This window comes from Pezoporus flaviventris, unplaced genomic scaffold (assembly GCF_033815535.1).
Source record: "Pezoporus flaviventris isolate CSIRO_AGI_PZ_B2104156 unplaced genomic scaffold, CSIRO_AGI_Pfla_v1 ptg000036l, whole genome shotgun sequence".
NCBI classification, from domain to species: Eukaryota; Metazoa; Chordata; class Aves; order Psittaciformes; family Psittacidae; genus Pezoporus; species Pezoporus flaviventris.
In genome coordinates, this window is record NW_026892584.1 from 19,500,659 (window position 1) to 19,789,016 (window position 288,358).

At 39.5% G+C, this 288,358-nt stretch overlaps 1 protein-coding gene across 2 annotated transcripts; it reads right to left on the bottom strand.

Moving 5' to 3' along the window:
- Positions 1-69,312: 69,312 nt before the first annotated feature.
- On the bottom strand, positions 69,313-189,019 carry STXBP6 (syntaxin binding protein 6). Of its 2 annotated transcripts, XM_061463433.1 has the most exons (7): positions 188,874-189,019; positions 156,759-156,944; positions 104,398-104,442; positions 102,871-103,001; positions 100,943-101,108; positions 75,920-76,077; positions 69,313-72,416 (listed from the first exon to the last, which is right to left on the bottom strand). In XM_061463433.1, exons 2-7 carry the CDS (start codon positions 156,910-156,912, stop codon positions 72,393-72,395), a joined length of 678 nt encoding a protein of 225 aa, XP_061319417.1. In that variant the 5' UTR covers positions 156,913-156,944; positions 188,874-189,019; the 3' UTR covers positions 69,313-72,392. The 2 variants fall into 2 exon arrangements, with proteins under 2 accessions (XP_061319417.1, XP_061319418.1); XM_061463434.1 differs by lacking the exon at positions 104,398-104,442 and having other exon boundaries at positions 188,874-189,013.
- Positions 189,020-288,358: the final 99,339 nt, after the last annotated feature.

Consider the following 288,358-nt stretch of genomic DNA (forward strand, 5'->3'; position numbering starts at 1 on the left):
TTATGAGGGGCAGCTGAAGAAAATGGGGTTATTTAGTCTGGAGAAAAGGAGACTCAGGTGAGACCTTATCAGTCTCTAGAAATACCTGAAAAGAAGGTGTAACGAGGCAGGTGTCAGTCTCAAGTAACAAATTTCCCTCCCCTCCCCATCCCCATTCCCATCAGTGGTAAGTATGGATCATATTTAAGTTAGAGGAACATGAACAGCAAGAAGTGATGGTGGAAGAAGAAGGTATTTATGCTTAATGTGTAATGCTGCCAAATCTGTTAGTTGCCCTTTTAATAAACTCTTTGTTTCACTGCTGCTAAAAATATCTCAAAAGCCCTTGGTGAAGCCATGATTTAACAAAATTTAATATCCTCTAAGAAACAACAGGAGTTTTAGGAGTTTTAGGAGTCCTCAACCATGCCCTAGAAAAGCCAAAAGTAAATGAACAATCTACAGTATTTCTGGGAATAGACCATGTCATAATCCTTTGCCAGCCAGAATCAGAAGAGATTTAAGTCTTCTCATGTAAATGTTAACCCCACAAGTGACAAATCTCAGTGGAGAATCTTTGATTCTTTTCACTAACTTTAAGAACAGCTCAAACGTTATTTCTCTGCAAGAAACTGGTATAATAAAGTGGCATATTGGAGTTGAATTTTACATGAACTTGCACAGTTTTATGTGTAATGTTCAGATATTTGAGACCTCACTTGGAGTATTGTGTGCAGTTCTGGTGTCCTCAACATAAAAAGGACATGGAACTGTTGGAACAAGTCCAGAGGAGGGCCACGAGGGTGATCAGGGGACTGGAGCACCTCCCGTATGAAGATAGGCTGAGAAAGTTGGGGCTGTTCAGCCTGGAGAAGAGAAGGCTGCTTGGAGACCTCATAGCAGCCTTCCAGTATCTGAAGGGGTCCTATAGGGATGCTGGGGAGGGACTCTTCATTAGGGACTGTAGTGATAGGACAAGGGGTAATGGGTTAAAACTTAAACAGGGGAAGTTTAGATTGGATATAAGGAGGAAGTTCTTTACTGTGAGGGTGGTGAGGCACTGGAATAGGTTGCCCAAGGAAGTTGTGAATGTTCCATCCCTGGTGGTGTTCAAGGCCAGGATGGACAGAGCCTTGGGTGACATGGTTTAGTGTGAGGTGTCCCTGCCCATGGCAGGGGGATGGAATTTGATGATCTGAAGGTCTTTTCTAATCCTAATGATTCTATGATTCTTTATCTGAAAGATGATGAATGAATCCTTTAATGGCAGATTGTAACAACATAATGAATAGAATGCAGTAAGGCAAAGGGTCAAGTCAGAAATCTTCATTCAAACTTCTTGGCCTCACTGCAGAGCTGGGAAATAGTCCATAACAGAGTAACTGAATTTCAGTTACTGGTGTTATGTCAGGGCAGCAAAAGAAAGCAATTACAATTGTTTGGGGGTTCAAGCAAAATAATGCAATTCAGCCCTTTATGCATTTGATGGCATTTCTATTTAAGCAACTTCAGCATTTTCCCACAAGTACCTATGGAGAGATTTTCACAGCACAATGAGAAAGCAAAAACATTTTTAAAATTTACCATGGACTCCAATAGCTGGATTTTTTTGACCAGTTGTAACTCAAGATTACAGTGCCTCTATGTGCAATTATCCTTTCCTGTAAAACAAAGGCATCATTTATCATATGAGAATTGAAACTTCCTATAAGCTTGGGTTTGACAGCAATATCTGAGTGATCTTCAAGATAGCTCTGCCTGGGCAAAGATTAAAAGAATAATTAGAAGTAGATTATCAGTTTCATTTGTTTAAACTCAGAACAAATGCTCAGGACCCATATACTTAATCTGTAGTTTTATTTGTGTATTGGCATTTTAACACCACAGTCAACTCTTTGATATGCACAGATATATGCATTAACTTAGTCGACTAGACTGTTCAATTAGCACACAATTCATGTTGCAAGTGCACAGACTCCAAGATACCTCAATACAGCCTGCTTTGCTCTGGCAAGCTTGCTGACAAGGAACAGTGCAAATGCAGTGATTTTGCTTCATACAGGAGTAGTCATATCCTCATCACACAGATCTTGAGCTACTAGGTGTGACCAAACAAACTGACTTTATGTAAAGGCATCTGAGATGTGCATAACACAGTACTGCATATTCTAGTTAAACATACAATGGAAGATACAGCACACTAAGGACATGGATATATCACCACTAGATTCTTGCCTCCATGGTCTCCTATCCTCCTCTCTCCAAGACAATAAACCTTCTTGGAATGGGATATAATGAAGGGTCGAACAGAGACACTGTGCTGATGCTGTGTACACCAGGCTGTGGTAGCTGAGTTCCTTTCTTAACTCGTGTGTTTCGTTTGCCTCTTATTTTGTTCTTGCCGAATATGGAACTAACTGCAGGGTTGTCCTGGTGTGATGGTGATGCTGGAGACTTGCTACATCAGTCCAGCTGCAATTTGTTGAACATTCGTTCCTTCTCCTTCCCTTTTCTTCTGGTGCTGTCAGCAAGACGAGTGTTTTGCTTTTTCCTAGGGTATAGGCAAGCAGCATAGGGGCTGGTTCATTAATTTCAAGGGAGACAAAACATCATGATGGAAAAATGCAGCTGCCCTTCCAGAGCCACTCCCATCTTCCACCGCACTTGCTTTGATGCAGTTTCATCTGCTAAATTCTACCATTGTTAAACCCAGTTTGATTCCATTTTCCATACCTACAGTCTTTCCTTTGAAAATCTGCTTACAACAGAAGCTTCATACAGTGATGGAAGCTGGGCCTGTAGCTGCTTAAATTGCATTATGTTTGGCAGCATTTGTTGCCCTCATCTCCTCCCAGCCTTTATTTTTTCTATTATTTTGTGGTAATATTCAGAATGCCAGTACAGACACTTTGTATTTTCAAGTTTTCACATCATACCTGGCCCTGTGGGTGTTATTCACTAACCTGCAAATGCTCTAGCTCCAAAACACATGCTGGATCTTAGGCTCTGGGCTGCTGAAGCCTAAACCTGTCATGAACATGACGTATATAGCTACCAGAGGCAGCCAGTTCTGAATATTCTGTAACGCTAGAGCAGCATGTTGCATGGGCTCTGTGTTGTGAACATTATTTATAGTTCACTTGTGAGTCAATTGTTTGCAGCATTTGCTGGAGGTAAGTAGTGCAACCTTTAAAAATAGACATTAATAATAGGCATGAATATTATCTTACATGCATATAAGTGGGAGTGCCTACCACTGAGCTACAGCTAGCCATCCAAACAGAAGCGAACAGCTGCATCAGCATGGTACTGAAGAGCTGATTAAGCCTGTTTCAAATGTAAGGTTATACATGAAGTTGTATTTCTTTTCTAAGTTTCATGATTTCATCACATAGCAATGAAGGCAGATCTGCCAGGCTGTGGGGGACTGGCTCGGGGTTACTTATCATTATGCACCACTCTCCAGTTATCTACCCAGACACTGACAACAGCACCAAAGTCAGGTGTAATGCAGGGGTTAAAACACAGTGGGAGCAGAAAGTTCATCTTTGTCTGTACAGTCTTCTGCACATATGTTTTGAGAAGCTGCACCAGAGGCTTGAAACAAGGAGATGTGTTGCCTCCTTGTCCCGTCAGGGCTTCTGAAATGTCTGCAGTAAGTACTCTTCATATATAAGGTAGTTTCTGTGGGCCACACAGATTTTTCCTTTTTTTTCTTACAAAGATGACAATCTGACAATCTTAGCAAAGATAGCAGAAATAATAAAAAGTTGACTAAGTGACAGAGAAAGGGATTCAAACTGGATTGCTAGAAAATAATGTGCAAATATCTTTTATTTATATATATATGTATAGTGCTTGAAAACAAATACTATTTTATTTCACTATCCTATTAAGAACCTTAACATTAATTTCTTTAAATTCTTCTATGTTTTGTAGAGATGTGTAACTTCAAGGCCTCAGTGTGGTTACCAGGATTTCATTCAGAAAGAAACCTGCCAGCCCTGAAACAAGTGGGGCAGGTTGCTACTTTGTTCTTGCTTTTCAGCTCTGGCCAAGTAATAAATAATATTCCTTTAACAGTTTATTTTAACATAAAACATAAGAAATACATTTTAATAATGTATGAGTCTTACATTAGAAATAGGATGTTTCAAAGGAATCCTAAGGGGTTCTAAATTAGGCCTGACCTCTAGAAATACTTTTCAGCCACCTTACGCATCCCAATGTGCTTAATCTGTTTCTGTGGGACATTTCATGTTAGTAAGATATTTTTCAGGCTTATTTCTACATGAGGATGCATTTTTAGATGAAGATAGAGATGTCTAAACGGATTCTTCTTGTCACACTATGTTATCATCACAAAACCACTCTAGGGAGAATAAATTCTAAATAACACAGTCTAGGTTTGGGCTAAAATCAGCATACTCCTCATCAAACTCTCCAAACTGAGACTAATTAGACATGAATGGGATCATCCTTGCCTTTTGCAGAGCTGAAATCTGACCTGGACTATGGAAAAACATTACCAGTTGTAGTTCTATCCAACCAGACGTTAGATGGATTAAATGACTGAAAATATTCCCAGAAGATTTCTGAGAGGGGGTGTCTGTGGAGGTATCTTAATTTTTGCCTTCTGATCGCTGCGCAGAAACTGAAGTGATTTGTTTGAGCAACCATTCTCTCCCAAAGTCCTCTTACTTCAGGAGAACACCAGAATGTGTCAGTACAGATAACACCTTCACATGTACGCTGCTCACTGACCTCAAACTACATGAATAAAAGGCCAAGAGAAACCACGGTGGAATAAGATGCAGTGTTTTAGTAAGGAATACATGTTTTATATTTTTTGGCATTGTGCCACTCTTTTCAGAATTAAAGGGTGGATTATTGTGGATTTGTTTTCTTTCAGGAATTAGGGCTGGCCCTGGCTTAGCTTCAGTACTGCAGAGGTATTAACTGCAATGCATTTCTATCTTACAGCTTCATCCCATTTAGCCATTGTGACTTTGGAGTGACTTCTAACGCAATCCAATCAGAATGAGTTGGCAGATTAATGTTAACTTTCATGTCAGGACTGAAGGCAATGCAAAATGAAAATGCTAAAAGAAAAGGCATTGCACCAGCCATCCTGTAGCTAAAAATAAAACTGAACTGTCTCATGTGAGCTAATGAGCCTTTGTTTAATCCACAAATGGGTAAAGCATTAGGAAACTGCCTTTCTGTGTATTAATCACTCCCCAAATTTAAATAAAATTGATGCTATAGGCTCTGGCCAGTATAATAGATCATATCTAAGGGCTGCCCTTTATTCATCTGAAATTCTGGTTTACCACAAATTTTCCATCTTCCTCAGCTTTGGCAGCCACTGAGTTTGTGATGAATTCTACACTGCAGTTCCTCAGGAACAGTACTGGCAAGATTAGAAGATTTAGTTTCACCTGCTGTTTGGGCAACATTTCAAATTATGCTTTTCTCCTTCCAACAAATCAATTTGGAGTAGGTTGATACATTTTAGGGCTCAGAGGCCAAGGGGAAACTTGGAACAGTAAAAATTACCCCCTCACACCCAACAATTTGAATATTTATTCTAATCCAAACATCAAAGATCAGTACAGCTTTTTGGCTGGACTGCATTACAACTAAGAAGAGCCTATATTGTCACATGCAGCTCAAACTTCTAGTGTAACACGTTCCTCTAGATCTGATGACTTAATTTTCATTTCAGTCTAAAAATACTTGTTTCTTCTCACTTGCATGGAACTAGTTATGGGGATGGGTAATTTTTGGTCTCGCAATATTTGAATACTGTATATGATTAAGTCTACTTTTGGATTTCCAATTTAGTAATTTCTGGTCTCCAGGAAGCAAATGATGCAATGTGTGGTACTCTTGGATTTCTGGTTCAACACCCTCTACTGGCTATCATTTATCACTGGCTTAAATATGGCAAACAGCAAACCTGAAGCATTTTTCAGCTGTAGTCTGTGGCTCTATAAAGCCACTTCTTCAGTATAGCTTCTAAATTTTAGATAAAACACCATAGTTAAAGCTCACTGATACAGTTGTACCCACAAAATACTATGTATCTATGTTAGCTTCGCCAAGATGTCCTTAACATCAACAGTATATACTAACATTGCAGTATTAAGCAGTGCTATCCCAATTTTTACTTTCTCAGATCTGTAAGCAAAGCAGGTGAGTTCCTGGTCATAATAAAATAAACCTAAGTTTGTTGTTCTTCTTTCATCATTAAAGATATTTTCTTTTCACCAGGACATTTTTTCAGTTGTACTGTTACCTGTTTTCTTATATTCTTCCTGTCTTTTTCTGTACGGTTTTAATAACCCCTTGTTTTCATATGTAAATACACTTAGTACTGCATGTGTTCTAACTTTCAAATATCTTGTTGTTCACAATAGAATGGAAGTCTTGAAATGTAGTGTTGTGTGCTTCTTTATCTTCCTTTTTTGTAAATTGAGAGTGCATGGTTGAAAAAAAAACCCTACCCTAATGATAAAAATAACAGGCAATAGGACTTCAAACAAATTATAGCTCTGATAATTTCTCATACTCACATAAGATGACACAGATGCTTTCTTAAAAATATGCGTTAAACAGCAAAAAATCAATATTAAAATTTCTCTAGGACCTACCATCTGTATTAAACATAGAGCAATCCTATAATAGGAACAATAGAAAATAGAGACCTCCCCATACTTACCATATGCAATTATTCTAATGAAAACATTCTAGGCTAATAATATTGTCAACAAAATGTCATCTGCAAAGTTACTGATATTTTCTAGAAGGTCAAAACCTGAGAAAAATAAAATACAGAAATGATGGAACTAAGACCAGATAAATTTGCAGAATAAAGTCACTACATGCAGGTTCTTTAAATATGAACTATCAAATGCATTTGCCCTAGTTCCACTCCTGGCTGCTTTGATTCTTTCTTTTTTGCAGAGTGACACCATTTTCTCTGGAGGTGGTTGCTGTTAGCTGTAGGTTCATAGGGGATGTCAAGGTGGTGGATAGCTCCTCCTGCAGCATTTCAGCTGATGCCAGCAGAACTTGGGCAGGCAGAGTGATGCAGTTCTTATATAACACCCCAGGGTTAAAAGCTGGGTTCCCTCCCACTTCCAGCAGCGTACAGCTTGCACTTCTTGTTCTGCAGTGTCATGAAGTAGTAGACTTCAAACTTGACACTACTGAAGGACTGAATAATAGCCACTTAGTACTAAGGAACCTCAGACCTACTTAATATTTAGGTAGGTTAAACCAATACCATCTTTGGAACATTTCTATTGGATTTTTTTAATTGCTTTTTCTTTTTCTCTGAATTATACAAGCTATGTACAATGGTGATATTTATAGTGAAAACTGGTCAGCTTCAAAAGCCATGCTTCACAGTATGTGTTCACAACTCAGATATTAGAATTACTGCCTTCACATGTTATTAAGGTTTACCTGTATAATGGAAATCACTTATTGGAAGACTTTTCTGTTCTCAACATAAAATACAGAATATTGTATAGGACATTCCCCACAAGGTTAATACAATTCTATAATGAGGAGAAGGAAATTTTCTGCACAAATCGTTTGTTTGCCTTTAAGGTATTTCAATAGAGCATCACTGCTTATACTAGTCTCTCATCTTTTTGAATTTAATAACATCTTGTTATTAACACATAATAACATATATGTGGATTTGTGTTATATTCCATCAGTAAAAGGATATCCTAATATCCAATCAAAACTTCCCCTGTTTAAGTTTTAACCCATTACCCCTTGTCCTATCACTACAGTCCATAATGAAGAGTCCCTTCCCAGCATCCCTATAGCCCCCCTTCAGATACTGGAAGGCTGCTATGAGGTCTCCACGCAGCCTTCTCCAGGCTGAACAGCTCCAACTTCCTCAGCCTATCTTCATAGGGGAGGTGCTCCAGTCCCCTGATCACCCTCGTGGCCCTCCTCTGGACTTGTTCCAACAGTTCCATGTCCTTTTTATGTTGAGGACACCAGAGCTGCACACAATACTCCAGGTGAGGTCTCACAAGAGCAGAATAGAGGGGCAGGACCACCTCCTTTGACCTGCTGGTCATGCTCCTTTTGATGCAGCCCAGGATAGGGTTGGCTTTCTGGGCTGCAAGCGCACACTGCTGGCTCATGTTCATTTTCTCATCGAACATTTTGTCTTCTTCAGGTTGAAATCAGCAAGAAAATGACCTGTCAAACCTTGGATGAAAAAGCAAAAATGTCAAATTCTGCAGTAAGAGCATTAAAACATCTCTCAGAAGATCATTCTATTCATTATTTGGGTGACATGGTCTAGGGTGAGGTGTCCCTGCCCATAGCAGGGGGGTTGAACCTAAAAGACCTTAAGGTCCTTTCCAACCCATACTGTTCCATGATTCTCTGATTTCATCTCAAAATATGTTTTGTCTGTTCTCACTGGGAACTGCAAAGCAATATGATAATACTAACTCAGTTTATGTATGTCAAATGATTGGTAGAACTATTAAAAATAAAACAAATCAAAGCCTAATCTAATCTCTGGTCTGAAACTAAGCATATAAATTATGAAAAGAAAATATTTAAGGAATTAAAGATTGACTAAAACATTAAAGGTATAATGAAACTAGTTTAGCTATTCTTTTTATTATGAGGACATATGAGAGTTTTAATAAAATAAGATTCCAGTGTGCTTTAAATATTGCAAATTGCTATATCCAGAAATTATTAAAAAGAAGATTTTTTAGCCCCTTCTCCCTACAATATTGTTCAACCAAACTGGCTTGTGAAAATGCATTCATCATTTACTGTTACAGGCAATGTTATGCAAATATCCAGCTTTCAGTTGTCCCTGCTCCACTTCATGTTCACCCACCTTAGGTGCACAACTTGAGAACCTGCAATAGAAACGATTATTTTTTTTCTTTTTTTAACTTCGGGTTTATACCTTGTAGCTATGGAAACTTGTACATTTTTCTCTGTAATTCATTTAAAAATAGGAAATCCGTAGATTCCCACAGCACCTCTAAGGTCAATAGAGTTGCCTTAATTTCTTTTCTATTTCCAAATGTTATTGAGTATAACATCCTTCTGTGAAGCAACCTTTTTAGATTTCTAGCAAATTGAAATCTCATATAAGGCTAATCCTTGATTTGATATTTTTATAGAGGTTATATATTGGACTCGACTTTAACTGGATGCCAGTTGTCCAGACAATCCTGACAATGGCTGATTTTCCAGGCTAAATCCATTTTCTGCATGGCATATTAAGCCAAACAGAATATATTTTTAATTCACTATGTATGGTCACTCGTAAAAAAACTCCTATAATCTTCTAATAGTTTTCTCCATCCTCTTACAACCATAATTTTTTAAATGCTGCAGGTGTGCATAGGATGTTGAAAGCACATTAAAGACTATACTTGCTGAAGGACCTGCTCAGTTTCTTTTTGTGACAAGTTCCAGGGAACTATCACCCTGAACCATGTCTGACTCCGTATCATTTAAAGCAGCAAGAATTTGGTATTGAATTTAAATTGAAGAGGCTCAAAACTCATATCTGTTGCAGGGACTGGATTTATTGCAACGAGACAGCAATATAAAACTGAGAGCAGGCAGAACTGAACTGAGAGTTCAGACAAATGGGACATGAAGCAGGAAGAACTTTTTAATTTCCAAGTGGGATTAGCTTTAGTAATGTTGCTGATTGCTAGGTGCATGTTCTCTAGTGAATTTGTCAGTCTACATTTAGGAATTTCTTGCACATGGTATCAGGGTCCTAAGAATAGGATGCATAGCAGGCACTGGAGAGTAAAAAGTCACCCAAGCCAGTGAAGAAAAAGAAAAGTCTGATGAACAGCAGCATTGCTAAGGTAGTCAGAAGGAAATTACCTTCTGGAATATCGAAGAATGTTGATTTTGATTATTAATCCTAGATTCTAATAGCCTCTCCCTGAGCAAACAGGCATAAACAATATTTCTCTCTTACAGCAGTGAAAAGGTTCAGGTTCCTACTTACCTTGTGTGCCTGATTTGGAAAAGGAATTAGAAAGATCTCCCACCTCCCCAAAAAATGAACTAGAATTGAATTATTCAGAAATAATGTAACATCCCTTCTTCTGGCAATAGAACATCTGAAACCTGATTTGATGGTTGGCATATAAGGATGATTACAAGATTAGTCCTAACAGACAAGCCAAGTAGCAGAATGCCTAATCTGAGAATCTGCCATACTCACATTCACAGCTGCTCGGCATCTTCAGGATATGCACAGGATATCATTATCCAGCATCAGAAATCTGGGCACCTAGAAGAATTCATTGGTGGAGTATTTCAATGCTGAGATAGTTTCAGTGCCTTTCAGGTTAAGTAGCAGCTAAGCAGGACTTTCTGAGGGTCTCACAGCTGGATTTGGAGAACTAAAGTGGCAGTCTAAATTTAGAGAGTTAAAGTGCTGTCGAAATTCCTTTGCAACGCTATGTGGGAGACGTAGGGAGCTAAGCTTCTGTTGGGGGAGGAGAGGTATTTCCAAAGGCCTAGACCTAAGAAACCATGTGCCAGTGTATACTGAGACACTGAGATTTCAGTACTTGCTTATGCACCTTGTTGGCTTTGGACTATGCTGAGCTAATAAAATGAAAAAATATGGGTTTTTACAGAAATAGGGGGAATTTCTTGTACAGAAACACAGGGAAGTGTGCACTGACAGTCCAAGGTCTCCTCTTTGCTGCTGTGAATCTCCTGCATACTTAATGGAGTGCTCGGAACTAAAGAATTTGAACTTAGATACCTTAAGTAGGTGTTGTCTATGTAGCCTGAAATAGATCACAAATGGGAGATCTGGTTGCATTCAGTTTAGTTTCTGAGTTCTGTTTATCAGTTTCTGCTTCCCAGTATCTTCTTACTGTCCTTTAAAGGCATGTAGTAAACTAATATGTAATCTGCTACCTATATGAACCTTTCTTTTTGTATTGCCAGCACACAATAGTTGACTTGAACTCCATACTTATTTGCTAAAATTTGCTTTAGATTTATTCTACTAAACCCACCAAGAATTACAAATAATCCAGAAGGGTCCCATGTTTTTCTGTGACTAAAATCCTTTCCTTCTGAGAATGTGTGTATTGAATTTTCATCCTCACAGAACATTTTGCTGAGTTTTCTACCATTTTCTCCTCTGATGTGGTGCAGTTTTTGTTAACTCTTTGGATACTATTTTGCAAAAGGAAGGACTTTTCTTCTTGTAAAAGGAAATTATAATCCTTTACACATGGTTAAAGCAGACATGGGTAGATAGTAGATGACTCTGTTAGTATATGTATGACATGTAAAACTCACCTCCAAGGCCTGTTCAGACAAGGAGAGACATCTGTGGATTGTTTACATATGGACAGAATTGCCGTACATCTTTCTGGTTTCTATTTTTTGTTCCCAGATGTAGCATAAATGTGATTGCCTTTTAACAGCTTCTCATATGTGCATCTGTTTACGATATGCAATTGAAAAGCAGCTTTGCAGAAAAGGACCTGGGGGTCCTGGTGGATGCCAAATTGAACATGACCCTGCAGTGTGCCCTAGCAGCTAATGGTATCCTGGGCTGCATCAGGAGGGGTGCTGTCAGCAGGTCGAGGGAGGTGATCCCCTCTACTCAGCACTGGTGAGGCCAGCTCTGGAGTATTGTGTTCATTGCTGGGCTCCCCAGTACAACAGAGAGAAGGATATACTGGAGAAAGTTCACACACCAAGTTCTGCATAAGCTGCCCAGAGAAATTGTGGAGTCTCCAACCTTGGAGACATTCAAAAGTCATCTGGACATGGTCCTGGCAACCAGCTCTAGGTGGCCGTCCTTGAGCCATTCTGTAATCTTGTGATTCTATGGTTTTGTGAACTCACAGTACACAAACTTAATTTTCATGAAGTATAATGTATGTTGTGATGGGCTTACCATGCACAGATAGGTCTTGTATATGTTTGAGTTTAATAAATTGAGTTTCTTATTACAGGATAATGTATGAACCTCTGAAGTACAATACACAGGGACATTTTTATTCAGACTAAAAAGAAAAATGCTTTTAGTGTTTTATCAAGAGCTATAAGGATTCTTGGAAAATTGATTGAATGTTTAATTCCTATTTTGGTTACAGTTTCACTATAATTTAGCCTTCCAAAAGTTTGTTTGACCTTCATAGTTAATATAAGCATAACTTCATGACTTTTTTTTTTTGAGATACATGATATTCGAATAGACTCCACAACTCGTTAAAGTTGTAAAGTAGGTATGCGTTTATTCAGCTGAAGGCTCATGGGGGATTACTCCTCCAAAGGCGTGCGTGCCTCACTGTCGTTTTCCTCTACATTTATCCTCTAAATTACTACATATGCATCAGGTTACACAATACGCCTATACATATTTATGTCCTATCTCTGCTTCGTATTATAATGAGCTCAAAGGTCTTCTGCTCATGCGCAGTGCCTCCTGGTGGTCGTGGGCAGGGGTCTTCAGATGAAGTAAACGAGTCTTCCTCGGGCCTGAACTTTTCACCCTTGGTCCTCATGCATGCTTTTTAGGAGCCTGGATGAGTCTGGTCTCTGTCCAAATGTTTTTTGCTGAAACTTAAGTAACTGCTTTCCTTATTAGGAGGTTATGTTCTGGTACTGCCTGGTAAAGCACGATAGGTATTTGCTGAGCGATATAGCTGTTAAGCAATCTGTGTAACTTAAGCAATACCCCCTTGTATAACCCCCCTGTACAATTCACCTAACCCCCTTGTACAATAGTCCACATCATACGTAGCAGGGATATTACTAAATTTGCCAAAAAGAAGAATCATAAGTGAGAATTTTGATAATATTGGTGATGGGAACATCCATCCTTTAGATCTGAAGCAAACCTATTTACAAAACAGGATGTAGATTAGAATGAGGTAGCTTGTTTTTTTAAAAAATCCTTCTGTGTATATAGCATAAAAATACATTACCCTGTACTTGATCATGTAAATATTAGCAAAATATTGTTATTTTATGTACTGCTGAGTCAAATTATCAGTATTTTAGGGTGAAAGGTTAAGAATGGATTTGGACTGTTTTCTTGAAAATTCATGTAATTACTAGCTACCTGAATGATAATTTGTTTTCTCTAAACAGTAATTCTTTCCTCTTTTCTCCTTTTTTTCTTTCTCTGTGTGTGTGTGTGTTTATATCTCAGCAATATCTGTGCTACAACTCCCTTGAAGGAAAAAGTACAAAAATATCAGAAACAGTATTCCTCTCCTTCACCCATGCTTGCAGTATCTAATGGTACTGTAGTAGCAATTTCCTCAGCAGTGGTTCATTACCAGAACTTAACAACCCCTTCTGGCAATTAACTAATTACCTTGCCTTTGAGTATGGTGAAAGGAAATGGCTATCAAGGGCATTGTTTGCTCAATTAACCAAAAGCAATAGACACATGCTTAGTAATAATTGTAGAGGGAAATCCTTCTAAAATGCAGTCATCTTACTCAATTTTTCACAGAGGCTGTGCAGCCTGCATGAAAAATTAGAGAAATTCAGAAGCACTTTTTTTTTTCTCTCCAAACTAGTATCAGGACAAGAACATGCTTCTGTAAAATGCAAGTTCCTAGGCTCAGCCAAGGTTCATGGTATTCTCAGAGCTCAAACTAATGCAGCCCTGAGCAGCTCTGGCCAGGATGTTCTCTAGTATCCTGTGAGCTGGATGTAGCCCAGGGGGATGATTCCGCTTGGCCAGCTGCCTTTTCCTCAGAAGCTGCCAGGGCTTCCTCCACGTGGGCGGAGAGATGGATGATGTATGTCTCCTACGGAGGGCCCAGCCACACCTCCATATGGCCCATGCAGAAATGACAAGGCAAAGCTGGTGTCTCACCTGGGTAAAAAGACTGCTCTGTATCTCTCAGTCACAATCGCTTTAGGCTTCAGCTACTCTAATTATGTAAGATTTCTAACAAAAAAAAAGAATCAACCCACCAATTTATAAGCAGTTGTTGCCTTAAAGCTCTTCAGTGAATGATGACATATTATGAAATAATTTTCAAATAAATAGGTGACTTCTATTCAGAAACAGCTGACAATTTATAATTTTTCATTTTCTTCAGAGGAAAAAATACTTCTTACAGCTCATAATGCTAAATCAGTTACCTAATAGAACCACAAGTGATACAAACTTAATGGCAGTTCTTAACGTTTTTCCTCGTGTTCTTAATGCTTCTCTGTTCTTTCTGTTGTACCACCAGGACCTGAGCCACATTTTATCACATGACCAAAATGCGACTACAAACTGGGTTTTTGGTTTTCCCTTTTCATTTCCCTATAGATAATAATAATAACCGATTCTTTTGTAAATGCCTCACAACTCTCCGAAACTGTATTTTCTTTCCTTCCTTTTAGTGGGAATGGAAAAAATCAACAACTCCCTCTTCCCTGACCCCTCCAAATCCCAACCTTGAAATACCATTATTTTCTGCCTAGGAACAAAAGCAGGTTTTAGAAACCTGGAGATATGATTACTGCCGATATTTCTCTTTTCTTCAGAAATAATAAAACTGTGAATATGTTAGAAATTTAGAATGCTGGGACCTTGTATTATAATAACAATGAAGAAGCATCTAAGAAAAGAAGACATTTATTTTCTTTCTCAGAAAATAACATTTGTGGCCATTCCATGTAACGCTCTTTCTCCTCAGTGGTCCCTCTCTAAACTCAATTACACCCCTTATTTTCCTTACCATTCATGTAAACCACCCAACCCACCAGTCCACAGTTCACAGTTCTTAATTTCTTCATTTTTCCTATTGTTTTCTCTGATCTCTCTTAGCCCTGCATGAATAAGATTAACTTTTGCAGTGAGTAAGGCTCTGTGGAGATCTTGTTGAAGGAAATGCAAGGCATAAAATACATGAGGATAGAGATACCCAGCAAGTTCGGTAAACCTTTTGACTGAACGCTAAGATCTTTGTCCTTGTCTAGTGATCCAATGATGCTTTAATTTACTAAAAACCCTTCAATTAATTTTAAAGAGTGATCAAGTCTTAAAGAGCATTTGTAGAAAAAAATCTCCTACACAAAATTGCATATTTTAGTGTGCTATTTGTCTACTAGCAGCAAAACTATAAGCCTGGCACTGGCATAATTGATATTATGTTGCTTCCAACCTAACAGGAAGTTTATAATTTTTTATGACAAATATTCAGGAATTGCTTAACCTATGGGTTATGTTGACCCAAAGGGCTACTTTAAATAACATAGTAAAGAATCAACAGATAATAAAAAAGAATCTGTACAGTATTCCAGAATCAACAAAACCCATGCCTGAAAGACCACTTCTGCTTTTTAGTTCAATTTCAGATGATTAAAAGCAGATGGAAATGAATGCCCATATATCTTAACATCCTGTGGGCTCACCATCCCATTGTTTTGGGTTTGTTTGGGTTTTTTTTTGTAATTTATTCTTTGACAACATCTATCCCTTCTTGAAACCTTGGAGAATTAAAGCAAGTTTAAGTGGCCAAAAAGTGTCTAAATTTCATGCTTTTGTCAGTCAGAAATCATGACTAATGAATGAAAATATGGAAAACATAGTCTACTATTTTACTGCTAGAGCGCCCAACACTTCTGCAGGCAAAGTACAATGTTAATATATTATTCAAAGGAGGGGACAATTGCTCAGATGATTAGCAATGATATTAGTGAAAATTTTGTTCTTCAGAATTAGATTCCATTCTTGGATAAAGCAGAAAACATTTGTTTGTAGCAAAATTTACCATCTAGATGCCGTTTCTTGTGTTATCTTAAAACTCTTTTAAAAAATTCCTGTCAAATGAACAGATGTTGAAATAAAAATGAAATAAAGAAGTATACAGTGCTGTACATTGTCTATGGTATAACATGAATGAAGACTTTATAGGATGAATTTCTACATTTTCTGGCAAAACTCTTAAACTGCATATTCAGTTATTAAACTTAGAAATTTCTACTGAAAAAATTGCTACTGTATACTGTGTATACATGCAATTACTAAAGTTCAAAATAGTGAAATAACTGTCACATGGCAATGAAAAACAAAAATTTGGCTAAATGAATATAGTTACATATTTAACTGAGAGCAGAGCAAAGATGTATAAAATTTGCATAAAATAAGCCCTACTCAGAGAATCCAAACAGTTGCTTATTGACTGAGCTCTTGTATAATCAACAACAAAGAAAAAATTCTCTGTCTATACCCTTCTCTGTAATGCTTTGTTGTCAGGAAAGACATTTTATCTGCTCTTTCACCATACACTGAATGGGATCATGTTCCAGCTTAGCGTAAAGAGAGACGCAGTAACACATCATGCCTAAAGTAATGTGCCACTTACACAGCAGATGGAGCCCAGCCACTCAGAATAGCTTGAGAAAATGAACACAAAAGAAGTATTTTTGCATGGAAGACGAACAATACAGCACAACGGCAGGCATTTTTATTCTTTCCAGTGTATTGTCAGCAGGTTTGCTCCTTATGGAATTAAAAAAAAACATTGTGATAATTGGTTCTGGCCTGCTGCAGTAGAGCAGACATATGCCACTTAAAGATGTTCAGTAATACCACTGCAACAAACCTTAGAAAGGGAACATTGGTGATTAACATTTTAGGAATAGCTCTTTTCCATTTTAAGGCAAATAATTCATCTGCATATTCATCTGCAGAGTGCTGTTCTTTTTATCTTCCTTGTAGATTGCCCTGAAACATGTGATGGAAATTTACGAAAGCATTTTGGTGGTGGCTTACCTTCCTTTCTGCTGCAGTCAAAAGTGCCTTTGATTCTGGATATAGTTTTTCCTTACCATAAGCTTCTGTCTTTCTGGCATCATAATAGAATTTTTAATGTTTCTAAAAGATCTACTTTTTTACCAGTCATTAAAACATAAACAAAACAGTCTCTGTACCAGTTTTACTGCTATTTCCAACAACAGAATCTGTAACCTCAAAAACGTAACAGAGAAAATTATCAATTACAATTGTACAATTAGCGGGGGGGGGTGGGGGGGGGTGTTTTTTTGTTCTTTTGTTTTTTTCTTAAATCAGCAACACTAACTAGGATAACCCCTTCTTTTAAAGTTTCTATGAAACTGCATTTATAAGGCTCTTGAATGAACAGAGGAAATGTCTATGGAATTTTGTAGGACACTTCAAAACGGGAAAGTCCAGGCGGCACAGAAAATGTTTGATTTTCACTATAAACAAAAAAGGCATTAGCATTTCATAATAGCTCCAGGGCTGGTTTCAGCTGCATTATGTCACATAGGGATGTGAGAATTGCAAGGTGATTTGGGGTGGAAAACACAGTATGTTTCCTAAAGTAGAAAGACACAAAACCTATTGCTGGATCCTGATGACACTTACTTTTCAAAAGCATTCTGAAAATCAACATACCTCCTTAAAAGCCTTCATAAATCTTTAAGGCCTTGGCACAATACTCATGTCCATAGTACAGAAGATTACAAATTACTACTCAAGGTATATATTTTTCAGTTCAAATCTGCAGCATCCTTGGTGCTCACCTCTGTGTATAGATGAAAAGCTTCCTTTGACACTCAGCATTCACAATGTTTGTCAGTTCCATGGATCTGGCTTGGGGCTCTCAGATAGTCATGAGACAATCTGAGGGAGTAGCCAAAGGTTTGAAGTTAACAGAAAGTGACTGAGTTTAAATCTAGGACTATGTTAAATAAGGTTAGGTCAGCTGGTTTGAGGAAGCACATTCTTTATAGAGTATGCTGGTTTTAAAGGGATTTTTTTATAGAAAAACATAGGTTAATGCTTCATTGTGTCTCTCAACTTGTCTTTCAAGTCAAAGAGAATTGTTGGAGAGGTCATTCAGAGTTACCAGTTGACATCATATTTTTACTTGTCTTAGAAGAGATATTTTGTAGATGAAGTAGAAATCTAATCTAGACATCTAGAAAGTATTCAGTGTGAATGTTTTTGTATAAAGTATTGTTGCATGAATGTTTTGTATGCAGCATTGCATAACTTACTCCTCCATAGTAACTATCAGCTGTAAGTAAACATTTCTGGAGCAACTAATTGCAACATCAAGTGTGGAATACATTACACCTGGCCATAGCTTTCTGAAAGTCATTAGCCTAAATCAATCAGTAGGACATCCGTTGTATCAGAAGAACTAAGATTGGTAAAAGGTAGCGGTGATTTTCCACTAAGTACTAAGCAAGCTAGACAATAGCCTACTCTATCCTATTGAAGGTGGATGCAGTTAATTTTTCCACAGACAACTCATCCTCCACATGGGAATGGCAACATTTATGGGAATCAGCCATCAAAATGATTAAAACCTTATCCATGACTAGTTTATAACCAGTCTGAATATACTAGAGGAATTAAGATAGTAACAAGAACACCCAATGCAAATAACAATTGGAAGGAGGTGCTCTTCAGATGGATAAAAGGATCCTAGAAGAAAAAATAATGCCAGTTGTGAGCTGCGACTAGCTGCAACAAATAAGGCCAATCAGTACCTTCTCTTCACTTTTAGAGCTTATCCAGAAAGGTCTCAGTATGGAGAATCCTGCTAAAATGTATGCTATGCCTATGGTTTATACAAAGGTTTAATAACCTTTGTTAAAAAGAAAATATCTAATTTTCCAATCTGAAGGGTGAAATACTTCTCTAATGAAACAATGGAAAGTAAAGCATTGAGAAACAGCCCAGAGAGTGGGAATGACCCAGTGAAGCAGAGCAGTTTTAAAATTTAAATCACATTCTTATAAGTATCACTCCTTGATGAGAAGAGGCTTTTTTTTTCTGTAATAATTTCCTACTTATGCATAAAAAAAGGTGTAAAGGTAGAGCTCTGCATAGGGTGGGTCCCACCTAAAACGTGTTGAGTGTTCTATGTAGGCTAATGCAAATGATTAACAGATGATGCTGGGAAACTAGAGGTATGTTTTGAGCCCACATGTGTTGTTAAGTTTACCCAAATGCAGCAAAGGAATCAAGCTGGTGTCTCTTAATTTCAAGAGTCAGATGGTATATTAACACTTTATGAAAACATGGAGAAAGAGTACTGGGAAGAACCCAGGTCAGCCGGCCTCTGCCTCTACTGTGGGCTGTTAACCATGATTAATTTACTTTTCTGACTGCCAGACCCTTTTAAAGGATGGTCTTCTCAATGTACCAAGAGAAAGTGCTGTGAGTTTACCAAGTCACCTGGAAATGCTAGTTTATCTCTGCTGTAGTTGCCAGGCAACCACTGCAATCTTCCAGTTACTAAAAATTGTCTCACTGGAGTTGACCTTACTTTTAGCTATGGTTACCCCTACAGCCAACCCCAAAATAACAAAATTCTGTCAATCTGCCAGAAACAAAATTCTGTCATTTCATTGAAATTTTGCAGCCCATTAGTCCATAATACGAACTACTGCCTTGAGGTGTCCCAAAGGGATGATCTGCTAAAGCAACTGATTTATTTCAGTTAGAAGTGAGGTTTTTCATTTTCAGCACACGTGCATATCTTTCATTTTTTTTAGAAAAATATTGCTATTAATTCTAAGCATGTAGACATGGGGACCTATTCTGCACTGCAGTCTTAACCAAAATCTCAGTTAAAGTAGATAGGAATGCAACATATTTTTAAGAATGCATTATATGACCTCTGTGGCCCTACAGCAACAAAATACATGCCAGTAATTACTGTGTGTCAGTGCCTATATACAAATCATAGAATCATAGAATAGTTAAGGTTGGAAAGGACCTTAAGATCATCATGGGCAGGGACACCTCATACTAAACCATGTCACCCAAGGCTCTGTCCAGCTTGGCCTTGAACACGGCCAGGGATGAAGCATTCATAACTTCTTTGTACAACCCAGAATTCCAGTGCTTCACCACCCTAACAGTAAAGAACTTCTTCCTTATATCCAATCTAAACTTCCCCTATTTAAGTTTGAACCCTGTTACCCCTTGTCCTGTCACTACAGTCCCTAATGAAGAGTCCCTTCTCAGCATCCCTATAGCTCCCATTCAGATACTGGGAGGCAGTTATGAGGTCTCCACGCAGCCTTCTCTTCTCCAGGCTCAACAGCTCCAACTTTCTCAGCCTGTCTTCATACGGGAGGTGCTCCAGTCCCCCAGTCATCCTCGTGGCCCTTCTCTGGACTTGTTCCAACAGCTCCATTTCCTTTTCATGTTGAGGACACCAGAACTGTACACAATACTCCAGGTGAGGTCTCATGAGAGCAGAGTAAAGGGGCAGGATCACTGCCGTCAATGTGCTGGTCATGATGGTTTTGATGCATCCCAGGATAGGGTTGGCTTTCTGGGCTGCAAGCACACACTGCCGGCTCATGTTTAGTTTCTCATCAACCAACACCCCCAAGTCCTTCTCCGCAGGGCTGCTCTGAATCTCTTCTCTGTCCAACCTGTAGCTGTGCCTGGGATTGCTCCGACCCAGGTGTAGAACCTTGCACTTGGCATGGTTAAGCTTCATAAGGTTGGCATCAGCCCACCTCACAAGTGTGTCAAGGTCCCTCTGGATGGCATTCCTTCCCTCCAGTATTATCAGCCAAACCACACAGCTTGGTGTCATCGGCAAACTTGCTGAGGGCACACTCAATCCCACTGTCCATGTCAGCGACGAAGATATTGAACAAGACTGGTCCCAACACCGATTCCTGAGGGACACCACTTGTTACTGGTCTCCAGCTGGACACTGAGCCATTGACCACAACTCTTTGCGTGCGGCCATCAAGCCAGTTCTTTATCCACCGAGTGGTCCATCCATCAAATTGATGTCTCTCCAATTTAGAGACAAGGATGTCATGTGGGACAATATCAGTGTAGAACTGATAGTCAAGATATTCCATGTCAATTAAATCACATTAGGTTTTAATTTATTTATCCTTTATTGCTCAAATTGCAGAAAAGGCATGAAAAAGAAACTGGTTTATAAATGCGGCCAGATATCACTCCTACTTTGCAACCAGCAGAGAGAAAAAAGAGAGATACTAAAGGTTCCTAAAGACAAATTATTCAGCCTTAATTACAGTGCTACTTCATGCTCCTAACTCAATGACATCTGAAATTCTTTGAGATGCCATCCAGAAAGAAACTGAATATTAACCAGGGAGCTACTAGTGTGGTCCTTAGCTTACCTACTTTTTCCTAGCTTAAATGGACGCCTCTGTTTCAAGCTACATTCTCTCTATTGGCAATGGAGAGAGTTTCCCAAAGAAGGTTCACCCCATTTGAATGATGTATTTATGTCTTTATTGACAAGAGCTAGATGCAATCAGACAAGCAACTTGAAACGGCTACCTAACTTTTAAACAGCTGAGCTCTAGTGAGATGAATTACTCAGTTACAGGTAATCAATGGAAAGTACTATACAGATGGACTTTAAGGTCACATTGTAGTTATGTGTAAAAAATGTAGAACTACTCTGATCCCAGATTATCTAGCTCTGTGATGTGTTCACTGTACATTACCCTTTCTGTAGATACTTTTAAAGTGTCAGAGAGATTTTTTCCTAATACTTTAAAAAATATTAGATTAAATTACTCACTCTTTCTTTCCAGCTAGATTTCATTTATGTTCTGCAAGTTCAACATCTTAGCCTGTTAAAGCAATATAATTGTGTTATAACAATATGACTTGTATTTAATCTACTTAAAAAAAAATAGCACAAGGTTGCCAAGTAAATTTATAATATAACAGTGCTAAGAAAGTTATACGGACATCCAGCAAAGAACACATTAATTCAGGATCTCTCCTTGCAAAATTCTAATTTACCTTCTATATCACTAAAAAAGAAACAAGTGTTAAAGGAGATACAAGAAAAATTTTCTTCTACTTTACAGCCTATTTGGGATTTATACAAGTAATATTTTATATTTAATGTAACTTTGTATTTGTTTTACCAAGATGGTTATATTCACACTACTGCCAGTGAAGTTGATAATAAAATTAATTGATGTATAATGCTAACTTTATTTGCTTACCCACTTTTAAAATATTAATGCAAAAATAGTATTTTGAATGTAATTTGTATATGCTTTATAAAAAACTCTTGCTGCATATGTCCTTTTCCTATATCAAGTGGAAGAACTGTTGAAGTTTTCAGTGAATCAAGATTATTATAATAGTCTTACACTCTGCGCTTATAAAATGTTGATAGATATGGTACCCTGATAAGAAGATACTTCAGCTGTATTATTCTTAAACCTTAAGATGAGGCCATAGTTGTCAATGATGTCTAAGGTAGTACAAAAATAAAAGAGTTTCACAAATGCTTTGAGCCTGATCAGTTGCCCAAAAATGATTTTGACTGTGTGTCGTGGTTTAAACCAAACCAGACAACTCGTTCACCCCCTTCTTGCCCTCCCCCTACTCCCAGAGGGATGGAGAGGAGAATCGAAAAGAATGCAACTCCCACGGGTTGAGATAAGAACAGTTTAGTAACTAAGGTATAACACAAATCACTACTGCTACCACCAATAATAACAGTGATAAAGGAAATAACAAGGGAAGAGAATACAACACCTCACCACCTGCTGACCGATACCTTGCCCCCCCAGCCCAACCAAGCACCGACCCATGCCTCCTCCAACCCTGCAGACTCCCAGCCCTTCCGGCTAACTCCCAGTTACCTCCTGGGCATGACGTGCTGTGGTATGGAATACCTCTTTGGTCAGTTTGGGTCAGGTGTCCTGTCTCTGCTTCCTCCTGGCTTCCCCTCCTCCCTGGCAGAGCATGAGGGTCACAAAGTCCTTGGCCAAACCAAAACACCATTGTTATCAGCTCTGTTCCCAGGCCGAAAGTCAAAACACTGCACTGCACCAGCTACCAAGAAGGAGAAAAATGACTGCTGCTGCTGAACCCAGGACACTGTGCTTCATACTTTTTTTTATGCATATGTTGTTTTATTCCTTAATACCAGAAAACTTGTTTGTGGAGCTGCACAGTCAATGTATGGAGCAAATACAGATCGCAACAACCATTCAATTAGCTATGTCTTATGCTGAAGTGGTTTAAACTAAGGTCAGTTAACCCACCCCAATTTCAGAGTTATAGTCTTATAAATATGGCATAGGGCATAGGGGCGGGGAAGGGAGATAAGATGGGACAGAGAAACAAGAATGAACAGCTGGGTCCACTCCCCTATTTGACTATGTTGACTTATGAAGATTTAATGTTTATGAAAAGAGCATCTTGGGCACCTGAACAGTTAAATGCTAATAACTGTAAAATGGTTAATATGGGCATATTTAGTGCTGTTGGTTAATTTTCCTTCAAGCTAAATAATTTTATATAGTTTTACAATAATCTGGTAAAAGCAATATAAAAAGCCAGTGAGTAAACAGTCTTGCACAAATGTTAAGAAAAAGCAGGTTTAGAACAGACCTGAAGGATTTTAACATATCAAATCACACGGACATTCTGTTTAAATGACACCTGCTGTTTTCAATATCTGAATGCTTTCAATGAAGATGTCAGCAGAGTAAGCAATGATGCATTTAGTGAGACTGTACACTCAAAGATGAATGGTATCTGGAAGTAGAACAACAACAGAACGTAAGCAGATATGCTAAAGGATATAATGTCAGTGGCTGGTATCTATTTGCATAGCAAATGCTGCAAGTTTTATGAATGGCTGTCAGGAGCCAATTGTATAAAATAAATTTTACATAAGCCACACTGAAGCTTGGGAATAGACTTGCAAAATATTTTGTGCTCTGTCCTATAGGATCACATGGCATATCTAGGTCTAGATTTGAATCTAAAAGGGATTGGTCTTGGTAGAGCAGTACAGAAACTTCCTGAATTAATTTCTGACCTTAGAAGAGCATATCTTTCAGAGGTAAAAAGAAATACATTCATGAATATGATGGAGAGCCCATTTTGACATGTGATTCCAATAGCTAGTTATTCACATTTCTAAAAGTGCAAACAAACCTACTGTGAAATTATCTGTCTTCAGCTTCCAGCCTCTGGATTCTTTCACCTCTTTTAGGCCAGTCTGAGAACTCATTCTATCCCATTCAGCTATTTAGACACTATGATCAAACCATCCTCTAACTTTCTTGGCATTAACATGAACAGATATTTCCTAGAACCTTTTCCTACTAGGAATGTTGTTTTATTCTTTTTTTCATAGTTATGGTGAAGACCAGCTTTAGGCATTGGAAAAGCAGGTATGGCAGGCATCTGATGTTAGCAAAATGCCTCCAGAATGGACACTTGTGGCTTTGGCTGCTTACTTTGTCTTTGCAGGATGAGACAGGAGACAAATTACTTGAATAGTGAAACTTTCTGGAATACAAATCTCAATTTTCCATTCAAAATTTCTTCTAACACCCTAACAGCAAAAATTTCAATGACAATAGATGCCAAAATATTTCCCCACAAATATAGACACTAATAAAAGGCATTTCATCCAAGACATATAAATTATTTTACTAGCAATCACACTCAATTCACATCCATACAGGAACTAAGTCGTCACTTGCATAAAGTTGAAGTACTATTCAGACAGATTTGGAAATAGAAACAAACCTCTTTGTTCATCAGAGAAAGCATCAAGTGTGTTCTATGGTTTACATATTTATTTAAAGTACAAGTGAATTTTTTAAAAGTTCATCTCTCATTTAAATATTAAAATCATTATTTGGTACGAATTCACACAAATTATGGCATCTAAAACCTAAAATGCCCAATAGAAAATTGCACAAATATTCAGAAAGGACCCTTTAACCATCATTTAAATGACAATCCCAGGCACTGCTACAGGTTGGGCAGAGAAGAGATTCAGAGCAGCCCTGTGGAGAAAGACTTGGGGGTGTTGGTCAATGAGAAAATGAACATAAGCAGGCAGTATGCACTCGCAGCCCAGAAAGGCAACCGTATCCTGGGCTGCATCAAAAGGAGAGTGATCAGCAGGTCGAAGGAGGTGATCCTGCCCCTCTGCTCTGCTCTTGTGAGACCTCACCTGGAGTATTGTGTGCAGTTCTGGTGTCCTCAACATAAAAAGGACATGGAACTGTTGGAACAAGTCCAGAGGAGGGCCACGAGGATGATCGGGGGACTGGACCACCTCCCGTATGAAGACAGGCTGAGAAAGTTGGGGCTGTTCAGCCTGGAGAAGAGAAGGCTGCATGGAGACCTCATAGCAGCCTTCCAGTATCTGAAGGGGGCCTATAGGGATGCTGGGGAGGGACCCTTCATTAGGGACTGCAGTTACAGGACAAGTGGTAACGGGTTAAAACTTAAACAGGGGAGAATACTCTTGCACCATCCCCTCTGTTTAAGTAAAGAATTAGTATGTGGTAATCTGGGAAGTACTAATTTTAACATCGTTTCAGTTCCTGAGATCATTTAGACATAAAAAAACCAGACATTACTTTTGGTCTAGCTGATTGGTGATACAGATCATGAATAAAATGCGCATACAGGCAGATATTTGAGAAATTATCCAGAGTAATCTAGGAGATGGATAGCTTCCTACTATTGTTTAAAAAATGTGTATTTTTGTTGTCAGATGATGGAAAACACCTAAGACTGGACTTGAACAGACAGCTCAGAGAGAGGAAGTAACAAGTGTGAAGATGCAGCCTGGGATGTGCTTTCCCGACTACATTTTCTAATGACACTCAGGAAGATGTCATAAAGCAAGGGCTTTGAAGGGACCAAAGGCCACTCAGGCATTTTTAACACTTGAGATAAGACTACATTGCGCCTCAGGAGAATGCAACATTTCTAGAATGGTATCAGGCTAATCAAAATAACTTATTTGTCTTGAAAAGAGCTGGCACATTACTGCCAGCAGGATACGAATTTGTGAAACATACTTGGATTCTATAAAAAAACCAAACCAAAACCACAAAAAACCGCAAACAAAACTAAACCAAAGCCAAGAAAAAAGAATCACAGACACGACTGGCAATAAATGTCAGAGAACAAGTTGGGTGTTTTGCTTGCTTAAGAGGCTTTGTTTATGCAGACATTTCCCAGTATGTCACACATGGCTGAATGTTGATTGCCCCATGCAGGCTTAAAATTTTAACTTCACTCAGAGGTCACCTGCTACAGGACAGTACTTTTCAGCCAGCAGCCAGTTTGTAATGAGAATAGCCTGTAGCAAATAAAAGTATTTGGAACATTTCAGTAGACAGAGTTGAAAGTGGACCTTCACTTTCTGGATTAATAGCATTTGTTTTTTATTTGTTTTTTATAGTTGTTTTTATCATTGTTATAACCTTTGGTCATGTGAAAACATGTTCAGCTTTATTTTCTGGTCCTCTTTAGAACTGACTTTCTAAAAAGGCAGTGATTTGTGAGCAAAAGGAAATCTACTTTTTGAAAATTGAAAGCCTTGAGAAAATGGGGAACTTTTCACTTTCTACCTAAAAGAGCTGCCTCAGGCCTTTGGCCATAGAATGCTTCTTTTGGACTTTGGTCTAACACTAAGATACCAACGTGTATATTAAGCTACAGTATATTCTAGGGCTAGTAAGAAAATCAACTTTCTGATAAAAAAAAACCCAACCGAGAAATCTTCAAACAACCCTAAATTAATTTTTAAAAGTTTTTACCTCTAAAAATATTTTTAGTTTACCCAAATAAAAGTATGCCTGCTCTAGGGGCACTCTCCCACATATTACTCAGGCATTATTTATAGTTCCTGTTTTGTGCATGGAGTTTAATCACTGGCATGCAAACAGGTAGCCAGTATCTGTTTTGATGCACACTTACATCAGAAGCTGCAGTGAAGAAAGGTCTGGCCAAAATACAAGCATTTCCTTGGAAACTTTAGTGCTTATCTGAAGTTATACCTCTGATCAAACCGAGATCTCAACGGATCATTTTGCTGATATTTGTTAAACGCGAGTCAGCAGCGCACTCTTGTGGCAACAGGGCTGTGTACCAGTCACAGATGGACAACAGCCAACAGGCCCAGGGAAGTGCCCCATCCCTGGAAGTGTTCCAGATCAGGTTAAACTGGGCCTTGAGCAACCTGGTCTAGTGGAAGGTGTCTCTGCCCATGGCAGGAGGGTTGTAATTAGATTATCTCTAAGGTCCCTTCCAACGCAAACCATTCTATCATTCCATGATTCTATGATTCTATGACTTGTCTTCTCCCTGCGGCTTTCTTGGTACCCAGGAGGCCACTTTTCATGTACCCAGTCCCAGATGAGAGCTCAGAACAAAGAGATCATGGGCATAGTGGAGCACGACTTATGGAGGCCCACTGATATGATAAGTTGCAAGGCATACTCTTTGATAAGGAGCTGAAGAAACTGGATTTCTTGAGCTTCAAAGAAAAGGCTGAGGGAAGAAGCTGTAGTCTTCCTAAATCTGTTTAAAGGAGTGTTATAGAAATTCTGCTACTGAAATCAAATCTGGTTTTGGGGTTATTAGTTAAAGAACTGGTACTTCCTTTCTGTGTTTCCCCAAATTTTTAAAGGATAAAAAAATACCAAAATTTTGAGCATATAACAGAAAAAGCATAGTGATTTTGCACATATAATAGGAGACTGCCTTCTTCATACTTTTAAGACTTTCTAAGTAGCACTGCTAATGAATCAACTGTAGTGAGACACAAAAGGATGAAGGGCCTTCCTAATTGACGCTTGCCCATTTAGCTCACAATGCTGATTAGATATGACATAACAGGACAGATGGTTAAACTGAAAGATTATTTTGGAAAGAATTTTCAGAATGTTTGTACAAGCATACATGCACCTCAAGGTTTGGGGAGCATGACCAATGCCACACTGCCATTAGTGGCAGAGCAGGAGTTCAGGAAGAGGAATAACTCTGATGACTTAAATATATATAAATTAATTTTATATCTGGTCATATGCTCTTGTTCTCCAGCTTCTGTATGCAGGACCATTCAGTTTTGCCTTCTGTTGCTAACAGTCTCTGAATTATTTTGATGTAATTCTTCACAGCTTTCAGCTGACAATGTTTTCTCTACTTCAAAAAATACATCTTTGTCTATTCTTTTCAGCTCCAACTTAACTGCTGCCTATGTTCAATTAAAATGCCCAATCACATGTTTATACAGGAGAGGATGGAAACTCTGAAATCCTAGCATGACTTATAAATCTACAGCATTATAATTCACTGACAGAGGTGCAGTTTCCTTGTATTTCATCTAGATGAGTTTATCTATCCTCTGCAAATATCCTCTCACTTCAATTTTTTTACTATCTTGCCTCATTCCTAAGGCACAATATCTAAATTTGCACCTAGCTGTATGTGCTAGGAAAATGTCATCTGATGGTGTTTGGCCCATTTTCCACAGCAAAACTCTACTGTTCCTAATGGGAAAAAATAATTGACTATCTTATCTTAAATTAGACGGTACAGTCTTTCAACCAAGAACTGCCTTGTGCTACCTATTTGTACATCAGTAAGTGAAGTAGAATTCTATTCCATGACTTCAATATGCCTAACTAAACTCATATGGGAAATATATGTAAGCGCTTAAATTGGGGATTGATGAGTTATCATGAGGAAATGTATCTGGCTTTAATCCTCAGTCAAAATAATCAAACAAAAAGCACTTCTTATGGCAACATTTATTGGCAATGTTTATTGGGATGGGGCAAGAAATAATGGTACTAGATTAATCACTTCTCACTTTCCTGTAGCACAGAGGTCTTTCATTAAATGTCAGCCTTCACCAAGTCTGATGGAGAGCAGCAAGTGAACAGCCTTTCATGAAGACTTCTAAAATACTTAGTAGTATTAAATTTATACTACCTTATTATCTTCTCTACCATGTTTGTCATGAAAAAATAATCAAGTTCTGGTTGACATTTCTCTCCAATAAATCTTGATCAAAACCTGAACTTGCATATCTTTTAATGCCTCACATACTCTATGAGTTATAGTGCTACACTTCCTTACTTTGGCCTTTTTAATATTCAACAATTTACCTGAGTGATCACTTTTTCTTTCCTCAGTTTATAGCTTCACTGAGTTCCCTAGCTATTATCCAAAGCATGAGGCGCTCCTGCCCATGGCAAGACAGTTGGAACTAGATAACCTTAAGGTCCTTTCCAACCCAAACCACTCTATGATTCTATATAGAATTTTCATTGGAAAAATTAAACAAAACTTTCAAAATAAAAAGTAGATGAAAAATGAAAGCATACAACTTCTTCTGAAGTACTCTCAAGCCAGTGCTGGAAGTCATGTATCAGAAGGTCTCATGGACGATAATAAGCAATGAAATGTCACCTTCGAAAGCAAAATAAATAGCTAGAAATTTATCTTCAATGCAGAATTAACTGTAAAGATACCTTGAGTATTGCTACCATATGCATCTTGGACGACGATAATGAGCTATGCGCAGTCTTAAGTGCTGTGCTTATGTGTAACCCTTTGCTTTAAATGTAATCATGATTTGAGTTTAAGGTGATGGATCTGGAAGAAATATATATGACAACTTAATACAGCTCACTACTTTGTAGTATGATTGCTGCATAATATGAACACACATTATGTAATTCAAATGCCATAGCTCTTCTGTACTTTCTCACAATTGCCTATGAGGTTGGCAAAAAACCACCAGGCCTATTTTCTTAAAAACGCTCACTACACAACTCAAAGAATAGTTCAGCTTACTTCAATGAAAAATCCAAGAGGATATGACCCTCAGGAGACTTGCTGCCTTACACAGCTGAGTGCTGCGCAGGAGCCAATGCTGGCTGACTTGATGAGGAAAACTTGATTGTAGAATAAGCTATGCTAACCAAGCAGTAATGATACACATTAAGTAAATTTACAACTTGTTCCTTTCTCCAAATACCTGAGGATATTAGAGAAAACACCTTTGAGAAATTCCCAATAAGAAATAGAAGGCTATTCATCTCATACATTAAATTGAACCAGCATTTTTCTGATGATAGAATCATAGAATCACAGAATGGTTTGGGTTGGACTGGACCTTAAAGATCATATTGTTTCAACCCCGCTGCCATGTGCAGGACACCTTACACTGGATCAGGTTGTTCAAAGCCCGTTCAACTTGTCTTCGGACACTTCCAGGGAGGGGCAGACACAGCTTCTCTGGGCAACCTGTGCCAGTGTCTCACCATCTTCACAGTGAAGAACTTCTTCCTTATATCTAATCTAAATCTATCCTTTTTCACTTTAAAGCCATTCCGCCTTGTCCTATCACTACTTGCTCTTATAAAAAGTCCCTCTGAAGTGTATACTCTTACCCAATGGATAAAGAATGGTACAGTTAGAGGTAGCACAGAGAAATTGGAGGTTTGAGAGCGTGAAAAATAATATCTAAAAACATGCTTGCTGTTTCATGAAACAATATTATGTCTTTTTCAGTTGGTTGGTTGGTTTGCTCATTTTTTCTAAGACCTTAGTTTTCTGATTCATATTACAATACATGTGGCACCATCTAGTGGCCTCATAGAAATTAACCATTTTGACTGCATATAATCGCATTGGTTTTAGGAACATCTAATGAGTTATCATAGAATCATAGAACAGTTTGGGCTGGAAGGGACCTTCAAAGGTCATCTACTCCAACCCCCCTGCAATAGGTAGGGATATCGTCAACTAGATCAGGTTGCTTAAAACCATATCCAGCCTGGCATTAAATGCCTCCAGGGAGGGCGCATTTGCTACCTCTTGGGCAACTTGTTCCAGTATTTTAAATAACAAATGGCAAAATATAATCTGAATAAGCTACCTCAAGATAATGCTTCTGAGAAAGAACATTTCTTGTCTTCTCAAAATGTATTTTCATCTAAAGCAGAAATGTAAGAGCCTTTCACAATCTAAAAGGAAAAAAGCAGACATATTAATGTATCTTCACCTCCATTATCTGACAACTGTTCATGTAAGTTATAAGGGTTGTGGAAGAAGCTAAGATATAAATGAAAGTACAAAAGCTGTTGCAAAACTGCAAAAGAAAATCTAATTGCACTAACAATAATAAATAACCATTTTTTCAAGAGAAGTTTGAATTTCATGAGTTTTTTTTTGTGCTGAAGTGAAATATGTAAGTCCCTACTTACATATCTTATTAGCCAGTCCCCTCTGAGTCTACCATTTCGAAATTTGCTTATAACACAGGCTTAATACTGATCTTTAAGTTTGCAATTGCCCATTTGACCATCCTGAAAGGGAGGCTGAAGTTGCTTCCAGTTGCTACCAGTTCAGACCAATTTTAACCAGTATGGCCAATGCACTCTGACTTTCTGGGATTGTTCCTGAGTCAGCAAAGTTTAGTTGTTAATATTATCCAAAATAGCTCTCACTCTCTTCTCATCTGTCCATCTGCATTTTACAGATCACATTTGAATTAATATAAGGTTAACCAATTATTCTCTTATATTTCTATTTATCCAAGCACTCCGTTTACTCCTTAGTAGTTGGATCTTAAACTCCTTCAGAGATTCATTTTTAACCCAGCTTTCAGAAAACAGCCAGGTACTCTTTCATTTCCTTATGATTTTAATGTGTTACCTGGTTTCAACTGAATTCAACTCTATCTTAGTCAAAACCAGTACAGTGGCACAGAAGTCAATGTAATGATTTTGTCACGGTCAGACTCAAGGTTTCACAGCAGTCAATCAACATTAATGAGACTAAAATAACAAACACCTGCTTGGACTTTCTGACTCAATGTACCATGAATGCTTGAGAGAAGGGGGATGAAGGGAAAAGCAGTCATTCTCCAGCTCCATGCTGGGATATTTCAAGACCTCCTTTGTCTACCAGCAGGAGGAGGGAAAACCAAGGCAGGGAGTGGAGTAGATTTGCTCATTATTGAGACTGTGAAGATAATATAATCTCAGCCCACCAGGTGGTGCCTGGGGGAGCTGCTCTGCTACCTCTGTGATTTTCGTGTCTCTCTGCTGCTGCCTTACACAGCTGCTTACTTGGTCTGGACCTACAGCTGCCTCCTGCTTGGCAGATATGCTCCATACAAATCACATGCTGGGTTTAGAAATTTAATTTGGGGGCTGTCTTGCTGTTGACAATATTTTTGAGTTATAATACAAGTTTTAAAAAGAATTACTTATTTTAATTATTATAAAATTAAAAAGTCTATTTATAGAATATACCACTAACAGAGCATATACCACAAGAAACAATGAGTGCTCATAGTGAATGACTCTTGATTAAGGGGCACTGAGGCACCCATCTGCCAGCCTGAGAGGGAGTTACAAGAGTTTTGTTTCCTTCTGGGAGCTAAGGTCCAAGATGTTGCTGAGAAGATGGCACAGTTAGCAAGACCATAGGCTACTATCCACTGCTACTGTTTTGTGTGGGCATGATTGAAACTGCAAGCCAGAACCTGTGCAGAACTTGTGGCTAGTGCTGCTAAGAGTGTTTTGGCTTTTGTGACAGTGAGACATTCTTCAGTGACTATAACCTGTTAGGGAGGGATGGCACCCACCTGCCTAGAAGAGTCAAGGGAATCTTTGGCATCGGGCTGGCCTATTTGATGAGCTGGGCGTTAAACTGAAAGACTCTGAGGTCAAGGTCCAAAGTGGCAGTGCTCATGAAATTGCAATCAACTGGGGGATAAGCCAGGCCAACCAGAGCAGCAACAAATGTTCCTTAGCTGCCTCCCAAGATGAGAACCAGAAGACCAACTATCTCAAGTGCATGTATGTTAATGCACATAGCCTAGAGAACAAACAGGAGCAACTGGAGCTCCATGCCCATTCAAAAAATTGTCTGCCTAAAAGTAATCGACTGTGGAAAAAAAAAAACAATTGGGAATTAGAAGCCATTCCATATCAAAAGGGAGGATTTGAAGGAAGCGATCCTGCCCCTCTGCTCTGTTCTTGTGAGACCTCACTTGGATTATTGTGTGCAGTTCTGGTGTCCTCAACAGAAAAAGGACATGCAACTGTTGGAACAAGTCCAGAGAAGGGCCACAAGGATGATCAGGGGACTGGAGCACCTCCCGTATGAAGACAGGATGAGAAAGTTGGAGCCGTTCAGCCTGGAGAAGAGAAGGCTGCGTGGAGACCTCATAGCAGCCTTCCAGTGTCTGAAGGGAGCCTGTAAGGATGCTGGGGAGGGACTCTTCATTAGGGACTGTAGCGATAGGACAGCAGGTAAGGGGTTAAAACTTAAACAGGGGAAGTTCAGATTAGATAGAAGGTGTGAGTTCTTTACCATGAGGGTGGTGAGGCACCGGAACAGGCTGCCCAAGGAAGCTGTGAATGCTCCATCCTTGGCAATGTTCAAGGCTAGGCTGGACAAAGCCTTGAGTGACATGGTTTATTCCAAGGTGTCCCTGCCCATGGCAGGGAGGTTAGAACTAGATGATGTTAAGGTCCTGTCCAACCTTAACTATTCTATGATTCTATGATTTAAACAGAATATGGACTCCTTGTAATTCAGTGAATTAACAGCAATTCAGATGGTCCAAATTAAAAAGAGTAAAGAAGCTTATTTTGCTAGTGCTTAGATGTTAAAAATCCAATATAGTCCAATTTCCTGTTTTGAGCTTCCCTGATGAGTCAGTTTGCCTTCTTTCTTCATTCTATATTACTGATGTATTTAATTTGATTGCAGATGTAACTTTGATTTGATAAGGGCATTGTTCAATTTTGTTAGCATAATTTAAATAGCAAGATAAATTGGGATATTCATAGATTTTTAGATCTGATTATTTATTAACTTGCAATCAACGTCATAGAAGCATATAGGTCTGTTTTTTTTCTAATTTTTGTGACAAAATGAATACAATATAGTACAGTAGAATAGAATAGCTATTATCCCAGAAGGTAAATCTGTAAGGTGATAAAATGGCTTCCAAACCTGTATGTATTTTTGTCATAGAACACATTATCACATTATCATTTTTTTTCATAAAAAAGTAAATTGTACTTTAAAACTTTCCAGAGGAGGTTTAGGTTCTATTCACATATCAGAGTTCTTTCTGCTACACATCCCTTTATCTTACAAATAAGAAATATTTTGTTTCTTAAACTATGTTTGCATTGCATTTGTTCAAGGTGCATGAAATTCAACACAAAGGTCTCTCTCAGATTTCACTATGCTCCGTGCTGTAAGCTGGGACAATTTACTCCATAATGTTAAAACTACTTTTTTGGAACCTAGTGTAACTGAAATGCATACCTACCACAAGATCATTAACAGTCAGAATAAACAGCTTAGGAAGCAGGCAGTAAATAAGCTCTGTAATTGGAAACGCCATGTGTTCTGTGGGAAGAAAATGTGATTTTAACAATTACTTCAGTCTCATTGAACTGATTTTACTCCACAGGCCAAAGATAATATCTTTGCAGAACTAATTCAGTAGAAGATCAGTGACAGTAGAAGAGGATGCCAAATTGTACTTAGAAAACTTCAGACAGAGCCAAATTCTGCTGTGTGCAATGGCTCTGATTCACAAGAACGGTAAGCATGATTACACACACAGGATAAGGTTAAACAGTAACACTTTTTTTTTCAGTTCTGGGTGAACTATAACCCATAAAATAAAAACAATATTTGCATACTAACATAATTTACTAAAAATAGCTACAATAGTGTCAGCTTTGCTTTTACTGTTTTATAGTAATATAACTGAGCTGGTGGTTAATTCAAGCAAATAGACAAGTTTTGAGGGTTTTGGGGGTTTTTGAATGAAGGCACATGGGCATCTTTTATTATTTGATTTTTTTTCAGTATTTCACCCCCAGTGATTTCCAGCCCTATTGGATATGTATCCACTTACATGTCAGAATCTAACACTAACTTCAGAGATTTATTACTCCTGGGTTTACAATCTTTATTTTGTTTCACATTGGCTCTCCCCCAAGCACAGCTTGAAATGGATTAAAATTGAATAGCATTAGTTGTGACAAATCTCCTGCTAAACATGTAAAAGAGCAGTACAGTAGAGATGTCTGAGTTTATTTCTAATAATAAAGTTATGGCTAAAGAGGCTTCTGAAAATAACATTCACAGATTTAAAACTTTGTGACAAAATTATATTAATGCACTTAATTTACCACCTATCTCTTTTGACCTGCGGATGAAGCACTCTATAGACAGATAGGAAAAGCCTCATGCTCGCAGGCCTTTGTTCTCATGGGGGACTTCAACCACCCTGACATCTGTTGGAAGGATGGTACGGGAAGGCACAAGAAATCCAGGAGGTTCCTCGATTATGTAGAAGACAACTTCCTTCTCCAAGTAATAGAGGAGCCGACAAGGAGAGGTGCCGTGCTTGACCTCGTGCTCACGAACAGGGAAGGGCTCGTTGGAAATGTGATGCTCCAGGGGAGCCTTGGATGCAGCAATCATGAGATGCTCGAATTTGAGATCCTCAGGACAGTGAGAAGAGCGTGCAGCAAGCTCACTGCCCTGGACTTCAAGAGAGCAGAATTTGGCCTCTTCAGGAACTTGCTTCGGAAGGTTCCACGGGATACAGCCGTAGAGGGCAGAGGGGCCCAAGACTGTTGGTTGATATTCAAGGATCACCTGCTGCAAGCTCAGGAGTGTTGCATCCCAACCAGAAGGAAGTGCAGCAGTAGGGCCAAGAGACCTCCTTGGATGGATAAGGAGCTCCTGAGGAAAATTCAATTGAAAAAAGAGGCTTATAATAAGTGGAAGCAAGGACAGGTGGCATGGGAAGAGTACAGGGATGTTGTCCGGGAAGCTAGGGACCAGGTTAGGAAAGCTAAGGACCAGTTAGAATTAAACTTAGCTAGAGGTATTAAAGATAACAGGAAGGGATTCTACAGGTACATAGCAAATAAAAAACAGACTAGGGAGAATGTAGCCCCCCTCAGGAAGCTCTCAGGAGAACTGGCTACCTTGGATTTGGAGAAGGCTGAGGTTCTGAATGACTTCTTTGCCTCAGTCTTCACTGGCAAAGGCTCTGAGTGCACCACCCAAGTCTTGGAAGGCAGATGCAGGCACTGTGAGAATGAAGACCTTGAGCCCACTGTAGGAGAAGATCTGGTTCGAGACCATCTTAAAAATCTGAATGTGCACAAGTCCATGGGTCCTGATGAGATCCATCCGCGGGTCCTGAAGGAGCTGGCAGAGGAAGTTGCGAAGCCACTGGCCATCATATTTGAGAAATCATGGCAGTCAGGTGAAGTTCCCAATGACTGGAGAAAGGGAAATATAACCCCCATTTTCAAGAAGGGGAAAATGGATGACAGGGGGAATTACAGACCAGTCAGTCTCACCTCTGTGCCTGGCAAAATCTTGGAGCAGGTTCTCCTGGAAGGCATGCTAAGGCACATGAAAATCAACAAGGTGCTTGGTGACAGCCATCATGGCTTCACTAAGGGGAAATCCTGCCTGACCAATTTGGTGGCATTCAACACTGTCCCACATGACATCCTTGTCTCTAAATTGGAGAGACATCAATTTGATGGATGGACCACTCGGTGGATAAAGAACTGGCTTGATGGCCGCATGCAAAGAGTTGTGGTCAATGGCTCAATGTCTGGCTGGAGACCAGTAACAAGTGGTGTCCCTCAGGGATCGGTGTTGGGACTGTTCTTGTTTAACATCTTTGTTGCTGACACGGACAGTGGGATTGAGTGCGCCCTCAGCAAGTTTGCCAATGACACCAAGCTGCGTGGTTCAGTTGATACCCTGGAGGGAAGGAATGACATCCAAAGGAACCTTGATGCACTTGTGAGGTGGGCTGATACCAACCTCATGAAGTTTAACCAAGCCAAGTGCAAGGTCCTACACCTGGGTCGGAGCAATCCCAGGCACAGCTACAGGTTGGGCAGAGAAGAGATTCAGAGCAGCCCTGTGGAGAAGGACTTGGGGGTGCTGGTTGATGAGAAAATGAACATGAGCTGGCAGTGTGTGCTTGCAGTCCAGAAAGACAACCATATCCTGGGCTGCATCAAAAGGAGCGTGACCAGCAGGTCAAAGGAGGTGATCCTGCCCCTCTGCTCTGCTCTTGTGAGACCTCACCTGGAGTATTGTGTGCAGTTCTGGTGTCCTCAACGTAAAAAGGACATGGAACTGTTGGAAAAAGTCCAGAGAAGGTCCGTGAGGATGACTGGGGGACTGGAGCACCTCCCGTATGAAGACAGGCTGAGGAAGTTGGGGCTGTTCAGCCTGGAGAAGAGAAGGCTGCATGGAGACCTCATAGCAGCCTTCCAGTATCTGAAGGGGGCCTATAGGGATGCTGGGAAGGGACTCTTCATTAGGGACTGTAGTGATAGGACAAAGGGTAACAGGGTTAAAACTTAAACAGGGGAAGTTTAGGTTGGTTATAAGAAGGAAGTTCTTTACTGTTAGGGTGGTGAGGAACTGGAACAGGTTGCCCAGGGAGGTTGTGAATGCTCCATCCCTGGCATTGTTCAAGGCCAGGTTGGACGAGGCCTTGGGTGATATAATTTAGCGTAAGGTGTCCCTGCCAACGGCAGGGCGGTTGGAACTAGATGATGTTAAGGTCCTTTCCAACCTTAACGATTCTATGATTCTATGATTCTATGATTCTATGATGAATGCTAATGATATTACACTGGAATAAACCATTGGTTGAGGGGTGCTGCATGAACTTTAAGAGCTCATTTTGTTAAGACACTGGTAAAGTTCCACTCATAAAATTTTAGGCACTGAGCAAGGATTTTAAAGTTAGAAAGCTGTTGTCTCAAGGACTTTTTTAAAAGACAGTAGAAGGCAAGACTTCTGCTCTGAATTATCTCCTGCAGGACTCGGAGCCTTTTTGCTACATCTGCACAATGGAACAGGCCGAGTTGCTGTAAAAACCAGGGAGATGGCAGGTATGCAAGATGCCCAGCTTTCAGGTTCCCTCTGCATGGATTCCTGTCGCTCACTTTAACCTGAGCTAGACAACCTTCCACTGGTTTCACATAACCTCTGGTTCCTACTCAAAGGCAGTAACCTCACAAGCACCCTGGCTTATCCACCAGTTTTTCACCTTTGTTATAATTTTTTTTTTTCTGCACTTGGTAGATTCATTAAATGGATACAGGCTTTTGCAGCCAAAAAGCTTCCCCGTCAGTTGAAATTGCTTTAGAGTGTGATGGCTTTGACTAGCAAAGACAGTGAATGTTTGGAAGACCATTGTTGTCAGGGGTTGTTCCACATAACCACAGTATGTACCGCTGCCTTAATGACCTCTTTTCCAAAAGACCAAAAGGAAACAACAGTATCACAGTATCACAGTATGCTAGAGATTGGAAGGGACCTCGAAAGATCATCTAGTCCAATCCCCCTGCCGGAGCAGGAACACCTAGATAATGTTACACAGGAATGTGTCCAGGTGGGTTTTGAATGTCTCCAGGGAAGGAGACTCCACAACCTCCCTGGGCAGCCTGTTCCAGTGTTCCGTCACCCTCACTGAGAAGAAGTTTCTTCTCAAGTTTAAGTGGAATCTCTTGTGTTCCAGTTTGTACCCATTACCCCTTGTCCTATCATTGTTTGCCACTGAGTAGAGCCTGGCTCTGTCCTCGTGACACTCCCCCTTTATATATTTATAGACACTAATAAGGTCACCCCTCAGTCTCCTCTTCTCTAAACTATAGAGACCCAGCTCCCTCAGTCTTTCCTCATAAGGGAGATGCTCCACTCCCTTAATCATCTTCGTTGCCCTGCGCTGGTGTCCTGGGTTCAGCAGTAGCAGTCATGTTTCTCCTCCTTGGTAGCTGGTGCAGTGCAGTGTTTTGACTTTCGGCCTGGGAACAGAACTGATAACAAGGATGTTTTGGTTTGGCCAAGGACTTTGTGACCCTCATGCTCTGCCAGGGAGGAGGGGAAGCCAGGAGGAAGCAGAGACAGGACACCTGAGCCAAACTGACCAAAGAGCTATTCCATACCACAGCAGGTCCCAGGATGTAACTGGGAGGGAGCCGGAAGGGCTGGGAGACGGCAGGGTTGGAGGAGGTATCGGTCGGTGCTTGGTCGGGGCTGGGGGCGGCAAGTTATCGGTCGGCTGATGCTGAGGTGTTGTATTCTCTTCCCTTGTTATTTCCTTTATCATTATTATCACTGGTGGTAGCAGTAGTGATTTGTGTTATACCTTAGTTACTAAACTGTTCTTATCTCAACCCGTGGGAGTTACATTCTTTTTGATTCTCCTCTCTGTCCCTCTGGGAGCAGGGGGAGGGCAAGAAAGGGGGGGAAGTGAGCGAACGAATTACCTGACTGGGTTTAAACCACGACAGCTGGACTCTCTCCAGCAGGTCCCTGTCCTTCTTGAACTGAGGGGCCCAGAACTGGACACAATATTCCAGATGGGGTCTCACCAGGGCAGAGCAGAGGGGAAGGAGGACCTCTCTCGACCTACTAACCACCCCCCTTCTAATACACCCCAGGATGCCATTGGCCTTCTTGGCCACAAGGGCACAGTGTTGGCTCATGGTCATCCTGTCGTCCAATAGGACCCCCAGGTCCCTCTCCCCTACACTGCTCTCTAACAGGTCGTTTCCCAACCTATACTGGAACCTGGGGTTGTTCCTGCCCAGATGCAGGACTCTACACTTTCCCTTGTTATATTTCATCAAGTTATTCCCTGCCCAACTCTCCAGCCTGTCCAGGTCTCTCTGGATGGCAGCACAGCCTTCTGGTGTGTCAGCCACTCCTCCCAGCTTAGTGTCATCAGCAAACTTGCTGATAGTACACTCAATTCCCTCATCTAAATCGTTGATGAATATATTAAATAATACCGGTCCCAGTACTGACCCTTGAGGCACTCCACTAGTTACAGGCCTCCAACTAGACTCAGCCCCATAGACTACAACTCTCTGGCTTCTCTCCTTCAGCCAGTTCGCAGTCCACCTCACTACCTGATCATCCAGTCCACACTTCCTCAATTTAGCTGTGAGGATGCTGTGGGAGACTGTGTCAAATGCGTTGCTGAAGTCAAGGTAGACCACATCCACTGCTCTGCCATCATCCACCCACCATGTTATTTCCTCATAAAAGGCTAAGAGATTGGTCAAACATGATTTCCCCTTGGTGAAGCCATGTTGAGTGCCCCTCATAACCCTCTTATCCTTGATATGCCTTAAGATGGCACCAAGGATAAGGTGTTCCATCACTTTCCCAGGGATGGAGGTGAGGCTGACCCGGGTCCTCCTTCTTGCCCTTTTTGAAGACTGGAGTGACATTTGCTTTCCTCCAGTCCTCAGGCACCTCTCCCGTTTCCCAAGACTTGGTAAAGATGATGGAGAGTGGTCTAGCAATGACTTCTGTCAGTTCCCTCAGCACCCGCGGGTGCATCCCATCTGGACCCATGGATTTATGGATGTCCAGATTGCTCAACTGGTCTCTAACCCATTCCTCATCGACTAAGGCAAACCGCTCCATCGACCTGACTTCGTGTAAGGCCTCAGGGGTACAGGGCTCCTCAGGACTGCCTGCAGCAGATTAGACAGAGACAAAGAAGGCATTCAGTAACTCTGCCATCTCTGTATCTTCTGTCACCAGGGCACCCATCCCGTTCATCAGTGGGCCTACATTGCCTCTGGTGTTAGTTTTATCTGCCATGTATTTGAAAAAGCTCTTTTTGCTCTCCTTAACCCTTCTCGCCAGGTTTAATTCTAAGGAGGGCTTAGTCATCCTAGCTGCCTTCCTACATCCACTAGCAGCAGCCTTATATTCCTCCCAAGTGGCCAGCCCCTCCTTCCATGACCTGTAAACTCTCCTCTTCCACTTGAGCATAACCAGCAATTCCCTATTTAGCCACGTAGGTCTCCTGGCCCTCTTCCTTGACTTCCTACGTGTCGGGATGCTCCGATCTTGAGCTCGGAAAAAGCAATCCTTGAATGCCAACCAATGTCTTGGGCCCCTTTACCTTCAAACAGCCTTGCCCATGGGATTTCCCCTAGCAATTGCTTGAAAAAGCCAAAGTTTGCCCTGCTAAAGTCCAGGGTTGCAATTCTACTTGGTATTCTACTAGTCCTACCACACAAGATCCTGAATTCCACCATCTCGTGGTCACTGCAACCAAGGCAGCCCTCAACCCTTACTGCTTTGACCAGACCCTCCTTGTTAGTGAGGATGAGATCCAGCAGTGCTCCTCTCCTGGTTGGCTCATCCACCATTTGCAGGAGGAAGTTATCATCCATACACTGGAGGAACCTCCTGGGCTGTGGCTGGGTTGCTGAGTGGTCCTTCCAGCAAATATTATTCCAGTCATGTGAGCTGTCCCACCACGTCTCTGTAATTGCCACCAGATCATAGTCTCCTGACTTAACACAGGTTTCCAACTCCTCTGGCTTATTTCCCATGCTGCACGCATTGGTGTACAGACATTCCAGGGAGCGAGCTGAGCACACCGATTTCACCCTAGGATTATAGGAGGCCTCCCAGTCTTCATCAATTCTGGAGTGCTGCCCCACTGGGGCAAGCCCAGCTACAACCCCATCCCCCTTGATGGAGTTGCATGTTAACGATTTGCATGTTAATTTTGCAGGACTTGTGCTGTTCTAAATGTAAGGTATTAGACTAACAATAAACTCATCTAGAGATATTAGATCATTTATAAGGGTGCAAAACCAGAGTCCCTAGTAAGTTGTCATTGCAAAGTTTCTTATGGCCTTTTATAATGTATGCTACACAGTATATAATGTGTAGGGGAAAGTTTTCCTCTATGTATTTTGAACAAGTATTTACATAGAAAATCTTTTCTTTCCTCTCCAAATCACCATTTATTCTGTTGGCAAGGCAGGTTTTCTTTAGAGTAGAATTATTATTATATAAGAAATCTATTTCTGAAAGCTCTTATAAATTACCTGGCACTTCCATAAAGATGTGATACATGACTGATGGTAGAATAGCTGTATTATTATTTTTTCCTTCCTCATAAAGGTAAGAGGGCCAAACATTGCCATAAGTAAGGGAAGTATGATTTATTTTTAAATTACCACATAGTTTTCTAATTCAAATCCAGAGAATGTGTAACATTTTTCAAAAGCACTAATCCCGCAGTGTCCTTTCCAGAAGTTAATATTACAGCAGGGGCTGGATCAACAAAAAGATGTAGGTATCCAATGTGGCTCTTTAAATGCTTACAGCCAAACCTGACATACTAAATTAAGATAAAGGAATTTTCATGTTCTCTTATTTCTGCCACAGGGCTTGGTCAGTTAAACTAATCCTTGGCAAACATAACTAACTGCAGCTCTACCTTTCATCTAAACTATTATGGTATTCACTGGTAAGATATATAGTTCATTTCATCTTTGGTACTTGAAGTAGCTTTCCTGAGAATCATCTGTCCAATAAATGTGAAAGAGAAGGACTCCCATTTACCCAAAGCTTAATGGTCAACATATGTATTGGGATGAAGAAATTCTAGCTTCAATTTCTTTTTCTCTTGCCTAGTGAGAACTGATTCCACATTAGCCTACAAGCAGAAAAGTGACTTGTCTACCAGGCTAGAAAAATCTAAACAAAAGAACATAATCTCTCTGGGTTGAAGATTTTCCATTTTATACCTAACAAATATTACTGACACAGGAGCCAAACCAGGTATGAAAGTACTGCTGGTGACAGTTTCCTGGTACTACTTTCTCTACAGATAACCAAAAGGGATTTTAAATGCAAAACTTTCATTCTATCATAGAATATAAATTGGAGTTTTTAACATTTTAAACAGATTAAAATGCAAGATGACTAGGCCAAACAAGAAAACAATGTAATCACGCCTCTCCATCATGTGCTGCAGCCCCTAGCACTACCTTGGTACCAGCTGCTGCACTCATTCCAGCATATCAGTATCTGTGCTTGTCCTGGGGAGCCCAAACAGGACACAGCACTTCTGATGCAATCCCATAAGTGTCACACAGAAGCAGAGAAATATTTCCTCAGACCTACTGGCTATACTCATGCATGATAAGCAGGGTTTTTTTTTTGCTACATTAGTACCTCATTCATTAGCGGTCACCTTGTCACCACCCAGGACCCCTAGTTTCTTTTCTGCAGAGCTGCATACTAGCTGGCCAGTCTTCAGTCTGCCCTGCAGCATGGGCTTGTTCTCTCCCCATAGAATTTTGCACTTGTCTGTGCTGAACTTCATGAAGTCTCTGCCAGCTCATTTCTCCATTCTCTTGACAGCCCTCTGAATGGCCATTACCTGCCAATATATCTCGGTGGTCCATTGGTTTGGTATTACTTGCAAAGAAGACAGAATTTATTAATTATTTAATTTATTTATCTAAGAAGAAGTTGTATTCATTCTGGATAAAAATAGAAAATATCAAAGGAGATCTACAGACTGATCACCTGATCAACAGTTCTAAGGTTTTCTGTTTATCACATATTCCTGCTGTCCCTCATGCATGTTTTGCAAGTTAGTACATTCATATTGATATCAGACATGGATTTTGGGAGACCATAAATGGGCTTCTTGCTCTTAGATTGGAAGAAAACTACAATGCACAAGAGGGCAGTATGTCACAGGAAAATCTAGCTTTGGAGCTGTAAAGTACACTGCTGCTGTTTCTGGCATAAAAATGATTGGGGGCTGATGTATCAGCTTGGTTATTTTAAATCCAGTCATTAAGCCAGTTTAATGAGCCCAGGGAACTGAGGAAATTAAACATGTTTTCCTACGTTTTTCCAGCCTTTACATCTTTATCAGCTCTACAGGCTTTGTATATACCATCTCATACTAATGCATATATGAAGTTCTGCCAAGAGTGACAATATTAAGATATTGTGGCAAGCTGCAGCCAAAGCGTGATAATGGCAACAATTGGCTCGGCAGCAAGTGGTGGGTCTGATACTTCAAGGTCACCTTTTAGTAGCAGGAGCTGAACTTCCAGAAGCTGGTGTTCCACCCTAAGGAACCTGGAATTGAGTTTTTTTTCCTGTGTAATTTCAGGAGACATGAAAAAGCTTTGTGATGAATATTCAGATAGAGTATTTTAACTTATCTGACCATGAAATAAAATTTCATTGTGCCCATGATTCAATATGACAAATTAATTTAGGCCTTACTGCCTTTTTAAGCCTCCTAAGACACCAAACCATGCAATTATCACCACATAGTCTATGTAGTGTTCTGTTTTACATATTGTGAACACCTCTGTGTTATGGTAATGACATTCTTAATATGTCTACTTTTATGGTATAAAAGAGCTAGGACTCAAAATAAACATGTTTGTGCTGCTAGTCTGGAGAGCAGTATTCAAATGTTGTCACAGTTCATTATTTTAAAGTCCCTTGTAAGCCCTTTTTTCACAGCATAAAACAACATGGAAGTTTCTCATCATGTCTGGAAGCCTCTTCTATTGAGGCCAGTGACTGGGATATTGCAGGCCAACATAAAGGGCCATTGAAACAGCAGTGAAGGAAAGCCTAGGTATTTTTTTTGCCAAATGTCTGGCTTCACACCAGTGTGGTTATTCAGTGTAGACTAAAATTACACCTGACTTAAAAATAAAGGAATACATGTGCAAAATGAACAAGCTTTATACTAGAAAACCTTCAAAAGAACCAATATTACAGAAGTGTTGAGCATTGATACACTGGGAAAACAAAGACAAAATATACCCTATAAAATGTCATGAACTTACTTTTAAAGTACGTTCTTCCCCAGGCTTCTGCCTCCCTCACGTTAAATCCCGAGAAAAACAACTCTTTTACTGTTTTTCAAGCCATTCATCATTTTGCACTCTTCAGTTCAAATTTTTGCTTAGCAAGAGAATATTGTCGTCAGAATTTCAGCAGAGAGAAGGGCAAGGAGGAGGTAGAAGGAAAAGCAAAGTCCAATTCACATTCTGCTGTATCTCAGCCATTTGAGTCTATAATCCCTCTTTCAAAAACAGGCTGCAGGCAGTACAGACATAAAACATCCTCAGTACTCACAGTAAGGGTATCTTGTGGAACACTAATTTGAAAATATGCTCAAAACCAGATTTGAAAAGATGTTTTTCAGCAAGAACAAAACTATAAAATCTTACCATGTGCTCATTGTGCAAAAAATATTCAATACAAAAATCTTTTACACATTAATAGCAGATGCTTGATATAATTGTAATGTAAATGTCAGTCAGCTAGACAGCATGAAAATGTTATCACACTATGATTGAGCAAAAGCTTGAGCACATATTTCTAAAGTATTGATTTTTATAATTGCTAGTGAATTTTTCTTCTTTTTGCACACATGCATTAGAAAAGCACTTATTTTTAGATAACCAAACTACATCACTTTTAGTGACGTAAAATTTAGTGGTGTAAAAATTAAATTCTTCTCAAAACCACTTTGAAACATCTATTATTTTACTTGGGTAATATTGGAAAATACATTTTTTTTATGTCAGTTTTTATTGCAGGATGAAATATTTTCTTACATTAAATATTTCAGAAGTGCTGACATACTCCTACTACTCAGCTCCTAGGTTCCAATTACAGTCCTCCTCCTCGCAATTATCTGTATTGATAGCCCCAAGGTATTAGACTAGTGGTGGTCTCAAAATCTTGAAAAGTGTGAGGGATGTAGGATCCCTGAGGAGTCTGGGATGAACCCAGACATATGCTGGGCTCAAAAATGCAGCCCACCTGAGCTAAGTTTGGCTTGGTGTCAGATGAAGGCAACATGGTTCTGTTTTTGGAGGTTCCTGATGGAGTTGCATTGAAATTTTCTGTTACCACAAGCAGCTTGGGCCTTTTGGATAAGGAAATGGTTTCCAAGCTAGTTGTAACTCAGACAGTGTAGTCATACCAATTGCAGCAGGTTGTGTCCCTGGGTAGCCAAATCAGCTTTTGAGTCCTAGATCTAACTTTACAGTCATGATTCTTCATTGCCTGAGATGACTCCTGGAAGAAAATTGCAAGATGCTCAGACTCAGTCCTTATTTCTTTGGAGTTTGTCAGTCAAGTCACTGTGGCTGCTATGGTTTGAGTTTTTGAGTCATGTTTTGATTCTGCCTTAGGTTCAGTGCAAAGATTTGATAGAGCATCTTGAAAGTATCTTAATGCATATACATTTCATGAATGAACGCAGAAGAAATGTTATTTCCTTTACCAAAATCTCACCTTTTTTACCTACAACTTAAAATTTCCTGCTTAAAAGTAGTACATTGAGACAATTTTCTTTAGTTTATAACTTTACGCAATTTATCCCATGTTCCAGGCATTTTCAATTTAACCAATCCCACTCCCATCCCTCATTTTTTTCCTAAGATTATTCAATATTCTATTCACTGCAGAAAGTTAACCAGGAAAACAATAAGATTATTCCAACTTCATATTTGCAATCTGTCTTCTACAAAAAGTAGAGTGGCACCAGTTAATATAGGTATATCCAAAATTGTTTTTTCAGTGCTTCAGCATGGATTGACTTGTCCTGTCAATAATGGAAAAACAACAGTTAAAGAGATGCAGAATATTCCCTGGTGAATTTCACTGAGGTTAGGGTTAGGACACAACTATAGGAAAGTTCTGTAAAGTTCACTTACATTCAGCCTCCATCTATTTGCAAAGCAATACAATGCTGTTGGCTCTTTGCGTTATATCGTTGCTGGGGTCAGAACTGACAAACAGAAAATGCCTCAAACAGATGGCACAGGCAGCTCACTACCATAGTTTAACCAAAAGCTTGCTCAGCCTGTGCAATCACCTCATCGAGCATTTCTTTGACAGCCAGCAGCCCACAAAAACTGCGAGGTCCCTGAAACATTCAATGAGGTTTCCACAGAATAAAGGAAACCTCTCTGCTCTTGACCTCATTCTTCAAAGCTCTTTGAATATGGAAGGCTGTAAGATTCAATTTTTCTTCCTTGAAAAGAGGGGTTAACATAGGCTAACACATAGTGCAGTGTGGAAAATGACTACCAGGAAAATGGTAGAAGATTAACTTCTGCTACCAGCACAAGTCAAGACTTGTGGTCAAATCTAATTCTCCTTCTTATTTTAACACTGGGAGGTTCTGCACTTTAATTTTCATTGTCTGTATTTCATCTACAGGACTGGGCCTTTGTCACAGTACTACGACATACACTGAAATAGAAAATAAAATAAGTTAAAGGAAAAGCTGGTAAATAAATGATAATAAAATAAAATTAATAAAAGAGAAAGCTTTGATCATTTTTTTTCTATGAAAAAAGACTGAGAAATATATATAAAAAAATGCTTGAAAACAAATTTGCACCAATTGTTTGGTTTTTACATCACAATCTTTTCGGACAAAAAAACCCCATGTTTTTCAACCATTTCCAGAAATGGTTGAAAACCTTGCTTTTTTAAAATAAGATAGCTGTTGTTATAAAATCCTTCAAATATCTCTAAGATAAAACCCCAAGTAAATTAATATTCAGAGAAAAAATGTTTTACTTTGCAGCTTCTTCTGATACTGTATTGTCTCATTGATGCACACTTTGCACCCTCAGAAGAGCAGCTCCTATTTCCCTTTGGAACTGGAGGAGTTGGTAGGGATATCTCTTTGAATGTTTTTTGTTTTTTTTTAAGGATTTCTATTTTTAGGGTGCTTACGTAATTTTCTCATGTTTCACTGTCAATGATATTTTGAACTCTGCCCCATTGCTCATTTTCCTTTTCCTCTGATATTTGTGTCTGTATTTATTTAATGCTGGATTACAGAGAACAGAAATTCTTATAGTTTCTCCCACAACTTTGTCATTTCTTGTAGATCAGTTCACATCTCACTTACAGTGAAACTGGAGAATCTCTTCAGGAGACTAAAACCAGACAACTGACAATGAAAAAAATAAGCAGAACATGTTTTTTGAAGCTAAACACATTACTTTTTATCATATGAACTCTTTAAAACATGTGCCCTATTTAAAATGCCTTTTGTAGCCAATATATAAAAGATCAGTGCCGTTTATTATCATTAGTACTGATTTCTACAAATGTGTTGTCTTTTATAAAGATCATCAAGTTACCAAGAAGGATTCTGCAGTAAGACAAAAATGAAAAATTCATATGTCAATATACAATGAATTCCTTCCTTAAATTATACTCTGTAACTCACATTGCTCTGCATAGGTGAGAGGACTAATTGTTTTTCTGATTTTGCCTGATAGCAATGTAAGTAGCATAATGTATGAACAAGATAGAAAGTATTTTGGTGGTGTCCACAAAATGTTTGTGTAAAACTCAGCCCTATAGTTAGAAGGGTCCAATGAATTACTTGGTGATTGTTGCCCTCCATACATCCTTCTCCTGAGCCCAGGAAAGCTCCCCAGAGTGAAAACCAGATGGGTTTTATCGGAAGAGACGGTCAGATACTGGAACTGGACTAAAAAAAAGGCACACCTTTATTCATCATTATATATTCGTAATAATGTACAATTCCTGTGTCTGGTTTACCAGCACAGACAAATATTTTGTCACTGGAACATATCACAGAGCATAGTAATTTGCTATTAAAAAAAAAACCAACAAAAAACAAACCAACCAAACAAAACCACAACAAATAAAGAGACCTCGTTAAAAAAAACACCACCACCACCACCTCCCCCCAAAAAAAAGAGGTAACTGAAAGCTGATTAAATGAATGGAAATTGCATATGCCCCACAATTTCAGTTGGAAATGCATTGAATGAAGAAAGAATTGTGACTAAAGAGGAAGACCGTAATTCACATGTGCTTGTTTTGCCTTGCTTTTGCAAACGTATTTTATTTTTATTGTTGGGTTTATATTTTAAAAGATGCAGCACTGTGCTTTCAGAAGAAGAAACAGACAATTAAATCTTCTGAATATTCTATTAGAAAACAAAAGGGAAAACTGGGCAGAGGGTGGCTTATGAATTTCAAAAAGAGCTCATGAATTTGCAAATGTGCCTGCTTAGCGCAGATAGTAGCAACACCTCCTCAGACATCATGCTCTATAATGCACTTCAACATGGTTACTTGAGAGGCAGTAAATGAACTGCAGTCCTTGTCCAGAATGCTTGATCAAAAGGGAACAGTGACAATTGTGTCAGGCTTAATTCACAAAAAAAAGGCATGAAGGAAATTAATGGAAGTGTATCCAGTCTCTAAAAGGATTCAATGAATCTCTCTAGGACAGCAGCCTTTGCACAGCAAATAATCCAGAGGCTGGAAACCAATTTAAGAAAACAGGAAGCATCTATCGTTTGCACCAGCTGTGCTGCAGTGGGCTGGCACAAGAAAATTTTTCGTTTGAACAGCTATTAGCAAGGATGTCAAAGTAGACTTTATTTCAGAATCTTCAGGACTTATGACTGTATTTTATAATAAAAGAAGTTGACTCTTTCTTCATACAGAAATAAGATGAATAGCCCTATTCAGCTAGCCTTTTGCTTTACTTATTATATTTGGAGTAAGTATTAAAATACAGAGTAGTATCTGAAGAGTTTCTGAACTTTATCTCCAAAGCTATAGAAAAATCTCAGATGTTTCTCCCAACAGTGAAAAAGGTACTGTGAGTTTGCCTCACACTGCCTTTCCTATTATAATTTTGGACTTTTAAGGTCACCACTTTTTTATTTCTGAGCTCTGGTTTCTTTTTAAAAACAAATTTCTTTCTTCTTAAAGCAGGTTATCCAGACTGCAAACCAAACAATTGAATGTTTTCAGAATGTTGAGACCAAAACAATGTACTTACATGTAAATATAAATTAAAAATATTTGTAATTATTCTGAATATTCTTTTATTTAACTTTGGCCACTTATAAAAGCAAACTGAATGAAATATGTAACGTTTTTATTACTTACTGTCATGGACCCATTTTAGTTGGTCTGCAACTAATAAAACAATTCAGCTCAAAATCAGTCTGGAAAAAAATAATCAAATATATTATTGCATTTTGACAATTTTAAGCTAAGCTCTCAAATTATTGTCCTTAATTTAATTTCAAACACTTGGCATCATTAAGCAGTGTGGCATCCAGAAACCCCTAACTTTAACTTTTTAACAGTACAATTAAAAAAATAGAGATACACAATATTCTCTTGCTCTGTTAAACAACATGGTAGTTCAGTCACCTGCCTTATGGGCTGATACTGGGTTCACAGTATTGGTCTTCAGTAGCTCAGTCATATATTCTGTCCTGCAATATGGCATATTCTGGAACTTCTGGAAGCCTAGACAACTAAATGAAAGAAAATTTAAAAATTAAAAAAAAAAGAGACTGCGTTTCCTGAGAATTAACTTTTTATCACTCACTGGGTTGAAGACTAAAAGGATTATGAATTAATTGAAATATTTAATTTCATCAGTGTTTAGAAGAAAAAAAATCAGCCAAACTACTTTTTGCAGTGAAAAGTTGCCAAACCTCACATATTACTTCAAGAAGCATTTCTTTGCAGATCTTTTGTATTCTTTACTTTCAATAATGCCTGTTTACTATTTGGCACTTAGGTGCATGTAAGGAAGCAATAAAGCAGCAATTTTATTTTTGTTTTCAACTCAGTGTTTAGGCTGTCAGTCCATACCTTGTATGTGATCCATCATCCAAACACTATTATGAACACTGAGTGATGAGTTTGGCTACAAGTTCTCTGTGGTGCTTATCCCTGTATAAAGTCCAAGTCCTTCAAAAATGGTTAGCATTGATTTTTCCCAATACCTACTATGGTGTGAAACATTATTTCCCACTTTAGAGGAAGACTAAAAAAAAATTATTAGTTTTAGTCTCATCAATTGGAACATTTATTGGAGCTGAATTTCAGAGCAGCCCAACATTTTCTAACACCCATTTTCTAATACCTACTGTCGTTGAAGTACAGCTGTATCTGCATAAATTAGAAAAGTGCAACTCAGGGCATCAAAAAGGAACCTCGAATGAAATAAGGGCAGAATGCCACTCCCTAAAGGAAACATTGCCTGCCTGAGCCGTACAGCCAACTTCTTTCATTCTCCAGCCACTGTATGTCAAAAGGCAAAAAGACGAAAGGAAGTTTCACAGAGTTGTTACCTCTGCAATACTATCATGCCTGGAATTAAACCAGAGGTCTTTGAAGAAAAATAAAAGATAGTGGTAACATGACTGCAAAATACTGAATCATAAACCTAAGAGAGTCAGTTTCAAGATGATAGTACATAAACAAACTGGTTCTTCCTAACTCTCATCTTGTAAATTTAGTCTATATGTAGGTATATAGATACACACATATACACATTGTCTACATATTTCTACCAAACTTGCACATCCTTAAGAATATCTCAAACTTAAAAATGCAAACATTTTAGCATAATTACCATTTGTTTACTTGTATAAGTACCTTTTATATAGTTTAAGACAGGTGAAAAATACCACATCCTACTAAAACTGCAAAGAGAGTTTGATCAGAGTGAATATGACTGTGGATTACGACCAAGCCTTTTGAAGTCGACAGTCTTGCTTTTAAAAAATGCACACTGGGATCCAAATGAACAAAAGTGGCCCAGCTTGAACCTCCTACATAAACGCTACATAACTCACCATTAGTATCTAGGACTACAGTGAAGATATTTCAGTAATTGAATGGGAAAATCCTAAAAGAAACTGAGAAATCAAGCAAGCTAAATTGTCATGTTGTTTATACTTCTTCCACTTCTGTCAGAATTTGCTTCTTGGTCTATAACACGTAAACTGCAATTTTATATCGTATCTAACTGTAGAGTTTTCTTCTGCTTCTGCACACTCAGAGAGACAAGTAGGATCCTGAAGTTCAGTTAATCGAGCTATCTTAAGCTAAATCCTTCCCACATGTACACTAGTGCAAACACAGTCAATCCATCACTGAAGATTATATGGAAGGGGTTTTAATCATGAACACAGTTAATTAAAAAATGCGGGTTTACTCCGATAAATATGGAAGTGATTTACGCCTTCAGATTTGAATTACCACCTTCTCCTAAAAGGCAGGACCTGCTTCCTGAAAACAGCAGGTTACCACTGAAAAGTAAAAACCCAGAACCTATGAACCCAGTAAGTATTATTTGACAAAAAACACCCATCATCAGCTACAGTTCTCTATCAGGTAAGAATACCAGCCCTTGAGCACATTTCCAAAAATAGCTTTAAAGAGTTATCCTCTTAAATTTGAACCCCATTGGTAGAAAGTATGCTTTTTTTTTTTTAATTTTAGCTCCTGTTTCTCTTTGATACATTCTAACAGAAAGAGGAAAAATAGATTTCAGGGAAGGTACCCACTGTTCCAATCACTTGCAAAACAGTAGGAGTTATTTTAATGGACATGATTTAAAGCAGAACTTTATTAAGCATGACCTTCTATTTAAAACTGCAAAATATAAGGAAGTAATTCTTATATTAAAATATAGCTAAAGTAAAATGTGGAAAATAAAAGCACAGGGTTCAAATACTTAAACGTAAGAATAATTGTTTAATGCAGTATTTTATCAGACAATTGACCATGTTTCACTCAGAAAGAGGAAAACCAAATCACAGTCACTAAATCACTCATTCCTGAACATTTTTGTTTTGCAAAATAAAGCCAGACGAAACTGGGTGAATGTTTTGGTTTTAATCTTTTGACATTCACTAACAACACCCCCTACTTCCATTCATGGGAGTCGAAGATGTGGTGTAGTTGGTTAGAACTACATATTTCATACCAAGGTTAATCTGTTTAAACAGAAATATAACTGAAGGTATATATTGGATCGTCAACTAGATCTAAATCTTGATAGAAAGCACTACAGGAAATAAATGTACAAGACGTATACCAATGGCTGTAGGACTGAATTAAAATAATCAACAATTACTCAGTAAAAATTATATATGTGATTTAAGAGGTCTGAACCATATTAAAAATAAAGAAATAATCCTAGTATTGATTACAATGTAACAAAATAATTTTAAATTACTATTTCATACACTACATAAACTATGGTATAAAAGGCTCACATGCTTGGAAAACTTGCATTTTCTTTGGTATATTAACTTTTAAAAGTGACTAGGTTTTATCATAGGGTATCAGATGTTCAGCAAGTTAGATGCTTTGGCTAAGAAGCAGATACATGATAAGTAATAGCATAGAAGATTTTCTAATTTGTCCTGTATCTCAGCTCCTGAAGGCCTAGCAATGTTATCAAGATCTTCACCTTACCCATGTTAGTTGAGATAATGTGGTCTCATATTGATAGGGTAAAATATTCCTGGGAGTGGGACAACACCTAGATCAGGTGCTGAGACATTCCTTACCATCACTGGCTTCCAAAAAAAAATTGGCATTGAAAGAAGTCATAGACTGAAATGGCTAGCCTGCTAGGCAACATCAGACACTAATGAAACATCTAATTCAAACAAGAGCCTTAGAGCCATGGAATGTATTCTGCTGCACATAAAGGTATTTAACATAAATCTATCACTTATCTCCGTCTTTTGCTATTGAAGTTTTGAAATATAATCCAAATTACTAGTTTATCAAAACCTTCTACAGGTAGTGTAGTAAATGAGCAGTCAAACAATTCCTTTCTGGGAATTTTTTACATTTGAGGTTTTAATATTTATACTTACTATTACATATGAACAAAACAAGTAAGAAAAGAAAAATGACATACTAACAGTGTTAGCTAGGCCCGAAGTCATATTCATGGAATATTTGGTTTCTGTTTATCTATGTGATGCTGTTGGTCTTGTACTTCTGCAGCATAGCTGTTCAGTTCACAAGATCACAAAGATTTTAACATGTCAGTTTTAACTAAAAGCAACTATGAAATTAAGACCCTGCTTACAGTATTTGGTGACATAGTCCAAAGACTGTTCAGAAGTGTGACAAGCCAGTCAATTTTATGGGGGTTTTGTTTGTTTTTTTTTGCTGGTCTTTGGTCTTTATACTTCCCATTCCTCTTAATTTCCAAGGAGCCTTAGAACTTCTCTGCAGAGAGATACGGGCCTATTTCAGAATAAACTCAACAGAGTTTTCTACTGTGCCATGTACTGAATGGACACTTTAAAGAATTCTTCAAAGGAAGGTCACTTACAATCTAATTTAATTCATGATGTAATGAGTAATTTGGGGAGCCAGTACAAGGATAATGATGATATGAAATCCAGTTTGATTGAGTCTATTTAAGTGAACAGCTAATAGAAAAGAGATCAGAAGTCACAGAACCATTACTGATAGGGATGAAAAAGATACTGAGGTTACCTGCCCCAAGAGAACATAAATCATATGTCCATCATTTCTGGTCTTCAGAACACTCACTAATGCCCATTCAACCATATTTATACCATTAAGAAATATTTTCTATTGTTTAATTTGTATCTGCTTTTCTGCAATTGTAATGCCATTTCTTCTTAAAGCTATTAATTATGAAACACTTTAATCCTCTTTAATCCTTTGTTCTTCATATTATCTCTTTATCTACTTGAAAGTCATCATAGTGTATTCTCTGTTTTAGTTTGCTACACTAAATGAATTGAATTTGTACAGACTTTTCTCATTGCTTACACTTTGCAGATCATTTTTATTGCTCTTGATTTCCAGGCTACTCTCCAATCATGTCAGACCTCTCTCTGTGGTAGAGTCAAGAATGCAAACAATACTGAAATTTGTTACTTGTCCGTACAGAGGTTATAAACAGGGTCTGTGACTTTGTGAACAATATCTTTTTTTTTGCCTGGAAAAGCAAAGGAAAAAAAAAAACAACACCTGGAACTTTACAGTCTGTTTTGTAGTGAAAGACAAATGATGAAGAGGAGAATGCTGGCTAAATTATGCCAGTGCCATCAAGAGATGCTCTGAGCCTGGAGAGGAAGCACAGGTCAGCAGGAGGGCACCTGAAGAGCAGCACAAAGGAACTCCAGGCGCTCCAGACAGTAAATCAGCTTCATCAGGAAAACAATTTAAATTCCTTTATGCAAACACAGGTAATACGGGGAATAAACAAGAGGAGTTAGAAACATGCACACACCTGCAGGGCTATGACCTTATTGGCAGCATGGAGACGGGTGGGGTGCTCCTATGGTGAGCGTTGGAATGGAAGGATACTCCATAGAAGGATACTCCACAGAAGGTGTTGCCTTCTGTGTAAATGACCAACTGGGATGCGCAGAGCTCCACCTGGGGATGAATGAGGAGCCAAGTGAGACCTTATGGGTCAGGATTAAAGGAAGGGCAGGGAGAAGGGACATTATAGTGGGTGTCTGTTACAGGCCACCCTACCAGGAAGACTGAGTGGATGAGGCTCTCTACAGACAGATAAGAGCAGACTCATGTTCACAAGCCCTGGTCCTCATGAGGGACTTTAACCACCACATCTGTTGGAGTGATAACACAGCAGGGCATAAGCAATCTTCCTGGAATGCATTGATGATAACTTCCTTCTCTAAGAGATACAGCCAACAAGGAGAGGTGCTGTACTGGACTTTGTTCTCACCAACAACGACTGGCTGATGAGGAATGTGAGGTCCAGGGGCAGCCTTGGCCACAGTGACCATGACATGGTGAAGCTCAAGATTCTTGGGGCTGTGAGAAGGACACACAGCAAACTTGCTACCCTGTACTTAAGAGAACAGACTTTGGCCTCTTTGAAGATCTGCTTAGTAGAGTACCATGGGATAAAGTCCTGGAGGGAAGAGGGTTCAAGAAAGCTGGCTAATCCTGAAGGATCACCCCCTCCAAGCAAGGGGGAATGCATCCTAACAAAGAGGAAGTCAGGCAAAACCACAAGGAGGCCTGTGTGGATGGACAACAAGCTCCTGGACAATCTCCAGCACAAAAAGGAAGCTTATAAAGGGTGGAAGAAAGGACAGGTAGTCTGGGAAGAATACGGAAAGATAGTCTGAGCAGCCAGGGGGCAGGTTAGGAAACCTAAAGCCCTGACAGAATTAAATGTGGCCAGAGATGTCACAGGCAAGAATAAAAGCCTCTACAGGTACATCAGTGATGTGGCCAGCAGATGGAGGGAGGTGATTCTCCCCCTCTAACTTGCTCTTATGAGACTACACCTGGATTATGACGTTCAGCTCTGGGGCCTCCAACATAAGAAGGATGTGGATCTGTTGGATTGAGTGCAGAGGAGAGCCAAATATAAGAAATACCCCAGAAGGTTTTTATTTTATATTTGTTGCCAAGGTAAGGCTTTAACTGTGGTGCTTCCTAGCCATGTTTTCTGCTGGTCAAATGCTTGAGGCAGTTTCTTAAAGTACAAATCTCAGTTTTGCTTCCTTAACAACAAACTTTCATGACAAACTCAAAAAAAACCCCCACATTTGATGAAGAAAAGGTGGCTGTTTGGATGAGTGTCACAGGGTGTTATTTGGAAGAGTTGATATGCTTCCAGAATCCTGAGCATAAGTCCCTCATCAGTATCCCGGATCCTTCCATATGACTACTATGAAAAATGCAAAAGATGAACAACTTCACTAGTTAGTCTTTTAACTTACCAGACAATTGCATGACTATGAAGCTTTCTTGGATCAAGGCAACAGTTATTGCAGCAGTGTTCCTGTGTCCCCTGTATGTTCACCAATCTGCTGCACTTTGTATTTGCTGACATAGAATAACCTTTCCCAACTAAAACACCAGACAGCAATTGGCTTCTAACAACAGAACAAAGTACAGCAGTTTCCTGCTGTTTAGCCTTAATAGGTGACAGCAGAAAGCTAGCCACCTGATCAATACTGTAAATAGAGTGAGTTAAACAAAAGTATAATGCAGGCCACATGGATATGATCTTCTACACTCTAACATACTGTTTGAGTTTCTTCAGTCACAGTATGATGATGATGCCAAAGGATAAATTTACCTGTAACTGGCCCATGCAGCATTTTTCAGTGTGCAATGTGGTCATGTCATTGAGATGTGTTTTTTTGCCAGTGAAACAACATGATTTTTTATATATAAGGAACTTAGCCCTAGTGCACACATTTCTTGTAATCAGAGTTGAAATTCAAAGATCTCTAAACATCAGGCATGTATCAAATAGTACAGAACAGACTTCTGGACATCAAAGGAGCAAAGAAACAAGGATTTGGTCTCACTCTGAATTTTCCGCATTGTTATTTGCACTTCTTTCCAGTTGTCTCTTCCCATCTGTAGCAGTATCCTCCAAGCCTTACTTTTGAGCCTGTCTGATGCAGATACTCATCTGAGGATACCTACATCTTTCTTGTAGACACCAATGTCAAAGCTATCCAGTATTCGCTAGGTACGTTCAGTAAAAAGACCAACATGTTCACAAATAGTTCTTTCCTGGTATCACCAAGAACTCTCTAATGAATTCTTGCAGGTTTAAAATGATGCCTCAAAGAGAAGAACCAGAATAAAGATAACTTTTTCATGTGCAGGAGCTCTTTTTATCTTTTGTGACTAGTGTGGTAGTCTAGTGTAGAAAAATTATCTGAATTTTCATACAACTCCATATAGACAGCACAGGACAGGGGGGAAAAAATCAAAACCAAGCAAGTTGGGGAGCTATAGGTGAGAATGAGACCTGAGCTGGAGTAGTGTCAGCCCAGAGTCATAATGTTCTGATGAATGCTAGATACTCCTCCCTTGCAAAGGACAGGGGGGAAAAGTTACTGTTCTCATCATAACACCATCTATTCTGTTGTCCACAACACTGAAAGCAGTAATAATTAACACTGATGTAAAAGCAACAAACAGAATCTAGTATTGCCACTTAAACAGACTCAAGTGCCCAGCATGCTTAGGTTTATACATAGCAAGAAGGGCCAGCACAACTTCAGGACACAGTAAGCCAATGTTCAGGTCTTGCTTAACAACGTCCTGTCTTTTGCTCACAACTAGACTTCAGCAATCACAGAATCAGTGTCCTATTGTTTTTTTTTTTTCCCTATTGTTTGCTATGCTAGCACTTGCTGCAAGTAACACACTATTATCATGCTTCTCTCTTTACTAAAATGATTAAAAAAATTTCTGAACCTCTTTGAACTTCCAGTGTCAAAATAGAAATTCCGAGCACATTGGCCCTAATGTTTTGAAATCCTTAGAGGTCTAGGCTACAATAACATCATATTGTAAGCAGGAAAATAGCTCACGGACTTCTAGTTAAGTGCTTTTCTTTGCCATTTTTTATGGATTCTGCATTATTTCAATAATAGCAAGTCTCGCAAAATGTACAATAAATGGGTAGAAATGTTACAGTTTTGACCAGGGAAGAGGGGGTTTTGTTTTTTGGGTTTTTTTTTTTGTTTTTGTTTGGTTTGGTTTGGTTTTTTGTCTTTTCCTTTTTTTATTTTTTGTTTCTCGTATCTTCACTCTTGGTGGGTGCTAAAACTTGTTATCCTTCAAGTTATAGACCCAGATGAGAACATACCACCATACCCAGGAGTCCTCCTTTTTTAGTTTCTTTTTTCCCCATACAGGAGCCTCAGGTGCCTAACCTATATCATTCTCAGCTACGTTATGATACATGTAACACAACATTGATACTGTGAATCTTTCTAAAAGAGCCACAGACCATCCTCTTCAACATTTTCTTCCTCAGACTGATACACAGATCAAAGTCACTTCCAAGATGCTTTCTGAACACAGGTAACTAAACCATTTCCAATCGCTTATTACTGCTCTTTCTCAGTGAGCAAATTTTCATGGCACATACAGGCTGGCTGACAACTGTGAAGTGTCTCTATGCACATTCTCATTTTCTTTTGTCAGATATTCAGATATCAGTAAGTTTAATAAAAACTACACTTGCTTTGAGTGTTTTTTCTGTTACATTATTCAAGTTCTTCCCTCTGTTTATGTCACTTAAAATATGCCATCAATATATTTTTTTGTTGGCATTTTTTAAACCTGTTTCATTTCCAAATGCAATCTTAATATCTGTGGTTTTGAACCCATGGTTATTTTGAGATTTGTTATACCGAACATTCTTCCAAGAGACAATACCAACTCTGTTCTCCTCTTTACCACTTTGTGCAGGTTAGGTGCCTTGTTTGCCAGAAGTACAATACTGTCAAATCAAATTCATTGTAGCTTTGCTGATCCTTTGCATTGTAATCTTATTTATAGCAGCTGCATTTTCAAAAGTTAAAATTCAGTTTCAAAATTACTTGTTTGGTGGTTTTTTATTTTTTTTAATGAGCAAGCATAATTAACATTCCTTTGTGTAACTTTACTTAGCATATATCTATAGAAACTGAGATGAATGCCATATAATATATGTTTCTAAAGCTAGAGAAAGTATCATTGGCTAATTAAAAACCATACTTCACACAGCAGCCTGGACTGGCTTCTCAGTTGAAGGTCAGAGCTATCATCTCCTTAAATTGCATTCTGCATGTCCTGATCAATCTGTCAGAAGTCATGTATGCACCCTTCAGCACTGAACAGAATCAGAATTTAACAGAGGGCAGTTAATCAATAGTAGTTATGTACTGTAGCAAGGTGAGAAGACATGATTTGAGAAGGATGTTTAGGGAAAAATAGTTGATTATCTCCTACATAGCCTGACCAGCTACCTCAGTTTAAAGAATAATTAATATAACATCGTAGTTCAGAAATATATCTGAAAGAGGAAATTAAATTCTATTTTTTCTACCTTGTCTTAAAACTATGTAAGAGATTAGTACATTAATAACACAGCACACTCCTTGAGAGTTCAAATTCACTAGCAAGAAAAGTCTGATTCCTCCTGCTTCTTGACAAAAGAGCATCTCTCCATGTTTTACAAGAAACCATTTAAACAGGAAAGGAAAAAAAGTCCAAGTATGACTTGCAGAATGTTATTAGAAGAACTGTGCAAAACAGTTGGAGAAGATTGAGTAGCGTAAGCTAAAAGAGAAGTGACATAAAGAACTGTGTATGAAACAGAGCAACTTTGAAATAGGTGATAGCTAAAACAGTAAAGTTAGCTGGTAGGGTCATTAAAATTAGAACCTTTTTAAATTTTTCTTCTTTTTTGCTAATAGTGACTTTCCTACTAATGTGCACATTAAATATGCAACTCAAGAGAGAAACTGATTTTTCAGAAATGTATAATGTTTAACATAGTTTTGGCGATTTTTAAAAGGCCAAGGTAATTATCACTGCTAGTACAGTGTAGGTGTTTATCAGTTTTAAACACTTCAAGTGACAACTGCAAAGCCCTAAGAACTATTTGTACGAATTCACACATACACCGATTTAGGAAAAATAAAAAAGGATACTACAGCCATATTACTTTTGTTTTTTCACTTGGATGATTGATGAGGACATTTCTCTCCTTCAGAGTGAATAGTCATGACAGAAAAGCACTATGAAAAAAAATTATATTGTTTTTTTTTTCTTCTCTGTAAATTCAGTATAATAATGATATTACTAACAACACATTTCAAAGACGTGATCTCTATTCTCCAGCTCCAGAAATAATTGGTACTGTGCAGGAGCAAGTATTAATTGGCAAAGAAATCTTCGCTCTTCTTCAAGTCACCATTTCTCAGACTAATTGTCAACTCTTTAATTACTGATATTTAACACTAAAAGTGACTTCTAGAAATCTCTTTCCCCACGATGATTTAAAAAAAAAAATAATCCAACTCAAAAAATCTAGACTTAAAGGATTGGGAAACTACAGAAGGGAAAAAAAAAAATGCCCCTTCAATCTGACCTCATCAATCAGTTCTAAGGAGGGGAAAAATACACTTTCTTACACCAGTTGTGGTAGCATGTTCTTTACATCTTGTTACAGAAGAGTGGAATCTGAACTAATAGTTCAGCTCACAGTAGTTAAGGATTATTATCAAGTAGACAAATGTTTCAGAAATAATTTTCTAAGAAAACCTTTCCTTTCTTGGCAGCTGCCTAGTTCAGGTGACCTCCTTTGTCATTTTACTGAGATAGAAATGAAAATTGGGATATGGGATAAAAAACTCCTTACAAAAAGGAGGATTTTTATATGAAAAATGAATCACATTGTAGACTCATAGTACAAATTATAAATATGCTGTACTGGAAGTATGTTTGAGTGTGCATGTGTACATATAATAGTATTTCTACATATCTGTTTTGTGCATCTGTGAATTGTTTTCCCTTCCATACAAAGCCATGAACAAGTACTGGCTGTGTGTGAATGAGACTTGCACAGTTTTGCAGTAAATTCCAAACTCCAGGGACACAGAGATAAATGTTTACATACAAATCAGTTGTTATTTTCATAGAAAACTGTGAATACACAACCAGGGAGATGGGGATAAAAACCTGTCCAAAACAAAACAAAACCCCAAAACAGAGGCTTTCTCATGCCGGTGTCACTGAAGCATTTTTTGTCTGCAAATCGATAAAGGTATGATTAATTGTAAACTGAAACTGACTACAGTGACTGCAGGGATTAATGATCATGGCAAACTGACCCAGTACATGCATTGCCTTGTCTAACTGCATTGTGGCCCAAGGTTACATTGATCAACAAATTGAATTTTTTATTCCCGATTTTAGGTTGACAGGAATTCTAGCTTTAACGACCATTACAATTAAGAAAGTATATTTTTATTTTTTTAATCATAATTAAGAAAGTATATTTGTCCATGTCTCTTCCTCAGATGCTCTAGAAAGCCTAGAAGCCCCCTTTTTTTCTCTTACAACATACACACAGTGGTAATCCCTCATCTTTCAAATCTTAATCCTAGACCAGAAAGACCTATTGTTTTATTCCCTCTTGTCTTCCTTGCTTACAGTTGGTAAACTCATAGGTGGTAATCTACTTTTCAGGTCCTACTTCCTGTAATTCACACTTTGACACATAAAGAATAGTAACTTTTCAACTTTTCCAAAGGATCTCTAAATGAGTCTATTTATCATGTTGGGTAGGGAGTCTTACTTTCTTTGGCCTGTCAGGACTGAAAGAAAATGTGTTGTGCCACATATCCCACCTTCTCTTTTCCCTTGTTATCTCAAAAGGTCTTCAAAGTGTGTGGCTCACTTTCGTCCTACATGGCCAGGCTTCATTCTTTCAGAGGGAAACAAAGGGAAAGCAAAAGAGGAGAAGGGGAGCTTGTTATCTAACACAAGGCATATATCAAAGCTAATGTTACTCTCCAGAAACTGAAATGTCAGATCCAGAGATCAAGGGTATCCTTGACCAGAAGTCAATTTTAACCTACAAAAATAAATTTCACCAAGGAATCTGTTCTGTATTTTACAACATTCAAGAGGCAAAATTAATAAAAGGAAAGCTAGTTTCTATATCATTGAATGTAATTTGCAGCATTACACTAAGGACCATTACAAAATTCCATGTGCTTTACCACAATAGTCCTTCAAGTCAGACTTAATGTGAAATTCACCACTTATTTATGTCTTAGTTGTTAAGGCATACACAGAAGATTGACAGAATATGCCTATTACACAGAGAATAGCAGGAGCAGGAAAAACAAAAAAAAAAAAGACTTTACATGCTGTAACAAATTAAAATATTTCAGAGACTTTCTCTTTAAACAGGTGTGGCCGCTGACTGCTGAGCATGAGTCCCTCCAGCAGAAATGGCAATGAGATTAAGGTACTCTTTTCCAAAAAGGGTCTGAAAATATTTCAAAATGTGTAAATGTTTGATGAAAAGGAAGGCAACTTGTACTGGTTCAGACACATGTGCGAAGGCGTAGTATCTTGTTACACAATGACAAGTATCAGGCTGATAAATTACAAGCATGAAAAAGATTGAGACTTATCTTCATGCAAGTAAAGGAAGTTGTAAAGAACATATACGACTTCTTAATAATGCAAAGTTTTTCCCTTTCCCTGATACTTCATAAGGGAAATAACCGTTTCTTTAGCAATTCCTCTTACAGGAAATAACCGTATTCTAGCACACAGCTGGCCCAAATAACTTTCAACCTCTGATAAATGAAAACTTCTAAAACATCCCTTCTACATTCCCCAAAGTTATAGTTGCACATCCTTTCAATACCAGTAACAGAAGGCTGATTTTTTTCTCTACACAAGAGTTCATGTAGGACTTTAAAAGTCACTAATACAGTAATACTCTACATTTTCAAGTCATTTGAACTCTCTTCTGAATCTCCTCTAGGATCCTATTGCCTACAAAACAGACAAGAAAGAACTAGAAGTAGTATAAGTTGTCCTCCTTATCAGCAAACATTTACACATTTTGAAATCATCGTTGCACATATTAAGCAGCATGACAGGATTAATGAGAATTCTAAGAAATTGCATTTTCCCTTAATCTTTTGTAAATAAGCTGACTGAGAAATGCCTTTTGACATTAGAAACGGTTTCTCCTCACATTATTCTTTTAGTTCAGCAAACTCCCTACACAGAACATTGCTCATGTCATTCTTCAAAACCTGTCTGACAGTTTTGAAAAATCTATGCAAATATTGGGCTTTTATGGACTTTAATGGAATTTAATGCACCAAAACCAGCCAAGTGTTTATTTTGATTGCTTTTGCAGTACTAATGTCTAGAAAGAACATACATTACAACTCAGGAAATCTGTTACTGCACTTAGAGAAAACAGAAACACTGTATTGAGGGGAAATGCAGAAAAGAGAGAAAAGAGTGATAATGCAAACTAATTACAATAACTACTATGATAAGCATTGCTACGGCTATGTGACTTCTGTCATACTGTGTCAAGCAAGATTAACTTGCTAGTCAAGCTATAAAAACTGGCCATATACATACTCTTAAATTTCCTATTTGGGAAATAACCCATGCTTGCTTAAAACATAAAGGCTGGGTATCCACAAAAATAGTTGAAACAAGTTTGCTTCATTAGCTAAGCCTGAACCCAGTTAGCTGTCAGAACGCAACTGAGGAGCTGATTAAACCATCTTATCTGAGTTGCTTCTGATGATGTGCCTATAACATCTTTCTAGGGATCAGCTGCAGCTGATAGGATGATAGCTATGAACTTTCATTGTCTTCCTGGAAGATGTTATTTTGTTTCATTTGAATAAATGATTACATTTTTATAACAAATAGTTATTCCCTAAGTAAGTCTACTGAATAAGTACCTTCATATATTAATGTGATTTTGCTAACTCGTTCCATTAAGTTTTCTAATATTTGACTCTATGTTTTAGTCCTTATGAAAAGACATGACGTAGTTGCATATTTTCTTTTTTTCAGACATATCATATGAAATTTTTAAAGATTTTCCAGGAGAGCATGCTTATTTTCACATTGACTTACCTTGCAAGAAATATTCTGAAGCTATTTCATTTGGAGAGATTTCTGGATCCCCCTGACACAAGAAGCACTTGCAGTCTGACTTGTTGTTTTGCTGCCTGTCTGTTGCTTTACAGTCCTTGGGATGTCAAAAGTATGACAAATTTTAATACAATTTCTAGTAAGATAGGAATTCATATTTACCTCTAAAAAGAATTTGATGGAACTTAGTAACACTACATTTGTTTGACAAGTCATTGCAGTTCATAGCGTGAGTTGTCACCCACTAATCCCACTATGCTGCATTTCAGACAGAAGCTATGCTGTAAGGTATAAAAACTGAGATAAAGGCTTTGTGTCATTTTAGTAGTAACATTTTAACAAATCTCAGAACTGAAAAAAATCCGTATTTGAAGGCAGCAGATAATGGAAATTTTCACTTAACCCCACTACAGGACAAGGAATCTTAGCTGATCTGGTGAAATACTAAACCAACACTTCAAAGATTATTTTGTATGGAAGGGATGTGCAAGTAAGAGTTTCTTGTAATTTTTGACCAATTAGAATAAAAATTGGGACATCTGTTTACCTTTAAGACCTTTAGCATTACATTAGTATTTGATCAGGCATGGAAAAATTGCTTTACAGCTTAGGGCATTGTCCTGGGTTCAGCAGTAGCAGTCATTTTTCTCCTTCTTGGTAGCTGGTGCAGTGCTGTGTTTTGACTTCCAGCCTGGGAACAGCGTTGGTGAAGCCGATGTTTTCGGTTGTTGATAAGTGATGTTTACCCTGACCAAGGACTTTGTGAGGCTCATGCTCTGCCAGGGAGGAGGGGAAGCCATGAGGAAGCAGAGACGGGGCGCCTGACCCAGGCTAGCCAAGGAGGTATTCCATACCACAGCATGTCATGCCTGGGGTGGGGGGTAACTGGGAGTTACCGGGAAGGACACGGGCTTCCGGGTGGGACTCGTTTCTTGGCCGGTGGTATCGTATTCTCTTCCCTTGTTATTTTCTCTTATCATTGTTGTCGTTGGTGGTAGCGGTGGTGATTTGTGTTGTACATTGGTTGCTGGACTGTTCTTGTCTCAACCCATGGCAGTTGCACTCTTTCGATCCTCCTCCCCATTCCTCCGGGAGCAGGGAAGGGGAGAGCCCCGGTGGGGGGGGGCCTTGATTGCTTCCAGCCTGGCACCACTCACTGGGAGTGAGTGAACAAGCTGTCTGGCTAGGGTTTAAACCATGACAGGCATGAAATATGAAAATGGTTGACTTAAAGTCATTATAACCATACACTAAAATTAAACCCTGTGCTGCTCATTAGAGACAGCTAAAATATCTGATGTTAAAAAACAAAGGCTGACTACTTTTCTATTTATAAATTCTCTGCATAATCTTATGAAATTTAATTCTACATGGATGCCTTGCCCTTTTCTTGCACAACAACCATGAATCTCGTTCTTTTCATGGACTATGACTTCTCCCCTGAAATGCCAAGTCCTGTTGCCCTTGGAGGGTCACGGTGGTCCAGTGTATCCTCATTTCTTTTCTGTGATTTTTCGCTCATTCTGTGCCTCCCCTGTTCACTGCATGCCTCCTCTACTGGGTGTCGTCCACGGGAAGTCGTAAATCTTCTTTCTAAAAGTATGTCTCGTCCTATTTCATGTTTTCTGTTGTAATACAGTCTCTTTCACTTCAGCTGAGTATCCCAATGCTCAATTTCCAAATTCCAAAAACAGGGACAGGAAAGACTTTGAAGAACTTCTTGATTTTGTTCAGCTGAGCTAAGAAAACAGCTCAAGTTAAGCTGCCTGAAATACTGTTTGCAGTATGAATTCTTATAGCAAAAACCATTTCAGAATATGAGTATTTCTGATGCTTTAATAGGATTTATCTTCTTTTTCCTTGACTTCTCCCATACTTTTAGGAGGGAGGGTTTGTGTGTTTCATAAAGGGCAGTTTAATGATACCTGACACCGACAAGGCACTCTGTCAGAGCCACACAGAGATGCTTTTGTTCCTTACACTAAAGCAGAGGATGTCAGAGAACTATTTGAGCATAAGGCAACAGACATTTCCTTCTTACAGTTGCTGAAGCCTGTGACAGAAGGCATACACACACATGATTCCCCAAAATACCTTGAACTGAATTCTTTAGCTGTATTGATACGAATGCCTTCGGCCTGAAAGCTGACAGATTCTTGCAGTGCTTGTAAAATCCAAACAAAGAAGCAATGAGATATTACTGCTGCTTTTGCCCAGCTCTTCTCTTGTGTCTTTGTCCATAAACATTTTGCAATAATATTGGGATTTGCAGGCACACCATGAAATATACATTGCTAGAGCAGGAAGGAAAAAAAAAAAGTCTTTGTCAGAACCTACTTTTGTTTCTGATGCTTTTCATAAAACAAGAAATTAAAAATGTTTCCATTATATTCCTGACACATTCTACTAGAAATAAAGAATCAGGTTTATGCTCGCAGATCTCCATTCTATTCCTGCCCATTAGTTTACTCTAAATTATTTACATCCATGCCCTAGTTTATACCTATGTGAAAGAAATTCGCTATTTCTCTTTGAATTGTTACAGAAGGATGAAAAAATACTACATTCAAGATAAATAACTTTTATTACTATGGCTTCAGAACAGACTTTAGAGGAAAACCTTTAGTAAGGTTAAGGAAGAAACACCTATGTTAGCGTTCTAGCACTATGAAATCTTGTCCTAAATCCTTTCAGACATGCTGAAACACCTTCTCTACAATTTTGCCCTTGTGATGTGGAGTATCCTTATTTCATGTGCACTGCACGTCTACATCTTCATCTACAAAGAGCAACAAACTGAAGTCAATAAATAATGCAACAGGAGCTGTTCAAACCTGAAAGGGCAAGGGCTAAAGATCGTACTTCATGCTAAAAATCCAGAGACTTTAGCTATGGAGCCCCCTCTTAGCATGAGTGAGTTGTGAGTAATAGGAGGAAAATAATATTCAGTATGGAAAGACTGTACAAAAGTGGGAACTAGGAAAGCCAGTCGGAGTAGTAAGAGAAGCCATAAATAACTTGCACATTTACTGTGCCAGACAGACGGGGGAACAGATTCCAGGAAGCATACCCAGTCTATGAACATGAACACATAACCTCTTCCTTTCCGCCTACTTTCTCTCTTTCATTGCCATATAGAATAGAAACTTCAGGGGGAAAAAAGGGATTTTAATCTAATACCTACCAAGTTGATAAAATTAGCAATAGCTAACAGTTAATGATGCTTTCCTCATAAAGGGATGCTAAGAGTTACAAAATCTTTCCTAGTAGATAAATGGGACCTTTCTCAGCCATCTGTCTTACAAATGATCCCATATATACAGCTATTATGTCACTTAGACACTGGCAGCTCTGCAATTGTTCATGGTCTCATTGAAGAATAGTACCTGCCATGCAGTTTCTGTGCTCCAACCTTTAACAGACCTTCAGTTTGTCTGAAATAGAATAATAGAATCATAGAATAGTTAGGGTTGCAAAGGACCTTAAGATCACCTAGCTCTAACCCTTCTGCCATGGGCAGGGACACCTTCCTCTAAACCATGTCTCCTGGCCCTCCTGCTGCACTTCCTTCTACTTGGGATGCAACACTCCTGAGCCTGTAGTAGGTGATCCTTGAATATCAACCAAGAGTCTTGGGCCTCCCTGCCCTCTAGGGCTATATCCCATGGAACCTTACTAAGCAGGTTCCTGAAGAGGCCAAAGTCTGCATCTGGGTTGAGCTCCACTAACTTTTGTTAGATTGAGTCTCTTCCATGATTCAAAGAAAACAAACGCCATCATCTCAACCAGAAATTATACACAGAAGATTAGACTGATGATCAAGAAAAAAGATGCCACCATGGTAAAACTGATCTGTGAAAATGCTCAGAAAATGAAGCAAACATTTTCTTTTTGTATCTTAAAGGATAAATGTACGAAAAAAAAAATGGAAAAGAACTGCCAAATTGTTATGTGTGAACTACAACAAAATGCTGCTTTGATTTTGCCTCTGATCCACCACAGATCTATTTCTTTTACAGGAAGTTTCATGCAGCTTGGGCATTGGTTATATATGGCTGTCATGGTTTAAGCCCAGCCAGCAACCCAGAACCATGCAGCCGCTCGCTCATTCCCCGCCCTGTTCCTCCCTCCGCTCCCTGAGGGACAGGGGGGAGAATTGAAAGAATGTAACTCCCATGGGCTGAGATAAGAACAGTCCAATAACTAAGGTATAACACAAATCACTGCTGCTACCACCAATAATAATAATGATAAGGGAAATAATAAGGGAAGAGAATACAACACCTCAGCACCTGCCAGCCAATACCCAGCCTGACCCGAGCAGTGATCTAGGCTTTCAGGTAACTGCCCCCACTTTATATACTGGGCAGGATGTGCTGTGGTATGGAATATCTCTTTGGTTAGTTTGGGTCAGGTGTTCTGCCTCTGCTTCCTCCTGGCTTCCCCTCCTCCCTGGCAGACCATGAGACTCAGGATGTCCTTGGTCAGAGTAAACGTTACTGAGCAACAACCAAAAACATTGGTGTTATCAGCGCTGTTCCCAGGCTGAAAGTCAAAACCACAGCACTGCACCAGCTACTAAGGAGAAAAATGACTGCTACTGCTGAATCCATGACAATGGCATTCAACACTGGATGGATAACGTGCAATCCAGCAAGATTTACCTACCATGCAAAGTAATTTAACAAGGTGACAATATTTTTCAACAGTACATTTTTGAGATTAGCATTTTGTAATTAGGATTAGGACCCCATTTAAGCCTGAAAAAAGAGAGATTTCAGCAGCCAGTTAATATTCAATGATTTTTCTCCAAGTAGCCCTCAGTCAAATACATGGGATGGTTTCTCTGTGTCTTTTTTTTTTTGAAGATTCCCACCTTTAGTTTTATTCCCATATAGCAATTAAAATTACTTTTGCTTTGATAAAAAAAATCAATAAAATTAGATGTCCAAAAGAAATTAGCAATAATTTGCAAATAGGTATTTCACAGCAAATTGAAAGAAAATTAACAAAGAAATTCTTTTTAACCTATACAGCCTTTAGGTAGGATGCTAACTTAAACCTGAGCTAACTGTTGTTTAGAATCTCCTTGGACACAAAATCCTTCAAACTAGTTCCCATTATTTCTTTTTTAATTACAGTATTCTTTCTATAGAAAGAGTTCATCATGAAAGTGGAAACTAATTTTTATTCAGTTTTGCTAGAGTGAGATATAATTCTGCTGGACTGAAATATAAGTGTCATTTACAAATAATTTATATCTTTCACAGACAACTCAAATAATCCAAGGACAGTTTTTTTTTCATCGCAGTTAAAGTATTTAATGACAAAATCAGGGTTTCCAGAAATGACTCAAGAGAGCCGGTCCCGCTTTTTTCTTTCCCCAGAACAGTACAAAATAATTTCTACATCTTAGAACTTTCAAGGAACTGGTTACAACAGATACCAGCAAGTATTACAATTACCAGTATTACGATTCTGGTATATTATAGCAAAACCTACCTACCATTAAGATCACTTTTTAGAGAGCACGTTTTTGTTAATATTTCACATAATACACAACTTTTGCTAGACACAAAAGTAGCCTTTTAAGACAGTGTTTGCAGTACAGTAGTGAAACCTAACAATATTTTTATTCTTTGCAGAACTTTAAAAACTATTGATGTCGTTACAATTTACAAATACATTCTTTCATATGAAACATTAACCTGAATTATAGTATATGGTATATACATGACTATCTAATAATACTAGGTTGTATACACTACAAGCTCAGTTCCAGAAGGAAACTGCAATGTTGTAAGATTTTGGATAGACATTTATACGCCTCAAATTTTTTTTCTATAAACTACCATATTTTGTCATTTAATGAACAGCAAGAACAAAGTAAACACACAGACAAATCACTTTTCCTTCATTTAATAACACTAGGTTACTCAAAATTCCCATAGAAAATGGCTTTTGATGGTTGTATTTAAGTCCTGAGTTATGATACATAACACAACACACGTAAGTGGAGAACAGCAAAAAAAAAAGTTGAAAAACTGTCAGCGAGACTAAAGCAATGTTTTAGAATAGTTCAACTCACAAAAGGTCTGGAACTTTACAGCGCAACTGTGACCTTGGCCTGTCCAGCTGATATTCATGTAAACACCTGAAAACCTATGCTTTTTTACCTGAATTTAGACAACTCATTCTTTTCAGGTTTATCTGGATTTTAGACATTTCTTCTAAATTACTGACAAGCTTAGAAGACCAGCTAGATGGCAGCAGTTCAAAACCTATTCCTTCCTTCTCTCAAGAGAAAGATGTGTGAGGTTAGCAGCAGAATGTAGTTATGAAAAGAGTGGAAAGGATGATGACAGAAGATAGCTATGTGGTCAAGAAGGACTCCCGGATTCATTTCTAATGCAGCTATTTTTAAAAAACAGCCTAATATTTTGTCTCTAGGAGAAGTTTAATACTTAATGAGGGGCTGGTTTTCTGGCGAATTTGCAGAAATACCCATAGTTATTAGAAAAGTGCTCAGAAAGCCACTGACTTTTCCAGGGCATACATTAATTGTATGTAGCTCAATGGAGTATTCAGAACTCATGTTGCTAATGAACCTGTTCTGATTTATAACAGATGTGGCCAAATTCTTTTTCAGTTGACAGTGCTGGGTGTAGTAACCATTACAGATGATGCTAAACATATCCAAATGATCCTATGGTGCTACAGAGATGACAAATTTACCCCTTCTCTCAAATTCCCAGTGTGAAATTCAATACAAAGCTTCATACAAAACAGTTCAAATTACAGGAAAAAAACCCAAACAAACCAGATGTAAAGTCTGAATGCAATCAGTTAACTAGATAGTGTCTTTAATTCAAATGAGAATGTTTTTGTAAAGCCAAGCATCTTTTCACAAAATGGGTATTTCCAAGAGATTCAGTTACTTCAGCTTGCAGTAACTAAAATACTCTCAATTACTAACAGAAGTTTTTATCTCCCTTAGAAGCACTGCTCTGAGGACTTTAGACTTTTCCGAGTGTCATTTATAATGCAAAAATATTATTCTACATTAAAAATGAAAACTACAGTACATTCATATAATGCCAGCAATCTAGTAAGATGAGGACAAAAAATGGAGAGCAGGCATCTTTAGAAGATGAAGGCTGAAACCTCTGCTAGGATGTCTGTTTCCAGCTTACTGGTTTAAAAAAAAAAAACAAAGCCAAAGAAACAAAAAGGTGCAGCATCCTCCCCCTTTTCACTCCAAAGGTGTCTTAGATGATCTTAAAAAATGTTAAGAAAACAGTGGTGAAGGAAAAGAGTAAACTTTTTTTTTTTTTTTAAGAGAATACGGTGCATATATTGCATATAGTGAATACAGAATGGAGTCACCCTTCCAGTGACGATATATATATTGTATATATACTGAAAACTGAGACACATACCAGAAGTTATGATACTAATGTACCAAGACATGCTTTTTGAAAGCCTCTATATTAGAAATCAGATCACTAGCTAACACAAAAGTCATTCGAATCAGACGAGTTTCTGAAGTGTTGGAGAATAGTGCATTCTCATTTTCCCACGCCTTTGCATTCTCATTTACATAGGCCTTTACTCACAGAATCACAGGTAAAAAGATGATGAAATGTTATTATCAGATTGCGGAATTCTACATTGTGTCTGAGGCACAGCTATGGTCACATTGATGTAAATCTTACTTTTCTCCTCAATTTTGAAACCTCAAGCATACATTCTGTAGGTTTCATTATACTATTCAAATAATCAATCCAGAGGTGAAAACAGGAATATGCATAATGCAGCTATGAAATTCAGATATGCACTTGTGAATGCTGGTGTTGGCACATGCAAAACTTCCTACATCGGGTAGAAGAAACAAGCTTTTCCGTTTCTCAGGACAATGCAGTCTATTCTCCACTGGTTACAACCCCAGGTGTATAATTCCAACATTCTCATTCTGCTGATGCTACATAAAATGAAAAGCATACCACTTCTTTGGATTTTATTTCCACACATATGTCCACAACAAGTTAAATAATTTTCCGTACAACTGGGGAAGAATATTACTATTTTAATCCTGATCAGCTTGTCATTTGGTCCAGTTCCCCTGTTTGCTTTCACTCCTGTAACAAAGGAAATACAGGTAGAAAATACTGCAGGACTGTGTAGCAATATTACAAAGAGAAACAAAAGTCAAAAAGGTAGAAATGCAACACTGTTTCCTGCACAGAAACTGAAAGAATGCATCTCCACTGAACTGGAAGAAAAAAAGCACACAGAAGTCTGGATCTCCTGTAAAAGATGCTGGATGTAGCCTTTTCAGTTTCTCTTGGGAAGATTTCAAGTTTGGGCAGTATTCTCAGCATTTGTGCTTCATGGCAAGCTGAAAAAGAAAAAATTAATTAAAGGGAGCTCACGTAACAATAGCTATATCAAGCTAATGTAGCTAGTTAGTATCAGAAGAGTTCGTAAACCAAGTTCTCCAAAAGATGCCTGAAATGTGTAACTCCTTTGCACACAGATATGCAATCATTCCCTTTACTGTGATAGACGGGCAGAGTCTCTCTTTGCCACACTGAGGGAGCAGGATTTATTTGCTTTCATAGCCATATTTCCCAATGTTGCATTATTTTGCTATCTGTGAGGAGAGCTACAGCAAGAGGCTAGAAACAAAGATGTGCCTAAAGGAACAGTCATTTCGACTTCATGATTTGGATTGTGAAATACAATCAGAAATTCTAGACTTGTTCAGCAGCAATGCCATTACATAATGATGAAAAATTAAGGACTGATTGCCTTTCTACCTCTGTAATTACTCATTATTTCTATTTCAAATAATTCAAAACTGTGAATGAGAGGGAGGGGAAAGAGCGAAAGTGATTTAAATCCTGTATAAAAAGTGTAGATAAACTGCAAACCAAGCAAATAACTGAAGTTCTAGGACCTGTATATTATCTGCAGATAACAGCATGATAACAAAGCTGAGATGAGAAACTCACCTAGAAACCAGAACTAGCAAGAACTAAGAACAGTTAAAACTTCCTCATTTACTACCAGTGAAAATTTGACCAACAAATGACTCAAATTCAATTTGCATAAGCTTTTGATGCTGAAGGAGTTCTATAACACACTCACCATGGTTTCTGCCTCATTTGGCCTTCCCCCTATCCTTATCCATCAACTTCCAATCTTACTGTCACCATCATTAAGGTGCAGTCAAACCACACTAACATACAGGACTACCCCACTGCCTCTCCTTCCTTGCCTATCCCTACTGAAGAGCTTATAGCCATACATTGCAACACTTTGACATTGCACAGCTGTGCAAGTCATCCCACCATGCTTCTGTGATTACAACTGCATCATAGTTTTCCAGCTGTGGAATGGCTTCTAACTCTTCCTGTTTGTTGCCTGAGTAATGTTCAGATATAGAAATTAACTTGTGAGCAAAATCTGTATCCATTCATGATACTGTAGGGGTGAAAATAATTACAGATTGACATCTGAAAGTACATTTACTGTTTATTGAAGGCAGGGATAAAGCAACCAAAATCAGAACTCTGCTGAACGAAGTGCTCACACAAATACTATCAAGTTAAAATTGGTGCTCTTCTCACTGTCACTATTTTGTCAGAAAGTTCTAATTTTGCCATTTATGCAACACTCAGCTGGATCTCACTTTCCTGGTTTCACTGAAGTGAATAAGCTTTCCCTTCTGTACAAACAACACCTACGGTCTCAGTAATAGCTGCCCCTCAAAGACTTAACCAGAAGAACATTAACAATAAACAATACTGTACTTATTCCTAAATGCTCCACTAAAAACCAAACAACCCTGTTGCAAACCAAAGCACATCACCATAAACCAACAGTCTTCTCTAACCTAATACATTCCTGTGTGGCTGCACCATACATTTTTGTGAGGTAACAGAAAAGGAATTGCAGGACTACTGCACTTCTAAGACACAATTCAAGACTTGGGGCACCAATACAGAAAACACTGAAAAAAAAAAAAAAAAGCCGTAAACCCCATTTTACCACATTATCCTTATGATTGTTAAATGACAAGTATTTGTTCCCCTGAAACATAAAGATGTTATTTTCCTCTTAAAAAGTCAAAACCCAAGCACTTATTACGGATCCTTAATTACAATCCACTCAAAGACTGTCACACTCCTGTTTCAGGCAGCTGGTAATTGGGATAACTTCATCAGGACATGATTTCACATTCATCTGGAGAACAGTAGTAACCTCTATAACAGGACTGGCAGATAGGTTTCATAAAAATCAGCCCAGGACAGTCCAAACAGAGATGACCCCTTCCTGCTCTGCATCGCTTAGACATTTCCTGCATAAAATATTCTCACTTACTGCCATAGAGACATGTAAACTCAAATGACTATGAACAAAATCCAGATTGAGAAGTTTTTATTTGATTATAAAACCCCAACAAAACAACAAAACCCTTGTATTGTGGATGATTTTAGTTTCTCCATCATTTCTGCTACATTTTCCTTCAACTTTTGTTTTGAATTATTAACTCAGGACTTTTTTAAGCTTTTGTTTCTAAATATGGTACAGCACAGGCTATCAAAGATCATATTTTTATTGTAAGACTGTATACAGTAATCCTAAGATTTTTAAAGTAGGATTTTCAAAGTATGATTCTCCTAAGATAACCTGATAAACAGCTTTGGTTTTGGCTCACAGCACATCTTCATCTGTAGAACTGCTGTTCTGCACATGTGAAGATGAAAGAGCAACACACACTATTCAAATCTTGTTCAAGATTCATACTGGCTCATATATCAAGAGGCATGTTTCACTTTCAAACTCCTTACCAAGCAGCAATCTATGCTTTATGCTACAGCAGCAAACTTTTTGCCCCCTATCCTAGAAGCAGTGGCAGCTGCTGCTTAAGGCTGGCTTACTAAGTTGGCATAGTTATCATCACAGTGTGTGGGAGAAGGTGTTAGTGTTGGATGGAAGAGTCCAGGAGCAGGCTCGTGCCATACTCAGACCACTAAGTTGAACCATGCTGATCTAACTGGACCATGAAGTATAGGATTATCCCAGTAAATATTAATTTGTTTTGTGACATGTTAAAGACAACATAAAACAGACGTTTGTATAGAACTGCAAGATACCAATGCAGGATTTCCTACTGTTAATGCAGTAGCCCAGCATTTTTTTGATGCAAGCATGATAAAACCTAACGCATGTGTGTTAAGCAGCAAAACTATTGAACTTGCATGCTAAAATAGTTAAGCACATTCAGAAAACTTTTATCTTTAAAAAAAAAACAACACAACATTTTATCTGCTGTGGATGTGTTACACAGCCATCAAATCAAATGCTTTGGATGTCGAATTTCCGTCAGAGATGGAAGTTCAGCACAATTATCCATATGCAGATGCATCAGGCATAGTACTGTAATACCTTCCAGCAAGCACAGAAAACGTCCATACATTCCTGAGACAGAATGATTCCTCAAAATCCTCCTAAATCACATTTCCAGACATAAAAAGATACATCTTCAGAAACAGACAGATAATCACTGCTTATCAAAGGGAATTAACAACAATTTTACTCTACTGCTGCATAAAGTATGAGTAATTGTGCCAAACAGTAGTGGGAAGATGGATCTGAAATAGGCTTCAGGAAACTGAAGACAGGTAGTTTCAATTCAAGCAGAAGTGCAGCAAGCCTCAGATCTGCACACAGAAGTTATAAACCAGAAATCTGCCAAGTGAGGAAATTTATCAAGGAAAACAATAAGCTGATTGTAAACAGTAATGGACTGCAATTCTTTCCAGAGCTTCCTCCTCTTGAAATAAAGGAGCTCGACTTTAAGCTATTCAGAGCCGTATCCCACCCAAATCTTACCTTGTGTGCAGTTTCTGCAAACTGCTGAGCACTGTTTTTCAGCTCTTCTGTCTTTTCTTCTGCTCGACCTAGCCTTTCACCACGCTCATTCAAAGCCTGACTTGCCTTTTGTACTGCACTTGTCACACTGTCTGCTGCTGAATGGAGTATGCTGTTTCCTGCAATATCAAAAGAAGCTATCAGATATATGATTAGTATTCAATACAATTATTATCATTTACAATGTTCCAGAGCTGATGTTACCTGCTAATTTACCATCCAGCTGCATTTTGGAAAATGGGGTAAGTTATTGTTTTCTCATTCAATCTGTACTATTAGCAAATTACAAATAAGTACCATATGGTAACATCATAGTTGAGAGTAGACATAACTTAGCTACGTATTATTCTTTAAGCCTTATGCTCAAACATAATTTCAGGGAGCTATTCTATTACGTCAATTAAACCATTCACAAGTGCACACAGGTTCCTTCACAAGACTCTCACTTTAATATAGATTAACTTTTCTTTGGAAGTTCCACTATTCCCCTAGAGAATAAATGATTGACAGCACCGGACACATCTTCATGAAAACACCATTTACAACTGTACTCCAAAAACTATTACCACACTTATTTTATGCTGTTTTGATCTATCTGCCTTTGACCCTTCTCTGTGTGGGGCACCTGCCATGCTTCATATGACAACATACTTTATTTAAACTTTAGTATTTAAAGTCCCACCAAGTCTCAGTATCTTCTAAACCTTTAGCTCTATTAGCTTTACCACCCAAATCAACTTAGCAGTTTCTGAGTTTCTTCTCTGGCACACAATGGAGAAGTTTCTTCAAGTTTTCAACAGAACTGTACTTCTACTTTACATTTATCCCTTTTAAATGCTCACCTTTGTAAGTACTCCTTTCTATATTGCTTCTCAACAGAAGGGATTATCCTTTTTCTGAGCTGCTGCTGAATATTTATAATATGAACCACAGTACTACCTGAAAACCCTCCAGAGAAAGTTACATGCTACCAGTATGAACTGATCAGTATGAAAAATTATTTTGACCTAGCCTTTAACCTTTGTCAGAAAAAGTATTAGTAAAAATTCAGCTTTTTGCAAGACAGGAGGTTGCCCCTTGGTGTCTTCCAGAAGCTTCTGAACTTAATTTACCTTACAGGAATTTGTTATCTAGGAATTTGTTGTCTAAACATATACAAAGGCATCGTGAGAGCCAGAAAGTCAGTACAGAGAGTATTAATCACCAGGCAATGATGTTACTGCCAATTTTCTAAACTGACCCAAATACTATAATTGCACAGAGCCTTTTTTCACAGTGCGAAAACCAAATACGTAATGGTTTTAAATGAGTTATGCTGCTAAAGGTACAAAAACTAGTTCAACACATGAAGCTGACCCAAGCACTACAGCAAATCTGCTGTTATAACAAAGTTTGCTGTTCTTATGGATGAAGGAAGACTAGAGAAAATGAACACAAACCCACAGCTTTCATTGTTAACTTGAAAAATGCATCTACTTCAAAAATATTGCCAAGTTAGAAAAATAAAACCAAAACATTAACTTGAAGGGTTATTTTGTTATTATGTTCATGAGGAAAAAAATAAAAGACCCATTCAGACTCATTTTACAGCTAATACTCCTTTCCTTAGAAACAGCAAACAAACAACAAAGAGCAAAACTGAAGGCTGCCTCAAGTAGCCTGTGGAACAACAGTATCAGCTGCCCATGCAGGAACTCTTGAGATGAAAAACTGCCTTAGAAATTCATTAAACTAAACCACTACTAGTATCAAAATATGGATGTGGGGGAAGGACTCAAGAACCTACACACAATGACTCACATCTGATGAGTCAATATTAGAAATACCAAGCAAAGAGCACCCTGACCCCCTGTATACCAATACTGTTAGATTTTTTATATCAGTAATTAAGAGACAGAAATGAAACTTCATCTTTTAAGTGGCCTCTCTTCAGACACTGAGGAGTCTGATAATGAAACCAAACAACTTTAAATATTGTATACTTTCTTACTTCAAGATTTTTCAGTCAGTTGCTATTTTATTCATAATTTGCTTGTTTAATGACAAGTTCTTAGGAGATTATTTTGGCTTCTGTTCAGGTAGCTCTTCCAACACATGTAACTGGGCAACACTGCACTGGAAATAGTTTCCATTTTTTGGAGATGTGATCTAAAGACTAACTTCTTGCATAAAATGCTGCTAGTTTTCTAGTATGAGAATTTTAAAAGCTCTCAACAATGGATTAACTGCTGTATACAAGATCACAGAGCTTCTGCTTAACTCAAGAGAAGCTGGGCACATGGAGAGACCAATAAAAGCAAGCATCGTTTGAAGACTTACAAATGTGCTCGGTGGTAAAAGTTAACGTATTTTTGATCTTTTTAAATTTCAACAGGAAACTGCAGAATGAAAATATTCTGTATTTTCTGTATTCCTGAAAATATCAGGATTTATAGCCAAAGACTGATATCTATTTTTCCACTTTCTTTTCAGCACAGAAGAATGAACTTGGAAATTTGGCACAACAACAGTAAATTTGTTTCTCTCTAGCTAATACAATATTATGTTCTCTCCAGGTTAAGATCTGCTGTATTTGTCTACGGTAGTGACTTGCAGAAGCTGCTATTGTGAGGCTGCTTTGGAGAACCTTTTGGATATTCTTTTCCAATGGCATGTTAGTAAAACAATAGAAAAAAAAACTCCACTCTAATCTGTGAGCAACACAGAAACCCATGTATCATGTACTGTATTTCATCAGTATATTTCTAGGGCATCTGTAGGTGGTTGCTGGTATGACTATGCCTTGTCCTTCTATTAGTATCACTACAAGAATAGCAACACTTACACTGGATGTTTTGGAGAAGCATTCCTACGAACAAACCACCTTCAACCTGTAAAATTTTAAGCTGTTCTTTAGGAGGTAACTATTGTGATTCAAGATTTCCAGAGAAGTTTGTTCCGTGAGTGAACAATAAAACCACCTGAACTGCACCCACTTAGGTGTAAACTTCCTAGAGTCTGGAAAGACTGTTTCCCAGCTCTGCTTAGTTTTTACCGAAGATGTGACAACTGCTGTTTAACCACCTCCACTTCCTCTTCAGCCCCTCCCCTAAAGAGTCTGAGGGATTTCAGGACTTCTCATCTACTGTGTGAGAGATACAAGTTCCTTAATTGAAGACTCACCTGCTTTTCACACATAGATCTTCTCAGAAAAAAGATTTTATAACACTTGCAAGATGAGATAAGCACCACCAAAACATGGGCATGGGTCAGCTGATGTTCTGAGCCGTTTTTAGTAGGAAAGAGCTCACAGTGTTCCCAAGATGTTCAAGAGTCTGCGATCTCAAATTTTGCATGGCTACAGTCTTCACTGTGAGCAGAAAGAGTCACATGCCTGTGTCGCTGCTTTTTCTAAGGTATATGGAGATCCATTTTTGGAGCACATGTACCTTTCTATAGCTCTGTAAAACAGATCTCAGAAGTATGAAACTAAACTAATCAAGCTTAATACAGTGACCTTCTTCAGTTTAATTTTTCTATCTATAAAAGCACAGAAATATATTGCTAATTTATTTTCAGTTACTTAAAGGAGTGCCTTAAAAAGGTCACTTTATATTTTTTTCTTCTGTAATACTTTTACTATCTGAATTTGTCTACCCAGCAGAGAAGACAACGCAGATTTCCAAAGCAATCAATAGCTACAACTGTATTGCAATAGTAATACAATTTGCTAAGAAAATTAAACACTCTGAATTTGCTGTAGTGAAATACATACCACTAGAATTAAACTCCCCTCTCCCCTTAGAAAAATCAATTAGTGACCTGTATAATTATATATAACATTACTGGGGCCCAAAGAAGAAGAAATAGTAGAAGGGCAGCTGCCCTTAGGCGAGTGCTTTAGACCAGTGATCCTAGCACTGTTACTTGCTTAGGGACACAAAACCTGAAAGAGTAACACTTTGCAGGAAGCACCACAGCTCCTCTCACACTCATTTTTACAATTTTGGCTCTTAAAATCACCAGCTATATCAGAGGGTCTTGCAGCCCATGAAAACACGTGACATGTCTTCAGGCCTTTTATCATGCACATCCTTTACCCAACATACCCAGCACCTGAAAGATACAGACATACTATCATCAATCAGCATGGGAAGTGGTACGTTTGTTGATGAAACTAACTGGTGTTTAGAGACTACTTAGTTTGCATAACTTGTTTTAGTTTGCATAACTTGTTTTATCACACATTCATTAAAGGTTCATCGCATTCTCCATTAGCCATATCAAACACAGGGATTTATTTATACATTAGTGATGAGTCTACATTGACTAATTGGTAAATGCAGGCACTCACTTTTTAATTCTATATGCATTAATACAGCATTTAGCAACTACCTTCTGAGAAGGAAGTAAACACAATTAGCTATGACAACTAAGAAGTTCCATCTATCGTGATTTTTTTTAAACAAAAATGTGTCCATTGAACTGCATAAAACTGGACCTGTGTCACCGAATAAATGTTAACAGCATAATGACAATCAGTTCATTAACAAGACCATTTCTATCACATGGTAATTATTCTAAATGTCTACACATACTATTCACATTCAGATATACACTGGTGCCACTAAAAGTTCAACAGAAGTTTGGAAGCACTTACTGTAAATACAAAGAATGTATTTTTCTCCTTCACTATTTTGTGTTTTGTTAACTGCCTGTGCACTCTTTACATAAGAACTAAAAGCACTGAAAAGTTAAAGTATCAACAGAAAACTAAAGGGATATAGGGAGAAGAGAAAGGTGCTGAACAATTAAAAAGAAGATATCCTTGCGAAAGAGGGAAGCATCACAGAGATGGTTTTGTAAGCGGGGATGTGGTCTGGAGAGGAGGCTATATAGTACAGCACTATTTTTCCTCCCAGACTACTTCAAAAACTTACTGAATAAAAAGCTTAAATTGACAAAAGCCCAATACAGGAAAAAAAACACAAAACAACCAAAACCCCCCAAAAAACCCAAACAACACCACACTAGGAGGGGAAGAGATCAATATAAATTCTGGACTTCCTCGCAAGGAATAGTGAAAGAAACCTTAAGACTGTATTTCTAATTATAGCTAGGAATTAAGATTACTTTCTAGTTTCTCTTATCACTCCTCAAAAATGGATGTGACAAAGACAGAATATAGCTTCAAAAGGGAATTCTGAAAATAAATTACCTTTTTAATTTTCATCTAAAATTAATGAAGATCCTTTTGACAGACCAGCTTTAAATTCTTTCCTTAGTGATAGTATTTTTCTAACTCTTCATACCAATTATTATTATTATACTCCATTGTCGTGGTTTAAACCCAGTCAGGTAACTCGTTCACTCACCCCCCCCCCCCCACTTCTTTCCCTCCCCCTACTCCCAGAGGGACGGAGAGGAGAATCGAAAAGAATGCAACTCCCACGGGTTGAGATAAGAACAGTTTAGTAACTAAGGTATAACACAAATCACTACTGCTACCACCAATAATAACAACGATAAAGGAAATAACAAGGGAAGAGAATACAACACCTCACCACCAGCCAACCGATAACTCGCCCCCCAAGCCCGACCAAGCTCCGACTGATACCTCTTCCAACCCTGCAGTCTCCCAGCCCTTCCGGCTAACTCCCAGTTACATCCTGGGCATGATGTGCTGTGGTATGGAATACCTCTTTGGTCAGTTTGGGTCAGGTGTCCTGTCTCTGCTTCCTCCTGGCTTCCCCTCCTCCCTGGCAGAGCATGAGGCTCACAAAGTCCTTGGCCAAACCAAAACATCGCTATCAGCTCTGTTCCCAGGCCGAAAGTCAAAACACTGCACTGCACCAGCTACCAAGAAGGAGAAAAATGACTGCTACTGCTGAACCCAGGACATCCATATACATATATAAAAACTGATTGAATTATAAAATTACAAAGAAAAAGCCACCAGTTTTCTAATATTCTGATCTTTCAAACTTCTTACTGGCAAGTTACCTAAGCATAGAAAAAATGCTCAAGATAACTGTGGTTATTTAAAACAAAAAAAAATTACTTTATTGTACTTCTGAAGTTCATTCAGAAACGGATGTATTACCTTTAAAAATCACAGAAATATTTGACCTGAAATTACTGGTCATTTCATAGGTCTCTCTTAGCATTTCATCCTGTCATCCAGGCTGTTAAATAGCATGGCCCTTGGTGCTGACTTAAAAGGAATGCCAATAGTAACTGATTACCATTGTCTTGACTATTCCCCTTGGTGTTCACCCACCCAGTCTCTAATTCCCCAGCTTTGCTATGATGATGCTAGAGGAGAGTGTTGACTATCTTGCTGAAGTCAAGAGAAAGGACATCTGTTGCTCTCTCTTCATCCATCAAGCCAGTCACTTCATCATCACAGAAGAGAAGCTGGTCAGGAACAGTTTGCTTTTAACGTATCTCTGGTGCCAACAATCCTTGCTCTCTGCTAGAAAGTTTTTTCACAAGGATTTGATCAATAGCCTTAAGAAGATAAAAAATATATTTCAAGTTAACTAGAAATTGAAGTTTTCAACATAGAATTATTGCCTGGTTCAAATAATTGTTAAATATCAAAGCTTCTCTATGGATGCATATAGAATTCAAACTCATGAAAACCTCATTTAATCTTCAGTCCTACACATAATATGGCAATTCTTACTTGTCATTAATTTTCAAATTTCAGGCTTGATAAAAATTACTACAGACCTTTGCATGTCTGAAACTGGTTTGGGGTTTTGTAGTCTTTCTGTTGTTGTTATTTGTTTTCCTCTTTCTTACCCACCTCCATCCTGGTTTTCATAAAAGGTTTTGAAAACCAACCACCCATAATTACTGCACAGCAAAGTTGCACAGTATTTCTTTGATACTAAACTCATTCACTGCTACTTTAAAAACTTCCAATAGACTGAAGAAAAAAATAAATCATTATGACAGCTTGTATCAGTCAAATTTTTTTTTTCTTTTTAAACTCGATGTCCTTTTCTGTCTTTTTATCAGTGAAGGGTTGCTATTTTAGCATTCTGTTTCTGCTAAGCTCTCTCTCTCTCTGTCAGAGAGAGCCTGATATGCTAAACCTGAAGGTACTCAAGCAGCAGGAAATTAAGAGGGAAGAAATCCTCTAGTGTGGGCTGCTGTGTGGGAATTTGTACTTGTTCCAACTAAATATCTCCATCGGCAGTGCTGATGAACAGCTTGCAAGTAATCAGGCTCTGCAGTCTGCAGCACATGAACACCCCTGAAGCAGGCTTCCCTAAACCTCCCTGAATCTATTAGGGTACAAGCAGCCCCACTGCAAAACTTCTCTCCATGTTCAAGGATGAGACCTGGGATCTGCCCCACAGGAAAACTGAAGTGTTTCTGAACACAGCAGAAATCAGACAATTCCTACAACATTATTTTGGACTCGTAAAACCTAGAACTAGTCACAAGAAGTCTCAATCCCGAGTTACAGTTACTAGTGCTTGCCAACAGTAACACTCCATATGCCCACATTATTTCAATTTACTTCCACTTTAATCAGTCTAGCTACAGGTAGACAACCTTCCCTTTAGGACATGTATTCCTCTCTCTCTCCAAAAGCACTAGAAATTGGTAATTCTGTTTGTCAAATATGAAGCGATGACTGCCGCCAAAGACAAAACAGATTTTGGTCTGATCTGGTTTCAATGTTCATTAGGTTCCAAGAAAATTCTTGAAGATGTTGTGTAACAAAAATTGATGGACATTTAAGAAAATCACAGTAATCAGCATATTCAAAACAGGCTAAGAATAAGGTAAATGTATAGGGATAGTTATCTAGCATCTTTTCAAAATCTCCAACTGTCTGTGGCTTTTTTTTTTGCTTGTTTGATACCTTTCAGACATTTCTACCAGCAAGTAAAATCCTGTATTTCCTACATCTCTTCATTAGCACAAGCTGAAATATCCATCCAAATTCTACTCAAAATCAGATTTTTTTTCTCAGAAGAAATATTCAAAAAGAGGAAATATTTCATATAGGATAAAAAAGCAGTGACTACTATAAAGAGTTGTTTTTAGTATGAAATAAAATCTACTTTGAATGAAAGGCTGCGGTGGGTTGACCCTGGTTGGCAGGTATGCCCTCACCCAGCTGCTTGATTACTTCCACCCCACGGCATGAGGGAAGAAAAGCAAAAGGGCATAAACAAGAAAACTCAAAGGTTGAGATAAAAACAGTCTAGTAAGTGAAGCACGAGGGGAGGTAATGTGACACAGGGACAAGGACAACTCACAACAAAACAATGGACGGAATGATGGAAAATGATGGAAACAATGGAAAAGTAGTCACCACCAGCTGCCCAATGCCCAGCCAGTCCCTGAGCAGACCACAGCCCCCGAGTAACGGCTACCCTGGGGTAAGGTAGCTGCCCCCTAGTTCTTACATGCTGAGCATGCTGTTACATGGCATGGAGTACCTCCTTGGTCAATTTGGGTCAGCTTCCCTGGTTGTGTCCCCTCCCAGTCTATTTGCTGGGGGCAGGCAGAACAAAAAACTGAGAAGGACTTGACACTGCGTAAGCACTGCTCACCTAAAACATGGGAGTATTATCAACATAGCTTTGGTTATGACAAATACAGCACTATACTGGCTGCTATGGAGAAAATGAGCTCCATCCCAGCCAAAACCTAATTAAACCAAAGTTTAATTCACATTTTCCCTGTCAAGGCAGTCCAAAGGGCTTCCACATCTCCAGATGAAATTTTTTTTGTTTTGTTTCAAATGAAATTCACTGAAGTATTGACACTTCTTTTAGCATAAACCCACACCAGGGAATCTCTTCCCCCTCTATTTCCTGCTGCTTGAGTACCTTCAGGTTTAGCACAGCAAACTCTCAAATCACCTACCTGATTTGGAAGCGCAAATCTGTTCACACACTGTCACAGAATGATAGAATTGTTGGGGTTGGAAAGGACCTTAAGATCATCTAGTTCTAGCTCCCCTGCCATGTGCAGGGACAACACACACTAAACCATGTCACCCAAGGCTCTGTCCAACCTGGCCTTGAACACCACCAGGGATGCAGCATTCACAGCTTCCTTGGGCAACCCGTTCCCGTGCCTCACCACCCTGACAGTAAAGAACTTCTTCCCTGTATCTAACCTGAACTTCCCCTGTTTAAGTTTGAACCCATTACCCCTTGCCCTATCACTACCATCCCTAATGAAGAGTCCATGTCTTCCATGCCTCCATTCTAGCTGGTTAGTGCATTATGTTTCTCAAACAGATTTAACACTGCTTAACCAGAAGCAAAATCAACAGCATTGACACAGTGACTGTAAGCAGTACCTTTGTTTAGAAAAATCCTGTTTTATCTTCAGGGCACGTTGGCCTAACCTACCATTAGTCCAAGGCTTTCCATCACTACTGTAACTTCACAGCTGATCATAAAGGTTAACAGGACAATTACGTTCTTCCCCTTCTTCTATACCACATTCACCTCCCTGCCAAGTGATTGCTACACATCCTTACACATGTGTTGGTATTCTGAGGGCCTCATTCAGGAGCTATTTCAAATAAAAGAGGAAACTGCTGCTAAAAAGTACCAAATGGATAAAAGCTTTCTGATCTCTCAAATAGCCACACGAGAACCTTATTAAACAGCTCAAGTCAGTAAGCAGATTACAGAAACAGTATTTCTGTGACTACAATCTTGTAATTCCCTCTTACAACTTTCGTGTTACAATTCCTGTATCACATGAATGGAATGTTCTCTAGATAATTTCAGTTTTTAAATTACCAGCCAGAAAGGATGACTAAGTGACGTGAAAGACAAAACATACATAGCAAGTAGCATCTTTACTGGATTTATTAATTATAATTTTGAAATACTTGAACCTGAACTTAAATCTGAACATCAATTTCTCTATTTATCTTTCATGGATAATGTACTTCCCAACTTAAATTTGAACTTTAAAATCTAGAAGTCTCCTAGCTCATCCTGGACGGGAGGATTTGCATGGACTTCTGCCTTCCCTGAAAGTAAACAAAACACTTATGTAGGTCTTTGTACGTAAATCTGGAAAGTTTATAACCTTCAAAAGAAGCATTAATTATCAAAGTCTGATGACTGCTGTGATGTAAGTGGAATATATTCTGCACTTACTGCATGATCGGTAAAAGCGAAACTAAGATTAGCTGAACTCTCAAGTCACGGATCAATCTTTCTTTCACCTTCATAAAAATCTGATTCTGCCCAGGAAAATAACACAGGTTTCAGAGTAACAAGTGATCTCAAATTAAGACTCATTACACTAGTTTCCCCTGTGGGATAGCCAATTTCTTCCAACACAAATGAATCTTTTAATACACATTAATGCAAATAGCGGCCAAGAACAGCTGTGAATAGAAAAATGCAGGCAAATATGGTGTATCATTTTGAAGCAGAAACACTTGTAGACTAAAAATCCATCTGATCTGTTGTTTTGTCCAAAGCATACAAGATAAATAACATAAAAAAAAAACAGTGTATTATAAGCATTCTTTAAACCTCTATAAACTTCTAAAATATGACTCCATATTTTTCATTCTTCCTGATTTGCAATGTTTGAAAAGAAGCCTATAACATGAATTCTAGTAATTTAGAATATTTTATACTGTTACACCATGTTCTAATGTAATCCTAGTTTGTCACTTCATTGCTTTTGATTATTTACAACTGCATACAAATTCTTTTTACATATCTGTAATCTTGTACTTTTCAGTCCAAAAATAGAGCTGAGTTTAACATATCTCAGTTCTCATATGAGGAAAGAGCATATTTTATTCCTGCTACTAGTCAAGTAATATCTATACCCTGGGAGTTAAACAAATGCTTCCAAGTTACTTCTAAGAATAACAAAAACCCCACCTTATAAACCTTAACATTATACCTTTTATTAAAAGGTCCTACTGATTATCAAGAATGCAGGAGGTGAAACGATAATCCTAATTAGCTGCAAAACCCTCTTCAGCAAACAACAAAACAAGTAAGCTTTATTGACAACTGAGATCAGTTTCTTCCTCTCCTCTCACTGGCCATGTCAGCTTTTTAGATTTGCTAGGTACACTACACTTCTGCACCATTATCAGCAGGAACCATGCAGAGCAATCACAGTATCCAGGTGCTCACTAAATAACTTCGAGACAAAGTTCATACTGAATGGAGTTGCAATGGTTCCTGAAAGGAGATAAGGGAAGTCTGAAAGATACTACTGACTTAACATGTGTGGAACAAACTGAAACCCTGTCCAGGTCAGAATAGCAATGACTTTCCTGACTGCATGTGTTAAGTCAACACTTGAGAGAAGTCAACCTCCATACTTTCCTGGCCAAATACAAAACCAGCTTTAAAAAGCATCATTTCAGCACCATCCCTTTAGAAGGGAAAGGAGGGGAGGAGGAAACAGAAGATGGAACATTGTTTATACAGGGGTACGAACTGAGGATATGCACTGGTAAGCAGAAACAGCAATGAGCTAAGGTTCTCATTTTATATTTTTGTTAAATGTAAATAAAAGCAAAGAGGGAAAGAAATAATTTGATGTTGTATTTCGTTAATAGTCTGGTAATGGAGAGAGAATGGAAAATATTACATAGATCCATCAACTATGTATTATTTTAATGAAGAAAAATTTCTAACAGAATGAAGAAATGAGACATACGTCTTCACAGAATTTTTTTGTAGCCCAATAGCAGCACAGGATCGACTATGATTAGGTAGCATATTTGGTCTTTCAGTAGCTTGGATCAGCTTCTAACCTTCAATAATGGGAAAGTTAAGTCATTTCAGGGACTGTCATTTCAGATTGGATTCTATCCATGGGAATCAAAATAGAGGTGTCTACACCAAGCCTGTTCTCTCAGGATGTTCTACAGCTGCACAGTTGTAAGACATTACATGTAAGACATTGACTGTAAGACACTGAAGTCTACAGTGAGTGAAGGTGATGCAGATCCAATCTGTTTTGCATTTTATGAGTTTAAGTACTGCGAAGAGAAAGAAGTATAGAAAAATCAATGAATTCTATACTTAGAAAATTACTATCATACCACAATCAGCATTCTGAAACAATCTTTCTGTAAGTAATTCTGAGCAGCAAACACTCCAACATTTTGGTCTAAGTCATCAGGACTATAAAAAATGATCTATTTTTTAATGTTTTATATTAAAAATAATGCTAATCCATGAAAACAAATTATAAAAATATTATGTCATTGCAACTAAATTTTATGCATTATTTTTCAAATAGTAGCTTCAAGTAATTTTCTTATTTATTTGCTACCTAGACTGATCATCTGTAACTCTGTACTTTAAATTTACCTCTTTCAGGTTAGAAAACTAAACAGTTTTGAAGCCTGGGTTAGGAGGAAGTTTTCATATAATGTTAATTTGTAGACCAGATGAAAAATGCTAGACACTCTGAAACTAGATTTTTCTTCTAAGCAAAAGAAGAACAGGGAGTGACATTCTATTCAAATGTGGACACTGGATATATAAAATTAAGCTAGCATGGAATGGCTGTTAAAATCAGGGGTGGAAAGCAGAATTAGAATGGGCATTTCCAACAGCATTGGCAGCAGACTTCTTTGTTTAAACAGTTATATACACAAAATTGAAATAGAGCAGAGAGATGAACACATGGAGAGCAATTCAGCAATAATTAATATTTCTCTGTTGTAGATTCAATTTTGCTGGACACAAAATTAACTATGTATTAACACATAAAGAAGCAATTTTAGTTCCATTCCTTTATTCCTCTAACCAGCCTCCTGAATCTGCAAGTTCTACTCCCAGTGACCTGGAAAGGGTTATGTTGAACAAAGGGCTCACCTCCCAACATCCCAACTGCTGAATAACTTTAGCCTCCTTCCCCTCAATTCCCACAAGGTCTGGAGGTAGAGAATGTCTATATACCGTAAATATTATGAATTAAAATGCAGGTACCAGATTAACACTGCCATCTGAACAAACAGAACAAAAAAATCAAATGTTAGCAAATAAGACTATACAAACGAGGCCATCTACACATTCTTGTATCAATATGGGAACTGCAAAGATGGAGATGCTAAAATCCTTCAGATGAGAAATGACCTATGCTATCAAAACAGAAAGAGCCATTGCTGTGAGATCACACACTGGGGATATATACACACACTGAACTGTTCCTATCTGTGTCAAGAGAAGCACAGAAGACTGAAAATGTCAACACTAACAAATGCCTACTAGTTATGGAAATAATGCTGGACAAGAAGTGCAACATCACTATACATCTGAATGAAGTATTAAGTAATGTCATTGTCTTATGACTCCGAAAGGAACTGTTTAAGAAAAATGTAGCAAATAGGATTTTTACCCAAAGACCAAGTGAGACAGACCAAGTCTTAGACTTTCTGACTGGAAGTGGAAAGAACCAAAATTCAAAAGAATAACAAAAGGATACTCTGAAAAAAACCCAAAAAGTATCAATTCATTAAGCACAAGGTGGTTCTGAGCAACGCATTACAAGTGAACTAGTGCTCTGTGGTTCACAAAAAGCTGAGGTCAAATTGTTGGAGTGCTGTAATTTTAAGAAAAAGTATTCTTTAGTGCTTCGAGTTTTCTTGTCTCAAGCAGGCTATAAATTTACATGAAGTTCATTCTCAAGGATTTAAGAAGCTCATAAATATTAAGAAATGGATTTGGATGCACACAAAAGTGTGTCTGTAGGGGCGTTTTGAGTAGTTTATTTTCAGTTATTACTACTGATGCACTACTTGCATTCATTTTCCAAACTGGGAAAAACAGGTTCATTAAATAAAGTAACAGTGACCTAAAGAATAAATGTGAGAATTATTGGACTGGAGGAACAGAAAAGGGGGACTTTAATTTCTGAGACAGCTGGTCATTCAGGTGGTGCAGTTTTCCCTTTTAAAGACCTAATTTGGCCATCATCCAGCTCCCCTCCCCACCCCCCCCCCAAAAAAAAAAAAAGTGAAGCAATTCTGTTTTCCATTTCAAATAGATCTGAAGTCATTAGGAACACAGACATCACCTTTTGATGTCCGAGTACGGATAGATCAAAACGAGTTTTAATAAAGGGGAAGAAACTTTGGCTTGTCTTACATGGTTAGATGCAAAGGCAATCAGAAGACAGCTTTCACTGATTGATTAATGCAGAGCAGGATCAAAACAGAACTAGTATCCACCTCATTTTAAGCTATCACTAATGACCCCAAATATGCTTTTAAAATACATATACAAAACCAAACATGTTTTATGTGTTAACCAAACATATGTTATCTATACATAAATACATCTGTATATGTACAAATATACTGAATATGTGTAAGTCAGAGTTGTACCTTCAAAAGCTATTACAACCACTAACCTAATGAAGTTATGCAAGGTGAAACAGTAAAAGATATGCCAGTAAAACAAATCAGAGTCAAACTGGCAGGGGATAGCTTTGCCACAATTAGCATAAATTACATTCAAGATAAATTTACCTCTGGGGTAAGAAGCACCTCAAGTAATCCTTGAGGTGGGCTTACAGGAGTGACAAACTGAATATGTAGTAACTCAGGTGTGCAAAACCCAATCAATCAGTAAAGAAGAAAAATATTAACTAACTTCTCTTCAGCTTATTTATCTGCAATTTTCTTTAGGGAAGCACAGAAGATCAGCTACCCACAGCAAGCATTTCAACGATGCTGTAAACTTCTTAGAAACGTCATCATTAGTTCATGAGTCTGGGCAATTGCATACAGTAACTTTACAGCTGGAGGATGTGATCTTTTGTGTTCACTGTAATGCAACATGGGACCCACACAAGCTTTTCCTTGTCATAGGTAGCACTGTGACATTGTGCTTTCTCCTGGAATCAGATTCATGGCATGACTGACATGCAGAAACTGACTTCTCTATCAACATTATTTTTATAAGCTGTTCACTTTCATCCACAAAAGCACTTTTTAATGCAGAATGCACCAAAACAGTGCAATAACTTGCAAGCCACAATAAACAATACAATCATTTTAAAACCAATTTCCTAGACAAATATTTATCAAGGTACAGACACAGTGAAACAAAATACACTGGTGATGGAATGCACTACAGATACTGCAGCAATTCAGTAGAACTGAATTATAAACCAATTGTATTTTATTTATAGAGGAGGGAGGTGAACAGAACTGCCACAGGGGATCAGACCAGTGGTCTGCCTAGCTGTATGCATTACCACCTTCCCAAAGGGATGTAATACAGGCAAACTGGATCAACTAAGCAACAAATCCAACCCCATAGCCTCAATAATAATGAGTTCACCTGACGATCAGAAGAACAAGAGAACAGATTACTTCCAATCTTTGTTTATATTAAAAAATTATGGTTATATTAATCTTTAGATAGCTAATCTTTTCAATGTTTTTACATAGGCAGCACATTAAAGGAAGGGGTTTTATAAGTTTAGTGGCTTTTTTTTTTCTTCTACATTTGATCTTTTTGTTATTTTAGTGCTAATAAATCTTCAAGTAAGAACAAAAATGAGATACTACCTATAATTTTTCAAGACAATTACATTCACACACTTTGATTTTTTTTTCCAGGGTTCAACATCACCACATAGTTTTGATGTTGGCCCCCCCTCCTCTGAAATACAGGACTGAAGTTTAGAGTGTAGTCAAAATTACAGAAATCAGAAATTAATAATTAAAGTCTGAAAAACATATAGCACAAAAATAAAGACACAAACTGAGAGGTCACAAATGCCTTTCAGAAAAAACTATCTTCTCTGTTTCAAATGTACTTCCCCTGGCATTGATGCTGGGACAGAATGTCACAGGATTGAGGGGATGTGTGTGGTGGTGGTGTCAAATTCTTTTGCTCAGAATTCATTTGGAAGTGAAATTCTCCAAGAACAGTACATTAAATTACACTATTTTTCAATGGCTACCAGGTAAGACCTGAAACCAACAAACACCGGGTATTGACAGGAGGGAGGGGCGCAAGCGTCTTCCCATCCTAATGCCTAACAGCAAGTTTCACTCATCTCCTTTATTCAGTCATTAATCTTGCACAGTATGGTAAACACCACTCTATGCTCACTAGCTCTCAAATGGGGTAATCTGAGTCAGCAGTCTATGAAAAAAAGAAGTACTCATTACCATTCTTACACTGGCAATATATACTTGGAGGAGAAAGAGAATGACCCATTAATAACTCTTGCCAGCTGTCCTAGAGAAAAGGTTACAAAGGCAAAGATCGTCCCAAAAAAACCCTGAAACAAAAAAACAAACCCCATAGCAGAATTAAAAAAAGAAAAAAAACCAAACCAAACCAAATCCAAGACAAAACCAAATGACTGTTACAACCAATGCATGTAGGCGGGACAAAGCTTAAAACAAAACCAACCAAGCAAATAAAGTATCTTGCAAGGTCATCATCTTCCTTCAACCTGAGGTCTTGCTCCTTTCCAAAGATTATGCACTTCTAACATGTATCTAAAGGTGGCAGCAACTGTTTATTTTTACAGGTCCAGAATGAAACTTCTAAGAGCTGCAAATGCTGTATTTGAGGGTTCTATCCAGAAAGATTTGTCTTCAATATCAGCCTGATGTCATGTCAAGAATTTGTTTTTCACATGGCTGACATAAAAGCAACAGCAATACAAACTTGGCCAACGAATAACAACACAAAAATACTGCAAACTAGACCAGTTCCAGTATCAGAAACTGTATGCTAGAAAGAGACAAAAGCAGAAAATATTTCCTACCTCTGTCAAAAACCCCTCTACTCTCAAATGCCTGCCTTTCCTCTCCAAAATAACATCCAGAATGAAGGTAAGCTATGGAGAGGTCTCTTCTAAACAGACAAGCTTGAAACACCTAATACAAGATACGAATAGGAGGAATCTTGCTAGTCTTCCTAAATTTAAATTTGTTATTTGTTCCCACAATTAGCACTCACACCTGTAATCATAGAATGGTCAGGGTTGGAAAGGACCTTAAGATCATCTGTCATTAATCAAGTTACAGAAGACAGTCTAGCCTACATTACCCTACTATATCCTTACATGATACTTAAATGAAAATAAAGCAAAAAATGGTTCTGAAGAACAACATTACAGAGCTCTGGCATGTAAGGGGAAGTGGGTGTGTGGGGAGGAGGTAGAAGGAGGAAGGCAATGAAGAGGTTCTGTAGTTCCGCAGGGACACCCAATGTTTACTTGTGGCTAATCTCCTAAGCTCTTCCTGCAGAAACAGGAGCAGCATGAATTTCACATTCTTCCCTTCTATCCTTTAGAAAGGAGTAAGTCTCAGTAAGATAAGCTTGTAAACAAGCCCTTCAAGTTCTTTCATCTTCATTCCACTGGGAAGAAGTGCTCTTTGGTGTATTTTTTTTTGTTTTGTTTTTGAAAATGTGTATTAGCTACAAGACACACATTATGTATATGATGCACTTATCTGTATCATTACATACATAAGCATGCGGGTGCATGCATATATATATTCTAATACTTTAAAAGTATTTGTTGGGTATTAGAAGTTTGTCGTGGTTTAAACCCAGTCAGGTAATTCGTTCGCTCACTTCCCCCCCTTTCTTGCCCTCCCCCTGCTCCCGGAGGGACAGAGAGGAGAATCGAAAAGAATGTAACTCCCACGGGTTGAGATAAGAACAGTTTAGTAACTAAGGTATAACACAAATCACTGCTGCTACCACCAATGATAATAATGATAAAGGAAATAACAAGGGAAGAGAATACAACACCTCAGCACCAGCTGACCGATAACTCGCACCCCAAGCCTGACCAAGCTCCGACCGATACCTCCTCCAACCCTGCAGTCTCCCAGCCCCTTCGGCTAACTCCCAGTTACATCCTGGGCATGACGTGCTGTGGTATGGAATACCTCCCCGGCTAGCCCGGGTCAGGCGCCCCGTCTCTGCTTCCTCACAGCTTCCCCTCCTCCGTGGCAGAGCATGAGGCTCACAAAGTCCTTGGCCAAACCAAAACATCGCTATCAGCTCTGTTCCCAGGCCGAAAGTCAAAACACTGCACTACACCAGCTACCAAGGAGGAGAAAAATGACTGCTACTGCTGAACCCAGGACATTATCCACCCCTTATTCCATACCATTCACGTCATGGTCAGATCCCACATTTTCAATATACCATCACTCTTATCTCAGTGCACTCTTATCTTAGTGCACAGACCAGTCCCTATAAAGCTGCTGAGTCCATCTGGTCCATGATGTCAGGCTCCATCTCTTGTAACAGTCTTCCAGAGCAGGAGAGAATGTGTGCAGTGTTCACACTCGTGAATAACCTGGGCAATAGTGTCCATTGCTAAGTACACCCCTCGATCATGAGTCCATCTCTATGTTGCATCTCTGCTCTGATGGCAGCCATGGGCCCACCAGGCTCAAAATAATTCACTGTCCCCTTAAACAGTTTCTGCAGCTTTTTGTTGGGGACTCCACACAGCTGCCTTCCATCTCCGATGCTTCCAAAGCACTGGAGGGGCCCAGTGGACTAGATACTTGCCTGTACTGTCCCACACACCCTGCCACTCATGACTGTTCAGCCTTGGGGAAAACCTCTTGGTCCCCCTATATTGTCGTCTAACCCCAGACAAGACCCAAACCCGACTCTGCTTAACTTTTGAGATCAGACAAAATGGTTGTGGGTAGAACACAGCCTGTGTGTGTGTGCCAACATGCTGATCCCCATCACAATCAGCAGGCAGGTCCCAAGGATACCCAAAGGCCATTCAAAACCTTCAGAACTCTCAAACGATGCTGCTGTACTTGTCACTGGGGCTGGTGTAGCTGCTGTGCTTGCCGGCTCTCCCACCGCCAGCTTCTCTTTTCCTGAGTCCAGCTCTTCCTCCTCTGCCTTGCTGGGAAATGCTGCGTGGTCTCCTGCATCCTCCTGGGGCTCGGCGGTCAGCTTCCGGGGAATGCTCTCGGCCATCGCGGGGCTGGGCTCCTCCGCGGGGCTCAGCTCTTCCGCGGGGCTCAGCTCCTCTGCCGCCTTCTCCCGCTGCTCGGCAGCTGCTTCCTTCTGCTCCTCGACCGCCCCGGCCTCCTCCACCGGCAGCCGTCCCTCCGCGGCCTCCGGCCCCGCTCCCGCCGCCGCTTCGTCCCCGGGGCCGCTCTCCCGGGCCGCTTCAGCAGCCTCCGGCTCCCGGGCCCGCTCCCCCTCAGTTCCCTGCAGCCTCACGAAGATGGAGAGTAGGGTGAGGGCCAGGACGGTGAAGAGCAGCCGGGCGGCCAGGTACAAGTCCACGGCCACGTCCGTCCCGCCCTGCTGCTGGAGCCCGCCCGTATTACAAGCCATTGCCATAAAGCACAGTGAGACAAGAACCTTAGCCCAAGCCCCACACTTGATAAACACTATCACAGCAAATACCGGCTCTAAGTAAGTTACAACATTCTGAAGCTGTGAGATCAAGAGAAACAACTCTGAGAGCCAATAAATCGTCATTGTGATGAGAGACTATTAATCTGGTCAGATCTGTCGTTATCTCAACCCTTCGTGCCCCACGTTGGGCGCCAAAAAGAACTGTCGTGGTTTAAACCCAGTCAGGTAATTCGTTCGCTCACTTCCCCCCCTTTCTTGCCCTCCCCCTGCTCCCGGAGGGACAGAGAGGAGAATCGAAAAGAATGCAACTCCCACGGGTTGAGATAAGAACAGTTTAGTAACTAAGGCATAACACAAATCACTGCTGCTACCACCAATGATAATAATGATAAAGGAAATAACAAGGGAAGAGAATACAACACCTCAGCACCAGCTGACCGATAACTCGCCCCCCAAGCCCGACCAAGCTCCGACCGATACCTCCTCCAACCCTGCAGTCTCCCAGCCCTTCCGGCTAACTCCCAGTTACATCCTGGGCATGACGTGCTGTGGTATGGAATACCTCCCCGGCTAGCCCGGGTCAGGCGCCCCGTCTCTGCTTCCTCACAGCTTCCCCTCCTCCCTGGCAGAGCATGAGGCTCACAAAGTCCTTGGCCAAACCAAAACATCGCTATCAGCTCTGTTCCCGAGCTGAAAGTCAAAACACTGCACTACACCAGCTACCAAGGAGGAGAAAAATGACTGCTACTGCTGAACCCAGGACAAAGTTAAAGTGACTAACCTCCCCAAAAGAATATTTATGTTCAAATCTCCCAGAAAGTTCGTAAGAATCTCACTTAAACCATAAATGCTACCTTGCAGGAAGGGATGAAGTGACATGCTTCATCTGAAATCTGACTGTCTGTCATGGGTTCAGCAGTAGCAGTCATTTTTCCCCTTCTTGGTAGCTGGTGCAGTGCAGTGTTTTGATTTTCGGCCTGGGAACAGAGGTGATAGTAATGTTTTGGTTTGGCCAAGGACTTTGTGAGCCTCATGCTCTGCCAGGGAGGAGGCGATGCCAGGAGGAAGCAGAAACAGGACACCTGACCCAAACTGACCAAAGAGGTATTCCATACCACAGCACGTCATGCCCAGGAGGTAAAAGGGAGTTAGCCGGAAGGGCTGGGAGACTGCAGGGTTGGAGGAGGTATCGGTCAGTGCTTGGTCGGGGCTGGGGGCGGCAAGTTATCGGTCGGCTGGTGCTGAGGTGTTGTATTCTCTTCCCTTGTTATTTCCTTTATCATTATTATCATTGGTGGTAGCAGTAGTGATTTGTGTTATACCTTAGTTACTAAACTGTTCTTATCTCAACCCATGGGAGTTGCATTCTTTTCGATTCTCCTCTCCGTCCCTCTGGGAGTAGGGGGAGGGAAAGAAGGGGGGGGGGGTGAGCGAACGAGTTACCTGACTGGGTTTAAACCACGACAGTTCTTTTTGGCACCCAACGTGGGGCACGAAGGGTTGAAATAACGACAGATCGGACCGGATTAATAGTCACTCATCACAATGCTGATTTATTGGCTCTCAGAGTTGTTCTTGTTGATCTCACAGCTTCAGAATGTTGTAACTTACTTAGAGCCGGTATTTGCTGTGTTAGTGTTTATCAAGCGTGGGGCTTGGGCTAAGGTTCTTGTCTCACTGTGCTTTATGGCAATGGCTTGTAATACGGGCGGGCTCCAGCAGCAGGGCGGGACGGACGTGGCCGTGGACTTGTACCTGGCCGTCCGGCTGCTCTTCACCGTCCTGGCCCTCGCCCTACTCTCCATCTTCGTGAGGCTGCGGGGAACTGAGGGGGAGCAGCCCCGGGAGCCGGCGGCAGCCGAACCGGCCCGGGAGAGCGGCCCTGGGGACCAAGCGGCGGCGGGAGCGGGGCCGGAGGCCGCCAGGGGACGGCTGCCGGTGGAGGACTTCGGGGAGGTCGAGGAGCGGAAGGAGGCGGCTGCCGAGCAGAGGGAGAAGGCGGCAGAGGAGCACAGCCCCACGGAGGAGCCCAGCCCCGCGACGGCCGAGAGCATCCCCCGGAAGCTGACCGCCGAGCCCCAGGAGGATGCAGGAGACCACGCAGCATTTCCCAGCAAGGCAGAGGAGGAAGAGCTGGACTCAGGAAAAGAGAAGCTGGTGGTGGGAGAGCCGGCAAGCACAGCAGCTACACCAGCCCCAGTGACAAGTACAGCAGCATCGTTTGAGAGTTCTGAAGGTTTTGAATGGCCTTTGGGTATCCTTGGGACCTGCCTGCTGACTGTGATGGGGATCAGCATGTTGGCACACACACAGGCTGTGTTCTACCCACAACCATTTTGTCTGATCTCAAAAGTTAAGCAGAGTCAGGTTTGGGTCTTGTCTGGGGTTAGACGAGGATATAAGGGGACCAAGAGGTTTTCTCCAAGGCTGGACAGTCATGAGTGGCAGGGTGTGTGGGACAGTATTTCACTGCACTTTCCATAAGAACTCTGACACTGCAGGTCTCTGACTAAATGGGGTTTGATACACACTGACCCATCCCTGGGCTTCAAACGACTACTAGCAGAACTGCAGGTACCTCCCCAGTGTCTGAGCCTGCCAACTACCAACTCGCAGAACAGCTCCTGAAGTCAATGAATGGTGTTCCTTTTGATCAATTAATTACTCCATTTGCTTCAAATGGAGTAATAACATAAACCTGTGACTGAACTAACTTCACAGCATTACATATTACCAAGGAGACCTGCTTTAATTGAGGACTACAACAAATATGGAGAGGAACTTTCTACAAGGGCACGTGGTTATGTGACAGGGGGGAATGGCTTTAAACTGAAAGAGGGTAGATTAAGTATTAGAGGGTGGATTAGATATCTGGAAGAAATTCTTTACTATGAGAGTGGTGAGGCACTGGAACAGGTTGCCCAGAGAAGCTGTGGCTGCCCCAACCCTGGCAGTGTTCAAGGCCAGGTTGGATGGCACTTTGAGCAACCTGGTCTAGTGGAAGGTGTTGTTGCCCATGGCAGGGAGGTTGGAACAGGCAGGGAGGTTGGAACAGGAGGTCTCTTCCAACCCAAACCGTTCTATTTCAAAGCTGCTATGACATTTATTTATTTTTAATCAATAACTGGAAGCAACATGGTTCCAATAGATAAATTTAAAGTAATACAAAAGCTTCTGAAGATGATGGAAAGATTAGTGAAATACATCCCCATGTATATGAAAACATTAGGAAAATTGCTAAACGAAAGAAAAATTTTTTTTTTCCACAATTAAAAAAAATGATTTGAAAAGCTAATTTAATCTATTTTCTTTCATAATTAATTACCTGCATTTTCAACAAATACCAGCATGGGTGTGAGAACAATGCTTCCGGAACTGAGTGAGAATTTATCTGTATGCATGAACATACAAAAAAGGCTTGCAATTATAGTATAAATACGAAACTTTCATAGAAAACTTAGCATTGCATTAAGAATATCAGTCTGAATATTGAAAGGAACAGCAGATGTTAAAATACTTAAGATGATATAGTCTGTTTAAAGACAATGTCCAACAAGAGGACTGCACTGCCTTTTATAATTATTGATAGTGGTTATTTACTAATTAGGACTTTTTCTTTTCTGTAGACTTTACATTTCTTGAGGCTGACACACAAAGTCACTGGAATGTAGGGTTACCTATTACTTGGTTTCTATCAAGTTTAAACTTATGTACAAGGCACCTGTAACCAAGTGCATGGAAAAAGTTGGCAGTGTGAAGAACAGCAAAAGCACTGTATCTATGAAACTTATTAGTCCCTGGCCTAATACTTTATCTGTAGTCTTCACAGAGTGTGTGTACACACACTGACTGTGTCTATCAGAATGACAGGCAAGGAATATGGAAACAGTCACCATGTGGTATCAGGCAGTGACTGAATAAGCCCAGCTACAAAGCTGTAAAAGAAAGAACATGGGTAAGCTTCATGGGACACAGCTGGGTCTAGTGCATGTTACAAAAATAAACGCAGAAGTCAAGCAGAAGTCTATGAACCTCAGTGGCATCCTTCCCCCTGCCCCCTCCACTAATGACACTTGTTTAGGACAAAATGTTGGTATCTGGGTCAGCTGAATCAGGAACTCAACTTCAGACCTGTCCATCTTACATAACAGTAAAACTTTCAGAGGCTGAAATGTCAGGTGGTTTATTAACACTGACTTATTGGCAGGAAGGATGGGAGTGAGCAACATGACTAAACAGACGCCAAGCAAAGGCTTCCATATGAATGAGTTCTTCTATATGAAGTGAAAAAATTTCAGAGAGGATATCTTCTCCCATAAGTGCAGAAATTGCCCCTCCCTCCTCCTCACCACACAAAAAATAAAACAAAGGAAATACTAGTTAACATGGAAGGGAAAAAACGAGAAGAGGAAGTTTACAATAAACTTTGTGCCTTTTTTCTTAGAATGGGAATAGTAAAATAAAAGGATGATTTACAGAACAGTTCTAACTTACGACCCCAGAGCTACTGGTAACCTCAGTGTCAGTATTTGAAGTGTAAAGTAGAGATGATTTTTCCCTTCCTCAAGTTTACCTTTAGTGTTTTAGAGCAAAGGGATGCAAGGTAAAATAACAGCCAGATAAAAGAACATATGAAGGTGGAAGCACAAAATATAGTTCTGGTAACAGCATACAGGAATATATTCTAGATTTATAAGAGAGGAATTACTAGAAAAACCTGAGTAAGGCTCTCCATATTTACAACTGAAGTATACTGGTGTGTGTGTGTGTGTGTGTGTGTGTGTGTGTGTGTGTGTGTGAGAAACAACAACTAAACAAGGCCCCAGGTCAATTTACACTTTTTTCTACAGTTTGAAGACTCAATCAGAAAAACAATTTCTTATTTCAGCTGTGAGGAACACAGATGGTGTAAGAATTAAAAAAAAAAATATTCTGGTTAAGAGCAGACAAAAAGGAGACTTTTCAGAAATTTCAGTCTAAAGGAACAACTAAACCAGTTTATTTTCCTAAAGGATATTTTGTGAAATATGTGAAAATACTCCCCGAATAATAGTTTTTGTTGCTTGGTAAGTGGATGGTGAATACCAATTTCACATATTGACCACACTTTTTTTTCCTAACCAGATGTTTTTTAGTCTAATCCCAGAAATCCACCTTAAGATATATGACTTATGAAATATAACAGAATTCTAAACAAGCTGATTTCTGTCAAGATCAAAGTGACTCCCCAAAGACTACTGGAAGTTTAGAAATAACCACTTTTTCATAGACTTGTGAGGAAATGGCAATGCAGAACAGGCTTTAGTAGGAAGTATTTCAAACCACCCAGAAATGCTTCTGAATGAACAAAAGTAGGGAGACAAATCAAAACGAAGGTTGCTAAAAGGAGGGAGGAGAATGACTTCTCACAAGGTGTGTAGGGGATGTTGTTCGCTCAAGACTAGAGAAGCAATCACAGTGGAAGAGTCTGAAGCGGTGCTCGATGAAGAAATGCTGAAGCCTAGAACTTTACTTCTAAGTTAGCATATTCAGACCCATGATTTCAAGATCCAATTAGGCTCATTTCAAAACAGAGTAACTCACTTGCAAATCATTTCGTGTCCAACTGCACCAAGTACTTCAGCTTCAACTGACTTACCTCCCATAATTTTAGACTGGCAGTTGATAAATTCTGGCTTCTTGTCTGTAAGGTATCGCTGACAAGTGTGATGTAGAACCTGAAAAAATGTGCACTTTTCTGAAGCTGTGCTTGCTACCCACTGGTCAAAAGCATTTTCAAATAGTAGATCAAATTCTGGGGAATCCTAGAAGAAATAAATAAAAATAAAAATCACACACTACTATTAGTCCAGTTTTATAAATGACTTGGGAAAAACAGATCTATTAATTTTAAAGAAGTATTATGTTGGAAAAGCAGAAAGGTCATGCAACTCAAGACTGTCATGGGATTATTTTTCCTTCATATATTTCTGGATGCAAAAAGAACAGACAGGAAGGCTTTTTCTTGCAGGTATTTTTAATGAGGAATATTCACCTATGAAAAAATACCTGAAAACAAAAAAACATTTAAAATTGGAATCTCATTCTCGTAAGAAATATGAGATTTTAACTATGTCTCTACAAATACATGCTTATTTGTCTTCTGAATTATGCAAGGATTTGTGCCTTAGCACAAAATCTACTTTCATATTATATTTTAAGAAGATGTGCTTCTGCTCTTGATGCCAAACCAAAGAAGGAAAACAAATAGCAATTTAGTTTTGTTATTGTGTTTAACATATTATCATAAAGTGTTGCATAGGTCTCAGGGTGACATGAACAAAAGAGCACTCCCAGAAGAAATCACAGCCCAGCTCTATACCATGCAGCAACTACCGAAATAAATGGATTTATGCAAGAAGTATTGCTATATATTTAGCAGTATTTGCTAAACACCATTTTGTAATTAATCTAGTAAATGCTTTTTTTGAATTGATGATACTTGGAATTCACAGCAAGACAAGTTTGAAAGGAACATGTCGAAGAACTTGACAGGACTTTCAATCTGAGAGTATCTCAAGTATCTCTTATTTACATAGCTGCACACTAGATGCTGGGAAAGGGCCTAAACCTCATATCCATTATCTATTTTCAATTGCTCTCATTTTCATTGTCCCTTTACCCAGAGAAAATATAATTCCACCTCCTGCATTTCACAGGGCAGTGGCCAAAGGGCTTCTTTTCTGTACAGAAGACTGTACTGGGTGGTAACAGAATTTGGTGCACCAATGTTAGGATGCTTAGGTGGCTGATTTCCTGTACAATGAACACAGTTAAGTCATTTTGTGATCACTTAATATAGGCCACATTCCTAAATTCTAATTTTGCTGATTTACTACTGAAGATTTGTATTTATGAGCTTATTACATGTTAGTATGACTTTGTCTTGAGAGGTCAAGGTGGACTGTATATTCCACATTGAAAGAATAATCCCAGAACTAGCCAGGGAAGGGGAAGGGGGGGGAGGGAATGTTATTTGTTTGTCTTATTTTTGGTGTTTTGTTTGTTTGGTTTGGTCTAAATTGGCTTTTGCATGTCACTGGCAACTAAACCACACCACCACCCTTTGTATAAAAGGGTAAGAAATGCAGAAAGATCTGAGGACAGGATTACACTAGAAAAAAATGAGAGGTTCACATTATTTCACAAATTGAACTTCAGTAACCTCTCGCATCCCTGCTTTTACTTAATGCTCTACCTTACAACACAGCTGCATGCCAAAAGGGACCCCAAGAGGCTTATAGGCAAACAAGGCTCTTATTTTAGTCCTTACAAAGAGAGAGTAGGAAGAAAAGTAGGGAAAGGCAAGAAGAAAGAAAACCCATATGAATGTAAGCTTTGGCCTCCTCCCACCTTTTCCATTAAAAATCTATTTCACATATTGCATTGACATTTCTTTTTTGAGAATTTGGACTTAAACCTGTATCCAAACTTTCCAGATGCCTTTTGAATAGTGAGAGAATGCCTGACTCACAAATCAGTTATACGAGAGCTTAATTTTCTTTTTTTAGAACTGTTCAAACTCACCCGATTAGGGTCTATACCATTGACCTGGCGAAGCTGCTCAAGCATCCACTGTGTTCTCCTGACAAAAGATGTAGAGCCTTCAAATTGCTTCACCTTTGTAATAGACGCTTGAGCTGGTTTCTTGTTTGTCACTAAACATATAAAAGAAAAAGCATGTAACTGAAATAGGCTTAATGTTTCAGGAACATGACATTTAGTTCACTTTAACAGTAGCTGGTTTACTGGTATATTTTCTATAGTGTCCCACAAAGTAAACATGTCACTGATTATGAAAGGGCACAGTAGAACACATGCCCTTTTCTGGATAATGTACTGAAAACCATGTTCCCCATTGTCAGAACGATGGTACGATGACCAACAAGTATTATACTACTGAAAATCAGATATATTTTAGGCATTATCAGCTTAAGTTGACAATACCCTGTAAAAAAGAGAACTAAAAGAAAGGTCTTGCCATCTGCTTTTTTACAATCATCTTACTGCTCCTTTTTCCCCACACTGTTTAGCTGAGGTTTCTCACACTCAGCCTCAATTTCTTCTTGGAATTCAAGAAAGGAGAACACACACATACAAAAAAAAGTGTGGGTGTAGAAGACATCTCAACTCGTCACTGATACGGCCCTCCAAAAAGACTATTATTGGAAAAGTCACTTCTCTCTGCTATTAAATACTAGCAGCTTAAGAAGGCTTTTAAAATAACCAAGATTTGAATAAGATTGCTTGATTTTATGCACCCTTTTACCCAAATCGTCAGGAAAGCGAAGAGGCTGCCCACTCAGAAGATGCATGCTGCATGCACTTCTGCACTCAGGGGTATAGTTATACAATAAGCAAATATTGGCATAATATCTCATCATTCCATAATGTTAAAAAGTTAATAATGTGTCTCACTGTTCTCATTCATTATTTGTTCAAATAATGAAAATTTACCAATGCAGAGATCACTGTCTGGATATTAAATGTACTTTGGAATAGATTAGGACAAATGCACATTAATATAAAAAGCCCATTTCAGTATCTCAGACTTATACATTTTCAGTTCAGCGTGTGTGTGTCTGTACATGTGAAAGTGCAAACACCTTTAGGGGAGCTTAATTTGATAAGCAAAATATTAATTTCCAACGAAACTTTAGTAGGTAAAAAAAAAAAAATCTGATATTCCACATGGCAGACAATTGTTTTTAAGAAGTTACACTGAAGTAGAAAGCATGAAGTAAAAAGTAGCTGAACTCAATATATTGAACAGACAATAAGAATGTAATAAAAAGATTGCCAGAAGTCTCTTCATCAGCATTTGAATCACTAAGAACCAAATCAGTGCAGTATGCAAGTCAGAATCACACGTTAAACAGTATAGAACAGAGAAAATAACATAGCATCAGAAAGGTAGTAGCAAAATTAAATTAGAACTACTGAAACGCAAAGACTAGATATTACTAAGAAGTGATATTAGCATGAAAGATTCTTCGATTGCTCAATGACCTACGCACCCAAGCCTAACAATAACAACATCCTATCCATACTTACACAGTATATACACAGGTTGTGCTTTTGCTGCAAATTTATATACCACTGTGTAGGAAACAAATTTAAAGTTACACAAGCAGACCACAAACTTATGTCCTTACATTCACTAAATACACCCTAACATTTGTCATGTCTTTTTTGTTAACTCCAATGGTCACTCTGGCAGGTTCTATAGCATTCTACTAGACCAAGTTCCACGCATTATCTATAAAGCAGTATTAACAGAAGGCTATATAACAATGGCTCAAGTTTTGTGGTCTGTGGATTATTCCTTTACCAAGATAAACAGGCAATAATCTACGGCTGAATGAGGCATGTATTAAAAAGAAAATACGCGCAATACTATACAGAAGCCACATAGAAAATTAACACTAGTAGCAAAACAAAGCATTCAAACCTAGGAAGCATTAGACAAACAAATTATTTATCAAGTGCTATATCTCCTCTTACCCCCTCAGTCTCATGGAAAATCAGTTATGAGAATAAAGTTTAATACAGCAAACTTCTCATTGTTCTTAAGGCTTCTACAAGAGATACATTGTAGTGCTCTTGAAAACAGTGGTCATTGCATATTTCAAGGTGAAAATATAAATTTTACAGATATGAGAGTTAAAACACCAAATATCTAATCTCAACACCTCCATCTCCAGACTTCTTCACATAGCACTTTTAATAACCAGTGATCAGCAGCTTTGTTTTCAGCTGGAGCCATCAGTACAGCCTGCAGTACTTCAGCAAAAGAAGATCACATTAAGAGCCTGAACCTCACCAACTCTATTGGTGATCAACTATAAAAACATCTTGATTAGATGACTGTTTCTCTATCATCCACCACACAGCAACTCTGGGAGAGTCCAAGAGGGCTGCTCTACAGTGGAAGAGATTATCTTGGGTATCTCAGCTGTTTTAGGTAGAAATTCAGTCTCAAGTTAGCTAATGTGATCCTCCTGGAAAAACAGTTTTCCTTTTAGGTCTCACACTTACAATTACTGTGCACAGCTAAACAGATCTAGTTGCATTTCACCTCTTGTGTCTTGGTTATTTCAGGGGAAAGTTAGCATTTCTCAAACATTCAAAAAAAAAAAAAATCAAACAAAAAAACAGCTACCCAAAACCTGACAATACACACTTTAAAACCTTCATTTACTCTATGACAGCTTGACAGTAATACGGCAGTTATTACAACTCTGTGAAACCCTTTGGCAGCTGAGAAAAACCATCCTCATTAACTGCTCATTACGTTGCTTTGCAAACTAGAACACTTAGACACAAAATACTGAGTGGGTGCTACTCTGCAAACATGTAAAAAGTATATTCTTAAATCTGAAAAAAAATTGGAAGCAGTTACATGCTCCTAGCCACATGTCCTTCTCTGACAAGTCATTCAGCTGAGTTAGCTAAAATCTTCCACACACATTACTGACCTTAAGAAAATAAAAGACAATATTCAAGTTATGCTTCAATTTTAGGTGGGATTGTTCTGTTTCCTTTGCCTTTTTTTGTTTGTTTGTTTATAACAGAACTTAACATTATGCCTTCAAAATATGAACCTGTAGTAGTGTGGACAAAGTATACTTATTTGGAACCTATCAATAGATGGTAGGTCCATATGGTACTTCTGTGTGCCATCAGATGCAAATAAGGAAGCTTTTTTATTTTCTATTTATATTTTATTTTTTAAAGAATACAGTTATTGGTAGAGAAAGAAAGAATGTGAGAAATCAGCTATAACAATTTATGATGGAAGACACTCTGAGATTTGGTTTTGGTTTTGATTTTTAACACTATATTAACATACATAGCATTTCTTCTGGGACTGAAGACATGATTAACCATTTGTATTGTAAACAGAAAGTTACAGTATTAAGCTTCAAAGAGGTTGTTAAGCATTGAGAGGCATGTATTTGAGATGTTTCAAAAGCAGATCAGAGAACATGAGGCAGAATAGTCAGTTCAGAATCAGCTTTAGAGAAGGCTGTGAAAGTCAGAAAAGTCACTGCTATCATGTGGAACACACTAAAACAAATGTACCTGAATTCCAGACCTCAGCCAGAATCCAGTACTACATGAATGTCTAGCATCTTAAGCAGCAAATCGATGCAGCTCTTCACACAATGCTAAGGGAGACTAAAGCCCAATATGCGGTCTGGAATATATTTTACTTTTTCAGTCTTCTAAGGTACCTTTACTTGAATGGAAAAGATAGAATACTAAAATGCTTAATTTCTTAAATATCTACCCCAAAATACCTGGCCTTGAGCAGCAGCTTGAAAGCTCTAAAGCACTGCATTATGAACTTCTATTTATTTTAATCAGAAATAGAAAAGCAATGTCTGTCCTTGAAGTCGTGAGTCTGGATATCTGTGTTTGGTTTTGATGCTCTTTAAATTTGGACCTGTGCATTTAATAACTCATACTCCAGGTAATTAGGAATCTTATGACAAATTGCTTGACTGCCCCACAAAAGTTCTTGTCATATTGCAGTGTATTTCTACAGTGCTGAATGACTGAACTAATAACTGAAGGCAGAATTTAAAAAGCGCAAAGTCTTGAAGCAGGCATTAACTTCTTACACTGTAACAAGATTTTTTTTATTTTGGGCACTGCACAGATTAATAAATCATGCAGCCTTAATTTTTATTGCTGTTGTGTCACGAGCTTTTCAGGAAAAGAAAACCAACCACCCAAACCAAACGAAAATAATAAAACAAACAAACAAACAAAAAACCACCAAGACACACCCCGCCCCCCCCCCCCCCCCCCAAAAGAAGGAAGATCATTAAAAAAAGTCTTTTTTTCTATAAAATTATTCATCTGTCAAAATGACAGACTGAGACACCTGAGTGGGCCTGCAGAAGTCTACTGAAGGCACTGGCTATCTGTGTAGCTCAATACAAAACTATTCATCAACCTAATGTCAGATCAGCATAATTACCTGTATGTCAAATCCTGTATAATGGATACTCATCCCTCAATTCACAAATAACCAGTGTTGCAAAGTTCACCAAGCTGGCTGTCAATAATTAATGGTGGAAAAAAAGAAATCTTTATAATGCACTGAATATTTTTAAAAAAGATCTTTGACAAAGAAAAAGTTGAACTCAATAGCAGTGACATGATGTGATTTCATGGTTACTGTGTCTAGAATTTAATCTTTTCTATCTTCTTGAAGAAACACTGCCCTAAAGCAAAACTACTCTTTTCACAGAAAGACTAAAAACAGCCAGGAGTTTCGTAAAAAGCTTTTAAGCAGGTCAGAATAAAAAGAGGGAATTTAAGAGCAGCAGCACATCTTAGTTTAAAATATTATTTAACATCAATACAGATTTTATTAGGAAACAGATAAAATTATGCATTTGTGGTACAAATGCATATTTTTTCAAGCCAGTTCTTAAGGAAAAGAAGTAGGTTATGAACAGACTGTGAAAGAGATAATTACTGCTCTGTATTTTCTAGTTCTCTAGAGTTACATATTGAAATGCTGTCTTCTCCCTCCAGACTTCTGTTTGTGCAATTACATCTAATTCTCATCCTGCAAGTCCCTTCATTCCCCAGCCACCAAGGAGAAAACATTTCTCAAACTTGCAAAAAGTTCATTGACTAAAATTCTGACAGTCACATACACAATCCTAGTCAGCTATGGCTATCAGTTGGGCTGATGCGCAATTTCTGACCATTGAAAAAATAGTGGCACTTCTTCTTCTACATCCAATTGCTACTCAATTGTGCAACATGTTTTGAGTTTTTGTATTCAGAGGATGAAACACAAGCAATTTGTGGAAATGACTCAGAAGTTTGTGGAAACCCAAGACTAATTTTTTTTTTTTTTTTTGCTTGCAAGTGTCGAAGTACAGTTTCAATGGAAAGACAACATCAGGAGTTATCTACAGGGACTGACTCTCATTTGCTATTCTCACCTACATAATTTCAAAGCAAAAGTCAAGAAGATTTATCTCTATTCCTCTAACATTTGAAGGAGTTTTTCTTTATATCACAAGAACAACCTAATTGTTTTCCTCCACATTTCAAAATCTCCCTGTTTTCTTACCAAAGCAAGGAAAGGGGGACTAGGGAGGGGAAAGGACACTAAATAACAAATCCCTCAACCTTAAAGATAGTAGAAGCTTGTATTATGGCTGTTCTGCAATGCTTCAAGGTAGCCTGAACTACCACTGCTCAGGCCACATGGTCCTATAAGAGAAGTATGGCCCTGGAAAGCAACTTCCAGCATTTCCCAAAGCAGCTTCCCAAGAATCAGACAAATGCAGCTACAGATTAAAAAAAAAATAGAGCAAATGGATACCTTCTGACCTACTTAGGTAGTAAAGAATAAGGACCAAGTATGTGAACTGTCTTAATTTCAGGAAAAACATTTCAAGTCTTCTTCACGTGATGAATGCGAGCTTTATGGTCTATCAACTCCAGCTCTGAGTTTGAACACCAAGATTTGTAGTATTTCATGTTTCCTCAGACCAGCTGCAAGTAAAGACTGATTTAATGTGGCATCTAAATTAATTCCAGAACTTTGAGCCTTCTCATTCTGGTTGTCCACCTGGTAACTCCAGGGACCTTCATACCTGCTATGGTTTTCAGGCCTCAGTTATCTGTAATACAAAGAGATGCTCTTGAGAAGACAGTGCTAACTGGAATCCAGACTTACATTTGCCACTTCCAGGATTAACCTTAGGTACAGAGAAAAAAAAACAAACAACCCAAACCAGAGGTATGTCTGCATCAGAAGACAGCTAGCCTCGGTGAAAAATAAAACCAGTTAAAACTGGAGCAGGTTTAAATTTCCACTTGCTGGTCAAGGCCTGCCAGGTGTCAACATGTCTGCTGAGGCCTGACTTCCATGAACTGCATTTCCTACTTCTGCCCACATTTCCTCTCTCCTTCCTTTAGCAATGCTGCTTTCTCATCATCTGAGATTCAAGGAGCTGAAGGCACACAGAAACTGCACAGTCCCCACCTTCTCCACTTGTCAAATAGGACAAGAGGGTATCAGTGGCCCTAAATACACAGCATTTTAACCAAAAATTAATTCCTGTTTCTTTAAGCGCAGCATGTTTTCACATCAAACTGGGAAACAGTAAAACAGTAGTTTTAAAATTTTGTTGTATTTCAAATACAGAGGCAATCTACTCGTAAATCTTAACACATACTGTTTTTCCCCAAAGCCCTTCCCAATAGTTCAAATAACAAACACTTTGCATCATGTCTGTTTCAATCAGCACCTACTGCATCGCTGTCTGTAACAAGTTGCCAGCTTTACTCTCATTGCTTTCCAAATAAGAATGTACAAAATATGTATCTCAATTAAGGTTTATTCCTACACTGCTCAAAATACAGTTCTCTAGGTAACATTTTTTTTCTTTCTACATAGTTCTTATCTGCTGAAGAGTAAAATACAAATCAAATACTAAAAAAGAACAATTACCCTGGAAATTCAGATTAAGGCATTTGTATTACCTTCCCAAGATGAAAGACAAAACAATTTTCTGGTGCCTTCAAGTGAAAGAAAAATTGCTTTGGGTTGCATTTTTTTTTATTTATTTATGTGTAAGACACCATGAAGTGCTATAAGCTTGCCTGAGAGCCTGTATATTTTCCAAACATACCACTGTACATTAATAACAAACTGCTGCTTATAGGCAGAGTGCCTTTCCTTTTGGGTTTGCACCTAGCTTTCCATTATATTTAGTTTTCACAGAACCATGTAAATGCATGCCCTTAAAAATAGCTTTTATGCCTAGTCAAACACTTTAAGCCCCCAACATACCATATATATATTTCAGTCCTTACAGTTTCTTGACTTATTTTTCATTCCTACAATTTTTTTAAAGCTAGAAAGATATAAGTATTGCAGTTATAAATAAAGAGCTTGCTTAAATTATTCTTCATATAGTACAGCAATACAGTTTAAGGTATTGGTACCAAAGCAACTCTTTTTCACACTGTCACAGTTATACAGACAGATGCACTTAACGGTGGAAAAATGGCAGACTTCATTTTATAGCCAGAGAGAAAGCTTCTGCTTAACTTCAAATATTTGGAAAAGAATCTTATTAAACACATATTCACTTCCAGAATGATGAGTGAACTTCCAGGTTTTGTTGTAATTGCCTTTTACTATTCCACCTTGCAACACAGCCAACTTTCAAAATTTCCCACCTCCTTTTTCCTGCACACAGTCAGCTGCATTTGAAGATTCTTGAGATATTGTTAGTAAAATATAGCCAATATGAATTAGGTTAAAACCTAGTCCAGAGGACAAGATGGTGCTCTAACAGATCTGCCAAGGCATTGTAACTGCAGAAGATGACAACAGGTATTCCAGTCAGGTCCCAGGGAAGAGGCATGACTTCCTTACAACCTAGGGACCAAAATCTTCATCAGGGACCTCTCAACCAGTGCAGAGCTCCTGCTGATCCTGGCCTACAGCATTCTACACTAGTAGTTCACCTGGTTCTGAGATGGTAGAGCCTCACCTCTTGAGTGGAAGGTATTTGGTAACTGAGCATTTCAGCCCATCATAGCATGTGCCCTTCTGTATTAGTATGGATCATCTGCAGCTACAGTCTTTGCTCTCTTGTCCTCAAAAGGCAGGCAGCATCCTACACAGACTTTGTTGAACAGGATTCTTTAGATATCCTTGAGAGCATTTATGCACACTTCAGAAAATCCCACTTCAAACTAGTTTAGAAATCAAGGCTGAAGATACAGACCACAGTGAATACCTGTGTGGGTGGCTTGAGATACTCCTTTTATCACATTCTAGTCACTTCAGTACCCGCAACTACGGAGAACCTGTTAAAGTCAATACCACAAAAGCACTTCTAAACTTAATAAGTGGAATTTGGCATAATTCCCACACAAGTTAACAGATGTGAATCTGCATGCAGAGAGTACACTAGGAATTATCTCACTAGCCTGAAAAAAATGTTTGAACTTCACAGCGAGTGTCCTGAGGGGCAGGAAGAGGCTCTGGAAAATTAAAGTTTGAACTGGTTACACAGTAATTCACACAAAAAGTATGGTATTTAAGAAATAGTTCTCCATTTCTAAGTTTGCTTAAGATAACTTGACAGGTTTCAGGTTCTGGACTTAAGGTCCTAAAGTCTAACAGGACCCTGCTGCAACAGTGTATGGTGTTTACTGGAACATTTAAAGTGATTTATAAGCCAGTGCTGTTTTACTGGTTTTGCTCTGAATCAATGACCTAAAATGCAGTAGACGAGCCTACTACTAAAGAAAAGTCTGCATACAGCAGATACAAGAAAGGACTCAATTACATCTGCTTAATGCAAAGTTCCAGGCTTTTGCTACACAGTGGCTTAAGTCAGAACAGCAGTAGGCAAATTACTCTATATTCTTATGACTCAAACTTTCAGATGGACAGAATTCTACCAAAACCTTCACATTTGTAGGGGGGCATGATAATATCCAAGTATCAATGTAAGCAACTGAAGAAGGCTGGCAGACTTTGACCACCTCAGATTATGAAGAAATTAAAACACATACATACACACCCCAAACTAACAAAGCCTTCAGAAACATCTGTGGGGAAGTACAGAGGTGACTATAGGAAAGGACAAGCAGGAAGAAAAACAACTAAGTGGGCCAATGGCTGCAAGCCCAAGGTATCATCACACATTATTTTAATGGAAGCCAGTTATATAAATCCTATTACATAAAAAAAAAAAAAGCCACAAAAAAACCCAACCAACCAAACAAAAAAAAACCCCAACAAAACCAACCAAACAAAAAAAATAACAAAATGCAGTATCTCAACCTATGAAGTACTCTACCCACAGTATATAATCCACAACACATTTACGCAGCAGAAGCCAGATATGCAGCCTTTCTCGCATCTTACTGGTGGAACTCCAGTGATTACTATGAAGGGATGTTTTTATATAACAACTTTTCCACTGTCTGAATTATTTTCTGTAGACAACTAAAATGAAATAGAGCAAGCAACACATACAGTTCAGACAGCATTTAAGTCTCAGATGCAAAAGTAGGAAAAAAAATCTTGAAAAGATGCATATTCTTAATATTTTGAACTTGATTCAAATTCATAAGAATATTAGTACTACATTATGTCTGGGATAATGATCATGTTATGTGTTTTTTACAAAAATACAAAGGATTTTTTACATATCAAGTAATGATATCCAGTATCCAGTAGTAGTCCAAAGAGTAATTTTTTCATGCATATATGAACATTTATAAGTGACATATGAACGAACAGACTTTTGAAATGCAGCCTTACTCCCCAACATTTTTGCTGCTCTAAAAAGTGTGAATGCAACAAATTAACTTTAGACACCAATTTTCACAAATTTATATATTAAACGCTATTAAGAGAGTTTAGAAGACAGACCAAAATCCTCCATAGTACAGAATCTTGTGCAGTGTTTTATGGACAGTTCAGCAGACAGCAACCCTGACACACTTCTAATGCTCATCATGCTTCTGGAAACCAGTTCTCTGCCTATCTGCAATCAAGGGTTTCCAATGCTTGCAAATGCTTGAGTTCAGTGGGTAAGTCGTCTTCTTCAATGGCATCAACCAACACGCAATCTGTGACATAACACACAAAATAAATAGAAACTTTCTTAAACCTTCAGATAATTTAAGCCATAAGGAATATTCATGAAGAGACACAGTACGGTCTCTTGTCAAGATGTTCACTACTATTTCCATGTGGTGCTCAACAACAGCATTTTAGGGTCAGGAATCGCCTCTGCTCTGCTGGTTTTGGCTGGGATACAGTTAATTTTCTTCATAACAGCTAGTATGGGGCTATGTTTTGGATTTGTGCTGAAAAAGGTGTTGCTAACACGTGGATATTTTCGTTATTGCTGGGCAGTGCTAACACAGGATCAAGGCCTTTTTTGCTTCTCATTCTGCCCTGCCAGTGAATAGGCTGGGGGTGCACCAGGCATCAGGAGGGGACACAGCTGGGATAGTTGACCCCAACTGACCAAAGGGATATTCCATACAACACAATGTAACGCTCAGCGTATAAAGCTAGGGTAGATGAAGGAAGGGGGTGGGGGAACATGGATGGACATTCACAGTGATACCTTTTGTCTTCACAAGTAACTGCTAGGTGTCATGAAACTGCTTTCCTGGCAATGGCCGAACACCTGCCTGATGATGGGAAATGGTGAATAATTTCTTTAGTTTCCTTGACTTACTTATTAAATCATCTTTACCTCAATCCATGAGCTCTCTTCGCTTTTATGATTATCTACCTTATCCTGCTGTGTGGAGAATGAGCAAGCAGCTGTGCTGGCTGGGGTTAAAACATGACATCCACTTGTATGCCAATTTGGTTTGCAAAGCTCTTTGAGAACATGACATAGAAGGTAATATGTGAGTTATATTTAAAATTTTGAAATCTTTAAGGATGAGAATAATGATTTAGAAATCAAGAAATCAAGACTCTAACAAGGCTAACTTAAAAAGTGCTAAAAAGAATAATAAATCCATCTAACAGAAATAATTGTCTTGCTGAGCTGGGACTAAACACTTAAGTCGTGCATTTACCTTCCATTCTTTTCGCTCTGCTTTATTCTTCTGCTCCATTTTATATTTGTACAATAATGGCATTTCTTAAACTGCCCTTTTTTTCTTTCAATTACTGATTTATTGCAGCTACCCACTGAGCTTGTTTCACTTTGTGAACAAGCTGCAAGTAATTTGTGTGTCTAGAAACTAAAGTATATGTGCAGTTTGCTACCTGTACTATACCAATGCTTACTTAACAGACTGACACATCAAAAGGCCCTACCACAATAAATTGGGAGCAAACAGCCACAGGTAACACCAGAAGGTGCTATTTATTTGAAGATGCAATGTGTATAAAACACTCAGTTACTGTATGTTGTATCTTAAGCTACCTGACATATGAAATACTGTGTACAGTTCCTCTTATTAACATAAAAGATTTCACTGTAACAAACCAGATCAGAAACTAAAAAGTAAATATTTAGAATCTGAATTGTTACTACTATTAAAGTCCTCTGCAAAGCACTGAACATCTCTGTAAAGAACACCCCTGTAAAATTTGCTTCTTTAAGTTCAGTTTTATTAAAATTAATCTCTCATCTGCCATTGCACAGCCTTGCAATGGTAGGACCGAAAATTTGACTTAACTGATAGTCTTCTTCCATTTACTGTTCTTTTGGAAAACTCTCCAAAGCACCAGTTTTCTCTCTTTACCAAGGATAAGTCTACCATTTCCAATCAGGAGCTTTCCCAGCCTTTAAAGGTACAGAGAGTAAGACATCAAACAGGTTCAAAAACAGAAAAGAAAGCATGCACACTATTAGCAAATTTTAATGGTTTTTATTTCTCCAACTTCATCACACTTCTTAATTGAGGTGACAACAATAAGGAATAACATACACTTCCTTGAACAGTAGTTTTGAAGAGTACTCCCAACAAATAAAGGTCCATCATGGAACATTTTGTTGGCGAAGATAAATGTGAACAGGTATGTCACTTTGATATGCAACTAGGGGGCTCCTGAAGAACTTCCCTAACAGCTTCCGTATCCAGAATATAGACTATATAATGTACATAAGGTGAAGATCACTTCTGTAAATTGGAAGTTTATCTAAGCCATGTCTTCAAAACTTTACATAAAAGGCTAAGTTTCTAAAGTGACATGGAGAAATGATTTACAATGATGTGCTAAAACAAGTATTTTAAAAATGCATTTTTAAAAGGCACATTCTCAGGCTGCTCAACTGAACAAAAGCTGAGTATCTAAAATCACAGATATAAGCCATCATAGTAAAATAACTTACATGGAAATATCCGGTCTGTTATCAGAAAAGCCAAAAGTTTCCTCGGTAGTTGTATGACTTTCTGTAGCTTTTTCCCATGAACTTTTAGCAAGCCAGCTACAACATACATTTTTAAAGTGTCTGTGCCTCCCCACAGTCATAAGAAACCTCAGAGAAACTGTTTTGAAGTTCTTTTCATCAAGGATTTTACTGACTTCAAAGACTTTCAGCATATTTGTTAAACCTAATAGATTTATGGTGATTAGGTGTAGATTTAATCTAGCTTTGTAGATTTAATATGCTGTAGTATAATGACTAGCAGGTGATCAAACTGGTAATTCAGTAAATCTGCTATTTTCATTTCCCAAAGGGTTCACTGTGATAGGTAACAGAAAAACACAATAAAAAGATATTGATGGATAAAGTTTACCTCAGTATTTACTACGCAATGGTAAACAGTATATCTAGTATATATAACTGAACTACCTTCTTCATTACATTTGTGTGGGCATGCATACAAAGATAGGACTAAACATCTCAAGTGCATACCACCAGCTTTTTTTCCTCACCAGCTCTTTTTTTCAGTTTTCATTCTTTTCCTTTTGAAAAAGGCCTATTGATTTGTGTATCTTAAAATGCATAGCTCCTTATGTTCAAAGAATCATAGAATGGTTTGGGTTGGAAGTGACCTTAACGCTCATATAGTTCCAATCCCTCTGCAATGGACAGGGACACCTTCCAGGAGACCCAGCTGCCCAGAGTGCCATCCAGCCTGGCCTTGAACACTTCCAGAGATGGGGCAGGATTAATTCTTCTTATTTCATAGGCATACTTCTTACAGGACTATGCTCTAGGTAGTCCTTTTGGGCCCCAAATTTTTTGCCCAGTAGTGTGGAAGACTGTATCTTCTTCTCTTTATTCCTAACTCAAATAAAATTTGGCTTCAGACTTAATCTCTCAGATGTCAAACTATGAATGTGTCCCTAGCTATTAATTTCAAATGAAATTAAAACTTCAAAAGAGGTTTAAAATACAATTGATAATTCATGCTTAATGAGAAAAATAGACACCCTACAGACACAGAAAAGTCTCAAAGAAGTCTATAAATAACTTTTACACATTTTTAAATAGCAAATACCTTTAAAACCTTTTAAAGATTTACTATAGTAACGTAGCATTAATTTTTAATTTGCAGTAACATTTTATTGCTTACAGTAGCTTTTCATTTGTGAAAATTTTCCTCTGAAAATTACTCTGAAAATAATCTATACTGCCAGTATTACAAAAGGAGTTTTCTTCATGAATTTATTTTACAGCACAAAAAATGAGCAACTGAGCCTTTTTTTTGCACTTTTAAGATTCTGATAGCAAGAGGCCTTTGCAAGTGACCTTATTTTCTACAGTACCATACACACTGTACTGCACTAATACAAGGAACAACATCCTTTTTATTACATTTCATAAAACCAAAGCCAACTGTAAATATGCCACACCAGCCCCACCAAGAAGCTCATTACCACATTAGAGACATGTTGTTAGTTATAATTGAAAAAGCTGTTTCCAATAATTGCAATGATCACTAGGCACTGTCTTTACTGAACATTAAGATCATAATTTCCTTTAAAGTTTTATCAAACAGGATCACTAAAACCCATGTAATGTGAATGTGTTTCACAACAGTATTTTTACACTGTGCTGGACAGGATTCACTGTTTGCTCCCTCCTCAGCGGATTAACAGTTCGCCAATAGTTCAGTTGGGATGTGGCTGTATTTGACCTGCCTGAAGAGACAAGTGTTTCCAAAGAAAAACACAACACAGGAAATAGCTTGCTGCCAAGAGTACTAAAACCACCTAAACAGATAAAAAAATAAATGAAATCAAAACACTCTTACACTTCTCTTATACTTTTGCTGTTTCACATACCACTGTCACTATGTTGCTCACATTTGTACTTTCTGCAGAACACCCCACCCCCCAAACAAAACAAACCCAAAACACAACCAAAATGGGGAAAACACACAAAAAAAAATCCCCCCCCAACAAACAAACAAAAAACCCCAAGCACAACACCACGACCCCACCCACCCCACCCCCTCCCAGAACAACTAAACAAAAAAAAACCCTAACCAAGCAACAACCCACAACCATTTTCTCTTCTTTAGCTTGGAATGTAATGAAAGCACTTTTCAGGTCAACAGACACTCACTAAAGCCTAGAGTACTGTGATTCTACCAAAATGGATACAGACAGGAGAAGGAAAACAGGCAGACCCAAAAAACCATTAAGTAATTACAGAGACAACTTGATACATTAAGAGGCCAAACCTTAAGTCTTAGCTGAAATGTGAAGCCAAAAAAGAAAAGATATTTCAGTTTGGAAACATATTAACAGTTTCATTTTGGGTCCCAGCTCAATCCCGAAGTGTTATTTAAGAAACCTGTATGGATTGCACTAATTTTGTCCATCATCTGTAAATGCTAGCAATAGAAGCTACTACAGATGAACATTCCAATCTTCCTCCACCAAGTATTAATTATCAAGTCACAAACCCCCCAAATAAAACAAACAAAAAAAAAACAACAAACAAAAAAAAAACCAAACCCACACAAAACAAGACAAAAATATACATGGACCCCCAAAAGCAAAGATCTCACTGATACCATAAATAAATTAAGCAGAAATCCAAATAACACATTAAAAAAAAAAATCTTTCAAAAAATTACTTGTATACTATACATTAGTGGTCACCATTCAATTTAAGGTAAATACGAGGCATCCAGTAGTACAGCACCCAAGTACTACAGCATGCAGTTTTTTCAATTACCAAAGACAATTTTGATACTGTACAGAATATTTTATTGGGCTTTTTTCTGAAAGACTAAAAACAGTGACTCTTTCTGTCCTCCAGTAAAATGCAACCACAAAGGTCCTTCTCCTCCTTCACAGGGCAAGAAATTAGCCACTATTTTCAACACTTCCAACACACAGACTAAAATATAAGACTCTGGGGTTTTTAGAGGCTAAATGATGGAATAAGAAGATAATTAGTACACCTCAAGAGCTGTAAAAGACATCAACATCCATGTTTTATGAACTGTGTTGGCCTTTTGAAGGGTTATTAATCATCCCTACATAGGGCCAACTGAGCTATTGACTCAGGTCCTCTCGGTTAAGCTCTATGGCCAGGCAATGTATATTAATGCCTGTTTTGAAAACAATCTGCAGATTAGTGTTTGAATACTATCTCACTGAAGCTTGGTCTGATGTGGCATGGAAAAAAACAGAAAAAGACAAAACCTCTTCCTGAGAAAAGTATAAACCATACCAAAACTGTTAAACATCTAGCCTACGCATCTGCACGGCAAAACAGAAAACCCAACCCAGAACAAAACACAAACCCCCGAGTAACCAGAAATAAAACCATGCCTGTCAAAGCACTACTGCTTGCCATTTTTTAAATTTTTTTTTTTAATCCACCTGAACAATAGTCTTTTATCTGTCCAAGCATATAACTATGCCTTATTTAGCTGGAAGTGTGTTTTTTGGATGACTGAATTGCATCAATCTTCCACCAGAAAACAGCCAATGAAAGCATAAATGAATTGACAGTACATAAAAGCAACTCATATACAGAGGAAGAAGTATTTTCTTTAAAGCAATATCTACAGTGTTCCCAGAGACACTACACTAATACCAGTACTTGAGAGAGGAAATCCAATTATTTTCTTTTGCAAACTGTGTGTAGAAGTAACATTTATACTTCTAGCCAAATTAAAACCATGTGGAAAAAAACCCCAAACAAAGCCAAACTGTTCCTCACACCCTGATTTCCTCTACCTTCAAAGGTTAAAGCTAAAGATCTCTGAGGCAGATAAATGCAACAGTTTGAAAGAAAAAAAAACAAAAGAACAGGCATGAAGCATGAATAAAGTATCACAGATCACGGAAATCAAGAATCATTCACTTTCTAGCAAAGTTATACAACTAGGACACTCAATAGCTGGACCTTGTGTCTGCAGGTGTGCCCCCTCAGTTTAGAGTCATACTGTGATTGTTGGTGCAAGAGCTTTAATGGAGTGGAAACACCTGCTGTCTTGGTGGGCGGTATTACTGCAATCAGATTACATTCCCACAAGCATTTCCATGTATCAGGAGATGAAAAATACAATGCTAAAAGAGTGCAAAAAAGCCCAAATCCATGGCAGTATCTGAAGGGCAAATAATTCCCCAAAATAATTCCTCAAACCATGAGAAAAAGCCAGGAAGAATCACTGCAAAAAAAAAAACCCAACGTTTCACCAATTGTCTTCTTACACAAAACCAGTGCCTGAACATACAGTGAACACACACTACAATCATCATCTCTGTAACACCCTGCAGACTTGGTCCTACTGTTCTTATTATGTATTCATTGCACAATGCAATGAGAGGTATCAATTTTAAAATGGATGAACTGCTTATTGTGTCTCCCTGCACTTTATTCTTCTGACTTGAGTGTTAACTTCTCCGTGGTAAGAAATGAGGTGCTGACCAGCATACAATCAAGTACAGTTGGTACCTGGAAAGACTGTTAAGATGGAGGGGGGAAGGGGGGGTGGAATATGCAAAAAACCCAGTGAGTTTTCTAAAAGAATGTATTTGAAGTTATTATCTCCAAACACAACCATCTCTGAAGAGATGAACAACCTACAAACCCTAATCTGACAGCCCAGTGTTCTCATTTGTGACATTTTATTGTTGCACGACCAATTTTTTCACTCCTTTGAAGGGCATTGGAGATAACGATGTGGATAAACTAGACCACACCACTTGTTTGACAAGAAACTCATTGGAAACTTGCTTGATATGGAAAATGCATTTGGTTTCTTCCAACCTGACAACAGAAGAATCAAACAAGACCAGATAAATGTAATTATTCTAACTTCTTTAAAAAGAGTCCCCAAATAATACTACTTATTTCTTGTGTCTACAGTAATCAAGAAGGAAGGCTCAGCAAGAGTGCTACAGAAGTCATGAGAAAATGTGTTAAGTTCACTTTCATACACACTTTGCAACACTTAACCTAAAGCAAAGCACATAAGGCCCACCCATTCCATAGTAAGGTACAGAAACACACCAAATAAAACCCTGTCCAAACAATAGTTACAGAATGAAAACATAGCAGCCATCACTGAAAAGTAGAATAACATCAACTTGAGCATAAAAAAACAGTTTGCTGTAAAATTCCTCCTGAGGGTGATTAATCTGGGAAATTAAAACTAAATGCAATTTGCTTCACAGTATGGTATTGTTGCAATCTTGCCACGCTTCACTGCTAAATTTTCAAAAACATAATCCTAAGCCTTATGATCAAGCAATGACACTTCGGGCAATTCTTCTCAGGAGTAATGATAATAAATTGTTAGAATGGTGGTGCCATAGTCAGGGGTTTGGGTATCTGTCCTGGGTTCAGCAGTAGCAGTCATGTTTCTCCTTCATGGTAGCTGGTGGAGTGCTGTGTTTTTGACTTCCAGCCTGGGAACAGTGCTGGTGATACCGATGTTTTCGGTTGTTGCTAAGTGATGTTTACCCTGACCAAGGACTTTGTGAGGCTCATGCTCTGCCAGGGAGGAGGGGAAGCCGTGAGGAAGCAGAGACGGGGCATCTGACCCAGGCTAGCCAAAGAGGTATTCCATACCACAGCACGTCATGCCCGGGGTGGGGGGTAACTGGGAGTTACCCGGAAGGACACAGGCTTCCAGGTGGGACTCGTTTCTACTCGTTTCTTGGCCGGTGGTATTGTATTCTCTTCCCTTGCTATTTTCCCTTATCATTGCTGTAGTTGGTAGTAGTGGTGGTGATTTGTGTTGTACATTGGTTGCTGGACTACTCAAACTTTGGCTGCAATGAACAGCGCAGCTACCCCAATGGCAAGTACAGCAGCTGCTCAAACTTTGACTGCAACAGACAGCGCAGTTACCCCAGCTCCAAGCACAGCAGATGCACCACCCCCAGCAACATGTACAGTCGCTACTCAAACCACAGTGATAATCACTGCAGCCAAAACAGAGGACCACTTCGTACCAATATCGGTTGCCCCTGTATGCAAGAGAACAAGCAAAAAAGAGGCAAAAAGGGTGAAGCGAGATGAAGAAACAATGAATTCACCACCCAGTCTAGCATCTGATCAGGAGTCACCATCACATGATGAAGAAGAAGAAGAAGAGGTAACTTCTCGACCTCGAACCTCAACCAAGCTGCGGAATATGCGAAAAGATTTTACCCATCAACGAGGGGAGCACATCATCACCTGGTTACTCCGATGCTGGGACAATGGGGCCGATAGTCACGAACTAGAAGGTACAGAAGCCGAGCAGCTGGGATCACTTGCTAGAGAAGGGGGAATTGACAAAGCAATTGCAAGAGAGAAAAAGTCCCTCAGCCTTTGGAGGCGGCTCTTGGTACCTGTGAAAGAAAGGTTTCCATACAAGGACGATTTTATGAGTCGTTCAGCCAAGTGGACTACATTAGACAAAGGCATCCAGTCTCTGAGGGAATGGGCCATCGTAGAGATGATCTATCACATCAAGCTGAATAACGGGGATACACGCATAGATCCAGATGAAGTTGAATGTGCATAACCCATGTGGCGAAAACTTACGCGGAATGCACCGTCATCATATGCCCATTCATTGGCAACAGTAACCTGGAATGACATAGTACCACTAACAGTGGATGAAATGGTTCATAAACTCCGAGAGTTAGAAGACAATCTCACCCCTTCCATCATCTCAGCTGTGGAAAAACTGTCCCAGGACCTCAAACAATTGAGGGACGATCTATCTGATTTATCCAGCTCCTCACGTGTACCAACACACGTCTCAGCTATTAACAAAAGGCGTCCTATTGTTTGAGAGAGGAGATACAGGAGGTATACGCCACGGGGTACCCTATGGTTTTACCTGTGGGATCACAGAGAAGACATGACAAAGTGGGATGGAAAACCTACTTCAGCTTTGGAGGAACAGGTGAGTGAACTGAAGAGGGGAGCAAGGGCCAAGACTGATCATCCCATGAGAGCTACGGCTTCAGTCTCTGGTGAGCAGTTTCCCAGATGGAATGGAAGAGCTGATTTTACTCCAGCTCCTGTGATAACGAAGAATAATCCCTTTTACCACGACTTAAGTGTCCAACGCTGTGATGACCATTAGAGGGGCCCTGCCTCCAGCCAGGTGGAGGTAGGGGACAATCGGATTTCCTGGACTGTGTGGATCAGATGGCCTGGCACATCAGTCCCACAGAAGTATAAGGCTCTAGTAGATACCGGTGCACAGTGTACTCATCGATGCCATCAAGCTGTCAAGGGGTGGAACCCATCTATATTTCTGGAGTGACAGGAGGATCCCAAGAGTTGACTGTGCTGGAGGCTGAAATCAGCCTGACTGGGAGGGAATGGCAAAAGCACCCTATTGTGACTGGTCCAGAGGCTCCATGCATCCTCGGCATAGACTACCTCAAGAGAGGGTACTTCAAAGACCCAAAAGGGTACCGGTGGGCTTTTGGTATTGCTGCTTTGGAGACTGAGGAAATTGAGCAGCTGTCCACCTTGCCTGGTCTCTCAGAAGATCCCTCTGCTGTGGGGTTGCTGAAAGTCGAAGAACAACAAGTGCCAATTGCGACCGCAACAGCGCACCGGCGGCAATATCGCACCAACCGAGACTCCCTGATTCCCATCCATCAGCTGATCCGTAGACTGGAGAGTCAGGGGGTGATCAGCAGGACCCACTCACCCTTTAATAGCCCCATATGGCCAGTGCGAAAGTCTAATGGAGAATGGAGACTAACAGTAGACTATCGTGGCCTGAATGAAGTCACACCACCATTCAGTGCTGCCGTACCAGACATGCTAGAACTTCAGTATGAACTAGAGTCAAAGGCAGCCAAGTGGTATGCCACGATTGATATTGCCAATGCATTTTTCTCAATTCCTTTGGCAGCAGAGTGCAGGACACAGTTTGCTTTTACTTGGAGGGGTGTCCAGTTCATTTGGAACCGACTGCCCCAGGGGTGGAAACACAGCCCTACCATTTGCCATGGACTGATCCAGACTGCATGGTGGAAGCAACCACCGGGTGGCTGGAAACATACGCTCTGCCCCATGACACTGCCGGGAACACTATCCTGGGCCTTGAGAAACGGATTTTATGGCGACACAGCACCTCAGAGAGAACTGAGTCAGACAATGGGACTCATTTCCGGAATAACCTTATAGATATTTGGGCCAAAGAGCATGGCATTGAGTGGATATATCACATCCCCTACCATGCACCAGCCTCTGGGAAAATCGAACGGTACAATGGGCTGTTAAAAACTACACTGAGAGCAATGGGTGGGGGAACTTTCAAGCATCAGGATACACACTTACCAAAGGCGACCTGGTTGGTCAACACTAGAGGATCTGCCAACAGGGCTGGCCCAGCCCAGTCAGAACTCTTACATATTGTAGAGGGGGACAAAGTTCCCGTGGTGCATATGAAGAATTTGCTGGGGAAGACAGTCTGGGTTATTCCTGCTTCAGGTAAAGGCAAACCCACTCATGGGATTGCCTGTGCTCAGGGACCTGGATATACTTGGTGGGTAATGCGGGCAGATGGGGAAGTCCGATGTATACCTCAAGGGGATTTGATTTTAGGGGAAAACAGCCAGTGAACTTAATTGTATGCTGTTGCCTGCTGTGTAATACTTTTATAGCTCATCAATTAGATGTCTCCAGGTCTCCAGCAACTAGCCCTGACTTCCCTCCAACCATCATCCCAACAGAGAATGAACTTTGATAGAACCGGATGAGTTCCGCAGTAAAGGAACGACCAGCATCAGCAGGCAACGATCCAATACTGCACACAGCCTTTCCTGCCCTGAAAGATTGTTACAAGAGATGGAACCTGACATCATGGACCGAATGGACTCGGCAGCATTATAGGGATTGGTCCGTGCACTAAGAAAATGATCTTTTTCTCTTGGTCTGTGTGTATATGGATGTATATATGTGGGAGAGCGATGGTGTATTGAAAATGGGGGATCTGAGCATTACGTGAATGGTATGGAATAAGGGGTGGATAATGTCCTGGGTTCAGCAGTAGCAGTCATGTTTCTCCTTTGTGGTAGCTGGTGCAGTGCTGTGTTTTGACTTCCAGCCTGGGAACAGTGTTGGTGATACCGATGGTTTTGGTTGTTGCTAAGTGATGTTTACCCTGACCAAGGACTTTGTGAGGCTTATGCTCTGCCAGGGAGGAGGGGAAGCCATGACGAAGCAGAGACGGGGCGCCGGACCCAGGCTAGCCAAAGAGGTATTCCATACCACAGCACGTCATGCCCGGGGTGGGGGATAATTGGGAGTTACCGGGAAGGACACGGGCTTTCAGGTGGGACTCGTTTCTTGGCTGGTGATATTGTATTCTCTTCCCTTGTTATTTTCTCTTATCATTGTTGTCGTTGGTGGTAGCGGTGGTGATTTGTGTTGTACATTGGTTGCTGGACTGTTCTTGTCTCAACCCGTAGGTGCTGCACTCTTTCGATCCTCCTCCCCGTTCCTCTGGGAGCAGGGAAGGGGAGAGCCCTGGTGGGGGGGGGGGGGGGGAGGGCCTCGATTGCTGTCAGCTCGGCACCACTCACTGGGAGTGAGTGAACAAGTTGCCTGACTGGGTTTAAACCACGACAGTATCTTGAACATAGAACTCCATTTAGTAGACCAGGTTTACTGGGGGCTGCTGAAGCTGGTCTAACGGGAAGAGCAGTTTTGGTAGGAGGCTTGCCAGACTGGTCAAGGAGGCTTTAAACTAGATGTGTTGGGGAAGGGGGGCATCATTCCATCCCAACACACCCAGTCAGTTGCCAGAACCTATAATAAATGCTTGGAGCAATGTAGAGATATCCCAGCCGCTCCAGCCAAGGAGCCCGCTTCATTTGGAGCTCGGCTCAGATGCCTCTATACAAATGCCCGTAGCATGGGGAACAAACAAGAGGAACTAGAGATGTGTGCATGTCTACAGGGGTATGATATAATAGGCATCACAGAAACATGGTGGGATGGCTCCTATGACTGGAGTGTTGGAATGGAAGGTTACAGGCTCTTTAGAAAAGACAGGCCTGGCAGGCAGGGAGGGGAGATGCCCTTTATGTTCGGGATAGGCTGGAGAGCATGGAACTCTGTCTGGGGATAGGTGAGAAGCCAACAGAGAGCATATGGGTCAGGGTTAAAGGGAGAACAGTGATGGGAGACATTACTGTGGGGATCTGTTACAGACCGCCCGATCAAGAGGATTATGTGGATGAAGGACTCTATAGACAGATAGGAACAGCCTCACACTTGCAGGCACTTGTTCTCATGGGGGACTTCAAACACCCCGATATCTATTGGAGGGACGGTACATCCTGGCACAAGCAATCCAGCAGGTTCCTCGATTGTGTGGAAGACAACTTCCTTCTGCAAGTGAAAGAGAAGCTGACAACGAGAGGTGCCGTGCTTGACCTCGTGCTCACCAACAGGGAAGGGCTGGTTGGAAATGTGAAGCTCCAGGGCAGCCTTGGTTGTAGTATGATGTGATGGTAAAGTTAGAGATCCTCAGGACAGTGAGAAGAGCGTGCAGCAAGCTCACTCCCCTGGACTTCAAGAGAGCAGACTTCGGCCTCTTCAGGAACCTGCTTAGTAAGGTTCCATGGGATCTAGACCTAGAGGGCAGGGGGGCCCAAGGCTGTTGGTTGATAGTCAAGAATCGCCTCCTACAAGCTCAGGAGTGTTGCATCTCAAGTCGAAGGAAGTGCAACAGGAGGGCCAGGAGACCTCCTTGGATGGATAAGGAGCTGCTGAAGAAAATTCAAGGGAAAAAAGAGGCTTATAAGAGGTGAAAGCAAGGACAGGTGGCCTAGAAAAAAAATACAGGGATGTTCTCTGGGAAGCTAGAGACTAGTTAGGAAAGCTAAGGCTCAGTTAGAATTAAACTTCGCTTGGGATGTGAAGGATAACAGCAAGGGATTCTATAGGTACATTGTGAATAAAAGACAGACTAGAGACAATGTGGGCCCTCTGCAGAAGCTGTCAGGAGAACTGGCTACACAGGATGTAGAGAAGGCTGACGTTCTTAACAACTTCTTTGCCTCAGTGTTCACTGGCAAAGGCTATGATCACACCATCCAAGTCTTGGAAGGCAGATGCAGGGACTGTGAGAATGAAGATCTTGGGCCCACTGTAGGAGAGGATCTGGTTGGAGTCCATTCAACCTGATGAAATCCATCCGCGGGTCCTGAAAGATCTGGCAAATGAAGTTGCTAAGCCACTGGCCATTATATTTGAAAAATCATGGCAGTCAGGTGAAGTTCCCAATGACAGGATAAAGGGAAATATAACCCCCATTTTCAAGAAGGGGAAAATGGATGACCCACGGAATTACAGAGCGGTCAGTCTCGACTCTGTGCCTGGAAAAATCTTGGAGCAGATTCTCCTGGAAGGCATGCTAAGGCACATGAAAATCAACAAGGTGCTTGGTGACAGCCAGCATGGCTTCCCTAAGGGGAAATCCTGCCTGACCAATTTGGTGGCTTTCTATGATGGGGCTACAGAACTGATGGACAGGGTTAGAGCAGTTGATGTCACCTACCTGGACTTGTGCAAAGCATTTGACACTGCTTCACATGATGTCCTTGTCTCTAAATTGGAGAGACATCAATTTGATAGATGAACCACTTGGTGGATAAAAAACTGGCTGGATGGCCACACACAGAGTTGTTGTCAATGGCTCAATGTCCAGCTGGAAACCAGTAACGAGTGGTGTCCCTCAGGGAATGGTGTTGGGACTGGTCTTGTTCAACATCTTTGTCGGTGACATGGACAGTGGGAATGAGTGCAACCTCAGCAAGTTTGCCAATGACACCAAGCTGTGTGGTTTGGTTGATACACTGGAGGGAAGGAATGCCATCCAGGGGGACCTTGACATGCTTGTGAGGTGGGCTGATGCCAACCTTATGAAGTTTAACCATGACAAGTTGTCGTGGTTTAAGCTCAGCTGTAAATCAGCCATGCAGTCTCTCTCTCACTCCCCTGCTTGTTTCCTCCCCTCCGCTCCCGGAGGGATGGGGAGGAGAATAAAAAGAATGTAACTCCCGCTGGTTGAGATAAGAACAGTCCAGTAACTAAGGTATAACACAAACCACTGCTGCTACCACCCCAATGATAAGGGAAATAACAAGGGAAGAGAATACAATACCACCCACCAAACAATACCCAGCCCAACCGAGCAGTGAACTAGCCCTTCCGGGTAATGGTCAGTTTACATCACGGGCCTGACGTTCTGTGGTCTGGAATACCTCTTTGGCTAGTTTGGGTCAGGTGTCCTGTCTCTGCTTCCTCCCGGCTTCCCCGCCTCCCTGGCAGAGCATGAGACTCAGAAAGTCCTTGGTCAGACTAAACATTGGAGCAGTAAATAAAAACATCTGTGTTATCAGCGCTGTTCCCAGGCCAAAAGTCAAAAACACAGCACTGCAGCAGCTACTAAGACGGAGAAAAATGACAGCTACTGCTGAACCCAGGACACAAGTGCAAGGTCCTACACCTGGGTTGGAACAATCCCAGGCACAGCTACAGACTGGGCAGAGAAGAGATCAGAGCAGCCCTGCAGAGAAGGACTTGGGGGTTTTGGTCAGTGAGAAAATTAACGTGAGCCACTAGTGTGCACTTGCAGCCCAGAAAGCCAACTGTATCCTGGGCTGTATCAAAAGGAGCATGACCAGCAGGTCGAAGGAGGTGATCCTGCCCCTCTACTCTGCTCTTGTGAGAACTCACCTAGAGTATTGTGTGCAGTTCTGGTGTCCTCAACATAAAAAGGACACGCAACTGTTGGAACAAGTCCAGAGGAGGGCCACAAGGATGATCAGGGGACTGGAGCACTTTCTGTCTGAATACAGGCTGAGAAGGTTGGGGCTGCTCAGCCTGTAGAAGAGAATTCTGCGTGGAGACCTCATAGCAGCCTTCCAGTATCTGAAGGGGGCCTATAGGGATGCTGGGGAGGGCCTCTTCATTAGGGACTGTAGTGACAGGAAGAAGGGGTAACAGGGTTAAAACTTAAACAGGGGAAGTTTAGATTGGATGTAAAGAAGAAGTTGTTTACTGCAAGTGTGGTGAGGCACTGGAATGATTTGCGCAAGGAAGCTGTGAATGCTCCATCCCTGGTGGTGTGCAAGGCCAGGTTGAACAGAGCCTTGGGTGACATGGTTTAGTGTGAGGTGTCCCTGCCTATGGCAGGGCGGTTGGAACTAGATGATCTTAAGGTCCTTTCCAACCCTAACCATTCTATGGTTCTATAAAATGAGTTTAGTTTTATGTTGACAGAAACTTCCTTCTCTCAGTAAGTGTCCTTACCACCACTCTAGGTCTTATGTAATGTACTTGTCATTAAAAGCAAAGTTAATTCAGGACTAAAAAATACCTCCAAACTCAATACCTCCCCAGCTGTCTTTGACACTTAGGAAGGATCTAGCATTTTCATAAAGAGATTTAACCTAAATCTAGTATTCTCCAGAAAATTTTGGTGAGTTTTGTGCTAGTTCTAATTCCATTATGAAGCTTTAAAGCTATGCTGTGTACTCTTTCTTTCAAGCTGGCCAGCTGAAGTGTGAATCACTGAGAAGACACAGAATGACACCTATGAGTCTCCTGGTCCTTTCAGCTCCTCCCCTCACATCAGTCGACCTCTCCAATCCAAATAACCCTATCTGCCTGAAAACAGATCAGAAAGGCAGAATATTGAAAGCTGTGCTACACTTCCAAGTGACTCTGTTCCTATATGGTATGTATATATATTAGATTTACTTGAGGATTTATAAGTTCCATTACAAGCGTCAATACACTGATTTAGTGTTGTAATGCAGAACAGTGAGCTACAGGTCTCCTACCTTTTGATGTCAGTTTTATATAATACACAATTTTTACTCTCCCATTATTCTACTTCAGCGTTACTTAATTATTGAAGGCTCAGGGCCTAACACTTTAATCGGACCAATTCTGTAATGCCAACTGTAGTGTCTGAGGGCCTAGCACTGGGCAGATTTGAAAATGAAATTTGATTTGAAAATTTCAATTTAAGTAATATTTACATAAACTTATACCAAAAGCTTAAGTGGCTTTAAAAATACATAGAAATTACACACCTATTACTCAGAAATAATTCTATTATTTAACTTAAGTGCCCTCTTAGCTGATGTCAGCATTTTCTTCTGATCACATTCTATAACTGTAACACTTATGTCACAGTCATTTTTAGCCTGCTGACTACTCTGTAAAAACTCTGTACACACTTTAAAGTGAGCGGATTAAATAAAAGAAAACAACCCACAGTATTTCTACCAAATTATCCATTCCTCCACTTATCCCATTCAAATTTAAATTCATAGCAAAAACCAACAAAATCTCCGAACACCAGGACTAACAGGAATTTCAACATATAACTAACCAGTTCCTATTTTTCTTGCATGGAATTTACTACTATGCAAGTTACATGCACTTTTGTATTTCCATTTGCCATTTTAAAAAAGTTTTTGGCTTGGTTATGACTTTTTGGAGTTTCTTTCTTATTCTCTGCTTTACATACCCCTAAACCAGAAAATTCCATCCTCAAAGGAAAGCTCCTACATCTAATCTGATGTTGTATGTATAGTAGAGCATCTGCTTGATTTTCCTGTTCTCATAGTATTAATATATTCTATTATTCTAAGCCTCATTGCTTGTAAATGTGCTGTTAAGAGCTTCTTCCCACTGCACAGTTTAGAGCCAAAAATCACCATAAGTCTTGGCTTGTCTGCTCCCCACTCTATGAAGGCTATCCTGTAATTATCTTGTTAGAATCATCCATAGATACTCACTGAAAGAAACAGCTAAATGGTGCAGCAAAGAAGAAAATAAATCTGCTCTCCTTACTGTAAAGTGCTTAGTATAAATGTATCAATGTGTTTCTCAGGGGCCTGAAAACACGTTAAAATTTGTTATTTAGTTTAAGGCCATTCTGTTCACATCTTAAACTATAGATTATAGTATAGTTTTTATATTATTTACATAATATTTTATATTTCACTTTGTAGATTTATAGTTTATTACTATAGAAAGTCCACAGTTTTTTCAGTTTCCTTAAGCCTTTACCTTATGTGAAATAAAATCCATTCAAAGCTTGCTGAAAGTCTTAAACATATTAAACCCCTTTAGTAGTAGTTAGAGACCTGTAAGTAGCCACATTCTTCTCAAAGGCTAATAATTTTCCTTTTGAAAATAAAAAAGTCCAATTAAAAATTCTGTTGTAAATATTACAATTATAAAGCAGTTCCATTTGTAAAATTATTAATAGCTGCATTAAAAAAGTGTCCTGACATAATCACAAAGCAAATCAGTATCATTGCAACACATGCACTTCTATTCAGCTTCAGCAATTCAGAAAGTAAAATCTGAGCATTGATCAAAAGTTACATCAAGCACCTCGCTAAGATATTCCCTGAAGTATTTCTGCATATACTAGATAAATTAAGAATATATTTTCAAAGACACTTACAGATTTCACCACATTCTACACTTCTTTGTGGTGAATCTCTGTACTTGAGACGTACTCGCAAGTGTATAAGCATACTAAATTAATTACCTTGTCTCCCAGTTTTTTAGACTCTTCCAACAGTCTAAAAATAGCCTTTCCAATGACAGCATCATAAAGTAAAATGCCACCATTTCCTCTGCCTCCTATCAGTAACATTACGTATTTTCACTGTCAATTAGGAAAGATTTCCTGGTAAATCAATTAGTGATACAGATCTTAAGTTTATGTTAGGAAAAAATAAGTTACTGCACAACATCCTTTGAAATTACATTTGCCATATGGTACCAGTATGAACCAAGCAGTGAAATCATAAAAATCAGAACACAATTTACAAGTACTGACTTTGTTTAAAAGCACTAAGAATCAGAATGGTAGCTATGCCTGTCATTGAACTGTAATTATGCATTTTTAATGTGATGTTTGGAAATTGTATGATGCGAGCTGACCAAGAAAATGTGGGTCAAAAATTATGGAAGAGAGAAAAAAAAATAAAACCCCCTAGTCACTAAACTCAAGCTTCCACAGCTTTGTCCACTGATTTCAATCGATTTACATTACTCAGAAACCTTTCTTTTAGTGAAAAAAGCTGTAATTCCAAACCCAATGATTTAAAGAATTAAAATACCATGAAGTAAGCATTTGGTATATCCATCTATTAACATACCAAAAGACACCCTATTTTACTGAGAACTTTATCACTTATTAAAGACAAAAGACATGAAGCCCCTCTCCACGGACTGTGGTGTATTATGCAGTCTGGTCAACTGGTCAATAAGCTGCCAAGAGGGTATAAGTCCCAGTCCAGCCTCAACTTAAACACATGGCCTTTAAGTCCACTCATCAGCTGATGCAAATGAATACAAATCCTTTGATGACTGTCTGTGCTGAGGACTTATGATCAAATATTTTAAGGATTTAATAAGCAAGAGGACAGCAACAAAGTTTTTTCAAAGCAAGAGAAACAACTTCTGCATCACTAGTGGTTCCAGCTGGTTGTTTCTTATCTTTATTAAGAATCCTCATATTAAAATGAGGGGGCCTGGAGAACACTAACAGGACGCTTAGTAAATAAAGGTAAGCATTACAAGCAGAAGACTTTTTCCATAAGAGTCTATTTCTAGGATTTTTTAATGCCTAAAAGCCACTTAATGAGTTGAATGAGGACTTATTTCAGAGAATAGCTATTTCATATGAAAGCCACAGAAAGGCTATTTCTAATAAAGAGGTTCTAAACTGTTCTCCCCCTTACCACAGCCATCTCTATTTGTTGTTCGGCTAAATTCCCCTTTTAGCCAGGATATATGTTTTTGAAATTATATCAAGAATTAGGCAAACTGCATCTTATATCTTCCTGAAAAACATCTTCTCCCATATTCTCTGTATAATGTCCTTTAAAGTTCTTTCAGAGTATAAAGAATTTAAAATTTCTTTATTCGCACTTTTCCCCACCATGGTTAAAGAATTTATTAGGGCTGCTTAACCTCCATCAGAGGCTTCTTTTCTCTGTCCAACTGTATTAAGACCACTCTTGCCTAGCTAAAAAGAATGCTTTGTCTTAACAAATATTCTTGCATAGTATCTTTTTTCTCATACAGAGATAATTTTACAGACTTAAGAGTGATTTTCCTAGCTTGGAAACTAGCTATACTGCTGAGCCTTTTTTGGACAAGGCATTGTTAGTATCACAGCAATGAATCAATATAACTACTCAAAATTTAAAGTTAAGAAGCAAATCCAGAAATACTAAACCCAAGAAATATAACAAAAGGTTTGTAATGACTGTGCTATCATCAATTTTAAAAGGAATCACTGACCATTTCAACAAAATATAATACTAGCTGATAGTAAAATAGAGAAATAGAGGATTAAATAACCATCACCTAAGACTTTATCTTAAATCATTATTACAAGGTTAAGTTCCAACACACAAGAGTAATATGAATTTTCTCAACACACATCTTATTATTATAACACATTATTTTTCTATATTCCACAACTATATTTAAATATATTTTACTTAAGATATTTACAGTATAATTGAGATACCCATGTATGTGTTCAGTAGCACTGCAGGCTGTCCTGGGTTCAGCAGCAGCAGTCATTTTTCTCCTTCTTGGTAGCTGGGTGAGTTATCAGTCGGCTGGTGGTGAGGTGTTGTATTCTCTTCCCTTGTTATTTCCTTTATCATTGTTATTATTGGTGGTAGCAGTAGTGATTTGCGTTATACCTTAGTTACTAAACTGTTCTTATCTCAACCCGTGGGAGTTGCATTTTTTTTGACTCTCCTCTCCGTCTCTCCGGGAGTAGGGGGAGGGCAAGAAGGGGGGGGGGGGAAGTGAGTGAACAAGTTGTCTGGTTTGGTTTAAACCATGACAAACTTCAAACTACAAAACCAAAGAAAACCTAGAGTAACATGACAAGAATGATCCAAGATTGTGCAGGGAAATTTTGCAATGAGAAAACTCACAAAACACTAGAAAATCTAGATGACTTTAAACATTGATTTTAGATAAGCTTGCAAAAAGAGCATAAAAACATTAGGTATAAAGATTCAATAAGTCTAAGATTTTACAATGAGACAGAAAATACATTAATGAGAATACTGATGTGTTTGTGCTTTCCCTATATTTGCTCTTCTAGAACAAATTATTAGCCTGTATCAAAGAAACTGCTGCTAGATGGATCCCTGTCAATATCACTGTTACAGACTAATCACTCATGGGCAAACTAGCTCTTCCTTACGGATGAGCCCTGACTATGTTATTCAATCAAAACCTACTTACGGAATAAAATCCAAACCTGTTGAACCATGTTTCTTTGCAAGTTACCAAATGCTTAGCTGACTTCTGGGGAGGGCGGAGAATACTTAAGAATTATTTTTCAGCTACTTTTCTGTGGAGTCTTTAAAGGACTCAAACTAAATAAAGTAAGATGCTGAGCAGTGAAAAAGAATACTGTGAAAGTCAAAAGCATATTGGTATAAGCACATGAAAGTCTCTTTAATATCAAATCAAAGATTATTTACTTTACTGGCCTCAGCTCTACACAGCTTCAGGATGTGGGGCCAAGAATTTCAGGACTCCAGACTATATATCACTGTTTCTCAATGCTTAACCGCACATTTGTATTACACACCACTGCTGTCTACAAAGTTAAGACTTGTAACACTTCCCTTTCCTCCTTTCCTATCAGAACGCTGCAACAATGGTATGACAACCTTCTTAAGCCAAGATAAAAGGAGAATGCAAGAAGCTTAAGCACAATCTATTTTCCTTTAATGGTTCTCTTCTGCGCCATTTCACAGCCAGCCATCCCCAGCCATCAAGACATAACTATACCAGAGCTCCATGCCCATGGCTCATGGCTGATGTTTCAGGAGAAAAACAGCTCCAAGCTGTTGTCTTAGTGGAAACACACTGGTTTTCCACAGAAGCAGTAAAACAAATAAACGTATTAATTTTCACATATCAGTCCCTGCAAACACAAACCCTATTCAAAAAACCTTTATTTTACATAACAGAACCTTGTTGAGTAAATAAACTTCAGCGTTGGGTTATAAACTGGAAACAAAACTGAAATATAAAAAAGTGTTTGACATGAAAATGCAAAAGCCTCGGTACTTGAAGTTTTCTGAGCATTTAAATTCAGTTTTAAGTTTCACAAAAACAAAAAACAAAAAAAAAACCCCTCAAACAACAAAAAAAACACCAGAAACCATCACAACAAACAAACCAAACAAAAAAACCAACCAACAAACCAAAACAAGAAACACCAGGATTTGTTTCCTGCTGTAAAGATTCACTTTCACTACTTCTTCAAAGAATCTGCAACAGCATATTGCCAACAACTACCATAATTCCTGCAGATATGACCCTGCTTCCCACTAAAACCAAGTTGTAAAATCAGTTGGAAACCTCCAAGCCCTAAGCCTCTGTTGAAACTTAAGAAGAAAAAAAAATAAAAAAGGCACCATTACATTAATTATGCTGCTTCAGAGTGAAATTTAAGAGAAAATAATCCCAAAGAAATCTCCTAGAAAACACAAGATTTCAAAGTATACCACTATTCAACAGCTTAATTAAAGTACACATTAATAGTAGCAGTCAGACACAGCACCTTAAAAGGGAAGAGAGAAGGGATAGAAAAACCCACCACACCACCCTACAGGCCAATACTCTTCATGAGAAATGTTTGTTTCACAGATGTCCGTTTCCATTACCTTTTCCATGCAGTAATTATTCCTAGTCAGTGACCTATTGCAAACACCACCTTCTCAGTTTACATTCGCTCAGAACAGCATTCTGCTGTTAAGGTAAGATGCTTTACTAAAGCCAAAGTTATTTTCCTTCCCCCTTGAAATAAATAAATAAAAGAAACAAATTCTGCAAGTAACAGAGGAGGCGACAAGGAGAGTTGCCGTGCTTGACCTCATGCTCACCAAGAGGGAAGGGCTGGCTGGAAATGTGATGCTCCAGGGCAGCCTTGGTTGTAGTATCATGAGATGGTTGAGTTCTCAATCCTCAGGACAGTGAGAAGAGCGTGCAGCAAGCTCACTGCCCTGGACTTCAAAAGAGCAGACTTTGGCCTCTTCAGGAACCTGCTTAGTAATGTTCCATGGGAAATAGCCCTAGAGGGCAGGGGGGCCCAAGACTCCTGGTTGATATTCAAGGATTACCTCCTACAAGCTAAGGACTGTTGCATTCCAACTAGAAGGAAGTGCAGCAGGAGGGTCAGGAGACCTCCTTGGATGGATAAGGAGCGGCTGAGGAAACTTAGAGGGGGAAAAAAAAAGGGCTTATAAAAGGTGGAAGCAAGGACAGGTGGCCATTACCCCTTGTCCTATCCCTACAGTCCCTAAAGAAGAGTCCCTCTCTGGCATCCCTATAGGCCCCCTTCAGATACTGGAAGGCTGCTATGAGGTCTCCATGCAGCCTTCTCTTCTCCAGGCTGAACAGCCCAAACTTCCTCAGCCTGTCTTCATATGGGAGGTGCTCCAGTCCCCTGATCATCCTCCTTGCCCTCCTCTAGTTCATGTAAATCACTGAACCTTTCAGTCCTTCTCCCAAGCCTGATAATACTGAAATGGTTTGTTCTTACATGAACTAGAATCTCAAACTCACAAGATTATCTACAAAACTAAAAAAGTTTTTGCCAGCTGTGTAAAAGCAGTATGTTGCTGCATCAGCCGGTTTAGGAGTTCTCTAAGCAGACACATCTGCATCCCAGTTCCAGGTTTCTACAGACCTACTCTATCACAGCTGTAAAGAGTATGATATTTGAAACTAAAAGAAATAAGCACTACAATTTTTCTACAAAATTTATACTGCACAGGGACAGGTATTCAAGTAATTAATTCTTTGGCACTGCTAGAAGTGCAGGGATGTGTCCCTATTAACATGTCAGGACAGAAACTGATGGTAATGAGGCCTTCAAAAGGCTCTTCAGAAGCCAGTTTAGCTTTGTCAGAGATTTACTGAATGTGGTATAATTGCAAAGAATGCCAACACAAGTTGAATATGATCCAGAACAGCTAAAGAAACTACAACTTCAGGGAAAGAAAGCAAAGACGTTCATATTGAAAGGATGCAAAGACTAAAATTACAGAGGAAGGGAGCTTAGCAGCCCTATCCCATTCAAAGGCCTTTATCATAATGTTTCACTCTCCCTAGTCAAACTCAATAGCATGAAACATAAAAATTATAGTACTGATGAACTGACTGGTTGAAGAAGCATCCCAATAGTTTACAAATGCTCAAAGATTACTGGACAATACCATGGAATAGTAAGGCCTCAGTTTTGATTATACTTGAAAGGAATGTCTGATTAAGTTGTACTTTATGCACTGAGTTAGGCCAGACCATACCTTGGATTATTAGGTATTGAATATGACCAGCAAATCTAAGACAATAACTAGGATCATATTACTTTAAAATAAATAATTGAACCACATCAATTTCTCTTAAGGAGAGCCAAAATGCATCATCAGCCAAGTGATGTTTCACACCTACATCACCCACATACAACAGGCATTTAAAAAGTAATCTAAAAAACAGGCAGAAGCTCATCCACCCTTCTGTGTTTGTCAAATTGTCCAGGCATAAGAGCTATTAATTTCACTTCTAAGAGACCTTGAAGAAGGGTCAGCCACACAGTAATAAAAGACCTTCAAGATACATAGCTTTCTTCCCTACCCATGGACCACACACACATTAGCATCACACTTCAATAAAAACCCAGGAAAAGAAATCCTATATGATGCAGCACTTTTGCTTAAGAAGGAAGCATTTCTTTAAGTAAATCCCACCAAGAGATACAAGGAATAGAATGTGACACAAAAAATAATAATCTCATACATTCCCCCCAACTCACCTGATACTGCCAAATAAAAATAACATTTCCCCTGAGAAAGAGAGAGATTATACGGCTACTTTTGCAATAAACATATACATATAAAAATAATATCAGGAGTTGCAGTGCTTGCGCTTTCACACATATTTGTCTGGAAATCCCATTTAGAAACACCTCCTAGGAATTCTGCTTAAGATTGCCTGGAGTCCTCCTCAATACCATAAAAATCTCACTCAAGTACTTCTTCTCTAAGAAGGATAAAGAGCTATCAGAGCTGCACATACTTACCTCTGTGGAGCAAACAAACACGGATTCAGAAGCCCATGGCCTGGAATGACATCAGCTAGTTCAAGTACTTGGAACAAAAACAGATACTTGGCTGGCTGACTTCCCCCCTCCCCTTGCTTGTAGCTGTTGGAGAAAAATCAACCACCTCAGTATCTCCTTAGAGTTCCCGTAATTCCATGGCCTTCCACATATGCAGTGCAACCCAACTTTCATACTGAAGAATTCTCAGAAAGGGTGATATCTCAAAAGATTAGAAAAAGCATGGTATTATAGGTAGGATTTGGGGGGGGGGGGAGTTTCCTTTTGCCACTGTAGTGTACAAATCAATATACTAATAGGAATCCCAGCCTTTTACTAATTCATTATACCATCCCATGCAGCTCAGCTTTAAGTTTAATTTTAAAAATTATACAGCAAATTCATAGTGAATGCTTGGTATATTAACGATGTTGAACTTTAAGACTGAACACAACATACTGCACAATCCCACACAAACTGCAGCTATATAGCCCCAGACTGCACTAAGTCATCTTGCCATTGTTGTTTAACCTAATTGTATTTTTCCTTCTATATAGAATATGTAATGAAAAGGATTTAATAACGTAAGAAGCAGCTGCATCTTGAAAACCTAAACAGATGTTACCAGCAGGGATTCTGTGGAATCCATAACACAGACAAGACACAGCCAAGGGTGTGGAAAACCCTGCAGAGTTAAAAAAATGCAGCAATGCACAAGTAGGAAATTATTAAGTTTTATTACTGCATTATAATAAACAATGCTAATCTGTAGACTGAGGTTACAGATTATATAAGAGATCTTGATGATGAATGATTTAACATTAAAGGACCACAGTTATAATATTGTTATCACAGATGGAGGTTCTGGCTACCAGGGGTCAGGGCTTGAGGTCTGGGTTTTTTTTAGTGTTTATATATAATCTAAAATTGCAAGTAAACAGTTCTGAAGTTATAGTCAAATAGGAATTGGAATAGCAGGACCTTACATGACAAACACCTTTCAAAGGAAGATCTTTCAGACATATGTCAGAGTACACTGAACAACCCAATTATTTGGGTGCTGCAGTGGTTCAGTACCCTTGGGACTAGGAATTTCTGCTGGGAAAATGTAAACTTCCGTTCTCCAGGAGTACATCAAAATGCTTGTATGATTAAGACAGAGTTTCCTAGAACAATAAATACAAACGTCTTACCTAGAAAATTAAATAAATACATATATTAAAATAAAAAAAATTTAAAAATGAACAAAACACCATCCCAAACAAACTCACCTAACAAATATGAGATTATCACTCCAAGGGGAACACTAATAACCAGGCTCAAACACAGTTCAACAGCAGGTCAGGCATAACAGACACCTAACAGTGTAACAAGGTTCTGAACAAACTGTGTATCAGCTATAAAGTAAGACTTGCTTGAACAGGATATGGTAGTGTCTGCCTAATTACATGGATTACCTGTACTGTCAGAAAGCTGCACATAAAACTAAGCCTTTTCTCTATCTTTCCTCCCCCTACTTCATTACTCCCTTGCCTGGGTTATGGCTCCTGTTACCTCACCAACTTGGTTGGACACTGCATCACAACCAACAGACACACCGAACCTAGACGAAAACATTAAATTCTCTGTCAGTTATCAATACTGTTATTAACTGTACGTTAAGCACATACTGGTCCAACACAAATGATAGGGGGAAGATAACCACGTCATTTTTAGAGCATTTTCTGCATTTCTGAGTAATAAAACAATCCCAAAAATGCACAGGTGGAAAGGGATAATACACATATTATGATCCCTTCCAAATTCTAGACCATAACAACACACAGTTTACATGCATTGATACACTAAGTTTAGTTCACCTGCCTCGGTCTGATTTTTTAATTCATTATGGACAATACCAAAGGGAATGCAAGTAATTAATTACTTCTATTGTTTGTTCTTTTCATACCATATTACAGTGGCAAAGAAAAACCTGCAGACCTTCACAGTATTTGAAATATCCAAAAACATTATCTTGATGTATTGCTTAATCACATTTGTGATGTTTGGCAGCCATCATCATTTCCAGTAAATTATTTTCCTTGTGGCGAGTTTTACTTTACACCTGCTATTCCTTTTGAAATATTATTTATTATTTTATTGTAATAAATTCATGTTTCAATAAAATGACTACAAATACCATTAGCTAAAATACAAAATCTATGAAAATGTGCCCAGAGGTTCTGAGCCTCACCCTCCTGTGGCTGACAATACTGCATGTAAAAATCTGGCCCCACAGTGGATGTGAGCAGAGCAGTTGCACAGCTGCCACCTTTTCATGCTGAAAGCTGCACACTGCAGTGAACAGCTTGCACAGTACAGCACCAGTTGTCCCCTGAGACTCCCTGTCTCCTGTACCTCAAAGATCCTTCTTCCATCTGCTTATAAAAGGAAAAAAAACAAAAAACAAACAAACAAAAAACAAACACTAGCAAAAGTTTCAGGTAACAAGGAAATAGCATTTCTTGTGGAAAAATAATCCTGCTACATTATGATTCAGGGGTTCTTCTAACACATCTTTTGGTATTCGCTATCCTGTAAGGATAAAACTAATGTGGTGCAGCCACACCAGCATCAAAAAATGAACCTGAAAAGTCAGACAAGAATTCTAATGTTTCTGGTATTAAACTAAGAAGTGGGCAGTCTACCCCTTTTCTTTACAGTACTAATTACCCCTTATACAATCTTATAGTGCCTTAGCAACTTGCTGGTAACTGCCTTTGTTTCAAGACTATCGATAACTACATTATGAAACTACTGGTTCAGTAAAAATAAGATCTTAAAATAAAGGACATGTCAGTCAAGTTACTCCTATTCTAGGAAATTCTATGCGTAGTATGAGTCACACTGCTTTGACAGATAAAGCACATAGTCAAGACACAGCCTGACAAAGTTGCATGTGCTTATATTATATTAAGTTTCCAGAATTTATTGAGTATCAATTCCATCCAGTTCTTGGAATATTCATATTATGCTCAAAATGAAACAAACCCCACCCTTTAAAAAACATTTCTATACTTAGAAAAAAAAAAGAATTTTGAATCAGCCCTCAAACTGATGCATTCCTGTTATGATTAAAGAGAAGCTGTCTGCTTAGACAGCACTTTAAGGCCCAAAGAATTTGCATTTCTTTTATTCTATTTTCTATACACGTACAGATGTTTGGCAAACTGTGTTATTAACATGTCACATTAGCAGAGATAAAGCATTTTATGAAAAAGATTATGTCACCATATTATTCAATTTTTATCCACACAAGAAATGCTGTGAGACAACTCGCAACAAATCGAGGAGCTAGGCCTAAAGCTAATTTTAAAACAAGGATGGATGTGTTGTATTCCTCCCTTCTGTGATGTTCACAGAAGCCTCAACAGGTGGAGAATGCAATATACTACTTTTTATATGCATACATGACAGTATTTATGGAGATCACTATGTAACAAGACAGAAGAAGCCGTAAATTCTGTTGAGATGAATACACAAAAGAAAATGCAGCATGAGCAACTGCCAAAAATGTGAAGCCAAAAAGCAGTTAACAGGTGAAAAGGAAGCCAGGGCACAACTAGGTATAGCCGATGTTTAGAGCTGAATCCCAAAAACTTCAGAGAATGCAACACAGCTGTTTCTAATGATCAGTCCCCACAAACCTGTCCTAATGACCACTTATTCACAGCCAAAAATACAGACCTGCAAGGCTGCTCTAATACTCATTTCTATTTCTTTGCTATTCTGTGCACTTCTTAATTTTCCAAATGGTTTTAAAACCTGATTCTGTGGTCAAAAAACATCCCCAAATAATATTTCATGAACACTTTCTCTGCCCTTCTGCTTTGTGACCCCTGTACGCAGCTGATAGGCAAGTGCTAGAACTGCTTTGATAAAATATTACACAAATCAGCTAAATGATACTGTTTGATCTCCCAACAGACACTCACTAACAAACCATGGAGTTCACAAAACCCATCAGAAACAGCAAACATCCAATGGGGCTGTAAGCAAAGCATGAGGGAGAATAACAAATAGGAATCTCTGCACACAACGATTTCTCCTGAGCAGGGCACACAGCCAAGTGATAGGATATCAAATTTTCACGGAAACAGCATAGCGGAAGCCTGGGTTTACAGCTGCAGCAGGATTCTAAAAACAAAGGGAAAGAGAAAAACTAAACAAAACAAAAATATGGTCCAACATATTTTTGATGTATTGGGAATTGAAGAGCTTGACTGTAAGATGGAAAAGTCTGAGAACAGACTGCTTAAAAAGAGCAAGAAGGTAGAAAGGGATGGGTTAATCACATGAGGTTAGTAGACAATCAGCAACATCACTAGTCTGCATTAGGAATGGAAGAGGTTGTCATAAGCACTGGCTGACAAAGGAAGAAGAGCATTATGGTTTATTTGTTAAAATAAAAGGGTAGATTCTTGTGTAGAGATGGACAGCTGGAAACTGAATTAAGCAGAAATAGCGGCAAGCTGACAATGGCTGGTTACTAGTGAATATTCACATTCAGGAAGGAAGTACGCAAAATTAAAACAAGAATTAACTTGAAGTGAAGTAACAGTGTTTAGTGACTGAAATTTCTCCAAGAAGGTGTTGTAGCCTGATAGAATCACAGAGACAATCAGCTGATAGAAAACAGTTGATATGGCAAGAAGCAATAACCAATAGTTGCAGGACAGATCAAATTAATTAGCCATAAGGAGATTATTAAAAGTAATAAATAGAAACCTTGACAAAGTAAAACCTCCACAAATAAGAAGACTTAAAGAAGCTGTCCACAAGAGATTTTTTTAAAAATAAGTTATTTACAGGGAGGAAAAAAAAAAAAAAAGCATTCCAAGCATTTTATTGCAGCATTTCAAGGCATTTCATACATGCAGAGGCGAAAGGCATCATGGAATCAAGCTGATCCCCCTAAATCATGTAGGAATTTTTAAGAGAGAAAAGAGCAAATGGGAAGAATCACAGTTTGAACAGGTCCACAGTAAGCAGAGAGGTGAGAACACTCTTTATGAACCCTATTAAGAATGTGACCAAGAGCAAACTGAAACAGACTGAAACCACAGGTTAGTGACAAATGCTTGCAAGAGGAAGAGCAGAGCTGCAGAAAGTCAAATACAAGTAACTTCCAGGAGATTTTATCCACTTCACTAAATTTTGAGTCCAAAGCAAAAGTACACCTCAGATTACTAGTATCACAGTCCGAAGACCTAATGCAATTCTTGACAATAATTCTACTGTTTAGACTGCTGCTCTGAATAATTCTGCCTGCCTGCCTGCCTGCCTGCCTGCCTGCCTGAATGAATGAATGAATGAATGAATGAATGAAACCTGCCTGACACCACTGCCCCACTATTTTTTAATATATTATTTACAGGGTAAAGGTTGGACAAGATGCTCTTTCAAGGCCCCTCCAACCTGAGCTGTTCAGCCATTCTATCATTAATGTAATGTAAGATCCGAAATATGACTAAACAAAGACTTTTTTGTCACATTTTAAAGGCAATTAGGGCCTTCGATGAAACCTATGGTATTTCTCCCCACATGGATCACAAAACCCCCACTAGTACTGGAAGTTAATGGTGTGCTTTAGTCCTCACAGTATATCAGTATGGATTAAAAGATCTATCTTGCAAGATGGCAACATCATGTTCTAATACATCAGAGTCAAGGGTAGTCTGTAGTTCTACCAGTTTCTGTAGTTACACACACTGATTCTTTCCATTCTGCTCTTTCCATCTTGACCCTTTCTCCTGGACAAGAAAAAAAGAAAAGTTATCTGACATTAACACAAAAAATGTTTTATTATGCTACCTCAGTTTCTAGCTAGAACACAAACCAACCGCACTTTTGGTTAAAAATGATACAAATTTCAAAGCATCTCTAAATCTCTTCCATTTTTAAGTTCTCCACAGTTGAGAATGATGTTTGTTCTTTTGCTTCCCAACTATCTTCCGTTACAGATTGAACACTGAGTGAACAACCAGCATTCCCTCATATGCTGGTAAAGCTGAAGGACGGTTTGTGTGTATTTGCTGAATTTGTGGGCTAAATTTGAGAAAGCTATTCTTAACAGAAAACATGATATCTGAATACAAAAATAAACAGAACACAAATTATTCCAGAATTTTTAAAAAAAGTTCTCTACCTACCTCTTGTTGTTTTCAAGTAAATCTAGCAAATTTCAGCTGCCAAAAATCTTATCAGTATTTTAGACAACTTCAGATATTCTAGACACTTGAACACTTGAGAATTTTTGGGAATCTGTCATTAATGCAGGTGAACAAGCACAATGACTGGAGGTTGAAAGCTTTGTGTCGTAGTTTAAACCCAGTCAGGTAATTCATTCACTCAACCTCCCCCCCCCCCCCTTCTTTCCCTCCCCCTACTCCCGGAGGGACGGAAAGGAGAATTGAAAAGAATGCAACTCCCACGGGTTGAGATAAGAACAGTTTAGTAACTAAGGTATAACACAAATCACTACTGCTACCACCAATGATAATAATGAAAAGGAAATAACAAGGGAAGAGAATACAACACCTCAGCACCAGCTGACCGATAACTCGCCCCCCAAGCCCGACCAAGCTCCGACCGATACCTCCTCCAACCCTGCAGTCCCCAGCCCTTCTGGCTAACTCCCAGTTACATCCAGGGCATGACGTGCTGTGGTATGGAATACCTCTTTGGTCAGTTTGGGTCAGGTGTCCTGTCTCTGCTTCCTCCTGGCTTCCCCTCCCCCCTGGCAGAGCATGAGGCTCACAAAGTCCTTGGCCAAACCAAAACATCGCTATCAGCTCTGTTCCCGAGCTGAAAGTCAAAACACTGCACTACACCAGCTACCAAGAAGGAGAAAAATGACTGCTACTGCTGAACCCAGGACACTTTGTTTATTTAAGCTTTCAATTTTCACCTCAAGAGAAAACATACTTTGTGTAAGTGCTTTAAATGCTTTGTGCAAATGCTTCTCTTGCTAGAAGTAGGAGAATATTCTTTTAACAGTTATAAAGTCCAAGTCTCTCTTCCAAGTCATTGATCCAGTCACAGAAAACTGCTCTTGCCAGTACTACTGGGTTCCACAAAGAGTGACAAAAGGCAGAGATCTAAGAAAACTAACACAGCAGGGACTGATATATTATCCACAAAAAGCATTTACTAGTTATTTCATCCAGCAAGAAGTTTATGTTGCAGCTTCCCTTCCAGCTGAGCCTGTCCCCTGAAGACATCTGAGATGACAACAGGGAAGGACACTCAGATGCTTACAACAATTTTCCAATAGCCATCTAGATTTAGGGGATAAATCTGCCTGAGAAATTTCACTGCCCAATACACATGTTCCACAATATTATACACCTACTACAGAAATACCCTTCTACCTCCTAAAAATTCTACCTAAATGGAGTTTTCCTCAAAATACTGATGTTTGAGAGTTTGTGCTGTAGTATGGCTTTAACTCCACCAGTTACTGAAATGTTACTTTGTGCTGCTGAGCTCTAATGAACACAGCAGAAGAGCAGCTGACAGGGTGTGCCAGACTTTCTCTATGAAGTTGTTCCAGCTAAACAGTTACTAGAGATTGTTTTAACTTGGACAAATGGGTAGGCTCCTCCCTGATGCAAGGCCAACAAAACTTGCATAGTTTATATTCTCTCAGCCTCCCCACCCTTCACATGTTTTTTCCTTCTTGTTAGGATATGCATAATCAGACTATAAAAACCAAGTTACAAAAAAATCTTAATGTAAGTAGGCTGGAGGAAAAAATACTGCCTACTGTAAATGCAGAACAATTGTGGCAGCATATATACACATGCATTCATGAGACCATGAGCTTGTTTTTATTGCTGCAGTTAAACTGTCCAAATACTATACCAGTGAGGCAAAAAATCAGTCAGAACTTCCTACTGTATTTTATAGGTGGCATGTTACTTGACTGGTATCTGAGCTCCAGTGGCAGCAATCTGGATAAACTAGGGGTTATAGGCAAATCACAGCAGAAGATCAGGCATCAGTTCTGATCTGTTCTTTTTCCATTTAACTTATTTTAAAAAGATTATTTACAGTTTAAAGTCACAAACAGAAAATATTTCGAGTTTGGGACTGCACTACTCACCTTTTTCTTTGTCATGGCAACTATAAAGCCTACCTAATGATAGGGAAGCTTGAAGTAATATTTTAATCAGCTTAGCAATTCCTTTATTAAGTACTTCTTACATGCTTCTCCACACTGCAAATGATCTGATATTACAGACTCCAAAGGTCAGAAGTACGATGAAAATTTACAGGATTTGACTCCTACAGCTCAGTGTGCTATAAAAGGATAAGATTTTAATCAGATGTTTAGAGTCTGTAATACACCAGCCACCGGTCAGACAGAGAGCACACTTCTGGTTTTCTTAACAAGCTGATCCAGTTACTAAGAGCAGAGATACATAGCAATTGACAGAAATGCTTTCTGAAGTGCAGCAGCAAGGTAAAAATCCAGATGTTTTCTGCCCAGTATGATTCAAGTTCACCTATCCGTAACACAGAGAGTCAGGGGATTACATAAATGCCACTCTTCAGCACCATGAAAACTGAGAAAATGGATCAAAATTAATCCTACCACAAAGCAAAACAAGCCAGTTAGTTTTAACTGCTACAGTACAACCAGAATGGTTTCCACCAAAGTTAACAATTAGGTGCATGCTTGCTGTACTTCAACTTGAAGGAACAGTTACTATGCAGTACTGTTTAGCATATCCATACTCCTAGCCCTGAATTTTTATCACATATGAGATAGCATCAAGCCCTGCCAAAAGCCTCACTTGGACAAAGAATGAACAAACTGCTTCCAAAGCCAGCACGACATTCAAACATTTTAACCTGGCATTAAATTTGATGCAAGCATCTGCCATGTTCTGGGCAAAACTCTGCAATGAAATATGCTGTACTCACTGAAGGAAGCAGCTGCCAGCTCTCTCAACCTACCCAGCAACAAATGGATAAAGCACTACACAGCCACCATCCTCCTCTGAACATGGAGACGGGCAAGGGATTCTGCAACCTAAACTACTTTGTGTAAGCCTTCACAGCAATTTTTTGATACCACCATGGAAATGACTACAAATTCCATCTAAGAATAATCTCATCAAGCTTCCTTTATGATGAATGGGGCAACGTACAGCTTCCAGTATACATCTTCCAACATGAAGCTTTGCAGCTGACCTGTTTTAGGCATAAAGACTTACAACATCAATAGTAAATGTACCCCTTTTAATTACTGCAAAATTACATATGACTAAATAAACAGATCCAACGCCTTACTTTTCCCCATCAAGCCTCCTATGGTTTTGTTTTTCTCATGTTTTTTCCTTTCTTATTTTTCTAAGATAATTTCATTTGGGATTTTGGAAATCTTTCTAAGGAGTCCCTGTGTGCTTGAGGTGGAGGTAAATGCAATTTCAAAAGCTCAATTCTGAATAAAACCAAATGCAACATTAGTATCACAAGTTCCCTAATTAACGCATCATTTTACAATACTAAAAGTGATGTTCAATAGTTAACTGTTAAGTGTTATCAATCCACTACAATTCCATTTTGAGGGCAGAGGAAAAAAAAATCTAACAAAAAAAAACCTAAACAGCAGCCACATAACTGCACACTCTCAGCTTGTAATTTATAAAATATTTCCAGCATGCAAACTATATCAAGTAATACGTTGGGAGGATACACGGGAGTACACACACATTCCTTCTGTGCTTTAAGAAAAAAGAAAAATCACACTATTCTTAGAATAGATGCTTTCAAGTACGCAATTCTGTAGTTTTGCTGTAACAAGATTCCCTCCTACACAAAAATCCTCTGGGAAAAAAAGACTGGTTACATTAAGTTGCACAACTCAGAGTCAAGGATCAACATATATTAAGGTATTATTCTAAATACAATCAATAAATGTAAGCTATGTGCCAAAGAAGTTCACTATTTCCCCTCTTCTATTTCAATAAATAGAAAAAGATCAATAATGAAGAACAGAAGGTAAATCTGGCTCCCACCCAAAAGCCACCAGCTTTTCTAACTCAGATATTTAATTCATTTTATAGAATAAAATTTGGCATTTATTATCATTAAGAGCAAGTGATATTTTGAATTCTAAAACACCTTTTGAGAACTATGGAGTTAAAATATCAGAAATACATTTCAAAGACAAAGCATTCTGATAAAGAAGGGGAAAGAGGCTTGGTTAAGAACTGTATTCAGTATCAAAATATCTTACTATGAGCAGATGAAGGCAATATTTTGACAGTTTAATATGAGCACCCAAAACATCAACATCATGGCAGATTCACTCAGCTGTGATACAACAGGGAAGCTGTTTTTGAGGCAAGCATTACCCTAGCCTGTACTGTCAGTCTTTCAAGCCACAACATGAAGTATGTCTGAGCACAGCCAGTTAAAATCAACCAGCACTGCTGGAAACAACTGCTTCCACACTTTCTACAGGCCCTGAGGCTAGCAGCTAAGATGCAATTTTTTGATTTTGATACTGTCACTGAAAATAACTTTGTTAATCAACAAAGATGAGCACAAGCCTAACACACTCAGTGGTAAAGCAAATAGAGTAATCTGCCATGTGTATAATCACAGGAAGACATTATCCAGAAGTAGAACAGATAAGCATTAGAATGATCAAATATTTTTTTTCTAAATTAATGGAGCAAAAGAAAGCAAAAAAAAAAAAAAGCAGAATAAGCCCACTCTACCTTCCAAACATTTAAAGTTTCAAGGCAAAACCTAACATACTGAAAAGGACACATTTCTTGACCCTTTTAATGTTTGTCACAGACTCCTTACTCACTTTAAGGAATCCTCATACAGGCCCTTAAATTTCACTGAAAACCTTATGTATTTCAGCAGGTTTCCTGTAAAGCTTCTTCAGTGATGAAGTATTTCACCATAAGAGGAAACCTGATTTTTCAAGACTGAACCACGGTAAGGGCTAAAGTTGAGTATTCAAATGTCTTCTACAAGTGCCAATTATCAATTAAGTATTACACAGACAGTGCACTGTACACACCCAGAGAACTGTTTTCCATATTTTCTGACCTAAAAACAAACAAACAAACAAAAAACCCCCCAAAAAAGAAATACAGAAACAGGATAAAACATATACAAAATAGCACATAAAGGCTGACAACACTTGTGTTTACTTATTTACTTCTGGGGTAAATCAATTACTGTATGAAAACCGAATAAAAATGATCCATGATCCACCTACTGTGGTAACTGCAAAGCGCTTTCTAACCCTATCTTTTAAAAACCTCTGTGACATGGGCAATAGGGGTTAAATTTTAAAGGAGGAAGGAAAGCCCAACACACTCTCCCCCTGCATGTACATCTTATTTTTGTATATTATTTCTTATTATTTCATTGCATTTTATTTTGGCTTTCCTAGCACCATTCTTGATAGATTCTACTTTTGCATAAAAGCCATCCAAAAAAGGCCCTGAACTGACAGTATGTTAATTTAATCTGGAGGTGGCAAAGAAATAACCCTATTAAAGTCCTAATCACAGAGGGGAAAAGTTGCACTCCCGGCTTTAAGGAACTTTAGCTTTACAGTTAAATACCAAGCTTTTCAGCAGGGCTAAAAAGAGCAGTACAGCTAAGCTGAGAGTGTTATGACACAGTAATACAGGTTCAAAAGGAACCATCTGGTTCCTTCTGTTCACTTGAACTTGCAATAGATTTTTAGTCCTGAAAGGTCAACGCCACATGCATATGTACAAACTGGAACACTACCAACCCACTACAACAGATTAAAACACTTAAAATATTAGAAGTTACTTAAAAAAAAAACAACCCATAATGATAGGGTGTCAAAGGAAATACACACAGGACTGTGCACGAGCAAGCAGGAGAGACAGCCAATGTCCTGTATTTCTGTGAACTGACTTTTAAGTATTTTATGCTTAATTCAGAGTCCTAAATAAGGCTAAGAACTATTTTAAACAATTATGTTTCAATTATATAAGACAATGGTGACAAAGTTAAAACTTAGATCTGATCCAGTAACTCTCACTAGGTCTGCTAGTGTGGAGGAGGTGATAAATACCCACTTTCAGCTCTGAATTTGTCTTTTCTCTGTGTTGAATCCTCATCTACATTTAAAAAATAAAATAAAATAAAAAAATTAAAATCCCAGTTTTCACCTTCTCTGTTCTGCCTACAGCTACCCCACCTCTGTGCTTCCCATCTGTCTACTCCTTTCTTGCTGTTCTTCAACTAACTCCCACAAGATTTTTCTTGGCTCTGCTACCAGTCTAACTTGGTCAGCCCTATGACTACAGCAGGCTAAAGCGTTGCAAGTACCCCAGGTGCTTGGTTTCCACCAGCCTGGCAAGCAGCCTTCTTACCTCACCCTGTATCCAGTTTCTGATCACAGGCTTTAGGTATGCGTTTTAGGAGCATTAGTGAGTTATTTCCTTCTAACCAATTCAGCATTTAGTACTGTCAAACAAAAATACCCAGTACATACTGCAAACACAAATTTTAAAGAAGAACCTCCCTTACTCACCCATCTTGCTCTGTTCAACATTTTATTATTTTAATGTTTAGCTATCTTATCTCTGAGTCCTAAGGGCATTATTCCTGCTCAGCATCTCTATCCATGCTTACAAAAATGCAGACTACAATTATGATATAATGTATTTCAAATGCAACGCAGTAAGTAAAACATTTAATTCTGATTATAACAATTCATGCAATCTGTCAGTTACAAACTAAGCAGTAAGTAAAAGTAGCTATCACAATGGCTGGTGGTTCATTTTCTGTACCATACATTGAATGATACAGCTAGGCAGGATAATATATATTCTCGAAATATTTACAAGTCCCTAACAAGTCAGTTTCTATGTGTATTCTTTCAACTGACAAATTCAGTTCTAAACAGTAAATTAACAAATTTCTTTTAACAAAGGCAAATATGAGTTAGTCCAAGGAAACTAAGAACACAAAGATACTCCAATCACCGTGTTTACCTAATACACAGTAAACCTTTAAAAAATGGGACAAGAGTAAAAAGCTGACAAAGATGTTGCCAAGGTAGATGTTGCAACACACAGCATTAACATGTATGTTGCTTGAAATGGAAAATAAATCCAGAGCTAGCTACCGCTGTATCTCACTCACTGTAGTGAATCCCAGAAAGGTGGAAGGTCATCAAGTATATTCTATTATTCCCAAGATACAGTTCAACTTAGACCACTTGGGGTTAGACATGCCTAAAAAAACATGGCTGCTACTGCTGAACCCAGGACACCCTAGAAAAGAATGGACCTACAAATTAAGATGACCAAAAAAACCACAGCTGACTGCCAAAGGAAGAAGACTTGAGCTTTGCTTCAAAACGTTACCAACTTGAACATTTCTTTAAAAGATGGGAGACCTAGACTCAGTTTCCTCTGCAACCTGATGTCCTGGGTTCAGCAGTAGCAGTCATGTTTTTCCTTTGTGTTAGCTGGTGCAGTGCTGTGTTTTGACTTCCAGCCTGAGAACAGTGTTGGTGAAGCTGATGTTTTTGGTTGTTGCTAAGTGATGTTTACCCTGACCAAGGACTTTGTGAGGCTCATGCTCTTCCAGGGAGGAAGGGGAGCTGTGAGGAAGCAGGGATGGGGCGCCTGATCCGGGCTAGCCAGGGAGGTATTCCATACCACAGCACGTCATGGCCAGGGTGGGGGGTAACTGGGAGTTACCGGGAAGGACACGGGCTTCCGGGTGGGACTCGTTTCTTGGCCGGTGGTATCGTATTCTCTTCCCTTGTTATTTTCCCTTATCATTGTTGTAGTTGATAGTAGCGGTGGTGATTTGTGTACATTGGTTGCTGGACTGTTCTTGTCTCAACCCGTAGGAGTTGCACTCTTTCGATCCTCCTCCCTGTTCCTCCGGGAGCGGGGAAGCGGAGAGCCCCGGGGTGGGGGGGACACACGGACCTCGATTGTTGTCAGCTCGGCACCACTCACTGGGAGTGAGTGAACAAGTTACCTGACTGGGTTTAAACCACGACAGTTCTTTTTGGCACCCAACGTGGGGCACGAGGGGTTGAGATAAGAAGAGATCTGACTGGATTTATAGTCACTCGTCGCAATGCTGATTTATTGGCTCTCAAGGTTGTTCCTCTTGATCTCACAGTTTCAGTATACCATATCTTACTTCCATCCGGTATTTGCTGTATTAGTGTTTTTCAAGTGTGGGGCTTGGGCTAAGGTTTTTGTCCCATTGTACTTTATGGTAATGACTTGTAATACAATAGAATCATTGATCATGAAACTGATCTGGCTTATGTTCCCAGTGTGGTCACCACCTTTATACTTTGGGAGGTATATGATGGAGGTGCTTAGCAATTACACATCTTTTTTCTCCTTCTCAGGTGCTCAACCTGTGAAGGAGACAACCTTTTACCCTCCCAGTCCTCCCCCCAGACCATTTACATTTGAGAGTTTTGAATTTTTTGAATGGCCTTTTAATGCTGTTGAGACTTGTTTGCTGATGGTGATGGGAATCACCATGCTAACACGCATACAGAGTGTGTTTTGCCCACTACTGATTTCAAGAGTTAAGCAGATTCAGGTTTGGGTCTTGTCTGGGGTCAAACGACGATGTAGGAGGACCAAGAGATTTTCCCTGAGGCTGGACAGCCATGAGTGGCAGGGTGTGTGGGATAGTATGGGCAAGTATCTAGGTCAGTGGGCCCCTCCAGTACTTTGGAATTTCACTACCGAGCAACTGCAAAATCCAGAAGAATTAGTAAAACACTTAAATGAGGTGTGTGGTCATTCTGGCCATACCAGAGATGGACAAATCACGGCAACGTGCTGGGGCTTGGCCTATGCTTACAGGGCCTTGTTCAACACTATCCAGCACCTTCAAAAGGAAAAGAATGTCGGCGGATCTGAGGGCAAAGCAACAGTCGCTACTCAAACTTTGGCTGCAATGAACTGCGCAGCTACCCCAGTGGCAAGTACAGCAGCTGCTCAAACTTCAACCGCAACAGCGCGGTTACCCCAGCTCCAAGAGGAAATGCAAATTCTTCATATGCACCACGGGAACTTTGTCCCCCTCTACAATATGTAAGAGTTCTGACTGGGCTGGGCCAGCCCTGTTGGCAGATCCTCTAGTGTTGACCAACCAGGTCGCCTTTGGTAAGTGTGTATCCCGATGCTTGAAAGTTCCCCCACCCATTGCTCTCAGTGTAGTTTTTAACAGCCCATTGTACCGTTCGATTTTCCCAGAGGCTGGTGCATGGTAGGGAATGTGATATACCCACTCAATGCTATGCTCTTTGGCCCAAATATCTATAAGGTTATTCCGGAAATGAGTCCCATTGTCTGACTCAGTTCTCTCTGGGGTGACGTGTCGCCACAAAATCCGTTTCTCAAGGCCCAGGATAGTGTTCCCGGCAGTGGCATGGGGCAGAGCGTATGTTTCCAGCCATCTGGTGGTTGCTTCCACCATGGTAAGCACATGGTGCTTGCCTTGCCGGGATGTCGGCTTGTTTAATTGCAGCACACGTTTCACACTCATGAATAACCTGGGCAATAGTGTCCATTGTTAAGTCCACCCCTCGATCACAAGCCCACCTATATGTTGCATCTCTGCCCTGATGGCCTGAAGTGTCATGGGCCCACCGGGCAAAAAATAATTCACCTTTATGTTGCCAACCTAAGTCCATCTGAGCCACTTCAATCTTAGCCGCTTTATTCACTTGTTGGTTGTTCTGGTGTTCCTCAGTGGCCCGACTCTTGGGTACATGGGCATCTACATGATGTACCTTCACCACCAGGTTCTGCACCCTGGCAGCAATATCTTTCCACAGTGCAGCAGCCCAGATGGGTTTACCTCTGCGTTGCCAGTTGCTCTGCTTCCATTGCTTCAACCACCCCCACAGGGCATTTGCCACCATCCATGAGTCAGTATAGAGATAAAGTACTGGCCACTTTTCTCGTTCAGCAATGTCCAGGGCCAGCTGGATGGCTTTCACCTCAGCAAACTGACTCGATTCACCCTCTCCGTCAGCAGTTTCTGCAACTTGTCGTCCAGGACTCCATACAGCTGCCTTCCATCTCCGATGCTTTCCCACAATACGGCAAGAGCCATCAGTAAACAAGGCATACTGCTTTTCACTTTCTGACAGTTTATTATATGGTGGGGCCTCTTCAGCGCGCAGCACGTCCTCCTTTGGGGACATTCCAAAATCTTTGCCCTCTGGCCAGTCCATGATGACTTCCAGAATGCCTGGACGACTGAGATTTCCTATTCGAGTTTGTTGTGTAATTAGTGCAGCCCATTTACTCCGTGTAGCATCAGTTGCATGATGTGTCAAGGAGACTCTGCCTTTGAACATCCAGCCCAGCACGGGCAACCGAGGTGCCAGGAGGAGCTGTGCTTCAGTGCCAATCACTTCCGAAGCAGCTCGAACCCCTTCATAGGCTGCCAGTATCTCTTTCTCAGTTGGGGTATAGCTGGCCTCAGATCCTTTATATCCCCGACTCCAAAAGCCGAGGGGTCGACCTCGAGTCTCCCCTGGAGCTTTCTGCCAGAGGCTCCAGGTAGGACCGTTCTCCCCAGCTGCAGAGTACAGTACATTTTTTACATCTGGCCCGGTCCGGACTGGTCCAAGGGCTACTGCATGAACTATCTCGCGTTTAATTTGCTCAAAGGCTTGTTGCTGCTCAGGGCCCCATTTAAAATCATTCTTCTTCCGGGTCACATGATAGAGAGGGCTTACAATCGAACTGTAATTTGGGATGTGCATTCTCCAGAACCCCACAGCACCCAAGAAAGCTTGCGTTTCTTTCTTATTAGTTGGTGGAGACATTGCTGTTATCTTATTGTTCACATCTGTGGGGATCTGTCTACGTCCATCTTGCCATTTTATTCCCCAAAATTGAATCTCCTGTGCAGGTCCCTTGACCTTACTCCATTTTATGGCAAAAGCAGCTTTCAGCAGGATTTGGATTATTTTCCTCCTTTCTCAAAGACTTCTTCCACTGTATTGCCCCACGCTGGGCGCCAAAAAGAACTGTCGTGGTTTAAACCCAGTCAGGTAACTTGTTCACTCACTCCCAGTGAGTGGTGCCGAGCTGACAACAATCGAGGTCCGTCCGTTCCCCCCCCCCCCCCCCACCGGGGCTCTCCGCTTCCCCGCTCCCGGAGGAACGGGGAGGAGGATCGAAAGAGTACAACTCCTACGGGTTGAGACAAGAACAGTCCAGCAACCAATGTACACAAATCACCATCGCTACTATCAACTACAACAGTGATAAGGGAAAATAACAAGGGAAGAGAATACGATACCACCGGCCAAGAAACGAGTCCCACCCGGAAGCCCGTGTCCTTCCGGGTAACTCCCAGTTACCCCCCACCCTGGCCATGACGTGCTGTGGTATGGAATACCTCCCTGGCTAGCCCGGGTCAGGCGCCCCATCCCTGCTTCCTCACAGCTTCCCTTCCTCCCTGGAAGAGCATGAGCCTCACAAAGTCCTTGGTCAGGGTAAACATCACTTAGCAACAACCGAAAACATCGGCTTCACCAACACTGTTCTCAGACTGGAAGTCAAAACACAGCACTGCACCAGCTACCACAAAGGAAAAACATGACTGCTACTGCTGAACCCAGGACACCTGAGAAGACCGACATCTGCAATCTTTACATCTGAAGAGTATCCCACCCACAAGTTTAGGGAACAGTCTAGGTGAATCAAGTTTTAAAATTTTCCTTGAAGCTTTGTATATGGGGAGAATGACAAGCAGAACACTCCGCTAGAAATGAAATCTTCCATTTCATCTCACTGTCCTCAGTATGTGCACATAATTAATTTGCAGCTGCTATTTTAACAAAAGCATTTGTACATATGCATACAAGTAACATTTTGTTAGGTAACATTCAACTGATGTACATTTTGTGTGCAGGTATGTCGTGTCTTATATAATAGTAGACTGTCTAGGGTTTACTTCCTATCTAAGTTTTAACATACTTTTCAGTGAAGAAAAAAGAAATGTAGACTCCATGAAATCCTATCTTCCATTTAGTCCAAAAAAACCCAGCAATCTTCTGAGATTCATAGAGCACTTCTTCCTCTGACCACTAGTTGTACTCCCAGTAAGATACACACACTCAAAGGAACAAGTGATATGCCTAAAAAAACTTAGTGACTAAATCACCCCAGGATACCAGATACTCACACACACACTCAGCTGGCAGACAGAGCAAGGGATTTCTGCCTTTCTTGAAAGCTACCTGGAAGAAGGGCTAGAAACCTAAAACTTCACTGAATGCCTGCCTCCTGGCAACTAAATTCCACTCTAAGTTTGAACATAAGAATAAACTATAGGGAAATCAGGATCACAAACTGCTTTCCAACTGTGCTGAGATGTAATCTTAAATTACAGTGAATTTCGCTACAACAAACAAAGTATATATAAAAAAAAAGTTTCACCACAATTAACCACAAGTTACCAAATCAATGGGTTTAATTTATACAATTAAAAACATATTAACTGGACTATTATTTTTATTAGAAAGGGTAAAAATAAGAAGCAAACTATCATACAGCTACCACCTACCCTATTCCTGAAATCCAGACTCTCACGAGTGCTGGTGTGACCTTGGAGATGCTCAATTTCATCTGAACACATCAGCAACAAAAAGGTAATTTCTCCCTGTTCTCCATGATGTCTCACAAAACATGTCTGTATACATCCTTTTCTCCTTCAATCCAAATATTCCCATCTTCACCGCTTTTAAAGTCAGGAGACTGATGCACAGCACTACTTTTCTGTTCAACGAGCTGAAAATATTCTGGCTGAAAGTCATGTATCTAACTAGACAATGAGCTGGTAACAGAGGCAAATGTGAAGAGGAACACATTTGCTTCAATCAAAAAGTTCAGCACATTAAAGTGAAATACAATGTCGAGTTCATCCCTCCAAAAAAGATCTTAACCTTAATAAGCAAAGACTGTTACAAAATATGCTATTTGTTCATAACTCTGCAGCTATGACGTGAGATAAAACATAGGGTTTTCTTAACACTGAAACCACCTGTTCAATTTATTATATAGTATACATATTGATCGCATGGCTTCTCAAGATTAATGATAAAGGCACCATAATTCTCTGGTTACATTACTGAGTCACCCAGCTCCTTATGGCCACAGGTAACATCTAATCAGCTAATCAAAGATAAACCTGAACAGGCAACTGCATGTCAAAATCATTAATCTTACCTGACAGGCAGATGTATGTTAAATATTCACCCTGACCCCCAGTAGCTAGGAAAGGAATCTTTTTTTTTGTTCTTCTTTTTACTTGGACTGCTCCCAGCATCCTTTCATCATGTGGGGCAAAAATTTCTTTGCTGATTGCAGATTTGGCATTCATTGTAGATCACAGATATAGCAGATTGATGCACTCTAAAAACAAAAACATATTTAAAAATATTAGAAACTTACAAATTATGTTAAAGTCCAGTTCATTTTCATGGCCATTAACAGCTCTGACCTTAAAAATAAAGATTTTTATTATTATTATTCAAAGGATTTAGAAGCTAACTTCATGCATTTAGAGGCAGAATTTTTGAAATATCCAAGAGTCTTCACTGAAGTTGTTCTCCAAGCTGCTTAAATTCTTTTAAACTAGCTTAGTTTATTTTGGGCAGAAGCTGTCCACACTAGCACTTCAGTATGATGCAAAATCATCTGAGATACCCTATAACTTCATGGTGCGTAAAAGCTTCATTAATTCCTTCTCTGGTAACTGGAGGGAAACTCATCTGCCTGACACATGGAAAGCACTGCAAGGGCATAGGAAAGGAAACCGTGGTTGTGCTGGCAGACAAGTCACATTCACAGAAGATACAAGAAGCTTCAGACTCATAAGACTGCTCCTGCAGCAACACTGCTATTGATGACAGAACTTGATTAAACAGCTCCTGCACCTCTCACAGCTTTACGATTCGTGCCCTCAACTCCTCTGTAATTACTAACTGGGCAATTGCCCATGGAAAGGCATCAGAGAAACCAGAGGGTTAACACAGACGAAACCACACCTCTGCTTTTCTGCTAAGTAATTCTTTTCTGCTAAGTAATTCTGGCCCTGGTCAGTTCCTCAATGCGTTTCAAAAGAAAACACAGTCTATTTTGGAGAGACATTTGGAGAGGAAAATAAAAGAAATAAATGTAGAGAACAGACAGGGGAAGGCGGAAAGCTGCTTGTTCAGGCATGTCCAGCAAAAGACAGGTCAATCTGACCACATATGGAGCAGCCTGCCTAAAGGAGAGAGCTCAGTTACAGAAGAGACATTAACATTCTCTTCATGTAGACAGTACCACAGCTGTATCTCCAATTAGTTCTGCAGTTAAATCTATGAATAAATACACTATCTCACTGATACAGACTGCAAAATGTCCCTTTTAATTATTCAAATATAATGACTTCAAGCCACATACATTATATTTCTGTATTATTTATAGACTTTCATGCCCACAGATCTTCTTGACATCTTCAGCTCTCTTAGAATAAGATCATCTTCAGGTCTCAACTACTGAAGCCAGAAATTTGGTATTTGCCACAAAGCAACTATCAAAAAACTGATAAATTCCAGTCAAATTAGATTTTGAAGCCAAGAGAGTCATGAAATCATCACTTTTAGTTTGCATACTACCAGCAAAGTAATTGTTTTCAGTGTCCACATTTTGTTGGCACCTATTTATGATATTCCCTTACCTCAAAAAAAAAAAAAAAAAAAAAAAAAAGAGGTGCATTTGTGGAGGCGTGAGAGAGCAAAACAGTCCAAATCAAATTCAACACCTACTGTTTTGCAATGCAAACAGAACCTTTTGCCAAAATAATCTGTAACAGCACACAACAGTTAACCAATATAGAGGGGTTCAAATTCTGACAAGTTCTAGCATGAAGTCATTTTACACACACCTTTACAAAAATCAACTGAATTTAAAAAATGTTCCCACCAAAACAAAAATCCACACCCATTTCTATGTAAGAAACAAGGCAGAGCTCCTGAAAAGATGTGATTTCATAACACCTGCAATATAAGTTGCTTATCCTTTACCGACAACTATATAAACACAAAAACAGGATCAAAAGAATAAATTTACCTGCAAGTTATTTAGAAAAGGTGGTTTCCACATTCATTATACCACACTTTCCTCCTCTTCCATGTTTTGAGAGTATTTGCAGTACTGCTTATACTAGCATGTAAGCTGTTGGCACCTTGTAACTACTTTGGGAGTTTGGGGTGGGTTTGTTTGGGTTGTTTTAATTTTGGGTTGTTTTTTTTTAATTTGAGATTCAAGGCCACAGTCAATGACTATGGGTTTAACCATAAGGACCTACTTTTCAATGAAAGAGAACAAGTATTTTTGCAAAAAAAACCCTTCATTCTCAGGTTTTCGCATGCTTAAGGAATTTTCAATAAATAACTTATTGGGAAAGCACATACTGTCAGGTAAAAATATACTCAAGTTGTATCTAACTAAAAAGCGTTCTCCACCTTGCAATGATCTGACACTGTTAATTCTACAACTGAGTTGTGGAATAGATGTTCTCAGATTCTTGAGGTTCACACACTGAAAAATAAAGTGTGATTTCAAAGATGCACTAAGTGACGTAAAGGCTACCTGGATTAAGAGAAGAGGCACGTTTTCCTTACCTACAGTTGTTTGTAGCAGAAATGATACTGGTTTATAGCTTCAAAACTTTCATATGGTACTTCAAGATTTACTTTACAGATATTACAATCAATAGGTCTCATTGTATATAACTGCATTTGATAAGACTGCTGAACAGGAGGAAAGCCAATCAAGAGAAAATCTCCAAATCCCGTTTCATTTCCCAAATCTTTTTGCTTCATACGTGCACTGCAGTTTACAGCATGAGACGAGAATGACTGCTGCATATGCAATAACCCCAAATAAATGCAAAAGCTAGGAGATTTAATTAATGTACCTATGTATACACACATCCCTATCTCTTAATGCAAATGCTTTTATGTACAATCAATATACAGATCTAACTGGAAATAAAGCCCAGTTCAACGCAACACCCCAAGGCAGATTAAAACTCCTCTTTCAGTAGAGACACAGAAGACATGACACAGAACAATCAAATCTTGCAATTTATTGCTGCATGCTGCTATTTGCTTTGTGATTCACCTGGTTTTATATACACCCACCAAAAGTTATACACAGAGATGCAACACACACCAAACACTGTAGGTGAAGCCTCCAACTAAAGTGTGCGCTCATTGCCTCAGAGGCTGTGATCTGTGTGTTCCCAATACTTGGCTTACAACAGCCTCAGACACCAGAATTAATCAATTAATCTAATGCAGTGTACTTGACATGATTGCTCGATCTAATATGGAAACTGACACTAGCACAAAACACAAAAGCCAGTTTACTTAAAAAAGAAAACAAATAACTGTGCCTGTGTGCAAACAGACCTCTGAGATTGAGCTGTCAGTATAGTTTGGATTAAATTGTTTTTCACAGATCATAAAGTCATCAGCTGGGTTTAAATAAGCAACCTTCTCCATATTTACTGGTGGATCTGTGCAAAAGACCTTTGCTTTGTTGTAAACAAAACATTCCAGTGCTCCTCTCTTTCAAAAGCAATGCAATCTTTTTGTTTTACTAAAAAATAAACAAAAACCCTGAAAAAACCACAAACAAACAAACAAAAACCCCTACCGAAAAACCCATATGAAAGTCTTGCTCAAAGAACATGAATAAGCCTCAATTTTCCCTGTTCTCCAATAAAAACACCTCTTCTCATAAGAAAGATGCTGGCTGTACATGCACAACTCCATGTAGCACGCACAGATTTCTTTACACTGTAATGTCTGTTCTTGGCACATGTTCCAGTATGAATTCAGACTCTCAGCAGTTTCCATTCATGGTCCATGTGGACTCGCATTCTGAAATGAAAACAGGCTTCCCCATGCTGAAACACTAAATGCCTTAAAGAAGAAACTTTTATCGGAGGATATACGAGCACAGTGAGACAGTGCATTACTGTCCACAACATTTACCCCTCTGAGGCAGGGAGGAGTTAAATGTTTCCGTAAAGGTATGAGTCTTTAAAAAGAGCCCGCGTTTCCTGCCTTACATGCTTTCCTTGTTCCATGTACCTAATTCCACCCAAATTATTGTGATGATGCTTTTGGCTGAATGAAGAAAATTCCATTTTCCTCCTGTGGATTTTTGCTCTAGCCATCACAGCGTTATGGAAGAGAACTTCAGCATTTACACTCTGCCTCCAAACCCAACAGAAATGCCTGAGAGGAAGATTCCTGTGTGGATTTGAACTAGTGCCTGCAATGCACTGCCCCATTTGCATCTCTTCAAATCTTTCTCTACTGCAATTCCTCTCCATGGTATTCCTATAATTAAAAAGCTCCTCCTAGGAACAGCCGACCATTCCTCTGTAAGTGTCTCTGAAACAAATACAACTGAATAACCCAAGATACTTAACGTTGCCTTCACAGATCTCACATGCTCAATAACAAAAAACATGAACTGCTTCGTGGTTAGCCAGAATCTCAGACTGTTTTTGGGCAGCCAGCCAGTCAGCAAGCAGCTGACTTATCTTTCACATCCAGATGTTTTATGGGACTATGCAAGCAGAAAAAAGGAGATTGACAGAATCTGTGTTGAAGTATTAGTATGCAGAAGGAAGTGGGGAACCAATCCTCAGCATGCAGAATTTAAGTAGCAGTAAATTAGCAAGGAGAAATGAAGAAAGAAAGAAGAAAAGGAAGGGCAAGTAATGTTAAAAAAGTTCAGTATGTTGGGTCTTGCTGTTTTCAAGAATCTTTAGTTTAATCACAAACAGGGATGGGCTTGTAGGACAGGCTAATCACTCAAATGGTGCCTGCAGTGTGAAATCATCTGAGGAACCAACTATTGCTGGGCTCCACTGACAGCTCTAGCAAGCACTCAACTCTGCTTTTAATAAAGTTACCATCTTGACAGAGGACATCAACCTTAGGAAACCATTGAAAGACACCATATTAAAACACCATATCACAATAGTTCCTGCTATTGTGATAATTGTCTGGGTTTTTTACTTGCTGGAAGCGTTGAGGCTACATATTTGATCATTATTATCACAATTCTGTATTTGTTGTAGTCTCCAACAAATAGCCAGTACAACTTTGGGGAAGCACAAAATCATTGCTAAACCAAGGCAAACTTATAGATCCTTGAAGAACAAATATTAGAACAGAACAATTCCTAAAGTTGGTTTAGAGTAAGCTTATTAAGCTATCTTAATGCTATCTTAAAGAAATAACAGCAAGGTTTAATTAGCTCTGCAAACAAGGATTAAACCAGTAGATCAATCTTACTCTAAAATAGACAAGATAAAAAACTTTAAAAGGATTGAAAATAACAAGATGATCGAAGTACATTTTGTCATCCTTCTCTAACTTCCCAACATGGAAAATTACTGTCTTCAGAGGTCAGCTTAACTGTTATGACCTTTTAGATATGCTTAGATATTGAGACCAGTTATTACATCTGCCCTTAGAATTTTATTTTCAGGCTGAAATATTTCAGTTTCTTCTGTCATTCCTCAGATTTCTTCCTTCAGACACTCCACCTCTCCAAACTCTTTCCCATTAGTCCATTTCTTTTTTGAAATGCAACCCTCAAATCTGGACTCACAGCTCCATTTATGGCACCAGAGTCAACTGGAAGAACTACTTGATGGGTCACTAGAATAGGCTCCTCAGGGAAGTGGTCATGGCAACAAGCCTGTCAGAATTCAGGGGGCACCTGGACAATGCTGCTTAGTCATGTGTCTCAGCTCCCTGACTCAGCTCAGCATACAACTGTGCGTCAGCACATGGGAAGAAAAGCTGGGGTAAGATTAGGGTTGCCTTGGGCAGCAGTATACCAGCATTATCAGTTTACAAGGATCATGAAAATGTGGTTTAAAGACAGAACCCAAGATGTCAGAAGCTTTCATCAACTAGTGAGATTGGTTCATTGAGGACACAGCACAGAGCCACTTTAGACAAAATTTCTCAAAATCAAAAACTGCAACAAAGCAGCAAACTGAACAAAAAGTGATAAAACAAGGGAGTTCATAGGTGGGTTCTTGATAAGAATAAACGTGTCTCAAGACAGGAGCAGATTTCTTGGTATACTGAGTTCATTTTGGGGGTTAAACAGAGGCATAGCTAAAATGCAGGTTGGAACTTAGGCTCTGGTAGACTGCTGTGTGATTCCTGTGCTATATCAGAACTTGGCAAATACATAAAAATATTATGCAGTGCTAATATTGCAGTATATACTACATAACTAGAACAGACCAAGTCACTGTAGCTACTCCAGCAAGACATCTCACAGGAGCCTGATTTTGCCTTATTAGCAAATAAAATTACAGATGTTCAATTAACACAAATTCTGCAAGTACTAAATACTGACCACTGAAAAAACAGATATTAAATGGATTTATAATTCAGTGTACAAGTTGGCAAAGAGACAGGATGTTGCCACAGTATTAGGTGAAGGTATTTTAAAGAAAAAAACAAAAGAAAACCACAGCAATAACCCCCAGCTATTTCAGCTAACAGGTAGCGCACAGTATTCTTGCCACTGGCTTACTCCAACTAGTATGCTTAAGTATGCTCGCAAATCATGTTTTCCAAATCCTCACAGTTCTATTTCCATTCCTCCTCAGTGGTACAGACTGCAAATTTCTGCACATTACAGTCATCTACTAAATAGAAAATTGCAAAAGAGAAGGATGGAATGAAATCAGGTCTCTCAGGCTGAAGTTTTTCGATTTTCTGAAATGTAACCTGCAACAACCACATCTGGGTTAAAAAAAAAAGGGGGGGGGTAAACTCTTTATTACGATGTTCCTTTATATTACTTTAATGCTGGGGAAGAGTACAAAAGCAGAGTAATACAATAGGATAAGACATAATATCAAAGGATTAAAGCCTTCTATTCATTCAATTTCATTCATCCAAGGTGAATCAACTTTCTTTGGTAAGCATAAATATTTTTTACAATCACTCCAAATATGCGAGCAAAATCACTTACTAGCAAAAAGTATAATTCTTATTCTAATGGAATATATCAGGTTCTGGGGATACTGGAATCTTTGTAAGGGCTGAGAGACCTCTGTAAAGTACTACACCAACATTTTACTTGAGAGAAAAACAAGAACTGTGTATGTAGAAGTAGTAAACCATCTGTTGGCAGTGTCCTGATATTTTCTAGCAGTTAACTAAATAAAGTTTTCATTCTGGCAAGTAACACAAGCTGAACACATTTCTGACATGCTGCATGCTTCTTCCCTGGTATCCTCCAACTGTTGCATCACCCAGTCCAAAACAGGTGAGCTCAGTAAATCTTGAAAAAACTGCAGAGTCCTGCACACTAAAGAAATTACAAAAAAAAAAAACCAAAATCAAACAAAAACCAAAACAGCAAAAAACCCTGAACGAGTCTGCTGCAGTGTTTTGTTCAAGGGACATAATCATCTCAGGAATTATTTTAAACACTGTCTGTGGCTTTTATCCCCCACTATGCTTGATTGCTTAGCTCCACGCTCCTGACAGAATCTGGGGCAGGGGAAGAGACTCTGTATGTTTGAATACTTCTGTTTTTTTCTTTTTTTTAAATGAATGGTTTGTTTAGTCTCACAGAAATCTAAGAAAAGTTAGAAGGGAAACCAGTGGCTTTTTGCTCTCCCTTGATGATTTCACAGTGATCTGCAATCAGTGATCAGTGGCAGAAGTATTCTAATTTAACAACTTTAACAACTAGAAATTTTCCATTAAACATGGAGATGGTGGGGAGGAATCATCTTGTCAAGCGGTAGCCTGTTGGGAATGAGATATTCTTTTACACTTAAAAAAAGACACCACTTTTCCCTCTGCAATCCTGTCAGGGACTAAACAGTGACTTCTTGAGGATGTGAAAGCTTTCATCAGATTTATAAATCTGGACAAAGAAGCAAGTTTTAGATTAAAATCCTTTATAGATCAATACGGTATTAATCAAGGTAAAAGCAGCAAGGTGGTTGGTGACAGCCAGCATGGCTCCACTAAGGGCAAATCCTGCCTGACCGATTCGGTGACCTTCTATGATGGGGTTACAGAAATGGTGGATAGCTGCAGAGCAGTTGACATCATCTACCTGGACTTGTGTAAAATGTTTGACACTGTCCCAATGGATGGACCACTTGGTGGATAAAAAAAATTGACTGGATGGTGGCATGCAGAGAGCTGCAGTCAATAGCTCAATGTCCAATTGGAGATGGGTGAAGAGTGGTGTCCCTCAGCAATCAGTGTTAGGACAGATCCTGTTCAACATCTTTGTCGCTGACATGGACAGTGGGATTGAGTGTGCCCTCAGCAAGTTTGTCGATGACACCAAGATGTGTGGTTCAGTTGATATGCTGGAGGGAAGGAATGCCATCCAGAGGGACCTTGACACGCTTGTGAGGTGGGCTGATGCCAACCTTATGAAGTTTAACCATACTGAGTGCAAGGTCCTGCACCTGGGTCGGAGCAATCCCAGGCACAGCTACAGGTTGGGCAGAGAAGAGATTCAGAGCAGCCCTGCGGAGAAGGACTTGGGGGTGCTGGTCGATGAGAAAATGGACATGAGCTGGCTTCAGTGTGCACCTGCAGCCCAGAAAGCCAATCGTATCCTGAGCTGCATCAAAAGGAGCGTGACCAGCAGGTCGAAGGACATGATCCTGGCCCTCTACTCTGCTCTCGTGAGACCTCACCTGGAGTATTGTGTGCAGTTCTGGTGTCCTCAACATAAAAAGGACATGGAACTGTTGGAACAAGTCCAGAGGAGGGCCACAAGGATGATCAGGGGGCTGGAGCACCTCCTGTATGAAGACAGGCTGAGAAAGTTGGGGCTGTTCAGCCTGTAGAAGAGAAGGTTACATGGAAACCTCTTAGCAGCCTGCCAGTAAATGAAGGGGGTGTACAAGGATGCCAGAGAATGACCCTTCATCAGCAACTGCAGCAATAGGACAAGGGGTAACGGGTTAAAACTTAAACAGGGGAAGTTCAGGTTAGATATGAGGAAGAAGTTCTTTACTGTGAGGGTGGTGAGACACTGGAACAGGCTGCCCAAGGAAGTGGTAAATGCTCCATCCCTTGCAGTTCAAGGCGAGGTTGGACAGAGCCTTGGGTGACATGGTCTAGTGTGAGGTGTCCCTGCCAATGGCAGGCAGGTTGGAACTAGATGATCTTAAGGTCCTTTCCAATACTACCTATTCTATGATTCTATGATAGTGACATTTCACAGGTCTACACCAAATTCTGAGATACACAGCATAACAGCACAGTGAGGGATGAAAGAGGGGAACCTGGATAACCTAAATGAATGGAAAACATCCTTTAGTTCTTTTTATTATGTGTTTTTACATTTTCTCAAGAGAGAGTGTTATTGGAATACCATTCTCTTAATCTTTTCACTTTGAACAATTCCATATGTTTGGACACCTGAATTGAGACAATACAACATAAGGCATGAGGAAGTGCAGCAAACAGTAGCATCTGAGCTTGTGTAAGAAACATTCTATCCAAGGAGGGGGACAGGACAGTACAATACGAAAACCCTGCAACATCCATTTCATAAATTCAGGAGTGAATCTACACTGCTTGCACGCGTAACTTCCATTTATAACCCTTAACTACCCTTGGACAATTTCGTGTGTCACAATAGGGGAGCTCTTAATAAAACCCCCCAAAAACCAAACAACCCAAACAAAAAACACACCATTAAAAAAAAACAAAACAAAAACTATGCAATACACATTTTCCATTAGACTGATCCCAGAAGATAATCAGCTCAATCAAGTGTCGAGTATCCTTCTGATCTCAATTTCACAACTTTACCATGCATCGTTTATATTGTCTATAAACAGTGGCCACAGCTATGAACCCTGAAATAACATTATCTCTGAATCTACCTTTACAGGCTTATACAAAAATAATTATAGCACCAAAAATACACAGTTTAGAAATACATATTTTCAAATGGATTAAGAATTTCAATTTTCCTCTGTCAAATTCAGAAGTACAGTAATTGACAATGTCCACGGCAGCATATCCTCTGCAGCAATTCTATGCCAAAATCAAATTAATATATCCCACATCTAGTGCTGAACTGTAAACACAGATGGTAGAAACAAAATGACATCTCCAACCTTCCAACTGTTTACTGCCAGAAAACATGTCAATACAAGAAGGAACACCCTTAGATAAAATGGCAGCCAACTGAAAACAATAAGCACATATCCCATATAGTCTTACAATTTTTATCTCACAAAAACTTCCTGCGAGGGCAACAGGAAGAAACAGATTACATCTTTAACTAAGACATCAGAATACAACGTTAAGAGAAAACAACTTCCAGCCTTGAAAAAGAATCCATAAAAGTACATACATGTTTCTCCCAAATATAACGTTCTTTTTCCAGCATAAACAGCCTCATGAAAATCCTTCATGTGTGCAAACCCAGTCCCCAATATGCAACAGTAGGGACTCATACAACTGAACAGAAATAACCAGTTACAGGTAGTAAAATTGTTTCACCATAAATCAGTCTAATCCTATCCTCAGCCAAAACAAGCTTTTCAGCACCAGCTTATACCAGTTTAACTGTGAGATGTTACCAACTGAAGTGGTTAACATCCTTCATCTTCCAGTTTTTTGACGATTCATAAGAACACTAATCCTATACTAAAACTTGCAGCTGCACATCATTAGCATCAACACAGTGCAACTGGTGTGAATATGCACTACTTTTGACAATAAACTACAGTTCACTCTGTTAATTAATTCTTGAAACCTTACTGTAATCTCCGCAGATGCCTTTAGAAACAAGTATAGAAACAACATTCTTAAAGTTGATTACTCTTGACTCCTAAACTGATGTCTTTGAGACAATGATGGGATTCGAGATTTTTGTAAGTGTCAGAGAGAAAAGATCAAGTTTGAGGTGACTATGCTAACCCAGCTGCATACATTTCTGCCAACAAAACAGTTGCTGTTCTCACCTTACAAGCTACAGCAACAAATGTAGTTATAATATAGCCTTCTTAAACAGCACTTCAAAACCTACTACATCTCCTACAAAAATTACCAAGAATGAAGTATTGAAAGTCACCTCAATTTCTTCTTGTAAATAAATCATGACTCAACTAGATAAATAAAAACAGTTCACAAATAAAACCTCAGAAAAAGCAAGTGCAGAAGACAACAGCTTCATTTTCAATAACCATCTGCTGTCTACAGTGCCATAAAAATGCCTTTCAAGTAGTTTGTGTTTAAAATCTGTTTTTCTTTGAAAAGTTTCTGTGCTACTTTTCGCCAGCACTCAAAGCTTTTACCTTAGTGATGGTATTTACCCATTTATAAATTTGGGCCAAAGGTGACCTGGCAACAACATGCTGTTCTTCACCATTCTTTCCGTATTCTTGATTCTTCTCACTGCATTCAGATTCTTGGTTTTACTAGTATAGAAAATGTAATGGGGAAGAAAAGGAAACTGCTCTCCTGGAAGAGTTCCTAGTGTCATAACAGCTCAAAAGTAGAAGGCCACTTGAAAGTGTGAAAAGAAGGCAAGTTTTACTGACTTCATAATTTTTCTTTTAGGAAAGCACAATGAAAACCCTTAAGTTTTCTGGTGATACCATTGTGCTGAGACCAGCACAGTTCCCAAACCCATGACTCATTCCTATCCCAGCAAAAATATTTTGTTTGTGATGAATTAATTCCTTTAGCGTGTCTCAGTCATAAAAATACCAGGCTTCACTTTGTATGATGAAAATAAAGCATGACATTCATACTCCTGCCTTACTCTTTTCTAAATACTATTGTGTTAAAATTTAAACAGTGGTAGATGTTCCCAGCACCTGAACAACTTCCTTAGGAAAATCACCAATAAAGATTTGATTTACCAGCTATGATGTGTAAATATGTCTAACTTCTAAATATTCACAGTTCAGGATTCAAAGTTTACTTCCATAGGTCTTATGCAGCAAAAACTATTAGCATTAGTTCCTTGTGACATAAAATTATACTGAGGCCCAAGTACAGCTTATGAACAGATAATGAAATTGAAAGAAGTAGCTTTCAGCATTGTTCAGTTTGACATCAAACCTCAAAAGAGTGTTTCATTTAGACAGTTTTGTTATTTAACTTATTTTTTAAGTTCTTCTCACTAGACACTTGGATAACATAAGTGGAGTCAGGCTAACTTAAGAGAACTAGCTGCTACATGAAGGTTGCTTCTTCCCCATGAAAATATTTTTGTCTACCCCTAAAATGCACAGAATCACAGTATCAGCCAGTTCAACAGAGATAAATTTACTTATGATGCACACCTGCATTCTCCTCTGTCATCACCATATCCTCCTTTGCACATGGCTCATTGTTTTCTAACATAATACTTCCTTCCTTCCTATCCGGTTTCTTTTGTAACACTACACTAAGGTGTATCTAATTTGCATTCCAGTGAAGAAAACCTGGCACTTCAAGACATTAATGGAAGCTAAGTACCCATACCTTCATGAAATCCTAGAAAACCATCTCCAAACACAATGTCAGAAACTCCCCCACTTCAAATAATTCTATTTATACTCAAATATATTGCTTTTCACTTGCAGTTAATGGGATCTCTGGTCTTTATTCAATGTCCTAGATACTGTTCAATACCACAGAAGACCTTTCTCACAGCTTTCATAGAAAGTGTAAGGAGAGACATGCATCCATGCAGCCGAAATGTTAACAATCTGGAAAAACCCTACGGCAATTAACAACAAATGTATGACTCTTCTCATGTTCCCGGCCTAAGACTATTAGGTCTGACAAACTGATTAACTTGAGCTGGTGACATAAGAGTTTAGTACCACTGTATGATAGATGAAACCAGTTCCTTAGTAAACTTTGTTTATCTTGATATGAAAAGCCCCAAAAACACTATTATCACCACTTCCCTATCATCCCCGATCTACTTCTGCAGCAAAGCAATCAACATGGAGCTCTTAAATTCATGTCTGCTAAGGGCATTGTTATCTATCTGATAGATCAAAGAATCATAGAATCATAGAATCGTTAGGGTTGGAAAGGACCTTAAGATCATCTAGTTCCAACACCCCTGCCGTGGGCAGAGACACCTTACGCTAAATCATATCACCCAAGGCCTCGTCCAACCTGGCCTTGAACAATGCCAGGGATGGAGCATTCACAACCTCCCTGGGCAACCTGTTCCAGTGCCTCACCACCTGAACAGGAAAGAATTTCCTTCTTATATCCAACCTAAACTTCCCCTGTTTAAGTTTTAACCCATTACCCCTTGTCCTATCACTACAGTCCCTAATGAAGAGTCCCTTCCCAGCATCCCTATAGGCCCCCTTCAGATACTGGAAGGCTGCTATGAGGTCTCCACGCAGCCTTCTCTTCTCCAGGCTGAACAGCTCCAACTTCCTCAGCCTGTCTTTATACGGGAGGTGCTCCAGGCCCCTGATCATCCTTGTGGCCCTCCTCTGCACTTGTTCCAACAGTTCCATGTCCTTTTTATGTTGAGGACACCAGAACTGCACACAATACTCCAGGTAAAGTCTCACAAGAGCAGAGTAAAGGGGCAGGATCACCTTCTTCGACCTGCTGGTCACACTCCTTTTAATGCAACCCAGGATACGGTTGGCTTTCTGGGCTGCAAGCACACACTGCCAGCTCATGTTCATTTTCTCATCGACCAGCACCCCCAAGTCCTTCTCCACAGGGCTGCTCTGAATCTCTTCTCTGACCAACCTGTAGCTGTGCCTGGGATTGCTCCGACCCAGGTGTAGCACCTTGTACTTGTCATGGTTAAACTTCATGAGGTTGGCATCAGCCCACTTCAGAACTGTGTCAAGGTCCCTCTGGATGGCATTCCTTCCCTCCAGGGTATCAACCGAACCACACAGCTTGGTGTCATTGGCAAACTTGCTGAGGGCACACTCAATCCCACTGTCCATGTCACCGACAAAGATCTTAAACAAGACTGGTCCCAACACCGATCCCTGAGGGACACCACTCGTTACTGGCCTCCAGCTGGACATTGAGCCATTGACCACAACTCTTTGTGTGCAGCCATCCAGCCAGTTCTTTATCCACCGAGTGGTCCATCCATCAAATTGATGTCTCTCCAATTTAGAGACAAGGATGTCGTGTGGGACAGTGTCGAACGCTTTGCACAAGTCCAGGTAGATGACATCAACTGCTCTACCCCGTCCATCAGTACCGTAGTCCCATCATAGGCCACCAAATTGGTCAGGCAGGATTTCCCCTTAGCGAAGCCATGCTGGCTGTCACCAAGCACCTTGTTGATTTTCATGTGCCTTAGCATGCCTTCCAGGAGAACCTGCTCCAAGATTTTGCCAGGCACAGAGGTGAGACTGACTGGTCTGTAATTCCCCCTGTCATCCATTTTCCCCTTCTTGAAAATGGGGGTTATATTTCCTTTTTTCCAGTCATCGGGAACTTCACCTGACTGCCATGATTTCTCAAATATGATGGCCAGCGGCTTCGCAACTTCCTCTGCCAGCTCCTTCAGGACCCGCGGATGGATTTCATCAGGACCCATGGACTTGTGCACGTTCAGATTTTCAAGATGGTCTCGAACCAGTTCCTCCCCTACAGTGGCGCAAGGTCTTCATTCTCACAGTCCCTTCATCTGCCTTCCAAGACTTGGGTGGTGTGGTCAGAGCCTTTGCCAGTGAAGACTGAGGCAAAGAAGTCATTCAGAACCTCAGCCTTCTCCAAATCCAGGGTAGCCAGTTCTCCTGAGAGCTTCCTGAGGGGGGCTACATTCTCCCTAGTCTGTTTTTTATTTGTTATGTACCTGTAGAATCCCTTCCTGTTATCTTTAATACCTCTAGCTAAGTTTAATTCTAACTGGTCCTTAGCTTTCCTAACCTGGTCCCTAGCTTCTCGGACAACATCCCTGTACTCTTCCCATGCCACCTGTCCTTGCTTCCACTTATTATAATCCTCTTTTTTGAATAGAATTTTCCTCAGGAGCTCCTTATCCATCCAAGGAGGTCTCCTGGCCCTCCTGCTGCACTTCCTTCTAGTTGGGATGCAACACTCCTGAGCTTGTAGCAGGTGATCCTTGAATATCAACCAACAGTCTTGGGCCCCTTTGCCCTCTAGGGCTGTATCCCATGGAACCTTCCGAAGCAAGTTCCTGAAGAGGCCAAAGTCTGCTCTCTTGAAGTCCAGGGCAGTGAGCTTGCTGCACACTCTTCTCACTGTCCTGAGGATCTCAAATTCAACCATCTCATGATCGCTGCATCCAAGGCTGCCCTGGAGCGTCACATTTCCAACGAGCCCTTCCTTGTTGGTGAGCATGAGGTCAAGCACGGCACCTCTCCTTGTTGGCTCCTCTATTATTTGCAGAAGGAAGTTGTCTTCCACACAATCGAGGAGCCTCCGATTGCTTGTGCCGGGCCGTACCATCATTCCAACAGATGTCAGGGTGGTTGAAGTCACCCATGAGAACAAGGGCCTGTGAGTGTGAGGCTTTTCCTATCTGTCTATAGAGTGCTTCATCCGCAGGTTCTCCTTGATCAGGCGGTCTGTAACAGATCCCCACAGTAATGTCTCCCATAGCTATATTCCCTTTAACCCTGACCCACAAACTCTCTGTGGACTGCTCACGTGTCCCCAGACAAGAGTTCCATACTCTCCAGCCTATCCCTAACATAAAGGGCATCTCCCCCTCCTTGCCTGCCAGGACTGTCCTTCCTAAAGAGCCTGTAACCTTCCCTTCCAACACTCCAGTCGTAGGAGCCATCCCACCATGTTTCTGTGCTGCCTGTTATATCATACCCCCGTAGACGTGCCCACATCTCTAATTCCTCTTGTTTGTTCCCCATGCTACGGGCATTTGTATAGAGGCATCTGAGCCGAGCTCCAACTGAAGCCGGCTCATTGGCTGGAGCAGCTGGGATATCTCTACATTTCTCCAGGCATTTATTATAGGTTCTGGCAACTGACTGGGTGTGTTGGAATGGAATGATGCCCCCCTCCCCCAACATATCTAGTTTAAAGCCTCCTTGACCAGTCTGGCAAGCCTCCTACCAAAACTGCTCTTTCCCCTCTTTATCAGACCAGCTCCACCAGCCCCCACTAGACCTGGCCTACAAGCTTGGGTCCCATGTTCAAGACACCCAAACCCCTGACTATGACACCACCCTTTTAACCATTTATTAACCTGGCTAATCCTCCTAGCTTTTTTTAGGTCCTCCCCTGTACCCTGGAGAATTGATGAAAAGCCCACCTGAGCTCCAGAGCCCCTAACCACCTCCCCCAGGGCTCTGTAGTCCTTCTTTATGTTCCCCAGGCTACTACTATCTATATCCCTAGCACCCACGTGTATCACCAGGAGTGGGTAATAATCCGTGGGACTTTCTAGAGCAGGCAGCCTCTCTGCCACATCCCTGATCCGTGCCCCTGGTAGGCAACACACCTCCCTTGAGACAGGGTCTGGCCAGCAGACAAGTGCTTCTGTCCCTTTCAGTGTAGAGTCCCCTACGACTACGACCCGCCGCTTTTTCCTAGCAGCACCAGTAGAGATCTTCTTTACCAGGGCATCAGGCGGCTGTTTCTGGCTCGAGTGCGCTTCCTCATTAGCCCCCTGCAGGACAGCAAAGCGGTTCTGTGTGGGGACAGGGGATTTAGGGGGAAGCCCCTCGCTTTTGGTTGTCCTTTTCCTTCTTTTTCTTTGTTGTTTTTTTTTTGTCACTAATTCCCAGCTTCCCGGGTTAACGTTCTCCTTCTTTCCTTCATGAGGTAGAGGTGAAGCTCGAGGCCCCTGCACAGTTTGGGCCGGGAGCAAGCATTCCTGCTTCCTCTCAGCTTCCCTGACATCTCACAGTCTATTAACAGCATCCCACAGCACCTCCACCAGGGAGCACCGAGTGCAGCCCTGCCCATTGTGCACCCTCCCCTCACCAGACCAGTGCAGGCACTCTCTACACCCTGAGCTCTGCACTGCAGCCTCCCCTCTCATTGTCTCTGTCTGAGTGCCTAAGCTGGCCACCGCCGGGGCAGCCAGAGCAGAGCTCCCAGACCGGGCCCTGATCATACAACGAGTGCTCACCATCCCGCTCGCCTGCCCACACAAACTGTCTCGCAAACTGCCTCGACCCACTCTGTTTGCCCGCTCTGTTCGCCGCGTTCCTGGTCGCTCGCACTCCCTGGGGCAGGTACAAAAGTTCAGAAGATAATTGCTAGAAGTCACTTGTATCATACCTAGTTCAATACACCAATACGTCCATCAGCTGCTCACTGTCTAATAGCCAGAGAACTGCTGGGTTTAGACAAGTGATTTTGTCACATTCCCACTGCATTCTTCCCAGTGAATTTGAGATTAATCTAGTTTCAGAACTATGAAAAGCACGATTAGAATTATCCCATTTTTTTTTGTCTACTTTCTACCTTAAATAATATAAATTGGCAAGCAAATTTCCCCCAACTGGAACAGGTGGCTATGATGTATCAGAGAAAATACTCTCACAAAAGAATTTGTTCAATTAGGTATTTTATTTTTACAGCTGAAACCTTGTATAGGTTTTATCAGGACCCTGACAGGCCTTATCAGCCCTGCCTAGTCCCCAAGGGCTCCCCACTCCCTGCCCAGCCCCAGACCACATGTCAGCCTCCCAGGACCATCAGCCCCTGCCCCAGTGATGCTGCAGGAGGGCTGGTCTCCAGCTCCCCCCATCACAGCCCAACCTCAGCCAGGCACCTGTGCAAGTTTAACCAATGTGAGAAACAAGGAAGAGTGACTCAAAACCATCAGCAACTGCTTGCACAATGAACATCAACAACAGCTTGAGCAAACATGCTGAGCAGCAAGCAGGATCCAAAGCCCATACTGATATCACAGTTATTTGAAGTCTTATTGTGACAGCAAAAGGGAAAAAAACAAATGAAACAAGCATACAAAACTGATTTTTACTTGCTTTCAGAAAGTTTTAAGTAACAGACTGTAGATCACAAGAGAGATTACCATGGAAGCTACCAGTAAAGGGCAGCCAGCCCATTAAGAGGAGAGAAGCACAAGGAAGGAAACAGAAACAAACACCTAACTATTGCTTGCACATGGTACTGTCTCCAACTCAGCAGGAGTAGCCAGCCTGAGCTATTTTTCTTTTTCTTTTTCAGTGAAAAGGCAACTTTGCAAGAGGCCGCCCAGCAGAGTAGTGGGAAGACAGCACACATCTGAAAGCTATACCAACAAATCAGAGACTTTATGCTTATTCGTGGTTAGCAAGGGCAGCAGGGACTTCAGAACTGCAGATGGAGATCTTCAGAGAGAGGGCTGTGAGACTTCGGCAGAACAATAGCTGCAGCCTTATCTGACTTTGACCTAGAAAGGCTACACCATCTCCCTTAGTCACTATACCTCCTGTGGGCAAGAGCCTCAGTGCACAGAGCTGAAGTGAATAATGATGTTCTTTGAAATGCTCACCAGCATGTCAAGAACATAGTTCTTCTGACAAAGCCTGAGCTGATATTTAGTGGGAAAGAAAAATTATACAAGCAATTCAAGTCTAATAAGAGTACATTAAAAAAATGGTTCTGTGACATTGGCAAGAAATCAAAATTAGACAGAAGGCAAAAGATCTGCCAAGTCTTACCAGGTCTTCCACTCTAAGTCAAGACAACAAGACAACCACTCTAACAACAGTGTGAGAGTCCAACACATCATACCAGTGTCAATAAAAATTCCTTCTTATTCAAACATGACAGTTCATACATAATAGAAGTAACTGCTCAGGCTGCAAAATGATCCTTATCAGTATTTTTCAACATCCTGGGAGCATAATTCCCTTTGCCCAGGGAAATTGTGTATGCTCCGTCCCTGGTGGTGTTCAAGGCAGGGCTGGACAGAGCCTTGGGTGACATGGTTTAGTATAAGGTGTCCCTGCCCATGGCAGGGGGGTTGGAACTAAATGATCTTAAGGTCCTTTCCAACCCTAACTGTTCTATGATTCCGTAATCCCATTCTGGCAAGAAGAATGGATCACACCAGAAAGAAAACTTAGGCACAAAATGGTCTTGCTTCACAGTTCAACATGGTTCCCTTTCCATATAGGCCAGCAACAGGCAGTCTTCCGAATGTCAGGGAGATTCCAGTCTGTGAACTTTAATAAATTAAAAAAGAAATAAAACCTTCAACAGAAAGAACAAAAGGATTTCAAATAGCTAGCATTGTTATTATGTAAGTGAGTAGTGAAATGGACATTTTAAATCATATTTTTGAGGAAATTGTGTAGCTGTTCAGAAAGAGTTAAAACCATCTCACAGATCACTAGTATGTGTATCTATTAGTAAGACATTGGCTACCAACCTTAACAGTTTAATTCTGCCTCTCAAAATGCTGACTATATATAACAGACTGGAACTTCACCCTGTACATATATGAGAAATTTTGAGGTCATTTTGGTGTACTTCAAAGGTTTAATTATTTCTGAGAGGTTTTCTCCATTTCTGGTTGGTGGATGTATGAAACTAAAAGCATAACTGCCCGCTGTAAACAAGCACCCACGTACTGATAAAACAAACTGATTCTTCTTAGCCTTCTCTGGTGCATAATGCAACGTTTTGAGATTTGAAATAGAAAAGAGCAATAAAATATACATGCAAACTAACATCACTGCCAGGAAAACTACCAGTTGAGAATTACCAGTACTAGGAGAACACCAAAAACAACAGCTCAACTTATTTCTGAGGACAGGCTTAGAGAATGGGGAAGTTCTCATTCTGAAAGAAGTTTAACCCATATTGAAACTCATATCTGGAAAGCATTTCAGAATATTCAGGCCCTCCTGGTGACATCTCCAGCACACATTTACAACTGCCATTTCTCTAAGCAGTCTTTAATTCCAACCCAAGGTAACTTCCTTCTAGAGAAATTTTTTCCCCTCAGGAGATGAAACCAGGAAATGTCATTCCTAGATCTGTCTAAACCAAAGGAAACTCATCATGTCATGCACATGAGACATAAAAGGGAACAAGCTATTCCTTGGCTTGTTTTAATATCCTTTAATCCTAATTACTATTAATGTCATTTATACTACTCAGGCTTCAGCTGCTTCTGCATAATAGTTCAGACTCACCAACACTGCCAAAGTGCATAAGTCTCTTAAAAAGTCACAATAAAACCAATAATCTGACTTTCTAAAACCGGAAACTATGGTTCATGTGCTGATGTAAAAAATTAGGTTGAACAGCATAAGAAGAAATACAGATCTCAACGTTGTAAACCCAAATTAAAAAAAAAGAAAAAGCTTTCTATTTAGTACTTGATAGTCTTGTCCTCTAGCATTTGACAGATCAAAATGCTAGACATCTGTCCATCCAACGGGTACCCACTTATCTGTACTAGTTCCAGAACATGTTTGACAAATACACGTGCTGTTTGCACCACACAATTACACCACTCCAACAAGTGTTCCTCTGTTACATGAGCATTCTGTATTGCACACCAGGTCTGTGCCCATGCTTGTGACACATCAGCATGAGGTAATTGCAGTGCTTATGTATAGGATAAAGGTGCTCAACAGACTCAGAGGTCACATGCATCCATGCTGTAATAGATCAGCACTTTAACAGCAAGCAGTAATGGTATGCTGCGCCAATTGTAAATGGTGATGCTGACAAGTGTTATGAAACAAACTCCTTTCCAGCTGCTACAGATCCCACAAACCCATTAAAAGCAATGCAAGGGGATCAATGCAATCTACAAGCAATTGGACAAAATTTGTGCCTATTTAAAAGGATCTGAAAATTCATTTATACTGAAGTTGTCATTTTCACTTAACTAAAAATCTGCAATAACAGCCACCAAGCATTCAAAAGGAGGAGGTCAGAGAGGTGGTTAGATCATATACATAGAGAGAGACTAGGTGAAGCATTAAATGAATCTAGTCACTCTCCAGGGACAGCTGGAATCAAGTAAAAACCTAAGATTCCAATTCATATTGAATTTTTCTTTATGGTTAAAAATTTCTTCGAACACAAATTATGTGCATTCCTTCAGTTCAAAGTTTCTGCCCTCCAGCAAGTAAGTTCCAGACAGAAACCAACAGTTTTCTTTCTTTTCCAAAATTAGCCTTAGACTGAACAGAATTTCTGGTATGATGAAACATGCTTACTAAGTACAAAAGAGAAACAGCCATATAATAGCCAATGTAACTTCAATTTCTTGTGAATTACTGAACACAAGAACAATACAAACACAAGAATCTTTAAGTACAGCAAAGAAAAAACAATAAAAAGCATCCTTAAATTGCATGAAAATGCAACATGCCAGTTAACATCTAGCACAGTCGTACAAAACAAAAAGGTCATCTATGAGCAGAGGGCAGCGCTCCTTACCTCCTCCCTTAAGACAAAGGGGCAAAAGATATTATGAACATCACTAAGAAAGTTTAATCTCTACATAATCAGTAGTAATTCTGTTACAAGTAAATAAACAGATGCAAACTGAAAACATACTGAAATAAAACACTAAATTTGGAAGTTCACATTCGTAATTGTATCCTTCTGTTATCCCACACAAATTTCCCTCTTCCCATTTTTACTTCTGAGACAGAAGAATTTTTCTCATATGATCACAGAATCATAAACCAGTTAGGGTTGGAAAGGACCTTAAGATAATTAGGTCCAACCCCCCTGCCATGATGATTACAGAGGGGTTACATCTCCAGCATACCCACTCTATTAAACCAATGAGAAAAAAAACAGGGGGGGTGGGGGTTGGGGGGTGAAAAAAAGAAAACTTATATGCAAAGGCCAAACTTCCAAATTGTTCTCATTCTGGCATAGTGACAGTATCCATAGGGAAAGATTCCCTTTCTCCTCCTGCTGTATTTCAAAATGCCCCTTCTTTGGTTACTTTCAGAAACTTGTTTTGCAAAACTGGAAATATATAGAGAGATTACTGTGGCCATTAGTGGAAAATGGTGGGCAAATGGATGTTCTTCAGTTACTCTGAAACTAGAATATAGAAAATAACACAGAAAAGAGTAGCCTTTCTTCTTCCAGAAGATCATGCAAAATATCTGCATTAGCAATGGAGTCCAGAACGTGGAGCAGCTCACAAAAATAACCTACATTAGGCAACCAGCACTGGCATTATGCAGATTCAGTATGACATCGACGCCAGTCTTTCAAAACTTAAACAATCATGAGCTCAAATCACTAAACAGGATTGAGGCCTACTGACTTTCAGGTTTAAAAAATGCTTGCAATGAAGCCTTAAGAGCTGCATTTTTAGAGAACCTTTTCTTCACAGTCTCGCTGTTGTGCACATAAACAGGGTTAATTCCTCTACGAGAGGAACCACTACCTCCACCTCAGAAAGGAAGGGGGAGAAATCATGCAACCAACTTTATCAATATAGTCATAATTCTACTGTCTGCCAGGAACTGTCTCTCAGAAGTTACTGCAATTGCTCTTTTTATTATGTAGATTAAGAAAAAAGTTTGTCTCCATGCTAAATCAGCACCAACATCCTTTATCTTTTAACATTATTATGGTAATTCAGACACAAAGGAAAAGGTTTTTTTGCCATGGTACTTCATTCTGTTCAACACCTTCATTCCAACTCAGTCAAGCTGTAACTCCTGTCCTGTACTTACTGTTTGTATATACTTTTAAGGAATGTTCTGAGCAATTCAAATCCCCAGATTTCATTCCACAACCTGAACATTGAAATTATTTTAGCTGATCGGAGATTAATTTATCAAATCCCCCCTAATTTATGGATCTTCAGTACATAAGTTGGGGGAAAGAAGAAGAACACTATGCAGGTAGTATAGAAGAAAAGCAAATAGGAGTTAACAGTGTTTGGGTGATAAAGCAATCTACAACAGCTTTATTAAAATGCTCTCATTGCTATTTTTCAGTAACACACTTTCAACAGGAACAGAAATTACTTTCTTTTCATAGAATCATAGAATAGTTAGGGTTGGAAAGGAACTTAAAATCATGAAGTTCCAACCACCCCTGCCACGGGCAGGGATACCTCACACTGAACCATGTCACTCAAGGCTCTTTCCAACCTGGCCTTGAACACCCCCAGGGATGAAGAATCACAGCTTCCCTGGGCAACCCATTCTAGTGCCTTTCCACCCTTACAGTAAAGAACTTCTTCCTTATATCCAATCTACCCAATCCAATCAATTTTCCTTACCTTTATTTAAAGAGAGACACAGGAGGAAACTTACAGCACTGCAATCATGCATGACTGAAATTAGTGATACAATCCCAGCATAACTTCAAAATATGAATGAAAAGGGCATTGGTGAGAGGGAAAACAAAGGCCCCAGGTGAAACAAACACCATAACCGCTTCAAGTTCCATAAACAAACTTACGTGGTTCTACCACTTTGGGGGCCTTTAAATCCACACTGCACAGAAATCAAGAGGCTATTCTGACTACTACTGTTGTTCATTCTCCTATCTGTCAACACCTTAAACAGATTAAGAGTAGATTTCAGGAATGGCTTTAAACTGAAAGAGGGGAGATTTAGATTAGATATTAGGAATAAATTCTTCACTATGAGGGTAGTGAGGTGCTGGCACAGGTTGCCCAGAGAAGTTGTGGCTGCGCCATCCCTGGCAGAATTCAAGGCCAAGTTGGACAGGGCTTTATGGAACTTGGTCTAGTGGAAGAAAGGAGCTGAAACTGAATGATCTTTAAGGTCAATTCCAACCCAAAGCATTCTGTGATTGAGCCCTGCTCTCTGGCTATACCATTACTCTGCCAGCAGATTATGGGATTTTTTTCATACACTGCTCTCAAACAGTCAGCATGGACTCTCAAGCTCTCACAGGAAGGCTGCCCGATTCTCTCCTCCCTTGTACTGTAAAGATGATGCTAGCCATGTTTTAGACAGAGAGAAAGAACTAGGTCTTTCAGAAACCACTGGGTTTCTCTGCCTTCTGTTAGGACTCACCCTTTTCAGGATCTTTTCCAGTAGCCAAAAGCCAGCTTGTACAGCTGTGTTCATAGTGAGAAACACAGTGCTTTCAGTGTGCCACCACATTTGGTGCCTCACAACTTTATACCGAGCACCTGCAAGCCTGCCTAAAATAAAGGGCAAATATTTCCAAAGCATTCAAATGCATGTGGTATTCCTTCAAGCTTCTGAATATATTTTAACTACTTCAAAGCGTTTCGTATCTCGTAAGCCCAAGGTACAAATACCTGAGGAAGGCATAAATAGAAACTCAAATTGCTACTCACCTGATCACTGCCAACAAGTTCCTGCTCTTCTATTGTCAAAGCAGGTAGCCTTGTTAAATAAACTACGCGAGTTAGATTCAGAATCAAACCCAAATGTTTACTGCCCTTTAGCTGTCTTTGCTGCGACACAATAGAATTATTTACTGCTCTGGTGTCTTTTCACACTGCAGTAAGAACAATTCAGATCTAGTATTTCCTCGTAAGCAGCTCTAGAGCTGCCTTCCTCAGAAATACAATTCTCTCCTCTGTCTCCTCTGTTCATTTCTGAAACAAAAGAAAAATGGCCCTGTTACAATGCAGTGGGAAGGGCAGAGAGCTGTGAGAACATATGCTGGAGTAAAAAGTGAAACAGTTTTAAACCAACTAGAAACCTGTCCTAAAATTGTTAAAGATTCATATAACTGTTACTAACATTATTTTGTGATCAGTGCTCTTAACTACAATGTGTATGGCATTCCACACTTTGTTAAACATCAAGGGTTTGCATGTTTTTGCTAATAGCTTAATATTTTTCTTTCTTCAAGGTCTTCTCCATTTAATATCAAACTTCCACACTAATCATGCCACAATTTGAGTAGACATCCTGCTGCAAATATAGTGGTTTTAACCACTTGTACCCATCATACTCAAGTGAAATTTGGTAAAGGGCCAGAATAGAAAAGAAAATCAATCCAAGTACATAACACCAGGAGAAGGAAAACTGAGGAGAAAAGATAAGAAGGAAAGGAAGTGCTATTAAATTTCATATGAAGACAAGCATGCAACGCTCAGGCAACTGGAAAAATCAGCATCTACAATGCAAGACCCGTGAGTGCAGGCACACAGCACGATACAAATATTTTTTCAGAACTTCTTACAAGGCTTTCATTTCATTTTTACAAGAATAACAATTTATCAAAAGATACATCATTACGAAAGCTGCGTCTAAATCGACAAGAGAAAGATTTTGATATTGAGGACAGAGTTAAGTGTATTCTGCACTTTTAGCTACTACGCCGAGTGCTGTTTCATTCTTTCTTCATAGAGCAATCTTTTGTATGGCCATCTGCACAGCAAGTGAAGAAAGCAAGAGATGTTTTTCACATAAGGATGATACCAGAAAAGTGTGGGTATAGCCCTAATAGCCAGATGCACACTCTGAATTCTTTGCAACTCATTATTTTTAGTTGCTCACTCAGCTTGACAATTCTAGCATCATTTATATACTTGAGAGAGACTGTTCTTTCCTACAGTAAGCAAATAATTTCATAGAGACCCTAAAGAGCATTGCAAGATTTCCATCTGCAATCAAACAAGGATCCACTCTTAATAAACCTTCCAAATATCTTCCAAGAAATGTTTCACATTTGGGTTTTTTTTTCCCCTCAGCTGCCAATCCAATCCAAAGACAAATAGAACTATTTATTATACCAACACAGTGGACCTGTACCTCTGAATGTACATTGCTCCAATTTTCAGCTTTATTAAATGCAGAATGCTCTGCACAGTATATATGTATTAGACATACCAGGAGCCAACTCTGAGAGTCTCATATTTGTCTTTTTCTTATTTTTAGTGACCGTTCAGCACTGACACAGCTTCTTTTGCTACAGTTCCATGACAGCATAAGGATAACCATTTAGTCACCCAATATAATTCTCTTATTTATTCAAACCACACTTATTCAAACCACACCTTCTCCAGCTTTTCATTTTGGGATTTTCTGGAGCAAGTCACCCAGCTCTGCTAAATCAAAAGCATTTATTCCTAACAGCTATTATTTACTCAATGTGTGTGAAATATTTGACATCTTCCTGTCACACAGTATAACGACGTATCTGGAAAGACCCAGAACATACCACATGGCATTTACAGAACACTTATCTTCATCCCTTATCATCAATAACCTCACCATTTCATTTAAAGTATGCAACTCCCAAAAATGATGAAAGAAACTTTGTGAAAGGGAAGACAACTGGGAAGTAGAGAGAAATGGAAACTAGAAAGGAAATGTCTCATCTTACTCTCCTGAAAATTATTTTCAAGATAAACTGAAAAAAAAAATATCTGATTATTTAGATAAGGGAACAAGAAAACATAGCAAGGGGAGAACTAACGTGTCAATGGAGGAAATCAAACATTGTTCAATTTTTTTTTTTTTTGTCCAAAGAAAAGGAAGTTCATGCTTAAGGTGAGGCACAACAAGGGAATACACACCTGCTATGTCCCTTCAGAAGCTCCAGGGAACTGCTAGATGAGGTTTGAAAGAGAACAGTCTGATGATTAAAGATACATACAAAGGATGACAATACAAGAAATGATGAAAAATGCTGAAAAGATAGACAAAATTATAAAAGCAGAAAATATAGGGCGAGATCATAGTAACACAGAGCTGGGACCAGGTTATGGCAATAACCCTTGTCTGAGGAAGGCAGAGGAACCAGTGCTACTGGTTCATTAACCAGATGAAAACCTCCAACAGATTCCACACCTCAGTGTTAAGAAAGCTACTCATTGCACCTCTCCGTGTTTCAGTGGTGTTGAAATATCACTTCCTCCCATCTCAGACATGTCTACAGAGGGACTGCTGCACTTATCAGTCCTATCTCTTTTCCATTTTCAGAAGAGTTTACTCAGAATAGCTTATTGTAATAGTCTTACATCACTGTTTAGGTTCCACTTTTCCTACTCCTGTTACCCTGTCCCTCCTCCTCTCCTAATTCTCTCCCCCCCCCCATCTCACTGAATGATTAAAAAGGATTTTTCTACTATTGCCAGCAAAATTACGTATTGACCCCCCTTTCAGAAGAACAAGTTTTGCTTTCAAAGCCATAATGCATACAAGTTGTCACCTCCATCACATACCACCCTTTTGGAAAATGGAAGGCAAGGGGAAAAATGTTCATATGATAAGGCAAAAATGAGTATGAGAATTCACATCAAAGCTGGGAACATCCTGAAGTTCAGACAAGCCTGTGTTGTAAGAATATGAAATAAATCCACATAATGGAGGGAACATACAGAAAGCTAACCCTGGATTTACTGTTTTGTCACCAGCAGGAAGTGCACAAATGCACTCATGTAACTGGCTGCCAAACCAGGTTCCTGAGAAACACCCAGACATTACACCTTCACATGGCTTGCACTGTTCCAAAGTGAATTCCAAAATTCATTTCCTTCTGGTGCAAGGACAGGGTATACGCAAAAACTGTCAGACTACAGAGCAAGATACAACAGAAGCACAAAGACAGAGGCAGAAAATGTAATAATCCATATACACCATTGACTATTTTACTCTAGGAAACCTAAGTAACTGTTCTTTACAAACTGTTCTTTACAAACTGTTCTTTACTCTAGGAAACCTAAGTAACTGTTCTTTACAAACTGTTCTTTACAAACTGTTCTTTACTCTAGGAAACCTAAGTAACTGTTCTTTACAAACTGGAAAGGGGAAGAAGTTGGTGTCACCCACTGGGCAAGATTCTCCATGGCATAAATCTATAAATTTAAATACTAAGGGACTTCAAATGCACACAGAGTTAATTTCACATGTTCTACTGAATTGCTTAAAAGGTTAAAATAATGTCTGATACACTGGCAACCTACACACAAAAACAGAAACAGAAAGATGCATTATTATCACAGTTTTATCACTGACATACAACATGACCTTAAACAACTCACTTAAAGTCATTTACTTCAACAGCAAATGTGGGCTCACCACACCCAGCTCAGGGATATACGGGAAAGCTTGGCACCTAGTGAACACTTGTGAGACCTCAGGTGTTAGGTACTGCTAAACACCAGGTCAGTTGCACCACTGCATTCCTCAGCCCCATCACTTCTGAGAGGGGGCTGGAAGGAAGCCTCTCTTCACATTCAAGTTAGTATCTGGGTTACCAGGAAAGACAACCCACTCCTGCACTTTTCCCAGTAACTAAATGGAATACAAAGAACAAATCACAAACCATAAAGTTAACTTTTAAATAAAAAAAAAAAAGACTTCCTTCACATACACACAAAGTCAGTATTTAAAGTTTGTCCAAGGTTTCAAATAACTTGAAGACACCAGCTATTATTGTTTCAAACAAGCACCTAATCACAAGCTATTTCAGCATCTCGACTATATAGTGTTTCACGAGCTTCTGCAGGGGACAAGCATGAAATAAACAAGTGTCTGACACCACTGGAGAATTCCCAGTTTTATTTAACCTAACATCCGTAAAACTGAGTCAGGGCCCTAATAAACGAGCAGCAGGGAAGCAGAAGCAGAGTCGCAAACATGTTCTTATCACCCCCACCCAAGTCACAATGCAGAAGCACTGTTACTGTAAGGTCAACAATATCAAGCCTTACCTCAGTCCAGACCTGCACACTCTCATGTATAAGTAGTCATTTCTTTAAGAATGAATTAGAAGATTTACATGCAACTAACTAGAAGTAGGACTGGACCCACAGACATCTGGAAGCATTAAAAAGGGACTGTACCAGGCTCATCATAAGCACTTACTCTCCCACTCCAAAACATTACTGTCACTTTCACAAAAGAGACACCAAAAGGCTTATTTTATGTGCCAGTACCAAGTCCAGTATGTATGTGTGTGTAAACATTATATAAAAAAGTATTTAGATACACTTTTTTCTTTTATGGAAAAAAGTAAATAAAATCAAGACATTTCTTAACTGACAGGTTATCTTTGAAGTTTTCTTTTTAGGAAATCTAAAAAGCTACAAGAGACTAAAATATTTTAATGGCATACTTCTTGTCCCCTAAATTGTCAAACAACTAACAAGAACCTGAAACTAGCCTTCTTTTACGTAATTCTTCTGAGCATCGGAAGATGCCCTATACATAGCTCGTATCTTAATCAAGCTATAGGCATTTTTGTTTCTTATACCTTTAAGGGCTAGCTTATTAATCGTGTATCAGATAACCGCTCTGACTAAAATATCATATTGGACACAGAGTTTTTACTTTTATTTCAAGATGAGAAGTGTCATATTTGAGATTCCATCAAGGCATTAAAAGTAAGTTACAAGTCCCAGCTTCATTCTGAGAAACTTCACAGATCAATGAATTATCTTACCTTCACAAAGCTTTCTCAAGAGACACCACAAGCAACTGAGCCTCTGGGCTAGGGATAATTCAGCACTACCTTGGTAGCGTTCAGGCATGCAGGGACAGTGGTGTGCTATGTGCATATGGGACATAACCCAATAGACATCATCAAACGTAGTACAGTCACAGAATGGCATTGCCTTATTCCCAACTCACATAAAAGCTATTCATGCTTTTCTATAGTGCTTATTGAAGTAACATCATTACTATTTTGTGAAACACCAGAATGCTCCAATTCATGCCCTCAAGGCTTCAAACTCCTTCCACTGACTAGACAGGAAATGTGCACACTGCAGGTCAGGGGGTAATCAGGTGCCTGAACTTGACAGCATCAACTCAGAACTGAGTCAATGCAAGGCCTGACATAAAAAACTAGTTTTAAACCCAGACTGAACCACAATGCAATTTGTGTCTAACTGCACATTAATTAACAGCTTTGTAAGAGACAACTGACACCATAAGAAAAAAACTTAATCTTAGGTTTGGGTATTTCAAGAACAGATTATGTACTGTAACTATAGCCTTAGCATCTGAAAAACGTAAGTCACCTATTCCCATAATTACATATTAAAGGAAACCTCCTTAAATACACAGCAGATGGAAAAGTAAAGCAACTCCATGGGACAAAGCATGACTAACTGCTCTGTTCGAGTCCCTGTGAAGTCAACTACAGGCTTTTCTTTAATTTCCATAGGAATTCAATTAGGTCAGACTCTTAAGAACATGAATTTCTGTATGTATATTCCAGGCCCCGGCAAACTGAAAGTGATCTGATACCCTACCTTAAAAAAAACCTCCGCCTGCTACCATAACATAGCCAAACTAGTTTGTCACCCAGAAAAATTATGAAAAACATGTAAATATTCAGTCTTGGTTGCATTTCTCAAATACAGATCATACTGCATTACCGGTGATGTGGTATACCGCTGAATCATTCTTTGCTTCTCTGACAGTCACTTCTAAACAGCTGCACATGAATACAAGCTGCAGTAAAACAGATGTTTTCAAGATTTAAATGAACAATTGACACAATTTCAGTTCTCATAAGTTGCAGCTTTACTAAACCCAGTTAAGAATAATCCTTCCCCAAAACATACTGAAAGCATGCTTATACTGAAACTGAACTTCTGTACTGATGAAGATAAAAATAGTTTGGGCGTAATTTAAGATGGCTCAGCAAAGGTCCCCATTTAAGATAGCTGAGAAAACATAACTTGGAAAATTTCAGGTGTAGCAACCAAGAACTCCATTCCGCCTGTGAATGCCACTCTGACCTCACTTAGCTGTCTGCCAGCTGCTTACAAAAACAAAGGGCAAAGAACAAGACAAAACCTCCTGTGTTTGATATTCCCTCTTAGTTAGTGAACGTCTAAATTTACAAGCCACAATTTCCTTTCTACATCTCTCAAAACAAACAAAAAAGCTAATCTTAGCACAGCTTTTCTCCTAAAGGTGTGCCAGAAGTGAAAAAAAGGACCTCCAGAAGTCCCATCCAACCTCCGCTGTTCTGAAATTTGATGACCTTCTGGGTTTTTGTATTTTAAAGTCAGATTGTTTTGTTCAGGCAATCACTTTGGTGTAGATTTAGATTTTAAAATGCCAAAACAAAATTGTGAATTCTGAGTTTCAACACCCACCTTTAAGTCCGTCCTTCAGAGGCTAAGGGCAGCTGAACACAAGTTCTTTTGCTGGTCTTTCCCAGTGGAAAGACACCAGGTATTCTTTTGTCTCTCTGCATCCCGTAACTTGTATTCAGTGAAGAAAAGTAGTAAAGGCCACAGGCACAGAGCCCACCTGCAGTGGCTGCCTATCAGCAAGGAACTGATGGCCACCAGGAAGCCCGTAAGAAGTTTTTTTGCATTGCCAGAATGGCAATGTGATCAACTACCGACAGACTGGTACTACTCTGTTATAGTGAGCTCCTTATAGTTCATTTATTTTCTTGAGCTTGTATGGCAGGCTCCTCACACTATAGTGAAGTGTCCAAATGTTCTGATACGTGCCGAGATTAGTGACTAGTCTGCCAGCACCTTTGTGACTTTAACATAAACGTTTTGGTTAGTTTTGTGGAGTGGGAATTTGTTTACTGTAGGTTAACAGTCAGCTCTACCCTTCAACGGCATACACTTCATTATCTTGTAGGACTCTTGAGTTGGGGCCTTGGTCTTTCAAGCAGCAAACACTGGAGAAAGGATGGATTCTCAGAGATGTGTTCCACTTGTGCCTGGCAACGCAAAGAAAACTTACTGGCTTCCTGGTCGCCATATGCACTATCTACCAGAGTCAGCATATCACAGGACTTCATTAGTATTAAATGAAAGTCATTTTAGCCTGTATAGTTTTCAAACCTGCATTCTTTTAAAAATGGTATTTTTAAGCTAATACGTATCTAGTACAAGAACTGTACAAACACAAGAAGTATCTATCAATAAATTCATCTTATTTAAGAAGTGACCATCCAGTATAAGTAAGTAGCCTGCAGTAGTTTAAACTATTCAACTGGGGGGAGGGAGGGGGAGGAGTAGCGGAAAGCAAACAAGGACACCCAAACCTTCATATTAAGCATCTTATAAATAGCTTTTTTTTTGCATTATTCTCACTGTCTAAAAATCCCACATGCACACAAGAATGAAGTGATCTGAATATACAGTTGGAGAAAAAACATAAAATACTTCTCTTTGGGCCTTCTACAACACACATTATTGTGTTATCGTCACACATCCCTGACTCTAGATGTTCAGTCCAGACCATGTCTAGAGGGACACTCAGAGACTTGAAGATATATGAAATGGAGATGGGAAATCTTCAAGTGTGAGATTTAACAGGAAGCTCAGTCCTCACAGCAAACACTCTTACTCAGGGGTAAAACACCCTCTACCTCCCACAGCACAGTTCTTCCCAGACCTTCTACTTGGGAATTTCTTCACCTGGAGAAGCTGTCACAAAATGGTGATTGGGCTAACTTCCAAAATGGTACTTTCTCTCCATTCTAAAAATGTCACATCTTTATTTTCACTGATTTATCTTACTGCATCTTTAAAGGGACCATGGAACTTTCAATGCATATCCTTAAAGAAAATTAAGAGTATGCACAAGGGAAATTAATGTGGCATGACTACACCACAACTGCATTCCCCCAGGCAGAAAGGCCCTGTAACATTTCACTAAAAGAGACCTTTTTCAAGTAATCTATCAAGCAGGCTACCATCAACCCCACAGGGGATCATTCTTCCCAGGGACAAGAAACTGTAAAACTGTATTTCATGAGGCAGGGGTAGAGAAGGGGGGGGGGGGGGGGAGAGGCACATCATAACTCACCACCATGATTACTCACACTCAAACTACCGCAAATATTTCTTTCGTGTCCATTACTTCAAAACCCACCACGTTTGGAGTTTTAAGGCATCATTAATTAAAGTAACCGCACTTCCAGAACAATTCAGGAGTTAAAGGGTGCTTAGAAACTACAGATGTGAATAAGAAACCTAGGGATTGCCAACTCAATGCATCACCACCAAGGTACGACTTCCCTGCCCTATGCTTATTCCTTCTACAAGAGATGTGAGGTCAGAGACTTCTACAGTTCGATGCTGCAGCTCTGATTAGATTTCATAATCAAAAGAGAATCAAAAGATCATATTGCCATCTTCCAGTATCACAGAATGGAAAAGGCTAAGGTTCAGCCTGCGTCAGGAACGTTAAGCACAAAGAGATACCAGATGATCCCCATCACATGAGCAACAACTCTTAAAACTCTTTAAAGAGAGGCGTCATGGGTCTGTGGTGCCTGTTCAAGCAATGAAAGGCAGTAACACTAGTTCTGACTCACAAAATGTGAAGAGCCAAGCTGAACACATCTTAAAAGGCAGCTTATGTTTAGAGAAAGATAGAGGGATTTGCAAAGTGATGCAATTCCTAAAATAGAAACTCCCCCGTTTGACAGAGGACAAAATAGGATGGGAAAAAAAAAAAAGAGTAACACATTTCTCTAAATAATGGCAAATATTCCCTTCAACTTCAGAAGCACCACAGCAATACAAGAGGATAGAGACGACAGATACTGCGAGTTTTACTTTTCCATGCCCTGGTTCTGAGAGACGGCAGAGAAGACAGGCACGGCAAGGAAAGCAGTGGTGGCCGTTTCGCCGGATTGTCAAGGTTACTCCTAAAACACAGCGCTGGAGGGACACCAGCAGATCCGCTTAATATGCCGGCCGGTTTTGCGCTGCTCTTCACCACACGGAGAATCTCCACAACAGGGAACAAGAGAACTACTGCTCCCGGGCTGCACCAGCGGCCCCGGCACCTCGCAGGGCTCTGGGCCGGCGTCGGAGCGGAGTCTCCCGCTGTGGGGGAATCACAGGGCCCCCCCCCGCCGTCCCGCTCCGACAGCCTCCGACGGCGAGGCGCGGAGGGCTGCGCTGCCAGACGCACAGCTCCTCTCACCCCAGCTCCGCAGGCTCCGCGGGCGGCCGCCCCGCCCGGCAACAGCCACCTCCCCTCGAGGGCGCAGCCCTGGCCCGGCACTCCCGGGACGCCCAGTGCACTCCCGGCACTCGGATCGGGGCGGGGGACGCCACTGCGGAGTTGAGCGCTAACTCGCTAGCAGCTTCCTCAGGGGGCTTCTCCCGCGGGTGCCGCGGCAGCAGGCAGCCCCAACGGGGTGGGCGCGGCGCCGCCACCCAGGGAGCCAGTGCTCCACCGAGCGCAGCTCCCACCCCGCCCGCACCACGGCGACCCGCGGCACAGCGGCTACCATCCCGCACCTACCTTCCTGCCGGCTCAGACTCCTCTGCTGGATGCAGCAGCGCGCGGAACCCGCGCGGAGCGCAGCACTGTGCCGTACCCCCTCCGTTCCGTGCTGTGCCCCGCGGCGGCAGCTGCCGCGCTGCCAGCGCCAAGGCGTGAGGGCGGCCCCAAGTGAGCGTGCTGCGCCAATTGGGGCCGCCCGCGGGCCGCCCCCCGCCACCGCTGTCCCGGGCCGGCCCCGAACCGGCGGCAGGGAAAAGCGGGGCAGGAAGCGGGTTTGGGAGGAGGGGAGGAACTAAGCGCGTTGGGACGGGAGTTTGGGATCGTCGGAGGGGAGGGAATTGACGAGCCCCACACGCTCCTGATGGCGGGCTGGCTGCCGCTTCCGCGCCTACGGGGCCCCGCGTAGCCTGAGTGGCTGCGGCTGCGGTGGTGGCAGCGCCGCACCCCGAGAGCGAACCGTGGGAGCGGGCCGAGCACGCAGCGTGGCGGCGGGCGGGGAAGGCTCCGCGGGGGGCGGGTTCCGCCGGGGCGGGCGGAGCGCCCGGCTCCTGGGCTGCGAGAGTTTGGACGGGCAAAGCTCCAAAATGAACGTCTGAGGCATCCCCTCGGCGCTCTTGCGAGTTTTGCAGCGCTGAATGTGCCTAGGACAACGGCAGCACGTAAACCCCTTGTCACAAAGAGCCCGCGGTGCGGGAGCCGGGTCTGGCTGTTCTGCATAGTCCGAAGGTAAAGCGACGCAAAGAGTGCGCGTCGGGAGAGCCCCGGGCCGGTCAGGTGCGGGCACGGCTGCTCTAGCCCGTGGTGAGCTTCCTGAGGGTGTGACGTGCTGCTGCAGCCTCGGGCTTCAAGTAAATAACACCAGAGGGCTACGAGGGTGAGGATGCGACTGGAAACAGATTCTGCGACTGTTCTTTCTCCGTGGGCATCAGTGAGATGCCCAGGTTCAGCGCCACGCTGCCAGGACTGCTGTGTATTCACTCTGGGAATGCAATGCTAGAAAACAATAAGCTGGTTAGTAAGAAAATAAACATTCCTAGCATAGCAAAATATTTTTGTACTTTATTTTACAGTGTTTATCACACTGCATTTTTGTATGACTGTCAACATGAATTATAGTTACTACAGTTTCCGTTACTTAATGAAAATGTAAATTGACTGCTTAGTGTGTGTGTATTTTGATACCATCATTCAATCTAAAGGTTGCTAATGTTCCAGCGTGGCAGTTGCTCACTACCGCCTCCGTTTTTCAGTCCATTGCACTCAGTTGCGTTGCTGCGCCTTTAGATCTCAATTAAAAAATGCCCTGAAATCCATTCAATGACTCATATAAATTTCAGTAAGTTTTGCATGGGTGTCGTGGAAACAGGCCAATCTCCTTCAGTTGTAGGCAACAGCCTCCCACAAATGCCTTGCTGCCTCCCCATCTTCTGCATGAAGAAGTTCAGCCTGTGGTGGCCTTCAGTGGCCTTCAGTTTTCCCTCCATACTAAAAATAGATTTGCAAAATAGGGATCGCTTTTTTGTGTGAGTCAGGTTGCTGGTAGAGTTCAATGGCTCCAGCATCCGTGGGCTTCTGGCCAAATGCACTGCTGTGAACAGAAAACGGGGAACACGGGACACAGCTCTGAGAGGCAAAGTTGGAAACAAGATTACATTTTTTCCTCACAAATCTGAGCTTTGAGACCTTCAAAGAGTTCATCACTGTGTTTTTCAGAAGGAATAACTCCAGAACATCCAGATATGTATCCATTCTTACCTACTAACTAAATACCAAGTCTTCTAAAATGTCATTTTCTAATTTGTCTGCAACCATACAGACAAGTAACACTGAAGCTCAGATAGCCGTTTAATTGCCTGATTCCAGAAACCAAGAAGAGCTGGAATATGCATTCAGAAACACTAAAGATGGCACTTTTCAGCCCTTCAACCTTTTATCCATTTTTTCTTCCTTTAGCTCTAGTGTATTTTGGTGGGGTTTCACTCTTTGGTTTTGTTTGTTTGATTGATTTTTTTCTCTCTTTTTCCCCCGTGGAAGTTCTCTGCAGTCAATGTATTTCAGATGAGAGCAGAACTTGAAGTCCAGCTTTTAATTTTGCAGTTACACAGACCTTTCAAATGTGTCTCATTTTTGCTTCCATCATCTTTTGAACTGTTATTATTTAATTTCAGCAAGTTGATTGTTGCTGCTAGAAATGCCAAATTATATTGATGGACTCTGGTTTACAGTTAAGCATATAGTCTTTCATTTAAAATGGCTTGTACTGCTCCTGTAAAATGTCTAGCTCAGTGTCCTTGGGCTTGTCAGGCTGAGCAGCGTGCTTGTGCTCAGACACAGTTCTCCTCCTATGACTGGATAAATTTATTAGTTAGACAGATTTAGCACACCAAAACTGTCCAGAAGACTTCAGTTTTCATGCCAAATGGGTCTAGGCAAGCAAGTGGGTTTACACGCGAAAGTAACCCTAAACAATACAAAAAAAATCTGTCAGTCAGCCATGTAAAATTATTTGAATGCCTAGAGGCTCAGACAAGTAATATCTGGTGGATTAAAATGAATACATTGGAGAGATTATTGCCCACAGCAGAATGCCAGACTCCTTCACAGTTTTCTGTCTTCATAGTAGAACAGGACGTGTTTGTGCCTCTCCTACCCCAATTCATAGTCTGTTATCTCAGTACAAACTTAACTGCACCTCTAATGTAAACATTCCTTGCAGCAATCTCTGGCCAGGAGGCAGAGCTTAAACCTGGGAAGCCATACTGTCTTAAACTATTTTAATTAATTCTATCAAAGCACCTCACTGAGAGCCATAGTGTTTGCAAGGTTGAGATCTGAGAAACTCTGAGCTTGCCTGTATGTTCTACAATCCTGTGGGATCAGGAGGAAGGTTCAGACTTGGAAGATTCTTCTTCCATCAGTTCCACCAGGACAGAAGTGGAATGGAGATACTGATGGTTGTCTGGGTCTAAGACTCAGATATGAGTATTCAAAAGGAAAACTTGGCCTTTCTTCCAGGAGCACGAGACTGTGGAAGTGGCTTGTGTGCAAGACACTTAAAAATATGTTTCAGACAATGAACTGCTTCCGAGAAATATGACCTCAGAATTTAGGCTAAATAAGTGTCATGAAGGCCTGGAGAGCAGGAGATCTATTATAGCTATGCAGCTGAACCACTGGAATGCCTAGGAGTGTCACTGATAAACAGCTCAATAAAGGACTAATGAGCAGGATGTCTGTAGTCCATCACAGCACTAACTATGGAGGATACCTGAAGCATTGTATGTGAAGTAATGTGCAAACATATTTAAAGATACGTAGCATAAACTGAATGCACAAGGCCACTAATGACAAGTGCTGGTGTTCATACTTAGTGCGTAGCTAAAGTATTTAACCACTTTAAATGCTTTGCAGATGCAAGACAGAGATAATAACTCATAAGAAAGTGTGCAATATGGACTATGCAGGGAAGGGATCTGTATCCTGGGCTTTTGAATTTCTCAGGCTGCGGTGCTAGAGGAGCAAGAACTGTGTTCTGCTGCCATCTGCATATGGTGCTTCTCTTGCTTACTGTTGTTGCCCTCTGATCAGAAAAACCCTCATGGCAAACCCAAGTCTGTGATTAAAAGTAATGTAATTGGGTGAGTCAGGGAACTTGGTGGATGGCAGGGGCAGGGAGTAGGGCAGCTTGTGTGCCTGCTGCTCTGTGGAAAGGCAGGCAGCCTTGAAGTGCCAAGAGGTCAGGTCTGTAGAGAGCGAACAGCAGCAGGATTAGAACCTTATGCAAGGAAGGTAAAAGCAAAAAACAGTCGTGTGACAAAGAGCAAGTATATTGCAAAGCTACAGCATATCCCCAGTGTGTCATTTGAAGGACCATTACCCTGTTTTTTCTTCAGAATGAATTAAGCAGTATTGCTTTTTCTAGTGATGAAAGAATGCATCTATATGTAAGAAAATAAATGGACAGAATTACATCTGGGTTTTTTTAAAAGGCACAAATAAATTTTAACATAAAAGTATAATTCCCATTGACCTTGCTGAGTCTTATTTTCCTCTGAAAGTGCTCAGTATTAGCAAGCATTGCTTAGCAAATTTGGTACAATCTGGTCCACAAAATTAATATTATTTACTAGTGTTTGCAAGAAAAGCAGTATATATCTATGCACTGCAAAATTGATAAGTCTGTATTAATAGATACAGACTTCTTGGTGGTAATAAGGTCATTTAACAAATTGCTCCCACCCCTTTGTTACAGTGGGAGCACTCAGGAATTCTGCACTTCCTGTAGCAGGTCGCAAAGGACTCATTCCTTCTCTTTAATCTTTCATTCTTCCTTTCCTGCATAAGAAAGAGCCCCCCCGCCCCGATGCCTTCTCATATTCTTTCTATAAGGCTGAAAGAACAACCAAAAAGACTGAGACTGGGAAGAAAGTTGGACTGAACAAACAACACTTCATAGAAAACAGCCTGATATGGTATATTCTACAGCAGGATCTATAGGACACATAAAGCAAAGAAAGTTTGTCACGTTTCCCTCAATTTTTTTAAAGATGCTCTCTCTGAAAAGACATACATACAGTGAGTTAGGCAGCAGTGCGAGTTTTAAAGGGGGTTCATTAATGCATGTTTGGAGGGCTTGGAAGACCCTAGCTTTTTATTAGATCTGGTTGGCTTAGTCACTAATTACAGGTTTCTTTTAAGCAGCAGATAAAATCTATGCATAATGTTTATGATTACCAGGCGAATGACATCACATGCTGCCTGGCCTAACAAAGTATGTGACTTGACCACAGAATTTCTAGTGTGATTTGTAATATGGTATGGGGAATGCAACATAAAATTATATATAATTTGCACAGCATGCTTTTCTGTTTATCACCCCTAAATAGTTATCATAGCCATGTGGAGACTAGTGGTAAAGATCGTGGGGCTGAGCATGAAATTCAAAGACTTCAGAAAGGTTACAAACATGCTGTCACAACAGTAAATTTAACAATTTTTACAGTTGAGGATTTTTTTGCTTTAGAGTCGAGTTCTTAGAAAGTTTGTAGCAATTATTTGAAAAACACCCTTCATGGTAAAGAAAAGAAGATGCAGACAGCCCAAGATAATTTACTGTAATGTCTGTGCAAAGTTGTGTAATGTTCTGTCGGCTCTGTATTTTTCTTTTCTAAATCATGTCCCAGATGAAAAAAAACAAATATGTGCCTTCCTTAGAAACCAGATTCTTTTTCTATTCGACTTGCAGCTGTGACTGAAAAAAAAGAAAAATCCGACTGTTTTGGGAAAGTTTTGTTCTCCCAGAAAACCGTTCAGTTTATTTTTTATTGTTGCAGTGATTGTAGACCCTAATTTTGTTTAAAGTATAAACCATTATGTGGATTTATATTTGAAATATCAGTTGTACATGAAACGTAGTTTCCTCTAATTAAATACTATATTTGAAATGACTTAATAATGAGGAAGAGTACATTTAAAGATTGTATAGAGAGATAACTGAAGATATCAAGCCAAAATCTGTCTTTGAAGTTATCCCTGCTTTGAGTTTGGACAAAATGACCTCTAAAGAGCCCAACCTAATGAATTTTTCCTGTGGTTCCATGGCTGAGTTTGATTCAAGTGTCATCCTAAAGCACTGTGAGGAGGCTCTGTCTGAGGCCCACACAGACACTCAAAACCTCCCTGAGAATGTTTTACCCTGACACGGCACTGGGGGACATCAGGAGGTGGGCCAGGACTGTGGCAAGCTCTGCAAAGCTCTCCTCTGTCCTCATGGTGGTCAAATGTCTAGTAAGACAGAGAATGTTTCTTAATATTTCTTGTAACTTCCCATATGACACTCTTCAAGGAACCACTGTTGTACTCTTTTCTAACTAATTTGTGTATTGCTGAATGATCGTCAAAGTGGAACAAAGGAGTAAAGAAAATTGCAAGGGGCAGTTTTATTGTAAAAAAAAAAAAGAGAGAAACCTCTGCTTATAAGACAGGAAACAATAAATAATAAGGCATGATTTGAAGTACAGACTGAACTATAAATTTTCTTCACTCACCAAAATTACTGATTACATCTTTTTCTTTTTTTTAATAAGAATCATCAAATAAACCCATAAAAATTGGAAAATCTATATCTGCAGAGCAGTTGATTCAGCACTGGTAAAAACTGGGAAGAACATAAATCTTAGAGAAGCTTTAAGATATTGCCAAGCGTTAGTGTCTGGAACTCAGATTTGTTGTTCTCATGGTTATGTTTACCTTTGTTTCTGCAGCCAGTCTTGAAAAAGACACACCAAGGCAGATAGATACAAAAATCTGCCTCAGAAATAACTGTGTACCACCACTCATTGGATTGTTTTGATTTTTTTTTTTCCTAATACGAATTTATAACAGCATTACAATAGATTTCCTATGAGGCTTTTTCTTTGTTGTTCTACCATCTGTCTACCTTTTGTGAAGGCACATCAAATTGAAAATAGTTTCAGTGCTCTCTGTATCATAGACTTAGTATGTGAAATAGTGTTAAATTCAGGGCCAAATTTGAGTCTGCTGCTGGTAAAATCATCTACAGGCTCTGTTAAGGTATTAACACTGAAAGAGGCTCACTCGTTGCCAGTGCTAGAAATTGCACTGAAATTATATTAAACACAATTTGCATGGACAGATTGCTTGAATAGGAAAATATGCATGTGGGACAATGTGCCTTTTTGGAGGATTGTTAGGAAGCAGTCCAGTTACAACCTGAAAGCTATAAGATACATTGCTCACATCAATGACAATAAATTAAATCTTGTCTTCAGAGGCAGAAAGAATCAAATCATTGGTCTTAAGAAAGAAATTAATAGGTTATTTAATGAATATTTTTTAAAAATGTTTACATGTATATCTATATCAACATCCTACATAAGGATATAGATGTGCATGTTTCTCTGGAGATAGTTTTCTGTGTACTTCGGGTATGTACTCTGTTGATCTCCAAGACTGTCAGGAGTAGTAGGGCTTATAATCCTTACTTCAGAGGGAAGAGCCTTGGAGTTCATTCAGCTCCAGCACCGTAACCATCTCAAACTTTAAATAGGTTTCTCTGCATACAGCAAAGGACAGTGGCAAGCATTAATGACTTGAGTTTTAGTTTGCATTTAATAAAATCAATTTTCAACCCCTACATAGCACAGTGCCCAGCCTCAACCAGGCATTTAAAAAATCAGGTTAAATGGCTTTGTGTATTCTGACAATGAATTAAATTCTCAGTGGGCAATTTTGCACTCATGATTAGTTGATTAATTCTCTAGGAGAGCTAGTCAAACTATGCTTGCCAAAATGGGCAGCTATGCACATGCACACACGCACACATATATATACACACGCATGCACATACATGTGCATGTATATGCACAGAAAGATAAAGCAATAGATGCTCAGTTTATTTCTTTCAAAACTGCGGTCTAGTTAATACTGTGGTTTTTGACCTGAAATCACTTACCAAATAATCCAAATAATACAATTGACAGCACCATCAGTTTTATTTAAATGCTAAAAATGCTGATTCAGTTGCCGTCAATAATACATAGACATAATAAATGTTTTGAGAGGGAATTACTGTATTTACAATACAGCATTTGAAGGATTGGAGCATATGCAATGAAAAGGTGCTTTGAAAATTTATAATCTTGAGGACTTAAAAAAGAATGAGTGATTTTTTTCCTTTATATTAGAAAATTAAATTAATTACATGTCTATATATGGCCATTGATGTTAACTTCCCAAGAAGGATTATAAACTTCCCAAGTACTTGAAGTTTGCTCTTCTGAATACAAAGATTAATTTTAAAGTGAGGTTCATCCTGAAAAGCTTTCATTCTCTGTATAATGGTAACTATTCAAGCTAACTTCCTTCCATGTCATTATTAATGTTCCTTATAAACATTTCTTAGCATAAATTAGGCAGACCTCCTTTGCAGTTTTTGGATATTTGTTATATTTGCTTGCTTTTATGTCTAAAGGTAACTTTCCTTCCCCCCCCCCTTTTTTTTTTTTTAGGTTAGGGGGAAAAGAAAGAAAGAAAATATCTTTGCAACTCCTGTCTCCTAAGACTCGATTCCCTGAAAGGGGAAGTAGATGAAAGCAATCAGGCCAAAAATTCCTAAAATAAAAAGCACAGTTGAGGAAGAGGAAATCATGATACATCTACTTCCTGACCTGATGTCTTGTTAATATCCAAATCCTAGTTTTAAAAGTTAGCGTCAAGTTTTTAACAGTTGGGAATTGACATTTTGTGTTGTGACAAGTCAGCTAGGAAGAAAAATTGTGTATAGATATTATTATATAATGTGATTTTTATTTTAACAAGCATATAAAAATTATGTTTAAAGTGATGGTTCTGCTTATTAAGATGCCACATTACCAGCATTTGATTCTCATGTGAGCAATTAATTCCATTTGAATGCAATTTTTCTGCCTGGGCTGAGAAAATACTTGTTGATGTTACATTGTATATGAAAACCCCCTCTCAAATGTTAAAAATATGATTTGGTTAATGAGCATACAAGAGTACGAAAGCCTGTGTTTTGCTTTGCTTCAGAAGTGTAGAAACCTGCAAATAAAACACAATTGCTTTAAAAAGATACTGTGTTTATAATAAAAAACATACACTTTCCTGAGCAGATGAAGGATGGGACGGGAACTCAGGCTCTCAATTTTTTTGTGCTAGACAAGCCTAACCATAGAATATTTTACATGATTATAAAATCACAGAACAAAAAGCTAAAATTCCATACTCGGATAAATGAGCAGCAGTTTAAATCAGAACTGTTTCTGTAAGATGTCTTCATAGGCTGTTGTGTGCAACACAAATGTCATTTCAGTATGTGGCCATATTTTGAAAACATGTCATGCTTTGCCTTAGATGATGATAGGGGACTATGGGGTGTATTTTTATTTTTTCCAGTGAGAAGGCTTAGATGGCTCTGTTCTACGTAGCTGAACTCCACATGCAGATTCAGGTTTCTGAAGGAGACAGCATGGGTATGCTAGGTATTCCTTTAGAGCAGGAAAGGCTAGAAAATGTAAGCAAAGGGAAAAAGGAAAGGAAAGGTCTGCTTTTTCTTCACTTGTCTTAAACAAGACAATCTGCTAATCTATTGCATCTGTCCTACCCAGAGCTCTGCACAAGCTCCTTGCTGACTATCTTGCCGTCTTGGGACCTCTGAAGTCAGTGTCCATACCTGCAACAGTGGTGCTTTGCATACTTCTGTTCCTTAGGCAGACTGAGGAAGTAAGTCATGTACTTACTACTTGGAATTTTTCAATTGTAATACATTTTTCCAGACTTTCATTCTACCAGAGTTGGTTCTGCGTATTAAATCTGTCTCCGTATGGCAGGAATTCCACTGTGGATTAGCAGCATGGAGAAGCCATTAGAGAGATTGCTGAAGTAGTGCTCTCAACGTGTCCCCCAATGCATTGTACTACTTTTGCAGAAAAATATAGGTGAATTCTTCCTTAGGGAATTTGCTGCCAAATTTGAATATATGTCTTGGACATTCTGGAAGTGAGAAAGAGAGAAGATAGATTTGGATTAAACTGTGAAAAGGCATGTGGGATTGACAAGGGGGCAGAGAAACAAAACCCGTCCCTCTAGAACATGTTCAGACACCAGGATATATAACATCTTCATCAAACATTAGAGTCCTTGGATTGCATTTTGCATCTGCTATCTCAGAACAGAACAGATTGCTACTGCATGTAGTTCAGGTCTTGCTGAAAGCTGGAAAGTGTGGTGGTGGTCAAGACATCTGTGGGGACTGCCTAAGAAATTTTTATATGCCAGCTATTCCTGTATAGGCATATGATGGAGGCATTCATAGCCTGAGTAAAAAAGGTCTGTCCTGTCCATGTTCATCAGTTGCTGGTTACCTGAGACATGGTGTTTGCATCAGAAAAGAGAGGGCTGGTTTTCATCCTGCCTATGTGGCTTGTTTGGTGCATGTAAGGGTAGCTGGGACTGACATGAAAAGGGAGGGGAGGGTCATGAGGAGGTCATAAGGCTTGGGGGATACTTCTACAGAAAGCAGGTATTGCTGTCAGATGGATACACTAAAATTAGGAAAATGCACTAATAAGCACATTTGAGCCTCTGATAGTATGCCAAAGTAAGACATAGCTATTGAAGAAGATATCAAAATTATCGCTGATTTGATTAAAACAAATTTTCTCTTACTGCTCCAGACTAGCAACACACAGATGTATTTTTTCAGAAATCAGCTAAGTAGTCCTTTCCCCAGGCTCCCAGACCGAGTGTTTATAGAAGGGTGGAGAGCCTGTTCACAGCAATTGTCTTTGCTTCAGCAGGGAGAACCAGAATTCCTCACACTCACTGTGCTATGGTGCTATAATTATCCCTCAGTACTTGATGACTAATTTGAAGCCAAGCACTCTTAGAGGCTGTCCAAGTAATATTTTAAGTATATTTTTAGCATATATGTTTTCTTGGTTGGAAACAAAATTATTGGAACTCTGGTAGTTCTTACTACCTACCTCTAATACACATTCTGGATACAAATGCAGCAACATTTAATTCCAGCTTAAGTTTATGAAAAATGCTTTAGCCTGGCTATATAGGTTGCAATTTCTGTAATTGGTAAGGGCACCTTGCATTTCAGTCATATATTAATCTGAAAAATTCAGTTGCTAATAAATCTCTGCCTAGAGCCCCTGTGAGAATAAATATTGTGGCTGTTTCCTGAAGAGTGATAGGTTAAGGCATAAAGATACAAATTAGGAGGAGAAATTAGAACTCTTTGAGTCAATCAGTAAACAATGCTTTTCCTTTTGTGCACTTTGCAGACAGTGAGGTGTTAAATACCAGCTTAATAGCCGTTTTTCTTTCTAAAACCAGTTAACGTAACAATGAGCTTGTAGCAAAAAACTGATGAATTTATGGAGTACAACACAGCATAGCAGGTCACAAATATTCCACAATTTCTAAAAGCATCAGTGTAATACTTCCCTGCAGCAGAGGCAGGACCTTTATTTTCCCAGCATACACATATTTTCCCTAGAGGATATCTATGAGTTTGATACTCCTCTCTGAATACAAAGGAGCCAGAGTTCTTTCTGAATGCAGGCTGCAGGCATGCAGCCTTTAGCAGTTTACACTCTACTGAGAGCCAAATCATGAATCTCATATTCCTTGAAAGCACTTTGTCTTCTGCGACCCAGAAGCAGGCCTTCTGCGGTCATAAGGAATTTATATCTGGATTTTGAAGCCCTGCCAAGAGCCCATTTTGGGCTATAGAAATAGCTTTTCTATCTATCAGTTTTTCTAGATGCTTTGACATCATTTGATGGATTCACAGCTTCTGGGGCTGTTCTTTTAGGGAAAAGTACAGTCATCTTCTTTCAGTCTCCAATATAAAGGCTTAAGGGTAAAACACCACAAATAAAAATTAAACACTGATCTTTTTCATATGTTACAAGACAATAGGAGAAGATAATTTTTCGAAGATGGTTCCACTGAGAGCTATTAAACATAAAATTTTGGTTTTAAACCTCCAGCTTAACTGTTCTGCCAGAATCCAAAAGTGAAAGTATCACATAATGTCCTGGTTCTTGTACTCTTCTGCTATGCATGTGCTATCAGCCACTGCAAGGATTAGACAGACCTTTACACTGACCCTGTGTCACATTCTTTATATTTGAGTTTTCAGTTCCTGCACGAAAAGTGAAAAACACAGTAAGAAAACTCTCATTAAAAAAATGTAAAACTAATAAATTATTTCAAGACTAATAGTATAAAAGCCTCAAAAAATTATGAACAAATTGAAAAGGAAATTAGATTATTTATTTTTCAATTCCATTTTAATGATGTGATATGAAAGGAGCAAGCTAAAAGAAAATAAGTTTTTTTTTAACATTGCAAAATAGTTCCGTAAGGGCATATATTATCATGCAGGATTAACTTGCTTAGTTTCAACATAATCATATTCCATTTCCTTTCAATCAAACTATTTTTTGTATGCCACTTCTTATGAAGGTCAGGGTGAGGATCATAAATGATATGAAAGCATTTCTGTGAGTTACTTGTACTGTGAATCTTCAAATGCCTTAAAGTCCTGGAGAACTCAACACAGTGACATCAGCTGTTTATTTTACCTAGCATTTCTTTTACCTACCTGTGCTCTGGAAGAACTTACAAGTCAGCTAAAGGCTGTATCATAACACAGTATAATCTGGAAGTATATATATATATGTGTATATAGTATATAGACATCTATATATGCTACATATTTTTATATAGTGTGTGTATATATGTCTGTATAAATATATAGGCAAATTCAGAGATGGAAAACAGATTGCCTAGAAAATTAAACTAAAATTTAATCCAGGCATATTCAAATGAATGGAAACACTTCAGCATAGTCAGGAATTTCACTCAATTGCTCCCAGATAGGACCGGAAGGAACCACGTGTGCAATCTAGTTCATCCTTCCTACAATGACAGCCGACCAGGCAGCAAAATTTGAGTTCAGACGTTCACGATGGCTTCACAAACCTGCTCCACAAATCCCTATATGCTTCCGTATAGCTCATCTCTACCTGCTGCTGCCAGTAGTGTTGCATAGGTGATTAGCTGGGATTTGCAGAGAGCAATCAGGTATATCAACATAATTATTCATTAACTGTTAGGGGAAATTTGGGGTTCAGTCTTATATATTTCATTATCACATATTCAGTTTTCTTTTTTTCAGTGTCTTTCCTTACCTTTTGCTTTTCAAACACATTTGGGAAATACAGAAATCGAGTGTCTTGTAGTATAAAACTAACTTTTAAGCTTTTAACCTGGCTTTCTTTCCACTCTCTCCAGTATCTACAAATGTGCAAAATGGAAAGTATGATTTATATAAACTAACTGCCACATTTATTTAAGTCTGGTTCATTTCAGATAAGCTGCACTGTCAGATGTGAAGCAAGCAAGCAGATAAGTATTGACCTAAAGCTAGACAGCTACCTAGTTAGACACCTGTGCAGTGTAGTCTAATACCCATATCTGAAAAATCACAGCCTCATGCTTGCAAGCTCACAAAGGAGCCCAGCATATTAAAAGTTATGTGAAATCTTAAAGAATTATGTACAGTAAAAAGTGCATTCCATATGGCCCTTGTACATATATTTAATGCCTGAAAACACATTAGATGATGACTGAATTTTAAAAACAAGCAAGAAAGCTGTATCTGGAAGATTCGTATTTCTACAGCAGAGAAACCTTTCATCCATGGAGAATGCAGGAAAATGAGGTTCAAATGAAACACCTAATAGTGCAAGTCTTTATGCAAAGTAATTTATTCATGGACAAGAATCTCAGCTGGTGTTCATATGAGACATTTCCAGTTGCAGATTATCTGGGTGTTAGTTACAAGTATTAACCACTCAAATAGTGTTATACTCAGAAAAGGTATAATATACCACTCTGGTTTGTCAAATATTCATTTTCTCAAGACTTTCTGGGCAGATTTTTGTCATTTCACAAGTATGAAAATCTTTCTTTCCCACTCATTTCTCTTCCCCACCTGTCAGATTTACAAACTCCATCTGGAATCTGAAAAAAGTAAGCTGTTCATTCCCTCCACTCCCTTTCTAATGAGGACTCTGCAGACTGAGCTAAGCTGACAATTTCGATGATGTAGAAGGAAAGCTGCAGTCCAGATCATTCTTCCATAGCTGTATTGATAACACAGAAGTAAAAAAAAAGAAATAAAATTATGTGGCATTAACGTAAGTGTATGTGACTCTACAGCATGCAAGGGTGTAGATTCAGAGTAAAAGAACGTCACACTTTCCTGACCATAACCTCTGCAGGTTGGTTTATTAGTGTATCTCATTTTACCACATTCTCAAGATGCCTACAGGTTTTGAACCAGCAGGTACCTTTATCTGCAACAGAAAGAAAATGTCTCTGTACAGCTTCAACAATACAGGAGTGATTTAGGAAACTAGAATGCCTTTCTTCCAGGAAAAATATACCCTTCTTAATTTGTCCATATAGCATTGTTGAAACATTTATCTGACCGTTGAGCTCTACTGTGAGCATAAATGCTGCATTCAGTATTTAATTGTGAAAAAAGTTCTGCTTTATGAAATCACAAAATAAATAGGAAAGAAAAGATGGCTGTCATCTTAAATGACAAGTTCATAGCAGCTAGGCTCTTTTGGGAAACTGCCAAACATCAGTTACCTCCCACATACGTCACTGCAGCTCTAACATTAAAAACAGACATTAAAATTATGTAAATATAACCAATTTTCTGAGATACAAGTATTAACAGTTTCACATTCATTCATTTAAAAGCATATTGGAAAAATAAATCCAATCTGTACTGACATCTGTTATTTTACGGTTTTTCTGTTAAAGCATTACAGCTATAAAGTGGATTTTCCTTTCTGAAAACGACTGAAAATTGTAAATATTCTTTTATTTATTAAAGAAAACAATAGCAAAATAGTTTCCAGAGGTGAGATAAGAGGTAATTAAGAGATACTCTCTTTACTGTGTTTGGTGTATATTTGTGGGCAGAATGAACATAAGGGACAGTATCATGAATGTCTGACCATGACAAAAACAATAAAAAAGAAGATATTAATAATGAAATTCCATCATCTATGTTTCCATAATGTGAACAAAGGTGATTTTACATACTATAAGCACAGAGAGGCATATAAGACACATAACTGGAATTGTAATAGTGTTATTACTTGACTCATACCAGGAAGAAATAAGCAAAGCATTAACATACATTTTATTTTTCAATTTCCTTGTCATATGCATTAATGGATGTGGAAGGAATTTGTACAACTTCATTAAATGACAGCCGTGCCCTGTCCCTTTACACCACACTAGCATTTAAACTCAACAGGGGGAGCAGTGCCATCTTCTGAACCGCCATGTTCACTTTCAACGCCGATCTCTCATATTGGGTGTTATCTTTAAAAAGAAAGAAAAGGGGGAATGTCATTCTTTTTCATCATCTGTCAAGATTCCTGGCCTTGGCTGTAAAATGGAAGGTTTTTACACTTTGAGTTGCTAAAGATAAAAATTCCTATTAAAAATTATTCATGTAGGAAATGAAGTTTTTCCACCTTAGGAAAAACTGGGAAGTGAAAAAAAACAAAACAAAACAACCAAAAATCCAAAACCAAAACCAAAACCCCTCAAAAAACCCACCCAAACAAAAACTCCAGGTAAATAAAAAAATTCCCAGCAAATTTTTGTGGTTTTTTTTAGAATTTTTTTATTATATATTTTTGTTTATTTTTCTCTTTCTTCTGGGGGAAAATGTAAATGTGAATGTATAAATGTATGTAAATTTTCATTTGTAAGCCTATTTACTCAATCTATTTTGTATAAAGGAGAGTCCTGAAACATGGTTTTTGGAAGCTTTGGCTACTGTCTAAAATTGGTGGTTTATATTTTTAAATTTGTCAGTAATATATAAAGTATGCACTTTAGAAAGACTCCTGAAGAAATTGCATTTTCTTCTCTAATATCATATCAGCTCCATGTATTAGTGGATTTAAAATCCTTTCAGTTATACATACTTAAATATTACCTTCCATGAACAAGGATTAATATATTTTGAATTAACTTCACTAATCATTAAGTAGTAATTTAGTAATCAATTAGATGTAAATTGCTGATACTTGCTATTAGTTCTCTAAATATTTTTTCCATAGCATATACAAATGCTAAATACATTTAGCATTTGTAAACCCATTACAAATAATTCATAAAAAGGACATTTTAAGAAATTATTTGCCTGTTTGATACTAGTTTCAGTGTAAGTGCCATTCCACCCTTAGGTCCCATGGCAATTAATTCTTATGAAAGGCAGCAACAGCCTAATAGACTAAATCAGGTTCTAATGATTTTTTTATGTTGTTTTATTGAATGCCTAAAAAGCCATCCCCTTGGGGATTAAATTTGATTTGTTCAGGCAAAAAATTATTCTAATATTCCACATAATTTATGGGCTTAGTTCATCAGTGGAGCAGCTTTGTTATACTACAAATTACCTTTTCCAACTCACATTTTATTAGGATAGGACAGGAAAAGACACAAAAATTATTACTAGCTCACAGACCTATGTATCATGCAGGCTCGGTTGTAGGCATTATAGACACAAGAGTGTGAAAACATGACAGAAAGAACAGATACTATTCTCTCTCCCAGTTTCATACGTTATCAGAGAACAAGCTGTACAGGCAGAAGCACATCACTCTTCTTGAGGGACCATGTTGCATTATTGAGCGTGTTTTCCTCTTAAGATATGCATGTCTGTTGTTTTATATGGGCAGGCCTTGTGCTTAGTTCAGTTCGAAGATACTTTGTTTTTTAGCCTTAGCTTGAAAGATGTTGAAAGGAGGAGCCAGCAGTATGAAAGTGGTTTTATATTTTGAAGTATTTTGAAAATAGTTTCATTTCTGTTAAAACACACTCTTAAATCACAGCTTTTATAAGAAGTTGCATAGTTTGTCCTGTGTGACTTCTTAAGAACCAGTAGTAAATGCAGGAAGCCCCACAGAAAATGTCAGTGTTCTTCATATAACAGAATGAACTATAATGTGCTTAGCCTGGGCAGACCAACATCTCAGTATAGGAGGCCTAGGATAACACCTCATTTACTCTTTCATTACATCCTAACCTGGGACCACTGAGGTCCCACAAAATCAAACTGTCCTGTACTGTGCATGGCAGAGGTCAGAAGAATACAGAAAAGACCTGGCATGCTCCTTTGCATATTTTGCCCACTTTTCAAAAAATAAATTTGATGATAGTTGGAGAGCTCTGATGTGAGCCAATTTTTCATATGCCATTTTCTGGCCTATGAAGTTCTGCATTGTACCTTGCTTTCCAGCACGCAGAGCAGGGATCTCAAATCAGTTTTAGTGTGGAACTAGGTAGCTGGTTACCAAGTCTGTTCTCATGTACAAAAGATGAGATCCAGTTACGGTGAAGTTCATCAGTATCTTTCTGTCTCTTTAATGGAACAGGAAATCTGAGCAGGTACCTGTAATAGGTTATATTTTATTGTGATTGGTTACTGGCACATAAGAATCAAAATACACTTGCTTTCATTTCTTTATACAAGGTTTTAGTCAATAAAGGAGATGATCAACGAATTGGTGTCTGAAGAGAAAATGTTTACCTTCCTAAAGGAAACTTTATGCCATGCTGCAGTAGCAAGTAAATGAAGGTTTCAGTTAAATAATTTTATAGATTGTGCATTTGGCTACAGGAATTGTATTTTGCTGTTGGAGCTGACACTGCTATAAAAAGGAGTCTCCTACAGAAAATATTATCATGAAATAAGAGAGAAAAGGAAAAGACAATCTACATCTACCTAGTTAGAAACAGCAACCTGTATGAGGCAGCTACACAGTGCTAGCTGGACTCATAACACATTCTTCTAGCTTCTGCAACTGCCAGAAACGTTAAGTCAAAAAAATTAACATAACATTCTTGCCTGCTCAGCAGTCCATTAGGAGCTACTAGAAAGCAAACATTAGTTTTCATTTGATATATATCTGTTGAAGAAGTTTCACTGTAGCTCATTACTCACATCATTGGACTCTGAACTGTTGTGTAAGAGGTAAACAAACGTCATGATCAACAGGATGCCTGGGTTCATTAGCCAACCAGCCTGGGTAATCTTCATATAGCTGAGAAGGTTAAAAGACAATCTTCAATCCTAAAGCGTCACTGAATAGATGAAAAGTGTGCAATTCAGGCTAAAAAGCAAGAAAAAAAACATGTAATATAGCAGAAAAATCTAACAATAAGAGAAGTAAGTTTACTGCAGCTTATCCTTTCTGATCCTTACTAGTTGTCTGGTTTACTTGCTTAGATAATCCTGATGAAAATAAATACTGGTAATAAAAAGTCAACCTGTCAATTATTTTGGAAAATGCTCAAACCAGCAGAGCAAGCTGCTGCCACTGTCTGAACCTGGTGTTTCTCAGCAGCCATTTCAGCAGTTACGGGTCACCATTCCCACCTAAAGAAACCCTGCATACTCCTTACCTGTGTGCTCCCTGCTCTCGAGGCTCAGCTGTGTCAGAAAATTGTTTGTGTGTCAAAGTAATGAACCGGATGCAGGATCTGATCTGAGAGAAAATGATTCCTCCCTCTCTCTTCCTCCCATTTTTATCCACTCAGCTGTCTGACCCAGTTCACTGTATGAACATACACAACCATTTGTGCTGGGGTACAGGATGGGAGGAATGAAGATAGAAACATGTTTTTAGTGCTTACCAGGAATTCTTTTTCCAGTATCTGTTCCAATTTATTCTTACTGAAAGTGCTTGTTGGACAATCTACCTGACTCTTAAATAAATTTGATCTAAAATTTAATTAGTGCTTTGACTGTGGGCTTATATACATTTTCAGGGAAATTTTTGTCAAAAGACAAGTTATAAAAATCAACAAATTGATTAAATATTATTGAGATATTTTAACTACAGATATAGCATATGTTTTAATATACTTTATGAATGACTTCAGAGAAAACACATGAACCATAATTTGCCCTGTTTTGCAATAGAAACCAGTTTCTTCCCACTTCTAGGATTTTTATTCTCTTCTTTGAAAAAATCTTCCTTTTCTGTCTGACATTACCTGCTTAACCTCCTCAGAGAATAACTGTTCCAGAGATACATCTCTTAATGCTCTTTTCAAGCATTTGCCCTTCACAGTTTTCAGCTCTGTCTGCACCATTATTTCACTTAAAAGTCTTGAATGGCTATTCAAGTTTCAGAAGTGCTCTTTTCTATATAACACATCTTAATTCAGGCAAAGACATAACTCCTCCCCTAAACAAACAAGCAAAAAAAAAAGCAAACCAACAGCTGTACTGTGGAAGCTTGAATCCAGCAGTGCCAATTAATGCTTTCTAAAGCTACTAACTGGGCTTACAAATTTGGGGTTCCAGATGGGGTTTTGTCTTTTTTCCTTTTTAAATTTACCTTTTATGTGGTCACAGTCTGCAGTTTTTCACTGAAGTAATGTGAACAAGATCCTACTTTTTATGCCATAAAACCTGAGATTCCAATGTAACATAGATGCCAAGTGCTAGAGTTAAAAAAACCCAAAAGCATGCTAGATAATGTAGATGTTAACTTGAATCACAAAACTGTAATTTTGCTAATATATTGTTATTACTATATCTGGGAAAACATCATGAAATTGCTGGTAACCAGCACAATGAATACAGAATTTCAGATACCATCTGGTCTGTAGCCTGATAGTTCTGCTTGGTCTGCTTTTCATTAACGCTATTTACAGTGCTGCAAACAGTGCCCATTTGCTGTAGTTACAGTTATGCACTTTCATTTCAAAGTTCAGTTTGATTTATGAAACTCCTTAAAGTTTGATCAAGTCTGGAAAAATACCATCCTGGAATGGGGGAAAACTTAAAGTACTCCTAAAATGAAAGTCATGTGATAGAGAGCAAATTACCGGAAGATATGTTATAAACATGAGTTATTAGTATTACAGAAGAAGGATTTTTTCTTTGAGCTGAGTTGCTTTATATTTTCCACAGCTCATACTCAGAGTGAACAAGTAAAGCTGAGTGTAGGAAAGGGGGGAAGAAAGGTATTTGTTTCTCACTAACTGAATCTATGCTAATTGGCAATGAATTAATTTTCCCCAAGCCAGTCATTGGTAAGTGATGTCTCTGTCTTTCTCTCAAATCACAAACTTTCTTATCCAGTTTTCTTCCCCTGTTGTGCTGAGTAGGAGTGAGCAAGCAACCAGTTAGACAGTTTTCAACTTTTGTACAGTTCTGCCTGTGGAGGACATCTGACTCATCACAGTTCCTTACAAAACTTTTGAACAAAAGTATCAGAGCGTTAGAAATAAATCTCTAGGTTGTTGCAGGGCTTCATTGCAGTTTTCCCCAGAGTATTTACTGGCATACTAAAGATGTTGATAAATAAACTGCAATTAGAGCTAGAAATAAAAACTCAAAGATTGATATTCTGAGTTTTTTATCACTGTAACCTTCCTTAGAGAATTTCTGCTGTAAAGACAATGGAAAGCTAGTTTTGTGTGTTGAGCCTAATGCATATTACATATAGTATGGTGAGAATTAACACATGGTATTATTACACATACTTTTAATGCAATGTTTTGGTTTAAAGAAATATGTTCAGTGCTGTGCAGAAACTGCTTGAAGAGGAGGCCGAGTGAAAAAAGGCTTATACTCTGCTTTGGTTTTTGACCACAGACAGTTCTTGAGAAAGAATTTTTCTGTAGGCATTGCATATTGAAGCTGATTTGAGATACCAAAAGAAAATTATTTTTTATTTGGTGCTTGATCACATAGGTTGGAAGTGTGGTTTGTGCATGTAAGCAAAATAAGACTATACTTGGAATCATTGAAATCTAGGTACTGCTTTTTAAAAAAGCAGTTGTTATGTGCTTATGTTATATCTATGACCATCAAGGGAAGAACTGACTTTTGTTTTAGAATGAAGTGAAAAAGAGAAACAGTACTTACATTTCTAGAGAAAATTTATTTAGCTATAAATAGAAGTGGCTGTACTTCCCTTTGTGCTTGGCATAGGAGAGCATGTTACATAATATAGCGCTGGGCATATTTGTTTTATGACACTGACCAAGTCATCTTGTCTTTCAGTGCTCCACTACATAGTGGGATTAAAAAGTGTTTTGATAGTTATTTCTAAAAAGACCTATATGAATTAGTTGCTAGTATTAAAAACTTACCTTTTATGTGAAAACTGAACTGTGTAAAAATTACAGAATACAAATCTGCAAGTAGGTGATAGTGAAATTGAGGCCTTGGGTGATATGCTTTAGCGTAAGGTGTCCCTGCCCACGGCAGGGGGGTTGGTACTAGATGATCTTAAGGTCCTTTCCAACCCTAACGATTCTATGATTCTATGATTCTATGAAATTAAAGCTCTATCTTGTTCTTGAACAGAATTTCTGTGTATTTGCGTTATTTAAACAAGGCAAGGGACAGACCTACAAAAAGCAATACATCAAGTAAAACTTTTTTCAGCATGTTGGGAAGTACACTGCACAATCAATTCTTCTTATCCAAATATGAAATTTAGGGAAGAGATATATGGACATCTAGTTGTATACTGCATTTGTCTAACCATGAACCAATAAACTAGCTGGGGAGTAAAAGATCATAGGGAAACCAGACATAGCACTTGGAAGTTTGCAACAGCAGCTCCAGGCACTGGGTTACCTTATGCACGCATTACAGCAGAGTCCTCGACCTATTGATTAGGGGCTCTGGGGACAGCTCCATTCTGCCCATCACCTTTACAGCTACTGCTTCACACTGAAACTGGATATGGGGGGCATTAGGACACGAGGCTAAAAGCTGTTGGTCACATTTTACACATATAATTACACCTAGAGTATAATCACAAGCTATTACAGATGTAAAGAAATTGCTACATGAAAATCTGGTTAAGTGACACAGCTGACCCACTACTTCAATAATCCTGATAATACTATTAATACTATTGCTTCTTGGGCCTTATGAAAATGAGAGACTGAATACAGAATTCTGTATGAACTGTGCAAGTATACAAGCATCCTTCTCTGTGGCCCAGCAGCAGCACTTCATTTTTAATTTCTAAAATATTGCTGTATTCTTGTCTGTTAAAAGTAGATGCTAATGCCAAACTGGGTGGTTCCTGATGTGAATTGTGGCTGTAGTTTCAGTAACTCATTAGGAAAAAGCTCAAGGAAGCTAGCATAATTTGAATTGCAATTTAAATTATTTTTTTTCCACAGGGTAGGTCTCTAAGAGAAACAATTTAATCTGTACCAGTTAGTCCTGCTTATTTACGTAGAGGAGACTTATGCTTTATTTCCTGTAACTTTGGTTCAGTAATGCACTGAATAATCTACTAGGAGAACACTCCTTTGGTGATGACTTTTGAAGAGTCTTATTGTGGAAAATCTATTCTGTCAAATAAAAACATTTCCACTCTGGGTCACTTTTCTTGGTAGCAGAGACATGCTATTATCCAACTAAATTATTTTTAATACTTAGCAATATACTGAAAGCAATGCATAGAAAAGTCATTAAGTTCCACACTTGTAAAGGCTCACTGAAGTAAGAGACTCATGTTCTGAATCTCTAATAATAACAGCTTCTGCAATCAAGTCAAGAAAATCCATTTGTGGTTATTAATTTCACTAATCACTGTTAAAATTCAGGGAATGCTGAATGTATTTAAAATATTAGATGTGTATTGAAGTAATTGATACTATTTTTCAGATGGAAATTGGGAAACCTGTATAATTGTGCTCCTAGGCAATGTCCAAAAATGTCTGGTAGATAAATCTCTGCTTAAAGAAATGTCCAGGGAATGGAGAGAAAATCTATTGCTCAAATTGCTATTTGCAATTACTGCTGCTGAACATGGGACTTTTGCTAACACTGCAGCTTCTCCATGCAAGATCCTCAGGAAGAGATGAAGTCTATATTTTTCTGTCAAAGAATAGTGTAAAGTTATGTCCTGTGTCGCTTTCCTTTTTCCAAAATGTAATATTCAAAGATTCCCTTCAAATCCCTGAGAAACCCCATTGCAAGGAAATCTGCAACTGTAACCACATTTGCTATTCCTTACATTTGACTCTTTCCTCACGTACTTCTCTAGTTCCCTTTACCCACAGAAGTCCTCTCTTCTAATATAAATGACAATAACATATTTATTTCTGAAGCACTTCTGAGGTGGGGACTCACTGTGGCAGGTTTACACATGCTGCCAGCAAAATAGGACTGTGACGTCTCTCTGGGATTCTAAGGAATAACAGCTAAACCCCAGTGCTCAGAAGGTATCTAGAATGACATTTCAAGGTTTAACTGTTTAAACATCCAGGCTCCCAACACGCTGATTGCCCACAGATACTGAGGATAATTTTTTCAGTTTCTAGTGTCAATCCTACCCAGCTACAGAAGTTTTAAGGATGCACATCTCAACTACTCATGCTGTCTCATGTACTTGGAATCAGTCCTTCAGGGTATGATTCTGATTATCTAACTTTAGCCATGTAGAAAATACCTTCCAGGCTAAGCTAGCTGTCAAAACTGTCCATAATCAATGAGGAGAGTCAAGTAACTCCAAATAATACTTTATTTCACCTGTCCTAGTCACTGTCAGTCTGAGATAGCCAACTGTTAGAAATGCTCTCCCTCCACTGATACAGATGAACCATAGAAAATTAAAAAAACTTTTAAAGAAAATAAGCCATGCTATTGACTTCTGGCACTAGATGAGATATTGAGTAGACAAGTAAATGTGTTTGAGCCTGATTTCACAAAATCACAGAACAGTTGAGGTTGAGAGGGACCACTGAGGGTCATGTAGTCCTGCCCCTGCCCTGCTCAAGCAGGGTCACCTATAGCAGGTTGGCCTGGACTATGTCCAAACAGCTTTTGAATATTTCCAAGGATGGAAATCCATCCAAGGGTGGATTTCAAAGGGTGTATTACATGTACCAGTTTAATTTTAAAATGGTATTTATAAAAGATACTAGATTTATTTGCTTTTGGGAGAATGTATTTATATCAAAATTATTGACACGTTTTCTCTAAGCTGGACACATGTAATTTGAATTGCTCTTAGGAACAAACATGTTGCCCTTGCTAGAAAATCTTGTCAAATAATGATGGTGACTTGTTACACTGATAAGACTAAACAAGAAAAGAAAAGAAGAGAAAAGAAAATAGAAAAAATAGAAAAGAAAGAAAAAAAAAGAGAGAAAAGGGAAGGGAATGAGATAATGAGCTTGACACTCTTCCTGCATTTCTTGTCTGAAGAAGTCACTATGAATCTTTTCCTATATATTTCTGGTAGCTTTTTTAAAAAATTATACCATTGTGACTATTTGTCAATATATGAATGTTTTTTAAAAAAACGCAGTGGTTTTGAAACAGAAGATCAATGCTGTGGTTCTGAAAAAGCTATCTAACAGCCTTTTTAAACAGATGCTGTCAGAGATTAAAAGCGCTGCACTTATTAACTAGTTGGGATTGAAGATTTCTGTGAATAAAGTTTGTTTAGACTCCAGTGCTACTTCTTTCTATGTGAATTATTGATACAATAAAATAAATGAATATAATTTACATAGCAAAATGCAATATTAGGGTAATGTTTACACTTTTTTTTTTACAAATTCATCTTTTCTTTAGCCTGAACTTTCCCCCCTTTAAGTAGGTTGCAAAATATATTCTTTAACTTCAGTGAAAATAAATAATTGTAATTACTATTTAATTGTTAGGCAACAGTTTGAATCCATTAGGCCTTAATAGACGGGCAATCACTTTCCTGATTCAAATTCTTCCTTATAAATAAAGGATTTGGCAAGCAAATTACCTAACATTCTGATGTGGAAAAGTCTTATTCACGGATCAGAACAGTAGCTTGAGCCCTGGTCTGTATTTTGCATATGAAAATAAATACATTAGATGTGGGATACAGAGTTTGTCCTAGACTGCTTCTTCTTCATTATTTTAATGAAGGTTGAGAAAATACATTTTGCATTGCATTGTTGATCAGTTAGAATAATTAGTTCTTTCAGAAGCAATTAAATACTTGCAAATACAGAGAAACAGTGTCAGTTCACAGTCAATTTGTGACTAAGTCTCATTACCTGAAAGCCCAGGATTACTTTCCCAGCGGGTTAAGATACAGCTTAATGTCATTTGAAGTTGCCCAAAGTGTAAGAAAACAAAGCAGTAGAAAGTAATAAACCACAGTAAGTGTATGCTCTTGCAGTAGCCCACAGCATAGACTACAATTAGTTTTTATTAAACTGCTTCACAAAGTTATTAGCACATGAGTAGCAAAACTCAGTCTGAGCATAGCTTCTTAATGCCAATGGCTATTTTGTGTTGCTGGAAAAAAAAAAAACAACAGTGCAAGAGGAACATGCACAGATGTGGAATAATACATCCAGATATAAAAAAGGCTCTTCCAAATGTTTTGCCCTTGACCTTGGCTTTTTCATGACCTACCCTTCTGTTAGCACATCAGTTTTCAGCCCTATCACAGTCACCTATTTCATGTGAAGTTTCCGATAGAGTTGAGCAAACAGAATAATTTCAAGCTCATTAATACAATATCAGTCTACCTAGGAGAAGCATTAGACTGCTATGTGATTCTGTTCAAGTGTTGCTCCAGTCCTCACTTAGGTTCACACAGAAGGGCTCTCTGTGTATGGCTGTGCATTCCAGACTAGCCTGGAAATATAAGCATTTGATCTCAGTGTTCTTGTTCACTCACATTAATAGATCATCATCCTCTTTACAGTGAAGACCCAGGTTTTGTCACTTATTTGTTGGTAATCATCCAGTGTCCTCCCACCGTGTGACTAGAACATGATACCACTTTTACCCATTTTACCCTAATGCTCTGGTAATCTGTATCAAAATTTCCATTAGACAGCTTTCTGATCACATTTACAGAAAGGCAAGTAAGATACTTGAGCAAATTAACAGCTGGTATGGTAGATAGATTCCTGAATCTTCATACCAGTTTGAAGAGATTGTTTTAATCAGAATGGCTGAACTCTGAACAGTATAGCAGACTACTTACTTCAAAGTTCTTATAGAGAGGCAAACTTGAGCAGGTTGTTATTACTTGAGGTTTAGGCAAGCCTAAGGCTGAGAGATACAGGTTATAGACATAGGCAGCAGTTGTCCTTGCTCTCTTACACAGCACATTCAAACGTGTTCTATTATTGAAATGTAGTTGTGTGTTTTGTTTTAGCAACAGCATCCAATATGAAGCTATGAGAATTTAAAGATGGGTGGGTATGGTTCTGAACACTTTTTCCCATTTTGAGATTACAAACCAATGGCATTTTTACTATAGATGTTCTAAAGGCCCCACAAAGGTCAATGTCACATCTTACATGGAGACATACTCATGAAAAGATAAATGTCAAAAGGCTTTAGAAAGAGGATTTTATTCAATACTGTGTGGTTAATATATAGCATTATATTTTTTCCCCTCTATATAAATCAGCTGAAACAGGAAATTAAAGAGTCATGTCCTGGTAGTTATTGGTTTGTGAAGAATTAATTATGTAGCTCGGGCACACTGTGATTCTGAATTCATTCTTCCATCCTGCTGGACCCTAAAAAGTAAATTCTAGGGATCTATGCAGTTTTAGAAGCCTCCTCTTTCAAACCTAGGCACAATGCTTGTGTTAGTTATAGAGAACACATACTTCAAATGCATGATCTTTGATTTCTTCCTATCTGACAGGAACAGTTACTGAAAGTGCAACTGCCAAGAAAGTATATTTTGTAGATGCTCTGGTCAAAATGAGTGACATATGCTCATAAAAGAAATTTCTTAGCTACGTTTGCATCTTTTTCTACTCAAATATCTTCAAATCAGTTTAAAAGCATCCGTAAGCTTTTGCTTTGATCAGTTATCTTTACTCCAAGGTTGAGAAGATTAAAATGCTAATTGCCACTCAGAAGAGATATCATTTTTATCACCTCGAAAAAGAACAGAGCATAAAACTGGTCAATACAAGACAGCTAAGTTAATGAAAACAGAATTATTGTCAATACTTTTTCTCCTGAGAAACTACAAGTGCAGGCCAGTAGAGCAGAATATAGCCTGACATTACAGAATTTAATCAGATGGACTGTAATTCTACTGAGATATTTTATAGGAGACACAGAGGCTTATGGAAAACTGACATTTTTTGCCCTTAGAGACAAAAGATGTTTTTTTCCCTTAAAGGGAACGACCTCAGCTGCATAGCATGAGAGTGGTCAAGGTGGCTACAGAACAGGCGATCTGAGCATATGGGACCAAGGCTTGTTCAGGGGCTCAACCCCCCCCCAACTTTGGTGTTAAAACACCTTCTTCTAGAAAATGAATTAACATTCTCCAAAGGAAAGCAAAGACAACATGACAAACATTAATTCAATTCTGTTGTAAAGACCAGAATATTGTTTCTGGTAGTTCTGGAGTGGGAATCAAGACTGGAATGTCAATGATTATGTACTTCTCAAGAAAGCCTGTCATATTGCTAAAATTGCCAACCCTGCATAAATGCTTTGCACAGTTTTGTTGAGCAGGAAAATGCATTTTGGCTCTCTACGATCAATATGAACTATTTATTTGATATTTATAAAGGAAGAGAGATAAAAAAGATTAAAAATAAAACTTATTTTTAAATATAGGTTTGCAAGTTCCAGAGGATAAGTGACCAAACTAGAAGTTAGAAGCCTTCTTTGTAGGGTTGTTGCTTTTGCTGTGGAGTTAGGTTGAGCTCATGCCTCTCTGTAGCCAGGGTGCAGGTCTGGCAGGCTTTCTGGGCAGCTGGCATCTTGCTTGGCATGGTCCCACTGTATATGGGGCTGAAAGTGTCACCTTTTCCCTCTGGTACCAGGGCTGCCCTGTAACTTGGGGCCTAGCTGGCATGGATGGATGGAGCCCCTTTGGTCATAGCTTTCAATGCTCGGTCAAATGTGCCTAAAGTGCCAGCTCTGGTGCCTCCCATCCTGCTGCATCCCCAGCTTCAGTCAAGCAACCTGGCCCCACTGCACCCTGGAGGCAAGTGAAGGGGCAGTAGTTTCTGGTGTGTTTAGCAAGGGGGTTCCCTGGGCTGGGATGCTATTTGCATGTGTAGTCACAAGGAGGAGTTGGTTTTTTTGCATAGTGTCTTTGGATTTGAGGATAATGAGCTTTGTAGACCAGTTTACTGGTCTGTGCCTCCTTTTTTCAGGAGGCTGCACTTTCTTCCTTGGGTTATTCTCCCAGTAGGTATCCCCTGTATGCCAGATTATGGTCTGTGGTAACCTTTTATGTCCAGCTTCCAAAGTCTGGAAATCTGCAGGAGGAACTGGAAGTTCCTTCTTCATTTGCAGAAGGCAGCAAGAAAAGAATGGACAGTTGAGGGAAAACGTCTGTGGCCACTGCTTTTGTGACATGGTAAGTTTTTCCTGTTTTGTATCACGATAGCCCATGTCGTTCTCTTCCCAGAGAAGCATTAGTTCTGTCTATATTGATTTTAATATCAAGGAGAAAGACATTTTAGTAAATTACATCAGTTTCTAAAGTGGGAAGAAGATAGGTAGTGGAAGACAATGCTTGTTGCATAAGACATGTGTGCTAACATGTAGACTTAATCATGCATTTAATTCAGAAAGAGAATTCAAATAGATAAAAAAATGAAGTAAAAGAAATGTGAACATGTCATTAGATATTCAACTCCTCTATTTCCTGTTGGTTTTAACTTCTTTCATTTGGATTATTTTGAAATAGGATCCTCATTTTCTTTTGTAACTTCAGAAGTAGCCCAGTGTCAATGCACTGAGCCCTTCTATCATCCTGACAGACTTGTTGTAGAATCAGGTCTTGATGTTAGAATTGCTAGTGGGAAAGCCAGTTGAGGATTTTTTTCTGAATGTGTATAATAGCTAGTGTTGCACAAAGAGCAAGCAATGACTGGGGGAGGAGGTAATTTAGCAGTGGAAACTGGAATGAAACTGGTAGCTAAATAAAAAGTTGGCCTGGATGGCTGTCCTGGTTTAGGCTGGGATAGAGCTCATTTTTTTCCTGTAGCTGGTGCAGTGCTGTGTTTTGGATTTATTCTGAGAACAATGCTGGTAACACACCCATGTTTTAGTTGTTCAGTAGCACTTACCCTGATCAAGGACTTTTCACTCTTTCATGCTCTGCCAGTGAGGAGGGGCACAAGAAGGTGGGAGGGACCAGACAGAGGACACCTGACCCAAACTAGCCGAAGGCTATTCCATACTACAGCATGTCATGCCCAGTATATAAACTGAGAGGAGTTACCCCAAAGGGACTGATCACTGCCCAGTTCAGGCTGGGTATTGGTCAGCAGGAAGTGAACAACGGTATTGTGCATCACTGTTGTTTGTTGGATTTTTTGTTTTCTCTCTTTTTGTTATTTCTCTTTTCAATATTATTATTAGTAGTAATAGTACTATTATATTGTACTTTAATTATTAAACTGTTCTTAACTGTAGCATCTCCAACACTTCTATAAGTATAGCTAAAAGTATACAAGTAGGCAAGATATTTATTTTATTCAGTATTACATAAATAGCCTGTGAATGAGAAAGAATGTGTGGTATTCTGGAATAGGAGACTGATTGGTATTTCCAGTCTCAGGATAGTGAAATTTAACATTCCCTCCCTTGCTTTTGTACTAGCAATGACACTTCACTAGAAATTATTTTAGTCCAAAAATCATAGCGATAATTTCAAGAGAAGCAGGAATAAACTCAAGGCTGAAATTCCCAAACCTTCATGTGAAATTACAAGGTCAGTGTGGGTATGGAGAAGTGACTAAATAAGATTCTTTTTTAAAAAAGGAAACCAAGTGGTCTATTTTTAGACTGCTGGTTCAGTTTTATTGACTTTATTTTCTTTGTAAATCAAATAGGGAATAGCACCACCATATAACAAATCAGTTCCAGAAAAGAGTCAAGAAAACAATAGACAAGAAAGCTTTCCTCACAGCAGGGACTGCATTTGCTGTTGCTGTATTTTAGCTCTTTTGACTAAAGGGTTAGCTGGCTCTTGTTATTTTTCTGCTGCTGTTGCTCTTTCTCAAATTAGGCTGACAACTTGGTTTCCACAGACTTCTCATGCTGAGAAGCTCAGTAAAATGGTCCAAAAAGTGTACTGCCCATGCAATGGGTCAAAAGTTATCTCTAAGTATTTGATCTTAAAAACATGAACAAAGTGGAATGTCAGCAGTATTTCCACACCCAAGAAAAGTCACTGAAGTAAACAGACAACCACAGAAAAGTCTAAGTTCTGTGAAAAATAGTTTTAGGAGCTTAATGGGCCTCAATAACAAAGACTGTTGGCAGGAACCAAGAAAACAACCTTAAAACCTCTGCTTTCCCTTTTGAATCCCTACCCTGTGGCTTGAAGAACCTTATGAGAAGGGAAAGGTACATGATTCTGTACAATTTCTATTATCCAGTGTCTGAAATAATTATCCTGAGAACTGTGTTACCATCAGCCTTGATCTACCATTCTCATATTCAAAGATGGACTCTCGTTCACTGATAGTTCCATAGTAGGTGCTCAGAGTACCACATAAATTGGTAGTCTGTAAATAGCTCATAGACACTTTTCAAACTTTGACATTTATTAGGCAGCCTAATGTAATACCCATCATGCTGACATGGTGATTGTCACTCTCAACCTTACTGTTCCCATCTGCCTCTTATCTTATACTTAAGATTGAAAACATGATCAGGAAGGAACAAACCTTGATTATGTAGTTATGCAGTGTCTGGCATAATCTGTATTGTATGACTGTGACAGATGATGACACCAAGTGATTTGTCCTCCACATTAATTATAAGGTAGTGAATTCTCAAAATGTGGTCTTTCATAAAACCCTGTCATTACAGGTGCCATCTTAAGACCTCCATCATGTTCTAGATAATATGTATCCTAGGTGCCACATTAATGCTTGCTGAATGCCTTATGGCTGCCTGATGGCAACCACAACATTGCTTTAAATAAGCGATCATTCTTACTTGACTGTTCTCTCACGTATCTGATGGACAAGCAGGGGATGCTGTTATGGCCTTTCAAAACATTTGTTCTATTCTGTCACCTAGCTAATTCAAATTAACTTTAGTCTTGCTTGGGCAACCTTTGCTGCATGGAAACCAACATTAATTTGCGGATATTTTGAATCATTAGTGCAAGCTGAAAATAACCCTGATGATGCCCAGTATTTGAAGCTGTGCCGACATTGGCCCTCTACCTCCCTCTTCCGTTTAAATGTAGGAATCTGAGTTTGTTGATTTTCACGCAGATTTGTTTTTCCGTTTTTCCAGTAAGTTTACTTTTTCAATGAACGAGTTAATTCCCTGAATGCTGTGTAAATGTCTTATTTCCCATCAGAGGTGACATGGAATAAAACATAGTGCATAATATATTTCAGGCAGACATATTGCATTACAGTGTTAACTTTTCAATGGGACAAGAATTTCAAGATCAGACAATTAAATAGGATATAAAAGGAAGCTGGTAAGTTAAGAAGCTATCATTTTGTTCTGCTCTGCCCTGCTGAAAAATAAGCATAAAAAAATATGGTCTCACATTTCTATCTTGGCTATTCCAATACTGTGTAAGATTATCCTTAGTTCTATGTTATATTAATTTAAGCCTGCATTTCAGCTGAAGCTTGTATCTTCTCATGTCCATGGTAATTATGGAAGGACAGAAACTTGGGCCTGACTCCAGAATAAGGCAGCTGGCTCTTGGGTTTTTCAGAGCTGCAGCTGATTCCCTGATTTAGGGAAATCAATGCAACCTCTGAGCCCTCTGTTTTTTTCTGCTTTTTTTCTCCGATAATTGTTCCTCTCCACATAGCCACTGTTCAGCAGACTGAAGAGGCATCAGATCAGCATTCCCCCCCTCATGGCCAAAAAAAGTAGAGAAGGCTCCTGTGGGAAATAAAAAAAAAAATCCACATTCTTGTAGTAAAATAAAATTCAAAGATTGACCAGAATGAGTTTATAACTTGATACTGTGTAACAGCTGATAGGTTCATATATGGGTTGACTACTAGTGAATGTAATGTCAAGTCAGAGGATGACAAAATGCTATAGAGGAAAGGTGATGAATTATTGTTTATACTGTAGTTTCTTTGCTTCACATCAGTTCTACTTCTTACGATGAAGTCCATTTTTATTTATGGTAGTAAAATTACATAATACAAGTAGAACAGTGTAGTTGAAATACCTTTCAAACTTGCTAATCTGAGTAATTTTGATAAATGTACTAGAAATGTTCACAAAATCAGTTATTTCTACCTGAAAGATTTAGATTTTGTCAAATCATCAGGTTACAGTGTAAAAATTGTGTCCTGGGTTCAGCAGTAGCAGTCATGTTTTTCCTTTGTGTTAGCTGGTGCAGTGCTGTGTTTTGACTTCCAGCCTGGGAACAGTGCTGGTGATATGGATGTTTTCGGTTGTTGCTAAGTGATGTTTACCCTGACCAAGGACTTTGTGAGGCTCATGCTCTGCCAGGGAGGAGGGGAAGCTGTGAGGAAGCAGAGATGGGGCGCCTGACCCGGGCTAGCCAGGGAGGTATTCCATACCACAGCACGTCATGGCCGGGGTGGGGGGTAACTGGGAGTTACTGGGAAGGACACGGGCTTCCGGGTGGGACTCGTTTCTTGGCCGGTGGTATCGTATTCTCTTCCCTTGTTATTTTCCCTTATCATTGTTGTAGTTGGTGGTAGCAGTAGTGATTTGTGTTATACCTTAGTTACTAAACTGTTCTTATCTCAACCCGTGGGAGTTGCATTCTTTTCGATTCTCCTCTCCATCCCTCCGGGAGTAGGGGCAGGGAAAGAAGAGGGGAGGAGTGAGTGAACAAGTTACCTGACTGGGTTTAAACCACGACAAATTGAAAAATCTTACATGAAGTATTTTTAATCAGCTGCATTACTAGAACTTGTACCAAAGCCTATAAACTGATTCCCTGTAAAATTTAGTCCATCTTAGTGGTCAAACCAAGTTATAATTGTCTTCCAGTTTTGCTGCTGATTGCCAGCTGATCTTCAGTACTATTAAGAATGTTTGGCTCTTTCTGTCATGTTTAGGATTAATTAGTTGCCAGGACTGATAACACCGGTTTCATTGATTACTTGCTTAACTGCGTAGCCTGCAGAGCATGGAGAAAGGGAAAGAATATAGCAATTGCAAGTGACACCTCCCCAGAAAATTCTCCTGCATTTCTCCAGTATTTTACAGATCAGCCACTCCAAAGCCAGAAGCGTATTACAGAATCATAGCATCACAGAATGGTGTGGGTTAGATCTTTTGGACCTTAAAGCTCATCTAGTTCCAAACCCCATGCCATGTGCAGGGATACCTTCTACTAGACCAGGTTGCCCGAGGCTCTGCCCAGCCTGGCCTTGAACATTGCCAGGGATGGGGCATCCGCAATTTCACTGGGCAACCTGTTCCAATGCCTTACCACCTGGCCACGATCCTTTCAATGCAGCCCAGAATATGTTTGCTTTCTGAGCTGCAAGTGCACACTGCTGACTTGGCACCCTGAGCTTTTTGTCAACCAACACACCCATGTCCTTTTCCTCAGGGCTACTCTCAGTCCATTCTAATCCATTACCTGCCTGGTCTGTAGCTGTGCTTGGGATTACCCAACCCATGTGCAGGACCTTGTACCTGGCTTTGTCGAACTTCATGAGGTTGGCATGGGCACACTTCTCAAGGCTGTCAAGGTCCCTCTGGATGGCATCCCTTCCCTCCAGTGTGTTGACTGCACTACATAGCTTGGTCTTGTTTGCACACTTGCTGAGGATGCACTCAATCCCACTGTCCATATTGCTGAGAAAGATGTTGAACAGTGCTGGTCCTGATACTGACTCCTGAGGAACGCCAGGGATCCCTGAGGATCCTCTATATTTACTAGTCTTTTTTTTTCCCTTCCATCAATGAAACCTTTGGCTTTTTTGACTCTTGTGAACTTTTAGCATCTACAAGTGCTTGTAACAATCTAGTTACATATTGTGTGAAGAATCACCTTCTTTTATTTGGAGTGTCCCTGCAGTTTTCCTCAAAGCCCTCTAGTGCACCCTTTTTGTAAATGTCGTATGCCTTAAATTGGCAGTGACTAATACTTAGGAATTTTCCCAGGTTACATATGAAATCAAAACTAACCCAGGTTGTCAAAGTAAGTGTCTCCCAGGCTATGAGTTGGGAACCGTAAAATCAACCCTTATATCTCAACCAAAAAGTTCTGCTTCAGACCCCACTAAATGGACTTGAATTTCACTTTGATAATCAGTGACGTGATACCTCCAAAAAATCTTATCAGTGAAGACAAAAGCTAAATGGGAAGAAACTTACAGGAAGAGTCCAAATAAGACTATGGCATCAGCATCTTTTGATGTTGCAGACCAGCACTACCAGAATGTGTTAGTCCTGGCTCAACAAATATGAAAACCTCTTTCTGCTTCAGAAAACTTAATGGAAATGCAAAGTTCATATGGAACACCAGGAATTTATGGAGCAGGGAAAAGATGAACCTGTTTCTTTAGAGGAACAAAGAGCACGCTCTGAGAAAACAATGTAAGAAGATAAATTCCTCACAAATCATTTTGGCCATTTTTCTCTGTAATAAATAGGTAACCCAGAAATTAGCAGCAGTATTAGATTTAAGGGACTGAGACAATATATTTTCTAGACTTCTTATATCAGTCATGCCTGATAAGTAAATGCAGTAAACTAATTTAGAAATTCTATTTTTTTAATCTCTTACCTTGCTTTACACTCTTGCGTATTTCTTTTGTCTCCCATGATTTCTGTGCTATATATGGTTCATTACAATTTTGTCTCATTCTTTCCTTTTCATTTTCCCTTCTTCATATCTAGAAAGATGTACTATTTTCCCTTGTCCTTTTCAGCATTCATCTTTGAACTCACACATAAAATTTCTTCATATCTTTTGCTCTCTTTTGCCTACCTTTTTCCCCAGCTAGTTGCCATTTTCTGTTTCATATCTCTCTAATAATTAACATATATAGTGCTTTAAAAGAGTGAAAATATCAATCCTATTGCCTGGAAGACTAGAAAAATTCAAACCATCCACAAAACATAACAGGGGTTCAGAACAGCAGGCACTGGAGATTCATGCTGCCAATCCAGTCATTATTGATTTTTATTTTTTTTTCCATGTCTGCAGAGATATCCATTTTTGTAGTAAGAAATATTACCAGCTTGAGAACAGGAGATTGCCGATATGTAAACAGCTGTCTAAGAGCTGAGAAGAAGCTTGTCCTGAGTCCTGTTAATGGCAACTGAGTCATCCAGTGAAATTGTCCTAGATTTTCCTCGTATGCCTCATGGGCTACTATGAAAAATCTCTTGAGTTTGGAAAAAAATTCATGATGATTAGTGGGTTAGACCTGCAGCCAGTGTTCATTAGCAAGGGCTTTGCATAGGTACAGAACACTCACTGGGCAGTTAAAAAAAAAAAAAAAAGAAAATTATATAGAGAATCTGTGGTCCTCCTCTGTATTCCTTTCCCAAAGGAATACTTTACTGATCTACAGCAATATCTCAATCCAAATAAACTTCTTTAATGCTTTACATAATGCTTTCCCTAACAACACTTAGTATGGTAATGTGGAAAGTATTCAGGCAAATGCAATCCATTTTATTAAAACTTAAGATGAAAATATTCACTAAAAGACATGTTTAAGGCATTATGAGTTTAAAGTGTTTATGGTGTAATATGTTTGTACTACAGTGAATATATAGAGATCAGTAACCTCCAGTATCTCTGGTCGAGGGTGATGCTAGAAAATTTTGTTAATGCAGTTTTCTGAAAAAGACTTGGGTTTCAGACTGTGATCCTAATCACTTTTGGTATTCAACAGAAAAAAATGTGGGTTTTCAGGAACTGCTTTAGGACAAAGTGGGTAACATCTCTGATGGGGAATGGGAAACTTGATCAAATGAGTCTCACACAAAATGTCTGCACAATTGAGAAGCAGTGGCCCTTCCTTTGTATTTTTCATTGTGTTATGAGTGCAACACTTCACTGTCAACTTAAAATTGATTACTGTGAATAATTGCATATCATGAGCACCAATTATCGCTTTCTTATTCCCAAGTATTTTGTGAATATGTCGAACAAGGCAGAAGTCCTTGTTTCTTTGAAGTCCCAAGGCAATTATTCAGAGTATGAGACCTTAAACATAACTTCCACAGCTGACAGAACTGAAATCATTAAGGCAGCTTGCTGTCTGACTGCTTTGATCCCAATGACAATCTTTCAGATTTTTAAGGATCTATATTACCTATTCCACAAGGGTAATAATAATAGGCATCTGCTATGTACTGCATGTGTCTTCCATGTGGGTCATGTCATGGAAAGGGATGAAGATCATCAGGGCTTGATAGCCTATGCTGATTTCTTCTGTAGTATGGCCCCCGAGAAATCCAGAAACTGAGAATATCCCCTTAAACTTGCACTAACCGAACTTCAAACCCAGTTCTTAGTATCATAGAATCATAGAATAGGGTTGGAAAGGACCTCAAGATCATCTAGTTCCAACCACCCTGCCGTGGGCAGGGACACCTCACACTAAACCTCCAGAGCCCTCTTTACTGGTCTCCAGCTGGATATTGAGCCGTTGACCACAACTCTTTGCATGTGGCCATCCGGCCAGTTCTTTATCCACTGAGTGCTCCACCTATCAAATTGATGTCTCTCCAATTTAGAGACAAGGACATTGTGTGGGACAGTGTTGAACGCTTTGCACAAGTCCAGGTAGATGACATCAACTGCTCTACCCCTGTCCATCAGTTCCATAGCCCCATCACAGAAGGCCACCAAATTGGTCAGGCAGGATTTCCCCTTAGTGAAGCCATGCTGGCTGTCACCAAGCACCTTGTTGATTTTCATGTGCCTTAGCATGCCTTCCAGGAGAACCTGCTCCAAGATTTTGCAAGGCACAGAGGTGAGACTGACTGGTCTGTAATTCCCCGGGTCATCCATTTTCCCCTTCTTGAAAATGGGGGTTATATTTCCCTTTTTCCAGTCTTCGGGAACTTCACCTGACAGCTATGATTTTTAAGATATGATGGCCAGTGGCTTAGCAACTTCATTTGCCAGCTCTTTCAGGACCCATGGATGGATTTCATCAGGTCGCATGGACTTGTGTAAGTTCAGGTTTTTAAGATGGTCTTGAACCAGATCCTCTCCTACAGTGGGCGCAAGGTCTTCATTCTCACAGTCCCTGCATCTGCCTTCCAAGACTTGGGTGGTGTGGTCAGGGCATTTGCCAGTGAAGACCGAGGCAAAGAAGTCATTCAGAACCTCAGCCTTCTCCAAATCCAGGGTAGCCAGTTCTCCTGATATCTTCAGGAGAGGCCACACGTTGTCTCTAGTCTTTCTTTTATTTGCAGTGTACCTATAGAATCCCTTGCTGTTATCTTTCACTTCCCTAGCCAAGTTTGATTCTAACTGGGCCTTAGCTTTCCTAACCTGGTCCCTAGCTTCCTGGACAACTTCCCTGTATTGTTCCCCGGCTGCCTGTCCCTTCTTCCACATTTTATATGCCTCTTTTTTCCTTCAAATTTTCCTCAGCAGCATCTTATCAATCCAAGGACGTCTCCTGGCCCTCCTGCTGCACTTCCCTCTAGTTGGGACGCAACATTCCTGAACTTTTAGCAGGTCATCCTTGAATATCAACCAAGAGTCTTGGGCCCCCCGCCCTCTAGTCATTCTTACCAGACTCCAGTATGAGTCAAAATGGGTCTTGGTAAGAGTGGGACAAATCACTGCGTATGCACAAGGAAATTATGGCAGGATGTTTAATGGAGAGATAGCTACAAATACCCTTCAGTATTTCTCACTGAGTCTTTCACAAACCAAGGGACATGGCTTTGTTCATTTTTCTCTAGGAGTAGTGCTAAAGCTTTCTTCCAGAGCTGTTTTAGTTGCATGCAGAAAGTGCTACTGCTGAACCCAGGACAGTGCCCTAACACTCTTGTGGGCCTGGCTCTGCACACTGCACTATACTCCTGCTATTGGTTCATAGGCTTCTATGGACCTTCATGGACAGCGCAGGAGAATCTCATCTCTGCATCCAAGCAAATTGACTTTTGCATAATAATAAACTTATTCATGTAAATAAAGATACAGACACATGTCATCATATTATCCAATGTATCCTGCAAATCACAATCATACCTGCTTTTTGATTAGGCAAATAGTGGATGCAATTGACTTCAGTAGTTTCACACTGTTCCTTTTGCTGTCATTAACAGCACATTCTTTCCTTGTTAATGTTTGCTCATTCCATAGTTACACAGGTAACCATACCTACTGGCTTTGGAGCAAAAATGCCCGATTTAAAAGTGTATACTCTTTGGATATTCCAGTTTATTCCAGACATAAATTTTAACAAAGGCTACACAAGGCAATGAATTAGTATCTCAGGTAACAGCAGAAAGGTGCAATTGGTACTTGTGCTACTACATTTATTCAAAACAGAGCTTGCTTTATAAAACAGATGAATGTTTCAAATCATTTGGGAACACTTTCAAAGGAAAATGTTATAAATCACAAAATACCATTATATTGAGAGGACAGAAGCATGATTTGTTTCTAGAATGCCAAATTTTTTTGAATGATTTCACCAATCACTGAGATTTTATGTAGCTAACAACAGTTGAAAAATTAACATTTGAACTGTAATTTGAGAAAATATGCATGCAAACCAGTTGATAAGTCACTATTATGTCTTTATGTCTTAAGAATTTCATTAGTCAGAATACTATTAAGATGCTTGTGAGATTGTTTCTTTTTCCTGTAATTTGTAGTGCATTAAACTTGAGAAAGATGACTGCTTAAGGGAATTAGTTGTTATAAATTACTGATATAAAGATTTAATACAGAGCTGAATATTAATTCCTGACTTCATAAATTGCCTTCAATAGGACTACTCAGAAGGCAAAAAATTCAGTATCAGGAAGGCTGTCACAATGAACTCCTAAGTGTTCTGCTTGTACAGTATACTATATATTGTATATGAGTTGTAATATTTATTTTCTGCCATGTGATATAGACAAGAAATTAAAAATATAGGTAATTCAGAATGTTCTCTGCAGACTGAAACAATTTTTAGCTCTGAACAAACAGAACATGTGCAACCCTGAAGAAACTACCTTTCTGCATTGAATGGTACTATAAACGCAACAGTTTCTTTAAGACAAGCTACTTAAAACTGATGGGTTTTCTGACTAAATGCTCAGAGTAGAATGAAATTTGAATTAGCCTTTTGCTAGATTATATGAATGTTTTTGCTTTCCCAGTGGTAGAACTTTTTAAAAACTGAACTGACTTTTAAAAAATCATCTACGCACTTTGTACACACACCAGAGTATCATAATAGAATATTGATGTAATTTATATTTGAATGAAATTTTGATGGCATTGTGTATTTCTCCAGACAACTAGAGTAACTCTGTGGCATTCTACTCACAAGGCAAAAGAATCAATATGTACCCCTAAATCCTGTAACTTTAATAACCTGAAAAAGATTGAAGCTATTGCAGTTTAGCAGATTATCTGTTCTTATGATGTCCTTCTGTAGCTGCAAAAATATTCTCACTTCTGAATTACTGAAATTTTGAAAACTGACCAATATCTTTTATTACTTGTTGTTTTTGACAGGCATAGTCCTGTCAAGCTCCCCTTGGACTGAACTGTTTCTTCATCCTTATTCTATGCATACTGCAAAATAGTGTATAGTATTTTGTAAAAATCTTCAGAAACAATAGTAATTGCAGATCATTTAAACCAGTAAAGATACAGTAGTAATAGTAAGAGGATAAGCTCTGATTGGTGAATTGTAAGACAAGGTAATAATAAATATAAACTCATGTTTAGCATATGTAGAGAAGCTGCATGCATTTAGAATGGATTTACAGAGAAGCTAAACACACTGTAGTCCAAAGCTGCTCAGCTGGGACTACTCTTCTGTCTTTTAAAATTGACCTTCCTGAATTTGATATCATTAACTTCACTTGTTCCTTGAATTGTCAATTTGACTTAGCTGTAAGCATCAGGTGAAATAAATGCAGAAAGCCAGCAGTGGAAATGTTTAAGAGATTATTTGGCCTGTATTTAAAGGTACTCACATGCTTACATTTTTGTTGAACCGAACCTGATTATTATATAAACCTTACAGAAAATCAAAGGCAGATTACTCCATCTGAAATAGCTTATTTTCTTTAATAAGCAGTTTCAATTCAATATTCTGGACATAAACTGAAAAGCCCACAACTCAAGAAAGCTGTGCAAATTGAAAGAAGTTTGTTACTGTTCCTATTTTGCAAAAGAGTATCTGTAAAATTTATATTTTGAAAATTAAGTATCCACTGTTCCCCTGGATAGACTCAGAAAACTTTCTTTTTTTCCATTTTAGACATTTTCTTCCGTATTTCTATTTCTATCATTGGTGTTGACTTTTCAAAAGATATTTTACCTTCCCCTGTGCATTGATCCTGGCTGGAAAATCATTACATACTAAGGAGTGCATGAGTGACATAAAAATTACTGTGTGTCAAGGCCTGTGCTGTGCTTCATGACCTTCAGGACTGTGTGGAAATCCCTTGGCCACAGGATGACCTCAGGCAGCTCCCACTTGGTGCTGGTGCTTTCACCACCTACACGGCCTTGCCTTTATCTAAAAGTGCAGCAAAATGTTCTTATGTGAACATCACTTCTGTTTTGATTTTTGAAATGATAGCTCAAGTTATTTCCTTTTAAGCAAATCAAACAATAAATTACTTAAATATGTAACATGTATTTCCACAAATACAAGGAGAAAGCTGTGGATAAGACCTGGTTATATTTCATTTCTTCCTGTCTAAGTACTGTGAAATACTGAATTTCAGGATTTGGGTTGCTTTTTAAGAAGCTAACTCAGACAACTGAGATTGTTAAAGCCTACTTTTAGCTTTTCTAGTTGAGGAAACTGTGTTAAATGCCCCAGGAAGGGAAGATATGGGCTTCCATGCTTGTACCAATTACATGAAGGACTAGAAATCAGTTCTCTCTCAGGCCAGCAGTAAAGTCCATGCCATTATCTATTGCCTATGGAATTCTGCTGTGAACTTGCAATTCCATGCTGAGGCCACAACTTGTCCTTCCCTGCCCCCAACTAATTTCCAGAAGTCTTTTCTTAGTAACAGGCTGTCTAAGGCATTCTGCTTGCTTATTGTTCACAAAGTCACTTGGTGACTTCGAGGCTAAAAAATGAGTAGAGAACATCTTTAAATCAAATGTGGCAAAGTGCATATCTGGCAACCTTTTAATAACATGCAAAGTGGATTTTCCATCCATATTTACACTCTTGTAGTGTCAAAAAAAGGACAAAACAGGCACAGCTGTTGTTATTTTTAGATCTGGAACAGGCCTTGTAGAGTCTACTGTAGAGCCGAGACTGACAAAAACTGGGGAATAATTACAATCAAGCTCATGAAATTTTAACACAGAAGTGGCTGCATTATTTAGAACATTTATGTGGTTTCAGGAAAAACGTAATTACTGGTTATCTATTGCTAGAGACATCATTTGCTGTCTAACTCCAGAGGTGCTGTTTATGTATGAATTAATGCAAATGGTTTCAAATATTTTAAGTAAGTCTACAGTAAATATTTTTTTGTGTGCTTCAACTGCCTTTGGTTGAAGAAACCGGACTGGTATCAAACAGAATACATGTAATTTCTCCCTAATTATGGTGAATCATAGTTCTTTCAATTTTCTACAGTGATTTATGTTGCAGAATTTTCCCCATTCTAACAAATTCCTCTACAAATCTGTTACCATGCCAAGCTTAGAAAAATCTTGGGCTGCTCAATACATGAGGCTGTATCAGGAATGAGAAAGAAATTAATTGATAGCTACTCCCACTTGCAAATTTTGACAACTGAAAAGATGAAGAAAAGTCTTTTGTGTGTCACGGCAACATCCAAAGCATAGCAAGAGATTTAAAAGTCTGGAAGACATGGAGTTAGTCCACGTGCTCTGCACTGGTTTGGGTGAGAAAGAGACATGGTGCAGGGTTCCTTCTTTATGTAAAAAAGAAAGGTCCAACAACAAATGGTATAATAAAATAGCTGCTTTAATAAGACAAAAAACAAATCTAGATAGTGAGTAAATCTTACCTCAGCTCAGATGCTGGGAACCCCATGTTCATGTAGCATCTGATGGACCCAGGATGGCTTTCCCACAGCATGCTGCACAGACCCTCTCTATGGAGAGATGCTCCTCCTTTTTGGTCCTTCATACTGTTATATAATTTTCACACACATATTCATAAAGGATGTTTGCCTTTGGAACTCTTACTACATTTTTAAATAAAAACAAGGCCATGAGGTTTCAGGTCTCCATGCTTACATTCAAACTGTTTCAAAAACCTAACAGTTAAATGGGACAAATATGAATCACTATTTTACTTATTGCCTTGTTTGAACTGGCAGCTATGACTGCCAGGGAACCCTGCCAGGTGTGTGGCAGTGAGCACGCTTCCCAGGGTACTACTCCCAGCACCCACAAATAGGCTTCAGTAGTATGAAACTCTAAGCCATTGCATTGACTACTAGCTTCAGCTTAAGCACCACAAAACGAACGTCTGTATTTTTAGTAAATATGTATCTAAATGTGTGCCTGACCCAGGTAGAAGTACTGTAATGAAGTTTCTGTTCTACATACTACAAAGCTGACAAATTCTGATCTAAACCTTTCTTTTTTTTTTACAATTTCCTTTTTTTTTTTCATTAACTCTATCCCAGCCAAAACCAGTACATCCATATTTGTAATATAATGGAAAGAGTGAAGAATTATGATGTTAAGAAAATAAACAAAACACCCACAATGCTGTTTAGAGTTGTTTGAAAATATTACATAGGAAAGGTTTCCCTTAGAAATTGCTGATTTATTAAACAAAAACTTTCCAAGGGACATGTCAATTCAGATAAAGTCAGAAGTAAATTAAGATGATTGTTGGAAACACATTTTGATTCTTGATTTGTTCTAACATTAGTAACATCCTCGCTTTCTTAAATTATGCACTACTTTATTTTTATAGCGGCCTAACTGAGCCCATTTTATTACTGCAGGTGGCTTTTATTAACATCACATAGCAATGTGGGTAGTGAAGCAGTTCATAGAGGATATCTATTTTTCCACCCCTTATTCCAGAAGTGTCCTAACGTATATAATTTTTTATTTCCCGTGGAAAGGAATACTTTTCTTCTTAACACTGCTTCAGCTGTAGTGGTCTCCATTAAATGTGATCTTAACAACAGGAAAATTGTGAAAAATCCCCGAACTTCAGGAGAGCAAATTTTTTATATATTTTATTTTTTTTTGCATCTTTTTGTCTTCTTGAAATTTGATAGGCAAAAGTTTATGACTAAAAAATTACTTCCACTCGGGCCTTTCATGCTGAATTTTAGAGATCTAAACAAGAATGGTTAACACTGAACATTCTCTGTGCAGCCAGAATCCAGTGTTAGTCTTATTTAAAAAAAAAATACTGCTGGCAGGTAAAATGTACATTAAAAATTATATGAAGTTGCAGAAAATATAAACAAGAAAGGAGAAAAGTGGAGCAAAAGGATGGAAAAGATTAGGAAAGCTAAGGCCCAGTTAGAATTAAACTTGTCTAGAGATGCTAAGGATAACAGAAAGGGATTCTATAGGTACACTGCAAATAAAAGAAAGACTAGAGACAACGTGTGGCCTCTCCTGAAGCTATCAGGAGAACTGGCTACCCTGGATTTGGAGAAGGCTGAGGTTCTGAATGACTTCTTTGCCTCGGTCTTCACTGGCAAAGGCTCTGACCACACCACCCAAGTCTCGGAAGGCAGATGCAGGGACTGTGAGAATGAAGACCTTGCGCCCGCTGTAGGAGAGGATCTGGTTCAAGACCATCTTAAAAACGTGAACTTACACAAGTCCATGCGACCTGATGAAATCCATCTGTGGGTCCTGAAGGAGCTGGCAAATGAAGTTGCTAAGCCACTGGCCATCATATCTGAAAAATCATAGCTGTCAGGTGAAGTTCCCGAAGACTGGAAAAAGGGAAATATAACCCCCATTTTCAAGAAGGGGAAAATGGATGACCCGGGGAATTACAGACCAGTCAGTCTCACCTCTGTGCCTGGCAAAATCTTGGAGCAGATTCTCCTGGAAGGCATGCTAAGGCACATGAAAATCAACAAGGTGCTTGGTGACAGCCAGCATGGCTTCACTAAGGGGAAATACTGCTTGATGAATTTGGTGGCCTTCTGTGATGGGGCTATGGAACTGATGGACAGGGGTAGAGCAGTTGATGTCATCTGCCTGGACTTGTGCAAAGCATTCGACACTGTTCCACACAATGTCCTTGTCTCTAAATTGAAGAGACATCAATTTGATAGGTGGAGCACTCGGTGCATAAAGAACTGGCCGGATGGCCACATGCAAAGAGTTGTGGTCAACAGCTCAATATCTGGCTGGAGACCAGTAACGAGTGGTGTCCCTCAGAGATCAGTGTTGGAACCGGTCTTGTTCAACATCTTTTTTGGTGACATGGACAGTGGGACTGAGTCACCCTCAGCAAGTTTGCTGATGACAGCAAGCTGTGTAGTTCGGTTGATAATGCTGGAGGGAAGGAATGCCATCTAGAGGGACCTTGACATGCTTGTGAGGTGGGCTGATGCCAACCTCATGAAGTTTAACCATGCCAAGCGCGAGGTTCTACACCTGGGTCGGGGCAATCCCAGGCACAGCTACAGGTTGGTCAGAGAAGAGATTCAAAGCAGCCCTGCGGAGAAGGACTTGGGTACGTCGGTCAATGAGAAAATGAGCATGAGGCAGCTTCAGTGTGCACTCACAGCCCAGAAAGCCAACCGTATCCTGGGCTGTGTCAAAAGGAGCGTGACCAGCAGGTCGAAGGACATGATCCTGGCCCTCTACTCTGCTCTTGTGAGATCTCACTTGGAGTATTGTGTGCAGTTCTGGTGTCCTCAACATAAAAAGGACATGGAACTGTTGGAACAAGTGCAGAGGAGGGCCACAAGGATGATCAGGGGACTGGAGCACCTTCCGTATGAAGATAGGCTGAGAAAGTTGGGGCTGTTTAGCCTGGAGAAAAGAAGGCTGCGTGGAGACCTCATAGCAGCCTTCCAGTATCTGAAGGGGGGCTACAGAGATTCTGGGGAGGGACTTTTCATTAGGGACTGTAGTGATAGGACAAGGGGTAACAGGTTCAAACTTAAACAAGGGAGGCTTAGGTTGGATATAAGGAAGAAATTCTTTCCTGTTAGGGTGGTGAGGCATGGGAATGGGTTTCCCAGGGAGTTTGTGAATGCCCCATCCCTGGCTGTGTTCAAGGCCAGCATGGTCGAAGTCTTGCATGGCATGCTTTAGTGTGAGGTGTCCTTGCCTATGGCAGGGGCGTTGGAACTAGATGATCTTGAGGTCCTTTCCAACCCTAACTATTCTATGATTCTATGATGAGAAGCCTGATGTGTTATTCAGCTTCATTTAATGTATGCCCTCTAAAATGATCCGCATTATGTAAAGCTGCTATACACTTTAACAGATGATAGTTCCATAGAGTTCCTCAATGAGTTTAAATATGCAGTTACTTATTGAAAGAAGGTATAAATGACGAGACCAAAGTTCATCAGATTACAGCATTAAAAAGTCACATAAGTAATAGACCCATTAAAATTTAAACTGGCCTGTAATGATTTAGACTAGTTACAGATTCACCACCAGAACTGATTAAGCCACTGCCAAACATTACTTGTATTCCCCATCTTATCGTGCTGATATAGCAGTTTTTACATCTGCATGGTAAGGAGTCAGGGATTTTTTCTATTTGAAAAATAGCCTTGTGAGAAAAAAAGAATAATTTCCCTGGTGTTGTTTACCATGAGGTCTTACCCTCACACATTTGCAATGCACCTGGATAGTTTCTTTCTGCCAACGGCTCGTTGACAGCAGAACTTGATAGGAACAAAAGACTAAGGTCTCATTCCTTGTTTTGGCCAATTTAACCAATAACCTGCCACATCATCTTCACTGAATGGAAAACTCTTCTGTGACACTTGTCTGTGATAAATTTTATTTTTTTTTAAAAAAAGCAGAATGCTAATGAAATACAATGACATTTGCAATCTGTGGAACCTTTCCTGATTTTATGTTGCATTAAGAAAGGAAAAGGAAACCCAAATATTTTGGAATTTGAGTCTTCTGTGAACTCTGAAGAAATGACTACATCGATGCTAATTCCAATAACCAGACTTAAAGACTTCATGTAAACTACTAATGTATTTAACCAAAGTGAAACTTCAGACAATTATTGCTCTTTAATTGTATTACTGTGTATACACAGCAGTATTATGAAGACTGTAGTTGCAATTTTGTAGCAAAATGTAGTATCAGTTTTTATCCTTGTATGTTATGTTTTAATTTAGTCCTAAATAATCTTTTTAAATTGTAAATGGTGAAATCTAGCATCTGTTTTAAAGGTAAGATTTTCAGAACCTGAATATATGGTTCTCTAACAGACCAGAAGTAGACCATTATCTTAGAAACATTTTCCCTGAAGCCATTTGTCCTGGTTTCAGCTGGGATAGAGTTAATTTTTTTCCTAGTAGCTGGTGCAGTGCTGTATTTTGGCTTCAGCCTGAGAACTATGCTGGTAACAACATTTTTAGTTGTTGTTTAGTTTTAGTTGTTGCTCAGTAGCACTTGCCCTGATCAAGGACTTTTCAGTCTCTCATGTTCTGCTGGAAGAGGGGCACAAGAAGCTGGGAGGAAGCAGAGACAGGACACCTGACCGAAACTAGCCAAAGGGGTATTCACAGCACATCATGCCCATTATATAAACTGGGGGGAGTCACCCAGAAGGGAGTGATCGCTGCTCGGATCGGGCTGGGTGGTGCACGAACATATTGTACGTCACTTTTTGTTGTTTTGTTTTGGTGTTTTTCCGGGACAGGGGAAGGAGTTTATTCCTTCCTCTCTCTCTCTCTCCCCCCCTTGCCTTTTATTCTTCTTCTTCTAATATTATTTTTTTATTATTATTATGTTTTACTTTTATTTCAGTTATTAAACTGTTCCTATCTCAACCCATGGGTTTTTACATTTTTTCAGATTCTTCTCTCCATCCCATGGTGGGGAGGGGAGTGGGTGAGCACCTCAGTGGTACTTCATTTCTGACTGGGCTTAAACCATGAAGCCATTGAAGATTAAGTGATATCACAACCCCTTTGAACAAAGAAGGCTGGTAGGTCAGACAAATGAACCTTGACATAGGGAAGAATGAAAAAAAAAAGGGTTTTGAAGAAGAAATTATTTTGATAGATGAGACTGAGGGTTGAAATCTATAGAAGAGATCCTCTCTTTACCTCATGTTACGTGGCCTTTTGTTGATCTGACAATCAGATGTTCTATAGTCATGGAAGACTGAGAGTTCTTCAGAAAATGCTCAAGAACTGTGAAAAATTATACATGTATTGTTATTGTTGGTTTTGTCTACATCTGCATAGCATACTTGTAAGAAAGAACACTCCATCAATGCTTTCATATTATGATTTTGGTCGCCATACACAGAACTTTATAAAGTATCTAATATATGGACTAGCACAAAATTAAGCAAATCCACACATAGTCTTATGTACAGACATGAAGTTGGCTGGATGAGTTTGATCTGCAAACCAAAGACCCTGTACCCACTGAACAAGGATAGCTCACAGCTATCACAATGTTAAAAAGGAATTTCTGACATCATGTGCCAGGAAACCCAGGGCATGGCAGTGGCTGGGCTTTGTGAAAGACAGGAAAGCTGAAAGCAGATGGAGTCCATTGGATGGAACTAAAATGCTACAGATGATTGACTACCTAAAAATGAGTCTTTGGCCAGGGCTTTGACAAATTTACAGACAACTTTTCACTGAATAGCTTATTTTGATCCCTGTCATTTTATCTTTCTTAAAGTTTTTTTGGCTACAGTTAATCTTAGCAACATTAACATTTTATCTTCTGTTGTAACATCCTGGAAGCATAGATTAAAAATTGTTTGCATGGAAAAGAACATGTTCTTCTATTAAAATAAAAAACAAGTTTACATGTGTTTTGACTTCTAATGAAAATTATGTTCCAGAATATAAAAAAACCTGTTTATGAAATTGTCATATGCTAATGTAGTAGACATTTTCAAAGCTGTAATATTCTCTTATGTCAAAGAAAGAATATTTTTCAATGAGAAAATAATATTTTATGTGAAGTTCATATTTACAGAAGAAAAAAAGGTAAAGGTTTATTCATCCAAGTTGCTCTATAAACGATTCATTCTGTTCACACCTCATGACCTTTTGGGATCTTTGGAAGACTTTCCTTCCTAGGCAGTTGAAAATGAGACATTTGTTGTAAAAGGAATGGCAAAATCAAAAAGCAGGAAGGGGTTCTGTGACATGCTATCTCAGATGGATGCTTTCAGGAGATACTGAGTAAAGAAACCTACCCATATGCTGTATTCACATTTCCAAACAAAATATTAGAGGATACACTGGTTTTCTACAGACTAAATCTATTTTACACTTACAGCATGCTATTCCATAAATGATTTTGCCTGGTAGCATTGCTGGTTAGTGTATTAGTGTCACCCTTGATTCCACTGGAATGATTTTACAGTTTAGAGACACCATTGTGCTATTCACCTCATAATAAAATATCTGACCAAAAAAAAAAAAGTGTCATCTTTCTTATTAAAGGTTTATGAATAAAAGAGTACTGAATGACAGAGATATATTAAGCACATTATAAAAAATTGTAGCAGATTATAAAACATTTATAAGTATAAAAGTAGAAGGTTTTAGAAATATTAAAAGCCACAGGTGTTGACCAATTATGTACTAAGAATTTCAAATATGTGACATAAAATGGCTCATTCAGTAGTATTTGCAAGATCTCTAGTTGACACTGCACTCCACTAAGTTAGTGTATATTTAAACCTTCTCAGGCTCAGGGATGTGTATATGTGTATGGAACATTTCATTTGGGGTGTTAGACAGTGCTTTAATTCCACAGTGTACAAGTATTACAAGGAGTTTAGTTTACAATACACATCAGGTTTCAGCTTGCTTTAAACCTCAGCAATAGTCTCAAAAAGGCTTGACAACTTCTGACTATGCTCCTTTTGCTAGCAGCTGGAGCAAAAGCATGGCTAAATATGCTTCAGGTATAGACTTGGAAAGTAAATATATTTGAATACAGTCATCATTACTGTAGTTAGACATGCAAACTGAGATGCCCTAATTATGGTTACCACATGATGCAGCTTTCCATTACTGATAATTCTGGGCATTTATTGAATTAATATTAATAAACTGTGACTTATTCTTGCATAGGGCAATAAGTATCTCAACAGTTACTTTTGGTATCATTGTTCTCCTGTTGTGATTTACAATTAAAAAACAAAATGTCCCACCTGAACTCCACCAGGCCTGTCTCCCAATATCTACATATAACTAGATGAGAGGGAGTTAACCTTAGCAATGGCACTTAAATAAAGCTGTGCTTTACAGACTCATTATGGTGCTGTGTCTTGTGGCACTCCTTACTTAACAGCATTAACATGTTCATAGGCATACCCAAAATGACTTGGGTGATGATAGATGAAGGAAGAGTTTCAGGAAGACTCAGGTTTGCAAGATACCCCTGATTCCTTCTTTCTACTTTTAATACAGTTGATTAGACCAACAGACTAATTTTACAGAGGATCTGGCATATTGACAATAAGCCATTTCAATGAAGAAACACTCCTTTTATTTCATAAAAATTTATGTTATAACTTCAGTGATTAAAATTTTGTATCACTGCAGGTTAATACTAGAAATAGTTTGGGCCTGGTACTGAACTCTGATTTTTTTGTTGGTTGTTTTCTTTTTTTTTGTTTTTTTTTGGTTTTGCTTGGTTGGGTTATTTTTTATCCTTTTTTTTTTTTTTCCTCAGCTTGGGTTTTGTTATTATTGTTGCTTGGGTTTTTTTTTGATTTTTTTTTTCTGTGTGTTGGTTTGTTTTTTTTTTAATGGTGCCATTAATTGAACAATCACTGAGTAGAAATGTAATTTAAACAGAAGAGTAACACGTAAGTAGGTTCTTGTGTGTGATGTTGAATATTGGCTCTCAAAGACTAGATTAATAACTGTCACAGGTTGGTTTCACTGTTTTCTAGCTACTTGTCTATAGCTGTCTACACTAGGTGGCTTGCTGTAGTGGATGGAATGAAGGACCCAAACCAGCTCTGCATAGCTCATTTCAACCGACATCATTGTTTATTACAAAGGAAATAAAACCTGAAGAACTTCTGAGAAAAATAAAACAGGTTATATTTTTATTTTTTTTTATCTGTGCATGTATAAAGACCTTCACAGGAGCTATAAAATGCATTTGGCATCTTCTTCACAGTAAAACTTTTCTAACCCAATTACGTTATCTCTTTATAAAAAAAAAGTATTTTTCTTAAATTAATAAAATTTCTAATTATTTGATCTGGAGTCTTAGTTAAAGTAACTAGGGAATTCATATAATCTTTTTGAATATATGAGGTCAGGCTGAGCAACGCCAAGGGAAGAAAATAAGGTGTTTTAAAATCATGTTTTTCTAAGTAATATGAAGTTTGTCTTCACGAATAAGTTGTAAACTATGTAGATGACTATAAACTTAAAAATATCTCTCAAAATGAAAGGGTTTTAATCTCTAAGGAAGTGTCACAATTTGGACACAGTTGACTGTGGAGTATTTTTTGATATTCAGAAAAAGCAGTGAATCAGAAAGCTCATTGTAGGATTATTACATGAGTATCTTCTTCCATGACAAAAAGAAGACAGAAACATGATTTATCAAGCCAGTCCCTTTTGCCTGACTGTTCTTAGGCTTGTTCTGAATTTTGACTAAAAAGAGGAATGTAGATAGCAAATAAATCTTATGTCCTTTCAGAGGCTGGGAATTCTGCATTTGTGAAGCATCGGACAGATGCCAGATGATTTTCCCATGGCACACTGTGGAGATCTCATCTGTGGAGAGGCTCCTCCTCCCTCCTATATGATACATTTTATTTTGTGTAACAAACAAAATCATCAATCTTCTGGCATGCTGGAATGCCATCTCTGCTGTAAGAGCCACCAGTGCACAGCACAGGCCAGCATGGGGAGTTCCAGCAGTCTCCCTTAGAGCAGCTGCTCACGTTAACAGGCTTCTCAAGCCTTAAGTAGAAGGCCCAATAGGGTAGGCATGGTTTACTTAGAATCACTAAGCCCTTGAATACAGTGTACTCCACAACTCTCTAATTACAAAATTGTCATATAAGCCAATTGATAAGAAATAAGTTTGTTCAACTTTTGTTTTCCTTCCCCCCTTTTTTTTTTCCCTATGACGGTATCAAAATGGAGCTCAATCATTTTGTGCAAATTTAACACTAGCAAAGGGTATTCAATACCCTTTTTCTTTTCAGTGCCTAGACATTTAATTGAGCTAGCATTGAATAAAACTATTAAAGGCATAGGAAAATTTATATACTTGCTTCTGTTAGAAAATACTTCTGTTGGGCTAACTTTGGCTATATTCATTTTGAATTTTTCATTTCATTGTTATCTTCATGGTATGGATACATGTTAGATTTGTATGTGTTTCTGTAAATTTTAATGATCCAAGCAATATTCATAAAGGAAACAGGAGAAAATCTTCTGGGACAAGAGCTCATTAATTTCCTTTCTTCCTCCCAGAAATCGCTTTAAGGAAATTATATGCTCCTAAGTAAAGCAGGAGCCCTCAATGGAGTTAAGTATTCTGGGCTACTTAATTAGTTTTTAAGTGCAAGAGTTGTGTATTCAATTTAAATGAGTCACACTGGCAGGCTGGTAAATTCCTTTAGAAATGGGAAATGAACTTTGAAACAAAAGAACGTATATATATGAAAATGAGAGGATGTGAAAATTATGTGTGTTTCTTTTATTTTTTGTAGACACCAGACAGGATTTCTGAGTAAATCAATGGAAAAGAATGTAAAGGGAGAAGAGGGGCCTTCAGCAATGAGACTAGTGCTTTAAAATGTGGAAGGATAAAAAGAAACTATGAATGCAAAGTATCTTGCGGAGTTCTAAGGTTTTGGTTGGTTGCTTGCCTGGGTTTTTGGTTTGATTTGGTTTTTGTTTTTGTTTTTTTTTTTAAGAATAGCACAAGCTGCTAGTTTAAAATAAGCATCTGAAAATTATGTTTAGGATACATATAAAAGCTCATCAAAGACTAAAAACTAATCTTGTAGTAGTTATTCATAAGAACTTTTACAGAAAATAATAAGAAATTCCATAGAGGTAGTTGGAGAATGGATATTAAAGTCAAAGTTTCATAAAGCAGAAATCCATGGAAGCAATGTAAGGCACAGAAGACAACAGAATAAATTAGGTTGTAATGAAAAGGGAGTTGAGTAGATGGATATTTCTGGGAAACATTATGCAACTTTCACTAAACTCACTGGTAGAAATCCTGGGATATTATCAGTTAGAAATGACAGATAATCTAATTATCCTAAATATGCCAGTAGTGACAGCAGCGATAGTGGTAAAGAAAAAGGTTTACTGCGGGGAACTTGTGAGGAAAGTAAATCAATTTTAACACTATATGAACAAAGCATCTGTCCTGGGTTCAGCAGTAGCAGTCATTTTTCCCCTTCTTGGTAGCTGATGCAGTGCAGTGTTTTGACTTTCAGCCTGGGAACAGAGCTGATAGCGATGTTTTGGTTTGGCCAAGGACTTTGTGAGCCTCATGCTCTGCCAGGGAGGAGGGGAAGCCAGGAGGAAGCAGAGACAGGACACCTGACCCAAACTGACCAAAGAGGTATTCCATACCACAGCATGTCATGCCCAGGATGTAACTGGGAGTTAGCTGGAAGGGCTGGGAAACTGCAGGGTTGGAGGAGGTATCGGTCGGAGCTTGGTCGGGCTTGGGGGGCGAGTTATCGGTCAGCTGGTGCTGAGGTGTTGTATTCTCTTCCCTTGTTATTTCCTTTATCATTATTATTACTGGTGGTAGCAGTAGTGATTTGTGTTATACCTTAGTTACTAAACTGTTCTTATCTCAACCCGTGGGAGTTGCATTCTTTTCTATTCTCCTCTCCATCCCTCCGGGAGTAGGGGGAGGGAAAGAAGCAGGGGGGGTGTGAGTGAACGAGTTACCTGACTGGGTTTAAACCACGACAGTTCTTTTTGGCGCCCAACGTGGGGCGCGAAGGGTTGAGATAAAAACAGATTTGACTGGATTAATAGTCACTCATCACAATGCTGAGGTGTTCCACGCAGCATTTCCCAGCAAGGCAGAGGAGGAAGAGCTGGACTCAGGAAAAGAGAAGCTGGTGGTGGGAGAGCCGGCAAGCACAGCAGATACACCAGCCCCAGTGACAAGTACAGCAGCATCGTCTGAGAGTTCTGAAGGTTTTGAATGGCCTTTGGGTATCCTTGGGACCTGCCTGCTGATCGTGATGGGGATCAGCATGTTGGCACACACACAGACTGTGTTCTACCCACAACCATTTTGTCTGATCTCAAAAGTTAAGCAGAGTCAGGTTTGGGTCTTGTCTGGGGTTAGACGACGATATAGGGTGACCAAGAGATTTTCCCCAAAGCTGGACAGTCATGAGTGGCAGGGTGTGTGGGACAGTATGGGCAAGTATCTAGTCCACTGGGCCCCTCCAGTGCTTTGGAAGCATCGGAGATGGAAGGCAGCTGTATGGAGTCCCCAGTGACAAGCTGCAGAAACTGCTGAAGGGGACAGTGAATTATTTTAAGCCTGCTGGGCCCATGGCACTTCAGGCCATCAGAGCAGAGATGCAACATAGAGATGGACTCATGATCGAGGGGTGGACTTAGCAATGGACACTATTGCCCAGGTTATTCACAAGTGCGAACACTGCACCCAGTCTCTCCTGCTCTGGAAGACTGTTACAAGAGATGGAGCCTGACATCATGGACCAGATGGACACAGCAGCTTTATAGGTACTGGTCCGTGCACTAAGATAAGAGAGCACCGAGATAAGAGTGATGGTATATTGAAAATGTGGGATCTGAGCATGACGTGAATGGTATGGAATAAGGGGTGGATAATGTCCTGGGTTCAGCAGTAGCAGTCATTTTTCCCCTTCTTGGTAGCTGATGCAGTGCAGTGTTTTGACTTTCGGCCTGGGAACAGAGCTGATAGCAATGTTTTGGTTTGGCCAAGGACTTTGTGAGCCTCATGCTCTGCCAGGGAGGAGGGGAAGCCAGGAGGAAGCAGAGACAGGACACCTGACCCAAACTGACCAAAGAGCTATTCCATACCACAGCACGTCATGCCCAGGATGTAACTGGGAGTTAGCCGGAAGGGCTGGGAAACTGCAGGGTTGGAGGAGGTATCGGTCGGAGCTTGGTCAGGCTTGGGGGGCGAGTTATCGGTCAGCTGGTGCTGAGGTGATGTATTCTCTTCCCTTGTTATTTCCTTTATCATTATTATTATTGGTGGTAGCAGTAGTGATTTGTGTTATACCTTAGTTACTAAACTGTTCTTATCTCAACCCGTGGGAGTTGCATTCTTTTCGATTCTCCTCTCCATCCCTCCGGGAGTAGGGGGAGGGAAAGAAGGGGGGGGGTGTGAGTGAACGAGTTACCTGACTGGGTTTAAACCACGACAGCATCAAAGGATGCATTTATCTTTAGGCAAAGAAATAGGTTCTATCTGAAGTTAAATCTTTAATTAAGTAGTTTGTTAAATATTATTAATGAGACAGAAGTAGGAAGGAACTAACAGAGCTGTGCACATTCAAAAAAGGGTTAAAAATCTGTATCAGCTCCAGAAACATTCTGAGAATCGACTGGGTTCCTTCTACGGACAAACAGGCTCAACCATCTCACTGACAATGTAAGTAGTCCTTCTCAAATACAACAAGAACAGATTGAATCCTTCTCCCTCTTAACTTTCCCTGTTTGTTCATACTCTGTACCCTTTTTATGCAAAATGTATTTTGAATTCTGAATGTACTTATTTGTTGCCAGCACAGATTTTCTGTACCCTCATCAGATTTATCAAAAAATATATTTTAAAACAAGACTTGGAAAACATAACTGGATGACAAACTGATTTCTAAAAACATATACCTGATACCTGATTCAAAATAGCAATTGATAGCCTGGACCTGAATTTTAACTGCTTTTCAGGGAACACAATTGTGTTTTTTTTTTAGTTTGGGTTACCACATAGAGATGGCACTCATTATTTATTAATTGAATTATATTCAATTACTCTGTATTTAATTGCTGTGTATTTCAGTTCAGAGATCTCTGGAGATGGGGATTTTAATTCAGTGTAAATTAGACATAACAGGCACTTCGTAGAGATATTGGCTTATCAGGAGAACTGGCTACCCTGGATTTGGAGAAGGCTGTGGTTCTTCATGACTTCTTTGCCTCGGTCTTCACTGGCAAATGCCCTGAGCACACCACCCAAGTATTGGAAGGCAGACGCAGGGACTGTGAGAATGAAGACCTTGGGCCCACTGTAGGAGAGGATCTAGTTCAAGACCATCCTAAGAACCTGAACATGCACAAGTCCATGGGACCTCATGAAACCCATCTGTGGGGCCTGAAGGAGCTGGCAAATGAAGTTGCGAAGCCACTGTCCATCATATCTGAAAAATCATGACAGTCAGGTGAAGTTCCCGAAGACTGGAAAAAAAGGAAATGTAGCCCCCATTTTCAAGAAGGGGAAAATGGATGACCTGGGGAATTTCAGACCAGTCAGTCTCAACTCTGTGCCTGGCAAAATCTTGGAGCAGGTTCTCCTGGAAGGCATGCTAAGGCACATGAAAATCAACAAGGTGCTTGGTGACAGCCAGCATGGCTTCACTAAGGGGAAATCCTGCCTGACCAATTTGGTGGCCTTCTGTGATGGGGCTATGGAACTGATGGACAGGGGTAGAGCAGTTGATGTCATCTACCTGGACTTGTGCAAAGCGTTCAACACTGTCCCACACAATGTCCTTGTCTCTAAATTGGAGAGACATCAATTTGATGGATGGAGCACTCGGTGGATAAAGAACTGGCTGGACGGCCACATGCAAAGAGTTGTAGTCAACGGCTCAATATCCAGCTGGAGACCAGTAAAGAGTGGTGTCCCTGAGGGGTCAGTGTTAGGACCAATCCTGTTCAACATCTTTTTTGGTGACATGGACAGTGGGACTGAGTCACCCTCAGCAAGTTTGCTGATGACAGCAAGCTGTGCAGTTCAGTTGATAATGCTGGAGGGAAGGAATGCCATCCAGAGGGACCTTGACATGCTTGTGAGGTGGGGGTGGGCAGATGCCAACCTCATGAAGTTCAGCCAAGCCTAGTGCAAGGTCCTGCACCTGAGTTGGAGCAATCCCAGGCACAGCTCCAGGCTGGGAAGAGAAGAGATTCAAAGCAGCCCTGCGGAGAAGGACTTGGGGGTGCTGGTCGATGAGAAAATGAACATGAGGCAGCTTCAGTGTGCACTCACAGCTCAGGAAGCCAACCGTATCCTGGGCTGCATCAAAAGGAGTGTGACCAGCAGGTCGAATGAGGTGATCCTGCTCCTCTATTCTGCTCTCATGAGACCTCACTTGGAGTGTTGTGTGCAGTTCTGGTGTCCTCAACATAAAAAGGACATGGAACTGTTGGAACAAGTGCAGAGGAGGGCCACGAGGATGATCAGGGGACTGGAACACTTCCTGTTTGAATACAGGCTGAGAAGGTTGGGACTGCTCAGCCTGGAGAAGAGAAGGCTGCGTGGAGACCTCATAGCAGCCTTCCAGTATCTGAAGGGGGCCTATAGGGATGCTGGGGAGGGACTCTTCATTAGGGACTGTAGTGACAGGGCAAGGGGTAACGGGTTAAAACTTAAACAGGGCAAGTTTAGATTGGATATAAGGAAGAAGTTCTTTACTTTCATTCAGTCAGTTGATCAGAGCTGGCCTAGCTAGAGCCACAGCCGGCACGCTTCAGTGACCGCGAGGGTCAACGGAGATTAGGAAAATCAGAGGGGATAGCGCAGAGACATCGCGATTCCTGACATCTCCCGATCCCCGAAGCCCCAGCAGCCCTTGCGAGAGAGCGGCTGACGTGGCGGGGGTGTTCTCACGGTGACGGTGACCACCCCCCTGCGCCTTGCCTTGAAAGAGCCTCGGAGAGGGCAGTGAGGAACAAGCAGGTCGTGTTGCTGCCCCTGTTGCTGGTGTCCCAGACTGCTGACCAATATGGTCGCCTCCAGAAAGAGAGCTTGCAGTAAGGTGACTGCAGCAACTCAGACAGAGACCCCGTCCCAAACCGTGGCTGTTCAGGTCTCTGGATGCAGGGAGTGCCAGAGCCTGCTGCTGCCGGGGGAGGGAGGACGGCATTCCACCTGCGTGAGGTGTGAGCAGGCAGAAGATCTGCTTAGCCTGGTGGCAAAACTTAAGGAGGAGGTTGAGACACTGAGGACTATCAGGGAGTGTGAAAGGGAGATCGACTGGTGGAGTAACTCCCTGGCGTGCCAGTCGGAACGGTTCCAGGGAGATACCCCCCAAAAGGGGAAGGACCCCCTGCCCTCTCACACAGAGGTGGATGGCCTGAGACAGCCCCTGCCCTGTAGCTGTTGCGCTGTTTGGTAGGGGACCAAAAAGACGACGAGGGTTGGAAGCGAGTTCCAGTTCGGCGTCGTGGGAAACACTCCCCCCTTCCTGCCCTGCTTCCACAGGTGTCCCTCCGTAATAGGTTAGAGGCCCTGGATCTTGAAGGAGAGGTAGGTGAGGATGTGGTGCAAGGCCAGCCTACAAGGCCACATAGGAAAAGGAGGTTGACTTTGCACCTCAAGACTGCCTCTGATAAGAAAGAAAGAAGGGTCATTGTAGTAGGCGATTCCCTTCTGAGAGGAACAGAGGGCCCGATATGCAGAGTTGACCCTCATCATAGGGAAGTGTGTAGTCTGCCTGGAGCCCGGATCAGGGATATCACCAGGGCGCTCCCCAACCTGGTGCACCCAACAGACTACTACCCGCTGCTGGTCTTCCAGACAGGTGAGGGGGAAGCTGCTTCCCGCAATCTGAGGGGAATGAAGAAAGACTACAGGGCCTTGGGGCAGATGGCGAAAGTGTCTGGGGCTCAAGTGATCTTCTCCTCACTCCTTCCATCTTCCACTGATGATGTGGGAAGGAATGGGAAGATTCAGTTCATAACCGACTGGCTTCGAGACTGGTGCTACAGGCAGGGCTTTGGATTCTTTGGTAACAGCTGGTTTTATAGGGCACCAGTCTGGACAATGGCGTGTGGGAAAGGTTTATCTCACAGAGGCAAAAGGATGCTGGGGCACGAATTAGCAGGGCTCATTTGGAGAGCTTTAAACTAGATTCGAAGGGGAATGGGGTTGTATCTGGGCTTGCCCCAGTGGGGCAGCACTCCAGAATTGATGAAGACTGGGAGGCCTCCTATAATCCTAGGGTGAAATCGGTGTGCTCAGCTCGCTCCCCGAAATGCCTGTACACCAATGCGCGCAGCATGGGAAATAAGCAGGAGGAGTTGGAAACCTGTGTTAAGTCAGGAGACTATGATCTGGTGGCAATTACAGAGACGTGGTGGGACAGCTCACATGACTGGAATATAGTCATGGAGGGCTATGTCCTTTTCAGGAAAGACAGGGCAGCCAGGCGGGGTGGTGGAGTTGCTCTTTATGTGTGGGAGCAACTACAATGCACCGAGTTCTGTCCATGGACAGATGACGAGCGAGTTGAGAGTCTGTGGGTGAGAATTAAGGGGCAGGCTGGCAGGGGGGATACTGTTGTGGGTGTCTGTTACAGACCACCAGATCAGGGTGAGGAGGTTGACAAGGCCTTCTACAGGCAGCTGAGAGCGGCCTCACAGTCACAGGCCGTGGTCGTCGTGGGGGATTTTAACTTCCCTGATGTTTGCTGGAAGGACCACTCAGCAACCCAGCCACAGTCCAGGAGGTTCCTCCAGTGTATGGATGATAACTTCCTCCTGCAAATGGTGGATGAGCCAACCAGGAGAGGAGCACTGCTGGATCTCATCCTCACTAACAAGGAGGGTCTGGTCGAATCAGTAAAGGTTGAGGGCTGCCTTGGTTGCAGCGACCATGAGATGGTGGAATTCAGGATCTTGTGTGGTAGGACCAGTAGAATAGCAAGTAGAATTGCAACCCTGGACTTTAGCAGGGCAAACTTTGGCCTTTTCAAGCAATTGCTAGGGGAAATCCCATGGGCAAGGCTGTTTGAAGGTAAAGGGGCCCAAGATAGTTGGTTGGCATTCAAGGATTGCTTTTTCCGAGCTCAAGATGGGAGCATCCCAACACGTAGGAAGTCAAGGAAGAGGGCCAGGAGACCTGCGTGGCTAAATAGGGAATTGCTGGTTATGCTCAAGTGGAAGAGGAGAGTTTACAGGTCATGGAAGGAGGGGCTGGCCACTTGGAAGGAATATAAGGCTACTGCTAGAGGATGTAGGAAGGCAGCTAGGATGACTAAGGCCTCCTTAGAATTAAATCTGGCGAGAGGGGTCAAGGACAGCAGAAAGAGCTCTTTCAAATACATGGCAGATAAAACTAACACCAGAGGCAATGTAGGCCCACTGATGAACGGGATGGGTGCCCTGGTGACAGAAGATACAGAGATGGCAGAGTTACTGAATGCCTTCTTTGTCTCTGTCTACTCTGCTGCAGGCAGTCCTGAGGAGCCCTGTCCCCCTGAGACCTTAGACGAAGTCAGGTCGACGGAACGGTTTGCCTTAGTCGATGAGGAATGGGTTAGAGACCAGTTGAGCAATCTGGACATCCATAAATCCATGGGTCCAGATGGGATGCACCTGTGGGTGCTGAGGGAACTGACGGAAGTCATTGCTAGACCACTCTCCATCATCTTTACCAAGTCTTGGGAAACGGGAGAGGTGCCTGAGGACTGGAGGAAAGCAAATGTCACTCCAGTCTTCAAAAAGGGCAAGAAGGAGGACCCGGGTAACTATAGACCGGTCAGCCTCACCTCCATCCCTGGGAAAGTGATGGAACACCTTATCCTTGGTGCCATCTTAAGGCATATCAAGGATAAGAGGGTTATGAGGGGCAGTCAACATGGCTTCACCAAGGGGAAATCATGCTTGACCAATCTCTTAGCCTTTTATGAGGAAATAACACGGTGGATGGATGATGGCAGAGCGGTGGATGTGGTCTACCTTGACTTCAGCAAAGCATTTGACACAGTCTCCCACAGCATCCTCACAGCTAAATTGAGGAAGTGTGGACTGGATGATCAGGTAGTGAGGTGGACTGTGAACTGGCTGAAGGAGAGAAGCCAGAGAGTTTAGTCTATGGGGCGGAGTCTAGTTGGAGGCCTGTAACTAGTGGAGTGCCTCAAGGGTCAGTACTGGGACCAGTATTATTTAATATATTCATCAATGATTTAGATGAGGGAATTGAGTGTACTATCAGCAAGTTTGCTGATGACACTAAGCTGGGAGGAGTGGCTGACACGCCAGAAGGCTGTGCTGCCATCCAGCGAGACCTGGACAGGCTGGAGAGTTGGGCAGGGAATAACTTGATGAAATATAACAAGGGAAAGTGTAGAGTCCTGCATCTGGGCAGGAACAACCCCAGGTTCCAGTATAGGTTGGGAAACGACCTGTTAGCGGTGTAGGAGAGACGGACCTGGGGGTCCTAGTGGACGACAGGATGACCATGAGCCAACACTGTGCCCTTGTGGCCAAGAAGGCCAATGGCATCCTGGGGTGTATTAGAAGGGGGGTGGTTAGTAGGTCGAGAGAGGTCCTCCTTCCCCTCTACTCTGCCCTGGTGAGACCCCATCTGGAATATTGTGTCCAGTTCTGGGCCCCTCAGTTCAAGAAGGACAGGACCTGCTGGAGAGAGTCCAGCGCAGGGCAACTAAGATGATTAAGGGAGTGGAGTGTCTCCCTTATGAGGAAAGACTGAGGGAGCTGGGTCTCTATAGTTTAGAGAAGAGGAGACTGAGGGGTGACCTTATTAGTGTATATAAATATATAAAGGGCGAGTGTCACGAGGATGGAGCCAGGCTCTACTCAGTGGCAAACAATGATAGGACAAGGGGTAATGGGTACAAACTGGAACACAAGAGGTTCCACTTAAACTTGAGAAGAAACTTCTTCTCAGTGAGGGTGACGGAACACTGGAACAGGCTGCCCAGGGAGGTTGTGGAGTCTCCTTCCCTGGAGACATTCAAAACCCGCCTGGACACATTCCTGTGTAACCTTATCTAGGTGTTCCTGCTCCGGCAGGGGGATTGGACTAGATGATCTTTCGAGGTCCCTTCCAATCTCTAGAATACTGTGATACTGTGATACTGTGTAAGGGTGGTGAGGCACGGGAATGGGCTGCCCAAGGAAGTTGTGAATGCTCCATCCCTGGCGGTGTTCAAGGCCAGGTTGGACAGAGCCTTGGGTGATATAGTTTAGTGTGAGGTGTTCCTGCCCATGGCAGGGGGGTTGGAACTAGATGATCTTGAGGTCCTTTTCAACCCTAACTGTTCTATGATTCTATGATATTAAGAACTGGATTTGAAGTTCGGTTAGTGCAAGTTTAAGGGGACATTTGATAGGTGAACCACTTGTTCGATAAAGAACTGGCTGGATGGCCGCACACAAAGAGTTGTGGTGAATGGCTCTATGTCCAGCTGGAGACCAGTAAAGAGTGGTGTCCCTCAGGGATTGGTGTTGGGACCGGTCTTGGTTCAACATCTGTCGCTGACATGGACAGTGGGATTGAGTGCACCCTCAGCAAGTTTGCCGATGACACCAAGCTGTGTAGTTCGGTTGATACACTGGAGGGAAGGAATGCCATCCAGAGGGGCCTTGACACACTTGTGAGGTGGGCTGATGCCAACCTCATGAAGTTTAACCATGCCAAGTGCAAGGTCCTACACCTGGGTCGGGGCAATCCCAGGCACAGCTCCAGGCTGGGCAGAGAAAAGATTCAGAGCAGCCCTGTGGAGAAGGACTTGGGGGTTTTGGTCGATGAGAAAATGAACATGAGATGGCTTCAGTGTGCACTCGCAGCCCAGAAAGCCAACCGTGTCCTGGGCTGCATCAAAAGGAGCGTGACCAGCAGGTCAAAGGACATGATCCTGGCCCTCTACTCTGCTCTTGTGAGACCTCACTTGGAGTATTGTGTGCAGTTCTGGTGTCCTCAACATAAAAAGGGCATGGAACTGTTGGAACAAGTGCAGAGTAGGGCCATGAGGATGATTAGGGGACTGGAGCACCTCCTGTATGAAGATAGGCTCAGCCTAAGTTTGGGCTGTTCAGCCTGGAGAAGAGAAGGCTGCGTGGAGACCTCATAGCAGCCTTCCAGTATCTGAAGGGGGCCTGCAAGGGTGCTGGACAGAGACTCTTCAGCAGGGACTGTAGTGATAGGACAAGGGATAATGGGTTATAACTTAAACCGGGGAACTTTAGATTGGATATAAGGAAGAAGTTCTTTACTGTGAGGGTGGTGAAGCACTGGAATGGGTTTCCCAGTGATGTTGTGAATGCTCTATCCCTGGTGGTGTTCAAGGCCAGGCTGGACAGAGACTTGAATGACATGGTTTAGAGGAAGGTGTCCCTGCCCATGGCAGTAGAGTTGGAACTAGATGATCTTAAGGTCCTTTCCAACCCTAACTATTCTATGATTTTATATTTGCCATTAATATTTCAGGAAATCTACTTGTAATGACTTTGCACCTCTAACACAACATATCGAGAAAGATTTTCCAATAAGAAAAGCAGGAAACCTCTGCAACACTATGATGTATTAGTCACTAACAAAGAATGATGGTCTGATCTATGTTTCTGCTACACTCCTACGATTTAGATGTTCTAGCTTGCTTGTAAGACTTCAAATTGGAGTGATATGTGTTGTAAAGTTTTAAACTTTGGATTATTCTCTCTCACTTCTATTTTTATTAAATAGATTATCAAGAGATTAAGTTTTGATATTTTTGTTGCTATTTTTATTTAGGAAGAACAAAAGAATGAAGCTTACAGGATTTAGAGTCTGTGATGTGGAAATTTGCACAGGTATGTTTACAAATATGTAGAAATCGAGAAATGGTGTTCTCCAGAGTATTTTCACCATCAGCTTTTCTATCTCTGTGACCTTTCTTTCTGCTACATGATGTGATAAAAGCTGTTAGCAAACCCACAAAGTAGCACAGAGAGAAAATGGCATGTGAGAGAGCCCAAGTAATCACAGAATCACAGAATGGTTTGGGTTGGAAGAGACCTTAAAGATCATCTAGTTTCACCCTTGCCTGCCACAGGAAGGGACACCTTCCACTAAAACAGGTTGTTGAAAGCCCCATCCAGCCTGGCGTTGAACACTGCCAGGGATGGGGCATCCACAGCTTCTCTGGACAGTATGTTCCCAATATCTTGCCGTGCCTCCACCCACCATAGAAGCCATCAGCCATTCAAGGCCCATCTCCACAAGCCCAGAGGAGTACATTTACACTGGACCTCAGGGCACTTTCATACATTAAGGAATATATGTATACCCTAGTTTAATATGACAGAAACCAGACTATTAGACCGTAGATATACCTCAAAGGTTCTCAGTAATGTGAAAAAATCAGTTTTGCAGTGTCAGAACGAGAACCCATCCTCAACAAGCATTATAGGAGGCCAAGACACAAGGCCTGAAGAGCTCCTTGACCTTAATATAAGTCTGACAAAGCTCTGCTGCCAGCATTCAAGTCCCACTTTTCACCTGTGCTCCTGGCTAGGCGTACCAGAGTATGTATATCTTATTCCTGTTTTCTGGAGTTTGCGATTTTACTTGCTATTAACTAGTGTACTCAGCTGTCCACTTTTCCTGTACCTAAGACCAGTCCTCTTATAACTAGCACATAAGCAGTATAAAAAAATCAGATGATTCAAATACATCCAATGTCCCAAAACCTGGGAGTGGAACAGATGATCATGTGAATCTCAGTCCAGTGCTTCAACCACATCATTGTATTCCTAAATGTTTTCAAACCAGAATTTAACATCATATTAATGATATCCTTGGAGGCCATTATATAATTTCATTGATATCAGAAACAAAACTGAACTCTGAGTTTGGTTTCTGTGGTTTAGAACAACTTATTAGTTTGGTGTTACAAGTTTGCTTAGAAAATAAGTAAGTTTACTGAATGCAAAAAAAAACCCAGTACTGGCTTACTTCATCAAAATATCTTACAGCAGAGTGGACAAGTCTGCTCTTTTAATGTAAAAGCTTTGAAAATTCCATCTCAGCCTATGCTTTTCAGCTTCTGAATAGTGGAACTATAATAAAAACACAGGGTGAAAAGAATAACCTGAGCAGAACTTTTCAGAAGAGAGAAACTGTGTAAATTAAAAAGGCACTGGTAAATAATTCTGTAGACAGGAATTATGACATGAGAAAAGAGAGAGGATGTTATTTTAATAAAATACTGAAAAAAGAAAAATATTGCCCCCAATGACATTTCATATAAAAGCCATCCTGGGGAGCAATAGTTCATTGTTTAGCTGTACCAGTAGATGTTCATAACAATATGAAGTCCAAATATGACCTGTAAAAAGGCCTACATGCTTCATAAAATACCAGTGTTATTGTTGTATCCAGGCACGGAGCAAATGCTGAACGTATTCCTCAAAACCAGTTACTAGTTACCAGCAGGTAACTGACACCCGTTGAACATTTGGAAGCCACATGAGTTGCATCAAATAGCAAAAAGGATCAAAAATCATCCCTGAGTACTGCAGGATCAATCATTATCATTTCAGCTCTTTGCTTATTATGGAGAGCATTCAAATGATGTCAGCATTTGCCAGGATATTTGCTCTAATTTCAGTTACCATCAGAAGAATTCCTAAATCAGATGGTGGTTGTAATGGATCCTGGTGCAAACAAAACAAATAAACTAGTCATAAAGTAGTAGCAGAAAAGGAAGAAGCTGTTGCTGGAAAATTGTCTGTAAGTATCTGTCCTTTGAGAACCAAAACTTGCTCTGCAAGGATGCTGTCCTGGGTTCAGCAGTAGCAGTCATTTTTCCCCTTCTTGGTAGCTGGTGCAGTGCAGTGTTTTGACTTTCAGCTCGGGAACAGAGCTGATAGAGATGTTTTGGTTTGGCCAAGGACTTTGTGAGCCTCATGCTCTGCCAGGGGGGAGGGGAAGCCAGGAGGAAGCAGAGACAGGACACCTGACCCAAACTGACCAAAGAGGTATTCCATACCACAGCACGTCATGCCCAGGATGTAACGGGGAGTTAGCCGGAAGGGCTGGGAGACTGCAGGGTTGGAGGAGGTATCGGTCAGAGCTTGGTCGGGCTTGGGGGGGGCGAGTTATCGGTCGGCTGGTGGTGAGGTGTTGTATTCCCTTGTTATTTCCTTTATCATTATTATCATTGGTGGTAGCAGTAGTGATTTGTGTTATACCTTAGTTACTAAACTGTTCTTATCTCAACCCGTGGGAGTTGCATTCTTTTCAATTCTCCTCTCCGTCCCTCCGGGAGCAGGGGGAGGGCAAGAAAGGGGGGGAAGTGAGCGAATGAATTACCTGACTGGGTTTAAACCACGACAGATGCGAACCAGGAAGATTTTTATTCTTCCTGCTGAAGGTGACCTCAGTAGAAGAGTGCGACAACCACTATAACTTGATTAGAAGTCACATGATAGGGTGAAAATGAGCAATATATTGCTACTTAAGAGCCTTAAGACCATTTCTTTATTGCTAGCTCTCTAGCAGATGTATAAATTCACCATCACAGCTATGTTAGGGTTCAGTGTCCGTGGTCTTAGTGCTAGTTATGTTCTAGAAGATGCAACGCTTTATTCTGGATATACTGACAAATCATAGAATCACAGAATCACAAAATCATAGAATGGTTAGGGTTGGAAAGGACCTTAAGATCATCTAGTTCCAACCCCCTGCAATGGGCAGGGATGCCTCACATTAGACCATAATAAGACCATAATAAATAAGCACCTACAGTAAGGAAAAAGTGGATGCAGCCACACTGCATCTTAGAGACTTCATTAAACCAGTCCTCAAGATCAGGATCATGTGCCATATAGGTGATAAGCCTATAACCATAGTTCCAGGCATGGAGAGAGGCTACTTTTTAAAGCAAATATGACTCCATGTACATGAAAGGTTAACACTCTAAAAGGCAGCAAGTAGGTGGGTTTCAAAATATATTCTGCATGTAACTCCTTCTTTATGCCAGTCAAATGCTTTATAGGTACGCATTTGAATTCCTAATTTTTCCATCTAGGGCACTGGCATAATTTATCTTCAGCAATTAAAGTTGTATTAAGAATAACAACCAGTTTTCAATTTATAACCCCTCCCCCCCTCCCCCATCCCCAAGCTGATATTTTAGCACTGCAGACACCATTATATTAAGTAACTTACAATTTGAAACCATTTCTTTTCAGTATTGGTACTATCTGTAAAACAGTGAGGGTCATTAATCACTAGCATAGTCATGTTCTTCATTACGTGGTGACTTTAATTAAAACTGGGTTTCCTCCCAGAAGGAATGAAGCTTTCAACATACAACACTTAGACGCTGCATTTCCACTTTTGAATCTCTTGTGCACTCTAGTGGGGAGAATATAAAATGTTTTGGCAGCACCGCAGACATCCTGATTGACTGGTGCCAATCAGAAAAAAGCGTCAGGCTACTTCAAGTAATTGCTGCTACTGTCAGCTGAACAGTGAAACAGACTGTAACACCAATGTAATACCACCCTTACAGTATTTTTTTCTTATGTTTAAATGGAATTTCCTGTGTTACAGTTTGCATTCATTGCCTCTTGTCTTTTCACTGTGTATCACAAGCTACATAATTTTTCATAGTCCTTTTAGGTACTTATATGCATTGGTAAGTGCCTCTGCCTCTCCAGAGAGATCTGCTCTCCAAGTTAAAAAATCCCAGCTCTTTCAGCCATCCTTAAATGATAGTTGCTTCAAATCCCTAATATCTTAGTGGCCCTGTGTGTATGTGCTTTCATCTGCAATGCCTCTGCCCTTATCCTTCGCAGTAGCTGTCAATTTATTACCAGAACTTTTGAAGAGAAAGGTGATGTTCTCAGTCAGTAAATCAGTTGTGTGGACAAAAATGGTTCAAGGCATTGGTTTCACACAACCTGCATATCTATTAACTTTGGACCATTTTTACAAAGGACAGAGCCTTAAGTAAAAAGCCTCTATGAATTATTTATATCTGTACTTTCAGAGAAAGCTGAGATGGAATATTGGCATGTTGTAAATAATGGAGAAATGCATCTAAGTACACAATTAATGTAATTTCTTTTGTAGGACTTAGAAAATGCACTAGAAGTTTATGACGAGTAACTTGTGAAATTTAATTGCACCAAAATTAACTCCTAATTTGAAAGTAATTTTTAAAAATCTTTAGACTTCTGCAGCAAGGATATTTCTTTCATATATTTACTTGTATGTAGAATCACAGTCATCACTTATGCTTGAGAAGTGCATTCAACAGAAAGAAACTTCTGATTCAAAACTATATAGATAATTAAAACTGTGTCATTGTAGCTTCCAAGGACTTGTTTGCCTTTCAGCTGTGCCTTGTGTTTTGTTTTTTTTTTTCTCTATTTAAATGAAGGTGGCCAGCTTGTTTTAAAAATATTTGGGGTTTTTTTAGCATTTCACTACCAACTGAATCCTAAAGTAGTCATACTGAAACCATTTCTTCCTCAGTTGCATTTCTAATAGCTTTTATAGACAGCGTTGCATCAGGAAATTATACTTTTGCAAGGACAACTGTCATTGTACATTTTGAAAGATACTTTCTAAACAAATTGCTGTTACCAAGGGACCTGTCATTACCTGACAGACTTTTCCCCTGTATCATAAAGCCTTTGTTATAAATTATTTTCATAAAAAATAAACCCTCACCAAAGTGCTTTGAAAACAAATGCTTCCTAGTATATGGTTTTGAAGTCCAAATGATTTCATTAAAAAAGCTTAAGTTTATATACTTAATTTGTGATAAAGATATGTCATATTATATAATTCTGAAATACCTTTTATAGTCATTCCATTAGATTTGCTTTCTTTTTCAAGTATTTTGATTCTACTTTGTGTTGAAACGTTTGAATATCACAATTGTATTCTTCTGTAATTGATATTTGCAATATTAGGGTTCTTTTTTCCCCTAAATTCCAGTTATCTTTACGTTAACTCTTTTTTTCTTAATCACTATCAAGAAACTTATTATACTGAACTTCCTTGGAGACAAAGCATGGCTCTTTGTCTTGTAGGCAGACACCAGTAGCTGTTACAAAATTGCATCATCAAATATAATTTTTGAAAGGAAAAGGTCTAACCAGATTATATTCTGAAAAGGGGTGCTGAATGTAAACATCTCAGGTGCTTTTAGTGCAAACACTGATCACTGTAAACAGTGGTATGTTCTATGTCATGTTTGACCAATAAAGTCTGCAGGTGGCAGTGAATAAAACAGCGTATAGAAAACACAGTGCCAGATTTGGAAATGAAGAGCTGAATCTGCTAAGGAGTGATCCTCCTGCCCTATGTGTTGCTCTGAAAGCTTAAGCATACCAAGGAGTCACTACATCCCATGGACACAGAAAAAAGAACTGTTGAAGGGACAGTGTTCAAAGGAAGATGAACATGAAGGATTCCAGAGCCAAAGGATGTCCTCTGTAGCTGTACTGAGATCCTGTATCTACATGCATCTTGGTGCAGCTTTTGTTGAAGACAGTGAGAGCCTATTAGACACCAAATCCATCTATGTGAGATGCCAGGCTGTCTGATCTGCAAGCCCAAAGATCATGGTGTAAGAATTGAAATGGACCCTTGCTCACCTTCTTGTGCTCACCTCATTGTCTCTCCTCTTCATAACCTACTGCAAGTATACCTTCAAACAGTGGGCCTCAACAGGCTTTTATTGCTGTCAGTTATACACCATTGTTGGCAAGGCTGTAAATTTGCCTAGTGCTCTGCTGTGGGACCGGAAGGCTTTATCCATGCAGGAGAATTACCACTACAGAGAATGGTGTCTTTGAGGAACATGACAGCTATAGTATTCATTTCCTTTTCTCAAACATTTAGTTCCGACCAAAAACCATTCAGAACAAGGAAGATAAAAACTTTGCTCCACACTTTTCATTTATAGGAGTTTAATCCATTCCCCTTCATCCTACTTTATCTTCTTAGCTATAATGAAGCACCACCCTGGGTAAGGAGAAAAGAGCTGTCACTAATAACATGATTTCAAAAAGGGAAAGGAAAAAAGAAATTAGAAACTGAAGCAGGAACTCCATTAATAGCAGATGATCTGCTGCCTATGTATCCTTTACCTAGATTACATTTAGAAATGAAAAAACATGGAAACTAGTAATCTTTTAATCTAAGGGTTCTAAGGATCACTAAGAGTGAGATTTTTTTTTAATTCTTTGGCTCACTGGCAAATATATAAGATATACTGAATAAACACTATTTTATGTAGATTCTGTAGTAAGTTGTAGTGATGTAGATTTGTTACTGATAGGAAAGGTAAAACTGTATCTGCTAGAAATGGTTGATTAAAATAAGTACACCAGATCTATTTCCAAAACTGCAGAGTTTCATCCATGAGTTCTTGTACTCAGAATTAAAAAGAAAAAACCCCAAAAACAACCCCAAAAAACCAAAAACCAAAAAACCCAAGACCCTCTTCTTATTCAATGTCAGAAAAATACCGATGGTAATATGCCAGACTATAAGGCAGAATGGAATAAATAAAGCCTTTTGCCTAGTTTTACAATTGAAATAGAAGTTTATTACCATATGATCTGAATTAACAGTGTTATTGACAAGGTTTATTTTGGTCAAATAAAGGATAGTTTGTAACTTCAGACTGTAGGGAAAATACTATGGGTCGTTGCATTTTATTCAGGTTAATTAATTTGATCTTGCTTGAATCCATCTGAAATATATAGACACTTATAACAATTGACACCAAAAAGAAAATTCTTGAGGAATGCAGGAGTTCAGGAAGTATATACAAAATTTTGACCAGTATGATAAAACTATTTTCTGCAAAGGTAGGTCTTTGGGTACAAAACACTCCATTCATGCTTCTGGTTATTGGCTCATTTTTTACTATATACTTTTTTCTTTTGATTTGCAATTTGAAGCAGGGACTGGCTATTTCCAGAAAAGAGGCATCAGACATTATGGCCTATATTAGCTACTACACTATACTATATACTATACTATACTATACTATACTATACTATACTATACTATACTATAAATTAAGCTAACCAGAACACTGCTCCAAAAAGCATGTGCACATGGTTGAAGTACTTCCTCTTACAAGTGAAATGTACACGTTTGGAGTGGTTCACTTTCCTGTGAAAAGGACTGTTGGTCTTCAAACTCGATGAAATGCTTTTGTCTAACTAACTTTTCAAACATTTGACTATTTCTCAATACCTGATTTTCACGAGCAACATTCTACATTTGTTTCAACTTCTTGAAGATTTGTGATTGTTAGCTGAACTACTTTCCATTATAAGCCTTAATCAATGCATCTCATCAACTGGAGAAAGGGAAAAAAGGATTTCTCAAGATGAATTAAGGATCTCAAAATTGCAGTATCTGATTGAGTTCATAATTTCACACAATGTAAAGTTCCCCTGAGAAATTTTAGCTCACTACGACAAGGTATCTTTTTGATCTATTCAGCTACTATTAAAACAACACAGAAATCATTTGTGTTCTGGAAATTGACTCTTCTGCAATCAATGATGCAAGTGATGGACTGTATGAAGGAGCTGTAACTGCATAGAGTCATTAAGTAATCACTGATTGCAATTGGAAGATGGAGAAGCAATCCAATTAGCTTCAGATAAGTTCAACATTAAAGTCTGTATTAACAGCTTCTTTAACCAAATGTATAGCAGCACTCTTGGGCAGTACCTTAAGAGATTCTTGTGTTAGAACTTATAAATAGTAATTATTATAAAAATAAATGAGATTTTATCATGGGAAAAAATCTATCTGAACCCTCACTGTTGGCCTGGCTGACAGTAGTAGCAAGGGTTTCAAAGCAGAAAGCTTTTTAATCTGTTAAATTGAGAGAACATATTGTAGGAACACAATAGTGGCAGTTGTGACTCCATCCTGGTAGACCCACTATAGATGCTAGTATAACATTTCAGTCAGAGCATACATCAGAAAATGGGTATAAGATCATTGTTCATCCTATCCCAAATTCGCATTGCAGGAACCACAGTGGGGATAGATGTACTTCATGCTTCGCTACAGCCATAAGTAAGTGGCATCATTTTTTGCTGAAGATGACTCTAGAAGCTGGGGAAGATTCTTAGCGGGAGCTGAGCAGTGGTGAAAAAAAAGTGATGTAGTGTAAGGAATAGAATTGCTCTGGTACTGCTCCTCTTAAGCACTTAAGAGTCGTGACTAAGGCTGTGTAGAAATCATGAGAAGGCGTAAAATAATCAGATATAAACAAACAAGTAAGCAGTTTGCAGAAATTACCCTCTGCCTGGGAATTTTTCAGGCTCACTGACGTGATGTATTCTAGCTTATCTTGTCAGCTGCAGAAAATGGAAACACTTTTTAAAACGAATGCTTATGTATTCATATAGGCAGCAACTGCCTTGAGGGGTTCAGCCTTAAGTAATACATAAGCACTAAAAAACTTTGCAAGGAATACTAACACATTGTCCTGGGTTCAGCAGTAGCAGTCATGTTTTTTCCTTTGTGTTAACTGGTGCAGTGCTGTGTTTTGACTTCTAGTTTGAGAACAGCGTTGGTGAAGCCGATGTTGTCGGTTGTTGCTAAGTGATGTTTACCCTGACCAAGGACTCTGTGAGGCTCATGCTCTGCCAGGGAGGAGGGGAAGCTGTGAGGAAGCAGAGACGGGGCGCCTGATCCGGGCTAGCCGGGGAGGTATTCCATACCACAGCACGTCATGCCCGGGGTGGGGGGTAACTGGGAGTTACCCGGAAGGACAGGAGCTTCCGGGTGGAACTCGTTTTCTTGGCCGGTGGTATCGTATTCTCTTCCCTTGTTATTTTCCCTTATCATTGTTTTAGCTGATAGTAGCGGTGGTGATTTGTTGCTGGACTGTTCTTGTCTCAACCCGTAGGAGTTGCACTCTCTCGATCCTCCTCCCCGTTCCTCCGGGAGCGGGGAAGGGGAGAGCCCCGGTGCAGGGGGGGGGGAGACGGGTATTGAAGGAAAATACCATTTTTTCTTTCTTTCATCACAGATGACATTGCAAAGATTGTCCTTGCATCATTTAAAGAGGAATGGCAATTTGCTTTAAATGAGCTTTCTGAGTAACTCTGGTCATCTTCTGCCTGACTCTGTCCTCCACAGGCAGATTCCTTCAGGCATCTATCTCCTGTGTGTGAAAGAAGAAGCACTTGCCTTCATCTTTCTAAATACTGCATTGCAGTATTTAAAGTAAATACAGCTGCTGAAGTATATGCTACTGGAAATGTTTCACTTTATGTTAGTTTAAAATGAGTAATAAAAAAATAATCTCTGTTTTGTTTATTTAAAGTATTATTGTACTCCAATGAAAAATTCACTTACATACCGTAACTACTGTGTTTCTGTAGTGTATAATTCTTTATGTACTTCTCAGTGACACCTGTAGTGGTATTTATGTATCATATATTAGACAAACAGATCCCTCAATTTTCAAGATGCAGTACTTTTGCAAAGCCACAGCCACCTTCACAAAATGACAAAATCTGTTTCTATTGGCCTCTATGGCACAGTAGAGTGTTTTCTAAAAGAAAACCCAAACCAACTAAACAAACAAACGCACCACAAAACCATGGCAAAAATGAAAATAATTTTTCCTGACACTGCAAATAAATGATGATTTTAACAAACTGGAAGAACTATACAAAAAAGAACTAAAATATTAAAATCTCTATTATCCCTTCCCCACTTTACTGAATTATATTACAAAGAGTCCTGTTGCAATGTGTTAATGCTTATGTAAGTGGATTTCTACCTTCTTTATAGTCTACATTTCAGCTCTATAAATGATACTTACTTTTTTTGAAGGTGCATAGATTAACCAAGTCTGAGTGCTCTACCAACAATTTCAGATGAAACTGATTCATAGAATCATAGAATCGTTAGGGTTGGAAAGGACCTTAAGATCATCTAATTCCAACCGCCCTGCCATGGGCAGGGACACCTTACACTAAATCATATCACCCAAGGCCTCATCCAACCTGGCCTTGAACACTGCCAGGGATGGAGCGTTCACAACCTCCCTGGACAACCTGTTCCAGTGCCTCACCACCCAAACAGGAAAGAATTTCCTTCTTATATCAAACCTAAACTTCCCCTGTTTAAGTTTTAACCCGTTACCCCTTGTCCTGTCACTACAGTCCCTAATGAAGAGTCCCTCTCCAGCATCCCTATAGGCCCCCTTCAGATACTGGAAGGATGCTATGAGGTCTCCACTCAGCCTTGTCTTCTCCAGGCTGAACAGCTCCAACTTCCTCAGCCTGTCTTAAAAAACAACTTACTGGCCCTGAAAGTCATGAAGGTGTAGAACAGATCAGCTTTTTTTTTGCCATCAGCTCTTCTTTATTCTTTGCTCCTAGTAATCTCTTTGGCTAGTTACTCTCTCATTTCAGACTGCAAATCTAATTTCAGTTCGTTGGCAGAAAATGCACATGGACCACATCCATATAGTCCTTGCTTTAAGAAGAACTCCCTGCCAATAAAAGTTTCTTGCTCATGCCCTGACTAGAACCTCTCCAAGGTTAAAATGACCAGGCATTTCATAATAGAAAAATAGCTCAAATTCCCTCATATTTACTCCTTCATCTTTTTTTCAGGTAATTTAAGAGTATTTAGGACTAATATTTTGATGCAAGTTTATGCTATATGGAAATGATGTACACATAATTCTTATATGATAAGAGTTTATCAGTAATAGCCAATGTTTGAATAAAGTCTGAGTTTTTAAGGTTCTGTGGCTCTAGAATTCTTTGCAATGAATGCCATTTTTTTTCAGCGGTAGCTACCTTAACAATAAATATCATGAATAGTAATAAAAGTACTACTAAAATAATAACAGAAAGAACTTACCATTACTATAACCATTTCTAACTCTGTGTCACAGCCAAGAGAATATGGGTCTCCAGTCACTTTTTAGACAGATTATCTCTAAACCAGTTTTAAGTGGTTTTCTTTTTTTTTTTTGCATTGATAAGTTGTTTTACTTTGATGAAACATTACAAACAAAATGGAAAGTCTGTGGGAAATTTTGTTTTTTTTCTTAATTAAGATCAGAAGTTCTGAAGGGAGATTTGAATTTTCTCCATTTATTTAAGGAATAAAGCTGCTTTCAGTAACTGCTGTTTTTTTCACTCCTTGCCAAGCGCTCAGCAGCTGTGTAAGCTCAGAGAAGTTAAGTAAGGTTTTCTTTGCAGATTTTTGGTAGAGTGTTTTAAAAATATCTAAAGATTACATGAGAATAGGCCCAGAGTTCTTCATAAAAAAAAAAAATGTTAAAAAAATTTTAAAAAATTGGGAATATGCTGCACTGGGAAAAGCTCTCAGTCACAATGATCTCATGTCCTGCTGCTATCACCCAAGGTGAAGCTGGCCACTTCCTTAACTTCCTGTTTCTGTTGTATGTCATGAAAAGACCAGCAAAATGAGAAAATATCATGGAATGAGAAAGTTTAACCTGGAATGCCCAAGTTTCAGATTTCTGAATAAAATGTGCTATTCAGGACCTAGTGAAGAGTGTTAGCCCCCTCTTGTGGAAAAATGCCTTTGTTTCTCCTACATTCACCTATATGGCGAATGTTATTGAAAACATATACACCATTATATCAAACAACATGGATGTCAGTGGAATGCCTACACAAATTTAATCATAGTATAGTTTGACAAGACTATCTCTGCAATCATTATATGTATCCAACTAACACTAACTTACTGCTTCACTATCTGCATGCATGTATGAGCAGGAATGCATTTCTGCCATGCTCTTTCCTTAAAAAGATCCTGCTGTGCTGATGACTGCCTAGAACTGGTAGTTATTCATTTGAGTTCTTTTGAAAAGAATTCTGGTTTTAAAATAGATGGTTTAAAAAATTTAAAGGGAGTGAAAATCATGTTTTTTAAAAAAATTAGTATGTTGATTTTCTGTTTATTCTAAAATCTACTAAGTGGAAATAAAGTTGAATTTTAAGCCATTTCTGTCACTAATACCACTAAAGAAAAAAATTATTTTAATAATAAGACTCCATTGCATTATAATACACAGTAAATACAATTTACTGTAAAGGCATTTAATCTAATAGTCAGAGGAGTTAAACTAAATATATACTGCAGTTTGACTGGCCCAAATCAGCAACACAGAAAAATCCTGTTGCCAGTTCATTCCAACAGGGACATCACAATTTAAGGGAGTGTTAATGACCTTTTCAAAGTTCACTTTTTGATTTGTACCTGGAAATCCAGCTTGTGGTGCTCTGCCTGACAGTCATCTGATATAATGAAATAGCAAGGATTTCAGACAGTGGAAAGCAGTGTTCTGGACCTCATATTTTACAATTAAAGAATGTAAACTGCAAGCATCATGCTAACAGTTTACTTTGGGAAGAGCCCAATTTTAATTGACTGCATTGCATAATTAGCCATATTTCTCCAAGACGTAATCTTGCAAAATTCAACTGCAGTGAATATTTCATTAAAAAGCACACTGTAAAATATAGTCCAACAGATAGTTCTATGTAAAATATATGAACTTGAACGGCCCCTACCCTGAATGTTTTCTCTTTGAGTATTTACAGAAATACACCCCTACTCAGTAATTTGTGAGCTGAACAACCCTTTTGGCTTCTTTTTTTTATGATAAGGTTATAATTTTGTTAATTATTACAGAGGTCCCTTCTTCACATTTCTTTTACATTAAATCAATCTATTCTAAGTATCAGCAATTAGAATTATGCATTGTATACTAAATTTAGTTTCACTGGAGCCTTATACAATGCATTACCGTTCCTTTGTAAATAATATGACTGAGATGATTGGCAAGTTATATTTGCCTTTGTAATGCTCATTTCATATTGACAGCTCACAGCCATTCTGAGATCAGCTAACGCAGTCAGATTTTAATCCTGTACAGTGCTTCTACTAAATTTCAGGTTTATAGAAGGTTTTTTGTTGTTAATCCCCAAGTACACAGGCTTGGATTTCAGTTCGCACTGTAAATATCTGTCCTCTTGCATCCAGCTCTAAATTGTCACAAACCAAGCTCATACTTTACTCAGATTTAGAAAGGTGTTAAGATCTGTTTCAAAACAAATAACCTTCCTGTGATTAATGCTTTCTTTTATAGTATCATCTATTCCAATTTCTCTTGGTTGAGTTTCTTACCAAACTTAGTATTTACTTACTAATCTCTATTTTCCACAATTTATAATATCTTACCATTCTAATTTTATTACTAACATTGCACCTATAAAATCTTACTTAAATAAACTACACAGTCCACAATGAGCAAAGTTCCTTTGAGACATACCCCATTTAACTGAAGGAGGTATTTCATAAGCAGAGCGTGAAAGAAAATATAGCCCAATTAAGACTAGGAAACAGGAGTGGTAAGGATTAAGTGACAGGGAGAGAGAATAACATGATGAAGATTTTGTTTTATTTTCTGTTTGCAAACATATTTTGTGTCAAATAACATCTTTGCTTATAGTAAACTATGGCTAATCTGATATGCTTACACACATGAATACACTTCCCCTTCATAAACATGGATTCCAATCAAGTTAGAAACGCCCCACACATTCTAATGCATATAGAATAAGATTTCCAAAATATCACACGTCTCTTACTTGTTGACTTTCAGCTCTTTTTATTTAAAATTTTTCCATCCCAAACACTTAGAAAAAAATAATTAGGCAAATATTTAGCATTATTCAGTGCGGTAAATGAAATTGCAGACTTAAGTGGTGTCTATAAATGTGCAAAAGCCTGGGTACTTCATTTGATTTGAAAAGACGAGCATTTAGTTGTTTTTTTTTTGTTTTTTTTTTTTATTCTTACTCACCTACTTGTGCATTTCTATACTTTAAAATTTAATCTCCGTAGCTACAACCTGGAAAAACACATCCAGAAGAATGTATCAGGCACTGCCTATATCATTGTCTGTATCTGGCTCCCACTGGTGTCCCTGCCCACGGCAGGGGGGTTGGAACTAGATGATCTTAGGTCCTTTCCAACCCAAGTCATTCTGTGATTCTATGGTTCTATACTGCTCCTGTGAACTCCTTCTAGTGAGCAAAGCATAAAGCTGCTAAACTATTACTGGATTTGTTTTAAGAAATTACACGAAAAATAACTAAATCCCCAACACCACCCCTAAACCCACAAACCAGGTAATAGGGCATATTTTTATGAATTTAAAACATTAAACCCTAACTTTTAAATATTACTCCTCATTTAAATATAGGAAATTCTTTTCTTTTTTTTTTCTTTTTTTCATAAGCAAACATTTTAGGATTAAGAAATAATTGTGAAACTATAAAAAAATCCCTTACCCTGAGAAAGGAAAGACATATTCTGGTTAAGCATATAAGAAATACTTTTGCTTAATCTGCTTTTATCCCACATAGTAATATTTTACTGAAGAAAACTTAAAGAATGAATACAAATATATTTTGAGTTGTTTTATTTTGTTTTTTTTTTTTAATTCCCTGAATCGTCAGGAAGCTGACTAGTGTGTTTGGGTTGCCTGATTGATACTATTGCCAATATGTGCTTTGAAAGTTATGAATCTAGCCATGAAAGCCAACTGTTTATGCACATCTAGAAGCATAACCAAAATTACAACTGTAAACCAATCATTTCAAGTACTTGTCACAGAAACAACAAACATAATTTATTGTTCAAGCTCCACCAATCAGTGTATTATCTACATACTGATGTAGGTGGACGCCTTCTGGCACATCCATAGTATAGAGGAGCTGGGCTCAAGCAATGTGGGCAATAGTGGGGGAGTGTTTATACCCTTGTGCAAGTTGGTTAAAGGTGTTTATCGTCCCCTCCCATGTGAAAGCAAACTGAGGTTTGTCTTCTTCCCTTAGGGGAACCATAAAAAACATATTCTTAACATCTGGAGTGGCCATCCAGGGGTGGACAGCAGGTTGTATACTATGGAGGTTATTCTTGGGACAGCAGCAGTCAGTGGTGGAGTACTACTATTGTTTCCTGTGATCAACTCTTAAACACCACTGGCCATCAACCTTACGGACTGGCCAGACTAGAGAGTTATAAGGGGACTGAGCATGACTTGTAATGTGTCTCTTCTCTAGATCTTTCATTACTTCAATGATGCCCCATTTGGCAGTGGATATTGAGACACACGGGTTATTACAGATTGTGGTAGTGAAGGGGCAGTCTGAAAAAGCTCATGAGTGACTTCTGCCTCTCTGCATCCAGAACTCCACACCCTGCCATTGGGTAGATACCACTGCTTGCCTGCTGGTATGTCAAATCTGAATGCATTTTCCTTGTGAGGACTTAGAGCTGCTTCCACAGCTCTTATCCTTTTCTCCCCTAGTAGCCAGAGTTAAGTTCAAGCTAAGGGGGATTTTTTTGCTACACCAGTTATCCCCACTATATTTATAGCTTTCCTTGACAATTTAATTCCTAAGTTCTTTGCCTGCTGTTTATTTAAAACAATAATTTGGGCCCTGTATCACTTAATAATCCCAGACTTATTCCCTTTGGCCCCACGCGGATGTGTCCACAGGAGGCCTCATCAGCATTGCATCGGCTGGTGTTAACCAAACGGAGAGGGCGGCCCGAGGCCCAAACAGGCAACTCGGTTAACCCCTTCAAGTCTGCCCACCAAGGTGTGAAAGGGCTCAAGGTACCGTTGCTGGATTTGCGGGCTCCTGTCTGTTTGGGCAGTTCCTCCCAATAATTCCACCACTTTCCAGATGTGATCGCTGGGTTGACAGTGCAACCTTGCTGGGATACCCCTAATACTAATGCTTTTCACTGAATGTAATTTCTTTCCGAAACCCAAATCTGTTCCGGTCCCTCAGGATGATTCGGGATCCCGGTGGGCAGACTGGAGCCGCCCATGGTTTGTCACCGACCGGCCGGATGCTCCTGCACTTGCCAACACCTCCCTCTGGATCGGCCCATACCATCTCCCGCCTGGGGGTGACTATATTGTGTAACGTCTCCGCCTGAGCAAAAAGGTGCATGGGGAAGTTCTGAAGGGCTTCCCAATTGTGCTTGAATTCTCTCCCTAAGAGACTGAACACACATCTTCAGGGCGTCTGGTACTCTCTTAGGGATGGGTCTGAGGTGGCTGAGATGTGCCGGAGCGGCCATCAATACTCAGTGCAGCCCTCTCTCAGACATCACTTAGGTGCAAACAGTGCTTTGTACTCCCTCCGGAAGCTCTGACAGCTGTTTCGCTGTAACAGTGACCTTCTCCCCTTGCTCCTGAGCTCTACTCTCCAGTCCGAACACTTCTGGACCCCAAAAACCTGCTTGCTTCTTGATCGCTTAACAGTAGCCGATCTCCCCCACCCCCTGTCAGAGGGGTTCTCCACAAAATACGGTTTCTGTTTCATCTGGCAAAACTCGCATTTGCAATTTCTCTTGGCTCTGGTCCCGAACAGGAGCTGCGCAGACCTGCGTGTCTTTCGTGTTTAATGACAGGTCGCACATTTCTTTCTTCTTGAAACTCCCCAGGCATCTCCGTCCCAATCCTCGGCATCTGTACCTGCAATCAACTTCCGATTTTGGACAACACTGCGTTTTGGGTTGTTTTTTGGGTTTTGGGGTGTGGGGGTTGGAATGTATCAAAGTGGCAATTAAGAGTGGCCATGGGAAGGAGGAACTATAGTAGGCAATTAATAGTGACCTGTCCCTGACTGGTACTCGGAAGATGTTGGAACTGGCAAGGAACAAGGATGGCGGAACTGGAAAGAGGTCGATAGGAAAATCAGATAGACCTTTCACCTGATGTAACCGCAAGGCAAACACAGATGTGCTTGGCTAATTGCTTGGAAGCATACATATAAATATTGTGTAATCTGTTCAATAAAGGATCCAGCTTGCACTCTACCTCTGGGTCCGTGCCTCCATCCTCACATGGGGTTGTTTGGTTTTTGTTTGTTTGTGGGTTTTTGTGTTTATTTTCTCTTATCAGCATAATTTCACTTCTTTGTTCCAATAAATGCGTTCTCCCCCTTTCTCTTTTCAGTTCCTCTTTTAAACAGTCCATCTCCAATTGCTTCTCCAAAATACTCCTTGCTAAGCAAACCTCCCTGTGCCAGTACTAAGCATGTGCCCAAGATGGCGCAAGCACTCTCTTCACCACCTCCCTCACGGCTACAGCTCTGTTCGATTATCTCTGGGACTGCTGCTGCATCGAACCACTTTGCCCACTGTACAGCCGCGGGAGAAGGGGCGCATCCCTGCCTCCACAGTTCCTCTACGGAAGCTCACCCACTGTGCCAATTTAAATGTAATAGAACCAATAACTTGAGGCCAAACGAATATTATTATAAAGCTCAATTAAAACTCCATCAAGTACAGATTCAGAATATCACATGGATTCATCACTACACTGCTGATTCTTAAACTTTGTGGCCAGTGATCCAAAACATGCACTCACTCACCTGAAAGGGAGGGCTTTTGACCTTGAGTTGTTCCCTTGGATGGTGTCCTTACCAAGGGGAGAATCCCTTACTGCAGGCCCACTGCTCCAGGGAAAACCAAATGGCTGCTGGAGGGGCTCATTTTATACCCTGATTGAATCTGAGCTGTGGTCAGATATGGTCATGTAGGTTCCATGGGCTAAGGGCCCAAATTCCTGCTCCTGCACCCGCTGACCCACATCACGTGCATGGGACAAGCAGTGTGCACGTGGAAGCCTTCATGGGTCTGTGGGGGAAGCTTTTGTCAGGGCTTTTGTCATGGTGGGTGGACCTGCCCCAGTACTCCTGCGCAGTACTATTGTTTGGAGTTACCTTATATGACAGTAATGTTACAGAGCTACTCCAAAATCATCTGCACAGATGGATAATTTGTGTGTGTCTGAAGGTACAATGTTTCCTTTCATTGTATTCTGACAGAGACCCATATGATTATGCATTATGATTATTCAGTACCTCAAAGCTGTTACCAGCCATTGCAGTTTACCCAAAATCATTGCTTTCTGGTCTCTTGCCTGTAATTTTGTTTTCCCCAAACAGTAAGTGCAGCCGAACTAATCTGTTCTATTACTTGGCATTTTGGTAGTGGACTTTTTTTTTTTTTTTGGCAGAGCTACTGAGTTATTTCAAACAACAAATAAAGCCTGAATCATAAAATTAAATAGTATGCAAAATAAAAGAAAGCTAAAAGTTTAATTTACAAACAAGGTGAATTTGAAAATTTTAGGGCAAATACTTCCGTTTAGTCTTCAGATATGTGCATTTTCCTCTCTTGGTGAGCACCTTGAAGGACATCCAAGGAATCGCTACCGTAGCACTCTCTGTGCTAGGATCCTGAGCAGTTGAGCTGTGAACCCATCACTTCTCAGTGGACTGGTTTCCAAATGTGAAAATTGCTTTGAATCACAATCCAGCCAGTGTCAGGGATGGGGATGTGAATCGCCTCCTATCCTACTGCTATGAAACATGCTATAATATAGGTTATACTGTTTGCAGTAACTGAGTATCTGCACATGTAGACTTCCTTGTCACTTTTTCACACTGTTGAAATACAAGCTTCATTGCTAGTCGATAAACTAAAAGTATTGTTGAGTTAGAAAATGGACTTCTATCCTTATTTTAAAATTGAATCAGTACTCAAGCAGTGTCTATGAACCAAGATGCTGCAAATTCAGTCTCCAGGTTAGTGAACATCTACAGTGCTATGTGAAAAGGCTTGTATGGTATAGCAGAGAAAAGGAAGATCTATATAATTGTTGGTTCCTATTGTTTTTTCCCTAAGCATCTGTTACTGGAAACTACTGAAAAATAATGCAGGACAAGAAGAACCTTTGGTTTGACCCTGTTCTTGTCTTCATATTTTATCTTCTGTATGCTGTTAAATAACCATCTTAGTAAGAAGTGTTTGGAACAGCAGAGCTTATTTATTTTGTCCCACTACAGGAGTGCTGACAGAATGGCTGTCTTGTCCCCATAAATTAGATACAGAGACCAAAGCACTCTTTGAGAGAGAGAAAATACTGCAGCAGATTGACTGTGTCTCAAAACGTTAAAGGACCTAGACTGCTATGTGTAGAAAAGCATGCTGTTGCTGTCCAGTACTGCTAGTGTAATATATGTCACTGGGAATCAGAGAAAATAAAATTATTAATCTTCTTGAAATATAAGTTATTGAAATACTTCTTTCCTTATCAAGGAAAGATTTCTGATGCTGAATGTGAAAATAAAGATTTCTGAGAACATTCATTCTCTAGTATGCAGTATAACAGATCTAGGTGTGGGAATTGTATGAGGTTTTGAATTAACTTAGCTTAAAAGCATGGTCTGATGTAGCCTGAATTTAATGAAGATGAAAGAAGAAGCTTTTTCATACACAAAAGCTTGTGTACTTTTCACTTGAGGAACTAATTACTTTCCAGCTTCCAAAACCATCTCTCTTGCACATATTTCTACCTACAGGATTAAGGAATGACTCAACACTTTACTTCAGCCACTTTCAGATACTGTAGAATTTCTATAGATAGATTTTTTTTTTTTTTTCTCACACGTACTCTAGATAAAATTACTAAGAAAGCATCTAAAGCTTCAAAATCTGGACCTGATGTGCATGTAAGGTAACTGGATATTTTAACTAGGAAAACATTAAGCCACTAAAAATTAATGGTAATTTATTAAAATTTGCCTTCAGTGAGCACTCACAAAGTTGCCCAGGTCAGGGCAGCTGCATGGAAAGAGTGCCTATCTGCACTCTGATCAGTGCTACTCTCCCTTAGTTATACCCTCCCTGGATTTCCAAAAGGACCTTGCTCATGGGGAGCACCCTCAGGACTAGCAGTGTGTTTCCATCTCAACTATGTAAGCTTTACCACCCCTCTTATAATCTACTGTTCTCTTGTTACTCAGCAAAGCATTGAAAGGTTCAGGTTACTCTTGCAGTCTCAGGCACTCATGACCTCTTTTACATTCTGATGTTGTTCAGCACTTTCCTTGCTATTATTTCATCTCAGTAGTAGCATTCAGCAATTGTCACAGTCTTGCCTCTTTCGCTAGAGTGTTTGCACCCATACACTACCCTAGTATATCTTTAAAAAAATAATTCTAGAAGCTGCTTTTCAGACTCATCAGGTTTTTAACTTCTTCAGAATTTATATCCATTTGAAACTCACATTCTGAGTTTCAGACTCAGAGTAGAGTCTGAGTCCTAATCTTAATCCTATCTACTAAGCTTTCAGTTCATTGAAATGATCCTGTTCTCTCTCAATAAATACATAAACAAGCAATTCTTATTTACTTAAAAAAAATCAAGCTTCTTTTAGTACTTTTTCTATCCCTCCTCAGAGCTATTTGACTTCATTCTACTGATTCTTCTTCTAAATTCTTTACATAATTTAAAGAAGAAAAGTCAGTATCTTGCATTGTATTTATCTGGCAAATTCTTTGCTTTCATTGCATACCTGCCATAAGATATCAGCACTTACCTACAATTAAACTATGCTTTAAATGAAACAAGTATTCTTTGGGATTGAAACTGGGGATCGACTGTATTTGTTGAGCTTGTGTCCTGGGTTCAGCAGTAGCAGTCATGTTTTTCCTTTGTGTTAACTGGTGCAGTGCTGTGTTTTGACTTCTAGCTTGAGAACAGTGTTGGTGAAGCCAATGTTTTCAGTTGTTGCTAAGTGATGTTTACCCTGACCAAGGACTCTGTGAGGCTCATGCTCTGCCAGGGAGGAGGGGAAGCTGTGAGGAAGCAGAGACGGGGCGCCTGACCCGGGCTAGCCGGGGAGGTATTCCATACCACAGCACGTCATGGCCGGGGTGAGGGGTAACTGGGAGTGACCCGGAAGGACAGGAGCTTCCGGGTGGAACTCGCTTTCTTGGCCGGTGGTATCGTATTCTCTTCCCTTGTTATTTTCCCTTATCATTGTTTTAGCTGATAGTAGCGGTGGTGATTTGTTGCTGGACTGTTCTTGTCTCAACCCGTAGGAGTTGCACTCTCTCGATCCTCCTCCCCATTCCTCCGGGAGCGGGGAAGGGGAGAGCCCCGGTGCGGGAAGGGGGGGGGGGGGAACGGACACGGACCTCGATTGTTGTCAGCTCGGCACCACTCACTGGGAGTGAGTGAACAAGTTACCTGACTGGGTTTAAACCACGACAGCTTGAAAGAATTTGTGCATGCTATAGTAGTAAAGCAAACTATCATTAATAAAACTATTCCTGAAGAATATCAGATTTTCATTTCATTTCTTTGTATTAATAAGTCTACATTTACAGTTGCATTTAAGTAATTAAAGGACCTTTAAACCTTTGCTTTATATTGTAATGAATACTTGTTTGATTGTAGTAAATTCTGTAAGTTGCTCTGATTTTTACCAACAAAAGTTTCTTAGGAGTTTTATCATCTGATCAATTCATTTGCCATGTTTCTGAGAAGTACAGTGGGCTCACTGTACTCACTTACTTCCTTATTTATTTTATTTTAAGCTGAGATGATACTTGAAGATATGAGCTTCTTTCTCTATATGAGGTGAAAGTTTTGGAACTGGGCAAGAAGAAAGCAATGTCCCTATTGGGAAACTAAAAATACATCTATTTAAGCACTAAAAATGTAGTTTATCTTGCATTAAACATTTCAGTGAGCTTTTACCCAATATTAGGCAGTAACAAAAAAATAGACAGAGCGCAGACTGTGACTTACATAACACAGGCTTATTTTATAGTCTCTTTTTTTTTTTTCAGCTTTCTGATTATTCAGTGATTTTTGTATTTGTGCATTATTGGTTGGTTGGGTTTTTTTGTTTTCCAAGTGAGTGTTGTTCCCCTTCATTTATCCCAGCCTTGATACTTATCGGCTTAGGACCAGGTGTTCTCATCCAACTTTAGTATTTGGAGGCCGACAAGTAACGCTTTGACTACTATACTGTATTGGGGATCTTTTTAGCATGGTTGTTCATAGGTCAGATGAAGAAAGCAACAGAAAATGTAAGGAGTGTGAGCTTTATAGCACAGAAAGGATGACTGTGAATAGTGGGTAAAGGTCTTTGGACTCCTGATATGTTTTGTAGGAAAATCTAGTGGAGGGAGACAAATATGGAAAAAAAGCTGAGCTTTACGCTGTTTTTCAGCAAGCAGAAGTTTGTTTTCTATGAAACAAGGGGGTTATTTTCTACAGGAAGAGAGAGGTAAAAGACATGCCCTTTCTAACTCTTCAAGGGAAGAGAGGTATCGTATTGTGTGTTTTCCTCCTGGAGAGATTCCTCCAGAGAGACAACAATGTTCAAGGACTGTAGATCCTCCCACCGGCTCCATATCCAGGTGTGCACACACATACATGCACCCACTGTCAGTAAGACTTGCAGTTTGCCAGTCTGAGATACATTTTGCTTATTCTCTATTTCTTATCTTCATCTCCTCTCAAAGAGACTGTGGAATAAGTATTCCAGTACCTAAAGGTGGCCTACAAGAAAGCTGGAGAAGGACTTTTTACAAGTGCATGTAGTGACAGGACAAACAGGAATGGTTTCAAGCTGAAAGAGAGTAAATTTGATTAGATACTAGGAGGAAATTCTTCACTGTGAGAGTGGTGAGGCCCTGGGACAGGTTGCCCAGAGAAGTTGTGGCTTGCCCCATCCCTGGCAGTGGTCAAGGTCAGGCTGGATGGAGCTTGGAGCAACCTGCTGTAGTGGAAGGTGTCCCTTCCTGTGGCAGGGGGGTTGGAGCTAGATGATTTTTAAGGTCCCTTCCAACCCTAACCTAATGATTTTCAGAACTTGTCTTGACAAGACTCTGAGAAACTGGTCTCATATCAGTCCTGCTTTCGACAGAGTTGGACTTGATGATCTCCAGAGAACCCTTCCAACTTAAATTATACTATGTTTCTATCTCTGAGATGTGTTTTCTTTTGTATGAAATGATACATGTCACTCTAGTGTATGATTCTACATGATATAACAGGATCAGCTGCTACCTTCTCCTGCAGTATTCTTTTGTGGGAGCTGATTTTTATTTCTGAATATGAGGACAAGCAGAAATAGTTGGCTTGCAACAAAGAAAAGTAATTGTCTTTGGTGCAAAAGATCAGCTTCAACTACTGTTCACTGCCTGTTCAAAATAAAAGGAGCACTGAGCGATACCAAAAGAATCTGACCACATAACTCATCCTTACATCATTTCAATTTCACCTGTTCATCTTTGTATATTACTGTTCCCTGTTCTTGGGGCACTTGGTTCATTGTGACATTGGTTTTCATTCAGTTAGCAATAAAAGGCATTTACATGCATTTTTCAGATACAAGTTCATTATATACAGGAGACAGTAATGGAACAACCTTTCGTCAGCAGTCACAGAAGGAAAAGAGTGCCTGTCTAGTTTTAAGGATGGAAGGATGGTAATAGTACTATAAATGCAGTTGTCTTAGTGAGGAGTGGGCCTGACACTCAGAGTTGGCACTTGTCTTCCTGTATAAAGACAGTGAGAGTTTTAAAACTAAATTTAATGGATATGGAGTTAATCCACGATGAAGATTTTTGCTTCTCGGCTGCAAGTTTTGCAGCAGTTCTGCTCTAACGTGGTGCGTGCCTGATTCAATGCAGTGCTGACACATGCTGCCATCTAGTGCCCACGGGGGACAGCAACTACTCGGGGTGTGTTTTGTGGACGCTGAAAGAATAGGAATTCTTGCTCTTCACTAGTATGGGAGCTTTCTTACTGCCTCAGTTTTAACCTTGCAATTTACCTTATGTAAACTTGCCTTTTATAAGGACAGAAACCTGTCAGGAATGAGTACAAGTGTGGATGGGAGGGTGTCGGGGACAAGGGATGGGTGGAGGGGGGAGAGAAAAACAAGTGATAAACAAATCTGCAGGCAGTAACCAGACAAAAAACAAAACAAAACAAAACAAATTACCCTGATTACAGCCGTAGCTATCTTGCTGCTCAAAGAATCAGAACAAGTGCAGTGGAGTGGCCATGTGAACCACAATAAATACAGCAAGGGATGTAAGTGGAGGGAGAGCATTATGACCTTGAAGGAAACAGCAAAAGCATGTAGAGAGAAGAGAGAGTAGTGTTCATGTGCTCACAGAAGGGTTTGTGATTTGATGGCAGGTTAATATTGGCTAAATAATACAAATAATAAATATTTTCCAATTAGTGCTTTAATAAATAAGTATGAATACATTGATTCAGCTAAAATTAACCAAGACTAGCTTCACATCAACTAGCCTCCCATCTGCAAAATGACTAGATTTCCCAAGACAGTCAAAGATCTCAACCACAGCAAAAACATATGCACGTGAGAGACCATTCAAAATAACTGCATAGTGCATAGTAAAAGTGTCCCAAAGCATGCTGCATGTAGAATCATAGAATGACAGAATAGTTAGTTAGGGTTCAGTTCCAACCCCCCTGCAATGGGCAGGGACATCAATGTGAACGTATTGTGACTTATTATACTTAATTACAATAAATATAAGAAAAAGACTTTGAATTCTGATGACAAAATACAAACATGATGTATGATTACTTTTCCCTTCCTCAAAAAAAAAAAAACCAAAAAACAACCCAAACCAAAACAGCCCACAGCAAAAAGAACATTGAAAAGAAAATGGCTGTGCATTTACATGTACATTCTCTTCTGAAATATAATTTAAAAGGACTTTTATTCTTTCCCATAATTAAGAGTATAGTTTTGAAAAAGTAATCTTTCAACATCCGCACACCTGTGAAATCCCTCTTGGCAATTTAGTGTTAATTAAAAGTACTACTTACACATGAGCAGTGTTTTTTACGAGCTGTTCTTACTTATAAAAATGAAGAACAATATTGATTTTTAATTCTTTTTTAAAGTTGCAGAATTAAAACTGTGCCTTTATTTTTAGCCACTTAGAAATATACTTGTAATTGCTTCTTTTACTGAAACTAAAATAATATGCAGACAAAGGAACATATGGCACCTTACACAGTTTCAGAATATTCAAACATTTGTTATTTCCCTCCACTGACAGGCAACAGACAGGCACATGCACACCATAAGTAGACTTGTCTAAAGTGAAAATTAAAGTTCTCAGGCAATATAGAAAAGGCCTGTTAGAAAAGCCAATATTTTTCTCAGACTATAATTACACAGTGCCAAAAAATGTATAATTGTCAATCATTCCAGTAGATAAGACTTTAATACCAGTTTGAGGTTATAAATTTAGAGCATATTCCTTCAAATAAGAAAAAGACTATACTTCAATTTTGCCTTAGTGATGTAAAATATTTGGGTCTACCAACCTCAGATGGGTTTCAGATGGACAGAAAAATGTACCTACTGAGCTATAAACATTGTACAAAGTTTAGCAGCATTCACAGAGAAATTAAAGAACCACTGTGGTGGCATTTGAGAAACTTCCTTCTTCACATGTCCTGGGAATATATCAACAAATAACTGCATATTTAATATGATTTTCTTACTTAAGGAGAATGCCATGTATTGTGTATCTGCTTTTTGTGCTGTAGAAATACGATGTAAAAAAGCTGTTAGCATGCAAGGGTTCAATTGTCCCTTTCCGTCTTCTGAGGCTGTGTTGGTATTAATACCCTTGGTACAGTTGATTGGAACCATAACAGCTTGGAAAAAACAGGCTGCAAAATAACACATAAAAGTCTGCTCTTTGTGTGAAAGGCATTGTTTACAGAGACAGTTACAGTTTCTGAGACCACCTGAGATTCATTATTGTTGTGCTACTGTTTTTCCCTTTGACCTTTTTTATCCTTGATCCACAGAAGAGAACCTTCGTTGGTTGTGAGCTAACCAGAATTACCAGGGAATAACATGACTGTTTTGAGAACTACCTGAATGCCAAGCCATGTCTAGCTCTGACAAATTGTATTTGTTTTGGAAACAATTCTGATTACTTTCTGCATTTATCTTACCAGAAAATAACAATCCAAACAAAATCTCCTAACTGCTGCCCCAGTATTAGTAAAGTTACTTTTCAGGGAGATGTTGACACCAATCACTTCTTAAAAGCCAGGGTAGCAATCAAATCCCCATGACTTTGCTCCTACCAACTGTTAGCATGCAAAATAATCAGCTGAACCATATATATCTTTATCTTTTCACGTTGAACAATATTGTCATAAAAGTCTTGGCAATGAATTTGTAATTAGCAAAGAGTTTTAACAGGCATAAAGAAAGGTCATGTGAATAATTTGCACATAATCTGTGTTAGAACAATCAAAAGGAAAAGAGGGCATCACAGTGATGATAAATTAGCTATGTAGCATGCATTTTAGATGGGAATGTGATTCTCAGTAGCACAAGTAGTAAAAAAAAAAAAAAGGAACATAAAATGAAGATGCTTCTGTAGTTTTAAAAATTGACTGCTACTACTCAATGGGAGTGAATGAAGGTGCCAGAATCTGCCTGGAGCTAGAATCCTATACAGCTGTATTTTATTTTTTTTTTATTATTAATTAAATACTTCTGTGCCTTTCTGTTCACATTAATTACAGTTCTATGGACTGCTGAAGATACTATACAAAACAGAGTGAATAAAGCTTGAAAACTTATCTTCCTCAGAGACACGTTCTCTCTAGACCCAATACTAAGGTCACTGCAATGGCATTTGGAATTTGGCCACAGTTTTCAGAACAGTTGTTTTGCTCTAATTTTGAGGATTTGTGTAGCCCAGGCAGAGTGCAGACAGTCTTCAGGCTCCTGATCCAAGGTTACGGAGTTCACTGTAACTTGTCTCATTCATGGGAGCTAGTGCTTGTGCTTCTTCTTAGACTTTTATATTACTGCTCATAAGAGAGCAAGTAATAGAGTCCAAGTAGTCTAGCTTGGATGATGACTGCCGGAGAACTTCTGCCTCCAAGATACTGTGTAAGACATTGTTGTCCTAACTGTCTTGATACTGGGTACCCATGTTTCTCCATTCTGTCATGTTCCACGTTTTTTGACAGGATTGTCAGCATAACATTGTGCAGTCCCATTTGACATACTGTTGCTTTCAAAGATGTCAAGGTAATGCTGAACAGATCAGGTTTGCATATACCACTCATAAAATAATATAGATTTTTTTGGTGGTGTACCATCCATGAAGCTACTGGTATCCCCGTTCCGGGTTATTATTCCAGGTACTCCAGAAATTCACTGCTGAAGGCATGGAATAGACAATTTTATATGGTTTTCCATGTTGTGTGGTTTCTTGATTCATTTCCAATCAATCTGAAAAGAACAGTTGCGGGTTTTTTTTTTGGGGGGGGGGGCCTGGGTTGTCTGTTTGGGTATTTTTTTCATGCATTTACACCTCCTTCTGTTCTATTTTTTTTTTTCTGTCCAGAAATCATTCTACTAGCCAGAATACATTGAAGCAGCTAATTTTACTTATGTATTGCAAAAAAGCTTACAGACTTTCAAACTGCACTTTTATGCATGCCTAGACTCTCAGGAGTCAAATGTATGTCTTCTGCTGTATGTCTTGCTGTACAACTGGTCTGGGGCCTATTTGGGATTCTCGTGGCACTACTTGAATTTTAGCAGTTGTGCTAACCCACATAGGGAGAAGATACATCTTTAACCAAGGAATTTAAATGTATAATTCTTCCAACTAATTGCTCATTAATGAGTTACAGATCAAGAATAATTCACAAACCTTATTCCACAGATAATGATAAATTCTAGAAAATTGCAGTCAAATCACATATAATTCCTGAATGGAAAAAGAACTGAAAGAAATCAGTGAAGCAATTTGTTATGAGTACCTTTTCCAGTTTCTAACACATCTGAAATCTGTTATTGAATGTTATATTCAACATTTAGATACATCTACAGTAAAGACTGCATCCAGTATTCAAAAGATGTCTTTAGTAATGGTTGCATTTAATATCCATATCCTATACTGCTGGAGCACTTCATACAGCACAGAAAACTGGTCCTTGCCTAGTGAATGTAACTGCTTAATTTTTCTGCTTCTTAAAGTACCTGCACTGGCAAGGAAGCAAGATAGTGATCTGGTGTCTATGATGGAAAGTTTAGGACTAGCCCACTGTCTCATCTCATACAGTAGCAGGCTACCTTTCATCAGCTTCAGTTTGCCTGTCATGCTAAAATGTAAAATATGACTGCAGAATTGTTTCTAAATAAAATGGCTTTCAGGAAAACTAGCAAAAAGCTTACAGACCAATTTGAAACACTGCACTAAGCTGAAGTAAGACTCCTTTTCTTTCTAAAAGTTCCCAATGAACAGATACCTTTTGAAATCCATGGTCATCTCACAGACCTTTGCATAGTAAGACATTATTCACATAAGACGTCTGGCTATTTGGATACAATTCAAAAAGAAGCTTATGCTTCAAAGAGCAGGAAAGCTGACTTAAGCTTTAGAGCAAATACCAGATTCTCTTATCTTTCCATATTTGTCATATGTTCTAATCCTTGCAAGAGTGGCCTCTGCAATAGTAGGAAAAAATTCTTAAGGTTGGCTTGACAGACAAACAAAGGCATTGTACATAAATGCTGGTTAGGGAACAATTATGGGGGTTTTAAGCTTTAGAAATTATAAATGCTCATTTATATTAAAATGTACATGAATTTCCAGTGGGAATGTTCTATGACACATAAAAGTCCCACTTCTGAGGACTGATTTATTCTCTAGCATGCATGAAGATGAAAGTCCCCCCTGGGTACTGCCAGCACAAGGACAGAGAGTTTCTGAGTCCAAAAAAGAAATTTAGTGGGATTTTTTTATATTAGATACTTTTTTTGGAAAAACCTTTACATGATGGATGAATAACTCTATAAACAGACTGATCCTCCTTCTAAATTTTGTCTTGCCAAAGAAATAGCCAGTGACAACTCTGAATGCAGTACTAGGGAGATATTTCATATTAATTCTGAAGTTTGGCTTTAGGTGTAATGGCTTATACACTGTGATTGAACTCTAGCATTTTTTTTTTTATTTCTTATTACCTGAATTAGTTTAGTTTCCACGTGAAATGAGCATTACTTTAAAATAGACTTGTGTTTTCCTTATATAATATATAATTTATTTTAAAGGAAACATTTGAAAGTGGTTCAGTTTAGGAAATTCCTCCCTTGAAAAAACACATCTTAAAATATCAGTTGTACAAGCTAACTTGAACTCCATCTGATGCTTATGTTAATTTCCATAACAGAATACTTTTTGTATGTGTCACTGGTTCATAAAGAACTGCTGTTTTTATACGGAATAACTAAATATAACTCCTTGAGGTAACCTCCAAACAGACATCTCTACCTTAACATCTTCCCTCTAAATCATAGAATTGTGCTGCCTTGAAGCTGACCTGCAGTCAGCTGAGAAGCTCTGGGAAATTCATGGTCCCTGTGAAAAAGCAAGGAGTCTACTCCCTGTTCCCATCATTATCCCGACTCGCCTTTGCCTTTCTCTGCGAGTAGAGTATGCAGACAATTTAGACAGTGAAGAACTGAGTCAGACATAGAAATGAATTGAAGTAACTGTAACTTCTATGTTACCATACTTACGTGTTTAGTTGCGTTTAGGACAATTTTAATAATGCAAGAATATTTAGATAAATTTCATCTTGGTCATAGCAGATGTAATCGTATACTTATATTAAATACATGTTGGACATACTTTTTTATGTGAGGATATACAGAGTGGCAACAGAAACTACTGAAAAAGAATACAGGAAGGATAGTAGAGCTGTCATTTTTTTCTGCACATTACTACTCATCCATCAGTCATTTAACAATTACTACTAATATTTTTCTAGCAATTTTTCTTTTTTGTTTTGTTTTTCTTTCCATTTTTATTTTTTTTTCTAGGTTGCTACCTGCAATTATATAGAAATACATCTTATCATGTTTTTTTTTCATAAGTAACATCTCACTAATATACCACAAAGAGGTGCTCTAGACCCACAGCAGCTATTGAGAGCAGCTCTACCAAGAACAGCTCAGACTGCTGTAAGCTCACCTCAGGGTAGTCAGGGTAGGGGATTCTGATTTTAGTAAGTAATATCTTTTTGTTTTTAAAAAAAAAAACAAACCCCCCCCAAAACCTCACCAATCCTTATTTCTCATGGCAGTCATTGCGATAAAACTTGCGTCCGGCAGTCAGAACTTAAAATAATGAGATTCATAGCTGTCACCACATTAACAAGCCAGGTGAGATTTATTCCGTGGAGTAGATTCAGGCAGAATACTCAGCTATCCATCATCTCATTTTTCATAAATAATCTATTCAGTTGAATAGAATGCCTTTTTCCCTGCAGTAATAACTATGTAACAAGTGAATTGCTTGGCACTATTTTACAGAGCTCTCTGACCTGACAAATGTGGTGCATGTGTTTAAAATTCCATTTTTCTGAATTATTCTGTTGACTACACCTGGTTTATTTGCACAAGTAAAGATGAGCGTATGTACAAGTCTTTACACAGTCAGGACTGAAGAAAACAATTTCCCTTGAGATCTAATTTTTAAATCTTCCTTTAATCCAATTGAAATTAGTTTTGTTATCCCAGATTAGTTTTAACAATTTTTTCCGAATCGCAGCATTGTTCTGAATGTCAGAGAGGACAAGTGTGGCTGAGGCACAGAACTCTGAACTCCTCATTATTCCTCGTCTGCATTACTTCATACTAAAACAGGAATGAAACTTGATTGCAGTCTCTGCAAGAAGTATATGGCTTGACCTATTCAATCAAAAGAAGATTAACCTGCTGTAATGGTATCATCTGGAGTGTCTTCATGTAGGTCTACAATTACATGGAAGGCCACAGGAGGTGAAAAAATCTGAAATTCTGATACTTCTTGAAACCTGTACCTATAGATACCACCAAAGAAGGATTTTTTCCATTTTGAGTTTAGGATCTGAAGAAAGATGAAAGTTTATAGTTCATTAAGAAACAATACTTGAACAGCCCAATTTTCAGTCTTCATTTATTTCTGATTATAATTTAGAAAGCATTGTACATAATACATTGTATGTCACATTCTGAGCCTAGTTCATTTTGTCTTATATAGGCTAAACTCTATTTCTTTATTGGATTGATAACAGTTCTCCCTAAAAACTTCATTACTTATGAAGAGATATGTTTCATTTTGAAGATGTCTGAATTTGAGCTTCAGAATTTAGCCCTGCACTTGTATTCCAATGTAAAAATATTTGGATGTTTTGGAGCATTTCAATTTGAAAGATTTTGCAGGTGATTTGCATTATGATTCCATATTATTTATAGTGTAAAGAATCAGTTCTGTATTTTGAAAGTGTACTGTCTGCAGTAATCAATATTTATAAATGTTTAAGAAAGAAAAAACAAACTTCCAAAATGGTGTTCCTGCCAATATGATCTATATTTAATAAATGACTTTTCAAGAAGGTTTGATTTTTACTTCAACAGGCTCTGCCCATCTATAATTGAAACATCACTTGTGCTTATCAAGGACTGCATGGTGCTATAATTGGTTTTAGAGCTATACAGCACTGAAACACACAATTTGCTTTGGGACTGCTAGATAAGTAGGTAATTCAATTTGAATTCTTCAATCTGAAATATACAGTTACTGTACAGGTTCCAGCTAAACACAGGATCGATGTAGCACAATTTTTTAAAGAGAAAGAACTGTAAAATTAGAGATATTGAAACAAATTTTGTAATTGAAATGAAGAGAAACACTAACCTTAGACATTGTTTTCAGACTGCACGTATGCCTCAAATATATGAATGATTATGCTGTGTTAGATTTTTTTCCTTGTTCCCCTCATCAGGTCTTGTTTTAAGTGCTTATTAAGTGTTTTCTTCTATTATCTTTTATGTCTAGGTGCTCACTAATTGGAGGTTCTTTAAAAGCTGTGGTGAATGCTGTCTGACTATAGAAAGCTTTGGCTGCTGTCAGGAGTACTGCATTGCCTGAAGTTGCGTTAAGCATAGCCTCATCAGCATTCAGCACCACCACCATAGCGTAAAGCCTAGAAGTAGTGGGAAGAATACCTACTGAAACATAAGTAGAGGAGATGAAAAGAGGCCAGTGAGCAGAAAGAAGAGCTCCTTATGTCTGTTCTGATGCTTCTTTTTTTAACGGATCCCCCTCCCAAACAATGTTGCGAGGGGCAGGTGATGTGTTCTGCAAATAAATCAGCAATGTCACTTCTAAAATTGCACTTTTTAGCATTCAGGTGTTATAGCCAGCCAGCTGGTAGCCAGGCTTTACCCAAGGCTGTATTATAGAAAGAGAGTATGTTAGATCATCTAGCAGCAATTACACTATAACACCTATGGCTTGAGCCAGAATCACTGTTACTGTTGCTTCCTGCCGTGAATTCTGTCACTATCATATTTGCTTCCTTTTTCACTCCCAGGTGTCAGATATATTTGGCTAGAATTATTTTGCTGGGCTGAGTTTGTTCTACAGTTTATCCAGAACTGATTGTTAGCTCTCCAGCAGTTCTCAAGCACTGAGATCTCAGCGAAAAATTGGAAAGATATATATCTCAGAATATATTTTGAAAGGTAATGCAAAATGCATTAAATAAATGATAAGATATCCATTGTTAGACCTGCTCGAGTCACGATTGTAAATTTTTCTTCTTTCCATTTTTCGTTTTGCCATAATAATCACTTCATCAGGTTGTACATGCAGTGAAACCCCCTGCGATGTATGATGGAGAATACACGTAAGTTGATTTATGATACTGTATTGTGCAAAGCTCAGGTGCAGTGATAAAATCTTGCTAGTTTCAGAAGTCTCTAGAAAGAAAGAAAGGAAGGAATAAAAAAAGGAATCAAAGGAAGAAAGAACAGAAAGGAAGAAAAACAGAATGTTCCCCTTCTGACATGTAAAAAGTATAAGGGAAATTTGTATACACAGATAGTGTGATAGAAAATTCAGTTTTAATTTGCAGTTTGTATAATTCTTGCTCATCACATCAATTACCTAAGGTGTTTGTATGCCACTGCTACTGCCAATTATTGTTATTACCTGTATAATTCTGTGTGTTTTAGGTATTAATGCTCCGTTGTAGCTTACACTTTGTAGGGCATCATGAGTTATTTTTCACTGGCTTTCTGAAGAACTGAGAGATGCTGGGAGGAAAACCTACTCTTCTTCCATGAGGACTTCCCCCATGGTGTCTTTAAAGGCCTTCAAGGGCTGGGGAACAGAGTTGCTGTCTTGTGGGGCAATGGCTGAAGCACAGATGACATTGTCACAGGTTGACTAGATTATGTGCACAGGTTAGATCCTGGTGTGAAGGCTTTCAGCTGCAGCAGAGAGACTGAGGAAAAGCAGGATGAAAGATCTTTGTTAAGAAAAGTGGGGAAAAGGGTCAATGCCAATATTCATATAAAATGGAGAAAGAAATTAGGACTCATGTAGGCCTTTTACTCTCTAGGCTCTCCCTTGTCCTTTAGGCCAAATCACTGTCTTGGTTTCCTACCTATAATGGTATCTCTGCTCTTGTTGACAGAATGCTGAAAGCAGAGTTCCTTTGCTCCTACCCACGTCTTCATTCCATCAAGGTCTGACATTGCTTAGACAGCAGAGATCAACCTCATTGATCCAGACAAACTGCCTTTCATATCTGTAAGAAAAGCATATTAGAATTCTCTGATTCTCATTCTGTCAGCAGGTGTAAAATGCTATAAGGATCTACAGGTCAGCTCCTCATTAGGGAAAGTGCGATTGCCTACAGTCTTCTAAAAAATAATTCAAAGGAAGTACCCACAGTATTCCAGGAAAATGAATTAAAAGATTTTTCTGTTAGTTCACTGAGGTCTTTGAAGAGTTGATTCAGCTCTAGCAGCAGTGATAAAGCCTTATTCCCAGGGAAACATCAAGGCTTATGCTGGAGCTCAGTGATTTTTGTGAATTTCTACTCTCATTTAAATAACTAATGCAAATAGACATAGCTTTTTTTTTATTCCGAATTCTTCCCTATCCTTTCACTATCAAAGTATAAATTTAAGTCTTGGCTCAGGCTCTAGCCATTGCATTTCGAAGTAAATGACCACAGTCATCATGCTGCGAAACTTTCAACTGGAAACATCCAGAAAACTTTTCCTTCCCCTTTCCCCTTCAGTAATGATCTTTCGTATCTGTATCAGAAGCAGGAACCTGTTTTTTTTTTATAAGCAATTGTCAATACTAAAAGGAAGTTTCTTTCTGGTCTGAGCTCATTTCACCCATCTCAACAGCTGTTTATTGGTAGAAGGATAGAAGAGTACACATACTGAAGTGTTATCAAAGCCAAGATTAAAACATGTTTGGGGGTGAGGGGGGAGAATCCAGTTTTACTCTAAACTGTAAAAATGTAAACAATTTAGTGACTCTATTGAAAAATGAATGTCCTTTTGTTCACGTTCCATGTGTCAGGTTTTATTATTTTTTTTTTAATCAAGTAAAATACACCAACCAATCAACCAACTAGCAGAACATGATTGCCCCAGGTCAATTTTATATTTCAATACCTAGCTTACATTTACCTTTTCACTTTCTGCAGAAATTTACACATAACTATTTTAAAAATAGTTTAAATTAGGTATGGAATAAAAAAGAATAGGACTAAGGACTGCAAATTCATAAAGCTTTAGAGCTGGTATTTTGAGTTTAGCATAGTTTTAATGACTGATAGATTGAACATGACTTTTGTTGTGCAGAGTCTTATATGGATGGAACAACTACACATGTGAAGGATCTACAAGTCAGTCAGAATCTATGAGGCACTGATGTAAGAATGCAATTTCAGTATAGGAGCCA

What these genes read in the sequence shown, in the direction of transcription:
- STXBP6 (XM_061463433.1), bottom strand. Translation starts at nt 156,912, where the DNA reads ATGAATGCCAAATCTGCAATCAGCAAAGAAATTTTTGCCCCACATGAT. An exon ending in ACAACCTGTGTATATACTGT is followed by an intron (nt 103,002 to 104,397) that starts GTAAGTATGGAT and finishes TTATATGTTTAG; the next exon opens with TGACAAACAAGAAACCAGCT. An exon ending in TTGCAGAAACTGCACACAAG is followed by an intron (nt 72,417 to 75,919) that starts GTAAGATTTGGG and finishes TTTCTTTTTCAG; the next exon opens with CTTGCCATGAAGCACAAATG.